Here is a 281314-nt window from a genome sequence, read left to right on the forward strand (position 1 = left end):
TAAAAGGCTATAAAATTCCTATAAAATCCCACCTTTCACTGCCAAAAGGTGAGAGGAAAAAAAAACAAACGTGTGCAGTCAACAGAAATGCATGCAATAATGAGCAGATTATGAAAGTGTGTAGGAGGGATAATGGTATATTAGGTAAGCTGGCAGTTTGGAGTGTGGTCTTCATTCATTTGGAGAAGGGTCCTCAAGGAGGTAGGTGGGTCTTGAGTTGTGATTTAGAAATGGAAAGAGAGTTGTTGTGAGGTGAGCTTGAGCAGTAGCTTAAGGTGAGAGAAAATAAGCACCAGAGAGCATTTGACGGGAAACGTTGCATGTTGACTGTGGTATTGCAAGAAGAGCAAGCGTGGAAATAAGCACCAACTTCCCTACAGGGAGGGAAAAATCCAGTTGAACTATTCTCCTCTGCCCTCAGGACATGGTCTGGGACATCAAATACAAGACTGTCCGCTGGAACTTTGTAGAATCTTTAGAGCCACCCCAGGTGGTGCAGGTTCGCTGTTCAAGTCTGCTGAAACAGGGCAACGCGTATGGCCAGGTCACCATCCGCATGCACACCCGGCAGGTAGAGGCACCAGTCTGCTTTCCTCCCAGCTTTCTTCACTCTCAGGTTGGGCACCTACCTCTGAGTCCTGGGTACAGCTGCCCGGGACTGTGAGTTCTAAGGAAAGGTACACCATGGTCTTTCTTACCTTGTCACTGCACCCTTCCCACTGCTGGATGTTAGCTCTACTAAAACAGGTGTGGGGATATTCTTCCCCACCGTTCCTGGACTCCCTCCCACCTCCTTCCACCACCCCGCCCCCCCGCCCCCCAGTCAAAAACCCTCTAAGAGTAAAGTATCAGTGGTTGATCTGTTAGTCTAGATTCAGAATTAAACAACTCTGAGGACTAACCGACTAGATGTGCTTTCATCCTTGCAGACTCTGGCCATCTATGATCGGTTTGGCCGGTTGATGTATGGACAGGAAGATGTGCCCAGGGATGTCCTGGAGTATGTTGTCTTTGAAAAGCATCTGGTGAATCCCTATGGGAGCTGGAGAATGCATGGCAAGATCATTCCCCCATGGGCACCCCCTAAGCAGCCTATCCTTAAGGTAAAGCAGCTTGCATGGTTGAAGACATGGCATCCTAAGCCACTCCTGTTGGGCTCCACCTAGTGGACAGAGAGGGTGATGCACCACCAGGAAGAGGAGTCGTCTTGTTGGCGGTGGGCACGGAGGTGGGCGTGGAGGCGGGCATGAATCTCTTAGGTAAGCCATGGACTTGGATAGTAGATAACTCAGCATCCTGCTCTTTCAGACCGTGATGATCCCTGGCCCCCAGATGAAACCTTGGGAAGAGTATGAAGAGCCACAAGGAGAGGCCCATAAGCCTCAGCTAGCGTGATGGCAAAAGTGACTCCTCGGGTGAAGCATGGGTGCTGAGGTGGCTGGAAGCTGTGAAGTCCGGGAGTCTGGGAGCTGTGAAGTCATCCATTTTCTTCATGCTGTAGAAAGAGCTAACTTTGTTCTCTCTTGCCCTGCTTGGGTCTTTTTAGCAGTCTCATCCTCAGTAACCGCTACTGATGGTTGGGCCCTGGTGGGTTGGTCCTGTGCACAACAATGGACCTACTTCTTCTTTTTTTAATCTTACATCTAGCTTCTAACTCCAGATGAAAAACAGTATGTTTCAGAGAACATCTGATACCAGCTTTTCCCGCAGCAAGAACTGTCAGGAGCAAACTGGTGGAACTTTCTTTCTAATTACAGGGCAGGATCAGAGTTTGAAATAAAACACTGTCAGGTATTGGACAAATGTGGTGGGTTCTGTGTATTTCTCCTGGTTCAGGATGGAAGTAGACCAGCCTTCAGAGGGCAGAAGTGGAAGTTATCTTAATTGTGAGTGATGTGACTTACAGGAAATCCAGACTTGGGAAAAATAATTCGTGTTTCTAAAAGTGGTGTCATTTAAGAGGGTCTTTTCGCATACGCTGACTCACTGAATCAGTATTTATATTTCATAGATGAATGTAAATCCAAAGAAATCATTTAGCCCTCAGCCTTTGGATTTTGTTCTTAATTATCAGCTGCATCCTGGTGTGATCCCAGGAAGCGTTAGAGGAGGAAGGGGCCATGGTAGTGTGGATACATTTGGGAAATCCATCAGTAAGATTTAGTTCCCTGATTTCTAGCACCTTTTGGAGATGGTGACTTTTTTTCCAGCCCAAATTTGGAGGCAAAGATACCAGAATATGGACCTGTGTAGAGTGAAACAGCCCAGCCCCTTCTTGTTCGTTAGCTCCAGCTGGAGGAGGATGTGGGACTTCTCATGCTCGTGTCCTGGGTCATCTGAGGTATGACAAGGGAAATCACTGTCCCAGCAGCAAGCTTGGTTTATAGTACTATTACTTTGATCAGCCCATGAGGGCTCCCCTTAAAAATCAGGACCTTCATTCTTGTGTTTCTGTTTTTCAAGTCTAGTATTTTCTTTTAAGGAGTTTATCACTTGGGTTAAGGATTAATCTGTTCTGACCTTGTCTTGAGATAAGAGTCCAAAGAAACTGGAATCAGGTTGAGAATAACCTGACTCCTCAGTCTCTGTAAAGCTACCATTTCAGCAAAGCAGCAAACAGACCAGGCCTCACTGGGGAAAACTGATGTTTTAATAACAGCTGCTGAGTGCCGACCATAGAAACAAGATGTGTATGCTTAGGGAAGAGGCAGCGCTAGTAGGTTAATCCACAGCAGACACCCTCATCATGCTACTTAGTTTCAACCCTTTTGGCTTAAAATGTACATCAGTTTCCAGCATTGCTGCCCAAGTGAGGTTTGATCATATCCTATTTGCCTGAGCCCTGGATTAAGGCAAAATGAGAAGGGAAGTGCTTTGCGTAGGATCCACAGCTGGGGAGTATGGAGTAAGGGGAGGCAATCCTGGGAGGGTAGGGAAACAGAAACAAAGCACACTTAATGGCCAAACGACGTCTTGATTTCTCTGAATATATTAAAAAACAGTGTTTCAAATAAGCTGTTTCACCCCACTCCCCTATCTCTGTCTCAGGGGTCTCTAGATAATCCTAAATAGCAGCTGAGCAATAGTTGCCACCAGGGAGCCAGAGGATAAGTGCAATTTTCATTTCCCCTTGGGATCAAATCCAGCTGAGCAGATGGCCCAGATGTACAGGATTGGCTTGAAGGGCCAGGCAGAGACCATCTGCAGTGCCACCCATGTAGCTGGGCACTGGCTGAGAATTAGCCAGACAGTCCCATGGTCCTGAAGGCTGCCATGTGGCTACCTTGGGCTTTAGAGCAGGCATTGTTCTTTCCTTATCTATCTACTATTAATGTTTAGAAACACTGAAAAAATAAAATCACCATAGTGAATAAGCTAGAAACAACTGCAATAGTCAAGAAAAAGCATTCTTTATTTTTTTCCCCCATGGTTTATTTCACAACTGTGGTTAGAGGGACAACTTTTCTGTTCCCAGCTAGTCCAGACCCAGTGGGATTGTTCTGAGGTGCAGAATTTGCATTGGCTCGGAAGCTGTGAGGCTAACTAGCTAGAGCCCAGAAAAACACACTTTAGTTACTGCTCTGGAAGCCTAGGGCAGGGGACCTAGGTAAGAGGGAAGGCCTAGATAAGGAACAAGGGCCTCTGGTCTCTGAAAGTGGGTTACTCCATTCCTTCTTCTTTTTGGAAATGGAGCACTTTGCTCCTTTTTCTGTGAAGCCCTGTAGCTGCCCAGAGTATTTACATGCAGACCGGTATTTTCCCCATTGGGTATTTGGTCCCCTTCTTTTGTCTTTTTCCTCCTGGTGAATGGCATCAGTATCTGTCCAGTTAGAGGGTGGGCCCCTGTGCCATGTTTAGTCTGCCAATGTCCACCCCCACCTCACCCCTGCCAATCCTGGGACGTCTGTGACCAATGTTTTTCTCCTTCCTCATTCCCCTCTGGTAGTATCACCTAGTTCCAGCACTCTGTTATCTAGGACCACTTAAGTAAGGGTAGCCTGAATTGACTTGAGAGAATTGAACCGAGCTAAGAACGAGAGAGAGCTCCCTAAGAAAGGAGGCTTTGTATTTACACGATGCCCTTTCCCTGGCCCTCAGGCCTCTAACCTGCCTCATAGCACTACTCTTTCTGAGGGCAGTTAAAGTGCTGGCTGTAAACAGGACCTCCTTTCTTTCTCGGGCTTCTCGGGAAAGAGACTGATGTGGGCCTCTTGTTACTGAGCAAGTGATTTGGAGTGGTTCTTGCATTGGAACCAGAAATTCCCCCCAGCTCCAATTGCATTTGACAACAGAGAGGGGTCCCTTTGATGACAGCGCTGAAAGGCTAGGAGAATGAGGCAGTGGGATGAACTCTGCAGATTGGCAAAAGATGGGGCAGGAAGGAGGGAAGGCCATCTGAAAAGGCTTGTAAGAGTCATACTTCTTAAACTGGGCTTAAACTTAAAGCTGGCGTGGGAAGGACCTGGAGCAATTGCTTTTCCCTTTATGCTCTCTGTCTCTGATGTTGCTTTGGATGCCAGATGTTGACGTAAGTGTGCTTGATTCTCTGTACTTCAGCAGTCAAGCAGGGCAGGTATGAGAGAATAAAGCAGAACCTGGAGATCCAAAGTCAAAATGACAGGATCTTTAAGGCATTTCAGGCGCCTCTTTTGAGCCATTTAAGTTTTCCCCCTGATTTATCTTTGAACTTGAATAAGTGGCTTCTAAGCTTCCTATGGTGACCTTTATAACCTTCTGTAATCCTCAGCCCCTATGTTGCCAATGCCTTGCGTGGTTTAGTTTCTTCTCAAAAAACGTCCTTCGTAGACTTCACAGAAGAATGGGTCTGCTTTTGAGAAAATGTGGGCTGGGCACAGCTGACTTCCTTTTATCACTAACATTGGCTTTACAAGTGAGTGTCCTGTCACAGACGGCTTGTGTTGAGTATTCTAGCTGGATGGGAGGATTCATTAGAAGTAGAAGGTCCAGCCCTTGTTCTCTGGAGCAGGAAGAAGAGTTGGAAGTAAAGAGGGGATGGGATTAACTTTTGGGGTCTGAGCTAAACCCTTTTTGTACAATTTGTCTTGGAATGAGTTGACTTCTGGCCACCTTGGAGAGAGAAAGTGGCCAAGTGTGTTTGATTCAGTTTTTTTGAAACACCTAGGACTTGGAAAGGACCTTGGCTTCTAAAAGATAGCCACCCAATGTTTCACCTCACCTGATGGAGTTGTTACTCCCAGTCCCAAGGATAGACAGTTGGAGGGGTGAGTTCTTCGTGTTGAGCTTTAGAAGCTACTTCTCCTTGGTCTTCGGTTAAGGAGGAAGACTTCTGAGCCTTAGCTTCCTGGAGAGTTGGCTCTGGGACTAAGCTGGTCCTCAGCCCAAGTTCTGAAGGTACTTGGAGTTCTCTGACACCTTCCAGAGTAAAAGTACTGGCTGGCTTGCTCATTTTGGGGCAGGGGCTTTTGCCTTCTGGAAGGAAGCCACCCAGAGGTCTGTGGACTAAAAAGCATGGTGGGTTCTCAGGGGCTGTGGGGCAGAGTTTTTCTGTCTGAGTTTCTGTTAAAGCCAGGAGGCCAGATTCCTCAGATGGGGCTCCAGTTACCTCCCAAAGACATATATCGATGTCTGCCATGGTCCCCTTTATTTTATTTCCTTCTGGATCTGTGACTTCCCATTGACATAGCTCTGCCGTCCTGCTCCCCATACTGCTTGCTCTGTGGGGACTGACTTTGGGTTGGTCCATGTCTGGAGCGTCTGGCTGGGGGGAGAGCCCTTCTGACCTTGTGCCTTCCCAAGGACAGACCGTCTCTCGCCCTCTGTTCACTTCTTCTGAAAAGTGTTCTTCAGTCCCTCCAGATCCTGCCTTTTGCAGGAACGTCTCTCCTTGCCCTTGAGATTCTCTCTCCACCTCTTGTTCCAGTCCCCCTTTCTCTGCTGCTCGACTCACCTCCCAAGGGCAGATTTCTGTTTTCTTATCAGAGGGAGCCTCTTCTGCTTCCCATGGACACACTTCTGCTACTCTGGCCCCCACGCTGCCTGCTGCCTGGGAACTTTCTTTGCTTCTGTCAGAAGCTTGTGGGGCTGGTTGTGGAGACAGACCCCCACAATCTTGACTCTCCTGGGGACACACAGCCTCCTGTTTCCCATCTGCACTCTCTGACTTTGCCTGAACAGCCACAGCTTTGTGCTCTGGTTTTTCTGGGGCTTTCTCCTTCTCCTCTTGAGGCTCCCCTTCTCCATCCTGTCTCGACACCCCTTCCTCAGGGATTCTTTCGGTCACCCCCCAGGGACAGGTCTCAGCTTTGGCGCCGCTGTCAGGTTTGGGAGCATCCATGGCAGGAGCATCCCACGGGCAGACCTCGGCGTGCCTGCCCCCAGCGCTGAGCAGTGTCTGAGCACCGGCTTTAGGTTGGTCAGGGCAGTGACTGTCTGGGTGGGAGAAAGAGCCTGCCGGGGCCATGCTCTCCGGTAGACAGATAGGTCGTAGCTGATTGCTTGCTTTTTCCCCATCTTCAGCAGTGACTTCTGCTTTCTCTGCTTGTTCTGGGAAGGAGCCCATCTTTGGGTCTTGTGTCAGGTCCCCTTTCTGTGCTGCTTCATCACTCACTTCCAAGGCGTGCCCCTCTGCCACTCTGCTACTCCCGCTGCTGGGCAAGTCTGAGACCTCGGGGGCCTGAGCAGAGGGTGTCCTCAAGTCCTTCTCCCAAGGACACAGAGCTTCCTGCTCTTGACTCAGTTTTGTCTCCCATTTTGATACGTCTTCTCCCAGGGAGGTGAGTCTCCCCTTTTCTAGAGTTTTCTCCCTCTGCCCCATGGAATCAGTCTCCATCTCTTGTTCTGATTCCTTCCCAGGGGCTCCTTCATCCACCTCCCAGGGACAGATCTTGGCTTTTTCACTGGTAGGCGCTCCCTCTGCTTCCCAGGGACACACCTCAGCTGGCCTGCACCCCGCACGGTCCAATACCTGGAGCCCAGCTTTTGGTCTGTCGGTGCCCAGGGTGTCTGAATGCCGAGAGGAGCCCCCTGGATCCAAGCTCTCCCAGGGGCAGGCTACCTCCCGCTCCCGGGCCTGCCTCTCTGGCTTCTTTGGAGCAGTAACAGCTCTCTCTCCAGGTCCAGAATCTGCAGAAGCCCTTCCTGTATCATTTGGAAATTGCCTAATGGCCTCAATTCCCAAAGCCCTTTTCTCCCCTGCTCCAGCACTCACCTCCCAGGGACAGATCTCTGCCTTCTCAGCAGGCAGGATTTCCTCCACGTCCCAGGGACAGATCTCAGCGGTTTTGCTTCCCATACTGCCTGACATCTGGAAAGTGGCTTTGGGTCTATCTGTGTCTCGAGGACCAGGTTGTGGGGAGAAGCTGCCAGGGTCCACCCTCTCCCAGGGACAGACTGCTTCCTGCTTTTGCATCTGTGCCTCAGGCTTTTCCCAAGTTGTGCTATCTTTGATTCCTGATGTTCCAGGCATCTTCTCCTTGTCCTTTTGAGATTCTCCTTTTGATGCCTGTCCCGATGTGCAGTCCTCTGTCGTTCTTTCATTCACCTCCCAGGGACAGATTTCTGCCTTGGCAGGTGTTGCTTCCTTTGCCTCTGACCTGAGATCTTCCCGTGGACATACCTGCGCTGCTCTGCTTCCTCCCTTGCTGAGGAGTTGGCCACCAGCTTTGGATGAGGAGTTTTCTAGATGTGGGCTGGAGTGCCCAGGGGTTGTGCTCTCCCAGGGACACACTGACTCCTGCTGTTGACTAAATTTCTGCACTGCTTTCCCAGTTTGTTCCCACGTCTCTCCAAAGCTCCCTTTTCTGGAGGTTTTTCCCTTTTCCTGGAGAGATTCTCCACCTGTCGTCTGACTCATCATTTCCTTCCCTACTACCTCCTCACCCCGCTCCCAGGGACAAATCTCTGCTTTCCCGATAGCAGAAGCATCTCCCGCCTCCCATGGACACACCTCAGCGACGCTACTGCCCAAACTCCCCGAGCGCCTGGGGGTTCCCGGAGCCTGAGTAGAGACTGCTGAGGGGCCCCGGAAGTCTGTCCTTTCCCACTGACAAAGAGATTCCAACCCTTCACCCAGTTTCTGTTCTTCCAAGAAGATTGCTTTCTTGGGAGTTTTCTGCTTTGCCTGGGGGAGCTTCTTTACTCCCTCCTGGGACGGCTTCTCATTCTCTCCTCCTTCACTTGCCTCCCAGGGACAGAGCTCTGCCTTGGTGATGTCAGGTGTACAAGCTCCTGGGCCAGCGGCTTCCCACGGTCGTGTCTCTACCTCTCTAGGCTCCACACTGCCCACTGTCTCAGACCTGCCCTTGGTTCTGTCAGAGTGCTGAGGGGCTGACCGAGGGGACAGACCCCCAGGATCGGCACTCTCCCAGGGACACACTGCCTCCTGTCCCCTGACCAGCCTCTCTGGCTTTTTCTGAGCAATGGCAACCACATCTTTGGGTTCTGATTTTTCTGAGGCTTTCCCCCTCTCATCTTGGGAGGCATCTAGATCTTGCCTCAGTGCCTCCTCCTCGGGGACTCCACTCACCTCCCAGGGGCAGATTTCGGCCTTGTTGCTACTGTCAGGCTGACACGTTTCTGATTCGGTGACTTCCCAGGGGCATACATCTGTCACCCTCTGGTCAGCACTGCCCAGGGGCTGGAGGCCAGCTTTGGGCAGTTCCCGCCACCCCCCAGGGGCTGCTTTTGCTTGCTTAACATTTTTGTCCCTAACTGTGCCCTGCCTGACTGGCCTCAGTGTGGTAGGCCCTGTTTTACCTGCTCTCGCAACCTTCCCCTCCCCTAGACCCTGGGATGGCCTCCTGCCTCTGTCTTCTTGTTCCCTGCTGCCCTCCTGGTGACAGACTTGGAGCATTCTGCTTGTGTGAGCGTTCTGTTGGTTCTGGAGGGACTCCTCGTCATCACAGGGGGCAAGCGCGGCCTGCTTACTCACCGCCTTGGGCCGGCCTGACCTGGGAGATCTGGGACATGCCCTCACACCCTCTCCCAAAGCTCGGCCCTTCTCCTCCTTCTCAGGACTCCCTTCCCCGCTCTCTTTCTCTCTGTATGTGCTCCGAGAACGGGTCAGAGCTTTGATAGCCAGTCCCAGACTACGCATGGAACCCTGCTGAACAGGGGTCTTGAGGCTGTGGGATTTAGAGAAGACCTTGGGCCTGTCCTCATCCTCATCAGCTTCCCCCTGGAGACACCTGTCCTCTGTGTCCATCCCGTTCTCCCCAGGCCCCCTCTTCTCTACTGCTGTAGAGAGGGCCCTCCAGAGCCTGGCCCGACCTGGGGCGGGAGAGTGGTTGCCTCGCCCTGGCCCCGAGGGGCCTTCCTGAGCCACATTTTCTTTCTTTGATGGCAGTTCTGCATTCTCCCAGGGGCAGATGTAGGTGAGTAGGCTGGGGCTTTGTGGGGGTACTGGGATGGGTGCCAGGGCAGGGGCGGGAGCTGGCAGCAGGGCCAGAGATAAGGTGGAGGTGGGAGACAGCATCCCCGGCTCCCCCAGGCCCACCCCGGACGTGGCCATGATGGGTGTGGAGATCTGGTGCTGGATGGGCTGGTGGGGCAGCCTTCTCACGGCCTCCTCGTGCAGCTTTCTGGAGGCGTGGGAGCTGTCCACGCTGCTCCTCTTGGCCGGGGAAGGTGGGGCCGACAGGGGAGTCGCTCGAGCTCGCTCCAGCCTCCAGGCCGAGGGCCTCCGCGCTGGGCTGGCCAGGGTGGCCTCTGCCTTCCTTCTCTCCTCCCGCTCCCTCGCCCGCTGGTAGGTCTCCTCCAGGTAGGCCTGGCTGGCCTCGAGCAGGGCCTTTTCCCTGGAGCCAGCCACGACGCTCAGCGACTTGTGCAGCGAGGCGGGCCGGGCGCAGGGCAGCCGCTCTCCCACCGTCAGATTGTGGGCGCTGGCCGACCTGAAGCTCAGCGCGGGCGGCGCTGCCGCCGACTCGCGGCTCTCGGATTGCGGGCCCTTCCTGGCCAGCTTCCTCCGCAGCAGCGAGTCGAGCAGAGGCGGGTGCTGCTCCCCGCGGGGATCGCGGTCCTGCTCGCAGGTGCTGCGGGACTTGCGCAGAGCCGGCGGCGCGGCGGGCTCCCGGAGGCTGGCGCTGAGCAGCCTGGCGCTGAGCAGCCGGCGGCGGGAGGAGCCCCCGGGCAGGCTGCCGCGGGCCGGGGAGCCCGAGTCCCGGGAGTGCTGGCGGGTCAGGGCCTCGGGGAACTCGGCCAGGTACCTCATGAAGGAGCGGCCCAGGCCCTGGCGCCAGCTGCCTCGCTTCTTGCGCAGGTGCGGGTTGTTAGCGGCCATTTCCTTGGTCTTGTGGACCTCGAGCTGGGCGTAGAGCTTCTTCAGCTCGTCCTGGGGACGGGGTCACCGGGGGAGCAGAGCTGGCGGTGAGAGCCAAGCTCTCCATCCCCTGGCGGCGCTGCTCTGCCCCTCACCCCTTGCTCAGACCATTTTCTCTGGGGGATCTCTCTCCCACCAAGCTGTGTCCCTTCCCAGCTTTTAAAACTCAGAATTCACCTCTCTGTCCTGCAGGGCCAACAACCTAGTTCCCGAGCCCGACCCGCTCAGCTCCGAGGCCTCAGCACACCACTGCCTTCTCTGGGCACTGTGGTCTGGTGGGACGTCTCCAGCTTGGGGGGCAGGAAACCTGGGTTTGAGGCTGCTGACCCATCATGTGCCTCCAGGCTATTTTCTTGCCCTCTCTGAGCCTCTGCTTCAATAAAGTAAGGAAAACTGGCTGCCTAGTGTTCACTTTCTTAAGAGGATTATATGAGATTGGTGGTGGGACCAGTGGGCGTGAAAACTGCCATATTCAGGTGTAAGTGACGGAATGGGGCTTTGAAAGTCTTTTGTACTTCGGATCTCTCCCCGCAGCCAGCATAGGGGAGGTACGTGGGCTCCCCATACTGGAGGGTCAAGGATGGTGTCTCTGTGGCAGCGTGCCTCCACTCTTTGGCCTGCCTGCTGGATTGGGGTCTCAGTTCAGCCTATCCCCAAGGGGGCAGGCGGCAGGGCAGGCAGAGCTCAGAGGATGAGGAGGATACGGAGGAAAGAGAGACAAAGGCAGTTGAGACAAGGAAGGAATTGGGGGATGTAAACGAGTCAGTTGTGGAGGGGGCCCCAGGGGAGGTGGAGGGATGGACAAAGTGGCTTCCTGGGACTGTTCCCACATGCAGGTTCTACAAGACAATGGGCTTCACCGCCAGGTCTCTTTATATCCTACCCTCCGAGCCTCTCATTAGGGTTTCTGTGACTATAATGATATTTTTAAGCAGAAAAGTACGGTAAGGATGCTCTCCTGATGTAAGACTCAGGAAGAACTTCCTTTCTCTAACACTGCTGGGTCCAGGGAAAGGGGATCCTGGTGTGGAAATCCCTGGTAGCCACTCACTGCCTGAGTTACGCAGCCCCAATGGCCCTAGGGTCACTAACTGCCTGGTATGTTGGGGACTGAGGGGTTTCTTAGGCTGCCCGTCATGGTGGCCCTGCTGAGTGGGAGTGGAGGACACAGGAGACAAAGGTGATTTGAGCTCCACTCATGGTTCTGCCTCTACCTTGCCAAGTGGGCCTCAGGAATCTGGGTTCTGGGGTTTTGGGGGGAGGGGGGGTTTATCCACTGCGTGGCCTCCTTCAAGTAGAGTCAGGGGAAGCAGCTTAGGGCAATGGTGGAGAAGAGAGGGAGGCGGGTCTTAGAGGAAAAGCTATGGGGAGGAGAGGGGACCTGCAGTGGCACACAGCCCGGGTGGCAGGGCAGCTGTGCCCCCTGCCCAGTCCCTAAGTAGCATCAAGAGGAGGCGGGGAGGGCAGCACCTACCCGAATGTCTCCAGGGTCCAGGCTGTGCTCGCTCCAGGCTGAGGCGATGCTGCTGTTCAGGTAGGAGCCTGAGCGCTGCAGGTCCAGCTCGTCCTCGTACACCTCATCCAAGATCTCCTCTCGGGGAGGAGCCCCCGGCTTCTGGATCTGGCCATGGTGGGCATGATCGGGAAAAAGACTCACCTTGGCTCCCTGCCCCGTGGCATATGTATTTACTCCATAAATCTTCACCCCCCCCCTCTGATTTGGAGTTCTGGGGGTCCAAGGAGTATTGTTCCCTCTCCTTCCTGATTTTCTCTAGCTCAGAGACCAGGGGTCTCAATGCCCTGCCCCCACAATTCCTAGCCATGTCCTTTAGCTCCCCCCCCAACCTATCTTTCTGTAACTGCTTCTGAGTTGATTTTCAGAGTCTGCCAACCTTCCAGTTGTATTACAAGGACTCCCTTCAGCTCTAGCCCTTTTTTTTTTTAACTCCAAGTGTTTTTATTATTTTTTTAAAAATTATTTATTGATTTATTTATTGGCTGTGTTGGGTCTTCATTGCTGCGTGTGGGCTTTCTCTAGTTGCGGAGAGCGGGTACTACTCTTCGTTGCAGTGCGTGGGCTTCTCAGAGCGCAGTCTCAGTAGTTGTGGCACACGGGCTTAGTTGCTCCGCAGCATGTGGGATCCTCCGGGACCAGGGCTCAAACCCGTGTCTCCTGCGTTGGCAGGCGGGTTCTTAACCACTGCGCCACCAGGGAAGTCCCGGCTCTAGCTCTTATTTCCCTTGCCCAGGGATTGGAGACGGAGATTCCTTCCGTGACTCCTAAGTGGGCTACTTGCTTAGGGCCCAAATCCCTCAGGGCCCAGGGTGTCATTCTCACCCTGGCCTGGAGAGGGTGCTGTGGGCACAGCAGCACCACAGTGCCCCTGGCAAAGGGGCTGCGTCTGCCTCACATCGAGGCCAGGGGAAGACCTCACCTTAGGGATGAAGATCAGAGCCAGTGTGGCGGTGACTGTGCTGTGGGTGTGAAAGAAGAAGAGGAGGAGCGTCCAGTCTGGGTGCAGGGAGGGAACCAGTACAAACCTGAGGGTGAGGTGGGAAGGGGATGGTTAGCTACAGGTGGGAGTGGCCTCTTTCACCTGTTTCAGTGGCTGTCCTCCCCAGGCCCCGCCCTGATCTCCTAGAGGTGCTCCGTGCAGTGAGGAGGGCACTCTTCCTTCTTCCTGCCCTCCCACCTCAGGGCTCACGTTAATCTCCACCTCTGAGAAGCCCTCCCAGACTACTCCAGCTTGCCTTCTCTGGCTGCTTATAGCACTTAACTCTGTTATGGACCACCCTGTGGGTTGATTCTACCTTCACCACAGGGCCAGATCCTTGTGGACACTCATAGCAGGCCTGCTGCAAGGACAGTTGGGGTGTGAGGGGGAAGAAGGCAGGGAGAATGGAGCCTGTATGTGGAGGAGAACCGGGGGGGGGGGGGCGGGTGGAATGGGAGAGGAGTTAGGAGTGGAGCATGCTTCCTCTTCTCGGGTGTTGGGTGAGACATGGGTTACAGGAAGGGTGTCTGTGGGGTAGAGAGAGAGCTACAGGTGGGGCCCTCCTCACCTTGCTGAGGCGTAGTAGGTGTTGCAAGGAGGGCTGTGGGATGGGGGTACCCTCACCTGGGAGAGGTGAGGAGTGGTGTTAGGGTGGGAGGCGTGGTGGGTAGGAGGGCCCGTCCTCACCTGGCTGCGTGGAAGGCAGCAGAAAGCAGCAGCTCGTTGTGCAGGGCGATGCCCATGTACCGCGGCTCGTGGAAGGCTGAGGGAACAGCCCGGGCGGCATAGCAGAGGAAGCTGCCCCAGCACAGGAGCAGCATCTCGGCTGTGGGGAGATGAGGAGGGCCGGGTACCACCTCAGCCGCCATGCACCCCTTTCTCTGCAGGCCGTGCTGGGGGGAGCCCAGTCCAGGGGCCCAGGTACAAGGCAGGAGGACCCCTGGAGGTACAGGGAGGGGGACCAGAGTGAGGCTGGGCTCAGTGGAAGCAGCTCACCCACAACCATGATGTAGTCCCAGCGGTCGTGGTGGCAGAGGTAGAAGTGGCGGCCTGTGTGGGTGTGGCCTCGCGCCACCAGGGACATGTGCTGAACACCTTGCTCCAGGACCCCCGCTGTCCATACAGCCAGGAAGCCCAGCACCAGCAGCAGAAGCAGCCCCAGACGCTGCAGCAGCTGCCCACTGCTCAGGTGGGGGCCCCGCTGGGCCGTTCGAGACAGAAACAGCTGGAGCACTCTACAAGGGTTAGAGTGTGGCTGGTGGATGCAGGGAGGGGAGATGCCGCTGGCCTTTGCTTCCCTTCCCTCCGCACATCCCTGTCCTCCCATCCCTTCCATGGTTCACCGCCTCCTCTTACCCCCAAAAAAGTTACACGGAGGGGAGGGCCATAGTGATGGGAGCAGGCCTTGGGGGCACAGAGGAGTAGAGCTGGTAGGGGTCTGGCTGTGAAGAACTTCATTCCGTAAATGAGCTGGGGTAGCCTGGAGTGAGCAGCGTGAGAGCAAGCTCTGCCCCAGACCCTACCTATAAAGCTTGAGTATAATAGTGCCGTAGACAATGGCAAAACCCAGCAGCCGGACCCAGCGGAGGGCGATGCAGCGGAATACACTGGGCTTGAAGTACAGGATGAAGACCTGGTGGGGAGGGGGCAAAAATAGTTGCTCTCCACTGCACTTCCACTGTGTGCCAGGCCCATGCTAAACACATTGCTGATCCTCCTAACCACCTTGTCATAGAGGGCATCATCACCTCCATTCTGCAAAGGAGCAGCTTTGTTATCAGAGAGGTTAGGTAACTTGTCCTAAGTCACACAGCAGGTCATAGAGCTCCTTTTAAGCCTGGCTGTTTGGTTCCAGAGCTCACTAGACCAGCCTGTCATTTGTGGGTATGAATTAGAGGATATTGAGGTCTCTGAATCCCCCCAACAGGGCAGAGAGGAAGGATTCTGGGGCTTGGAGGGTACCAGGTTGGGACTATGGGGGATCCTGGGAGGTGGGGTCAACCTCTGGCCACAGACTCACAGGGAAGTAGAGCAGCAGGGATCCAAAAAGGATGGTTTCCAGCAGTACCACTCCAGATGCCCGGATCCTCTGTAAACACAGGAAAGAGAGAGGTATGTAAGCAGGGCAGCAAGAGGACAGAGCCTGGAGGATGGTACAGGAGGGTCTCAGGCCTGTTTGAGGGGTCACCCCATGGCCCTGGGCTAAAGCTTCACCCTGTAACATTAGCTCTGCCCTCTCCATCCACAGCCACTCTCACCGCAGGCTCTTAGCTCCACTGGCACTAAGGCTGGCTAAGGCAAAGGTTTCATATAGCTCCTGCCACCCCAGGCCCATGCCCCTCCCAGTCCCAGCCTGGGCCTTGCTGCAGACCTGGGCTAGAATCAGAGGTTGCTGGAGCTAGAAGGGATCTCAGGCTTTCCTCCAAGCTTTGGGTCAGACTGCCTCCTTGTCTAGAAACTCGCTTCTCTGTCAGTTGACCGTCAACTTTGGCTCAAATGTCACGTTCTCCAGAAAGTCTTCCCACGCCATCTCAGGCAGGGTGACTGGGTCCCCTCTCTGAGCTGCCACAGCAACTGACACCTCTATCCTGGCCCCTGTTTTGCTGTGCTGTCATTTTATTTACATGTCTGAGGGGCCAGATCACTTCCCCTAGTGCCTACACAGTGTTTTGAATCAAGTCCAATGCCTTCATTGAGCAGGTGAGGAAACAGGTCTAAGGTGGTGAGGTCACTTGCCTCATGTCACATAGTGAGTTAGATTAAGAATCAGGGCCAGAACCCATTTCTCTCAAGTTCTAGTCTTAGGTAGTCTCTGGTCTCCGGTTGATGCTAGAGACTCAGGATGGGTAGGACACGTGTGTAGAAGAGAGATGTGGGGCCTCCCTTGCCTTGCTCTGGCGGCAGCGATAGGAGACCAGCATGGTCAGGAAGACGGCCAGCATGCAGCACGTCTGAGAGGCCAGCACCACTGCCCGCAGCGCGGGGGCTTCTTCCACCAGGCACGGCGTGGCATCCAGGCAGCTGGAGCAGCCCTCAGCACATGGTTGGCACTGCAGCAGCCTCCCAGAGCTGCCTTGAGGGGACCCGAATTGCCCGGTAGGCTGGGCAGCACCCTCCTCTGCGCCTATAAAGAACAAGATGGGTGCAGGGAGAGGGGCATGGCTGGGACATCCTGAGACCCCCAGCCTTCTCTCCCAATGGTCACCACAGCTCTCTCCCTGCCCTCTTATGGTCTGTGGCCCCTGGGGTAGCGTCAGGATGGGTAGGAATGAAGAAGTGGGTACTTTCAGGGAAAGGCAGGGTAACAGGAAGAGGTGATGCCAGGCTAGGACTCACTGCGAGGTCAGCTTGCATCAGACTGGCATGTTATAAGCTCATTCTCAGAAGGAACAGACACCCCCAAATTGGACCCTGCCTGCCTCTCCTGCTTCTCTCGACATTCTTCCCTTGCTCCATGAGTTTTCTCCCAGTGTCTCACCCCAACTTGCCTTTCTTCCCCAGATGCCCCCCTCCAATCAGCCCAGCCTGTAAAACACCTTCCTGGCCCTCCGCATAGTTACATACCCCCGGAGCTGCTTGCCCCATAGAAGCCAGGTCGGCAGCGGCAGAGGTAGTGGCCAAGGACAAAGCCCTGACTCTCCAGGGGGACACACTGTGGGGATGACAAACACAATCGGTATTTATATGAGGCTTTCCCTCCTGGGAAGAGACGGAGGGTGCATCTACCTTCCTATCCACGGCCCCTGGGTCTACACTGGGTAGCCCCACCAGAAAGCCACCCCAGCCCTTGGGAAGCCTTCCATCCCTGGAAACCCTACTCTGCCCCCACCATTGCCTCTCTTCTCAAAGAGACCTCCAAGCAAAGAGTATGGAGATGGATCACCCTTTTATTCAGACTGGCCCGGACAGGAGCCTCACAGGTGCCATTTCCCAGTGCCCAGCTGATGCTAGAGCAAGGTGCTGGGGAGGTGGAAGCAGGGAGAAATCTGAGCTCAACCACACCTGTGTGCCTACATCCTGCTTCAAGGGTCTCCATCAGCCTCCCTCTTTGGCACACAGGTGGGTTGAAAAGGCCCCCATGGAGGAGCAGCTTCCTCCATCAGGGCCATCTGGCTTTGGCGCAGGACTACTCTCCCCAGCCCTAATGCCAGGCTAATGCCAGGCTGGTGGGATGCCAAGGCCAGCTCTTTATTCCACCTCCACCCATTGATGTTTGCCCAGCAGGGGACAGAGTAGACCTCAGAGCCAGGCAGGGAAGATGAGCCCGTGGATGAGGTCAGACCTGCTGTAGGGAGTGGCTGGGAACAGACAGCAGTGGGGCAAAGGAAGGAAGATTACATATGCAGCCCCTAGAAGGTGCTTCTGAAATCGTGGCCCAGCTTCCCCTCTTACTCAGACCACTGGAAAACGTTCTATTCCTGCCATAGACAAATGCATCCCCAGAGACACGAATGTGGCTGGGTTTAAAAGTGCACTGGACAATGGGAGCCCTTATCCATCCCTGGACTGATAGCTCCAAACACATGTGCCCTGAAGAGCAACAGATGCCCAAACCCACCACACCTCCCAGCAGCCTGCAGGGCTCCCCTTGGCTTTGGTTCAGCTCAGGAACAAGCATGCAGTCAGTGTAACTGTGGAGTGGATTAGTTCACTGACCTGCCAGTTTCCCAGTACTGGGCTTGCAGGATTACCAACCATTGCTTTCCATTATCCAGATTCTCTTGCATCCACGGCTTTGATTTTGCCAGCATCTCGCCTGGGTTCCATCACCTTTACCAGTCCCAGAGCTCTTCAAGTTCCTTCTCTGGTTAGTCTCCTCCTACACCCCAACCAGCAATTCTACTTATTTCAACAAACACCAAACAGAGCATCCTTTGTGGGTCAGAAGGAGCCCAGAGCTCTGTTGACATGGAGAATGTGGTTCAGGAGAAGGAAAGGGGACAAAGGGGACGATTAATAGAGGCTCAGGAGGTGGTCCTGGGAAGGGATCCTGGAGCACCCAGTACCAGAAGGGAGAGCAGACAGGGAAGCACACTGAGAATGCAAAGGAATGAAGGTGGCTGTCTCAGGTGGGGGATGGGGCTAGGCTGTATGTGTCCTCACTCTTAAAAAGCCTGGTATCTCATCTCTATCTATCTTATCAGTAGGAACTTCCCTGAAGCCCGGAGAGGCTGGTGTGCCTTTGTCAGCTGCTCCTGATGGCAGTGATGGGAAAGGGGAGGGAGGCAGGACACCAGCACCCCCACCCTCTGTATCCTTACCTGGGTGCTGTTGAGATCACACAGGTGTGTGTTAGAGTACCAGCCTGGGCCGCTGGCACACTGATTGATGTCCACACTCTGAAGATCTACGTCCATCTGCACCTGCCCCCTAGGGCAGTGAATTGGCAGTTAGGGGTACAGTGAAGGATGCCAAGGTGGACATGTGTTCTTGGACCCCAGACTATGAGGCAATGCAAGCTCTACAAACTTTAGCACAGTGGCTGCAGCGTGCCAGGAGAGAGGGCACACACGCACGCCATTTCTCCAGTGCTATTAACCCTCGCTGTCTCTGCAACAATCCTCCTCCCCTTAGGTTTTTCCCTGCCCCCGCCCCCCATCCCTCAGGTTTTCAACATGCTAGCATTTCCTGATTTCTATCAATGGGAAAGGGAGGGGGCGAGACATATGGGAGCTGCGGCTCTGATGATCTGTCTGAAAGGGATATTCACACTTCCCCACTGCATGTATATACACACTCACACACACACATGCACGCAAAGCGCAGCTATTAACCACCCCCTCACTCTGCCCAAACCAGGTCTGAATTGATCACAGCAAAGGAGATATGGAATAGAGGGGCCCAGAGTCAGAGCTGCCTGGCCCAAGGGCTCTCAACCCCTGCTCTGGGCTGAATGGGGAGAGAGCTGGCAAGGAGCCAGGCTGCCTGTGGCCAGGAGAGGAACTCTGCCGGGGACAACGAATGGGGACACAGAGCTGGGAAAACAAGGTCGATTGTTGAATGCTTTGCGGTACACTATCCATCTGCTCCCTCCTTCCCATCATGGCTCCCAATCACCTCTTTACTCCAGCTGAGGGAGGGAGTCAGTTATTTGAGGAGTATCATAGGCTATTGGGGTCAGGACTTGATATAAGAATATAGCCATTGGGAGTGACCCTGGGGATCTGGCCAACTCCTGGACAGAAAAGGCAATGGTTCCAAGCCTCCCCCCAAGTGTTCTCCTTCCCTAGCAGAAGCCTCCTTTTACAGTTCTAGATTGCTAGGGAGCAGCGAATTTCACTCCTGAAGCGCCCATCTGACTCCTCTGAGAAGCCAGTGCATGGATTGTAACTGTCTCCCGCACCAAGCCCTCTCCTGCCTTGTACCCACTACTCAGACCTGGAGGCCAGGACCTATGCCCAGCTATGTCCACACATCTGTACACACACACGTGTATACCTACTTGTAAATGGAGTGATTTATATGTAGTACATACACACACCTGTATATGTTAACACACAGTTGCAGATTCCCAGAGTCAACTGCAGATATACACAGCTGAATGCAAATACACACACCTGTGTCCCCCACACATGTGCATACCAAATGGCCTACGCACAGCTGGCTGGACTTGGGCCCCCCACCCCACAAATCCACAATAGCATCAAATCCTGCACAAAACCCACTTACCTGATCTCCGGGCTGAGGTCTGGCTTGAGTCCATAGAAGGCGGCTGAGAGTGTGATAAGCCAGCCCGGACGGAGCCGGCCCTCCTGGCATTCCAGGAAGGGAAGAGACAGCCTCACGTGCTGCAAGTCCCCCACATATCCATCCCCCTGTGGCCACTTGGGGCTGCCAAGGCTCCCTAGGTCATTGGTCAGCACCCGCTTCTGCAGGTCAGGGGTGTCCAGGGCCCCGGTTGGGCTCTCCTTCTGCACCCTGCTCCCGGACAAGTCCTGAAGGATGGTCTCCTCCCCCATCCTGGTGGCCTGCAGGGCCAGCTGCAGGTGCCTGGCCCCCAGTGGAGGGTTAAAGGTCAGCAAAACCCGGTATGCCCTTGGGTCCCCCTCGGCCACGCTGCGGACCAGTGCCTGGTACCACTCCACATCCTCCTCCACACTGGACTCCCGGATGTCGTTGGCTTGTAGCAGCATGTTGAGGAAATTGGCAGCCTGCGTAATGGTGCCCGCTGCCCTCCATAGGATTGGGGGGAGCCCTGGTCTGGCTCCTGCCCCATGGGCTTCATAGCGCTCACTGCAATTAGCCCCTGACAGCTGTTGGGCATCTCCAGAATAGAGAAAAGCCAGGGCTGCCTCAGCCCCCTCTGGGGGCACCCACATGGGTACAGATCCTGGCTTGACTTGGGAGGACAGCGCGGGCAGAGAGCGGAGGAGCCTCGGACCCCCCAGAGCCCAGCCACAGAGGAAAGAGCAGCCCAGCAGCCCCCACACAGGAGGAGGCATGACCACTGCCCTGGTGCCCATCCTTGGGGCAGCTCTCAGGGACCCTGGGGTCCAGGCTGCCCGGGGTATTGGAGGCTCAGGAGATCCCAGGCAGAGGCTGGCCGCAGTGTGGGGCTGCCTGCTTGCACGCCTCCTATCCTTGCTTTCTCTCTTCCTCTCTTCCTCTCTCTCATGCTCACGCTGTCTTGCTTGTTTTTTTCTTCTCTTTCACGTCATCAGCTGGCTTCTGGACGTAGGCATGAGGGCTGTGTTCCCTGCTCTCTCAGTGTGGCCCCTCGTCGCAAACCCTTTTAATCCTGGCACACCACTCTTCCCTCCCCCTCTTATCCAATATCTAGGCTCCCTCCCCTCACTCCCCACCCTACATCAGATGCTCCAGGGAGAGACAGAAGGGACTAGTCGTTCTCTCTCTTCCTCCCTCCCCCCCTCTGCCCTTTGCTCCATTAGGAGAGATGGGCAAATCCGGGATGGGGCGCCATAGCAACCGCAGATGAGCCTGTGCCCCTCTCTCCACCCCTCTGCTCCACTCAGCCTCCTGGCAGCAATTTCGACGGCCATGATAAAGGGCCAAGCTGCAGCTCCTGGCAATCTGCTCTAGCTGCCTGTACCCCCGACACCGTGCTGCTGAACTGGAATTTGAGATTGGGGTTGGCGAGGGGTGGGCAAGAGAGCCCAATAAGTATAGGGTTTTTGAAAAATATATATTTATTTATTTATCTGGCTGCGCCGGGTCTTAGCTGCGCCACGCAGCCTCTTAGTTGCGGCACGTGGGGTCAAATTCCCTGACCAGGGATTGAACCCAGGACCCCTGCATGGGGAGTGTGGAGTCTTAACCACTGGACCACCAGGAAAGTCCCAAGAGAGCCCAATAGAACCATAATTGATATTTGTACAGACTGTGGCAGTTTACAAAGTGTTTTTCAAGTGCGTTATCTCAATGACTCTTCCCCAACCCACCTATGCTGAATATTCTTATCCCCATTTCACAGATGCAGACAGTGAGGCTCAGAGACTCACCCAGGATCACATAGCTGCTTCATTTGAGTTGAGATTCAAACCCAGAGCTCTGATTCCCCTACAGTGCCCCATCAAACCCCCACCATCACCCTGTTATTCATCCTTAGAGACCTCAAGAAGACCTAACTATAGCCCGGAGAGGTGAAGGGACTTCCCTAGGACCACACTGTTGCTCTTGACAGAGCAGGAGCCTCCACCAGGTCTCCACCTCCCCAGCCAGGGAAGCCCGCCTTCTCCTGCATCACAGAGTTAACCACTGCCCGGAGTAAGGGGGTCATGGTGGGGAGGGGGGAAGAGAATGAACAGTTTTGCTTCTGCTTCTTCCACCTTCATTTTGTCATTCTAAGCCCTGTCTTCTTCCTTTCTTCATGAAAACCATGGCTAACCTCTCTTGCTCTTCCAGGTCTTCTTACCCCTCACATCCTTCCCTCTGTCGGACACAATAACTGGAAGACTCAGAGTTAGCACTGTCTGAGGCAGCCTCCTCGGATCCAGAAGGGTGTGGATTCTTGGAAGTCAGCCACGGAACAAAGCCCCTGCCTTCCTCTCCCTCCCTCTTCCACCCCTTTCCCATCGCTGATCGCTCACCCAGTGATTTGGCCCCATGTGCATGTGCTATCTGTTAGTTTCTCCCCTTCTCACTTTGCCCCCATCCCCGCTTCTTAAACCTCTGATGTCCCAGATCTCTGAGTTTATGTAGGGAGGGCTGGGTGGTGATGGCTAAAAACTTCTCTTGCTTTACCGGTGGCCTCTGCAAACAACAGTTCTGCTTGGGAACCTTCACTGGGAACGTGAGGGGTGGAGGAAGAGATGGGGGCTAGAGGACAAACCTCCACAGAATCCCTAGGATGTCAGAACTAAGAGTGCCTATGTCCCAGACCTTTCTCTAATAGAGAAGGAAACGAAAGCTAAAACCGAATGTCAGCTAAGTGACCTCCTCAAGGCCACAAAGCCAGCGAGTGGTCTGGGGTCAGACCTGTATCACACATCCACACATCCATTGCCTCTCTGATTCCTGTGTGCCAACAGAAAGAGGGATGGTAGGGGGTGGGGTGGGGTGAGCAAGTGCTCCGTTCCACGTTCTTGGTATTATTACTGGTTACTGTTAGTCCGGGGCCAACAGAACACCTTGGGTGAAGACATAATAGTCAGTTGTTTTTTCCCCCAAGAAGCTTTTCATAATAATAACTAATGTTCAAATAGTGCTGTAGCATTTGCGTGTAAGTTTTCATTTAATCCCTACAACAGCTCTATCAAGGGGGGATTATTACTGACCTATTTTTACAAATGAAACACAGGTTCAAAGATGTTTAATTATTTGCTCTTGGTAATATGTCCAGGAAATGGCATGACTAGGACTCAAAACTAGATGGCAAGCTCTAGAGGGGCAGAGACCGTGCCTGTCTCATTCATCACTGAAGTCTAGCCCATTGCTGAATGACTGAGTGAACTCAAGACTGGTTTAGATTCTCTGAATTGTTCTTTGCAAACCTTTTAAACTAGGGTTCTACCACTGCAGGGACCACTTATATAGCCCTCAGGAAACAGGTATATGTAGACGTAAAACCTACCCAACAAACACACACAAATCCAGCTCATACAAAGATACACTTCCTTTGCTTGGAGCTTAATTTTCAATATTTTTTCCAGGAACTGGGCTACAGGCCTGGACATTTCAGGAAATGGAGAAAGGCAGCATTCCTTGCTCTGCCTTAGGAAGAGCCTGTGTGTGTCCCCCTGTGCCTCTGTGTGCTCAGGGCAGGTGGAGATACCCCAGGTGGCAGACATGGTCTGCCTCCCTCTGGGGCCAGGCAAGTAGCTGGACAGCAGAGGGCGCTGCGGAGCTTACAGACCTTGCATTCGTGGGGGTAACCTGTTCTGGAGCCAGAGTTTTCCAGAGACAGCCAGGGATCTTGGGTGGTCTTCTTAGGCCTCCGGTGTGCTATGGTCCTATAGCAATTTCTCTTCTTTTCTCCAGAAACCTAAGTAACACCTAAAAGGTATTGGAGAGAGGGTAGAAAATATAATCTTTGGAGTCAGAGCTGGTTTTGAATTCCACTTCACCTTTTTGAACTGTGTGACCTTAGGTAAGTAACTCTTCAGTTTTCTCACGGGCAAGGGAGGTTATTAATTCTGTTGTGCAGAATTAGAGATGAATTTGTATCAGGAGCTTCTTACAAGCATGGAACAACCATTCCATGCTTATGTATCAAGGGCCTACTCCGTGCCAGGCAGTCCTTGGCATTGGAGAGTCCATGATGGGCAAAAAGCAGACAAGGCCCCTGCCCTCACGGAGCTAACAGCTTAATAGGGAAGACAGACTTTAATCAAATAACCTCACAGATAGCCAACAAATCACACCTGTGCAATGAAGTGCAACAAAGGAGTGGTCTTGGAGCTCAGTGAGGAGGAAGTACCCAGGCAGGGAGATTTCCTTGAGGTAGAGAGAAGTAAGTTTAATTTGAAGGATGAGTAGGAGTTTATGAAGCAAAAAAGGAGGGAAAAATCCTTTCAAGAAAAGGGAATCGCTTATGCAATGGCCATGTTTTTGAGCCTGACACAGGGCTAGTGGAACAGCAGGGCAGAGAAAACAAGGTGGAGCCTGGTGGGAGATGAGACCAGAGAGGCGGGGGTCTGATGACACAGGACCCCATAGGCCTCCTTAAGGAGTTTTGTCTTTAGCCTAAGAACAGTGGGAAACCATGAAGGGTTATAATCACAGGCTATTGGTGAATATTCATTTTAAAAGGTTCTATCTGGGGACTTCCCTGGTGGTCCAGTGGCTAAGACTCCGTGCTCCCAATGCAGGGGGCCCGAGTTCGATCCCTGGTTGGGGAACTGGATCCCACATACCGCAACTAGGAGTTCACATGCCTGTGGCTAAGGATCCCACATGCTGCAACTAAGACCCGATGCAGCTAAATAAGTAAATTTTTTTTTTTAAAGTTCTCTCTGGCTGTAGAACTCATAGCAGACCCTGGATCGTCTTCCCCTAAATGCACCTTCAGGTACTAAAGTTGCTAAGTTCTGCTGGCTGACCCTTCCTCCTTATCCTTTGCATCCCTCAACATCTCTTCATGGGAAGATTGCAATGGTTTCCTAACTGGTCTCCCTGCCTCCAGTCACACCTCCTCTACACAAGCTTGAACTTACTTGATCTTCACAACATGCCTGCAAGTAAGCAAAGCAGCAATCCTTATCCCTATTTTGCAGATGAGAAAACTGAGGTCTAGTGGCTGTGGAACTGGCTCATACAGGCTTGTGAAAGCCAACTGTTAAAATTTCAGAAATTTTGGGACTTCCCTGGTGGTCCAGTGGTTAAGACTTTGCACTCCCACTGCAGGGGGCGTGGAATAAATTTTGCAAGCCAGTTGGTTTTTTTTTTTTTTTTTTTTGGGCTTGAACCCTGGCCTTCAACAGTGAGAGCATAGAGTCCTAACTACTGGACCACCAGGGAATTCCCTACAAGCCAGTTGCTAAACAAAGCCAACTATTAAAAATTAAATTATACAAACATTAAATATATTAAAAACAAAGCTAATACATTCTCAAAACTCATCACTTCCTAATAATTTTACTATTATTATTTACCTGTGCTCTTGAGGTTATTTGTGTTATTGTATCTGCTACATAATAGTATGAAACTACTGCATAATAGTATGCTCTGTGTTCAGTAAAGTCAAGATGGTAGATTGAAATCAGCCTTGGTGGGAGGATTTACACCATAGAAATCGGCAAGCGCTACAAATAGGGACTTGATTTATTGTTTTGTCGATAATCTAGATTTAAGAAAGTGATGAGAAAATGTAAATAATTCAGATTTTAAGTGAATGTGTTATGTCTGTAGCCATTACAGTCTGTATAGCACAAAACTTGAGGAAATATTCTTTCAGTATTTGAAAATTGTTTTCCTATTCAGCAAAGAAGTTGCTCCCATAATTGACAGGTAAGACGTCTTTGTTTATTCACTTTCCTCTTACATTGACACAGAGGACATCAACCAACATCCATGTCGAGATTACATTCCCCGGTCAACTGAAACCAGTTGGGTTGGCTACCCATACAGCAGTTGGGCAAAAAATCAGTGAAAGCATTCTGTGAGAATAAATTGGTTATAAGGAATCTGCAAATGTACATTATTATTTGTAAATTCTGTGCTACACATCCTTACATACCTATATATATGCATACATTCCCCTTTTCTCCCGACAGTCGGCTGTTCAACATTTATCAGCACAGCACTGGGTCTAGAACATGTTATTCATGTGTCACTCCATAAATATTCACTGGATGCCAAGGCGGTTGGCATACAGTTAGTCAATGAACAAGCGACTTGGCCACGGTCACACATCGCAAGCGGCATAGGCGGGACCAGAGCCAAAGGTACTGTCCTCCCAAGGCCAGCAGCTCTCTTCCAGGACTAGACCAAGCTTTCCAGGGCCACCCCACCTTATCCGGAAGGGTGGCTTCGGCCTGAGGGCCCGGGAAGTGAAAAACCAGGGTCCGGGTACCGGACTAAAGGCTAGGCGAGAAGCAGCTCACGGCCAATAGCGGCCCAGGCCCCGCGTAACGTCACTCTTCGGAGAGGCCGGCGCGAGCACGCCCCGGGGAAAGGGCGTGGCCACCATCACCCGGAAGTGACGCATAGGGGGCGGTGCTCGGCGGCGCCGCGCAGGGTGGGCTCGCGCTGGGCTCCGCGCGCCCCCCGCCCCCTCTATGAGGCAGAGGCCGCGGCGGCCGTTAGCACTGTCGTTCCGGGGGCCGCGGCGGGCGGGGCTCCGGAGGGGCCCGGCCTAGTCCCCACCCCAGCCCGGCTCCCAGCCGCCCGCCCTCCCTCCCTCTCCCCGATGCAGGGGGCCGAGCTCCGGGATGGTGAGGCGGCGGCGGCGGCCGCTTCGTACCGCGTCCTGAGCCGCCTGCTCGGCTATGGAGAGGCGGCCCCCGAGCCAGGCCCGCCGCCGCCGCCGCCCCCGGGCCATGGCCCCGCGCCGCCACCCTTCCTCGCGCGGCCGGGCCCGCGGGGCTCCCGGCCGCCTCAGCTGATGGTGTTCCGCAACGTGGGTCGGCCGCCGGAGGAGGAGGACGCGGAGGCGGCCCGGGAGCCGGGACCCTCGGAACTGCTGTGTCCTCGGCACCGCTGTGCCCTGGACCCCAAGGCCCTGCCGCCGGGGTTGGCGCTCGAGCGGACCTGGGGCCCGGCGGCTGGACTAGAGGCGCAGTTGGCGGCTCTGGGGCTCGGGCAGCCTGCGGGGCCCGGGGTCAAGACGGTCGGCGGGGGTTGCTGCCCGTGCCCGTGCCCCCCGCAGCCGCCCCCTCCGCAGCCCCAGCCGCCTGCTGCCGCCCCGCAGGCCGGGGAGGACCCCACGGAAACAAGCGACGCGCTGCTGGTCCTGGAAGGCTTGGAGTCGGAGGCCGAGAGCCTGGAGACTAACAGCTGCTCGGAAGAGGAGCTCAGCAGCCCGGGCCGCGGAGGAGGAGGGGGCGGCCGGCTTCTGCTGCAGCCCCCGGGCCCTGAATTACCCCCGGTGCCCTTCCCGGTGCAGGACTTGGTCCCTCCAGGGCGCTTGAGTAGAGGGGAGCAGCAGCAAGCTCCCCCACCCCCGCCTCCTCCTGGGCCCCTCCGGCCGCTCGCGGGCCCTTCTCGGAAGAGCTCCCTCAAAATCCGCCTCAGTCGCCTCTTCCGCACGAAGAGCTGCAACGGTGGCTCCGGCGGTGGGGATGGGGCCGGCAAGAGGCCTTCCGGAGAGCTGGCTGCTTCAGCTGCGAGCCTGACAGACGTGGGAGGCTTTGCGGGCCGGGAGCTGGACGCGGGGAGGTGAGACCGGCTGCGGGGCGGTGGGGCTGGCTGACAATTCCTTTTCTCGTTTCATTTCCCTTTTATTCTACTGCTAACACGATCCTGACAGTTCTTAAGATATGGTCTTCATAAGGAGGCGGAGATTTGGGGCGAAAGGTGGTGACATTGCCCGTTAGGTCAGAGCTGATTGTGGGAGCAGCCTTCACTCTAAGAATTCACTCCCGCGGTGACACTTATCAGCTGGTTAGCCTCTCTCTAGTTGGGCGATGATTCCAAACCATCCCCCCCCCACGCCCACCCTGGCCCAGCTTTTAAAGTTTTTCCAAGGTGTCTGTCTACCATTACCCCTGGCAGGGGGCTTGCTGGAAAGGTGTAGCCTTTGGGGCAAAACGTTGGTGTTGTGTTCGACCACCTTGCTTATTCTTTCTATGTACCAGCACCCCCTTCACACTCAGGCGTGCAGATGATGTGACAGACTTGTGTAGTTGTAGGCCAGCAGTCAGTTGGGCATCTCTGTTCAAAGTTTTAATGTTTTCTTGGTTGGTTTCTTAGATATACTTGGTATCTCAAGCCTGTATGCTGACCACTGTGAGAATAGAAAATAGCCTTGCTCTCAAACCCACATGAGAAGTCTAAGTATGAGATATACTCATGTACATTAGTACATGAGTTCTAGGCCAATTGATGAAAATTCCAAACTTAAACATTTTTTCCCTGCATTTCTGAAGGGTGGACAGCTCTCTGACATCCAGTGTTAGATTTGTACATCGGTTTAGAAAAGCTGTCAACTTTTGTGTCAATGAAATGAGACTTCCCTTGTGGTAACTGCCATTGTGGTTTGCACTGTTGAGTGGGTTCTTAGAAAGATTGGAATTGGTTTTGGTGCAGCTCATGTGATGGATTCATGAGATGCACTGGTAGCCACAACCCAAGGCTGAAAAACAGGTAAACAGATAAATTGAGAACGACTGCTCACCAGAATCATGTGGGGAGCTTTGGGAAAAGATCAGAGGGCCAAGAATTTGAATTTTTAAAAAGCTCCCTAGTCGGTCCTAAGGTGTGATCTGGACTGGAAACCACTCATCCTTTCAAAGGAACTTGTACTTCAAGAGGAAAGTGTGGGGTCAGTTTTTTTGTTTGTTTGTTTTTTTGTTTTTGCCATGTGGCACGGGGGAGTCTCAGTTCCCTGACCAGGGATGGAACCTGTGCCCCCTGCAGTGGAAGCGCAGAGTCCTAACCGCTGGACCTCCAGGGAATTCCCTTGGTCAGTTTGACTTTGTTGCCTTTTCTGAACAGCTGGGCCAGGGGCTTATCTTGGGGATCAGACCAAACCCAGACTTCCTGAGGAAATCAGTAGGTTGATGCGTGTTGCCCCTTCAGGTAGATGTATGTTTCCACATTTGCCTCCCAATGAACTCACGCTGGGAGCTCAGGTCTGGAAAAGTGTGGCTGCGGAAGCAGCTTTTTTGTGGTAGGCTCTGCATTTGATGCTCCACGTAACCAGTGTAGATGAAATTTTCATCAGCTGGGGGGAGGGCAGGATTGAAGCTGTGGGTAATGACATAGGATAGATTGCTAGTTTTCTTGTGGTTTGTCTTGCCTTTGTTCCATATTGACCAGGACTTGGTCTAAGATTCCAGAGACGCCACATAGGAGGTGTGGCGTGAAATTAGCTGCTACGTCTAATAGATTAGGAGGAGGAAAAGGCATATAACATTATATGGTTTTTTGCATTTGGAAGCAGAATTTAATGGTCATTGGCTGCTCTGTGACCAACCCTCACACTAAGCACAATACAGATTTCTACTGCAGAGCAAATTGGGCTGTAGCTCTGCAAAGAAGCTTAGTTCAGGGCACTGGAGAATTACATTTTTTGGTCCAAGAGCTTTTTCTGATGAATTGGAGAAGAGCTAGGTATTCATGTATGAACGTTTGGTTGACTGCTGTTAGGAGGCAGCATGTTGTACAGAGAATGTGAACATTTAGATTCCATGTAGGACTCCAGCATCAGCTGTGGGATGCGGGCCAATTTTGTCTTCTTCATACTTCCCCCTTTTTTTAATCTGTAAAGTGGGAGTGATTCCTGTCTTGTTCCTGTCCTTATAGGAATAGAGTGAAGACAAGAGAAATTGAGATGGAATATTTTGTGCTTTTGGAGGAAAAGTAGTAAGATTGAACTGGTGATTTTTTTTTTTAAGTGCTTAGGATTTGGTGCTGTTAGATTTTCTTGTTAGCTTTTCCACAGCTTACTATGTGCCAGTCTTGCTGGCAGCCTCGCAGCTGTGAGAAGCTTGATAAGTCTGGCCAGGGTAGTTGTGATTTCTATGGATCTGCACCTCCTTAGTAAGTCCGCCCTGTTGGGAGGAAGGATAAGTTTGGATTTTTAGCTTGTGCTCTTGTTTTGATTGGTAGGAGCTGGAAACCATGAGAAATGTAAGTCTTTTGCCAGAAGGTATATGCCTGCCTTCTTATTGTTGGAGTTGATTACGAGTCTCTGCAGTCTTTGCTGTATAATTTGGGGCTTTTACGGTAACCTCTGGGCATGATTCTCTTTGCTCTTCTCAGCATTTACCTTCCCCACAGCTATCACTAGAAAGTACCTCCTACAATCATTTTTAAATTTGATTTTATTTATTTATTTTTTTGGCCGTGCCGCACGGCATGTGGGATCTTAGTTCCCTCACCAGGGATAGAACCTGCGCCCCCTGTGGTGGAAGCACAGAGTCTTTTTATTTATTTATGTATGTACATATGTATGTATGTATGTATGGCTGCGCTGGCTCTTCGTTGCTGCATGGGGGCTTTCTCTAGTTGCGGTGAGCGGGGGCTACTCTTCGTTGTGGTGTGCTGGCTTCTCACTGCAGTGGCTTCTCTTGTTGTGGAGCACGGGCTATAGACACACGGGCTTCAGTAGTTGCGGCACGCGGGCTCAGTAGTTGTGGCTCACGGGCTCTAGAACGCAGGCTCAGTAGTTGTGGCACGTGGGCTTAGTTGCTCTGCGGCATGTGGGATCTTCCCGGACCAGGGCTCGAACCCGTGTCCCCTGCATTGGCAGGAGGATTCTTTTTTTTTTTTGGCTGCGTTGGGTCTTCGTTGCTGTGCATGGGCTTTCTCTAGTTGCGGCGAGCGGGGGCTACTCTTCGTTGCGGTGCACGGGCTTCTCATCGCGGTGGCTTCTCTTGTTGCGGAGCATGGGCTCTAGGCGCATGGGCTTCAGTAGTTGTGGCTCACGGGTTCAGTAGTTGTGGCTCACGTGCTCTAGATCACAGGCTCGGTAGTTGTGGCGCACAGGCTTAGTTGTTCCACGGCATGTGGGATCTTTCCAGACTAGGGCTCAAGCCCATGTCCCCTGCATTGGCAGGCGTATTCTTAACCACTGCGCCACCAGGGAAGCCCGGAGCACTGAGTCTTAACCACTGGACCTCCAGGGAAGTCCCCCTACAATCATTAATAAGGCTTAACAGTTTCCATATTTTAACATTAAGCAAACTTTAGTTCCTTTCAGATGCTTTAGAGTCTGCTAAGTTGACCTTCCTGGATATACAGAGTCTTAGGTCTAGTATGAGTTAGCTTAGAGAACTCTTTTGAAGTGAAGGAAGAAATGGGCCCACCAGCTAATCAGGTTTCTGTTCTGGAGAACTGGGCTAGGCCGTGTAACACACATATGTTGGAATTCAGAGAGCTGGGCTTGATGCCCGTGGGCTTCAGTGTTATATAGGATTGCTATTTCAGGAAAACCAGTGAAGTTCCCTTGTCTGTTTCACATATGTTTAGCTGATTGTCTTCCTTTGTGTTTGGTGAGAAATAGCATTTGATCCTACTTTTTTGAATCATCACATAATACATACTTGGTTGGAAATGGGTACCTTGTTCATTTCTCAAGGTTTGTTTTTTTCCTACTTACCAGTTGAGGATATTACTGGCAGTCTTCATAGCTGTGAGGTGGAAAAATGGAGAACAGTTCTGTAGTGGTTTCCTATCTGGGAAAAAAGATTCAATTCTGGAAAGAGAGGCAGGCTGCCTTGGCATCAATTTGGGGCCCTGCTGTCGTGGACAGACCTGGCAGACATGAGAAACCCTTTTCTCTGTTTTCTTGGGTCTTCAGGTCTAAGGGGTCTTTTTGAGAAAGAGCATGACATGCTGAGAGCAAAATGATTTTATGGTGTGGTGAGGAGGGTCTGATTTTTTTTTTAAACTCCAAGTGTTTTTATTTTTTTAATTATTTATTTATTGGCTGCATTGGGTCTTCGTTGCTGCGTGCAGGCTTTCTCTAGTTGTGGAGAGTGGGCACTCTTTGTTGCGGTGTGCGGGCTTCTCAGAGCTCAGTGCGCAGGCTCAGTAGTTGTGGCGCACGGGCTTAGTTGGCAGCATGTGGGATCTTCCCAGGACCAGGGCTCGAACCCGTGTCCCCTGAATTGGCAGGCAGATTCTTAACCACTGTGCCACCAGGGAAGTCCCAAGGAGGGTCTGACTTTATGTTTGGGTTTTGGGTCCATATTCTGTTGATCTTTTTAACTATTTTTCCATGAAGTGGTTGTGGTTGACAAGCTCTCTTTTGGAATGAGCAACCTGGCTTCAGAAATCTCTGTCCATTTGAGTCTTGTGTCTTTTACTTCTTAACATTTTGCCCACTGACATCATTCCTAAGGTTTTAGACCTTGGGCTACACCTCTGGGCTTTTCTCTGGAAGTTCCCTTCATAGGTTCTTTAGTTGGTTTATGGTGGAGTTTCAGATCTGACCTTGTTGCACAGATGTCTGTGTATTGGAACTAAAAATGAACATGTGGTTTTTGTGCCTGTAGCTCATGAACAGACACTGGCTTATGATGTGTTGGAAATGGCACAGGCTGGCTGACTTGGCACCGTGTGCTTTAGCAGGGGCAGAGGTAAATTGTGACCGCAAAACCTGATATTTGGACATCCTACTTTAGAAGTTAGAAAGGGACATGTGTAAGTCTTAGGACACCGTAGAGGGGATTTATGGACAAGAGAGGGAGAGCATTACTATTTCATTGTTTATATTTTAGGCTTCAAGGAATTTGAAAAGTGGCCAGTGGTTATATCAATGTGTTGTCAGACTGTCTAGTCTAATGAACTCCTTTTATCCCACAGATCTGTTGCCATACAGTTAGTAATTTGCAGAGTGGAAATGGACAGAGGCATTCTATCTCTTTGTTACCTGCAGCACAAGCAGTGTACAGCTGACACAAAGGACTACTTGCCTCAGAGAAGACCTTTCCCTAAGGTCTTCTGCTGCCCCTGTCTTGTTCTGCCATCTGAGGCATAGCCCACCAAGTCCTACCCCGCACCACCCGTCAGGTCTTTCTGCTGCTAAGATGCAAGTGGCCCACTGGCAGAGTTACAGTGGCTTAACTTTGTACCCTAATGCTTGTCTAGGTGGTCTGGGGAGGAATAGAATAATATGGGAATGTAGTATAGAAGGGTTAGTTAAAAATGGTATCTGGAGCCGTGTCATTCATGTTGCTCTCCAAAAAACAGCACATCCAGCTTAGAATGGTTATCATTTTAAATGTTTCGTATATACAAGAAGAGATGTATAAAGTGTATGTACAATAATAATAATGAAATGTATACCTAGGTAACCATCACTAAGCTTAAAAAATAGAATGTTATCAGTACCTTTGAAGACCCCTGTGTGTTACTTCCTGATTACATCTCCCCCTCCCCCATGTAACCAACCACCATCCTCAATTTTATGTTCATCATTCCCTTGCTTTGTTTTTTATAGTTGTCTAGATTGGTTTTTTCATGAATGACTGCCATTAGAATGCTCTCAGGATCCTTGAGACAGAAACTGTTTTGGATTTTCAGTTAGACAATATCTCCCCAAAGAGAGAAGGAAGCACTCATATTTATTATTAGCCTTTCAGCCTCTTAGACCTTCTACTTCTCTAACCTTCCTTATTTGCCAGAAAAAGCCATCCTAGGGCTCTCAAATGGCTCTGCCTGGGTTTAGAGTCGTATGTATTTCTTTTTCTAGATCCTAGAAACTATGATTTTCTTCAAAATGCCAGGGGCGGGGAGAAGATGAGCTGGAGTGAGAAGGCCTCCGCAAGATGTGTGCATTTGGGTACTGCTGTTCTTCAGTGCTTGGCACTGAGGAGGCTCGTCCCCAGTATGGACAGATGGCAGAGTAACGCAGCTTCCTTTGAAAAGAGGCAAACCGCCAAATGGCTGAGGTGTGAACCCTTCGAAAGGCCAGTGCTTTAGGTTTCTGCTTGCTGAGTTTAATGTTGTATCCACAAGTTACTGAATAAAAATCAGCTTGAAAGCTCTTCAGTCTTAAAGTTAATGTCCAGTGGAATTAACTTTCCATTTCAGCCCTTTGGAGTGTTGCGACTAAGCTGCAGACTGCCATGAGCAACTTTTATAAATAGAGGGACTGTGTGTGCTTGCGTCTTGCTCTGATGCAGCCACCTCTCCTGTGTGTGCTGTGGGCGGGGCGTTGACAGTGGGCACCATCATCAGACTTCTCAAGTCTCAGCACGGAGGTGGCTGCAGAGGGCGTGTGAGACAGGTCAGGAGAGGGAATCCGGCGTCTTGGCTATTTCTGAGTAAGGTCTTCACAGTATGGTTTTGAAATTCTGTTTGAAGTGAGTTCTGAGAAGCACAGACATCTCTGTTAAAACATAAATGAATAAAGATCTTCCAAAGTCAAATATTTTAAAATAGGATTTCATTTTGGATTTTCTTTACTTCTGCCCCCATCTATTGGTGAAGTTGAAGTTTTATTTCAACCTTTGGGTGAGAGTAATTTTGGAAAGTGAGCCAGCTACAAGGTGTGGAGTCAGTCAGGCACTTAATTTGGTGGTAGAATTTTTTTTTTAAGGCTGATTTGTTGAGATATCATTTATATACCACCTAAAATTCACCTTTTTAAAGTTGCTCAGTTCTATTAATTTTGGCAAATGTCAAAATCATAACCTCTGCCACAATCAAGGTATAGCATATTTTCATCACCTCCACAACTTCTTTCCCTTTTAGTCAATTCAATCATTCTGAGGTGAGTTTTTTGAGCTCAGCACATTTCTAGCCAGAAAGTCTTTGTCAGAGTCTTTTGCATTTCTTTCATTTCTCGCCCAAAAGCCAGTTGAAACTGGTGCAAAGTGAAGTGACCTTTGGTGTGTCTTCACTGGAGATCTGGGTTTTCTAGCTGGTTTGGGAGCAGTATCAGGAACAGTCCTGGGGGGAGTGCTGTGACTGGCAGCTCAGAAAGGGGAAGAGGCCATCTTCTTTGGGTGCCAGGCAGAGCTCCTAACTTGAAGAGGCTCCCCTTTGGCTTTGACCTATGGCTTGGAGGCATTTTGCAAAAATCAGAGTTCTTACTGGTTGAAGATTGCATGTGTATCCTATAGTGCTGTTCTCAAGTCCAACAATCTTGCCTGGTTCATTTTGGGACCTCCTGCTCCTAGGAGCAGGCCCAGAGGGAAAGCTGGTGCTCTGAGGTGGCACCTGTTCAGGTCAAGAACCTTTTTCTTGGCTCCCATTTGAAAATCAACTCTGTGTCCGACTTGCTTCCTCTAGAAATGGACTTACTAGTTACCACTCAAGATGTTTTAGTCTTTTAATGTGATGAGTATGGAAAGCTCCAAAGAGATTTCTTATTGCTTTGTAGGCTGCTGAATTCTGTAGCCAAATCTATTTAGGAATTGCCTTAATTATTTTATTCTCCCCCCTTTAAATTTTAGGCTTTATTACAAAAGTGTGGCTGACAACGACTAGGGTTTGCTTTGTTTTTTGGTGCATCTGGAATGGAGTGTTGCAGTGATTTGTTGTTGTTGTTGTTGCAGTGATTTAAATGCATGTGTGTTCATTCTGCAGCTCATTCTCTGTGTGCTTCTCACCCCTCAGGAAACCCAGGTTGACAAGAACTCAAAGTGCCTTTTCTCCAGTCTCCTTCAGCCCCCTGTTCACAGGTAAGGGTGATCTCTTTCTTTTTCTTCTGACATCTGAAAGCACGAGTGTTCTGAGACGAGTCAGGAAACACTTGCAGATGCGTCTCAGAGGGAGCTTCAAGCATGTCTGCAGTTATTTTCTTCATTTCGTGCCTGCTGGGTTTGGGGTGAGGCTATTTTTATGGTGTGAAATGTATTCTTGACTTTGGATGCTTTATAGTTTGAGGTAGAGACTGCTTGCTGGTAATTAGGTGTCCCTGGCAGTTATGCAGGCTTTAGTTCAGGGTCATCACATATAAATTAAAAGTAGGAATTACAAATTTATAGGCTCATAGCGCATAAAGGACTCCCCAAAAGTCATACAATTCCTGTCCCTGCTTCCAAGGGAGTTCATGGATTATCTAATAAACATGATCCATGATGATCTGGTCTATTTTTAACGACTTTGGGCAAAGGGGATCACATGAACTCTTGTCTTACCCATTTTAGGGGCTAGCAGTTCTTGCAGCTGTTAAAGAGTTCTTCATTGGATCTAATTTAAGTCTCTCCTCTTGCAGCAGGGAACACAGTTGCTAAAGTAGGAAAGCTGTCAAATATCCTTTTGCCTTCTCCTTTAAAGGGGAGCTTTTTCTGAGAGGGAGACCTTTTGTTATGTGAGTCAGGTGTGAAGCTCCTGCTTGAATGAGCTGTAGAAAAGGAAGTCTGGAGCACACAGCCTCAAATCTCAGAAACTGAGTGCTCTTCACTGGGCATGGCTGAGAAACCTTTAAACCGAATCCCAATTTCAAACTCTTTTGGATACTGTGTCCCTCAAAAAAGATGATTGCAAGAATTATGATCTGGGACTGGACATTTCCAGGAAAATGTTAAGCAGACTAGTGGAACCCCCATCACTGGGTAGACTGCTGTGAGCTGTCAGGACAGGTGAGTTGGTGCCTGCAATAGGCACAGGTGGAGAAGGAGGTTCTCTGTTCATATCCCCTCTGTTCTTATCCCAAGCAGAGAATTAAAGGATCTTATCCTGTAGCAGAATGTCTTTCTAGTTAGTAGTTGTTTCCCTTTTAAAGTAGTGAAACCCACATTTGTAGTTTCAGGTTCCATGTTCTTATTTCAAAGAGGCTTAGCTCTCTTGAATTACATCCTTTAAGTGCCTACAATCTAGACCTCTCTGACCCTTCAGGAAACCTGGGCTCATTGCATTGCTCTGGGAAGCTAGGCCCTCAGTAATTAAGCTGTGTGATGAGTTCCTAGAACTTCCACTGATGACTTTTGTAAGAGCTTTTCTGCTTATCTTAATTAGTGTTCAAGACCTTTGTTAAAAAAACCATATTAGATTCTGAAAACCCAGCTCCTGGCCTTTTAGAGATATTTGTTACCTCATTTTCTTAACTGGGAAACATTAAAATTCTAGCTGAGGGGTAATTCAGCTTCCTAAATAAGAAAAAGGTGTTGGAAATAACACCCTAAGGGCCAAATTACAGAAATCCCAAATTCTGACTTGTGGATCAGACCTACCAAAACAAACTTATTCTTGGCTGTCAACCTTTTGTTGATAAAATACCCTTCGTTCTCTGGTGATTCAAGTGGAGAGAGGTTAGACGGGGTTGGGTGGCAAGAAGGAGTGTATATGGCAGAGAACAGAACTGCGTGATATGCTGGGAAGTAAGGAAACCATGTGCCTGACTTTTGGCTGACTGTGGAAGTAAATTATTAGGGTTGTAAATGCACTTTTCGGCCTTTGTAGCCTCAACTATTAGGAATTAATGGATATCTGAAATGGTTGGTTCTCTTATGAGTGAATATCCTGGAAAATCTAAATGTGGAAAGCCATTTAGGAAGAAGTCGGAGCTAACATTGGGACCTTTATCTGCATTCAGCTTAACAGCTCTTACATTTTAATGGCACTTGCTTTCCATGTCCATTTGGGCTTGTAACAAGCTGCTTGCCTTGCTCTCCGAGGCAAAAATTGGTATACAAATCTGTAAAAAATAAATGGTGTGGGTTCTATTTGAATAAAGAAGACCTCTTATTCAAGGTTATATCCTCAGTGGCAGAGCCAGGATTAGTTGGCTTTTCAACTGTCAATCCCATGTTTTTGTCTTAAAGATCCTTGATCTTTAACAGGGTAAAGGAATGATGGAATTTAAAATTGACTTCTCAGGTGGTTTTTTTTGGGCGGGGGCGGGGGGGGGACTCCAGCCAAGGAGCATTAGATTTTGAGCTTTCTGAGAGCCATGGACCTCTCTAGCCTCCCTTGCTTGCCCTCTGTTTCCCTTTGCTTCCTGGCCTCGGCTTTGGGCAAGGTGCTACTGTAACACGCTTGCTCCATGAATCCCTCAGGTGAAACAGTGTCACTTGTGGACGTGGACATCTCTCAGCGGGGCCTGACCTCTCCACACCCTCCAACTCCCCCTCCTCCTCCAAGAAGAAGCCTCAGCCTCCTAGGTATAGTTTCTTCCCCTCTCTGTCTTCTTGCCCTAGTGGGAGGGTGAGCTCTATGGACCTGTTGTTCTTTGCCAGGAGCCAAACAAACTCCTGGGTTTCTAATGATGGCCCAATTATTTCTTGTCCCTTTCTCAGCACCCCTGTCCTCTCCCGAAGTGGTTAAATGGGTCTCTTACCTGCATGCTATAACATCTACTGTCCATATATTGATTCGGTCTTTATTTATTTATAAAGGGTATTTATCTTGCTCTGAATCTACTGCTAGTGGGCAGCTTTAGGGATATCCTCACTTTCCTGCTTTCAAGCCAAGGCAACCAGATTAAGATGATTGTTACCCTGTGTGCAAAAAGACAGGGTGAAGGTCAGGCCATCTTGCCCCAGAGGGCAGCCTGATGATCCTTCTCCCTCTCCTCTGCCTTCATCTTGCTCATTCTGTGCCCATATTTCTGAACCTCTTGCTTTTGTTCTCTCTTCTAGATGATATCAGTGGGACGCTGCCTACATCTGTCCTTGTGGCTCCGATGGGGTCTTCCCTGCAGTCTTTCCCCCTACCTCCGCCTCCTCCACCTCATGCCCCAGGTTAGCTTAGCTTAGACGCAGGACTTGCAAGAGTGGGGAGTACCAAGTGATATACTTCTGAAGGATGGGAGAAATTTATTTATGGAAATAACAGAATTTATGAGAGAGCTTAAATCATATCCCCTTGGCTGGACCAGAACTCCTTGGAAATGAGGCCAAGAACTGGTTTTTCTAACCCATTTTCTTTATGGAGGTGAATCTGATTTTTGGTAGAGATAAAAGACTATTGGATTTTTTTGCCTCTTTGCTGTGAAACTGTTTTGCAGTCTTTGAGTCGGTATCACTTAGGAAACTGCCTTAATTTTAGTAGAGGGAAGAGGTTTAATATGTTGCTGGTTTTCAAAGTTCTGTGGTTTTTCTAAGCTTTTAGCATTTACTGCAGCCTTGTAAATAAGTACCAAGCATTCAGTAGCCCATACCTGCTTTGCCAGCCTCCAGTACCCAAGGAATAAAATGAATGAAATGAATTCTTTTCTACTCGCCTGGCAAAATCTACTTGCCTGGCAAAATCGTTGCTCTTCCCGGGCAAGTAAGCGAGTCACTATTTCCAAGGCTGCTTTACCGGCACTTCACCTCGAGGTGGGAGAAGTTGGAATCGCTCTAGGCTGGTGAAGGCCCTGAAGTAGTCACCTTAGTCAGGTTAGTGAGCTGCTCCTTACCCCTTTCCTGGGGTTAAACGCCCCCACCCATCCTTCACAGCTTACACGAGCCCACAGAGCTTTTTGTCCCAGCCCATCCAGCTCTTCCCCACTGCTTTGGCTTCCACCCTTTCCAGCTTATCTTCTAATGCCTTGCCCCTCTTCAGTTAGCCTCTTTGTTTTGGGGGGAGGGTCTACTTGAGGTTGGGAACAATGAGGGTCGACAAGTGACCGCCACTCTCTTGCCCTGCAGATGCGTTTCCCCGGATCGCTCCCCTCCGAGCAGCCGAATCCCTGCACAGCCAACCCCCGCCACCCCTCCAGTGTCCCCTCTACCGGCCCGACTCGAGCAGCTTTGCAGCCAGCCTTCGAGAGCTGGAGAAGGTAGGTGGTGCCTCCTCTTGCATTCTCCTAATTCTGTACCAGCTCCCCTTTTATTATTTTTGGAGGAAGAGTAGATTCCTTGCCTCTGTATTTACAGTGACAAAACAACATGCTGCTATTATTAGTTCTATAAGAGATGTTGTAAAATTGAATCTGAAAAAAAAAAATCTGAACGTGATGAAGAAAGGTTAAGGAGAAATGTTTACATAGTTAACCCAGGTCGCTCTTCTCTTCTTTGTAGGGCCTTAGTAATGGAATTGTAAAATTATCTTTCTGTTACTTTGGAGGCCTAAAAGTGTGATGAACCTGGTGTTCTTTGCTAATGGTTGAGACACTCCTAGCAGCTTTTACCTATTGCAGCGTTTTGGAAACGGGGTTCTTGTGGTAAGAGAAATTGTGCTGAAAACTTTGACATTTCTCTGTTCTGTTAACTACTTGACCACTTCTTCTTTGATAGTGTGGTTGGTATTGGGGGCCGATGAATTGGGAAGATGCAGAGATGAAGCTTAAAGGCAAGCCCGATGGTTCTTTCCTGGTACGAGACAGCTCTGATCCTCGTTATATCCTGAGCCTCAGTTTCCGATCACAGGGTATCACCCATCACACCAGAATGGAGCACTACAGAGGTGAGAGGTGCTGGCATTTGAAGGAAGCCTTCTTCCCCCTTTGCCTTTCCCTACCTTTGCTATCTGACTTTTTCATTGGAAGGATTCATAGAAATGGAACTGTGAAGGGGGAGGAAAATCTCATAGACTCAATTGAATATTGATATGGGCACTGGTTTCGATCACTAGAAGAAATGTTGGTGGGGGTTGGGAGGAGCCTAAGGGTGCCGTTTAAAAGTATTCTTAGCATCTTGTCTACTAAATTGGAGAGTCTGAAGAAGACTATTGAAGAACAGAACAAAGCCAGTAAAACTCTCTTGGTAGAAGGAAGAAATAACCTAGGATCATTAGACACATTCTTCCAAACTTTGGTTTATAATTAAACTTACCATCTAGAGATATTTACTATTAAATCATATATACAAAGAGGAGAATTTGTTGATCCTGTGACTGTTCTGTTCTGAATTTCTTTGCCTGGCAGTCACATCAGCTCTTCTCACCAGGCAGCATGGTGATAATTATGTCTTCTTTTGGTCAGCTTTGTAGTCTCATAGGAAATAGTCATCAGAACTCTATGAGAGTTTGTGGGATCAACGTACTTTAGACTATCTATCTTCCTTCCTGGCAGTACTTCCCCCTCTGCGGTCCGGTTGTGCTTAATATTCCAGTGATGTCGAGAAGCTGACTTGTTCAACACTGCAGTCTGGATGGGCATTCTGTATTTGATTTGGGCCACAAACTTGTGATGGTCATTGGTGGTAGGGCTGGCTAATACATCCTTTGTCAAGAATTTGTAATATGCTACAAAAAGTGTGGAGAACTCTGGGGAGTTTCAGGGACTTGCCCCCCTATTCCTCATACTCTTCCCACATGTGATCAACTTCAAATGAGCTATATTAGATACTGCATTTCAAGTAAGGGGCTCTTTCATGCTCTTCTCAGGCACCACTGTGTCTCTCCTGCTCTCAGCCATGTTCTGCGGGATTTATTTGGTTTGCTTCTCTTGTTAGGCAGGAAGTACCTGTTTAGGTCAGCATAGTTTTGTCCATGGTTTCCTCTGCCCCCATCTCTGCTTTCTTATTTATTTATTTTTGCCTGCGTTGGGTCTTCGTTGCTGCGCGCGGGGCTTTTCTCTAGTTGCAGCAAGCAGGGGCTACTCTTCATTGTGGTGCACGGGCTTCTCATTGCAGTGGCTTCTCTTGTTGCGAAGCACAGGCTCTAGGTGCACGGGCTTCAGTAGTTGTGGCACACGGGCTCAGTAGTTGTGGCTCGTGGGCTCTAGAGCGCAGGCTCAGTAGTTGTGGTGCACAGGCTTAGTTGCTCTGTGGCATGTGGGATCTTCCCGGACCAGGGCTCAAACCCGTGTCTCCTGCATTGGCAGGCGGATTCTTAGCCACTGTGCCACCAGGGAAGCCCCTCCACCTCTGCTTTCGAGATGCATGAAGAGAAAGGAACTTCAGTTCAAAGACCTGAGAATTAGAGAACTGTGGGGTAGACTGCTGCCTGTTTTCCTGCTGTTTCTAAAAGCAAAAATCAAACAAACAAACAAAAAAAAACAAAGCATTTCAGAGTGAAGTGCTTTTATAAACCTATTAAAATGATAAGTGACTAGGCCATGGAAATGATGAATAAATGCTTGACCTCTAGGTTCCTGATAGGTGAGATGCCAGGAATGGGAGGGCGTTTTCAAATGGTTCTCCAGTTACTTTTTGTTCAAAGGGACTTTTCTTCCTTGAATAAATGGAATTTTTAATAGAAGCCTGTGGGCCTTTCAGTTGCCGGCTTGCAATGGAACATTTGTCTTCGTCTTTTTAAGTGATCCTGTGAGAGTAGCTAGGGAGACTCAAATCTACAGTTCTCTTGAGTGATTAGTATGCCTTTTGTGACTCCTTTGGATTTAGTGCTATAGTTGTTGGAGTTTTTTGTTGTTGTTTTTTTAAGTCATGGGAGTTCAGATGCCCTTTTGCCTTCGGGATTCTAAGGTTTGGGGTGGGATCTTTGTAACATGTTGGAGCATGGGGTTTTAGAAGTTACAGAAGAAGAAAAGACTTAGAATTTGATTTTTGTGCCTAACACACATATGAATGAGTGAGACCCACAAAACTGCTGTTCCTGTCTTTCCTGAACTATTCCATGCATACTTGAAGACTTAGATCTTTTTGAGGGTATGTCATTTAAATTCGCTTTTGCTATAGCAGTCTTTTCTTTATGGTCTGTGGTTTAAAGATTCGTGTTCATAGCCAACAAAATCTATTTATATCTCCTTTTCTGACTTGAATTTATTATTGTTTAACAAAAACCTTGTAAGACCTAATTTATGTCTTATTAAAGGCAACGTCTTTTCCATTAGTTGTGGAACAAGCAGGAACAGGGACCTTTGTCTGACTCAGCTTGACTACAAACTACCCTCCCAGAAGTGAGAATCATTAAAATGTTCAAGCCAGCCTCTCAAATCTTTTCGAAGTAAGTTTTGCATTTTTACCTCTCCTTAACTTTCCATGGCAGGAACCTTCAGCCTGTGGTGTCATCCCAAGTTTGAGGATCGCTGTCAATCAGTGGTGGAGTTCATTAAGAGAGCCATCATGCACTCCAAGAATGGGAAGTTTCTTTATTTCTTGAGATCCAGGGTTCCAGGTAAGGCTATAGTTACATTAATTATTTAACTGGCTTGGGTATGAACCAGTGTAGGATCTCTACCCCCACCCCTGCACACCCCCCCAAAAAAAAAACCAAAACCAAAAACACTTACTTGAAGCTTTTTTACCTGAAGCTTTTCTTCCTGGCTCTTGTAGCAACCACTCTTCCTAGAGCCCAGTGGCTAATCTCCTGCCCTTGTATTGAGAAGGAATTGATCCCTCAACATATTGAGAAGGAATCTTTGCTTCTTTGATCACATGAATGAAAAAACTGATCCCACCACTGATGTCCAGGAGTCATGTGAATATTTAACTTGCAGAGGTATCTCGTTGTCCCTGATCCAGGCATCTCACACTTACATGTGAAACAGAGAGCTCTTAGGTCATTTCCTTGGGGAACAGGGAAAGTAAAAGAGTATTCACTAGAAATGGTGAGTGTCAAGGAGGCTGAATTTAATAGCGGTCTGCTCTAGATTTTGTCCATTTGTACGAAACTTTCAAAGAGTAGATACTTTTTATTTATTTATTTATTTATTTACGGCTGCATTGGGTCTTCGTTGCTGCGTGCGGGCTTTTCTCTAGTTGCGGTGAGCGGGGGCTACTCTTCGTTGTGGTGCGCAGGCTTCTCATTGCGGTGTCTTCTCTTGTTGTGGAGCACGGGCTCTAGGCGCAAGGGCTTCCGTAGTTGTGGCATGCGGGCTCAGTAGTCGTGGCTTGCGGCCTGTAGAGCACAGGCTCAGTAGTTGTGGCTCTCGGGCTTAGTTACTCCACGGCATGTGGGATATTCCCGGACCAGGGCTCGAACCCGTGTTCCCTGCATTGGCAGGTGGATTCTTAACCATTGCGCCACCAGGGAAGTCCAAAGAGTAGATACTTTTTGTTGTGTCCTGTAGCCCTACCAGTATTGAATACAGAGACTAGTCTCCGTTTGGGAGCACTGGGCAGTTCCCATCCTTGCTGGTGTGGTTATGTAGTCTTTCTGCCCAAGTAGGGAGGTAGCTATATAATCTCTATTGAAGGTGGGGAGAAGGGATGGTTTGCAGGAATCTGCTTTTATAGTGTTGGAAAAAAGTAAAATGGCAAGCACATTAACTGAAGAATTTGTAAGATACAAACAGAACTTAAAATGAGAACTTCATGCTTTGCCATTGAATCAAATTAAGATTCTTAAACAAACTGGGTGCCAAGAAATTGCTCTAAAAAGAAGTTACAGGGAAGCCTCCAGCGGAACATCAGTAACAGGATTGAACCAGGTTACAGGAGTGTGTTTTATAATCTTGGTGATTTCAATAAGGCACGACAGGGTGCGAACTGTATTAATTCTCACTTCATTTAGTATTTGCCTCAGTGCTGTCAAGACAGTTGGGTCTCGTGCAGTTGACTTGGTTAAAAGGAAAATGTTAGAATCCTTTCTTACAGGAACTGACTCTGCTTAGCAGTCTTTAGAGTTTGTGGCTTTTGGGGGTATTTATTTAACAAACAAACATTTATTTTTTAAACTCAGTATCAAAAATAAGCCACTTTGCTACCCTCAGAGAGCTCTTAGCTTAAAAAAGGGGACAGGTAGGAAGATAAAGGCAAGAGCACATGTTAAAGTCAATACAAGACATGACAGTGATTGACAAGGACGGGTGGGTAATGAGCCCTGTTTGTGGGTGAAGCAGGGAAATCCTCTCAGAGGATTCTGAAGTCTGGAGCATGTATCTACTTGCAGAGTATTGAGAGACTTCATGGAATCTTGGACTCCTCACGTATAGCACGTTTCATTCCACAAATGTGCCCTGTCTGCAGAAATTTTAAGTAAGATTTTTAACATTGTTAAGGGTTAGAGCTTGCAGTGATTGCTACTATTTATTGAGTGCCTATCATGTGCCAGGTACTTTGTCAGGTTCTTTATTTCAGTAGCTCTAATTTCTTGCAACAGCCCTAAAGTTAGCTAATAGATTGGTCTACTTAAAAAAAAAAGATTATTTTCATTTTGTCAGTGAGGAAACTTAAGGGTGAGGCCCCAAAATGAAGAAGATGTGGCACACATATACAATGGAATATTACTCAGCCATAAAAAGAAACAAAATTGAGTTATTTGTAGTGAGGTGGATGGACCTAGAGCCTGTCATACAGAGTGAAGTAAGTCAGAAAGAGAAAAACAAATACCGTATGCTAACACATATATATGTACTCTAAAAAAAAAAAAAAAAATGGTACTGATGAACCTAGTTGCAGGGCAGGAATAAAGACATAGACATAGAGAATGGACTTGAGGACACGGTGGGAAGGGAAAGCTGGGGCATCAACATATATACGCTACCAAATGTAAAATTAGGTAGCTAGTGGGAAGCAGCAGCATAGCGCAGGGAGATCAGCTCGGTGCTTTGCGATGACCTAGAGGGGTGGGATAGGGAGGATGGGAGGGAGGCTCAAGAGGGAGGGGATATGGGGACACGTGTATGCATATGGCTGATTCACTTTGGTGTACAACAGAAACTAATGCAGTATTGTGCAGCAGTTATACCCCAATAAAGATCTATTAAGAAAAAAAAGATTAGAATTAAATCAGACTTCTTTTCAGAAACCATGCAAGAAATAAAAGAGTGGATTGAAATATTTAACGTTTTGAAACAAAAAACCACTCTCCTAGAATTTTGTATCAAGCGAAATTATCTTCTAAAAATAAAGGAGGAATAAAGACTTTCTCAGAAGAAAAAAAAGTGAAGCCACTTACTCTAAAGGTTACTCAGTGCTGAAGCCAGGATTCAAACTGAGGCTGAACTAACTCCAAATCTTGTGCTTTATTTCCCACCCTTTGTTATGGGAAAAAAATAGCAGTAAGCCAATTGCAGGTTGAGTTTGCTGGGATTTGTGGAGAGGACATAAAGAAGTCAGAATTGTGTTTATTAGTGGAGATTGTCTTTCTAGGACCTGTGAGGAATGCTACAGGTAGGATATCCATTTGCACTTAAAATTGTAATCAAGTTGACAAGGCAAAGCGAATTAGTATTTACCCCTAGACGTAAGTGACCTCTCTTTGAAGGATTGGGACAAAGAAGGCAAGGCCAGTGTTCTCCTTTACCATTGTTTGCTGCCTTCCTTTGCTTATCACAGAGGTCTAGGCATTCTGTGAGGCTGACTTTATTAGGGGGGAGGATTCCCGTGAGGAAGTGGTAGTCATTAGAATGTAGGTTGAGCTCTGTCAGCCTGCACCAGGGATTATAACACGGTGGATTCTAAAAGGAGCCCTTTTGTTTAGACTTTGGGATGATGATAGCTGAATGCCTGCAAGGGGCTAGTATTATTTCATTTAACCCCTACAAAATCCCTTGAAGGGATGTTACAGTCTCCCTTTTTTTAAAAAAAAAAAAATACAGATTAAGAAACTGATGTGCAGTGAGTTGCAGAGTCAGGATGCAAAGTCACGTTTTTCTGGCTCAAATCTAGAGCTGGATGCAGTCGCAGCACATCCAGACTGTTGTAAAAGGATGTCAGGGATTATGGGAATTTTAAAGCTGGGACTAATGGGAAAGTTCTGGATGGTGGCAAGTAAGGAGCAGAAGGAATTTAATAAGTGGAATAATTCGCATCTGGGGGAGGAATCGTTGGTAAAAATGATGGCACCTGAGCTTGGTTTGCCCCTTACCTCTTCTCATGGCAGTGCTGGAGCATGGTCATGGTAAATCTGAGGTTGCTGATTACATCTCAGTCTGGTCCATTTCACAGTTGTAAACTAAACCCTTAACACCAAGCAGCAATCTCAGAAAGAGAATGTGATTGGATTAGTACAAAACTTCTGTTGCTGTGAGAGCCAGAACTCAAAGTGAATGTGTCCTTCTTAGTTGGGAGAATCTCCATCATCTGTGAAGTGCCTAAAGAGAAAACACTTTTTGTTTTTTTAATCACACTTTGAATTGGATAACTCTAAGGATATTGGTCGCTTCCTCTTTTGTAACCATCATTAAGGCCATGATTACTTGTTTAGGGCTATGTCTTCCTTGTATCCTAGGATTTCTCAATTCAGCCCTATTGACAAGTTTGGGGCTGGATAATTCTGGCCTTCAGGAAACAGTTTGTTGTGGGAGGAAGACCTGGGTGTTTGGGTGCTCAGACCTGAAAGAAGTTTGTCACTCCTAACCTGCTCCTTTTTGGGGGAAGAGAAAATAGCCAAGTGGCTGGAAACTGGATTTGTGCCCAGGACCCTGGCATGAGGACCAGAGGAACGTTCTTGATGATCACTCTTCTACCTTGTCTTTCACTTTCGCTGCACTGGTGTCTTATGTTGGATTTATTTCCATTTCTGACCTCATCTGTTAACAAGCTCTGGATGTGAGAGCTTCAATCATTTGCTGTGTTTGGGGGCAAACAGTAAATGGTCAGTTTGACACCAGGGAATATCAGAGAATTAACAGGTTTCAAATTGCTATTTGTGAACTTAAGGCTAAAAGTAACACAATTAAATAGGCAAGTATATATGGTCATTAAAATTCAAGTAGGCAAACAATCAGATAATTGTATGCTACTTATCATCCTGACCTCTTTAAGCACAAGTCCTATAGTCCTTCTTTGGGAATAAATAATTGGGTGCATAAATTACTTTTATCTCTGAAACGTCATGTTGAGTTTAGCAATATTACAACCAACCCCCCAGGAAGCTTTCCGTTTGTCATAGTTTAATTTACTAAAGACTATTTTTAAAACATGAGAGAAAGGGTAAAATTCAAAGAGGAATTTGAACCCCAATCATTTTAAAACCATTTGAGTTTAAATATATTCAAGAGAAAAATCCATGTGTGAATTTTTTTTTTTTTAATGGTGTGTGTGGGTGGAGGAGGGCTACAGTGCTTCAAAATATAAGCCTTAGATTTGAAGGGATGGGGGTGAGAAGTCAAGGACTAAGAGAGGCTGGTCCTGAATCAAGGAACTGTGACTGGACAGCCCCCCGTCAGACAGTCAGAGGCGCAGGCACTCTGGGGAGACTCCTGGAGGACCCTCCTTTGAGGTTCCCTGGGCTAAACTCTTCCTCAGAGAGACCAGGTGTTCAAGGAAGGCCAGCTTTGTTGGTTCTGTGCTGTGAGCACATTCTCTAAGCTCAATAGGCCTCAGTTTCTTCATTGTAAAATGCGGATAATAGTGCTATCTGTCTGAATATGGCTTTGAAGACTAAATGAGTTAAATGATTTTAAGATAAGCTTACTTGTTTAGCATAACATGTATTTCAATTTTTTTTAGAAAGTCAGTTGTTAACGACCATGAAAGGGCTTTGGGAGGCAATCTGCAAGCTTTAATTTTTTCTTCTCATGCCTTCAAACAAAATTTAAAAACTGTTTGAAATTAAACTCCAAAAATACTAGGTATTTTATTTCCCAACAAGTTGTCTACAGAATTTCTTTTGATATGGCAATGGCTGAGAAAAGAATTCTTTCAAAGGTTTTGCAACTCAGATTCTTTCTGAGAGCACTTTTCTTGTTTACTTTCCATAGCCCCTTTGTTTATTGAAACCAGGGTATTCTTTGTTCCCCTGAATCTGTTTCAGTGTCCCTGACATTCTGGGTGTCTCCATTCTGTGGTGTTGACCCCTGGGGGGTTGGAATTTCCCAGCACAGAGTCTGCTGATATTGCTATGAAACGTAAGAGTGTGGGGCTCCCATCAGCCGTGGCTGGCATTAGTCAGCAGGCACTTGTGCGCAGAGTAGTACCAATTCCAGCTTGCCCAAGCTACTGTAGTTGCTTTTCTTTTAAAAGCATCATCCTCTTTTTCTGTTCCTGTACCCAACCTAAAATTTCAGAAGCAAGGAGGGTGGTTGGTGGGGGTGGAGGGTTGGTGGGGAGTAAGAGGTAGCTAAACCTGACTGTCCCGGCTTGTAGTAAATGGCAGGAGTGACAGGCTTATAAAATTTGATCCTAGCTGTTGCCTTCTGCTTACCAGCCTCTCAGGTGGAATTTGGTGGGGACCCCTCTGAACAGCCTTTCTGAGTCCTCACCTTCAGGGTACTCTAGATGCTAAACAAGTGTCTCCCATTCCCAATAGGGATACCTTTGATTCTTGCCCTTCACCGAGAGCCTTGGGCCTGGGATTGACCACTTGGCTCCGAGCAAAGTCTGTAACTCGGCATTTTTCATTGAACTGTTCTGAAGAGCAAGGCTCTTAGCTGTTAAGAGTGAAGCTGGGGAGGCCTGCAGCAGGGGAGCATAGATTCCCTTGAGTATGAAATACGGTAGTGGTGGTATGGAAATCAGCAGTCCTTTGTGGAGGGGAGCTTTTGCACAGAACACATAGATGAACTGTAAAGAAGCCCCATTTCCCTTCCCTGGATTCTCTTTATAAGGAAAATTATAGTTAGCTGTATAGTGTCATCTGAATATTTCTCTCGGTTTTCGTTCTTGAAGGACTGCCACCAACTCCAGTCCAGCTGCTCTATCCGGTGTCCCGATTCAGCAATGTCAAATCCCTCCAGCACCTCTGCCGATTCCGAATCCGACAGCTCGTCCGGATAGATCACATCCCGGATCTCCCACTGCCTAAGTACAATGGGGTCTTTAGAGGTGGGGCAGGAGTGGAGGGTTAGTTACAGTGTTAGTGAGGCCTGCAAGCTGAGTGTACAGGCAGAGCCTGGCAACTCACAGGCGTTGTCCTTTCACTTCTCCTATGTCTTAGCACCTAACCTAGAAATGTCACATTACAGCCAGGAAGGAGGAAGGTGTATGTGTGTGTTGGCTTCCCTTCTGCAGACTCTGTGAAGGGTAGAGTGGAGGTGGTAAGAGGGAGGGAGACAGAACTATAATAAGTGAGAAAGTGAGAATTTTGTCAGGGCAACAAAGAGTCTTTGGTGTTGTCTCAACCATACAGGGATTGAAAAGAAGGGAGGGTTGAATAAAGGTGGTCTTTCTTTTCTAAGCTATGTATAACATTTTGTGTGTATCCCTCTTGTGTTATTCGTAGGCCTCTGATCTCTTATATCCGAAAGTTCTACTACTATGATCCTCAGGAAGAGGTATACCTGTCTCTAAAGGAAGCGCAGCTCATTTCCAAACAGAAGCAAGAGGTGTTGGAACCCTCCACGTAGCGAGGGGCCCCATGCTGGTCACCACCAAGGGTATGCCACCACTCTGCCTCACTGTCCAACCTCGTCTCTCCTGGGCGGTTATCATGCACTGGGCTTCGTCCCCCTTCCTCTCACCCCATGCATATACCCTGATCCAGGCATCTGTCCAGAGAGTCGCCACATTTGATCATGGAGTCCCAGGGAGGCACATACCCCAACTGGGAGAAGAGCAGATAGACACAAGAGGCTTAAAGAGTATTTGCCAAGCAACAAGCGAGTTAATCACTGAATATATATAAAGAAAACACACAAGTGCAGCTAAGTGTGCAGCCTTCTCTCCTACTTTGGCTGATCGCCCTGATATTGCACAAATGACATATAAAGCAGGAAAGCAAAGGGGAAGAAAACTTCATCAAATGGAATGCAAAATGCCCTTAATTGTAATAGGCATGCACTTCAGTGAGAGTTCCACTCTGTCCCACGGCTTGGAATATGGGGATGAGGAAAAAACAGCTCGCTCTTCTATTTAGAATTCCATCTGGGCCACTGAAAAGTAAATTGTTGAAAAGAATAAATGAATTAACTAAGGAATTCATTTATCTAAGAGGCTCTTCTCCCATTGCTACACTGAGTATTCATTTATTTTCCCATAAAATATCTTGGAATACTGGTTTGCACATATGAATTCTAATTAGTCTTCTTGGGAATTCCCTGGTGGTCTGGTGGTTAGGACTCCACGCTTTCAGTGCCGAGGGTGTGGGTTCGATTTCTTGTCAGGGAACTAAGATCCCACATGCCTCAGGGCTTGGCCAAAAAAAAAAAAAAAGTCTTCTTAAATTGCACTAATGTGAACATTGAAAGGTAGAGGGGAGTAGGGAACAAAATTGCCAGAGAATGGTGATTTTGGTAGTGTGGGTTATGTGCAAGATCTCACATTCTACTGATCTACTGCTGGGATGCAGAGACCACCCCCAACCCCTTTTACTGAGGAGTGTCCTTTTTAAAAAAAAAAAAAAAAAAAAAAATTAATTAATTAATTAATTAATTTGGCTGTGTTAGGTCTTAGTTGTGGCACGCAAGATCTTTCGTTGCGGCGCTCGGGCTTCTCTCTAGTTGTGGTGCATGGGCTTCTCTCTAATTGCAGCGCGCCGGCTCTCTAGTTGTGGTGCACAGGCTTAGTTTCCCCGTGGCATGTGGGATCTTAGTTCCCCGACCAGGGATCGAACCCGCGTCCCCTGCATTGGAAGGTAGATTCTTAACCACTGGATCATCAGGGAAGTCCCGAGTGTCCTTTTTTTTAAAAAATTTATTTATTTTATTTATTTATTTTTGGCTGTGTTGGGTCTTTGTTGCTGTGCGCGGGCTTTCTCTAGTTGTGGCAAGCGGGGGCTACTCTTCGTTGCGGTGCACAGGCTTCTCATTGTTGTGGCTTCTCTTGTTGCGGAGCACGGGCTCTAGGCACGTGGGCTTCAGTAGCTGCGGCATGCAGGCTCAGTAGTTGTGGCTCATGCACTCTAGATCGCAGGCTCAGTAGTTGTGGTGCACGGGCTTAGTTGCTCCGCGTCATGTGGGATCTTCCCGGACCAGCGCTTGAACCCGTGTCCCCTGCATTGGCAGGCGGATTCTTAACCACCGCGCCACCAGCGAAACCCATGAGTGTCCTTTTTAAGCACTGAATTCTTCTGCTTCTCTTCTAACCTCCTCTGTTCCCAATCCCATCCCCCATACAAAACAAACTAAGGGGAATAACCCACAGGAGTGACAGCCTTAGAGTCAAAAGGGGGCTTTAATTCTCCCCACCTTCTCAGTTCTCTTCATAATGGGAGAAAATGACAACTGGTGTTTTTGTCCTGTGGGTTTTTTTGTGGCTCAGGTGAACCCAGCTGTGTGTCTCCTCTTGGCTCTGGTAGTCCCTGATCCTGTGCTACTGCGGGGGAGAGCATGTGAGCCAGGTTTAGCAAGGGGAGAAGGAATGAAGAAGAGAGATCAAGGAATGGTATCTCCAGGAGGCTGCGGAGTTTTAACTTAAAGGATCCTGGGCTGGATGTACAGTTTCTTTGTCATGTCTTCAGTTACAGGCATACCTTGGAGATACCTTGGGTTCATTTCCAGACCACTGCAAGAGAGCAAATATCACAATAAAGCAAGTCACATGATTTTTTTGGTTTCCCAGAGCATATAAGTTTTATCTATACTATACTGTAGTCTGTTAAGTGTGCACTAGCATTATGTCTAAAAAAATCTACATAACTTAATTTAAAAATATTTTATTGCTAAAAAATGCTAACTATCATCTGATGATGTGGGATTGCCACAAACCTTCAATTTGTAAAAACGCAGTATCTGTGAAGTGCAGTGAAGCGAAACAAGTTAAACGGGGTGCGCCTGTATCGGCGAGCTCTGTGCCCTTGGAAGTGTCTCCTAAAACATCTTAGTGCTCTAACGTCTAGGAGGGTTTCTCTGCTTGGTGGCTTTGCAGTGATTAGGGTGGGGAACTAGGGGGACCCACCTACCCAACTGCGCTGTTGAGGAGTAATTGGGACCCTTCAGTTAGAGCACAGTTTCTGTGGGTGCTGTGCCTTAGGAGGGGCCCCCACAAACACAGGCACATTCAGAGAAAGGTTCAGGATGGTGGGGGACTCCACACTTCATCATGTGGGGAATAAATGATTATCATGGACCAGAGAAGTTTTAGGGTACGAGGGGCTTGGTGGCCAAAAGAAGTATTTGATGGATTTTCCTAAGGAAGTGTGATTAAACTTATTCTGTGTGGTTCCAGGGGGCAGGAGAAGGCCCACAGTATAAGTTTTAAACAGATTTCAGTCCAACTTTAGAAGAAGCTTTTTAACAGATCCAAATATGGAATGGTTTTCCACAGGAGTTAGTGAGTTCCCCATCATTTGTTTATTCATTCAGCAGACATCTATAAAGTAGCCAGTGTGAATTGGGAAGAGGGTGCTGAGCAAGATAATCAAAGGCCCTGTGCTCACAGAGCTGCAGTTCTTGTAGGGAGAGACAGACAGCGACATGTAAGTAAGTGAATAGGTTAATTTCAGTTGACTGTACATGTTATGAGGAAAATAAAACTGGGTGAAGTTTAGTGGTTAATGGTAGCGTACTACTCAATTTGAATGATCAGGGAAGGCTCCTGTGAGGACGTGACATTTCAGCTGAGATTTGAATATCAAGGAGTTAACCGTGAGAGGATCTTGGAAGCTGGCATTCTAGGCAGGGGATCCTATAAATACAAAGGCCCTGATACGATCAGGTATAGGCTGGGGCTAGCCATTTGCCGCGAGTGTGGGGGGCAGTCATGTATCGGCAAAGGATTGCACTGAACTCCCGGGGCCTCTTTTTGCTGTGACACTGGGATTGTTGCTTGTAGCAAAGAATAAGCATCATGCTGTACTTGCTCCTAGGACCCCTTGAAAAAGGGAAGTAACACTTCCCAAGGGAAAGGCCTTTCAGGTGTGAAATTCGGCCATTGTGATTTCTTGTTGGTCAGGCTGGTTTTAATTTCAGAGTTCCGAGTGGGCCACTTGGTCTGTGTGTGCTCTTACCTGGAGAATTTTTTGCCAGGGTACTTGGAGTTAGGGCACAGTTAGGGTAACAGCTGGAACAGTGCCCTTCTTAAATCAGAAGGTAGAAGCTGCACTGGCCTTTGTGATTATATGTCAGCCCTCTTCAATAGCCAGAAGCCACAGGGCCTACAGCTATTTCTAGCTTGGCTCACCAGGGGTTACTCCAGGGACTCAGTTCTTTTTTCAGTGCCTAGAGCAGGTGGGCCTTAGGGAAGAAGTTGGGGGAAAAGTGTGTGGAAATTGAAGGGGAACGGGAAAGAGAGAAGGGAGGCAGTGTGTAGGACATCTTTATTAGTCATTTTAGGACCTTTTTTTGGCGACCAGGTTGTAGGCTGCTCAGGTCCCCGTGACAAAGGCCACTGCTGCATCCCCAGCCAGCTGCAGTGTTTGTGGAAGCACTTGGCTCTCCAGGCCCCGTTCTCCCTTTGAGCTGTACTTCTCCACCTCCAGAGGCTGTTCTTTCACTCTATTTTGGTTCCACTCTATTGAGCCACTCTAATTATTCCCCTTTTTTACCTAGGCATTTGGTTGCCAAGCTCCAGTTTCGAAGAACCAAATGAAGCTACCATGAAAAGGGGAGTGAAGAAAACAAGAGGAATAGGAAGGGTTGGGATCCTCTGTGCAAAGACTTTGGTTCCCCTCGCCGCCCTGGGGCTTGGATGAAGCACATGACCAGACTCTCTGAGTGGGGCTCCACCTTGTCACATCCAGCCCTGTGCTACTGGAACTGGATGAACTCCTTGGAAAACTGGAAGAAGTCTCAACACTGTTCCTTTTTCAGAAGTTTTGTTCTGGATATTTGCATTTCTCAGTATGGAAAACTCACCCTAAAGGCAGCTGGGGTTTGTGTGCATTGGATTGGAAGTGGTGCCAAGGGTGAGCATATCCAAAGGAGAGGTGGGGAGGAGAGGGCATTGCCAGTGAGGGTCATTCAGGTGGTGCCAAAGGCAGAATTCGAGTCTCCACCATTGACCTTGAAGAAGGGAAAAGAAGGAGTCAGAAGTGCAAATCAAGTCGGGAGTTTCTGAGGGCTGAGAATCTGCTTCTCTGTAGGCATGGGTAGCTTCAGCAGGAGCAGGGAAGAGAGGAGGGCGGGTGGTCTCGAATAGATGATGACTGGACAGAACTGGCACATAGCTCTGCTGGGGGAAGTAGTGACTCCTCGCATACTTTGCTTTTAAGGTTTAGGAACCTGATATCAGAATCACCTCTCATAGCAGCTGTGTTGGTTTTGTTTTACTGAATTCCTAAATTCTGTGACCTCAAGTTACCCCTGTTCTTCCTCTACCCTCAACCCATTCCCTCGAGATAACTGTACCGTTCACTCTGGTCATGGTAACATCATTCCTATTGCTTCCACCGTCTGTCGAGGCAATAGTTTTTCTCATCACCTGAACAGTTCAGAGCTCCAATCCCGGCCTGCTGAAGTTAATGGAGCGTGCTTCCAGATTCTTAATGGCAAACCATACCCATGACTTAGTCAGTGTTCCTTACCTCCACATGTCTGTCAGCTAGTGAGAGGGAATGTGGAGGAAGGTGAGAAATGAAGCTATTGTGCTCTTCCTAGAGAAAGCTCCCTAGTGTCTCAGCCTTAATGGCATGTCTGAGACCAATGAGGAGGGAGGAGAGCATTACAGCTCATGTTCTTAGGTTTGTCTGGAGCAGGAGGTAGCGAGGGCTTCTTTATTTTCCTGAGTTCTTTCTGGCAACCCAAACATTTTCCTGAGTTAGATCCTGTTTGCCCTCCTTTCATTGGGAAGTCTGTCAGATACTGATTTGAGAGTTGCCTGTTTTCCAGATGGAAGTGGAGGAAGAGGGAGAAAAACTCCAGTGATTTTCTGAACTTGGCCATTGTCAAATCATATAACATTATGAGTTTGCTTTTCTATAGAGTTACTCTGAGGAGAGGTTTGCTATTAAGATGTGAAAATTGAGCTGTTTGATCTTTATTACTCTTTTGCAGTAAGTATTCCAACAGACTGCCTCTTCTGGTTCCCCTATGCTTATATCTGCCTCATCGCATGAGATAAATAATATTGTCAGGTTGTGGTTTCCTGATCGTTTGGGGTGAGGCCCCAGTGTCTTGTAATTTATAGGACTGCCTCATCTGGGAGAATTGGCCTTCTGCCTTAACGTCCTGCGTGGAATGACCATTCTTCCTCCTTATAGCTGAATAGGGAGGAAACTTGCATTGTTACCTGGCTGTGAAGAGGTGGCCCACAAAATGAGCTTTGTAGCGTAAACACAGCCCACCCACCTTTGATTTGTCGTGTGGTATCTCTTCTCTCTTTGGCTGCCGTGGTAGTATTACCAACCAGTTAAGGTTGTGATCACGGGAATTGGCTTAACCTATGGGTCTTGCCTCTTGAAGGTACAACTTAACTTGCCACCTTGCAGAAAGTGCCACCCAACTGTAGAGCCTGCTGTCTGGAATCCATTGAGATCCTCGAGTGGCTGTTGTGCGGCTACGTGGGATCATTTTTCTTTTTTTTTTTTAACTACTTTTTAGTGTTCATTTGCCTGATTCTGGGCTAGCTGCTGTGGAAAACACAGGAGGCGGAAGACATATTATCTGGCCTAAGGGAGCTTTTAGGTGGCTGCCACACACGAAGCATTTGGAGAATGGCTCAGCATGGCAGAGAGAATCAAGGGCTGTCTTGAAAGAAATTCAGAGTGGGTAAGATCAGTGTAGATCAGATGGTCTAGGAAAGCTCTGGTGCTGTGAGACTTTGGTTTTAGGTTGAGGGCAGGGCAGTGAGATGAGAAACAAGAACAGGAGCACAGAAGCAGAAATCTGCAGGGTGTGTACTGAACAGTGCACAGTCCCAAGTTAGAGCAGTGGCATCAAAGAATCCTTTTTCTGTGCTGTGGTCTAGACCGAAACTTCTAGTCATCAGGCAGGTCTGAATGCTGAGGGGTTATGATGGCGAGGTGGAGCCCAAAGCCAGAAGTCAGCCAGGTTCCTGCCTGTGGCCAGGGACCTCACTGCTCTCAGCACAGCCTGGGTGAGGAAGGCAGAGCCCCTGGACCCCTTGTGGTACCAGGGGTTTCCAGTGGAGAATCCATACTCTCAGGTACAAAACCAAACCAGCTGAGGAGGCATGACCCACCCTCACCACCATTCTTTCTCCTCCCGGGAAGGGTAGTGTTTACTGTGCCCGTGATCTGTCTGTGCATTAGTCACAGCCCAGGCCGTAGCCTGGTCTGTCCTCAGTAGAGTGGGCTATAAGACAGAGTTGTGCAGGAGGAAACAGGCTTCATCAGGAGCTGAGGAGAGGAAGGGCACCAGCCTGGTTAGAGTAAACAGGGAGGGGCAGGGGCAGCTGGCCTTCTCAGCAGCTCCCTTCACCTCTCCTGCCTGCGGCCCCTGCCCCCCTGCCCCCCTGCCCCCCTGCCAATTCTGTGTAGTGCTAACTGAAATGCAGTCTACAGAGGGAACTCAGTGCTTTTTGGTCATTGTATTTTCAAGTCACAAACTGGAAAAGGTTCTCACTTCCAGGGACCCGTCATCATCGGTGTCTTAAGTTGTGGATGGGTGATGTCAATACCCTCAGGCCCTGCCTGTGTAACCCTCGCTTGTTTATGACTGATCTACTGTAACCTTCCTCAGGACAGGCGTGAACCACTGTGAGTTAGTGACAGCTACTGCTACAACTTGCTATTACTTGAAATTCGTGTGCTGTGGTTGCAGGGCGTAAGGCGGTGGGGGCTCTGCTGTGGGGACTAGATAAATGGGTGACGACTAGGAGTTTGGGGCAGTTGGCGATGACCTTGGCCTGGTTGCCTGCCTGTGCCTAGGTGCAGTGAGTGTGACACCCTGGAAGGCCAGCCCTGGGCGGCAGCACCCAGCCTCCTGAGGGGGGAGGTGTGGTGGGGAGCTTGCTGCCGTGGTTTCTCCTCCTCCTCCTCCTTTCCTCCTTGTCACCGGGGCTGATTACGCAGGCCCCTTATTAAGGTTGGGAGAGGTGTGGAGAGCGCGGCAACCCCCCAACGGTGCACATCCAGGAAGCACTGGCAAGGCGGAGGGTGGTTAGTGTTCTCAGATCCGGGGTGAGAGACTGGAGGAAAGCCAGGTGCCCCGGGTGCCAGCCATTTCAGCCCTCACCCCGGGCCCTGGAAGACTGGAAGAGCACAGCCTGCTTGAAGCCCTTGGCCCTGGCAGGAAATGGGGATAGGAGAAACTTGTCCTCTAGGTTAGATTCCCCCCCGCCCTGCTGCCTCTCCCTTGGCTTTGAGCCCTGAAGTTGGAGGCCTAGGCACTGGCATATATAGCTCTGTGGCTGCTGGAAGGAGGTCTGAAAGTCATTGTGTGTGTGTGTGTGTGTGTGTGTGTGTGTGTGTGTGTGTTTTCATTTGCAGAAGTTTTGCCACCAGTGGGGGTGTTGAGAGCATCTCCACTGGGGGGAGACCTGCCGTTCGTTGTCCACTTTTAAGAGAATGACGTGCCCCCTGTCCCTAAGGGAGGAGCTTTTGAGTTAGACATTTTCCCTATGGGAATCCACTTGGTTTGGTTCATGGGAAAGGGGGAAATGGATAAATGATTTTTATCTCTAATTGTCAACACAGCTGTTCTTACACTGAATTTGTGCTATTGCATACATGTAGCCATCTTTCTTTTCACTGCAGCAGTGTTTATCAGTAGTTCAAAATGATTTATTTGCTCCTGGGGAGTAAAACCTTTTTTATTAAAAAAGAAAAAAAAAAAAAAAAAGAAAGAAAGAAAATCGTGACCCCCCTCCCCCCATGATAGCTATAGGATTATTGGGCCACAAAGCTCAAGAAAGCAAAGTCAAGTCTGCCAGTCCCCGTGATCTATCCTCTTTTGACATTGGAGTCTTCATGCTCAGCACAAAACGACAGGAGGCCTTGAAAAGATAGCAAAGCCTTGGGATGTGTGAGATGGGGGTTGGAGCATAGAGACAGAGGCACTGGGGACTCAGATGCTGCAGTTATAAAAGTAGAGTAAGGAATTGTATTTAAATTATTGATTCTCTAATCTGCCAGGGAAAGACCTTTCTTTACATACAGATTCCATATTGTCTTTGTCCTTTTCATGCTTCTTGACCTTCCTGGTAGGTGCCCCCAGTTCTTCCTGTTTCCCATCCTGTCCTCTCTGCCCCTTCTCTCATTCCTTCCCACTCCCATCCACCTCCCAGGAAGCCAGTCCTGCATGCTGAGTCTGTGACATGCCTTCACGCCCATTTCATCTCCTTAGAGGGTACCTGGAATTGCTCCCTCCCCCTCCCACTCCCTCCTCCAAAATGCCGAGAGGGGCAGGCAAAAAGCAGCCAGTCATGGCAGCGGAAGACCTGAATGTCTGCTCGCAGCCGGACTGCGATCTAGTTGCTCTTGGAGATGGAGTGTCAGGTGAACTTAGGACACTCTTGATCAGAATCCAGGAGATCAGAAACCCGCACAGCCCCGCTCCGAGCTTCGTCCTAAGCCCCCTACCCAGCTCAGGTGGAGCAGGAAGGCTGGTCTGACTACTCCATCTCTGGTGCTCCCTTGAACAGGGACCTGCCCCTCACTGTTAGGCCCAGAACCTTTTCCAAGGGACAAGCATAATCCAGGCACCGCTCCGTGGGCAGGCTGCTTGTTGGAAGGCCCGAACTGGTGCTGCCCATGCCACAGCCACTGCTGTATAGTTTTTGGTGGTTTTTAAGAAACTCAATGAAGAAGGGTGTCGTTCTGGGCTCGGGGTGGTTGCCAGTTCTTCGCCAGAAGGGGAACCACATTGCCCCTGCAACCACTTCTGTCCTCTTCGGCCACCCCACCCTCCTCCAAGCCAAAGCGTGGCCTGGCTTTTGTCTTCCCATTTAGTTTTTCTCCTTTCCTCTACCTTTTTGTGCTTAATTTATTAAAATAGTTGCTGTATAATTTATTTTCATAAACTATAAAAAATTACTAAATGGTTAAAATAGACTTGCAGGCCAATCTTAAATGGGGTGGGAGGGTCTGAGGGTGGGCTGGGGAAAGGGAAAGATGTTTTGATATAAACAAAACAAATGCACTTTGGGTGTGTTTTGGTATTTTTCTGGGGATAGATGGGAGGGTGTTGGGATGTCCCTGTAGATTAGTTCCAGAATGGGGTGTCTGTATATACTGTATTCATAGGCATGTTTGACTCTTGTAAAGGGACATTAGTAGCTGCTGCAGGTCCTGTTTGGAAACCCCATGTATAATTCCCGGTTTTTTGTAAGTGTCAGTGCGGGAGACATTTGACTCTTGTGTTTGTATCTCCTTTTTATGATTGCTGTACTGACCCATGTCTTTTTGCGGAAGGGGTGAAAAGAGATTTGAAATAAAAATGTTTAGAAATTCTTTCATGTTATTTGGGTTGTTGTTTTTCAGTCCCTCTCTCATCTCGTATGACTCCTCACACTATCACCACCCACTTAGGGTCAGATGACCCACCTCTGGCAATTGGAGAATCCCTGTGATGTCAGCTAAGCAGAGCACATCCAGAACTGGTCTTGTCGGAATTAGAGATGTTGAAAAATTCCTGAGGCTGATGGCCATTGCTCAGAGCTGCTTTCTCCTTCCCCAGGAAATGCAGGAGACTTCCAGAGAGCTTTCTGGGGCCTTTTTGCTCTACTTTGGGAGAGTTCATATTTTACCATAGTAGTCATTCCTAGTATATACCTAGGCTGGCAGTCAAGGTTTTTCGTAAGTTTGACCTGTGTCCCTCCTGCCTTTCTAGCCCATTCCCTCCTGAGCTGTCCTCTTCGGAGAGGAAAGGACCAGAAATGTTTCTCTGATTGTGTGTACTTGGAGCTGCTCGAATCGTCCCTCTTCACTTTCCCACCCAATCCCTCTCCAAGTTCCCCACTTAGAGGGCCAATGTACCACCTTGGCACATTTTGGAGAATTTGCGGCAGCTTTTCTGCATCCTCAGAGTAGAAAGCATGCTGAGTGCGATGAAACCCTAGTTCTCAGCAGTTGCATTTTCTTAGGACTGATTAGAAGTGCCCCAGGAGGGAGTCTGGGAATCCCCACTTGCCCTATTCAGCTCATTCCCAAGTCACAGGTCCACGTTAGGATGAAACAGTGTCTTGTCAATTCTGATAACCATTCTATGAAGGCATGAACTCCTGATTAAAGTTCTCTTCCCTTTTGGAAGAAGAAATGCTCCAAACCATGCAGTGTGAAGAACATTACAAAGGAAAATGCTTAACTTGGAATCAGCAATTCAAATGCTCTAATGTCCCGTTTGGACACAGCTTGTCGATCATAAAGAATCTTTGCCAACACCAAGAGTCAAGAGTGTTAGTAGGCATTTCTTGAAAGCAGAGACATAGGTTTTCATCATTTCAAATCAGCATCATTCATATTAGTGATGACATGTTAGGTTTGTTAGGAAAGAGGTACTAGTCCCCTCTGGCTTGGATGATAAAGCGCACAGAAGAAAAGGCATTCTTTTGGAAACAGGGAGCCCAAAATAAATAAAAAGGTCCCCTCCCACACTCTTCACCCCCAAAACCTGAAACTACCTCCTTCATCTCCTATGTTTCCTGGCTACTTTCAGCTGCCACTTTTCATTCCATCTCACCTCTCAGTGGTGTCTTATCATGCATGTATCTAACTTGAATTCAATTATAAGCACATGACAAATCATAATTGTGCAGGAGATTCCCTCCTCCATTTCATTTGTGTCCCCCGATTGAGGGTGAGATGGGAAAAGTGAATTTTCTGTCTTGGTTCCCTTCCAGTCTCTTAGAGTGCAAGCATCTTGTGCATAAGGATTCTAGCACCTGTTTGTGCCGTGTGGATTGTGAAGACCAACCGTTTTCCTCTGGTGCTCAGCCAAAGGCACAAGAGTTGACTCCAGTTCTGAAGAAGCACTTACTGGGTTATCGTTGATGTCTAATGGAGCCCCTTCCCAAGAGATTCTCAAGAGGAATTTTGACTGCAATTTTATCCTGTGCACGGATCCCCATTTAAGCTGTGACTCATCATGCATCCCTCCTCCATTGCCATGTCCTAGTTTAGGCACTACCCTTTTTCACCTGGACAATTTCAGCAACTTCCCAACTGGCCTTCCTGCTTCCTCTTTCCCCTCTCCAGTCCTTCTAAAAGTCCTTCCAAAATAAAGATGTGCTCAAGTCACTTCCTTAGTTTAAAATCATTGATGACTTTTAACCTAGAGAAGAAAACCTTAACTCCTCAACTTGACGTTCAAGGCCATTTCTCCTTCGCCGGCCACACAGGATGCACTCTGGTCACAAAGCCTGACTCGAAGTCCCCAGATGATGGCATCCCTTCTCCTGCCACTCCACCTTCCCTCGTACTGTCCCGTCTGCCTGGAGGACCCTAACTTCTTACCTTCTTCACCTGCAGAACTGCTCATCCTTCAAGATTTTCCTCCAGGGTCACCTCTGGAATTTTCACCACCCACTCTCAGCCAGACAAATGCTCCTTCCTCTGTTAAAGTAGTTGTTCATGTGTCTGCGGGTTACTCGACTGTAACCTCTGGTCTGTGAGGGACAGAAACTGTGTCCTATTCAGCTCTCTCCCTGCCCCCAGGGCTGGCACAGTTGAGTTGATGTGCCAAGGTGGTGGTGGTGGGGGAAAGATGAGGTCAGCCCCCACCCAGGAGTGCTGCCTTGTTTTCCTAGTCAGCCAGACTCGAACCTGGATTTTCACCTTTTGCACAGCACAACTCGATTGGAGGTATGGGTGGGTTTTTTTAGCAACTAAATGTCAGGATTCTTCAGAATCTTCTTAAGGGATTGGACTTTTCGTGGCTGGAATAAGAGCATGAACTAAGTGACATAGCTGTAACTCAAGATATTCCCGAGGGGGCATGTGGACCGCTTCCTTCTGGTGCCCGTGGCGTCAGAGAGAATGACAGAGAAGAAGCTGCACTTTAGGTGGAAGACGCCACCGATGTAGGGTCAGCAGGCTTTGTCCAGTGACCAGAGGTTGCACTGAACCACCCACTGCCCCCCTGCTGAATTCACACCTAACAGAAACCCTGCATTTAAAGAGCTCAGCTCAGGTGCCCTTCTTCACATGGGCTTCTCATCTCATCCCTGGCTTTCCCCCTTCCCCCTTCTGAGAAACATGGCTTTGTTTCTGGGCCTTTTTTCTGCAGATCATGAGGGGTGATGGGATAGGCAGGAGAATAGGACAGGATAGCTAGGTTTATCCTGGGAGAGAAAAATAAGTGTGAGAAGGTAACAGCTGAGCTTGGGGGGAGTTTGGAAGATTTGGAATGGGACGGGAGAGTCTGGCAACAGCTATCTTAGGTGAGAGATTTGGCAGAGTTAAAGAAGATTTCAAGACGTTTCATTGTGGGACTTCCCTGGCGGTCCAGTGGTTAAGAATCCATGCTTCCAATGCAGGGGGCCTGGGTTTGATCCCTGGTCAGGGAATTAAGATTCCGCATGCCCCACAGCGCGGCCAAAAAACAAAGAAAAAAGGTTTCATTGTGCATTGGGTGTCATCTACTGGTGCCCCTTCCCCACAGCTGCCACCTTTTCCAATGCCCTGATACTGTGAAGAAAACAGCTATAGAGATAGGTATCCTTTTCTTCTGGATATGGGGCTATCTTTGAATGGGACACCATATGTAGAGTGACTGTAGGCCCAGCTTTAGACATGTGAAACTCTTGTTGCACGTGGCGAGTGGGTTCTGTGTCTTGTTTGTTTTCGGCTTGTCTTCCACCCCCTCAACCTAATGGTGTGCCAGCACACAGAGAAATACCCCCCATGAATGTTTGCTGAAAACCATGCAGGAGGTCAAAGACAGCCAGGCCAGAAGTGGAACTGGCAGTGGAGAAAGATCCTCTGGGCTGGAATCACCGTTGGGCCTGAATGGGCGGCAGTCATACTGGAATAGAAATTCACATGGGAAGCGAGGCTGGCAAGGGGAGAACCCAGAAGGCCTTGTGGAGCCTGGAGGTGAGGCAGCAGGGTAGGGTGCAGTGGTTCTCAGTCAGGGTGGGGTTTTTGTGAGCCTGAATCACTTGGGTAGCCTTTTCAAACCTCACACTCACCCCAAGGCTAAGACACCCTCCTAGACTCTCAAGGGGTGGGGGAGGGGAGAGGGGGGTGGTAAGGATGGTGGACAAAACTCAGATGCATCTGACGGGTCCTTCCCCTCCTCCCCATGCCTACATCCACTTGATAACACTCCCAAGCGAGGACCCTGGGTTTGACAGCAATCTATTTATGCTTTCGCTGTCTCTTCTTGAAAAAAGGGAGAGTTTTTTTTAACTTACCTCATGTGTGAGCAGGTGAGATAATGCATGTAAGATGCCTGGAACCTCTTCAGCACTCAATAAACAGCCATGGGCACTAATTATTATCATCATTATTAACACATTTTGAGGAGGACTGAGAGCTTTTTCCCTTCCCAAAGGCGGAAGGAAGAATGAAAAGACTTCAGGGGCCCCATCACGGGAGGCGCAGTGAGGGATGGGCTGGAGGGAGGAGGGAGGAGGGAGGAGAATGGGAGGTTGCGGGCCGGTAGGGCTCTGGGGCCGGCGGTGTGCGCAGGTGGAGCTGGCTGAGTTGTTGGGCTTTTCCTGCCACCTAGTGGCTCCTCTGGGCTAGGCCACCAGCCAGCTGTCCCCTCGGGTCTGGGTGGCGGTGGGGCGAGGCTGGGCTAAAATATTCCTGAACATGGTATCTGCAGTCTTCTTGTGCTGCCCCCATTTAATGCCCTGTCCCCTTGGGGACCCTGGCCCGTGACACATCCTCCGCATGGCCCTGGCATGTGGGACATGCCCCCTTTCTCCAGGTGGAGGAGGGGGAAGCCTTTGTTCTCTTGGCTCCCAGGCAGAGTGGGGAACTGAGGCAGATGCACTGATGGGGGGGGGGGCACCTTCCCACCCCACCCCCACCTCTGCTGGCTTGACGGCTGCTAATGGTACACTTGCCCCAGGGGCATGCCGGGGTCTCCTGGGGGCCCAGACCTGGAGCAGTGTCTGCCTTGGGTTTTTATTTAATTCTATAAATATATACTACTTTGTGCAAGCCCTTGGTGAGGTTCTCCTGAGCCTTCCCATCCCACCTTCTCTGGACGATTTTGCCTTTTGTCTCCAGGATGAGAGGAAGGGGACACAGAGGCCTGCAGCCCCAGGCCTGCTGGTGAAGGGCCCAATGGGGACTTCGGAGTCAACTTGATGTCTGGGTCTCTCATCATCTCCCGCCCCTTGTGGAATGATGTCCTAGTTGCATCATGTCTGCCTCCTGCTTCGAAGGCAGCTGTGACTCTTTGGGGAGGGGTCTGACCCAGGGTGAGGGGCTTCAGGAGGTGGCCAGGAGCCACAGGAAGAAGTCACATGTTGGGCTGGGACTCCAGGGTCCGGCATCCACAGGCCCCTTGCATCTGCCCTGCTGCCCCTGCCCTCCCCACCCCCAGTGCCCACTTCTCCCTCTCAGGGCTTTGCAGCCTCAGCTGCACCAGGCCAGGATTGCATCATTCTTGGCTTTGTTTGCAGAGCAGCAGGTGGAGGAGTGAGGCCCGCTGCCCACCGCCCCCCTTCCCTCTCAGCTCCTTCTACTCCCTCCTGGGTCCTCCTCCTCCTCCCTCTCCTCTCAGGCCCACGGCACCACCGGGGGAGTTGTCTTCCTTACCTGGTGGCTCTCAGCTCCCTTTCCACTCCTCCTGCTCCCCAGGGAGGCCCGGAGGCTACAGAGGCAAAGAGAAGGAGGCTGGGGGGCGGGGGATCAGCACCAGGCTGGAAACTGCCCTTCTTTTCTGTTCCCCGACCCAGCTAAGGGCCGGTGCCACCCTCAGAAGGAGCACCTGGCTGTAGCCAGGGTCTGGCCTCCCAGATTGGGCACAAGGTCGGAAATTTTCACCTGCTGAACTAAAGCTAATAATAACCAGTATAAGATGAATTCATTCAGCTCTTTGTAGAAGGTACTTATCTTTTTTTTTTTTTTTTAATTTTTGGCTGTGTTGCGTCTTCGTTTCTGTGCGAGGGCTTTCTCTAGTTGCGGCAAGCGGGGGCCACTCTTCATCGCGGTGCGCGTGCCTCTCACTGTCGTGGCCTCTCTTGTTGCGGAGCACAGGCTCCAGACGCGCAGGCTCAGTAGTTGTGGCTCATGGGCCTAGTTGCTCCACGGCATGTGGGATCCTCCCAGACCAGGGCTCGAACCCATGTCCCCTGCATTGACAGGCAGATTCCCAACCACTGCTCCACCAGGGAAGCCCGGTACTTAACTTTTATTTATCATTTATGGGGCCTTCATTGCACCAAGCATTTTATACTCGCATCTCATTTAATCTTTCATCAACCTTGTGAGGTGGTGCTATTATCATTCCTGGTTTACCAGTGAGGAAGCTAGAGCTCAGAGAGGTGAGAATACCTGCCCAAGACCATAAACAGCAGACCCCGGGCTTTGATCTCGGTCTGCCTCCCTCCACCGTTACTTGAAACTTCTCAATGAGATGGAAAGTACAATGCTGACCAGACTTGGACATTTTCTTTACCCCCTAAAAGGGGACTTTTGCCCAAGACGCTCATCAAGAGATAAGACTTTCCTCTTTTTAATCTTATGAAGGAGATGAAATAAGACACCTGTCCAACAACCTGAGCTGGGCCCTGCCCCCACCCCTACTGCTGCTCCTCTGAGGTACTGCTGTTGTCGAAGGTTCTGACCCATGCACAGTAGCTACAGGAATCAGAGTAGGAGCTTGTCGGAGATCCAGCCTGCCAGGGAAGAGGGAGGCCTGGGGTGGTTGCACATGTGGACCCTGCAGGCTGGGGCAGAGACGGTGGGCAGTACCATCACTTCCGTTCACTGGGATTCTCTGCTTGTGGAGCTTCCTGTAGTGCTCAGGGTGCGTTGATAAAATAGCTTCAGGGTCTAGCAATCTAGCCACCATGACTTTGGCTAGTAGGAGTTTACTCTTCAGGGCCAGATCAGCATCTTTGGGGACAGACAGTTCTCAACCTTGCAAAGCCCAAGCCCAGACCTTAGGCCTGGCCAAGCAACAGCTGTTTCAGAGGCCAGCATGGGTGGCTGCTGCTGGGCCACCTCCTCCTCCTTGTTTTCACTTTCAGTGGCTGCTTCAGCCCTGAAAGAGAGCCAGAGGGAAACCAAGTGGGAAGAATCGGGCCTGCCTTCCACAGCCCAAGGTCCAGCTCCACCACGGCCTGGGAGAGGCCAGGTCAGGGTTGGGGGCATGTGCTTCCTGGCTAGCACTCTTCTCTGTCTCCTATCTCTTTAGCCCAGGACAGACTCTGTCTGAAGGGACAAAGGGCCCCATTGACCCCATAGCCTTGTGACCCTACCCAAGTCTGTCCCTCCCTTCCCCTGGCAGCCAGCAGGGCACTCACTCTGGTAGCAGACAGGGCCACGAGGCCGCTGAGAGGGCATGGCAGGGAAGCCAAGAGAGGCTGCAGCCAGCTGGGCGGGGAAGACTGGGAGTGCGTGGGTAGTGCCCCCCAGATCCCTGCGAGGAGGGGCGGCTGGGGATGAAGGGCCTCCGGGACTCCTGGCTGCAGTCCCAGGAGCAAAGCAGCAAATACTCTGCAGGGCCAAAGCATGGGAGGGCTGGGGGAGTCCAACCTCAGCCCCAAACGGGGCTGCCCGGGGGGCTCAGGGCCTCCCCAGTCTGCATTCCTGAATTCCTCCCCCTAGCATGCCCCCTACACCCAGGCTATAAAGCCCCCTTTGTCTGGGCCCACTGAGGAGCTTAACTCTCCCCATCTCAGCTTCCAGCCCCCTGCTCCCTCACCCTCTGGTGCCTAACAAAGAGGCCAGGGCGCAGTGAGAAGTGTGAAATCCCCTTCATGCCGCCTGGGCACTGGCCCAGGGGTGTTGGGCAGCCAGCGCCTGCGCACCGATGCCCCAACCCCACTGCCCGCCTCAGGGCAGGTTAATTCCCACCCCTGTCCACTCCGGGACTCCATACTCCTGCCCTGGGCAGCATGCCCTCCTCTCACATGCCTGCTCATGTGATAGCCCCCTCGGTGTGGCCCTGTCCTGACGTGGGCAGGACAGAGGGGCAGTGGGTAGTCAGGAGCCACCCCTGATGGGGGAGAGGGGTCTCAGTGGGGGAGGCAGTCTTTCTGCCACCTGCTTGGCTTTCACCAGAGTTGGTGGCTCCACTGCCCACAAGTCAGGTCCCCAGCTGGTATCTGGAGATCCAGATGACCCTTCTCTGGCAGTGGACAAACAGTTCAGTTCCTCCTCCTGCTTGGCACATGCCTGGGGCATGGTACACGGTGGGCGACAGGAATCTCCATTCCTGCTCCCCACACCCACCCAAGGGCCTCAGAACACACTTGAAGAGAGGCTGAATCCTGGCAACAGGGAGTGGCCCTCCACACCAGCTCCTGTCCTCATGGGGTCACATGGCTCTGAACCCCGCTCACCAGGGCAGGGTCTCCCTATGGTCCAGGTGCTGTGGGTATCTCTGCCCTGCTCTCAGGCAATCACAGTGGTCTGGGCCATGGGGTCAACTCTGTCACCAAGCTGCTGTGTGACCTTGGGCAAGCCCCTCTGTGGCCCTGTAAAATGCGGGGTGGGGCGCTTCCGACTCTGATAACCTCAGAAATGAAGGGGCTGCCCTTGGAGGGGATCTTCTCTGGACTAACAGTGCCCCCAGGACAGGCAGAACAGTGGGTGTTGGCAGGGATGCGCCCCTGGATGTGTGAGCAGTGTGTATGCATTGTGTGTCTGTGTGTGTGAGCGCTGTGCCTCTACCCGCGGGTGGGGTGGGGCGGGAGGGGCGGGGCGGGGGCGGGGTCTGCGGGCGGGGCCGGAGCGGGGCGGGCCGGGTGGGGGGTCTGGGCTGCCTACACCAGGCGCTCCTTGCGCGCGGCGGTGGCCGGGTGCTGCACCGACTGGGCGCATGGAGGGGCCACCGCCCACTGCGCCCCTCCGGGCTGACGCGGCGAGGACTGCGTAGCGGGCGGCAGCATGGAGCAGGTCAGCGGGCGCGGGTGCGTGTCGGGGAGGGGAGGGCGGGGGGCGTGAGGACTGGATGAGGGTGGGTGCGCCGAGAGGGAGGGGGGCCCGCCACCTTGGGGGGGTTGGGGCTCTGGAGCTCCGGGCGGAGCTCAGGGGAAGGGATACGGCTGGTGTGACACAGAGCTGGTGAGCGCGCGCGCGCGCGCGCACACACACACACACACACACACACACACACACACACGAGTACTCCCCCACCACTGACAAATAGGGAGGCGCTCACCGAGGGCTCACACGCTGCCTCGCTCCCCATCCCCGCTCCAGAAGGAGAGCATTTAGAAGCCCCCCTCCCCACTCGGTAAGGTCCCGGCTCCATCCAGGATCGTAGCAGGCTCTGCATAATGAAGCAGTGACAGAAGGTGGTGGTAAAACTACCGCTGACCCTCCCGACCGCCCCCACCCTGTGGGACCTCAAGATACAACCGTCCCCCTCCCCCCTATACATCAAGGGGCTTCTCCCAGCCAGGGTCCCCCTCCATTCCCAGTTACAGCAGGTGCAGCAACTGCTGCCACCATTTCATGGCAGTGAAAAGATGGGGTGGGCTGGGCAGCTTCTTCACATGCCCCCCAGATAGAGACCTGCAGCCCCAGCCAGGCTCTGGGAGGGCTGTCTTTCACACAGTATCCATCAGAGGAGGTCAGGGTGATGGCCCCCTCAGGTCAGAGCACCTCACTCCCTCCACAGAGCTTAGAAAATCCTGGACAAGAGGGGCTGTTCCCCTTAAGTGAGCGGGGGGGCCCTCTATCCTGACTTGCAGCCCCCTGTTCTAAGATGGACAGAATCCTGATGTGGGCTGAAGGGAGGGCTGCCTTGCTCCCTTCCTAATCCTGACTCGGTGAGAGGTCTTGGGGTGGGATCTGGAGTGGAAGGGTTTTCTGTTCCTGGGTGTGCCTTTAAGTGTCCACACTCCCAGGCTCTGCTTAAAGTGGTGGCCTGGGGCCCTGGGCTCTGAGACACCCTCCCCTCTGTGGCAGAGGGGTTCTTGTGTTCCCTGTGATGGTGGTGAGGAGGGGTGTGGGGAGGGGTAGAGGGTGTGGAGTCAGGGGATGGGATGATCTTAAGTTGTGGGGGTTGAAGAGGGGCTCTGAGGAGTCATGAAGCACTCTGGGCATCTTCCCTGGGCTGGGCGTGATGTTTGGGGAGGGCTGTGGGCTGGTCTAGTCTCCAGGCCTGCTGGGCATCTTGGCTGTTAATTTAAATGGCCAGTGGCAGCTCCCTGGAGCACCAGGCCTGGCAGCCTGGAAAGGGGACTCCATTCGTCATTCTCTGCTATTGTCATTACTGACTCAACTCCACTCTGAGCACAGAAAGGCAGGGGTTGGGGGCACAGGACTAAAAGCCACTGAATTGTTCACGTTAAAATAGTCAAATTTATGTTATGTGAATTTCACCTCCATTTTTTAAAAAAAGGAGGGGCAGGGCTAGGGGACACCATTACTTTCTGCCTAGAGGACCCTGAACGCATCTCACTGGGCCTGCAGCACGGCCTGAGTTGCTCCTCCATCAGCCTTTCATACTTCTTCTGGGGGTCAGGTGCTGCCCCTTTCCCAGAGGCAGAGCCTGGCTCCCCTGTGCCCTGGCATCGTGGAAGGGAGGACAGACCATGGAGGAGAGTAAGGACATTGGGCTCTTGCCGTGGCCTCATCAAAGGGACACTGGGAGCCCTTGGACATCTGTCCTCTCTGGGCTGCTGTGAAATCCCTGCCAGCTGTGCTGAGCCGTGGCTTTCCAGTCCTTTCTGGGTGTCCTAAGACACCTCTGCTGCGAAGCACAGCAGCCAGCTTGTCCCCTGGACTGTGAGACACCCCACAACCCACAAGGGGACTTTGATGATCAGCACAACCTTGGAGGTGCCCGCGCTGATGTCAGCGCCTTAAGGCAGCTGCAGCTCTGCCAGCCCCGCGGGTGTCGCCAGCTTTCTGGATATGCCGGAAGCATGGTGTGTATGGGGTGCTTCTGAAATCAGAGCTTCTTTCACCACACCAGGGGAAGCTCCTATTTTAAGTTTCCCTTGTGCCCAACCCTCTTGTAAAGCAAAGAATCCTTTTATAGTGCAAGGACCGCCCTGCTGTGTCTGTTTGGTATGTGTGGATTTTGGCATGTAGGGTTTCCTTAAAGGGGAGCACGCCTGGAATCTCTCACAGGGGCTGGAATTGCTGGGCGGGGTGGGTGCCAAGACTAAAGGGCTTGCCCCCCTGTGGTCAGTGCCCTGCCCCTCTTTTCTCTCCATTTAACTCCCCTCACTCCCTCCCATGGTTGGCTCAGGGCCAGACAGAGGAGCGGGGTGGGGGGGGGGAGAGGGGGGGAGCAGCTGCTGGGGATTTCCAGAGCTTCCAGGGGGCGGTGGGAGCCACCCCTGCCCTCCTCCTTTCGCCCCTCCCCTCTGTTCCTCCCCTCCCTCCTTCTCTGCTCTGCTTCTAGGTTCCCCTCCTCTCTCCTCCTCTCCCCACCCCCACCCTCCCAGAAGGGCAGGGAGACAGGGAGGAGAGTGGAGCTGCCCCGCCTCCGTGCAGGGGTTTGCAGGGGCAGGTAGAGCGAGGCAGGGTCTGAGGGCCTGTGGCAGAAGCAGGGCTGCAGGCCAGTTGCTGGCAGAATTTAAAAGCCCTCCCAAAGAATCATGAATTTAGCATCCTGGAGCTGGAAGGGAGTACATGGCCTAGCTCCTCCCAGAGGGGTCGTGCTTCATAGAAAGAGTAAGGGCTTAGTGTCAGACTTCAGCAAAATTACTTAACCTCTCTGAGCCCGTTTCCTCATTTATGTAATGAGGCTAATAATACCTACCTTACAGTGATGTCATGGGGAGCAATGTTTGTATAGAGCTCGGCACATAGTAGGTGCTCAACACATTTTAATTCCTTTCCCTTCCATCCTGGTGTTTTCAAGCTCCTGCTAGGTGATGTCACGGTCGTCATAAGTCGTCTCTTAGTCTTGCACACACGCTCATATACACACAGTCCTCACCACCAGCTCTTCAACTGCCCGGTGTCACATAGTGGAGAGCCCTCGGGGCTGAGACCCCAGCCCCAAACCTCTTCCTCTTCCCCAACCGTGACGTACGTTCCCTAACATGATTCCCCTGAGGGGCTGCCAGCTGAAAGCGGCAGGGGTGGGGCATCTTTCATCCACCCCCTGTCCTGCTACCAGGGTTTCGCGGGGTGTGGCTTGCTTGCCCTGCTGCCAGCCCAAGGAAGCTGCAGCCTCTCTCTCCACCCCAAGTCAGCTGTCCAAAGGTTGCTGGGCTGGGGCCCCAGCTGTTTGGCAGGTTGCCAAGGCCTCTCAGCCCTTGGGCCAGTGGGCTGTACGTCCCTCCTCGAGGTGTGTTCAGGTGGGATCCCTCTTATCCAGGATTCCTCAGGGACCTGGCAGCAGGGATGAGGGTAGAGACTGGCATGATCTCGAGTGGACCGTTGCCCCACCCTACACCATTCAAGGAGCTTGATGAGGTCTGAGGTCCCCTCTCTGTGATGCCTGGGGCTCTGCCAGACCTGGGCCCCACCCCTTCCCTAGCTCTCAGCCTTCAGGCCTCCTTTCTCTGCCACCTGCCTGTTAAGGGCCTTCAAGGTCTAGGTCAAACACTACCTCCCAAGGCCCCTGCCTTCTCCTCTCATTATGGAAGGCTCCCTTCTGCTTTGCTCGATGCTCTGCTTGTAGCACCATCATGGCACCATCCCAGCCATCCTTTGCTGTGCTTGTTGCCCTCCCTGGAATATGAGCTTTTTGAGGACAAGCACATCACCTGGTTCATTCCCCCCTACCCCACACAGCAGTTTGCATGTAGACAGCACTCAATAAATGTCTTTGGACTTGACTGAACTGGGCTACCACCTGCTTTGGAAATGAAAGTTTAGGTGGGCATGGGTTGCTTCGAGGGGACAAGCAGAGGATCTGGAGGCTGAAAGCCAAAGGAACAAGAACAAGTCAGGTCTCTCCTCAGCCCTTCCCTCTAGTCTTGCCCTCCTGCCCTTCTCCACCAGGGGGTGCTCTTTCCCCTTCAATGGAAGGGCAGGCAGCTATTACCAGGTTTATGGTCACCAGCCCTGTAACCCGCCTTCCACCCATTCCTTTGAATCCATTATCAAACGTGAGCCCTCAGTTGGAGACTGGCAGAGGAGGCCTATTGTTTTCATCTACAGAGAGTGAAACTGAGGTTCAGAGAATATACTTTTCCTCAAAGACATTCAGCTACTAGGTGGGCAGCATGGGAACCTGAACCCTGGTCTTTGGACTCTTGGTTCAGGGCTCCTTGATGACACTGTACAACCCCTTGCTGGCTCCTGGCCCAGGCCTGATCCTGACCCTGGACTGCTCTGGTCTGGGGACTCCCTGACCTCCTCCCATGCTCCTCTCCTAACCCTACCTGGCTCTGGGGAAGGCGGGTTCTTCCTCTGGCACGACTCTGCGTTCTTTTTCCTCTACTCCACTCATCACCCCCTCAGGCTCTCTCCCTTGGCTTCTCCTCCACAACCAAAAAGCCTGCTCAAGTGTCCGCCACCCAAATGGAGTCATGCCTCACCTCGACTCACCTGTGCTGTCCGGCTGTCCCTTCCCGATAACTGTCTCAGCGGCCCAATTCCATTTCACCACCCTCCCTTTTTCACCACCCCCCCCTTTTTTTTTTTAATTTCTTCACCCTTGATGCTTTTCCTCACCGCACAGTCTGGCCTCCACCCCACCCGTCCCCTGCCTGACACAGTGCCGCTTCCTCTGGCTCTCTCTCCTCAGTCCTCCTTGCTGCCTCTTCCTTCCTCACCTGCCCCGAAAGGTGAGTGCCCTTGGGTCCCAATCTACATCTGGTCTCCGCTCTGCGCTGTCCCTGGAGAATCTGAACCACACTCCTGACCCACCGATGACTTCCAAAGCCATGTATGTTTCTAGCTCAGGCCTCTCTTCAGGGAGATGGACCCAGGGTTCGAGCTGCCAATCACTACTCCACCAGCAACACAGCCTGCAGGTTAAGTGTGTGGACTCTGGAACCCAAAGGTGTGGGTTCAAATCCTGCATGGCCTTGGCTAAGATACTCAAGCCCTCTGGGCCTCAGTGTCCTTATCCGTAAATGAGGATTATAATATCTGTTTCACAGCTCCTTTGTAAGGCTAATTTGGAATAATGTATACAAAGGATTACTTAGCCCAGTGCCTGGCATGTCCCTTCTCCCTGAGAACACTCCAGACAACTCATCTACCTAATATTCTGAGCGAGAAACCTTGGAGTTGTTCTAGACTCTTCCATTTCCTTCCCGCAACTCCCATTTGGTCAACAAGATCCGGGGGCCTCTGATGATTGGTGCCCCCTGCCCAGGTGCAGGGCCCCCCAACCTGGCCGCCCACCCCTGGCTCCTTGCTGCCCTCCGTTCTCTTCCACGTCTCGCCACAGTGGCCATGGCACATCTCCGCTTAAATCCCTGCCCTAAGCCAGGCTAGAATCTAAGTGCCTCAGGCACAGTCACTCCACAGTAACATCCCCACCCGCATTTCCTTCCTCATCCCTCCATGCTTCCTGCCCACGAACCTTCCGCCTGGCTCCAGCCACACTGCTAGAGTCTGCTCTCTCCTGCCTCCCTGCCTTTGTCCGTGATAGTCTTTCTCCCCCCATTGCCCACCGCACCCCGTCCCATCCATGACGCCCTCAAAAGATCACGGCCACCTGCTTCTGGAAGACTTCCTCTGCTTCTCCAGCCTCCCATGGCTCCTTTTCTGGGATCTCACAGTAGAGTCAGGATTGGTAAGACCAGGACCCCTCAAGGGAAGGAGCTAAGCCTTATCTCCTATCCCCAGGGGCAACCTCCACTCTCCCACCCATGGTATATCAGGACTCCCAATAAACATTTGTGAATGAAGGGAGGTGATTGGGCTGGGAGAGGAATTTAGAAAGAGGGGGAGTATAAAGAGGGTCCTCAGTGAGGGACACCCTCCATCCCATGTTGGGCTTCACTGCCCTAATCCCCAGAGAAAGAGTGTGCCAGGAATAGAGTGGATTTGGGGGGCGTGGATGGTGGGATGCAGGGAATGAGACACAGTCGTCAAAGGGGATGGGGAGCCAGGACGGAAAGGAAGAATGAAAGAGGTGCTGGAGAAGGTGGATGGGGGAGGGCTGGGACAGGATGGGGGTGCAGGTCAAGGTGCAGGAAGAGGTGGGAAGGGCAGCAGGGTGGGGGAAGAGCGCACTTTCTGGGAAGTGGGAGAGGGTGGGGGAGGTGAGTGCAGTGCATTGTGGAGGGAGGAATTGCCTGCCGGCCAGTGTGAGCTCATTTCCTCTCACCGCCTCCTGCAGTGTCTGAGGGCATCAGGCTCTGGAAAAAGTGAGCCAGGGGCACCCCAGAGGCCACCACCCTCCTCCCCTTCCCCACAGCCTCAGTCCAGTCTGGATCTCAGATGCCACCACTCCCCCCTTACACATTTGTTTTGAGAGGAAAGGACCCCTGAACCAGGGTGGCAGCAAGCCTTGGACTGTTGGAGTCACAGGGCAGAAAGAGGCAGACAGAGGGACCTGGTTTAAGATTAAGCAAGAAAATACAGGCAGTATGATGGATTACCGTTAGATAGCAGGAAGAACTTCTCAGAAGTGGGGCATAATTCTGGCTGCACATGACCTTGATGAAGAGAGGTGGGGAACGAAGGAGTCCTTAACTGCTCTTCCATTATTACAAAAGCATCCCTTTCCATTGACTTCCAGGGAATTTAAAATAAATTAAATAAAACATAAGATTTAAAAACAAGTCAACGTCTCCTTCCTCAGGTTTACAGGAGTAAGGATGTTCTAGTAGGTGTCTGGGCCATACTGCCCCCTGCAGGGCCTGACTCCCTGATCCTGAGGGGTCCAGGACTTGGGGCTGATCCACTCTCAGGAGTCGGGATGGTGGTGGTGGTGGAGCAAAGAGGTTTTATGAGGCTCACTGCCCCAGAGTGGGTGGGCCATTTCAGCAGGCAGAGTCGGCCTTCCCACTTTCATTGCCTGCCTTGCCCAAATCATATTCCTATTTATCTATGGTCTCTGCCTTCCTTTCTTCACAATCTGGGTGAAGGAATGCAGGAGCCCTTTAGAACTACAAAAAGGCAAGGGAAAGAGGTAAGCATAGGCTGTAAAAAATAGGAGGTAGGAAGGATGTTAGTTAGATAGCAGAAAGAACTTTCCAGCAGAAACTAAGGACTGAGAGACTGTCCCTTCCTGGATCATCAGGAGATGGGCTGCAGGGGTCCTGCTTGGGGGCAGGGAAATGAGAAATTGACTCAGGACCCCGACGGTTCTTTGGGCCCAGCTCAGAGTGAAGCTGGGAAGGGAGGCTGTGGGAGCTTGTGATTGGGAGGCCTGGAGGGTCTCTGCTCTTACTGTCACCCACTGTAGAGTGGGTCTGTGGGCTGTCTAGAGGCCTGAGCCACAGGCTAGCTGGGTGGGGGTCTGAAGGGCTGGGGCACCTGCCTCTCTCTTACAGCCTGCATGGGATCCTGGGCTGAGACTCTGCCTGGGAGGGGTGTCCTAGATTGAGGGGCATGAAGCCCCTGAAAGTTCCCCTGTTACCCTCGTCGCCCTCCCCCTCCCCCTTGGGTATAACCATCTCTGCCCTTGTCTCAGCTTCCGTGAGTCTCTGGATGGAAGGCTCCCTAAGCCTTTTTTCTGTCTCTCCCTCTCTTCCAACCTGTGTCTCTTCATCTTTGTCTTTGATTTTCTCTGCCTCTCTCTACTCTGTCTCTGTCGTGTCCCTGCCTCTCTCATGCTTTCTGGCTCTCTCCGTCTCTGTTTCTGACTATCTCTGTCTGGCTGTGTTTCTCTCTGCTTTCCTTTCCCTTCCTTCCTTCCTCCCTCCCTCCCTCTCTCGGTGCTAGTTCTGTGTTCTGTGCCGTTGTCCTCTTTCCTCGGCCGGCCCGGATCACCGTCTATCTGGGCTGGTCCCCTGGAGGCCGGCCCAAACCCTCTCTAGGACCATCTCTCTTCCGCTGGCTGTGTTCTGCCCCCTAGCTCCGCTGCCTGCGCCAACCCCTGCCTCAGCCCTCTGTACCAGTCTGCTACCCTAACAAGAGGCTGAGGGTGCGCCCCTTTAGGAGCGCAGGAGGAGGAGCGAAGAGACGCTCCACCCCTCCGCGTTCGGCCCCGCCCCTCCGGCCCCGCCCCTCCCTGGTCCCTGCCCGCGCCCCCAGCAGTGCCCTGGCAGCAGAGCCGCAGCTGCCGCCCGATGAATGGAGTCGCCTTCTGCCTGGTCGGGATCCCGCCCCGCCCGGAGCCCCGGCCCCCCAAGGTGAGGGTGCTGAGCCAGGGGAGGGGGCGGATCCAGGCGCTAACGGGAAGCTGGCAGCTGGGGCCGGGGTCGCTGCGCCCCCGCTCGGCGGGCACAGCCTGGGGCGCACGGCGCGGGCACCACGGGCATGGCTGCAGGGAACATCGGCTGGTGGCCGGGGAGGGGGCCGGAGCGCGAGCTGCCCTGGGCAGGGGGCGGGAAGGAAGAAGGCAGGCAGGGGGCCGGGGCTAGCACGGGGCTGCCAGGGCCGGGGGCACCGACCCGGGCGGCGATGCCAGGCCCCCAGCGGCCGGGCAGCGGGGGCGGGAGGCCCGCGCCTTTTGTCCGGGTTTTCCAGGCGGGGCGCCTGCCGCCGTTTCCTCTGCCCGAGTTTTCGTTTTCCGTTGGCGAGGCCCCGGCACAGCTGGAGGGAGAGGGAGTGGGGGAGGGGTTCCTGGAGCGGGATGTCCTTGGCCACTGTGGCCGGACACCCCCTCCCTGCGCCACACTCCCCGCGCTGCCGGGCCGGACCGCCCGACGAGCTGCCCGGCGCGGGTCCACCGCCCCCCAGGGGAAGAGAAACAGGCCGGGGACCCTTGGTCTTGCAGGCGCGGCTGCCCTCCCCTCTGCCCTCTCGGGCTGGCTGTGGGTGGGTCTCGGCACGGGGTGCCAGGGGCATTACTCAGCGCTGGGCTGCTTTGCTTAGGTTCTTTCATTTGCCGGCTGCTGAGGCTGGGGAGGGCCAGCAGGGGCCTCGGGGCCCCACTGGGGCCAGCACCCTACCTCTGAGCCTGACTGCCCCGTTCCGCTGGAGCACCCCAACATGCACTCCACCCCTTTCCAAGTCGAAGGGTTGAACGCTGTCAGGCCAGTCATTTTCTGAGCTTGAAAAAGAAGTTTCCTGGGGGTCCAGGTTGGGATCAAGACCTGGGCTGAGGAGGTCTCTTCCTCTTTTGACGGGGCTGGAGGATTTAGGGCCATTCCTCCCCAACCATCCCCTCAGTGTTGGAGCTGGAGTCTGGTGCTTTGCAAACTCTGAGACTGGTGTGTATCTCAGTAGCTGGATGTAGGCACAGTTCTCCCTTGGTCTGCATCTCTATCCCCTGACTCCCCCTCCACCTTTCAGCCAAAGTGTTTCCTAACTAGAAACTTGAATTTCAGGGTGGACTGGGGATGGAAGTGAAGGTCAGTATCGTCAAGTTCCTTGGATTCCCACCCCCCACCCTCCAACACACACACACCAACACCTACTTCATCTCCACCCCCCCTACTATCTCCACCCCCAGCCCCAGCCTGTGGCCTAGCTGTGGGAGTGCAGGGAAGGTGTTTGATCCCCTGGGGTTCTTCCCCTCTGCCAGGGCAACAGCCCCATTCCCCAGAACGGCTGCTCTCACTGAGATGTGCTCACTGGCCTGCGATTTGAATCTCAATTACATAACCAGTCGTTTCGCCTCCAAACACAGCCCAGAGGCTCCCAGCCCCAGCCTCTTCTTCCACTTGCTCACAAGGTGGTTGGGTCCACCGTAGGTTTCTGGGAGCTCCAAGTTCCTGCATCTGAAGCCCCTCCTTCCCCTTGGGAATGATGAGAGCAGTAAATCCTTCAATGCTGGATTTGAGGACCTCAAAAGCCCTGGGAGCAGGCAGGGTGTGTATTAGGGTCTGAGACTACACAGCGACAGTGCCAGGTCTAGAACCCGGGTCTTCTGATGGGAGTCACAGCACAAGATGAAGCTCTAGGGAGGGGAGCATTATTAGGAAGGTGCCTTTGGGACACCATGGGGAATGGGGCAGGCTTTTGAGGATCTCAGCTCAAACAGAGAGGGACTGGATGCTGGGAATAGGCCTTGTGTTTGGGCAGCCTGGATGGGGACCTCTGTGCCCCCACATCAGGCCAACCCTGAGCTCAGGGGCAAGGGGAGCAGGAGGCCAGTCTGGCCCCCAGGGGTGCAGCAGTTTTGGCATGGAGTGGGGGATGAGGAAGGGTGCTGGTTACAGAACAGGGCAGTGCAGTAGTGGGCAGAGGCATTTATTGCTTCATCCTTTATCTCAGGGATACTTAAGAAGGACTTCATGATGTATCAGATTAAAAGAGAGTCTACAAAGGAGAATGGAATAAGTTACCGAATGAGGGATTGCAATTAACCATTTGGAAGAACTTCTAGGGAGAGGTGTACGAGCTGCAGCCTCCCAGGTGAACCTGGAGCATCACGCAGGGAAGTTTCCTCCAGTATAGCGGGTTAGGTAGATTCCTGCAATGTTGGATTCCAGTGTAAAAATCTGGAGAGATTCACGGGAGATGCAAATATACTCAAATGAGCATATGTATTAGTGCCTGAAAAAAATGTGTTTTAAGGATGGAGAATTGCTCTAATAGTATAGCTGATAGCTAAGACATAGATAGCAATTACTCTAGGCCAGGATTTATATAAGTTACCTCATATAATCCTCACAAAACCACCATGACGTGGGTGCTGTTATTATCCTCATTTTTCAGTTGAGGACACTGAGGCACAGAGAGCCAATAGCTTGGCCAAAATCCCATCGCTAACAAGTGGCAGAGCCAGGGTAGGAAGCCAGCAGTCTGGCTCAAGTTCATGGTCTCACTCCACTACCCTGTTTTTCATGACCTGCCTTGTCTGCTGTCACTCCCTGAATCTGGGTCTGTCTTGGATACAAGCCAAGATCAAGGTCAACCTCTTGCTGGATTGGAGCTTGGTTGCTTTCAGCTGGGACACAGATGGGGACAAGAGGTCTCAGGGTGGCAAAGCCTCAGGTATCCATCCATGACTGTTGGGTGGGGAATCAGCTCATTTACTCCACCAACCCCCCATCCCGTCCTATGCTAGCCCACCGCACTTGGGCTGTGGCTTGGTTCATTGGTGTTTTCCTTCCAAAGGGGCATCAGCCCTGCTCTATTGGCTGCAGGGGTTCAAAGGTGAGATATTGGCTTGGTCAGGGATTTGGACAAAGCCTGGTTTTAATTATCCTGCTCTCTCTCCCTCCCCAGAGAGAGCCATGAATAGGGCCTGTGGGAGCTGGCTCTGCCTTTCCCCTAGTACCCTCCACCCCCTTCAAACAACCCGCCTTTAGATCCAGGCCTCCCTCTTTCATGTGAAATTGTGCCAGCTCGTCAGCAGGGCAGTGCCAGTCAGTACCAGGCAGGCGTCTCCTCTTCACTGCCTCAGTGGGACGACAGGCTGGGATGGCCTTGGGACTGGACTCTGGGGCGAGTTTAAAGCTCTATGGGGGTGGAGTGTATTCATCATCTATCAGAGTGGGTCAGGACCAGAGGGGTCATCTTGTCCAACAGTGGGGAACCTGAGGCCAGAGAGTGGCCAAGGTCAGATAGGCCGGGAGTGGTGGACATGAACCCAGGGGTTCTGACTCCTGGGCTCCCAGGCCATGCCTTTCCCCACACAGTTCTGTCCCGGGTGCCGCCCTCCAGTGCAGGGTTCTGAGACTAGGCCCCAGGAAGGGAAAAGGAGGGCAGGGAGGAGCAGGGACAAGTGGACAATGTGTCCCGTTCATCTCTGTGTCCCCAGTGGCCAGCACAGTGCCTGGCACAGAGCAGCCCTCCATAAATGTTTGTGAAGTGCAGGCCGGGAGCAGCCCCTCCCCTGGCCTCGTGGGTGCCCCGTGCCCAGCTCTGCCCCAGCATTGTGATGTTTGGTCTACACATCAGTCTCCCCTGCCGGACTGGGAAAATAATCATAGCAACTACTTCCACAGTGCTGACCACTGGGTACATTATTCCTATCCATTTGACAGATGAAGAAACTGGCACAAAGAATGATGTGGCTTCCTGAGGTCACGCAGCTAGTAAGTGGCAGAGCTAGGGCGTTGACTGTGATTATTTCGAGCAGCCCCAGAGGTGTCGTGTTTATCTTGGTACCACAGAGCCTGGTATGCAGCCAGTACTCCGAGAATGTTTGTTGACTGACTGACTCACTGACTCACTGACAGTGTATGGAAAAATCACAGAATCCTGTAATCCTTTGGAAGTAGCTGGGTTGGAGTCTTGGGAAAGTAGCCTCGAGGAGCATCGTTTTGTTGTTATCTATGCCAGGAGTGCCTGAGCCAAACCTAGAGAGGAAAGGAAAGCTCACCCTGGGGAATTCCCTGGCAGTCCAGTGGTTAGGACTCCGTGCCCTCACAGCAGGGGGCACGGGTTCCATCCCTGATGGGGGAATTAAGATCCTGCAAGCCCCGCCTGGTGTGGCCAAAAAAACCCCATGCCCTGTCAGTACTGCCCTCCAAGGCTTAACAACAGCCACTGGGGCCCCTCAGCTTTCTGACTTCTCTCTTGCTCCCACTCCCTCCCTTCCTCCTGCAGAGTTCCAAGGGGATGGCGCTGAGCAATGGGCAGGTGGGAAAAGACTACAGGCTGGATTAAAGATGTCTGTTCCTTTTTCATCTCTGTGGCCCTGAGATGTTCAGCCCAATGCATCACCTTTGTGGAAGATTCTGTGCCTTTCAAGTTGGAGGGTGGACGGAGTGTCAGGTTTGGGACAGGGCCTGTCATAGTTATCAATTCTCCATCTCTCACCTCCAGTCCTAAACCTGAGTCCCAAGGTCACCTCCTCCAACCTCCTCCAACCTGCGTACCCCTAGGCTGGTGACCTCTTCCCCTCTGACTCTCCCTGCTTCCCACTGGCTGGGTCTGTCACTATCCCCAGGCCACACTTCATCTGCTGACAAAGGCTGGTGGGAGCTAACTAGGAAAAAAGAAGTGTGGTGGGTGTGGTCTGCCTTCTTGTATTGACAAGCAACCTCGGGGGAGATGAGAGGCCCAGGCCTGGCACGGCCCCTGGTACACTGGGAGGCACATTGGGTGTCTAGGCCCTGCCTTCAGCCTGAGGGGGTTCACATTTCAGCTTTACCCCTTATTCACTATGTGACCTTGACCAAGTTACTTAGTTAGTTGTTTTTAGCCTCCATTTTCTCATCCCTGAAATAATCCCTCAAAATTGTTGAGAGGATTAAATGAGGTAATACAGGTAAACTGGCTGACATTTGGTAATCTCAACTATTAGCAGCAACTGGATGGAAATGAGAACAACACAATTTGGGCTCAATAAATAAAGAGAACCCTTTATGGTCGGAGTAATCTGAAGAGCTGTCCCTGGGGGTAATGAGGCCCCTGTCAGTGGAGGTGAGCAAGCACAGACTAGACTAGAGAGAATTCAGGCGTTGGGTGAGGGGTTGACAGAGAAAACCTTAAGGACCCTGCTTTGGGATCAGCACCGTGTGGTAGGAAATTAGAGGAGCAGGCGAGACCTGGTTCCCGCTGTTGGGAACTGGGGAGCGGAGTGAGAGGTTGGCTGCTGTGGTTTGGGCTAGGAGGCTCCTCTGAGGAGAGGGAGTCCTGAGAGGCTGCCTGGAGGAGGCCTGGAAGGATGGGCACGGTTCTGATGGGTGGGAGAAGCGGGGAGGTCACTGCAGGCCAGGAAGGGCTTGGTGGCTGAGGGGCGGTGCGGTGCCTGGACCACTGGCTCTGAAGTCAGCCCAAGGCTGCCTCCACATCCTGGCTGCCCAAAGGGGTTGGGTGTATGGTGGGGGTGGGGAACTGGTAGCTCCCTGACCCCCCACCCCCCAGACTCTCCTGGACGAGGGGCCAGGGCTACTCCCTGTGGCAAAGAGCCGGGGCCTGTAAGGAACGGAACTGTGGAAAGAAAGACTTCTTATGCCCAGTGCATTTGGGGGCGTCTGGGGGTCGGGGGAACAGTGGGGCCTTTGTCCCCAGCCACCGGGAATCTGGCCGAGCAGCCAGCCCTGGGTCTGGCTGGGCCCTCGGCAGGCAGGTCCTCTTTGAAGTGACCCTTTCAAAGCTCAGCCTGAATCCCTGCGAGGAGAGAACTTGGGGCGGAGCGTGGGGATGACTGAGACCCACAAGCCAAGGATGGAAACAGACCCAGGACTGGCCCCTTTGGCGGGAGGGCTGGGGGGAGGTGTGTGGGCCGGAGGAATGTGGTCAGGCTAGGGGGACATGTGGGAGCCATGTGGGAGGACAACCACTGCAGGGTCTTGGCCCCCAAGTGAGGGTTAATTAGGGAAGGACACAGAGTTCATTTTGGCCTGGTTTCCAACAGTCCCTAGCTTGACTTCTCTCTGACTCTGGGCTCCTAAATCTGCAGCTTTTTCCTTTGTAATTTCCTCAGAGAGTGTGAGAGCTCCTTGGAGAGAATTGGGTGTAGACGCAGGACTTAGAGGCCTCGGTAGGAGGGAGGGGTGGAGATCTGGGCTAGCCTGAGAGCCCGGAAAGGCTGGAAGGGGACGCTGCAGTGCAGACCCCTACCCTCCACCACAGAGTTTCCACCATTCTCCAAAAGAGAGCGAGGGAGTGGGGAGAGATGCCTCCACCATTCTCCGAAAGAGAGCGAGGGAGTGGGGAGAGACGCCCCCGAGAAAGGGAACATCTTTGTAAGCTTTAGCTGGACAGATATTAGAGACCCCCCCCCCCGCCTCCCCACTTGGCTCAAAGGGAAACTGAGGCCTAGAGAAAGGCCAAGGCCAAGAGATTAGAAGCAGAGGGGAAGGGACAAGCAAAAGTGGGAGGAAGAGGGAGGTTGGACACCAGGCGAGAAGTGGGTTCAGGCTGCTGAGTTCTAATCCGAGGGTAGTGGAGAAGTGCCCATGGTCTCTCCAGCCCTGACCTGCTGTGATTCCATGAACCGGGGGAAAGGAAGGGGCGAGTTTTTGTTGGCAGTTTTTTTTGGACTGAGCAGTGGACCGTGAAGCCTTCGGCAGCCCAGGTGAGACCCCTACCCCACCCTGAGGCTGTTTTCTGGTTCATGCCCCGCATCCCCATCTTCCCCTGGCACCACGGCACTCTCTGTACTTGGGAAGATTCTTCCAAATCTCCCTTTCCTCTTCCGAGGGTGTGGCCCCCTGGTTCCTCCCCAAGAGAGGGAGGAGGGAGCTGAGTACCCCAGGCCGTGATTGGGGGCTGTGGGCAGTTCTGGTACTTTCCTGTATCTTGCACTGGCGTCTGAAGAGCTGAGCCCTCATTAGCTCTAATGAAGCCTTGGCACCGTGCCCCACCTCTGCCCTGCAGCACCTGGTGGGGGTGAGGGGATAAGGGGGCAGCTGAGGTTGGACCCAAAGCCCAGGAGGGGGTGGGATGTCTGCAAGAGGGGAAAGTGGGAGTCAGGAAATGGGGGTCACACAACAAGGCCAGGACTGCTGGTGGGATGAGAAACAGGGCCCTCTTCCTTTCGAACTGGGACCTTTTCCTCCTCCAGTGGCTCCCAGGTGCTATGGTCCCCACAGTGCTAGGGAAAGCATTATCCGAGACTGGGTGTGGCCCAGGGCTCTGAGGACATTCCCAGGCCTGGCTTGCATGAGAGTGTCCCTCTCCCTAATTATAGCCTGGGGCAGGAGAAGGCCCTGACTCCAGAAACTGGAGGCTCAGTGCCTGGGAAAATCAGGCAGCGGCTAGATTTTCATGCAAACCACACTTTGTTCATTTGGTGACCATTTCCTCTGTGCCCTCTGGGTTCCAGGCTCTCTCAGTGGGTCTTGGGACCTGGATGGATATGACACAGTCCTGCCCTCAAGGGGTTCCTTGACTGCTTTTCTCACCACACAAAAGCTCCACTAAGATTTTTTCAGGGGTTCTGAGATGTGCATCTACAGTGTCTGCCAGTCCAGAACACCCCTTGCCACCCCCCAAAATATTATCATAAAAATTGGCCTGATCTAACTGGGGAGGACAGACCCAGTTAGACAGACCCTGTCTTCACTGTGACATCATTTGAGTGTGAATGAAGTCACAAAAGTGGTAACAGGAGTTTACAGATGGAAACAGTGTCACTGGGGAGAATTGCTATAGGGATTGGTTAAAAACCAGTTGGTGATATGATTAATCTCCTTTCTCTCATCTCCTGTTTCCAAACAATAGTTAAGCTGAGGATTCTTTATCGAAACTTCTTTTGATCAACTTTCAAGGACCATCATGAAGTGGTTGTATATTTACTGATATAAGAACCAAGACCCTGAGAGGCTAAATTACTCCACCAAAGGTCACCCGGCATCCGAATTTAAATCTGGGTCTTTCTGAATCCTAACTAAGGCTATCCTGTGTCACGGCTACATTCCCTGACAAGGAAGAGCCTGGGAGCACAGCTGCCACCCTGGGAGAGTGGACCCTTCCCCCTGCCCCCAGCTGAGCCTTGAAATCCAAGTAGGGGTTGGCCTAATGAGGGAAAGGTGGTGGACGCAGGCAGCACAGTTATGTTCTGCTTCTTCGTGACTCTGCTTGCACAGGGATTTTCCCTATGCCTCCCTGGAGTCTGGGTGGGTTTGCTCACGAGTGGTGTGGAGGACCCCATGGCTCTGTCACTAAACACGGGCTGAGTCCCTGCCTCCTCTAGAGATGCTCCAGCTCTGAGGGGAAGAAGACTTTACCAAGGAGGTGAGGCTTGCCAAGGCTTGAAAGATGCCTGCTGGGATCAGTGGGGTGGTGGAGAAGGGAGAGCAGGGCATTCCAGGCAGAAGGACCCAGCATGAGCAAAGGCAAGGAGGTGTGAAACAGCCTGGCCTCTTGTGGGGTCAATGAGAGCAAGACTGAGAGTAGAGAGATGAGATTGTCAAGGCCAATGAGGGCCAGATCCTGTCCCTCTCCTCCGTCATCATGGCGGATCCTTCATGCCATACTAAGGAACTTGACTTGCTCTCGTAGATACTGTGGAGCCATGGAAAGGTGTCAGGAAGTGGAGGCAGCAGACCAGCTGAGAGATGATGAGGGCTGAACGTGGAATTGGAGATGGAGAGGAGAGGATAGGAGTGGGATGCATCACCCTCTTCCCCTCCCCAGAAGCTTCCGTGCCATCTCTTCCCCTTGTCTGATATAGCCTTCCCTGCCTTCTCCATTTCACAAACTTCTATTTATCCTTCAATGCTCAGTTCAAATATCCTTCTCTGTAAATCTGCCACCCCTCCCCCCACCAGCCACCAATTCCTCGAATATATGGGGATTTCCTCCTCTGGGGACTAGACTTTAAGCCCCATCAGGGTAGGGGCTTTTGTCTTGTTCACTGCTCTATCTCCAGCTTCTAGACCAGGCCAAGTTGAATGAATATTGTTGACTGATGAACTGAAAGTTTCCATAGCACTTCGCACAGCCTTGTGAAAACCCCGTGATAATAACAGGAGTATTGGTTGCAACTAACATTTATTGAACATTTCAGTGCCAGGCACTGCTGTGCTGAGCACTTTATACACACTAGCTCTTTAATCTGCACAACAACCTCATGGAGAATAGATTATCTCTATTTTATAAATGCAGAAACAGAAGCTCAGAGAGGTTAGTAACTAGTCCAAAAGGATACACAGCTAGGAAGTGGGATTCAAGTTGGGATTCAAAACCAGATTCCTCTGAATCCTGTTTAGGAATGTTTAAACATTACGCTCTGCAGCCTTTTAATTTTGTCTCATGTTTGTTTCTTCATAAAATCTCATGTTCTTTTTATTAATGAAAAAAAATCCTTTGTGGACTACTGAACTAAGATTTGTTGAACAACTTCTGTGTGCTAGGCACTCCACACTAAGCCCTCTCAAGGACCCCATTTACAACTGAGGAGACTTGAGAGGAAAGAGACTTGACTGGGATCACACAGCTGGGACCTGATCTTACAACTCTTTGACGCCTCGCCCTCCGGGACACCTAGTCAATAGTGCCAGAACGAAAGAAATAGGAGCCGGGCTCTGAGATTGACTGACTTGTTTGGGGGCACACAAGGGGCTGGACTGGGCCAGGGAAGTGCTCCCCACTTCCGTCACTGATGAAGAAAGGGGGTCCAGAGGCAGGGATGGAACTGTTGTAATTTCCCAAGCGCCCAGCTGTCTGTCAGACATGTGAGCTCCAAGGAGGAGAGGCTGACCTGGCGCTGGGGTGGGCGGGGATGGTATCACAGCAGCAGAGCCTTACCAGGACCTTGACAGAACAGGGTGAGAGGCCTCCAGAGGCTGCACACGTCAGTGCGACTTCAGCCAAGGGGTGACCCGAAGAACCACTCGGGAACCGCGGCTGCCCGGGTGGAAGCCGGTGTGAGCAGGGGCCCTGCGCGGGTCTAGTGCCCCTTAGGACCACCTTCCCGGAAGGACAGAGACCCACCAATCAGATAAGCCAGCTGCTCTCTATTTGCATGTCATCTGCATGACCACACCTCTTCGCTCCTGCCACTCAGCCTCCGCCTCCAAGAGTGCCTCCTTGGCCTCCGCCCCATTTCAGGACACTGTTTAGGGCTGGCGTGGGAGGGCTGGGCTGGGGGGCTGCGGGGCGTGAAGGGCAGACCTGGGCGGCCAGCGTGGCCGCCCTATTCATAGCTCAGGGGCTGGCGTAGTTCGCATGTTTGGCGTTACTCTCGTCTGGCTGGCCTGCGGCTGCCGCCCCTCCGCGCTCCTCCCTCCCTCCTCTTTCCTCCCCTCTTCGCTCCTCCCTCTGTCTCCTCTCCCACCTTCGATCTCTGCCAATTTTTCTGAAATCTAGGGTTGGCCGAACCCACAGGAGGAAACTGAGGCCTAGGGAGGGGGCGTGTCTTTCGGCCGGGCCTCAAGGGAGAAACTGGTAGTAATGAGGCGTATAATGAGGTGGCTGAGAGCCTGGGCTCTGCCGGCAGACAGACCTGAGCTTGAATCTGAGCTGCCGCTAGCTGTGGCACCCTGGCAAGTTCCTTAGCTTGCAGTCCGGGAAGCTTTTCAGAAACAGTCAAGCTGAGACCTCGAGGATAAGGGATCAGTTAAGGGAAGGTGGGGGAAGGAGAGAGACAAATGTTATATTCCAGGGAGAGGGAACTGTGGATGTGGTGGACCAGCCCTGAGTGGACAAAGGCTTGGCCAGCTGAGGTGATGGGACAGCGGACCCTGCAAAAGAGATGAAGCAGCTTTCCTTTTCTCCACACCCCTTACTCCCTTATTCCAGCACCCCCACTTTCTGGATCTGGTTCCTACTGAGGAAGGAGCGGGGGGGTACAAAAAGAAGGACAAAGATCCGAAGCAACCTCTGCCCCAGGTAGACCTTTCCTGGGGGCAGGGGTTTTGCCAACCATCTGCTTTCTCTGAGGAGAAGCTCATTCATTCCTGTACATTCAGAAGCAGTGTGCCGAGCACCCACTCCGTGCCAGGTGCCATGCCAGGAGCTGTGGATTTGACTGCCAGCAAAGCAGACATGGTTCCAGCCTTCCGGAACTCACAGCCCCAGGGGGGAGATGTTGGTCAAAATAACCTCATAAATATGCAGACACCATCTCGAGAGTGCTGTGAGAGGGTGCAAAGGGACCTGACCTGGTCTGGGGGCCAGAGGAGGTGTCTCTGGGGAGTGACTTTTCTGCGGAGAACTGCAGGGTGGGTAGGAGTTAATTAGGGTGTGGGTTGGTGAGGCAGGGAGGGAGCCAGGGAAGAGAGAACAGCATTCCAGAAACAGCATGTGCAAAGGACCTGAGGCTGGAAGGCTGCCTGGTCCTCAAAGGAAATGGAAGGAGGCCAGGGTAACTGGAGCACAGAGAAAGGAGGTGTGGTGGGCGTGGAACCCAGAGGCACGTCCCCCAGGGCCTGGTGGTCATAATATTAAAACAATTAGTCTGGACTGTAAGGGGCCAGAGGAGTGATGGAGACTTGGGGTAGACTGGACATGGTGAAGTGGGTGGACTCAGGAGACATTTGGGAAGCAGAGTCCACTCTGATGGGTGGGATGTAGGGCTGGGGCCATAACCCCTCCCATTTATTGGTTCCCAGAATGCTTTCCCAGCAACTTTGTCAGGCTGCTATCCCTAGCTTCATTTTGTAGTTGAAGAAATAAGAAAACCTGTGTGACCTTGAGGTCACACAGCCAGAAAAGGACTAGGGCCAATACCATTGGCAAGTGTGACCCTTTCTCTAGATCAGCTTTTCTCGATGCTGGGCCAGTGGTCTCTCTCTCACCAGCCTTCTATCCACCACCCCTAGGCACCCTGTGGGTTAGCTCAGCATTCCCTTCCTAGCACCAGACTGGGTGGGGGGCCCAAGAGGCCAAGGTGGTGTGTGGGTGTGTGTCACACTTATCCCAAGAGGCTGCTCTGCTGTTAAATGAGGTAATGCATGCGAAGTGTGCCTGGCATATAGTGAGGGCTCAACAAATATTAATTACTGCTGTGGATGTTACAATGTCCCCAGATGCAGAGCCAGGCATATGGTAAGGGGGAGGATCGGGGGCTGAAGGCATTGCTGTCTGTCCTCTTCTGACCACAGAGCCCAGCCCAGAGGTCATCTCAGCTCCCTCACAAGCAGGAGCCAGGGGAGGTTGTTTGTCCCTGCAGAGCCACCATCCATCCCCTCCACCCTTCCAGCTGCCTCTGCAGCATCATGGGCTGGATTAGGGAGAGGTTCAGCTCTTAGGCAAGGTGAAGGGATAACCTGGGCAGGTTGAGCAGGGCCTGGGGTGGGGGTGGGGGTGGGGGTGGGTGGTTTCAGGGGTGGAGCTGAGAACCTCTCCCTGCAGGGAGCCCCATGTGCCCTTGGGGAGACTTTTGGCATCTGCTGAGACCTGCCCTGGGAGGGGATGACATCTCAGCTTGGCTTGGACTGAGCGATCCCCTGGAAGAAACCAGTGGGTGCACCTGTTGTCTCTGCCCAGGTGGTCAGATAACAGGAAGAACTTCCAGAGAGAGGAGTGGGGGACAATAGGAAGAGCCGTGCCCAGAGTTCTCCCCCAGTCTCCTCTGAAATGAGCTGTTCAGTGTGGAGTCAAAGAATGGATACGATGATTTTGGAGAAGAGTCACTGCAGGCATTTTCTGGCCTGCGGGAATGACTGTCCCTAACATGATCTAGTCTGAAAAAGGGCTCTGGCCTCTCTCCAGGATTCCTTGACCAACCAAAGTGAGACCCTTCCTAAGGTCCCACAGTTGCTCTGTCCTTCTGCAGAAGACCCTGCTCCTCTGTAGGAGATGGGGAGGGTGACCCTGGGGCCTGGTTGGGGGCCCCCACTGAATGCAGTGGGGGAGGTGGGGTGGAAGGAATGAGGGCACCCTGCCCGCTCTGGGCTGTGAGGGAGCTAAGTGTGCCAGACCTGGGCCACCAGGGGGCTCTCCCGCACACGGGACCTGCCTGCGTCTCTGACAAGACCGTGCATCCTTCAGCGTTCAGGCATGGTTTTCTTGGAGCGTGTGCACAAGAGAGCACGTGAGAACGGAGTCTTGCCTCTGTGTGCACACCCCGGTATGTGTGTATATGTTACGGGTGGTGTGTAAGCATGTGTAGGCTTGGGAAAGATGTGTGTGCTGAGGCGGGGTCAGGCCTCAGGGGGTCAGGAACCCCATACTTAGCCTGGCTTTTGCTAGAAAAACTCTTCCAAGGTTCTGACACCTTGGAATGTGGCCTCTTGAGGGACCGTGCATCCATCAGTCCAGCCTCCGATAGATGGTAGGTCCTCATCAATGCCCAGGACCTACTCTGTGGGAGGTTCAGACTCCCCTGGAAGCCTGAGAGCTCCCCCTGTGCTCGGACTACTAGGGCCTCAAAGATGACAGCAGGGGTTCTGAGAAGGCACAATGGACAGGGTGGGAGGGAAAGGTCCTCCCAGCAGGAGGTACCCAGCTGTCCTGGGCAATCTCTGCAGGCAGGGCCTGCTCCTGGGCCCCATTGGAAGACCCATTCATTTGTTCCATCTTCTTTCAACAGTATATATTTTTTTCATTTGAATTCTGACTTTGTCATTTGTTTTGGTGTGTGGCAAAATATACGTAACTCAAAATTTATCATTTTTAAGTGTAGAGTTCAGTGGCATTAAGTACATTCACATCGTTGTGCAACCATCACCACCACATGCCTCCAAAGCTTTTTTTTTTTTTTTTTTAATTTATTTATTTTTGGCTGCATTGGGTCCTTGTTGCTGCGCGCGGGATCCCTCCAGCCGTGGCGAGCGGGAGCCACTCTTCACCGCTGTGCGCGGGCCTCTCACTGTGGTGGCCTCTGTTGCTGCAGAGCACGGGCTCCAGGCGCGCAGGCTTCAGTAGTCATGGTTCATGGGCTCCAGAGCGCAGGCCCAGCAGTCGTGGCGCATGGGCCCAGTTGCTCCGCGGCATGTGGGATCCTCCCGGACCAGGGCTCCAACCTGTGTCCCCTGCATTGGCAAGCGGATTCTTAACCACTGCGCCACCAGGGAAGCCCCTCCAGAACTTTTTTCATCTTCCCAAACTGAAACTCTGTACCCACTAAACCATAACTTACATTCCCCTTTCCTGCAGCCTTTGGCAACCATCATTCTATTTCCTGTCTCTATGAATCTAGGTATCACATATAAGTAGAATCATAAAATACTTGCCTTTTTGTGTCTGGCTTATTTCACTTAGCATAATGTCTTCAAGGTTCATCCATGTTGTAGCATGTGTCAGAGTTTTAAGACAATAAAATTCCATTGTATGTTTATGCCACATTTTGTTTATCTAATTCATCTGTCATTGGACATTTGGGTTGTTTCCACCTTTTCCCTTTTATGAATAATGCTGCTATGAACATCATTGTACAAATATCTGAGTCCCTGCTTTCTCTTCTTTGGGGTACATGGTCAGATGTGGAATTGCTGGATCATATTGTAATTCTATGTTTAATTTTTTGAGTAACCACCATACTGTTTTCCACCATTTTGCATTTCTACCAGCAAGACATGAGTTCCAATTCCTCCACATTCTCGCCGTCAGCAAATAATTTTTGAGAGCCTATATGGACAAAGCACTCTAGCAGTACAAATACATTTCTTTACTTTTTTAAAAAAACTTATTTATTTATTTTTGGCTGCGTTGGGGCTTTCTCTAGTTGCGATGACAGGGGCTACTCATCGCGGCGGCTTCTCGTTGCGGAGCACGGGATCTAGGCGTGCGGGCTTCAGTAGTTGTGGCCTATGGGCTCAGCTGTTCCATGACATGTGGGATCCTCCCGGGCCAGGGTTCGAAACCGTGTCCCCTACATTGGCAGGAGGATTTTTAACCACTGCACCACCAGGGAAGCCCACAAATACATTTCTTAAAATTTAGTAGCTCTCGTCCTTAGGAAGCTCTCAGTCTAATGTGGGAGACTCAGGCCAGGCCCTTGAGCAGTCTCCAATCTGAGGGGGAAAGACACAGGCCATGACCTCTGGGAGACTTTGGACTAATATGGGGCAAAAACAACAAAAACAACAATCCCGCTCTCAGGGAGCCCAATCTGATGGAGGAAGCATAACTTCTTCCTTTTGGGGAGTCCCCAGACAGGCCCAGAGACCAGACTGGATACGTGGAGGGCATGCCTTGAGACAGTCAAGGGGCTGGTGAGTGTAGTAAATCAGGGGCTGGAGAGGGCTTGTGGTGGGCTCTAGCCCACGCTGGCCCACAGTTGCCTGGGCAATGGCCCCACTGTTTACTTTGTGGCTGGCTCCAGACTCACCCTTTCTGCAAGTGCTCATTTCCCACCATGAGGAAAGATACTCATCTTCAGTTTCTCCTCCCTCTGGTGTCCCTGAGGAGGGAACTGGCTCTCTTGCTGGGAGGGGGCCCTGCCAGCCTGGCACCTTTGCCATCCTCCTTGTCTGCTGGGAGCAGGTTCCATCTTGGGGTCTCATGTCGCCCGCCCCTTCCTCACTCCCAAATGGCCTACTGACAGGGCTCTGGGCCTGCCGAAGTTCTGCTATGGAAGGGGGGCTCCTGATGATTCCTCCCTGCTTATTAGGGGGAGGTGGGGCACATAGGGGCCTGTAGGGGGTAGGCAGTGGGAGGTGGTGGTGATGCCCACGTGAATAGGTTCGCCTGGGTTTGTACAGACCTGCTTGAGTGTCTGCATGTGTCACTGTCTTTGTGTACATGTGGCTGAGTTGTCTGCATGTCTGAATGTGAGTGTGGTTGGGTGTGTGAGAGTGTGAATATCCAAAAGACAATGAAAACATCTTGCGTTGACCTTGAGGGCATTATGCTAAGTGAAATAAGTCAGAGAAAGACAAATACCTTATGTATGATCTCACTTATATGTGAATCTAAAAAGAACCCCCCCAAACAAAACCCCCCAAACCCCAAGCTCACAGATACAGAGAACAGACTGGTGGTTGCCAGAGTGGCGGGGGCGTGGGGTGAAATGGGTGAAGGGAGTCAAAAAGTACAAACTTCCGGTTATAAACTAAATAAGTCCTGGGGCTGTAATGTACAGCATGGCAACTATAGTTAATAATAGAGTATTGTATGTTTGGAAGTTGCTAAGAGGGTAGATCTTAAAAGATCTCATCACAAGAAAAAAATTCTGTAACTAAGTATGGTGACAGATGTTTAACTAGACTTATTGTGGAGATCATTTCAATATATACATAAATATCCAATCATGCTGTACACCTGAAACTAATATAACATTACATGTCAATTATACCTCAATAAAAATTTTTTTTAAAAAAAGAAAACAAACAAAAGTTTGCATTTATTGAACCCCTACTATATGCTCAAGACTTTCTTTAATTGACTTAATTCTCCTAAGAACCTATGAGGTGGAACTTAGTGTCATTCCCATTTCATTGGTGAGGAACTGAGGCTCAAAGAGGTTAAATAACTCACCCAAGGTCTCACAGCCAGAAAGGGGTAGAGATAGGACTCAGCCCCAGAAGTCCTGGATTCCAGAGGACCCTGGCGCCCACGTGCTAACCCCTGAGCCGTACTGCCACCGGAAGAACTAGGGGATTCTGTGCTGCTTGGGATTGTGTTGGTCCCTCCTTGATTTCTGGCATCACGAGTGCTTCCTCCTCCCTTTTCTCTCACCCTCCCCTCCCCCAGCCTTCCTTGGCTCGGGCCCAGTTTCAGGGTGGGAGAGGAGTGTCGCAACACCCTCACTCAGGGCAAGACTGGCCCTGGATGGGGAAAGCACGGGGTCTGGAGAGACCCTCTGAACCACCCGCTGCCCGCAGGCTAGACCGAGTGTGGGGTTCCGAGGTTGCCGGTGACGCGGGGTTATCTGCACATTGAGGGTGTTGGGGAGACTCGGGCCTGCCTGGCCGGCTCCTCTGCTTGGCCTGTTGGGGCACGTCGGGACTGCACACAAGTGGTGCTGGGAAGCAGGCATCTGAGTGGGGCAGAAGGGTGGAGGAGGATGGAGGGGGCGGCTGCCCTTGAGCGAGGAGACTGGGGCAGGGGTCAGAGGCCCAGGCGTGGGCGGGGCGGGCATGCCTTGGGTATCGCATTGCCTGCATGCCTGGGATGGACGGGCTGGCAGGGGATTTGCTCCGTCTGGGTGTGAGGTTGCGGGGTGGGTCCCAGTTTGATGGTGTGCGATGGGTGTATGGAACCAGTCGGAGCTTTAGAAATGCCGGATGATTCTCTTGGGTTGGGGGCATTGTTTGTCCTGTGGTTGGAAGCCTGCGTTCTGGGAGGAGGCACAAAGCAAGCAGAGGAAGGAAAAGCAGGCAAATTGACCCTGAGACCCCTCTCTCTCACTTCCTGAGCCACACGCCCTTCGGCGGTATCAGTTTCCCTCCTTCTCCTATCACCTGACCCTTGGGCCCCAGGATGCCCCCCTCTTCCCCAGTTTCTGGTTGTCAGGCTGGCCCCTGCAGGCTTCTGCTCCTCCAGCTCAGCCCACTCCCTGGTTCAAAGGCTGACCTGGGAGGCCCCTAACCCCACTCTCAAACAAACTGTCCGCTCCCAGAGAGAAGAGGCCCTGAACCCCTGACACAGGGGCTCCTTTGCTATGTGTATGGGCGTCTCCCTTGGTGGGGCTGAAGGCAGCTGGCTTGGGCCTGGATCTGGAACTGGGGACCCCTGAAGACTTCAGGAGCTAGGACAACACTAGTAGAACTGTAAGCGCCCTGAGGGTAAGGTCTACACTCGTCTTGTTTTTCTAAGGTGTCCCAGCCCCCAGCACAGCCCCTGGCCCACAGCAGGCACTCAAGTCGTGGTTCTTGAATAGATAAATGAGAGGATAATGGAAAGAGATCTGAGTTAGGGGTTAGAACCCTGGGATGGTCCCACCTTAGTAAAAGCAAGCCTTGAACCAGTCACTTGTCCTCTTTGAGTCTCAGTTTCTGCATCTGAGAAATGGGTATAAAAACAATCTCAAATATCCAACTCTTAGGGTAAGGGTCAAATGAGATAAAGTGAAAGTGCTTTCAAACAGTAAAGGATGATGATCTCATGTGGAGAGAGGAAGACCGGATGCCCTCCCTTTGGGGGTGTAGTCCCCAAGCCCTCCGCGGGGACCTTCAGGAAGATAAGGTTGAATGGATTTTGCAAGCTGGTCAAACTAGAGGATTGATGGGAGGGACTGCTCAGCGGGGTAATTCCTGATTTGGGGGGAGGAAGCTGGGGAGGGTGTAGAGGAGGAGGACTCACACCAGGCAGGAAGGCCTGGAATAGAATCTCAGCTACGCCTGGTATTTCCCAGCCCTTGGCCCCCTCCCCCACTGCACTCTGGGGCCCACCCCACATTCCTTTCCCAAAGGAAATGGGGGAGGGGGCCGAGAGGCTCCCCAGGCCTGGAAGATCATTTATTCAAACTATGTATAAGTTTCTAGGCCCTGCGGTGTGTACCTTGCTCCCGACATGCCTGTGGAGGAAGCTGGGGTGGAGTGGGTGGGGTGGGGCGGGTGTGGGTTTGTGTTGGAAGAGGCTGTTACCTCCTTCTGGGGGTCTTGTCGCCCCTGCCAGATTAGAGGGCAGGAGATGGGCGTCATAGATGGCTTATCATTTCCCAGGTCTCTGCTGCCCTGAACACAGAAACCCCGTGCTGCTTCTCCACCTCGCCTCTCCCTGCAGCCCTCAGAACCAGCCCTCAGAACCCTCAGCACTTTCGAGAGCTGGGGGGAGTTGATTCTTTTTTTTTTTTTATGAATTTATTTATTTTATTTTTGCTGCACGCGGGCTTTCTCTCGTTGCGGTGAGCAGGGGCTACTCTTTGTTGAGGTGCGCGGGCTTCACATTGCGGTGGCTTCTCTTGTTGCGGAGTACGGGCTCTAGGTGCACAGGTTTCAGTAGTTGTGGCTCACGGGCTTAATTGCTCAGTGGCATGTGGGATCTCCCCTGACCAGGGCTCGAACCTGTGTCCCCTGTGTTGGCAGGCAGATTCTTAACCACTGCGCCATCAGGGAAGCCCCAGGGAGGTTGATTCTTGATCCAGATACACAGCAGCACCTGTTGGCCATGAGAAGCTCCATGGGGCGTGAGAGGGGAGAGTGAGTCTTATTTCCTCCCAACCAGGGACTGGACTTGCAGCAAGAGGAAAGGAAGTTAGGCAGCTGGGGGGACTAACTGGCTGCCTGCTGGGAAAGCAGGTCAGACTCTGAGTCAGGACATCCCTGTGGTCATTGCCCTCCATTTGGGGCGGCAGAGTCTGACATGGCTGAGGACATCTCGGTGGTGCTTCCAGCTGGTCTGAGGCCCTGGCCTTTGGAGGGCATGACAAGGGCAGAAATGATCCTGACCCAGAAGCCTTGGTTTTCTAGTGATGGGGGCGGGGGAGGTGCTGAGGGAGATGCCAGGAGTCCTGCTCCCCTGACCGCGGTCCTTTCCCCCTCGGTCCCAAGCCCTCCTGACTCAGCGCTGGTGGCAGCCTCGCTCTTCCCTTCCGGCTTCCGCCAGGGTGGGGGTGGGGGTCCAGCTCCTGCACAGGGGGCCCAGCAAGCGGCAAACAGGAAACAGGAGAACAAAACCGCTCCCTGGCCCCCACACGCCTCACCCTCACCCTTCCTCCTCCCCCCCCCACCCGGCTCCTGCCCACCCCCATGGTCCTCTATTTCTCTTCCTTCTCCCCTTGGTTTCCCCTCCTCTCTGTGCCCCTCTGTCTCTCTCCTCTACCTCCCCCCACAGGATCCTCCATCCTGGCCTGTCCTTGCTGGGGACAGCAGGTGATGGGACGAGGGAGGGAAGGGGGAGCTGACTCTTCTGCCTGAGTCTCCCTTCTGGTGGCTTCCCCCACAAGGGCCCAACCCTATGACTCTTCCTCCCCCGACTCCTAGATTTGGGAGCAGGGTTGGGCTGGATCTGCTCCCCTCTGCCCCCGGCCTCCCTTACCTGGATGCTGGCTAGAATTTAGGTATAAGATCCAAAGTTGGAATGAGGGGCTCCGGACTTGGAGTCCCAGGGCCGCCCTAACGAGTTGAGTGCTCTTGGGCTTCTGTTGTTTTCTGAAAACTGGGTCAGGGCAGTGGCCCCAGGCCCCAGGGAGTGGCTGTGCGGGGGGGGGAGCACACGGTGAACAGTCAAGTGGGATAGAAATGAGGGTGGCCATGACACGCCTACTAGCCAAGGCCTCTGTCAGCCCCACCCGGGAAGGGGCCTGGGAAGAGAGCGAGCCAGGAAGGGGCGGAGGGCAGGGTCTGCCATCGACTGGGGCTTCCTGTCTGACTCACATGCTAGCGGTGAGGTGGGGGCCAGCTTAGAGCCCATTGTCGGCTTGTGGTGGCCCCTCTGGGTAGAGCATAATGGGCAGGGGGTCCTGGGGAAAAGGGTCCGTCACACGCTCCCACAGGTGGTGGTGAGAAGGGTATAACGTGACTCTGAGGTGGGGTGATTATGAGAGAGCGCTGCTCTCTGAGCAGGGCAGTGTGTGTGTGTGTGAGACCTGAGGGGGCACGGCAGCAATGCATGGAGTGGGTGTGCTGGGTAGTGTGTGCATGCCCTCTAGGTGTGTGCCTTCGTGGGGTTTGTGGGTCTCTCTGTGGGGTGTGTGTGGAATGCATGGGTGGGCAGGTGGGGGCCTGGTGTGCTTTCAGGGGCACAGTGGGTATGCTTGCAAATGTGTCTCTGTAGGGTATGTGGGCCATTGTACCCATGGGAGGGTGTCCAAAGTGTGTGTGCATACAGAAGGATGTCCACGTGCAATGTGTATATGAGGGGAATAGTGTGTTTGTGTGTGTGTTTGTGTGGGGTATGTGGGCAGAGGGAGAGTAAGTGACTGTGTGTGTGTGGGGGGAGGGTGTGGGGTGTCTAGATGTGTGTGTGGTGCGGGTCTGTAGAGGTGGGTTGGGTGTGTGTTTACATATGTACGCGCGGGAATGTGTATTTCTCTGGGGCGCAGGCAGCTGGTTGAGCTTTGGCCTGGAAGGAGTATAAGCGTGCGCGGGCAGGTACAGTAAGTTTTTGTGTGAGTGGGGTGTGTGTGTGTGTGTGTGTGTGTGTGTGTGAGTGTATGTGTGTGACTGCGGGGGCGCTGTGCAGGGCCTCTGGTGTGTGGGGGTGTGAGTGTGTGGGATGGGGCGGCCGCGCACAGGGGCCGCCCCGGAGGGGGAGGCGTCTGCCCTGCGAGACTCGCCGGCGTGTCCGGGCTCAGGCGCCCTCGGCCGGGAGGCGCGGAAGGCGCGGAACTGCTGCAGCCGTCCTGCCGCCGTCCGCGCGGGCCGTCCGTCCCCTCGGGGCCCCAGGGCTCCGGGCCCGTGGCTCCGGGGGGCGGGCGGGGACTCCCGGGGCCCGCCCGCCGCCGCCGCCGCCGCCGCCGCCCGGGGGGCCGAGGACGCCGCCCGCCGGGCGCCGAGGAGCGGCCGCCGGCCCCCGCGCAGCGCGCCGGTCTCCGGAAGCCGGGCACACGGCGCGCTGGGGCCGGGGCGGCGGCCGGGCCCGGGGGCCCCCGCCGGCCGCGGCGCTCGTGGGCAGCGCGGTGTGGCGCGTGGAGCGCGCGGGGGCCGGGGGCTGGCGCTGGGAGCGCGCCGTCGGCGTGGACTGCAGCGCCCCGGAGCCGCGCTGCCTCTGGCTGCCGTGCCTCAGCCACAGCGACCGCCGCGCGCCCGGGCAGCGTCCGGCCAGGGTGAGCGCCTCGGGGGCCAACGGGGTCGGAGGCAGGGCTAGGGGTCCGGGCAGGCCTCGCCCCGGTGGGTGGGACCGGGCCACCAACTCCCTGCGTTCCTTGAGCTGTGTGCGCCCTGAGCTTCGGGACCGATCCCCCCCGGAGTGGGGGGTGAGTGAGAAGCTGGAGAGATGCAGGTGAGGGCGGCAGGCTCCTGGCTGAGAGCTTTTCCAGGGGTGCCGGATTACAACCCTCAGTCTGCTGGTGGCCTCCAGTGGGCTCAAGCCTCTTGGTTTACAGGCGGTGGAAGGATGGAAGGGAGCAGGGTTGTCTGAAGAGATGCCAGGACATGGAATCCTGCAGAGTTCGGGCTGGCAGTGACCCTGAGTCAGAACCACGCAGGGGTACCCTAATGAAGCAGGAGGGGCATCACTCTGCCGTCTCCCTGGTAGGGGACCTGGGCGCAGAGACACACAAGGGTTTTCAAGCGAGCCAAGGAGGCTGAGGTGGCAGAATGGGCCCCAGCGGGTAATGAGTGATCTCAGGGTGAGGACTGACAGGGCTGGAGAGGGGGGTGGGGACAGCGTTTCTGATGTCCGGGATCGACCAGGCTGGGAGGGCGTGAGTCACAGTGGGCGCCATGCCCGGCATGAAAGCTGTGCTCCCTGCAATGACCTCTTTATGCTCCTGGGGGAGGGGAGGAGCAGGACTCCTGGGTTCTAGTTCCTGGTGTTGCCAACCCACCACGTGTCCAGTTCTGTCTAATTTGTGGCCCTGGGGTCACCTGCCCTTCTCCCACCATCAGCTGTATTTCTGGATGTCTCTTTCTTTCCTGACATGAGAGTGGGAGTGTTTGGAAATAGATCTGGGCCTGGGAGCATTAATCAGTGATGTCCCTATGTTTTCTGAGCCTCTCGCTCTCCTTCCCCTTGTCTCTGTGCCTACCTCAGACAGCAGAGGTGGGGATGTGTGTGAACTGTACCTCTTCCCAGTCTAATCACCTTCCATTGCTGCTCCCTTCTCTGTTTCTGCATCTGTCACCTCCCTCCCCCTCAAGATGAGAGCAAGACCCAGTATTGTGCCAGATTGGAGGGGAGGAGAGGAGGGGCAACATGCATGTATAATAGAATGAAGGACTGAGGTTAAACCTAAGGAAGAACTTCCCACGGGAGAGCGGCGAAATCTGGCCACTGATGGGGGCCTCAGTGTCTCCTCTTCAGGCAGGGGTGTGGTAGCTGTGGCGGGGGATTGCCACGCTGACATTCTCAGGAACCTCATTGGCAGGGATGGGGGAAGGAGCACTGGAAAGAAGGAAAAGAGGAAAGGGAGAGGGAGAGCTAAGGGAGGGGGCATGCCTGGGTGAGGAGAGGACCTGAGAGAGAAAGGCATGCCCACTGCCCTGGATTACAGGCCCCTCCTCCAACCCCCCCAACCGCCCCCGGGAGTGGCACCCCCAGGCAGCTGGCAGCTCCAGTCAGGATGTGTGCTGGGGGAAAGGTGGGGGACGTGCGGGGACCTGTCCCAGCCACTTCTCGTCACTGGGGCAGCTGGTGGCTTAAACCTTAATCCAGGACACCAGCAAAACAATAGGCCCTGTGAACAGCCTCAGCCCAGAGCCCGGGTGGAGGGCATGCAGGGGAGGCACCCCACACTGGGGAAGAGCAGGGGTTTTGGTAGGAGGGGGCAGTGGAGGGTCCCCTGAGGCCCTCTTCCTTCCCTGATCAGTTCCTTGCCAGGTCCGTAGAGATAGGAAATCCAGGGGATTTCAGACCTCAGCAGAATTCCCAGAGAATTTTCTCCTCCGGGCTCCTCAGACCCCCATGGGGGTGTGGGGCTCAGCGGGAGAGTCCAGACTATAGCCACAAGTGGAAGGAGCTGAGGGGCCATCACTGGACCTCCTGCCCGATGCCAGAATCCCAGCTAAGTCCTCCTAAGGCCTCCTGGTTGGGGGTTGTCCAGTTTTTGCTTGGACTCTTGTGAGGACAGAGAACTCACAGCCTCATCCCGGTAGCTTTGCAGATGTATGTGATTATAGAATGGTCTCCCTGGCCCAGAGCTTGACTCGGCCTCCTCGTATCTTCCACCTGGCTGTGTCCTCTGGGACTGTACCAAGTAAGCCTATTGCCTCTGTTACGTTTTTCTTTAATCTTCTGAGATTTGAGGATATCCCCTCCCCAAACCTCCCGCCCCTTGCAGCCCAGCCTCCCACCCCCCGCAGAAATCCCTAGCTTAGGGCTGGGCACAGGACCTGCTCCTCCTGCCGGATGTGTGAACAGGAGGGTGGACGGATGCATGCAGGGACTCCTCAGTATCAGTACATTTGAGTGGCGGATTCGAGCTGGGGAAGCCAGGGGAACTTCGTAGTGAAGTGGGAGCCCCTCACCCCGAAACCCATGGGCTTCTTCCCTCTGCACCCGGCCGCACCTGTCTTCCCGCAGCTGAAGGCTCCTGCCTGGTGCCAAGGAGGAATGAGGGGGTGAGGACTGTTGAGGGTGGGGGAGGGGCTTCTTGCCCTTTGAGGGCTTTGGGTTAGGGGCACCAGGTAGGTTAGGCTGCCCGAGATCAACGGTTAAAGAGCCCCCGAGGGAGCCCTCCTGGCTTTTCACTAGGCAGCCTGCCCGTGGCTCCCATGTCCTCCAGTCTGCCGTCTGCCTCCCTGTGTACCCATCTCTCTGACACCCTCCTGTCACCCACTTTCCCTCTCTGTGTCCGAGCAGGGCACCTGAAGGGAGCCCCCTCTCAGGCACTATCCTCCTCTTCTCCCTCTTGCCTCAGAAACAGACCCATGTGCCCCCAAACCCTTGTCTTCAGACACCCTCTGCCCTGTCATCTTGGGGAGTCCCAAGTATTCCGGTGGGGCGGCCAGAGGGCAGCGGAGTGTCTCCCCCCGCCCCACCTGGTTCTCCGCTCAGTTCCGGTGAGCCAGCCGGGCCTCTGGGCTGGGCTCCGAGCCTCAGCGCCTTTAGTGGACTCTCTGATGTCCAGTCCACTCCCTTGTGGCTCGTAGTGCCCCACCTGTTCCTGCTGCTGTTCCGGAAGGATGCACGTGTGCGTTGGTCTCTCTGCGCCTGTGTGTGCTGTGTGCGTGTGTCTGTGTGTCTACCTGAGTGAGCGTGTACGTGCTCATCGGTGTGTCTGTGCACCTTTGCACATGAGTGTGCTTGTCTGGGTGTTTGTGATGTGTCCTGTGTGCATGAGTGCGTATGGATGGGTCTGTGTCTGCCTATGTGTGCGTGTGTGCCTGTGTGAGATTGGGCAGCAGGCGGGAATGAGCTCAGACAGCGGCAGGCACTTCCCAGGCAGGAAGGCTGTGTGTCCAGAGTCAGTGAACGTTGGCCGAACTGAATTGAATGGACACCTGGCTCGCTGCACTGTTATTTCCCTGGACACAAAGGTGTTGTGAGGGGATTGAGGAAAGAAAGAAGGAAGAAGCTGTTGGGCTGATGAGGGGGGAAGGGAAGGAGGAAGGAGAGAGCAGGGCGTCGGTCAGGGCACAAGAGGGTCCGTGCACCTGGCAGCCCCCCAGGTCCTCTGGGCTGCAGGAGGCAGTGTGCAGACTGGCGTCTCACCCTGGCTCCCTGTGCTCCCACAGCTGCCACTGGGCCCAAGAGATGGGTGCTTTCCCGGGCGCCCCCTCCCCTGGCAGGGCCCGAGGACACTGCTGCTGCACAAAAGCCTCCAGGACGGCTTTGGCTTCACCCTGCGCCACTTCATCGTGTACCCGCCTGAGTCCGCTGTGCACTGTAGCCTGAAGGTACACGTCCTGTGCCCCTGCCGGCCTGGCCTGAGGGAGCTTTCGGGGGGATTCCTTTGCGCTGCCCCCTCCCCGGTGCTTCTGTGGCCTGGAGAAGAGGGTCACCGAGAGGCAGGGGCAGCACTGGCTGGGTCGTTTGTGTGGGGTGATCATAGACAAGCCCCCGCCCGCTCTGGGCTCAGTCTTCTCAGGAGAAGGGGCCGAGGCTGGCTCGGGGCAAGGAGCTAGAGGTGGGGGAGCCGGGGTGCCCCCCCCCGACTCTCAGCCTCTGGAAGGTGAGCAGCTTCTCAGAGAGATGGGCTTCCGGGGACCCGTGTCCACTGGCCGCTTCTGAGCTGGGTTAGTTGCCGCTCCCTAGCCTGAGCTCTCCAGGAGTCTGTCCTCACACACCTCCGGGACCCCTCCCAGAGCGCCCCAGGCCCATGCTGGCCCAGATTTGGGCCTGGAAAGAGCCCTGGGCTGGGCTGGAGACCCGGGTTCCAGTCCTGGTACGACTCCTAACCCACTGTGGATCTTGGGTGGTCTCACCCTCTCTGGGCCCCATTTCTCCTGCCATCTCCTGAGGGCATTGATCTATTTGACCCCTGAGGGCCCTTCCAACCCTACTATGAACGTCAAGTTCTCCGAGTCCAGGAACCAGGGCTACTCAGCCTAAGCCACGGTGTGGGCTGGGGGAGGGGGTCCCTGACAGGAAGACATGAGGGGGGCCTAGGCAGGAACCAGGGCTCCCAAGGAGGGGCCAGCTCCCTTCCCCCACCTCTCTCCCAGCAGGAGGGGAGAAAGATTTATTCTGGAGTCCGTGAACCTGTTTCTCCCCTCCCCCAGGGCTGGGAGGGGCCGGCACAGCTGTTGGGGGACTCTCCCTTGGGGAGCTTAGTCCCACCTGCCAGAGAACCAAGGCATTGGATTTCTCTGCCTGTGTCTGTGCGCCTGCACGTGTCTCTTTGTATGCACACGTGCATGCATGGTATGCTAGTCATGTACGTGCATGCGTGTGTATCTAGACACGTGTCTGTGTATACGCTTCATGTGTACGTGTCGCTGTGCAGCTCTCACACCTGTGTCTGAGTCTGGGGCCCCTGCACAAACTCTTCGCACTGGCTATAAGTGGGGGCTGATGGTGTGTGGGAGGGGCGCTGCCTCTCCCCTTATGCCCAAGGACACCAGCCTCCCAGTTCCCTGGAACCTCCCTCCGGTCCTTCCTTCCCTCCTTCTCCAGAATGTCCCTCCTTCCTGGCCCTTCCACCTTCTCTCAGGGAACCCTGCTGAGGGTGACCCTGCAGACACAGCCTGAGTGGGCTAGGCTGGGTGGTGGACCTGTCTCAGAGAGACCTCGCTCACATGGGGGGCTGGAAGACCCTGGGGCAGGGCAAGCCAGGGACAGGCTCCATCCCTTTCCAGAACATGCCCAGGGCTGGGAGCCCACAGGGAGCTCACCCGTCTCAATGCATCCATCTGCCTCTGCGACCCACTCACTGTGCTGTCAGCTCACATCAGCGGACACGCTCCCCGCACGGGAGGGCAGGGCCAGAGGGACTGCTCTCCAGCAGAGCCCAGCAGCCTTCCTGTCCTGGCTGGGATGCCCAAGAGTCCTGGGTTCCAGCACTGGCTCCTCTATTGTCTCTGAGTGGCCCTGGACAAGTCACACCCTGTCATCTGTAAAATGGATGATCTGTAGAGAGGATTAGACAAGATGACCCCAAAGGTCCTGTCCAACTCGAAGATGCCACATCCTGCTGGCCTGTCCTGTCTCTCTGACTTCTTCTTGCCCTTGTTCCTGATTCCTCCCCAGATGCAGTGCCCTGCCCTGCTCCCTCATTCACCAGGATGACCCCAGAGGCCTCCCTAGTGGGTCTCCTCGACTCCATTTCTTAGCCCTGCACCTAGATGCCAGAAGTATTTTCACATCTACTCTCTCCCACTCAAGAACCTTCACTGGCTCCCTCTTTCTCTGCTTTCAAACCTGAAAGCTTTAGTCTGACTCCTGTCACTTGCTGGTGTTGACACTCCTTCTGCTTCAGCTCAGTTGATCCAGTCCTGTTTCTGCCACCAAGTGCCAGCACACTCCACTCACCTCACCCAGAATACCTTCTCCCAGCCGGCCTCAAACTTGCCTTAAAACCCCCTCCCAGAGGGGCTCTAATCAGGCCTTCCCTCCCCATTCTCTAAGAGCTGATAGCCACTGTTTGCACTTGTCATGCCTGCTTATCTGTGTCTGCCTGGGTCCTGTCTGTGTGTGAGTGTGTCTGGGCCCTCCCCCATTGGGCTTCGAGCTCCCCAAGGGAAGGGGTCGTGGGTCCCCCATTGGATTGGGGCCTTTCGGACGGCTGAGATGCTGATGCGGGTAGGAACGTCAGGCATGAGAGCGGGCTCCTGTTACCCGGGGACACTGCCTGGGACTTGACCTCCCCGTGGGCACCCCTCCCACCCACTCTGGCTGCTGGGCTAGTTGAAAGATGATAAGAGGGGAGGCTGCCGGGTGGGGGAGCTTGCAGGGGCCCTCCCAGGTGGAGCTGGGCCTCCCCCTGTGCTGCCGAGGGCCCACACCCACCTCTGTTCCCTGCAGGAGGAAGAGAATGGAGGCCGAGGAGGAGGTGAGGAGTGACAGGGGGCTGGGCTCCAGGGGCTGGGGCTGAGCTGGGACTGGTCCTCCCGCTTCTGTGTCTCTCCCTCTCCCCCCAAGTCAGCCTGGATTCTGCTGCGCCCCCCACCCTTGACTGACGCCCCTGTCTTGGCTCTTCCCTGTGTGTCGGCTCTAAGCCTCTGCTCACTCTCTCTGACCTCCCTTTCTTTTCTCGCAGTTGTCTTCCTCTGCGTCTGTCCATTGCGCGCTGGGGGTGGCGTTCTGGGGAGCAGATAGGTTTCTAAGCCCTGACCCCTGCCCTGGAGTTACTCCCAGCCTAGATGGAGGTACAGGCAGGGCCTGCAGGGCCCTCGCGGCGGGAGGTAGTGCGCCGCTGATCAAGGGCTGTCCTTGGGGATAGAGGCACTGGGGTTCTCGGGGCATAACGGGGGCCCTGAGGTCTTTCTCTGTTCAGATGTGAGCCTAACTCCCCAGGCTGTCACCCTTGCTCTCCCAAACGGCTCCTTACTGGAACCCAGGCTTCCCGGGGTATTCACGGCAGAACCCCTTGAACAGGCAGACTTCCTTCTCTGCCACTGGGGCTTTTGCTGGGCAACCATGGGGCCACTGTCTTCCCGAATCCCCATTGCAGAGGCCTGTGATGGGGGAGGAGCCAGCTGCCCTAGAGCAGGCCCATTTCTCTGGTGGAGACAGTTAACAGTTAGCAGTTAGCACTTAGCAGCGGAGGAGTATTGCTGGGGTGTAACGTGATGTCATGAAGGGCCGAGTGCCAGTCCCGGGATCCTTAGGCCTCTGCTTGGAGTCCCCTGGCACTGGGGAAGGGAGTGGGGTGGGAGGTGCAGGTGCTGGGTCTCTGTGAGCCTCAGGGTCTTGCTTGGATCTCCTTGGGTCTGGGTGTGGACACTCTCTGTGCGTGTGGGTTTTCCTCCCTGCTGTGTATCTTCAGGACTTTCATGGCACCCTTCCTCTGTCTTGTGACGTGTGTGTGTGTGTGTGTGTGTGTGTGTGTGTGTGCGCGCGTGCGCGCACACACGTCTGTCTGTCTGCCCCTCTAGACTGTGAGCTCGGGAAGGGCAAGGGCCATGTCTGTCCATCCTTTGTAGTCTACTTTCTAGCACAGTGCTGGGACGCAGGAGCCATTTAAGGAGTGACTCCGTGTGTTTTCATTTTCCCAGCAGTGTGTTGTCTTGTCTGATCCTGTGCATCCGTGTCCCTGTGGATGTGTGGGTCTGTGTTTGTGTCCGTGTGAGTGTGATCACTCTCTGAGTGTGTGTCCCCTGTGTGTGTAGCTGTGCATGGGTGTGACCTTCAGCAGCCACCCCCAGCTAACCTGGCTGATGCTCACCAGGACCCTCCCCCCGGCACCGCCTGGAGCCCATGGACACCATCTTTGTCAAGAATGTGAAGGATGATGGCCCCGCCCATAGGGCGGGGCTTCGAACAGGTGAGCTGTCCCAGTTACCTGGCTCATCGCACCGCTCTGGGTCTCTTCTCCTACCCTCTGGTTAGGATGGAATTTTGGGATCCAGGTGTTGGGGAGGCTCCTGTCCCCCACTGTCATCCATACATGGTACAGGGGTTCTCAGGTAGGGCCATTGACACCCTTTGGCCTGCTCACCTGTGGCCCTGTCCCTGGTCCCCAGGAGACCGGCTGGTGAAGGTGAATGGGGAGAGCGTCATCGGGAAGACCTACTCCCAGGTCATAGCTCTGATCCAGAATAGGTGAGCGCCCCTGCCTCCCTTCTCCCACGAGAGCCCCCAGCCCACTCACAAGTCCCTACTCACCCCACCCCCTTGGCCCTGGTGGTGCCCTGGCGACCAGGATCCCTGTTCTCCCAGACCCTGTTGCCTCAGCCTGGCCTGACCCCCTGCCCTGTCTCTGTAGCGATGATACTCTGGAACTCTCCATCATGCCCAAGGACGAGGACATCCTCCAGCTGGTGAGTCCTGCCCTGCTATCTGAGGTGGAGGACCCTGGGTGCTGGGGGCAGGATGCAGCCCTTCTCCTTGGGCCTCGCTCCTGCATCGGGCCCTCTGGGAGGCGGAGGAGAGAGTGTGGGGGCAGCACCAGCCCGGCATTGCCCAACTGGGGATGCCAGGCCCGTCCCCGGGCTGGGGCTGCTGGTTGCTTCAATCGGGGCTGTGCTGGGGGAGGGGGAGGCGCTGGCCTTGGCCGGCAGGATTCCTGCCAGGGTGTCCGGACGGAGCGTGGCCCAGCGGGCCCTGCCAGACTGGCACGTTCCTGTGGCTCCCGTGAGACACCTGTTCCTCACACCCCTCCCTGCCTGGCCTCGAGTGAGCGTGTCTCCTATAGATGTGTCCACACACACACACACACACACACACACACACACACAGTACCCCACTGTCATGTGCTCCCATTCACACAGCATACCATGGACCACCCGATACATAAGCAGAGAACACTAGATACACAGCCGCACACAGCCCACCCTTCAACTAGCACACCGTACACTGCAGTATGTGATAACGCACACCACCTGCCAGACACACCCTACCAGGCACTTACCACGATACACACCACCCCTCAGTGCTACACACAGGCACCCACTACCCCACACCCACGACCCCAAACATCACAGCGCACCACACACTCCTCCGCATCTCAGATCCCCACAACACAGCACCGCAGCGTGTCCCACCACATACACCTGGACTTCTCACCACCGCAACATGAACACTTATGGCATCACAGATGTTTGCTGTAGTCACAACACGTACGCCCACAGACATCGCAGCCTGCTCCATCCCAGCACAGGCGCGTGCACTCACCAGTGTCACAGCAACCCAGACTTCCACAATCACGATGCGAGTGCAAATGCCCCTTCCTTCACAGCTAGCACTCGGCATTCACCCACCGCTCACAGAGCAGGTACCACAGACGCTGCACGCGGCAGACGCTGCACTCACACATGTACCCGTTTATGCCACGCACTCTATGCGCGTCACACACGCACACTCACACACACAGGCTGCCTCTCTCTGTTTCGCCCCCAGCTCTGACCCCGAGTCCAGAGCAGTCCTCTCTGCCCAGTGCCCAGTTTCCTGGTCTCATGGGTGCCAGCCAGATGCCAGCTTGCTTGCCCCCGAGGTCACTGCCCCTCTGGGAGACGGCCGAGGGCCAAGCCTGGGAGGTCCTGGGAGCCGTCGTGCTGGCTTCTGCCCTGGATGTGCTCTCACAATCACTGTAATCACAATGCCATGCTTGGCCCCATGCCCCTCTGGGAACCTCCAGCCCGTGACCTCGATTGTCCCCTTGCCCTTCCTGGGGAGGGGGAGGCAGGGGTGGGGGCGCAGAGGGGTGGGCGGCTCTCCGCAAGTCTCCAGGGCCCTGCCAGTACGCCCTTCCCCAGGCTGAGGGCGGCGTGCTGGGGGGGGTGGGGTGTGACAGGGCGGGACCTGGGGCGTTGCTCTCTCCAGCCGGAGGGGGCAGCAGCCTTGAGCTCTGCTGCCCAGGCTCGGGGTGGGCAGGCAGCCCCAGATGTCAGCATCTGGGGGCCTCAGCTGGCCCCCCTCTCCCTGGCTGGCCAGAGGGTGGGGCCCAGGCATTCCTGTGGTTGGGAGCCAAGGCTGGAGGCCAATGGGGCCGCGGCAGCCGCTGACGCCACCGCCGACGCGGCGAGGCCCCTCCACACCCATCCTCCCCTCCCTCCTCCTCCCGCCAGCAAGAGAGCCGGTGGGGGCCGAGGGCAGCCGCGGGGAGGGCAGACCGGGGGGACGGAGGCCAGGGCCGGTACAGTGGTCAGTGGGGTTTAGCGGGGGGCGGGGGGAGGGTGGAGGCGGGCCGGGATGCTGCCGCCACTGCCGTGATGTGGGGAGTCCGGGGAGCCGGCAGGATGGCAGGAGGGAGAGGTACGTGCGTGTCCCCGGCCGGCCGGCCGGCGTGTGGGTCCGAAGGGGGCTGAGTACAGGGGTGTGGTTTAGCTCGTCCTCATCACATGATGTGTGTGCCTGGGACTGGAGGTGTAGTTATTTGTCTGTGTGTATGTCTCATTGTGTTTCTCTATGTGTGTGTGAGTGTGTCTCTGGGTGTGTATTTTCTTGTGTCTCCTTGTGATGTGTGTGTGTGTGTATGTGTGTTTGGTTTCACCCTCCCTCTTTGATACTTCACCCTGAGATAGGGCCCCGGGCAGCCCATCATGGGCCAGGCTAGGCCAGAGCCACAAGGCTGCTGTCCCTGGGGGCCGCCTCCTTTTTTGGCTGGGCCTGGGCGCCGGCCCTGTCACTCCTCAGCAATGCAGCGTCAGCCTCAGCTCCCAGCGCCAAATTCCAGGCCTGGGGTGCCAGAAGGTGGCCCAAGGCCCCTTAGCCAGTCTGGCCCCTCCCCCAAGCCTGGCCCAGAGAAGCAATTTCCTCCTCACCCCAGTGGCCCAGGAGCCAGGCCCTCAGCTTCCCATCCGGGCGATGAAGGGACAGCTGGGCTCTCCCAGCCCCCGCCCACCCCCAGCCCACCCCACCCTGGACACACCCCTTAGGCCGCTTCCTCCCCTGTCATCTGCCACCTTGACTGGTCTCTGGTAGGGTTTCCCAGCTCCGCCCGAGGGTCTGTGGGCACCATTGGACATAAGAAAGCAGGGAGGCAGCTGAGGCCAGCATCGGGGGAGGACCCCAGAAAACAGATGTTGGAATGTTTGTGGCTAAAGGCAGTCCTTGTCATAAGTCTTAGAAAAATCCTGGCTCTTTCTCAAGTGAGTGTGTGAGTGTGTGTGTGTGTGTGTGTGTGTGTGTGTGTGTGTGTGTGTATGTGTATGTGTGTAAGACTCTCAAAGGCGTCTTATTTCTTTGTCCTCCCCCCGACTCTCTTTGGAGCATGCCCTCTCACCCCCACCCGCTCAGGACTCCCCCTGCTTGGTCCCCTCCCTTCAGTCCCCTTCTCTGGAGACCTTGGCCTCCAGGGGCTGCTGTAGCCTTCCCCTGTGAGGCCTGTTCAGACCTGCTTACCTGCCTCTGTGTCCCTGGCCAGGCCTACTCCCAGGACGCCTACCTGAAGGGGAACGAGCCGTATTCTGGAGAGGCCCGGAGCATCCCAGAGCCACCCCCGATCTGCTACCCCCGAAAGACCTACGCCCCGCCGGCCCGGGTCTCTACCTGGGCCACTATGGTGCCTGAGCCGCTCTCAGCACTGCCCAGTGACCCCCGGAGTCCTGCTGCCTGGAGTGACCCGGGGCCGCGCATCCCGTCTACTGCCCGCTCCCATCCGGACAACGCTTCCTTGGGGATGAGCCAGCCCCGCCCCAGCCCTGGTGCCTTCCCCCGCCTCCCCTCGGAGCCCCGGACGCTTCGTGCCTTCCCGGAGCCTGGCAGCCGGGCGCCCCCCAGCAGACTGGAGTGCCAGCAGGCCTTGTCACACTGGCTGTCGAACCAAGTACCCCGCAGGGCGGGGGAGAGACGGTGCCCCGCCATGCCCCCCCGGGCCCGCAGTGCCTCCCAGGACCGGCTGGAGGATGTGACTGCCCACCGCCCGTGGCCCTGCTCCACCTCCCAGGGTGCCTTGAGCCAGCTGGGCCAGGAGGGCTGGCACCGCGCTCGCTCAGACGACTACCTGAGCCGGGCCACCCGCTCAGCCGAGGCGCTTGGGCCAGGGGCACTGGTGTCACCCCGCTTCGAGCGCTGTGGCTGGGCTTCCCAGCGTCCGTCTGCCCGCACCCCTGCCTGCCCACCCAGGGACCTGCCCGGGCCCCAGGCCCCACCCCCGCCTGGCCTGCAGGGCCTGGATGACACTGGGTATATCGGATACCGGAGCTATAGCCCATCGTTCCAGCGCCGGACTGGCCTTCTGCATGCCCTCTCCTTCCGGGACTCGCCCTTTGGGGGGCTGCCCACCTTCAACTTGGCCCAGTCCCCTGCACCATTCCCACCGGAGGCCTCTGAACCACCAAGAGTTGTCCGACCAGAACCCAGCACCAGGGCCTTGGAGCCTCCCGCCGAGGATCGCCGTGACGAAGTGGTCCTGAGGCAGAAGCCTCCAACGGGCCGCAAGGTCCAGCTGCCCCCTTCCAGACAGATGAACCTTGGGTTTGGTGACGAGTCCCCAGAGCCAGAGGCCAGTGGGCGAGGGGAACGCCTGGGCAGAAAGGTGGCCCCTTTGGCCACTACTGACGACTCTCTGGCTTCCATTCCCTTCATCGGTGAGTGATGGTTCAGGTGGCTGTCTTGGGAGACTTGGTTTTCCGTGCCCTGTTGTACTTCACCCACCTGCCACCGTGGGCAAAACTCTCGGTTGGGTGCTCATGGGATCAGCCCGTTTCTGTGTCCGTGCATCTGTCTGTCCATCCAACTATCCATTCTTGCATTCCTCCATCCATCCTTCTGTCTCCCTTCCATCATCCCATCATCCTTCCTCCCATTCATTGACCCTTCCAGCCTTCTTTCCATCCACCTTTACTTCCCCCTCCCTCCTCCCTCCCTTCCTTCTCTCCTTCCCTCCCTCCTTCCTTCCATTCTTCCATTCTTCCTTCCTTTCACCTGTCCTTCCATCCTTTCATTCTTTCTTTTTTTTTCTTTCTTTTTCTATCCTTCCTTTGTTCCTTTCACTCTTTGTTCTTTCCATCCACCCTCCATCCCTCCATCCGTCCAACGCATATTTGTGTCAGGCACTGTGCTAGGCTCCGTGCTCTCCTGAAGTGTGTGATCCAACCATGGGGACAGATGATCAGACAAGAATGATCCAGTTGAATGGGTTTGTGATAGGAGGACAGGGAGCTCTAGGAGGCAGAGAAAGGCTAGACCGGGACATGGTGGCCAAGGAGAGAATCTTGGAGAAAGGAAATTTCGGCTAAGACTTGAGGGAGTTAGTCAGGGTAAGAATGTTCAGGGAGACAGACTAGAATATGCAAAGACCCTGAAGTGAGAGGTAGGATGCCCTTCCAGGTCATCGGAACAGGTCTGGAGGGGCCTTGTCAGTCACTGGGGAGTTGGGATGTCATTCTGAGAGCAGAGGGAATACTGAAAATTTGCCACCTTTAGAATAGATGTTGGGTAAGGGAGAGGCAAGAGAGTGGAGGGGTCAGGGATTCCCAGGTTTCTGGCCCTGCTGGAGGGTGGAGCTTCACCTCCATATTGGGAAAGAGAGGGAGCGAGGCAGGAAAAGGTTTCGGCTGAGTAAGAGGCGCTCATGGAGGGAGCAGGATGAGCCGGGCTGGATCTAGGGGCTTGGGAGGAAGACTGGGATGCAGGAGCATGGGACTGCTAAGCAGGAGCCCAGAGATGGTAACTGGGGCTGAGAGTGGTGAGCTCACCCTAGGGCAGCCATGGGAGTGACGGAGAAGCAGCCCCGGCCAGGAGAGGAGGCACAGCCCTGGCCCCCCCCCACCCCCAGCCAGCCTTCAGTCTAACAGGGCAGACGCAGCCTCTTGTCTCAGTAAGCTCCCAGTCTGAGGGCGGGAGGTGAAGTCTTTAGTTTCAGGGTACTTCCAGTCTGGGGGGGGAACGTGGCAGCCACCTTCAAGGAGCCCCCAGCTGATGGGGGAGATGGTGCTTATCCTCAAGAAGCTCCCAGTCTGATGGGGGAGACACCAGCCATGGCCTCAGAGAGGCCTGCCTCCCGGCCGGGACTAAGAGGGGTGGCGCGACCCCACCCCTGGGTGCCCTCAGCGTGACGGAGGAGGCAGAGGCTGAGCCTCCGTGACCACAGTGGGAGGTGACCCGTGGTGGGTCAGCTCCACCGGCAGTGGGCATGTTGCCAGCAGGGCCCTGGAGGGCTTCTGGAGCCTTGGGGATGTGGTCCCGGCCCGGATGGGAGGCAGGGGCCAGGGGGCAGAGAGGTTCAGCCTCCTGGTACCTTCACCCACCGCTCCCTCCGCTCTCGCAGATGAGCCCACCAGCCCCAGCATTGACCTCCAAGCCAAGCACGTCCCTGCTTCTGCTGTGGTCTCCAGCGCCATGAACTCAGCCCCTGTCCTGGGCACCAGCCCCTCCTCCCCAACCTTCACCTTTGCCCTCGGCCGCCATTACTCCCAGGACTGCAGTGAGTGCTGCCCGCGACCCCAGCCCCACCCGCTCCCTTGCTGCCTGGTCCCAGGGGTGCCCGCTGCCTGATGTCTGGCCTCTTCCGACTGGCTTCTGCTCCTCCCGGGGACCCACGGGGAGAGTCCCCTCTTGGCCCTGCCCAGACAGGAGGGCTCCGGGCAAGCCCCCGCCTGCTGCCCCGCTGACCCTGGGCCCCTGTGGGCGGCTTCACAGGCAGCATCAAGGCCGGCCGGCGCTCCTCCTACCTGCTGGCCATCACCACCGAACGCTCCAAGTCCTGCGACGACGGGCTCAACACCTTCCGGGACGAGGGCCGGGCTCTGCGGTGAGGATGGGGGCTATGGAGGGGCTCTCGGCCCTGGGGTCGTCTACACACCGGGGCAGCCTGCTTCCCCCGGGAGGGCCTTTGAGCCTTGGGGCTTGTGGGAGGTCCTGGCTGTGCCTCCCGCAGCCCTCATCCTCTGTCCTCACCCCCCAGGCGCCTGCCGAACCGCGTGCCCAGCCTGCGGATGCTCCGAAGCTTCTTCACTGACGGGGTGAGTGGCACGTGTGTGCAGGTGAGGCTGTCGGAGATCTGGGGAGGGGCCCAGGGGCCCACCTCTCAGCTGTGGAGTCCAGCCTTGGCAGAGGGACCCGGCCTGTGACTCCTGCAACCCGAAATGGGCCCCTCCGGCTCCCGTCTCCTTCTGGCCTTGGCTGTCCCCACACTCACCTCCTGTCGGCCATGTGACCCACCCTCTCTGTGGGCTCAGTCATCACCTAAAGACACCGTGAGCCTTCCTTCCCAAGGCCTTTGCACTGTCCTTCCAACCGCCCCTCCCCCATCTCCCATCTAGAAGGCCCTTTCCACGGCCCACATGCCACATGACTCACTTTTTCACTCTCTTTAGATTTTTTAGGCCTTCTGTGAAATTTCAGCCTTTACGCCTGATATTTCATGCCTCCCCTCACCACTCTGCTTTTCTCCTAGCACTTCTCATGTTACACAATTTGTGCGTCCATCTCCTTTCTTGCTTGTCTCCCCAGCTAGAATGTAAGCTCCATGAGGGCAGGGATTTCATTCGTCTTATTCACTGACCCCTCTGCATACCTAGAACAGTGCCTGCACTGTGGAGGTACTGGGTCAGTATTTGCATGGTGTCTTCAGGGGACAGGGGACACCCTGGAAAGGGGGGGGGGACACACAGGGCTGAGAGTGATGGAGAGGCCGAAATTTCCAGCCTCAGGACCTGGCTGTGCCGGGTCTTAGTTGTGGCCCGCGGGATCTTCGTTGCCTTGTGTGGGATCTTCGTTGCCTTGTGCAGGATCTTTAGTTGCAGCATGCGGGATCTAGTGCCCTGACCAGGTATCAAACTCAGGCCCCCTGCGTTGGGAGAGCAGAATCTTAACCACTGGACAACCAGGGAAGTCCCGACACAGAATCAGTTCTGAAATGACCTTAAATCTTTTTGATTATGGATGGGTTGGAAGAGCCATATTGATTTCAAATCCTCGATATCTTCGGTTTGTTTAATACCTTGATGATACTGTCACCTGGCTTATTCCTTATCACATCCTCTGCTTACTTAACTCTCCCTTGACCTGTCACCTCTATTGCTGGAGTCCTGCTGACACTATCACTTCCTCTGTTTAACTCCTTGTGGACTTGACTACCTGCTCCACTAACTCAGTCTTTGTTGATGTTCCCACTTCCTCTGTTTATGTAGCTCCATGTGGACACAATCACTTCCCCTGTTTCCTTAGTTCCTTCAAGTCTATAAAGTTAAGCGTGGTGAGGCATGTGGCCTGCAGGTCAGAGCCTTTCCTCCTTTCTGGCTTCCCCATCACATATGTCTCATGACCTCAACACAGATGGGTCAGAGAGGGTAAGCAAGGCCCATGAGGCCACACAGCACAGCAGAGCATAGCACAGGCATATGCCAGGCCCTTGTGGCTGCAAATGGTCCATGGGGTTTCTGAGACGCTGGCACTGTGGGAGCCACCCTAAATTGCCCTCTGTCGTCTCTCTGCAGTCCTTGGATAGCTGGGGCACTTCCGAAGATGCTGACGCTCCTTCCAAGCGACACTCAACCTCTGACCTCTCAGACGCAACCTTCAGCGACATCAGGAGAGAAGGCTGGTTGTATTATAAGCAGGTCCTCACCAAGAAGGGGAAGGTAAGATGGCTGGAGGAATGAGCTGGAGGTGGATGGAAGCTGGCCCAGCAGAACTCCCAGCTTTTCCTACGCCCACCCTCTGGAGCCGAGGAGAGCCAGCTGAGGCTGCAGCATGAGGGGTAGAGGTTAGATGCTAGGAAGAACTTCCTGGGGGTCCTAAAGAACTCATGAAAAAGAGTTAACCAGAGAGGTGGTCTTTGCTGTGGGGTGGATCTGATCAAGTTGTGCTTGGAATTCTGACAGAACCATCCCATGGTTGATCCTTGGTTGGCAGATCACCCCCAAAATGGCCACTGGGGCTCATGGAAAATGAGAGAGCAAGGCCAGGGTGATTCTTTTAGGGGAGCTGAAGCCCCAAAAGAAAGCAGAGGTGAGCCTTTTCAAGGCCAGCAAAGGTTTTAGTCTTCATCCTAAGGGCAACTAAAAGCCCCTGGGGCCTCTTCCACTGGGCTTCCTGGGGGGTGAATTAAGAGAGGGCCAGAGGGAGGCAAGAAGACCAGTTCAGGGCCGCCACAGAGATCCAGGTGAGAGATGAAGGGGGCTTGGGCCTGGGGCCGGGAGATAAGCAGGATCCCAAGGGGAGAAGGCGGGGCCCCTGGGTCCATGGAGTACAATCCCAGGTTCCAGGCAGCAGAAGAGGGAGGAGGAGGCCGCCCGACTGCTGTCACCCGAGCAGCCCAGGCAAAGCGGAGCAGAGCGGTTAGCATGAACCTGGGTTTGGCTCCTGACCGTGCCACGAGTTCCTGGGGAAGCTTGTTTGGCTCACCTACCAGTTTCCTCGTATGTAAATGGAGCAAATAATAATCAGTAGCTCATGCGCCTTTGCTGAGGATTAAATGAGATGATCTAAGCAAAAAGAGCTTACCCAGTGCCTGTTCCCCGGGAGCAGCTATTCTGCTTATTGCTATTATTTGCTATTGTTTTTCCACCCTGCCTTCTAGGGCTCTTGTACCTGAAAAGAACATAAGCTTTGAAGTCAGACAGACTTGGAATTCCTGCCCAGCCACTTATCAAGCATAAGGCTTCGGGCAACCCCCTTAACGTCTGAGCCTCACTTTTCTGATCTGTAAGATGGGGACAGTCTTATTCTACTCCAAGGGCCAGTGTGAGGGTGAAGTGAGAAGTGTAGTCCAGGCAGGACCGGCACTCATCTGCGCCCTCGTCCAGCCCGCCCTGCTCCAATTCTGCGTTGAGGTTCCGGGGATTCAGTGGTGAGGGAGCCAGGCCAGTCCTGCCCTGCTGGGGTTCCTGCTGGGCAGAGAAAGCATTTGTTGCTTACCAGTTACCAGTGCTTGACTGCTGTGATGGGGGAGTTCAGGGCAGCGGCATATAGTAGCATATGACCCTGACCTCAGCAGGGTGGGAGGGGGTGTCTGGAAGGCTGTGAAGGGTGTGTGGGAGTCCACAAAGCAGGGAGGTGGGGGTGTGGTCTGACAGGGGAGATGCCCTCCTGCACAGCTAGGAGAAGGGTGGCAGGGGGTGCTGGGCAGCTGGGAGCCAGGGCAGGAGATGGAAGCCGGGTGGGGAGTCGGGCGCCTGGGCGTGGGCGCATCGCTCAGGGTGAGCCTTTGCAGGCATTTGAAGGGTGGGGGGTGGGAGGTGTGAGCCCAGGAGGCAAGTGTTGCATCTGTGACAGGAGGAGACAAGGCCATTGCTGCTGTCCAGGTGAGCGAGGGGAGTGGGACCAAGGGGAGGGGACAACTTAGAGAGATTCAGGGGTAAGGAAAGCCTGGGCGGGCTGAGGGCTGGGAGGTGAGGGAGGATGGAGGAGGTTCCTGGGGTCCCAGCTTGGGCTGTGGGGTCAGTGAGTGGTGGGACCCTTCCCGGAGCCACAGGGCACCGGAGAGGCAGGTTTGGAGAGAGGAAGCCAAGAGGTTCCTTTGGGGCCTATGGAGTCCGAGGGCCCTGGCGCATACTTCTGTGGAGGTGTCCTGGCAACAGAGGCTCTGAGGGTGTCGCATTGGGAGGGAGGTCCACCTGGGGAGGGCATTTGTCCATCAGAGAGGACACAAGCACCTGCAGCCATGGGCGCGGGAACACTGAGGGAGAAAGCAAGAGACGGCCGGGCCTCGGGGGGAAGTGGGGGATGGAGACCAAGGAGGAGGAGCCAGGTGTGGACAAAGACTTCCAGCCCAAGGCTTGAGCCCTTCGGAGGGCCTGGTGACAACTGCTGACTTCTGCCTGCCACATAGCCTGCCCTCGCCTCTGGGTGGCCTCTGGCAGCCCAGCCGCAGTGTTTCCTGGGCAGGGAGAGGACCTGGCCCCTTCCTGCTCACTGGCCGGTTCTGAAGGAGAGGGCTTTCCACTCCCATCTGGTCTCTCGGTCTGTCCAGGGTCCTGATCGCCAGCCAGATGTTGTCTGCGTCAGCAAGTCCAGCCTCTCCTCGCCCCCAGCTCCCAGTCTCTTTTGGAGACCACTGACTGTCAGGCAGAGGAGGGGGTGGGTGGGTATGACCCGTCTCTGCAGCCACAGACCCAGCATTTGAGCTGGATGCGACTTGGAGACCAGCTGGCTCACCTCTCGTTTTTTCCAGTAGGGCATACTGATGCTAGGGGAGGGGGCCTGACTTATCCAAGGTCACCTAGCTGGTTCAGTCTCAAAGGGGCACCCTTGTCACCACCTCACTCTGACACTAAACTTCTCCTGGAGGGCCCTACTGTCTCCTGCTCTGAACGTCCCTGCCTGGGTCCAGCAGGTATGTGACGATGGGCAGCGTTCATGGCCGGATGTGGCTGTGTTCACCTGCCAGCCATGAAGTCTCCTCATCTGGTTTGCTCTGAAGATAGAAGCTTGGGCTGGGTGTGGAGTCGTAGGTGGGCTGTGAGCCAGAGGAAAGGAGCCCTTGCTCTGATGGGGGAGATGGAACCCCCGCCTGCAGGGTGTTCCGAGGCCGATTAATTCAGTTATTCAGTAAATATTGATGAGCACTTACCCTGTGCCAGCATGGCTCTAGGCCCTGGAGTATGGAGGTGAGAGGGCAGACGAGCTCCCTGCGCCAGGAGCTTTCCCTATACTGGAGAAAGCCACCCACAGCCAGTAACCTGAGACTGCAGTGGGCACTCAGGGAATATGAACAGGGTGATGTGATTGCCTTTAAGTTGGAGGAAGCGGGGAGCTGCCGTTAGGGGAAAAATGCTTAGAGGCGGCCTCGCTGAGGAGGTGATGTTGATGACCTTGAGCTCAGACCTTAAGGGCGAGAAGGAAGCAGCCACGTGAAGAAGCAAGAGAAGGGGCTCTGCGCAGAAGGAATAGCACGTGCAAAGGCCCCGGGAAAGGAAAGGCTTGGCTTGTTCACTGGAAAACCACCCTGTGTCTCGACATCGTGAGACAGAAAGAGGGATGGGTTAGGAGAGGCAGGGACCAGATCACAATAGAGCTTAGATATGATTCCAAGGGCGATGGGAAGCCATGAGAGGGCACTAAGCAGGGGAGAGACAGGACTTCGTTTACATTTTCAAATGGTCACTGCAGCTGCTGCGTGGAGAATAGGTTGCAGGAAGGAGAGTGGAGCCTGGGAAGGTTCGTGCAGTGGTCCTGGCAAGAGGTGTTGATGGTGTGGGCAAGGTGGTGGCAGGAAAGATGGAGACAGGTGATATTTTGGAAGCAGAACAGTTGTGATTTCCTGACGGGTTGGATGTCAAGGGTGAAGAACGAGGAGGAGTCAAGGGCAACTCCCAAGTTTCTGGGCAACTGGGTAGACTTACTGAGCTGGAAAAGATGGAGGTGGGGGTGGAGAACAGGTCTGATGGGGAAAATCAAGGGCCCCATAGTGAGCAAGCAGCACCTGCAGTGCCCGTGGGACATGCAAATGGAGACACTGAGCAGACAGTTGGAGGTACCGGAGTGTGGCTCCGGGGAGATGCTGGGCCAGGGGTACATCTGGGCATCACCATCAGCAGACAGACAAGATTGAAAGCCATGGGTGTGGATGGCGTCATGGGGGAGGCATGCAGGAGGAGGAGGGCCGAGGACAAAGTTCTGGAGCTCCCCTTCCTTTAGGGAAGGCACTGTCAGCCTCAGCACTGTTGACATTTTGGACCAGATGATTCTTTGCTGTGGGGCTGTCCTGGGCATCCGACATGTTTAGCAGCATCCTTGGCCTCTACCCACTAGATGCCATAGCATTTCCCCAGGTGCGACAACTGAAAATGTCTTCAGACAAAGTCCCCTGGCGGCTCTTCGCCCTGGTTGAGAACCGCTGGTGTAGAGGATGTTGGGTAGAGGGGACCAGAGAAGGAGCCAGCGGAGTTAGGAGGAAAACCATGAACCGTAGGGTCCTGGGTGCCAAGAGAGAGTTTGGAGAGGGAAGAAGTGACCGCTAGCTGGGTCATATGCCACCAAGAGGCTAAGCAAAGGACTGAGAAGTGCCCAGACGCTGCCACTGGCTTTGGCAACATGGCGGCTGGGTGACCTGGTGAGCAGCTTCCCAGGAAAGGGATACTGAGTGGAGTCTTGAGTGCGAGGCAAAGAAGCGGGGAGAGTAAGTGTGGTTGACAACTTTTGACTAGCTTTGCCCGGAGCGAAGCAGTATGTGGACCAGGAATGGCTTAGGAGGATTTTATGTAAGGTGGGTCATGTTTGGTGGGGGGCCCGATTGCCCTCTGGAGCCCCCTGCTGGTTCTCTGGGGCATTGCCAACGGCAGAGGAGCGTTAAAGAGAAGGTTGGGGACCCTCTGCGGGGACTGAGAACGATGGGTACGGGTGTCCAAGCCGGTGAGGGGCTGAGAGACTTGGGGGACTGTGGGCAGGAGGCTGCCCCAGGTGCCGGCGGGAGTGGAGCAGGGGGCTCCCGGCGGCCAGTGGGGTGGGGTCCCCACTGCTGTCCACTGTCTGCAGCGCCTAGGGCCCCCCTTGGGCTCTGGGGGCGGGGAGGAGGGCAGGCCTGGCCTCTCACCCCCTCCCCCTCCCCTCTCTCCCCCTCCCCCCGTGTCTCCCTGCAGAAAGCGGGCGGCGGCCTGCGCCAGTGGAAGCGGGTGTACGCCGCGCTGCGGGCGCGCTCGCTCTCGCTGAGCAAGGAGCGGCGGGAGCCCGGGCCGGCGGCGGCGGGGGCGGCGGCGGCCGTCGCAGGTGAGGACGAGGCGGCGCCCGTCTGCATCGGCTCCTGCCTGGTGGACATCTCCTACAGCGAGACCAAGAGGAGGCACGTGTTCCGGCTGACCACCGCTGACTTCTGTGAATATCTCTTTCAGGCTGAGGACCGGGATGACATGCTGGGCTGGATCAGAGCGATCCGAGAGAACAGCAGGGCCGAGGGCGAGGTGAGGGCCCCGCCCGGCCCCAGCCGGGCCAGGGAGGGCAGGGCAGGCCCCGGGCGCCTCTCACCTGCCTGCGGGATCCTTCCTTCACCGCTCTGAGCCTCAGTCCCCTCCTGCATAAAATGGGCTGACGGGAGTACACACCTTGCAACTGTGCCCTCCAGGGGTTTGGTGTGAAGAGACGATGCTTGGGGCAGTGGCTCACAGAGGACCTGGCGTCTTTGGTGTTCCATGACTGGCAGGAACAATAATAGCTGTAGGAATGACAGTAATTATTATCATCATCGTTATGACTGCCTTGGGCAGGCTCTGGCACACAGAGGTCAGCTCCCGGCCAACCTCAGCCTCTTGCTGGAGGTTTGGGAGGTGGGGGTCTCCTATGGAATTATTACAGAAAGGGGTGCCCCCGGGCCAAAACTGTGGCTGGCCCCTCTGACAGGGCTGGCCTGTCTGCAGGGGCACAAACACATTGACCTTGGGAGGAGGCCAAGAGGATTGGCCTTTGGCAGCAGGCAGCAGGGGCTGAGCCAAGGGCTTTGGCAGGGACTCCAGGAGCATTTTTAAATGGCGCCCCCTCCTGGGCAGCTGCAGCTGCACAGTAGGAGCCTGGGCTGGGCTTTCTGCCTCCGCCCACCCCCTCCACCAGGTGCCTCTGCACACCTGCACAGAGTTATGTGGGGGTCCTGGGCTTGGCGGCTTGTCTCTGCCAAGAGGATGGTGTGGCTTGGGCCCTGGTCCAGACGTGCAACTGCTCTGGCCACAGGTAGAGGGGTGCTAGGGCACGCTGAGGACACCATCTCACTGAACCAGGCTCTGCCTCCCCAGGACATTGTCGTTCCTCACTGCAAGGAGGAAAGCACGAGAAATTTGGGGCCTTTTTCTGGGGGGACTGGCTGGGCTGTCCCCGACAGGCACTATCTGAGGGTCCCAAGTCACCTTCATTATTGCAATAGCTGCCCCTCATGGGGCACCTCATCTGTGCCTTGCCAGGACTCTGATGAGTGCTACGTGCATAATTCCGCACCCTGACCCTGAGGTTGCCATGTTGTCTCCCCATGTTACTGCTGAGGAGACTGAGGCTCAGAGAGGCTAAGGGATTACCCAAGGTCACATAGCTGGTGAGGGTGTGCTCGGGAGTCCAGCCCTGGTCTTTCTCGCTCCAGGGTCTGTACCCATCAGCTGGCAGGTGGAGGAGAGGGGAGGCGAGGCCGAGGCAGGGGCCAGGGAGAAGCCTTGGGTGGGCTGACCATGGGCACTGATGGGGTCTGCTTTCTCTTCCCCCTCCTCCAGGACCCCGGCTGTGCCAACCAAGCTCTGATCAGCAAGAAGCTTAATGATTATCGCAAAGTGAGGTGAGGCCCAGCCCTCATGGAGCAGTCCTGGCCACGGGGTGGGAGACACCTTGGGCAGAGGTCGTCCTCCTGGCCCACCTTCAGACCTGAGGGTGGCCCCAGAATTGCCCTCTGCTGGGGGCAGGGAGGGTGGCAGGGGCATTGAGGCCTCCAGTCCCCAGAAGGGCATGGAGGGGATGCAGGGGAGGTCCGAAGAGGTGGGAGGCCAGGGCAGGTGGCATGCTGGGTCACCCCAGTGAAGACCTCTCCCCTCTTCCCTCACAGCCATAGCTCTGGGCCCAAAGCTGATTCCTCCCCCAAAGGCTCTCGTGGCCTGGGGGGCCTCAAGTCTGAGTTCCTCAAACAGAGTACGGCACGTGGCCTCAGGACTCAGGACCAGCCTGCAGGGAGCAAGGGTAGGAAGGTGGCTGCTAAGGGGGTGGTGTGCACCCACGCGTGGGGAGGGGGGGTCAGCCTGTGGGTCTGCATGGGAGTGGAGGGCCTGTGTGTGTGTGTCAGGCGATGTGTGTGCCTGTAGGTGTGTGCCACAGTTATCCTCGTGTGTCTGCCCACGTGTGCATGCCTGTGAGGGTCCCGGGGCCCTCAGGGTCTCAGGGCTGGAAGGGCCCGGAGCCTGATTTCCCTCCATGACATCCCAGCTGTGTGGTCCTCCAGTCTCTCCTTGTGTCCCTTCAGGATCAGGAGCCTCATCCTGTCTGCAGGTGGCCTTTTCCATCTTCACACACTTTTGGCCATTAGAAAGTTCTTCCTTCGGTTGTACCAGAATCTATGGCTCCCACCTTGTTGTTTCAGCCATACAGAAGTCCTTATATCACTCTGAGGCCTCTCTCCTCCAGGCTAGACACCCTCATCTCTTCGGCCTTCTCTGCTGGGATATTATAATTTGCCATCAGCCCTCAGCACCCCGGTTGCTTCTCTGACGGAGTCCCCATACGTCCAGTGTGTGAATGTGGTGTGTGAGCGTGTGTGACCTAGTGTGGTGGCTGGCCCTCCCCGGGCCCCCAGCTCACCCTGCCTCTCTCTGCCCTCCCCAACCCCAGATGATGGTGTCTCCACCCCCAGAACCCCCTGGGGCATCAACATCATCAAGAAGAACAAGAAGGCAGCCCCCAGGGCATTTGGGGTCCGACTGGAGGAGTGCCAGCCAGCCACAGAGAACCAGGTGGGTTCCCTCCGTGCTCCAGAGCCAGCAGGGAAGTGGGGAGACTGAGGCACAGAGGGTCAGAGCTGCAAGGGACTTTGGAACCGGCTCTCCACCGCGTGTTACAGACACAGCTGGGGAAGCAGCCCTGCGAGGGAGCAGCAGAGTTGAGACAGAGCCCACAATCCCTGACTCCCAGCTGGTGCTCCTTCTTAGATCATGGCGAGGCTTTGGTGCGATTTCTGCTTCCAGACCGGAGACAGTGAGAGCCTTAGTAACCACCAGAACCCCTGGGGTTCTGGCCTTGCACTGCCCCCAGCTTGTTCTCCCTACCTCTGGCCCACTGGTGGAGAATGCTGTTCTTTTTTTCTTTTATTGATCTGTAGTTGCTGTATAATATTATATAGGTTACAGGTGTACAATGTAGTGATTCACAGTTTTTAAAGGTTATACTCCATTTATAGTTATTATAAAATATTGGCTATATTCCCTGTGTTGTACAGTATATCCTTGTAGCTTATTTTCTGCCTAATAGTTTGTACCTCTTAATTCCCTAGCCCTATGCTTCCCCTCCCCTCTTTCCTCTCCCCACTGATAACCACTAGTTTGTTCTCTATATCTGTGAGTCTGCTTCTTTTTTGTTATATTCACTAGTTTGTTTTATTTTTTAGATTCCACATATAAATGATATCATACAGTATTTGTCTTTTTCTCTCTGACTTATTTCAAGTAGCATAATGCCCTCCAAGTCCATCCATGTTGCTGCAAATGGCAAAATTTCATTCTTTTTTATGACTGAGTAGTATTCCATTGTGTATATATATAGATATATATAGATATCTATATACATCACATCTCCTTTATCCATTCATCTTTGATGGACATTTAGTTTGCTTCCATATCTTGGCAATTGTAAATAATATTGCTGTGAACACTGGGGTGCATGTATCTTTTCGAATTAGTGTTTTTGTTTTTTTTGGATATATACCGAGGAGTGGAATTGCTGGGTCATATGGTAGCTCTATTTTTAGTTTTTTTGAGAAACCTCCATACTGTTTTCCACAGTGGCTGCACCAATTTACATTCCCACCAACAGTGTACGAGGGTTCCCTTTTCTCCACATCCTCGCCAACATTTGTTATTTGTGGTCTTTTTGATGACAGCCATTCTGACAGGTGTGAACTGGTATCTCATTGTGGTTTTGATTTGCATTTCCCTCATGACTGGCGATGTTGAGCATCTTTTCATGTGCCTCTTGGCCATCTGCATTTCCTCTTTGGAAAAATGTCTATTCAGTTCTTCTGCCCATTTTTTTAATCGGGTCTTTGTATTTTTTTTTTTTTTTGGCCATGTCTCGCGGCTTGTGGGATCTTAGTTCCCTGACCAGGGATCGAACCTGGCCCCCAGCAGTGAAGTGCAGAGTCCTAACCACTGGACCGCCAGGGAATTCCCAGGTCATTTGTATTTTTGATGTTGAGTTGTATGAGCTGTTTATGTATGTTGGCTATTAACCCCTTATTAGTCGGTCATATCATTTGCAAGTATTTTCTCCCAGAGAATGCTGTTCTTACTCTTCCTAACACCCCTGCCCTGCTGTGTCCCCAGCGTGTCCCCCTGATCGTGGCTGCATGCTGTCGCATTGTGGAGGCACGGGGGCTGGAGTCCACGGGCATTTACCGGGTGCCAGGCAACAACGCAGTGGTGTCCAGCCTGCAGGAGCAGCTCAACCGTGGCCCCGGGGACATCAACCTGCAGGATGAGGTGAGTGCGACTGGGGGGTGTCGGTCTATGGAAGGGGGGCCAATGTGGTGGTGTCTGTTGTGTTCATTGTACCCTGTGGTGTGCCTGGCACTGGGTCAGGGCCCCAAGGTGGGCAAGACGCAACTTGCCTTTGCAGGCCAGCCATGGGGAAGGGCATCACCCCAGCTGCAGCCATGGCCTGAGAGCCCGGAGACAGAGGCTGGCAGGTGACAGTTTTTTGGGCCTTGAGGATGAATAGAGTCCATGAAAAGCCAGCGAAAGCCAGGAAAGGGCACTCCAGGCAGAGGGAACAGCCTGGGGAAAGGCGTGGGCCCCTAAGGTTTGCCGGCAGTCACCATGCCTTCTCTGTCAAGGGCCAGGTAGCAAGTATTCCAGACTTTGGTTACCACATGGTCTGTTGCAAACACTCCTCTTCCTTATCCTCTTCCTTCTCTTCCTTCTTTTTCTTCACAATCTTTTAAAGATGCAAAACCCATTCTTAGCTCAAGGGCCACACAAAAACAGGTCGTTGGCTGGATTTGACCTACAGGCCGAGGTTTGCAGACACCTGGTTAGAAGGGGAGTATATGGTGTTTGCTGGAGTGGCCAGCAACGTGGGCGGCTGATCAGATGAGACAAGAGCAGCTCGTGAAGGGATCTGACAACTACACAAGAGTTTGCAGCAGGTTATAGTAACTATAAATGGAATATAACCTTTAAAAATTGTGAATCACTATGCTGTACCCCTGAAACTTATACTGTACATCAACTAGACCTCAATTTAAAAAAAAGATGTGTTTAGAGGAGGAAAAAAAATTACATACCGGGGCTCTGGTTCCAGTTAAGATAGAGCAAGCACACTCTGTCCAATCTTTCCTACTGATTACTTCTAAAAATTCTGGACAGAATATAGAAAGTAACTATCAAATAACTCTGAAAAGTGGATAACAGCAGACCAAGGAGGTAGAGTGCAGCATTCCAAAGAAGATCTAGGCCGTCTAATGCAGACTCCTGAAATGTCTGTCCTGTCTAAAAATGTTTCCGTACTTTCACTACAACTCGTCATTTCTGCTATAGAGAGAAATGTTAATATCTCTAAACAGTGTTCACAATCCTCTTTTGGAGAATTCTGGATTCCTCCAGAATTCTGCTGTAACCATCATCTCCTCTTTCTCTTGTGCTGTGAACTGAATCGTGTCCTCCCAAAATTTATACGTTGAAGCCCTAACTCCCAAGATGAGTGTATTTGGAGATAGGGCCGATTAGGAGGTAATTAAGGTTAAATGAAGTCATAAAGTCAGGGCCCTGGTACGATAGGATTAGTGTCCTTGTGAAAGGAGACACCAGAGAGCTCCCTGCCTCACCTGCTCCATCTTGTAAGGACACAGCAAGAAGGTGACTGCCTGCAAACCAGGAAGGGAGCCCTCATCAAAAACTGAATGGGCCGGCACCTTGTTCTTAGATTTCCCAGCCTCCAGAGTTGTGAGAAAAGAAATTTCTGTTGTTTAAGCAAAAAAAAAAAAAAAAAGAGTTTGCAGCAGGTTATATGTCAGTTATATCTCAGTAAAACTGGGGAAAATATCCAAATAAATATTTCAATTAAAAAAAAGAGTTTGCAGCAGGGCCAATGTTTCCCAGAACTCTAAGGTTCCCCAGAGGTGCTGTGGGAGGCCAGGACCCCCCATCCTTACTTGAACTAGAGTAACCTGCTTTGCTCTGTCTGCTTTTTTATGTTGGTTTTTTTCATATTGGGTTTTCACGTATCATTTCACTTGACAAAAAGCGCTCTGCTGGAAAAGATGTTTTGCAAAACCATGGATCTGGACAGTGAAGTCCCATGAGTCAACAGTACTCTGAAGCTGTATGTGAAAATGTAAGATAGTCTTCCTGTCCTTGGGAAGGAGCTAGGGAGACAAGATGAGTACGTGTGAAATAGTGGACAAGAGAAAAAGCTGGTTCTCATCAAGGACCAGATTGTTTGATGAGGAAGGAGAGGATGCTGGGGACTGGAGCAGGTGTTTGAATCTTTGAAGGATGAATAGGAAGGGGCAGGTGAATAGGAAGGCAGTCCAGGCAGCGGGTGATGGCATTTTCCAAAATCCCAGAGAAGGGTCTGAGTGTCAGGACAGAATGGACCCACCTCCTGGGCTTGGCAGTGGAGAGGGTGAGGCCCAGGGCAGGGGACAGAGGGCTTTTGATGGCTTCACTAAAGCCTTTGACCTTGAGCCAATGGACAATAGGGAGCCTTTGATGGTTCTTCAGCTGGGGAGGCATAAATGAGAGTAGGGTTTGAGAAAGTAGTGCTTTAGCTTATGCCTAATGGACACGAACGAGGGAGGCCCAGAGCAGGGCATCTAGGGAAGAAATTACCGATATTGTGGGAGGGGTCAGGAGGTCTTGGTGGTCCCAGGAGGAGGGGGTAAGGAGGATGGGAGCAGCTCTAGGAGTTGGCTGCATGAGAGGGAGGAAGGAGGGGTAGGAAAAAGCCAAAAGTTTGAGCTGCAGACTGGTGGTATCTGTCCCTGGCAGACCTGGGGAGTAGGGCAGGAGAGGGAGGATGTGTCAGGTAGGGACCACATTGGACTTGGAGTGGTGGTAGGTCACCCACATGGGAGTGATGCATAATCATGCACTAGACCGAGGGTGAATCGCGGAGTGGGCGTGGGGTCACGCTGGGGCACAGAGGTGAGACGACGGAGGGAGCTGCCGTCTGGGGAGAGGGTGGGCATGGGGACTGCAAGGGCCAGGCTCTGAGTGGGACAGAAGGAGAGGGCAGCTCAGGTGAGGCTGGGGATGGGGGGGCAGATGCTTAGGCATAGGAGGGGTCAAGAGGGACAGGGCAATTCTGGGATCTAATGTACAGCATGGTGACTATAATTAAATATTGTATACCTGAAATTTGCTAAGCTATTAGACCTTAAGTATTCCCACCACAAAATAAAAGGTAACTATGTGAGGTGATAAATGTTTTAATCTGCTTGATTGTGTGAATCATTACACAGTGTATAGATTTATCAAATCAATCACATTGTATATCTTAAATATATACAATTTTTATCTGTTAATTATACCTCAATAAAGGTGGAGTAAGTAACAACAACAAAACAACAACAAAAACAGCATTATCACCAGCCATAATTTGTTTGTGAAATTCATCTTTTATTGAAAAATCTAGAGTTCATATATTTTTTATTGCTCTTTTTATTTCATGGTATAGATATTCCACAAATAATTTATGTATTCTTTAGTAGTTAAGCATTTCAGTTGTTTCCAGTCTTTAGCCTTGACACATTTTTCTCCAATGGGGGGAAAGAAAAATAGAAGGACAGGGCAAGGCCTTGGGTTTGGCAGCTGGGAGATGAGAAGAGCCCACACATCAGGGCCAGGAGGCAGTGGAGGGAGGTGGGCAGGAGCCCACACTGGGTGTGCACATTAGCTGGGCCTCATCCAGGGAGAAGAGGGACCAGGGTGGGGCCGTGCCATGTGTGTTGGGTGTGTGATTTTGTCTCAGACATCAGTTTGTGTCATTTGTCATGGGGAGTGCTAGAAGTTAAGCGTTCCCATTGAGCCTATGTGATGGTTTGGCATTAAGCTGTGGACCCATGGTAATGAGTGTGTATATTGTTGAGTTGTGTGTCTTTGTTGGGGGTATTCTGTTGCTTTCTGGACATGAGTTATTCTGAGCAGTTCCTTTCGAGTTATCCTTGACTTTGTGCAGGCTGACGGTGCCCCCTGGTGGACAGGAGAGACACTGACCCGGCCATTCTTTATTCATTCTTGTATTCAACAACCATTTATTTAGATCAGAGTTTCTCAACCTTGACCCTTTGGGCGGAATAATTCTTTTTTGTGGGAGGTTATCCTGTGCACTGGAGGAAGTTTAGAAGTATCCCTGGCCTCTGTCCACTAGATGCCGGTGGCACCCCCCGCTTGTGAAAACCAAACGGTTCCACACGCTGCTAAACGTCCCTGGGGGGCTGGGTCGCCCTGGTTGAGAATTCATGATTTAGACCATTTAAGTGCCAGGTTAATAGGGCTGGCTAGGGGACTTCCCTGGTGGCGCAGTGGTTAAGAATCCACCTGCCAGTGCAGGGGACACGGGCTCGAGCCCTGGTCCGGGAAGATCCCACATGTCGCGGAGCAACTAAGCCCGTGCGCCACAACTACGGAGCCTGCGCTCTAGAGCCCGCGAGCCACAACTACTGAGCCCGAGTGCCACAACTACTGAAGCCCACGCGCCTAAAGCCCGTGCTCTGCAATAAGAGAAGCCACCCAATGAGAAGCCCGCGAACCACAACGAAGAGTAGCCCCTGCTCGCCGCAACTAGAGAAAGCCCGGTCACAACAACAAAGACTTAAGGCAGCCAAAAATAAAAATAAATAAATAAATAAATAAAAATAGGGCTGGCTAGGTGATAGGAACGCAGTGAGAATAAAACAGACAGGATCCCTGCCCCTCATGTGGCTTACAGATCCACCAGGGAAACAGGCAGGAACAAGGAAACTAATGCATACAGTAACGATCAACTGCGGTAAGTGCCACAGGAGAAAAAAACGTCAGGGCTGTGCTACAGATGGTGATGGCGGCTGTGCTGCGATGGTCAAGTCAGGGGAGGCCTCTCCCAAGATGTTTAGATTCGGGAGGAGCCAGTCATGTGAAGGGCAGGGGGAGACAAGTTCTAGTGGAGGGAACCAGCCAGTGCAAAGGGCCCGAGACAGGAAGCCACCAGGCATGAACGTGAGCTGTGTCATGGATGAGGAGAGGGGTCCGAGGATGTCTCCCCTAAGTGGGGGGGCGCTGGGAAGCAGGAGTTGGCACCAGCAGGCCTAATGGAGGTCCAGTGGGCAGGCTCGTGTGGGGATGGGTTTTGCTCACCTCTGTCCCCCACAGTGCCTGCACCAGGGAAGGGACCTGCTCCTTTCTCTGCGTGGATGAATGTCCGAGCCCACTGGGCTGGCTGGAGCAGGGGGGTGCTGGGGCCAGGTGGTGGAGGGGCTAGGACCTAGCTGGGGACTCTGTCCTACTGTGATAAGTCTTCTTAGCCCAGACAGCCCTGGTCTGGGGAGAGCTGGCTATGAGTGGATCCCAGGGAGGGCCCAAGCCGGGCCGGACTGGGCTCTAGGGCTGGACCGGCATGGAGGTGTGGGCACCTGGGCGGGGCCTGGCTGGCTCTGAACCTGGGGGCGTGCGGGTTTGGGCACCTGGGCAGGGCCCTAGCCGTGGCCTGACGTCATTGCCCGCTCCGCAGCGCTGGCAAGACCTCAACGTGATCAGCAGCCTGCTCAAGTCCTTCTTCCGAAAGCTACCTGAGCCTCTTTTCACCGATGGTGAGTAGGGGGTGGAGGTGGAGCATGGGAGGAGGATGGGAGGATGGGAGGGTACCTGTCTATGCTGCATCCTGACCACTTTTTAAACTGGGTGTGTTGGTTTTACTTTTGGGGTTTTTGTTTTAATACAAAAGAAACACACGCTTGTAAAAAACTTAGTACAGATACGAAATCAAGTAAACGCAAGGGCCCCTGTCATCCTCCCATTCCCTGTCCGCAGAGGTTATCCTAACACTTTCTGAGCATTTACTATGTGCCAGGCACTACTCCCTACAACTCCATGAGGTAGTACTATTATTTCCACTCTGTAGATGAGGAAACTACGGCACAGAGAGGTTAAGTGACTTGCCCAAGGTCACAGAGGTTGTAAGTGTCAGAGCCAGGGTTCAGCCCCAGGCATCTGGCTCCAGAGCCCAGCGCTTGACCATTTGCTGAGCTGCTTATTAACAGTGCATTGCATTTCCTTCCAGACTCTCTTACACGTGTGACAAAGATATACACGCATATGTAGGGCTTGAAGTTGGGCGGGTTCAGTGGCGCACTGGTAAATGTTTCACATCTGGCTCTCAAGGGAAAAAAGCCATGATGTGTAGCATTTTCCAGTTTCCATGGTATAAATACTCCCACCACGGCTTATTTCAAGCTCCCGATTTGCTATCACCAACATGAAAGACAAACACAACTGGTTGTCAGGAGCCCATGCGAGCGAGCGGCTCCAGCACACCACTGCTTGAGTTCTTAACAGAAGGAGGCTTATAATTTTGAGATTCATTCGTGTCAGTACAAAGAGCTCTACCTCATTCTTCTTTAAACCAACCACATAGTTTTTCATAGCCTGAATAGACTATAATTTGTCTAATCACTCCCCTACTGCTGGGTATTTAGGTTGTCTTCGCAGTTTTGCTCTTTCGAAACGTGTTACAGTGACTTTCCTTGACTACGTTCCTGCACACCTGGGCCAGTGTCCTGGAGGTGGATTCGTAGACATTGAATTGCTGGGTTAAAGTCCTGGAAAACATTTTGAAAGCCAAAGTCAAGTTGTATTATGGGGAGGCGGCCCTAGTTCACACTCTCAGTAGCAGCGTAAGAGATTTTGCTTCCCTACATCCCCATCGGCACTGGATGTTATTAATATTTTAAACTTTTGCTGATTGGAGAGAGAACACAGCATCTCACTATTGTTACCATTTTCATTTCTGTCGTTACTAAGAGATTAACTATCTTTTCATTAGTTTATTGGCCTGTACCGTTTCCTCTGTAGCTGCTCATTCAGACTATGTGCCCATTTTGCTACTGGGTTCTTGGTCTTTTTTCCTATTGATTTGTAGGAGATGAGCTCTTTGTACATTATGGATATTAACCCTTTATTAGTTTTTGTAAATATTTGCTCTTGGTCTGCCATTGCCTTTTAACTTTTCAGTATAGAATTTGAAAACAGTTATTTTATGTGTAGTCAAGCTGTTAACCGTTAATGGAGTCTATCTCATGTTTAAGAATGCCTTATGATTATAAAAGTATTTTCTTATTTTTCCCCAATTTTTAATAACTTTTGTTTTCGGCTCTGTCATGCAATTGAATTTGTTCGTGTATTATGTGAGCTAGAAATGGATTTATTTTCCCAACAAGATAACTGACTTGAAGTGCTGCCTTTATCTGTCCTGATCCTTCATCACCTGCCTTAGCTGTGCTATCTTTTTAGTATATTTCAGTACCTAACAGGGCAAATCCTCCCTCATCATTCTTCCATTCTTTAAAAAACATCCCATTTTCTAAAGTTCCCCATGGACTTTTTCTGAAGGGAGTTGGGGGAACGCTGACACAGGGGGAGCGGTATTTGGAGGCTGAAAGACCCCTCCCTCTTTCTAGGTAACCTTCTCTTTTCTCTTCCAACCTTGTGGTGTCCTTGTCCTGGAGTCTGGGGCAGGGACCCCTTTTCCAGGATCAGTAGGCAGCTGAGGTCTTATTTCTTCCCAAACGAACACACCTGGCCTATCCCAGGTCAGGTGCGCACCTGAGGGCAGCTGTGGTGGGTTTGGTCACGTGAACACAAGGCCACAGGGTCCCTCCCAAAACTGGAACAGCCTCGGCACAAAACGCTGACCTCCCGGCAGGGCCTCGTCAGCCTGGAGGCCCACCTCTCTAAAGAGTTCTCACTGTGTTCTAGACAAATACAATGACTTCATCGAGGCCAATCGCATTGAAGACTCGAGGGAGCGGATGCAGACTCTGCGGAAGCTGGTAAGGAGGGGGGTGCTGTTAGGCAAAGGGCAGACTGGACGGTGCGAGCACCACTGCCCCAGGCACCCGAGCCCTGTGCCACCACTTCCCTCTGTGACCTCAGCAAGCCCTTCTCCCCTCACGGCCTCAGTTTCTCCATCTATACGAGGGGGGCAGTTACAGGGTGGATTCCAGACCCCCTGAGATATGGCATCGGAGCCCCTTTGGGGTATGGTGGGGAGGCGGAGGTCATCACAGCCTGGTCCCATGCCCCTTCTTTCTCCCACCCAGATCCGGGATCTCCCAGGACATTACTATGAAACACTCAAATTCCTCGTGAGCCATCTGAAGACCATAGCTGACCACTCGGAGAAAAACAAGGTGGGTGGAGGCCCTGCTGTGAAGTGTGGGGGAGGGAAGCCTACCGGGGTCTCCTCCGCATATTCTTTTTTTTTTTTTTTTTTTTTATAAATTTATTTATTTTTGGTTGTGTTGGGTCTTTGTTGCTGCGCGCGGGCTTTCTCTAGTTGCATCGAGCGGGGGCTACTCTTTGTTGTGGTGTGCGGGCTTCTCCTTGAAGTGGCTTCTCTTGTAGCGGAGCACGGGCTCTAGGTGTGCAGACTTCAGTAGTTGTGGCACGTGGGCTCAGTAGTTGTGGCACACGGGCTTAGTTGCTCTGCGGCGTGTGGGATCTTCCCAGACCAGGGCTTGAACCCGTGTCCCCTGCACTGGCAGGCAGATTCTTAACCCCTGCGCTGCCAGGGAAGTCCCTCCTCAGCACATTCTAAGCTCCTCCAGGTTAGATAATCTCAAGCCCCTCTGGCCACGCCCTCCTCCTTAAGGGTTGTTCTGTCCCCACCCCTTCCCTGCATACTGGCCAGTGCTTCTCCCCGGAGAGCCATCTGCTGAATTTCTGAGGGTCTTCCAGAGGCAGAGAGCCTCAGACCCCTGGGTCTGATGGAGGTCTATCCTCTGATCTAGCTCAGATCCCTTGTGTTGCCTTTTCCTAAGCAAACCCCTTATATCTTCTGATTCTGCGGTGGAGGGGTGGGGGAAATGAGGGGAGGTATAGGATTTTTCCCGGTCCTAAAACACCCTTGGAACTGCCATTGGGTCCTCACTCTGGCTTCTCCCACTGCTAGCAAGCATAGTGTGGGTGTGCAGGTGGGGAACTGCCCGTGAGTGCCGGGCCTGGGGTGAGTGGGGCTGAAAGCTGGCCTGTTCTCTACTTACCAGGCACCTTCATGCCCGGCAAGGAGGCATCCGGCCCCTAAGCCAGGGTCAGCTCAGGATGGGGTCGGGCTGGGGGCCTGAGGGCCCAGAGTGAGGGAGGCCTGGGGGGCTGGGAGTCAGAGCTCACGGGGGTGTTGACGCTGACCCGCTTCCCTCCCCTGCCCAGATGGAGCCCCGGAACCTGGCCCTAGTCTTCGGGCCAACGCTGGTGAGGACGTCCGAGGACAACATGGCGGACATGGTGACCCACATGCCTGACCGCTACAAGATTGTAGAGACGCTGATCCAGCACGTAAGCAGCTGCCCTGGCCCAAGTCCCCCTGGGCCCCTGGCTCCCGCTTGCCTGGGTGGATGTGCTCAGGGAAGGATGAGGCAGCTGAGTAAAATGCTGCTGAGATGGTGGATGCCCTTCAGAAGCAGTAGGCTGCGTTTTAAGGCCGGACGGGAACGGGTCCTGAATCCCTGTCCTTCCGGGATACTGCATCCCCAGCAGGGGAATCAGGAGGCCCTGAGCTTCCAAGATGCATGTGAGGGTCGGAGGGAGGAGGAAGGTCAGGGAAAGGTGCTGCCGGGTTGGAGGGCAGAAGGGGTGAAAGAAGGGATGCCTTCAGACGGTGGCCCCCAGGAGAGGTGTCCTGGCAGAAACGTGGCAGACAGGTGCAGAGATAGGGACAGAGCTCTCCCTGCAGGCCCACTGAGACTTCAGGGAGAAAATAGTGATGCCCGGGATAGGGGGAGGCGGATGTCACAGGGCGGATGATGGGCTGGGGCAGGATCCTGGCTGCAAGTTCAGTGTGTCTTGGGCTGGTCACCTTTCTCTCACGGCTGCCTGGAGGCCCCAAGAGCCTGGTGTTTCTAAGGATTCATATTGTTATCTACCACGGGATGAGAACCCAGAGTGGCCAGCAGAGGGCGCAGGAGACCTTGGTTTTCCAGAGCCAGACCCAGGGCAGCACCACCCACTCTGGGGCCCTCAGGGATGTTTTTATGAATCATAAATTTTTCCATTTCCAGATCTTGGTGTGGCCTGTGGTCTAGTCCACAAAGAATGGAACCAGAACCCTCCTGCCAGGAGAAATAAGATTGGCAGCTGGTCAAGGGAAGGGAAACCTCAGCCTCCCCCACCTCATAGACACTTTAGGGAAGGGAAACCAGGTCATGTTACTCCCATTTTACAGATGAGGAAACTGGGGGACTCAGAGAGGCAAAGTGATTTGCTCAAGGTCACACAGCTAATAAGTAGCAGCCCCAGGATTTTAAGCCGGGACTGTCTGACCAAAGCCTGTGCTTTACTCCCCGGCCAACTGGGAGGTCTGACTCCTGGGAGCTTTGGAGTGAGGGAGATTGGTCAGAGTTAGCCAAGTGAGGCCATGGGTAGACTTTGGTCATGCTGGCTGGCCTTGTCTGCTTGTTTCCTTCCTTCACCACGTGTCAGGGCTCTGAGCCATAGGAGGGTATGTCGAGGCCTGTTCTCACTCTAACATTGGGACCCCCAGCCCGGAGGCCCACTCCAGAGCTGTCAGGGAGGCCAGGGCTGGTGAGCAATGTCAGGGATGCTGATGTGGCCTTGGTCTGGGGAAGCTTATCTCTCTTGGAAAAGTTCAGCTCCCCAAACCAACAGGGAGCCATCGGGGTCCCCATGAGTGAATGCTTTGGGGGGGGCAGTGGGGAAGAGAGGCTCCTAGTGAAGTCCCAGGAAGCCCAAGGCCTGGGGTCAGCTGGGATGTCAGGAACAGCAGTCTCCAGGGAGAAGGAAGGCCCAAAGTATGTCCACTTACCCTCCCCTAGGGTCCCGGGGGAAGTCCCCAGCCAATGGCAGCTCCTCCTCTGGGCAGGGTCGGGGGATATGGAGCACATCAGTCTCCTTCATAGGTGTAATCCCAGCACCAAGCCTAGAGCCTGGCACATGGCGAACACTCAGTGTTTGTTGAATGAATGAATTGCTGTTGAGGTTATGCCAGTCTGGGCTTTCCCACTGAGGGATTCCTTCCTGGGAACTAACTGAGCGTGCAACCCTCCATTCTCTGCCCGCTTGGCATTAGAACATAATCAGCCCCGGACTATTGTCGAGGGAGTGAGCTACCCCCTCAATTCACATTGAGCCCACTGAGCCCGCCCACCTAAGAGGCTCTGTAGCCAGGGATCAGTGTAGTCACGAGCTCAGGCAGGCTGGGACTTGTGACAGAGACTGCTCTGGCTCTGGCTCTGAGCCCCTGGTCAGTCAGTGGACGGTTGGAGTTCATGGGTGACATGACCTCCTGCTGGGAGTTTCAGCTGCAACCATCACCTGGCCTCCCTGCCTAGGACTCCTGGTTTCTGTGGAACTCTTGGACAGCAGAGCTGGAAGGGGCCTTAAGGCAGCAGACCTGACCTTGCATTGTACAGAGGGTGGAAACTGAGGCATAAAGAGGAGCAGTGACTTGCCCGGGGTCACACAGCAAGATAATGGCAGAGTGGAGATGAGCAAACCCGGGTATTCAGCTGCCCATCAGCAAGTCAGCAGCCAGCTCATACTCATGTTTACTTAGTCAGTTGGAAGCCAAACAAAGACCATGCCAAGGCATTTGTTCATTTATTCACTCGGCACACGTGGTGATTCCTACTATGTGTGCCCTGGGATTTCTCAGCCTGGCACTAGTGACCTTTGGGGCCAGATCATTCTTCTTTGTTGGGGGCTGTCCTGTGGCTTATAGCATGTTTAGCGGCATCTCTTGGCCAGATACCAGGAGCCTCCCTCCACTTGTGACAACTGAAAATGTCTCTGGACATTGCCAAATGCCCCCTCGGGGGGCAGAGTCGCCCCAGTTGAGAAGCACTGGTGTAGAGGTCCAGGGCACTGCCTCTTGAGCCAGCCTGCCCAAGGTTGAACCCTGGCTGTGCTCCTTATATGCTGTGGGACCCTGGACAATACTTATTCTTTTTGTGCCTCCATTTCCTCCCCTGTAAAGTGGAGATAACAATAGTACTTACCTCACGATGTTATTGTGAGGGTTGCACGAGTTGTTATCTGTAAGGCACTTAAAATGGTGCCTGGCAGGTAGTGTTATATAAGAGTTAGCTATTGGAATTCCTTGGCGGTCCAGTGGTTAGGACTCCACACTCTCACTGCCAGGGGCCCAGGTTCGATCCCTGGTCAGGGAACTAAGATTCCACAAGCTTTACGGCATGCCAAACCACCCCCCCCCAAAAAAAAAAGTTAACTATCATCATCACCACCACCACCATCATCGTCATTCCATGCCAGATACAAATGCAGGTGCTGGGAACACAGAGATGAATGGAACTCAGGCCCTGCTCTGAAGACATCACTTCTTCATCCTCTGGGCTATGTCCAGGGAAGCCCCATGGAAAGACCCAACCCAGCCCTGGGTGTAGAGCTGGGACTATAGTCAGGGAGTTTTTGAAAGACATAAAGAATTTAGCCAGGCAGAGAAGGGAGAATGAACATTCCAGGCAGAGGGAACAGCATGGGCAAAAGCAGGGTGGCATAAGCTAGCATGAATTCTTCCAGAGAACCATGGGCCACCCGGAAGCTTCCTGTAGACTTCCAGGTTCCCAGAGCACTTTTAGGTTCCCTCAAACCCGAGTTAGAGGCTGGCTTCTTGGGGCTCCCTCTGGTCAGCCTGTCTCCGGGGACTGCACCTTTTATTAATAATAGCTAACATTTATTATACATTGATGTGTTGTACTAAGTGTTTTACATATGGTATTCTTTTTTGTTTTTTTAAATTGAGTTGTAATTGACAAACAACATTATATTAGTTTCAGGTGTATAACATAATGATTCAATATTTGTGTAGATTGTGAAATGATCAGCACAATGTCTAGTTAACATCCATCACCACACACAGTGACAAGTGTTTTTTTCTTGTGATGAGAACTTTCAAGATCTACTCTCTTTGCAACTTTCAGATGTACAGTACAGTGTTATTAGCTATAGTCACCATGATGTACATTACATCCCCAGGACTTGCTCATTTTATAACTGGGAGTTTGTACCTTTTGACCTGCCTTTGCTCATCTCAGCCACCCTCCACCCTCTCACCTCTGGCAACCACCAGTCTGTTGTCTGCATCTATGAACTTGGATAATTTGGGGGTTTCTTATGCCACATGCAAGTGAGATCATAACAGTATTTGTCTCTCTCTGTCTTGTTTCACTTTAGCATAATGCCCTCAAGTTTCATCCATGTTGTTGCAAATGGCAAGATTTCCTTTTTTTAATTGTTGAATAATATTCTACTGCATATATGTATGTGTGTGTGTGTGTGTGTGTGTGTGTGTGTATATACACACACATACAGTATATGCACATTTTCTTTATCCATTCATCCATCGATGGACATTTAGGTTGCGTCCATGTCTTGGCTGTGGTGAATAATGCTGCAACGAACATGGGGACGCATGTATGTTTTCAAGTTAGTGTTTTTGTTTCCTTCAGATAAATACCCAGAAGTGGATTTGCTGGGTCATATGGTAGCTCTATTTTTAATTTTTTGAGGACCCTCCATACTGTTTTCCATAGTGGCTGCACCAATTTACATTCCCACCAACAGTGTAGGAGGGTTCCCTTTTCTCCACATCCTTGCCGACACTTGTTATTTATTTCCTGTCTTTTAATTAATTTATTTTTTAAATTAATTTATTATTTATCTATTATTTTATTTTTGGCTGTGTTGGGTCTTCGTTTCTGTGCGAGGGCTTTCTCTAGTTGCGGCAAGCGGGGGCCACTCTTCATCGCGGTGCGCGGGCCTCTCACTATCGCGGCCTCTCTTGTTGCAGAGCACAGGCTCCAGACGTGCAGGCTCAGTAGTTGTGGCTCATGGGCCTAGTTGCTCCGTGGCATGTGGGATCTTCCCAGACCAGGGCTCGAACCCGTGTCCCCTGTGTTGGCAGGCAGATTCTCAACCACTGCGCCACCAGGGAAGCCCTTCCTGTCTTTTAGATAACAGCCATACAGTATTTTATTTTAATCCTCACCACAGTTTTAGAAGTAGATACTCATACATTATGCCCATTTTAAAGATAAGTAAATAGAGAGGTAATTTACCTGATGTGGACTTGAGCCCGAAGCTGACTCCAGATCCTGCATTTCTCCCTCATCCTCTATCTCTCTTTTCTCTTCTCTTGTTTCTCTTTTGTCTTATTTGAGTTAATCATATGCCTGATTATGATGAATAATAATTGAGGTTCATGGCCCAAGGTCATAATCAACCTTGCAAGTCTCCTTGTTTCCCCACCTCATTCCAAAGCCCACTCTGCCCATCCCCCAATAATTACCACTCTGATAGGTTAATGTGTGTATTTTCAATCCACCTTCTAGATGCTAATTTTAAGTATAAGGATATCCTTAAATATATATAACATTCTGTGTGTTTTAACTTTCAGTTAGTGAGCTTAGCTCATTTACTTTTTTGTAATTTCTGTACTGCCAGGACTTATTTATTTATTTAATTTTTGGCTGCATTGCATTTGTTGCCGCACACAGGCTTTCTCTAGTTGCGTCGAGTGGGGGCTACTCTTCGTTGTACTGCATGGACTTCTCATTGCGGTGGCTTCTCTTGTTGCGGAGCATGGACTCTAGGCACACGGGCTTCAGTGCATGGGCTCAGTAGTTGTGGCTCACGGGCTCTAGAGCGCAGGCTCAGAGGTTGTGGCGCACGGGCTTAGTTGCTCTGAGGCATGTGGGTTCTTTCCACACCAGGGCTCGAACCCGTGTTCCCTGTATTGGCAGGCAGATTCTTAACCACTGCGCCCCCAGGGAAGTCCCTGTCCGGGCTTATTTCTGCCATCTTAAATGTCATTTTCTGTTTACTACATTTTCATTTTATTTCCTTTTTTTGGTCTTTTCTACCTTGCTTTGGATGGGTTCATTTTATTTTCCTGATATAAAACTTACATAATTTATAAAACGCATACTTACGTTGAATGATGCAATTGCAAAAGCCCGTAGTTATGTTTAATTTTTACTATCAATTTCTAAAGCTTATCAGCATCCACATCTTCCTTCCACCACATCTAAAAGCCAAGTACCTTAGTGTACTTTCACCTGTCACTGGTTTCTTCCTCTGAATTTAAATTCCAGATTGTCATGGGTATACTTTGTCTGTGTTTGTACATGTGTGTGTGTATCATTGCTTAGTTTGATAACAGTTGACTTTTCTATGCTATTATCCATCCTTACTTCTTAGAACTTCTTGTTCCATCCTGGATTCATTTCTTTACTTGCTCATGTACTCAGTTAAGAGAGTCTTCGTGTAGCAAACTTTCTGATGTCTTAGAATAGCTTTATTTCACACTCAAATTTAAATGAGAGTTTAGCAAGGTATAAAGTTCTAGGTTCAAAATCCCTGCACTTGTAGTTCAGAAACACATCAAAAATATTACTTCCTTGTCTTCTTGTGTCTCTTGCTGCTGAAAGTTCTAGTTAAAGCTGATACTCGTTCACGTGTAAGCAATCTGTTTTTGTTCCTCAGAAAACTTTTAGAGTTTTATCTTCAAGATTCTCAAATTTCACAAAATATATTTGAGTGGGATTATTACTTTATTTTCTATTCTGTTTGGCATTTATGAGAAAACCTTGCCTGCCTGCCCCTCAGGCAACCTCCTAACACCTCCCTCTAGGCACTTGCCTTTTCCGGGGGTCGGGGGTGTTCCACCCCTGTTGTCAGTGCGGAGCCTAGGCTGGTGTGGGGTACATGCAGCTAGAGCCTCCGGGGCTGGCCTTGTTCCCGCAGTGGACCTGGCTGGCACTAGATGGCGCTGCTGCCCCCTCGCTTCAGGTGATGTGCAGGGGACTGTGTTTAGTGAAAAACTGGCAAAGAGAAGCTCTCCCTGAGCCAGTCATCCATCTGTGCTCAGGCCTTCTCCCACTCCAGGCTGCATTTCCCTTCCACACTGGGGTCCAAACTTTTCCATCAGGCGCCTGAGTGGGTCCTCTGAACTGAGCAGGTTGGGAGCCCGTGTCTCCCTGTCTTCCCTCAGCTCCTTCCCACGCTGATTCCATCACTTCCTTTTGTCTCCTCTGCAGTCAGACTGGTTCTTCAGCGACAGCGAGGACAAGGGAGAGAGAGTGAGTGATGCAGAGGGCCCGTGGGGTGGGGTCTGGTCGATGGTGGGCCCTCGTCCCAGGTGGGCGGGGTGGGAAGCAAGACTCAAGCAGGGGAAGGTCCTTGCCCTTGGGACATCCCAGTCTGATGGAAGGAACATAAGCCCTCTCCTCCGGAGCCTCCAATCTGATGGGGGACAACAGTCCTCACCTTCATGAGCCCCAGTCTGAGGGGGAGATAGAGGCCTTGCCCTAAGGAAACTTAGTCCAGTAGCAAAGGCAGACCCCGTCCTCTAATCTTGCGAGGAGGATCGAGGGCTTAGGAAGGTCCAGTCTGACGGGGGAGTCACAGCTCCGGCCTTTAGGGTTCAACCAAGGTGTGGGGGAAGGCACAAAACAGTCTAATGGGGGACATGTAGGACCTGCACTCGAGTGCCTGGCTGATGAAGGAGACATTCCCTGCGCGGGTGAGCCCCGGTCTGATGGAGGAGACCTGCGCCCTGTCCTCAGGGCTCCCCGTTCCGTCGGGTCTGCAGTCAGACAACTGAGGCTGTGCTGGCTGGCCCTCCTTCTGTTCGCAGACCCCTGTGGACGACAAGGAGCCTCAGTCAGTGCCAAACATCGAGTACCTCCTGCCTAACATTGGCAGGACAGTGCCCCCTGGTGAGCCAGGTTCAGGTGAGAGCAGGGGCCTGGGAAGGGGTGGAGAGGGGGTGGGATCTGCATTCCTGAGGGTCCCAGATGCCTGGTCAGGGGCCCAGCTTCCCTGCTCCTGCCCCCGCCGCTGGACTGGGCTGTGGTGGGGCCTTCTGCCTCTCTGGGGAGGCCCAGCCTGCCTGTGTGCCGCCTCCTCCGCCACTCAGCCGCTCCCACCCCGGGCTGGGTAGGAGCTTTGTTTTCACCGATTGCTTTCCTGAGCTTTTTATTTCTCACGGGCTGTGTCCTGGGCACGTTCCTCTGTTTAATTTTTCTTCCTTTTCTCCTTGCACCCCTCCACCCCTCCTCCCTCTTCTCCCCGTGCTCTCCCCCCATCCCCTGGATCCTGCCCCTTCTCTTCTCCTCCCCTTCCCTCCTCCAGCGGACCTGTTGGAGATTTAACGGGTACAGTGTGGCATCGCGGCCTCGGTCACTAACAGTGGCGGGTGATTATAAGAAGGCTGGGCAGGCATGAGGGGCGGGCAGGACGGTCCGGGGCCATGAGGACCTCACCCTGACATGCCAGTTACCCACAGCTGTTAACAACTTACCCCCACCCACGTCCCGTCCAGAAGCCCCTTCTCAGGAGGAAGGAGGCACTTGTTGGAGCCACGTCTGGTCCCTCTTGCCAGGAAGCCTGGGCACTGCATGGCTGCCCTCCTGCAGTCCCCCACGCTCTGTGGTTTCTCTCTGTGCCGAGTTCGGCCACTTCTGGCTATCTGGGTGGGGGAGGCTTGCTGGTGGTGGGACCCAGCGTCTCCGGACACCAGGGATGCTACCCCGGAAGCCTCTGTATATCTATAGCTCCTGCCTCAGCCGGCTCCAAGGGCTGGCTCTTCCTGCTTCCGAAATCGGAGCCCCTGGCTACTCAGCCCCTAAGTCCCGCTTCCAGGCCTCTGGCCTTATCATAGCGTTGGAGTCCAGGGCCAAAGGAACGGCCAGTGCCTTCTTGGCTCGAGCCACTAATTCCTACCACCTGTGGGTGACCCGCCCTTAGTATTTTGACCGCTTCTGTCTCTGACAGAGGCATACCACAGCACCCCTAGATGCAAGAGGCAGGCTGGGGAGGGGGCCAGAGGACATGGGGGGTGGGGATGGTAGAGAGGAGCCCCCCGTCTCTTCTAATCACCTGCTGCCACTCTCCTGCCCCGTGTGTGTCGCCGTGTGGTCAGCCCGTCTGCTCTTCTCACTGTGTGCAGGGGAGGGCTGGGGAGGAGGCATCTAACTTGCTTGCCGGAGAGTGTGGATTAACCGCACCTGCCCACTGCCCCCTGGGACCCCGGGAGATCCTGGGGTCGGCCTGCTCCCTCCCCCGTCCTGGAGACAGCACTGCCAGGACTTGTTTCTGGTTCCTTCTCCACCCCAGTGATATCAGGGGAGTGGGACCCGCATCCCTTCATAACTCTGATCATTAACAGCAGCCGTGCCCCACGAGGGCAGACTGACCTCAGGTCTGGAGGTGGAACATTTCCAGGCTGTAATCACCAGCCCTCTCTACCTCCTGCCCCACCCACTTCCTGTCTGCTCTGTACTCCGTCATTCACATGGTCCCTCTGCCCTATCATGCCTGGAAGTGGGGTGGGGGGGAGGGTGGATATAGGGCACCCACCTCTCTGTGCACCGTGTGGTCTCCATTTCTCCAGAGCATCTGTGATTTGATGTGTTTCATTGTTGTGGTTTCCGTGAACTGCATCTGATATTTGGCATTTTCTCTCCAGTGCTTCAGAGTAACAGGGATAGGAGGGGAGGAGAAGAGGAACTAGGCCAAAGAAAAGTCCCCCTTGCTCTTAACCCTGAGCAAATGAGGGTCCAGTGGCTGGCAGCCTGATGTCACTTTCTGCCTCAAAAGGAAGTGGTTATTGACATCCTTCTCTGCTCCATCCTTATCCCATAGGAAGTGACATCAGAGGCCCATCACACTCCCAGGATCTGGGGAGAGCTCAGGTTTCCAAACTCCCTGGTTTCTGAAGCCTTTGAGGAGAGGGAATTGTGTTTACAAGACTCAGTCTTCTCTTGCTCAATCCAACTTTCATTTTTCTTTCGTTTCTTAACAATAGATTCCACCACCTGTAGTTCAGCCAAGTCCAAGGTAAGTGCCACGGCAATTCTGAAAGTTATATCCCTGTACAAGCCAGCCCACTTTGCTTTTTGGTCAAGGGAGTTGGGGGAATTGTGATTGGAGCTTTGAAGGAGATTGATAGTCACTGGGAAGGAAGGTGGGAAATACCAAGTGTCCAAGGTAAGCTGAGAAGTCGCTCACCTTGGCAGTGCTTGGGGAGGTAACTGCTGCAGTAGAGGATCTGACTTGGGAGTTAGGTGGCCTGGAGGCAGTGTTGCTCAGCAGTCAGAAGCACAGACAGTCCTGGGCCTGAGCCCTGGCTCCACTACTTAGTAGCTTTGGGACATTGGGCAAGTTACTTAACCTCTTTCTGATCCTCAGCTTGCTCATACTATTTATGGGGATAAGATTTATCCCCAAAAATGGGGTTAACAACAAATATGTCTGACATAATAATTATTTTTTAAGGTCTTTGCAGAGCCCAAAGCCAACAGAAGGAAGGAAATAATAAAGATAAGAACAGAAATCAATGAAATTGAAAACAACAAAACCCAAGCCGGTTCTTTGAACCAGGTCTCACAGGCAGTGAGTTGCCTGCTCCAGAGCCTGCCCTGTGAGACAGAACCAGTAGGGCCAGGATGCCTGCCCCAGGCAGCCCGAAGGCCAGGAGTGTGTCTTAATCAGCTCAGGCTGCCATAACAAAATACTATAGACTGGGTGGCTTAAAACAACAGAAATTTATTTTCTCACAGTTCTGGAGGCTAGAAGTCCAAGATCAGGATGTTAGCATGGTCAGTTTCTGGTGGAAGCTCTCTTCCTGGCTTGTAGATGGCCGCCTTCTCGCTGTGTCCTCATATGGCAAGCAGAAACTTGGATGCTAGTGCAATCTAGTGGGTAGAGACCAGGGGCACCACTACACATCCTACCATGCGTGGGACAGTCCCCACAATAGAGAATTACCCAGCAAAAATGTTACTGTACCAGTATGGAGAAACCCTGTTTTAAGGATGCTGTAACATTTTAGTGTTTCTTAGAGACAGAAAACAATAGAACTAGAAATAATATTAATGAGAGCAGTAGCTAACATTTGTTTAGCACTTATGTGCATCTCATTTGATGCACATGCATGTGAGAGAAACTGCAAGCTCTCTGGTGTCTCTTCTTGTAAGGGCACTAATTCCACCATAAAGGCCCCACCCTCATGACCTCATCTAAACCTAATTACCTCCCAAAGACCCCGAATACTATCACATGGGGGTTAGGGCTTCATCATATGAATTTAGTGGGGGAACAGTTCTGTCCGTAGTAGTGGAGTCAACTAAATGTTGGCTGGTCAAACTGGGCTCATTTCTCTCTGGATCTCTTAAGCACTGGCCGAGTCCCAGTGAGATCAGTGTGCCTGACACCAAGCAGGTGCTCATTAGCCCATTATGTGTCAGATGAAAGCACTGGACAGAAAGATGGCTGCTCTAGTCTGGTGCAGAGGACCCTTGTAACCTCTCCATAGAGCCTCTGCCTGCACACCTCTGGTGATGGGGAGCTCACTCCATCACAAGACTGCTGTGGCGGGGAGCAAGTTCATTAGAGTGACCTGAATCTAGCTCCTGATCACCTCCACCCCTTGCTCGTGCTAGACCCCTGGTTTCCTGTAGCCTCTCCTGGACTGACCCCTCAACCTTTATGTGAACCTGCTGACCTCTGCATTCCCTGAAAGTGACCATTCTGACCTCATTGCTTCTGTAACTAGCCAGGATGAGAGGGTAATTTGATCAGATGATCCCAGCAGCCTCTCAAGTCTCTCAGAGAGCAGAGGCAGAAAGCGGCGCTGGCCACCATGTGCCTCACGCTGGCCGTAGCAGTGCTGCAGGTGGTGGCCTTCTGGAGTCGTGCTGTGTGGGCAGCCACAGCCCAGGAGCTGCACGCCTGTGAATCCTGAATCGCTGACAGGCTCCGGCTTTCTCAAAACTAACTGACGTGAGAGAGTGCCGTGGCCACGGGAGGCAGCTCTATGTCTCCATCCGCTACAAACACACCGCGTTTTCTTGCGCTTTCCTTTATTGTGCTTCACAGATACCGCCATTTTTTTTTTAAACAAATTGAAGGTTTGTGGCCACCCTATGTTGAGCAAGTCTCTTGGCACCATTTTTCCAACAGTATTTGCTCACTTCATGTCTCTGTGTCACATTTTTGATAATTCTTGTGGTAATTCAACCTTTTCATGATAATTATATTCGTTACGGTGATCTGTGATCAGTGAACTTTGATGTTACTATTGCAAAAAATTACGACTCCCTGAAGGCTCAGATAATGGTATTTTTTAGCAATAAAGTATTTTTTTTTAATAAATTTATTTATTTTATTTTATTTATTTTATTTTATTTATTTTATTTTTGGCTGCATTGGATCTTCCTTGCTGCATGCTGGCTTTTCTCTAGTTGCAGAGAGCGGGGCCTACTCTTCATTGCTGTGCGTGGGCTTCTCATTGCGGTGGCTTCTCTTGTTGTGGAGCACGGGCTCTAGGCACGTGGGCTTCAGTAGTTGTGGCTCACGGGCTCTAGAGCGCAGGCTCAGTAGTTGTGGCACACAGGCTTAGTCGCTCCGTGGCATGTGGGATCCTCCTGGACCAGGGCTTGAACCCGTGTCCCCTGCCTTGGCAGGCGGACTCCCAACCACTGCGCCACCAGGGAAGCCCAGCAATAAGGTATTTTTAAATTAAAGGATGTACTTTTTTTAGACATAATGCTAGAACACGCTTAATAGACTACAGTGTACACATAACTTTTATATACTCCGGGAAACCAAAAAATTCATGTGACTCTCTTTACTGTGGTATTTGCCTTATTGCTGTAGTCTGGAACTGAGCCTGCAGTATCTCTGAGGTGTGCCTATTACGCTGCAGCTGAATCAGGAGGTGACCTGTGAGAAGGGATGCAAGCGCAGGTCATTTCAGCCCAGCTGGGGACCAGTCCCAGCATCCGTTTCTACAGGGCTTTTTATGTTCAGGGGACCCCATTCACCCCATTCACTTAACATTTCTCGAGTGCCTGTTATGTGACAGGCACTGTACTAGGTGTCATGGATGCAAACACAAATATGCCACTGACCTTGCCCTCTGCGAACTCAGGGTTTGATATAGATGTTATGGAAACAAAGCTATTCTGACATGAGAAGAGCTGGTGTATGTGTAGTTTCAAAGGCCTATGAGAAGAGAAGAAGAGATTTCCCAGATCAGCCAAAGGGAGAGCTGGGTGGGAGGTTGCTGTATAGAGAATGCCGTGTTTGAGCTGGGCCTAGTAGAGGGAGTAAGAGCTCATCCCATAAATAGGGTGCGGGGGTGGGGTGGGACTAAGGGCTGCCAATGCTAGTCCTATCGAGGGAGGGGTCGGAGGGCAGCATCGCCAGAGTGAAGGCTGTGTTGGGGCAGGGGGGGCACTAGGCAGGTTGTGAAGGGCCCTGTGTCTGTGCTTTATCCTGGTGGGGGTGGGGTCCTGCAGAGTCTGGAGGCGATTAGATTCCTGCCTTGCCTTAGAAGGACTAATGGCTCCTGAGGAGGAAGGGCTGGAGTGAGGCTAGGGTGGAGGCAGGGAGTTCTATTAGGAGAGGGCAGAAGGGCCCAGAAAAGGCAGAGTGAGGGTCTGAACAGAGGATGATGAGGAGGGGAGAGGGAGGAGGCAGAGAAATCACCCTGAGCTGGGGACATGAATGGAGGTAGTTTGGGGCAGGGGTAGGGAGCATAATGTGGTTCCAGATAGGTGAGTTTCAGGTGCTGGCAGACACCTTGGTAGAGACAGATTCACAGTTGGAAGAAGAGTTCTGGAGCTCAAGAGACAGAGAGTTTGGTGTTGGCCAAGGGAGACCTCAGGAGCAGGATGTCCCCAGGGAGAGAGGAGAGAGGCTGAGAACAGAGCCCTGGGAACATGGCTTCTTAAGGAGTAAGAGGAGGAAGAAGAGCCTCCCAAGAGAGGAGAGGCCAGAAAGGGAGGATTAAAAACCAGGTTGGAGGAGGCAGTGATGGGCAGCTTGGGCTCTGCTGGGGGATCATGGAAGGCCAGGACCAAAAAACACCCACGGGGCTCAGCAGTGAGAGCAGTGGCTGAAAGTTGCCCACCATGGGGCTGTAAATCACAGTTTGGGAGCGGCTTCAATCCAAATCATCGGATTGTGCAGGATTTTAAAGCCACTTTTGGCAACAGAGCTGGTGGTTGGATTGATCTGGGGTTGGGGATTGTCAGGGTGGGGTGCTGATGGGACGGTGGAAATGGCATGGGGTGCGGTGGGAAGGGAAATGAGCTTGGGCGTGTTGCCCTGGAGAGGCCTGTACCTACTGAGTAGGTGGAAAGGCAGGTTTCCCAGGTGAGTGAGTGGAGAGGGAGGGAGGGAGGAGCTGTGGCCCGAGAAAGGTCCCTGCAGGCTCTGGTATTATAACCCAGGACAGTATATGTGAAATGGGTTCAAACTGTCAAGTGTCATTCGCTGTTGCAGAGTCTATTATTAGAAGAGCTGTGTCTAAAAGGATTTATGCAGCACTGGATGTAGAGAACGGAGTGAAAGTTGGGGCGAGGTGAGAAACCAGCCCCCAGCTCGCAGGAAAGAGCTGAGAGTCTGGATTAAGACCGGAGGAGGTGCCGAGGAGGCTTCAGGATTGAGGGGGGCGCAGAGGGGTAGTCTCTAGAGTGGATAGTGACACTCCAGTTGGGACAGCCGTCCAGGAGGAACAGCGGAAGTGAGGGTGCTGGGCTTGGACCTGTCGAGATTGGGTGCTGTGGTGTTGGGGTGTAGGGGTGGGGGCTTGGAGGGCGCTGAGGCTCTCCGGGCGCCCCCAGCACACTGACCTGTCTCCCGCACAGGGCTCGTGGGCCCCCAAGAAGGAGCCGTACACCCGGGAGATGCTGGCGATCTCCTTCATCTCGGCGGTCAACCGCAAGAGGAAGAAGCGGCGGGAGGCGCGGGGGCTGGGCAGCAGCACGGACGACGACTCGGAGCAGGAGGCACACAAGCCCGAGGCGGGGGCGCCGGCGCCGGGGGCCCAGGACCGGCCGGAGGGGCAGCGGCCGGGCGCCGCCGTCCCCGAGGCCCCCGGGCGCCTCAGCCCCCCGGCGGCGCTGGAGGAGCGGCCGGCCGCGGACACGCGCTCCATCGTCTCGGGCTACTCCACCCTGTCTACCATGGACCGCAGCGTGTGCTCGGGCGCCGGGGGCCGGCGAGCGGGCGCGGGGGACGAGGCGGACGACGAGCGCAGCGAGCTGAGCCACGTGGAGACGGACACGGAGGGCGGCGCGGGGCCCGGGGGGCTCCCGGAGCGCCAGCCCTCGTTCAGCTCGCACCACCTGATGCCCGGCGACACCCTGGCGCGGCGCCGCCTGGCCCGGAGCCGAGCGGACGGCGAGGGCGCGGGCGCGGCCGTCGGGCTGCCGGGCTCCGCCTCGTCCAGCAGCCAGGAGTCGCTGCGTCCCCCGGCGGCCCTGGCGGCGGCGGCGGCGGCGCTGGGCTCGCGGCCCTCGCGCCTCGAGGCGCTGCGGCTGCGCCTCCGCGGCACCGCGGACGACATGCTGCCGGTGCGGCTGAGGCGGCCGCTGTCTCCCGAGACGCGGCGGCGCCGGAGCAGCTGGCGCCGCCACACGGTGGTGGTGCAGAGCCCGCTGACCGACCTCAACTTCCACGAGTGGAAGGAGCTGGGCGGAGGGGGCCCCCCGGAGCCCGTGGGCCCGCGGGCGCACAGTGACAACAAGGACTCGGGCCTCAGCAGCCTGGAGTCCACCAAGGCGCGGGCCCCGTCGACCGCCGCCTCGTTGCCGCCCGCGCCCGGGGACCCGGGGGCCCTGCAGAGCCAGCCCCCGCGCCGCTCGGCCGCCTCCCGCCTCCATCATTGTCTGTGACCGCCCCTCCCTCCCCCCCCCCCCCGCGCCGAGCGCCCCTTCGACCCACCCGGAGCCCCTTGGTTTCCCGAGAGTCGCCTCTGCTTGCACCTCCGCCCCGCCTTGTTGCCCCTGGGAGCATCCGGGTGCAAGTGGGCGGCGCTGAGGCCGTGTCTCTGGTTTGTGCGCTGGAATTGGTAGGGGGCGGGCAGAGGAGAAGACGGGACTGGACGCGGAGTGGGAGTGGGGGGGGGGGGCTCCGGTGCTGAGGAGACGGAGAGCGGGTAGGCTGCTGGGGCTCTGTGCAGGGCTCCTGTGTGTGTGTGTGTGGGGGGGGGTCTCTGTCCCTTGGATAAGTGACAGAGTGTGCCCTTCTGGGCCTTTGTGTCTGCACTTAGGGACCCTTGTCGGGGTGTGGATAGGGAACCCCCAAGCCTCAGACTAAAGAAAAGACACTGGGTGATGCTGGCTCTTCACTCCTTTCCTCTGCCCACCTCCCCCCAGTTAGCTCCTAGCTGCCAGCTAAGGGAGGGCGGTTGTGTATGTATGTTTGGGGAGAGGAGGTGTAGGGTGGTGGTGTCCCTGGGGGGAGGGGCGTGGTGTGTGCGAGTGTGTGTAGCCACTGTCCCAAAGTGTTCCCCGTAGCAACTTCTGCCACCCCTGCCCGCTTCAAACCCAGCTCCCACCGGGGCTCCCTGCCTTCGGTGCACACAGGGATCCTGCCCCCCTGCTGCTTGTCACAGCCAGAGAAGGGGGTTGGGACTTCTCAACCTCCTCAAGAGGCAGGACTGAGACTTTCACCAGGGTTATTCCCCCACCACCACCTTTTTCCAATCTCTAAATCACACTCCCCAAGCGCTTTGACCACGGGGAGCTGCCTGTTCCCCAGACGGTTTGGGGAGGGTCCACGGTCACCCCTGCTAGACCTCTTGCCCCTCTATTTGTTCTTCCAGCTGTGCCTGCTCCTTCCATGGCTCAGGCACACAGGCCCTCGCCTTCTTCCCTTTAGGAGGGGGCGTAGAAAACATCCCTGGTGTCTTTCTGTCTCTCTCTCTCTCTCCCCCCACTCATAACGCACGCGCACGCGCATGCGGACACACTAATTGATGAGCTCTCAGCAGGGCTGCTCCTTCCGGAAGGGTGGGTGGGACCCAGCCCCCTCTTCTCCCCACAAATTGTAAATAGACCTCAGATAACAGGCCTCCCCACACACGCCCTCACTCATTCCAGGGAAGCCCAGGTGGGGTTGTGAACCCACTGCCACGTCTATCAGTCCTCTTGTTTTATGCAAAGATTTGCTGTAAAGTAGATTTCTCGCTCCTCCCTCCCTCATCCTTTATTGTAAATATTGTCTCTAAATGTGTAACATATTATAAAGAATTTATAAGGATTTTTAAAGATGTTTTGCTCATTTAAAAAAGTGTTGTAACAGTGTTGGATAAGCCTCTGCTCCACGTCCGCATGTCTCCTTTCACTGTGTCCTCGACACACCTCTCTAGGCGACAACTAAGATTTCCTGCTTCTGAAAAGTCCTGTCTGAAAAGTATAGTCTATATCTTGGAAATAAATGGCCTTCCTCGAGGCATGAGTCAGCTGTCTCACTTGTTTGGGAGGGAGGAGAGGGCAAGAACGGGGCTAGGATGGGGGAAGAGTGAGGTACCTGGCCCACGGAAGGAGGGCAGTGGGGCTGGACCAGGTGGTGGCAGAATGGAGACAAACCTTTGCTTCCTGGTGGCTTATAGGTGTCCTGGGAGACTGGCCTGAGCAATGACTTGGGCACAGAAACAAGATGGAAGGGCACTGACCCTCATTGCTGCAGGAGATTTTCATGCACCTGTTCTCTCTTTTCCTGTAGAGACCAGGAAGGTGCACAGGAACCTTCCTTCTCAGGTCTGTCTGGAACTTCAGAATGGTCCAGAGGTGCTGCTGAGCAGAGGGGAGGCTTGGGCAAGACCCAGGCCACTGATGGGGTCCATCCTGGCCAGCTGTCATCAGAGACACTCCAGATCCAGGTGATATCCCAAGAGGACAGTATGGGTTTTGCCCTTTGTCTTATTCACATGTGTAGGCCTTACAACCTGGGATGGGCTTCCTTCCATGTCATGTCTCTGTAGTTGCCCCTGCCAGCTTCCAGGCTGCCTGTGATGAGCCTAGTAGCCACCTGTAGGAAAAACAGATGACAGTTGTCAAAGAGAACCTAGGGAAGAGGCCTGGAGCTGGGAAGAGCTTAGTGGCTCACTGAATCCCCTTCCTTCCTCCACCTCTGCCCCATAGCTTGTTTTTGTTTGGCAAATGAGCTAGAGCCAGTGTTATTGTGGGCCCACACCAGCCCCAAGGGCTTTATATGTCCTAAGGTAATCCTCCAACACTCTTTGGGGCTCTGGCCACAACACTGTTATCTCCATTTTATACATGAGGAAACTAAGGCACACGGAGAGGTGACATACTTGTCCAGGGTCACACAGCTAGTAAGTGGTGAAGCCAGGATAAATCTAAGCCCTGAGAAAAGACATAAAGACAGGGTTACTGCCAATTGGGCCACCTTCAAGCTGTAGTAGGTTTTAGATGAGAATGGATCAAAACCTTGTGTTCTTCTTCAAAAACAAAGAGAAATGAAGACATCTCCAGTAAAGAAAAACAGAGAACTTGTCGTTAGCAGACATGCCCTATAAGAAATACTGAAGGGAGTCCGGCAAGCTGAAGTGAAATACACTAGACCAGGGGTCCCCAGTCCCCAGTACAGGTCCGCGGCCTGTTAGGAACCAGGCCGCACAGCGGGAGGTGAGCGGCAGGCGAGCAAGTGAAGTTTCATCTGCTGCTCAGCATCGCTCACATTACCACCTGAACCATTGCTCGCGTTAACCACCTGAACCCTGAACCATTCCCCCCCCCACCCCCCAACCCCGCCCCAGTCCGTGGAAAAATTGTCTTCCATGAAACCGGTCCCTGGTGCCAAAAATGTTGGGGACCACTGCACTAGATGGTAACTTGAATCCACACAAAGAAATAAAGAACACCAGTAAGGGAAACACATAGGCATTATAAAAGACAGTATAAACATTTTTATTTGTAAATCTTTTTTTGTCTTTAACTCTTTGTCTTTAAAAGGCAATTGCATAAAGTGATAATTACAAGACTGTGTTGACAGGCTTATAATGTATAAAGATCAAATTTTTATGACGATAATAGCATGAAGGAGTCAGGAGGGAATGGAGCTATAATGAAGCAAAGTTTTTGTACACTATGAAAATTAAGTTAATATTAATCTGAACTATATATATATATATATATTTTTTTTTTTTTTTTGGCTGCATCGGGTCTTTAGTTGCAGCATGCGGGATCTTCGTTGGGGCATGCCAGATCTTCCGTTGCAGCATGCAGGCTCAGTAGTTGTGGCGCACGGGCTTAGTTGCCCCGCAGCATGTGGAATCTTAGTTCCTCAACCAGGGATCAAACCCTCATCCCCTGCATTGGAAGGTGGATTCTTAACCACTGGACCACCAGGGAAGTCCCTGAACTATATTGTTTTAAATTAGGATGCTAATTGTGATCCCCAGGGCAACGACTAAGAAAATAACTCTCCCAGTACTTACCCGCTTGCCGAAACTAGAGAAAGCCCGCGCCCAGCAACAAAAACCCAATGCAGCCAAAAAATAAATAAATAAATAACTTTATATAAAAAAAAGAAAATAACTCTCCCAAAATATTGTAAATGAAACAAACACGAATTAAAAAGATACACTAGAAAATATCTATTTTACACAAAAAAGGCAAGAATCACAGACTAGAAGAACAACAACAAAAAATGACATATTTTTAAAAAAAAGCAAAATGGCAGACATAAATCCTACCTTATCAGTAATTATATTGAATGTAAATGGAGTAAACACCCTAATCAAAAGTCAGAGATTGGCAGAATAGATTAAAAAACATGCTCCGACTACATGTTGTTCACAAAAAATACACCTTAGATTCAAAGACAAAAAATTGTTGAAAGTGAAAGAATGGAAAAAGACATGATGAAAAGAGTTACCAAAGAGAGCTAGAGTGGTTATACATGTAAGAGATAAAATAGGCTTTAAAGACAAAAATCATTACTAGAGACAAGAAGGACATTTTATAAGAATAAAAGGGCCAATCTATCGAGAAGACAAAATGATTATAAATATATACACTTACAACAACAAAAACCTGAAGCAAAAACTAACAGAATTGAAGGGAAAGTAGACAATTCAAAATACTAGTTGGAGGAAATTCCCTGGCAGTCCAGTGGTTAGGATTCCACACTTTCACTGCTGAGAGTGCGGGTTCAATCCCTGGTTGGGGTACTAAGATCCCGCAAGCCATGCGGCTTGGCCAAAAAAAAAAAACCCAAACAAAAACCCCCAAAATAATAGTTGAAGATTGCCACTTTCAATAATGGCCAGAGGGCTTCCCTCATGGCGCAGTGGTTTAGAATCTGCCTGCCGATGCAGGGGACACAGGTTTGAGCCCTGGTCAAGGAAGATCCCACATGCTGCGGAGCAACTAAGCCCATGTGCCACAACTACTGAGCCTGCGCTCTGGAGCCCATGAGCCACAACTACTGAGCCTGTGTGCCACATCTACTGAAGCCTGTGCACCTAGAGCCCGTGCTCTACATTGTTAACTAGATGTTAACAAGAGAAGCCACCGCAGTAAGAAGCCTGTGCACTGTAACGAAGAGTAGCCCCCGCTCGCTGCAACTAGAGAAAGCCTGTGCACAGCAACAAAGACCCAAAGCAGCCCCAAAAAATTAATTAATTAATTAAAAGAAAAATAATGGCTAGAACAACTGGGCAGAAGATCAACAAGGAAGTAGAAAATGTGAACAATACTACACACCAACTAGACCTAACAGATATCTAAAGAATATTCTACCCAACAACAGCAGAATAAACATTTTTCTCAAGTATACATGGAACATTCTTCAGGATAGACCAAATGCTAGGCCATAAAACATGCCTCAATAAATTTAAAAGGTTTGACATCATACAAAGTTTGTCCTCCAAACACAATGGAATTAAATTAGAAGTTAGCAACAGGAGATTTTGTGAAGTTCACAAATATGTGAAAATATAAAAGCACACTACTAAATAACCAATGAATCAAAGAAGAAATCACAGGGGAAACTAGAAATACCTTAAGATGAATGAAAGCAAAAACACAACATATCAAAGCTTATGGGATGAAGCTAAAGCAGTGCTTAGAGGGAACTTTATAGCTGCAAACATCATATTGGAAAAGAAGAAAGATTTCAAGTCAATATCCTAACCTTTCACCTTAAGAAACTAGAAAAAGAAGAGCAAACTAAACCCAAAGCAAGCCAAAGGAAGGAAATAATAAAGAGTGGAAATAAATGAAATAGGAAATAGAAAAAATAGAGAAAATTAATGAAACTAAAAGTTGGTTCTTGGAAAAGATCAATAAAATTGACAAATATTTAGCGTTTTTTCTTGGTCATTCTAGCTAAATGTTTATCAATTTTGTCAATCTCTTCCAAAAACTAACTTTTAGTCTTATTAATTTTTTATTAACGTTCTCTATTTTTCTATTTTCATTTGTCATTAAAGAAATGCAAATCACAACAACAGTGAGATACCATTTCACACCCAGCAAGATAGATTAAATCAAGAAAATAGAAAACAACAAGTGTTGGTGAGGATATGGAGAAATAAGAACCCTGGTACATTGCTGGTGGGAGTATAAAATAATACAGCCACTATGAGAAACAGTTTGGTCGTTCCTCAAAAAGTTAAACATAAAATTACCAATGACCCAGCAATTCTACTCCCAGGTTTATACCCAGTAGAAATGAAAACATATTATGTCCCAACAGTAACTTGTACGTGAAAGTTATAGCAGCATTATTCATAATAGCCAAAAGGTGGAAATAGCCCAAAGGTCCATAATGGATAAACAAATCATTGTATATACATATAATGAAATATTATTTGGCCATAAAAAAGAAGGAAATCTTGGCAATTTGACAACATGAATAGACCTTGAGGGCATTATGCTACGTGAAACAAGTCAGATAGAGAAGACAAATACAGTATGCTCTCACACTTTTATGTGGAATCTAAAAAAAAAAGAAGACATCTCACAGATACAGAGAACAGATTGGTGGTTGCCAGAAGTGGGGGGTGGTGGGAATGGGGTGAAATGGAAGAAGGGAGTCAAAAGGTACAAACTTTCAGTTATAAAATAAATAAGTCATGGGGATGTAATGCACAGCATGGCAACTATAGTTAATAACACCGTATTGCATATTTGAAAGTTGCTAAGAGAGTAAATTTTTTCTTTTGGCCGCACTCTGAGGCATGTGGGATCTTAGTTCCCCAAGCAGGGATCAAACCCACGCCTCCTGCATTGGAAGGGCAGAGTCTTAACCACTGGACCACCAGGGAAGTCCTGAGAGTAAATCTTAAAAGTTCGCCTCACGGGACTTCCCTGGTGGCACAGTGGATAAGAATCAGCCTGCCAATGCAGGACACACGGGTTCAATCTGTGGTCTGGGAAGATCCCACAAGCCGCAGAGCAACTAAGCCCGTGTGCCACAACTACTGAGCCTGCAAGCCACAACTACTGAAGCCCGCGCTCCTAGAGCCTGTGCTCCGCAACAAGAGAAGCCACCGCAATGAAGAAGGCTGCGCACTGCAACGGAGTAGCCTCCGCTCACCACAACTAGAGAAAGACCATGCGCAGCAACGAAGAACCAACACAGCCAAATATAAATAAATAAATTAATTAAAATTAAATTAAAAAAAAAAAGTTCGCATCACAAGAAAAAAATTTTCTGTTAACTAGGGATGGTGACAGATGTTAACTAGACTTATTGTGGTGATCATTTCACAATACATACAAATATTCAATCATTATGTTGTATACCTGAAACTAATATAATGTTGTATGTCAATTGTACCTCAAGAAAAAAACTTTATTGCTCCTACCATTTTATTTCTGTAAGCAATGAACAATTTAAAAATGGAATTAAGAAAACAATTCTATTTAAATAATAAAATACCTAGGAATAAATTTAACAAAAGAAGTGCAAAATTTGTACCAAGAAAACTAAAACATTGTTGAAAGAAATTTTAAAAGATCTAAATAAATGGAAAGATATTCCATGTTTCAGAAGACCTTATGTTGTTAAGATGGTAGATTCAACACAATCCCCATTAAAATCCCATCTTTTTGTCTTTTTGGCAGAAATTGACAAGCCGATCCTAAAATTCCTATGGAAATGCAAGGGACCCAGAACAGCCAAAGCAGTCTTGAAAAAGAAAACAAAGTTGAAAGTTCCCAATTTCAAAACTTACTACCAATCAAGACATGTGGTACTGGCATAAGGATAGACATATATTTCACAGGAAACATTTCTTTGGAAAACTCCAAATCTTTTTGGGTTGAATTAAGAGGAATAAGGATTTTTCCCTGACGTGGGCATGATGGAGGCCTGAGCTGAAGCGTAGAGTCTGTGGATTTTGACTGAAATTTCTGGCACTGTGGCCAGGGGTATGGGATGGAGCTTCCTGCCAGGTGTCATTATGAGTGCTGTCAATCATTCGGCATCAGGGAGTGTCAAGGGAGCCTGTGTCAGCTAATGGGCATGGTGGCCTCGTGCCCAGGGCCCCAGCACTGTGGATGGTGCTCAGCTACCCTGTGAGCTCCAGGATCGCTTAAGCCACTCAGAGGTCAACACACCCAGAGGACTCAGAGATGTGCAGTGAGGGAGAGAAGATGTGGGTTTCCCAGGTTTCTATTTGTAAAGCAGTCCCTTTTCTCCTATGAATTAGGATCTGGCTCTGAGGCTAACCTGAGGTCAGTCAAATCCTTTGCTCATTCACTCTCCCCATCAGTAGACTGGAGGTAATAATACCAATAGCCCATGTGATGAAGATTAAACGAACACTTAATAAGTATAGTGATGAGTATTATAAAGCACTAAGAAAGCATGGCTATTGGGAGAGAGAAGTCGTGGGTTTAAGTCTTAGCTCCATCACTTTGTAGCTACAAAGTCTCTGAGATTCAGTTTCCCTCCCTCAGCCCTCAGATTGTTTGGTTTGAGTGAGTCCAGGCAGCCGTCATCTGTACCTGCCCCTAAATAACAGCTCTGCTCTCACTCCCGCCCTGCCCTCGCCCCATCTCATCACGCCACAGCCACAGGTAACTTCTGCATCAAATCACGTCACTTTCTGACTTAAAACCCTCCTATTGGTTCAACGGCTCTGAGAAGAAATCCACCTTCCTCACCACATTCACCCAAGACCCCCTGTGATGGGGCTTTGCTCACACTCCCATGTCATGTCGTGGCCCCTTTCCCCTTCTCAGTTTCCTTGGGTTTCATGCATTTTCTAGAGCCCACAGATGACTTCCCACCTCAGGGCCTTCTGTGTGGGACACTCAGCCACCAGCTCCCATACAGCCACCCTGTACATTCGGAAGATCTCCCTGCAAATGTGACCTCAGGGCCTGGTCGCACTCTCTGAAGTGGTCCCTATTACTCAAGGCCACAGCCGTTGCACGCCTGCTTCCCTGGGGCACGACTCACCATCAGGTATTTGTGTTTTGGCTGAGTCCCCTCCTAGGCGCTCAGCCACAGTCCCAGTGAGTCAACGGGCAGCGCCGGCAAGGAGTAGACAGTCGGGAGGCATTTGAAGGACGAATGAAGTGCCTGGCATAATTCCTGTCATGCATTGATGGTCCCATTTATTAATTGATCTTTTTTTTGTTTTTAATAAATTTATTTATTTATTTATTTTTGGCTCTGTTGGGTCTTTGTTTCTGTGCGAGGGCTTTCTCTAATTGTGGCAAGCGGGGGCCACTCTTCATCACGGTGTGTGGACCTCTCACTATCGCGGCCTCTCTTGTTGCGGAGCACAGGCTCCAGACGCGCAGGCTCAGTAGTTGTGGCTCACGGGCCCAGTTGCTCCGCGGCATGTGGGATCTTCCCAGACCAGGGCTCGAACCCGTGTCCCCTGCATTGGCAGGCAGATTCTCAACCACTGTGCCACCAGGGAAGCCCCCTATTACTTGATCTTGAACTGTCAGTGACTGAGGTGATTCTAGAAGATGAGGGGGTTTTGCCTACTGGCCCAGCTTTCTGGGAATAGAGTGGGAGAGAGAAGGCAAGATCTGCTGACATTTAAAAAGGGACAAAAGGGATGAGGTCTGGCTGAGCGTCCGAAGGGCTGCTTGGTAAGTGGGTGACCCATGGAGTGGGGCATTCCCTGCAGACAGGGAGCACATCCTCACCCTCAGCCTCCAGTGAGGCCTGGAAGAGGGTGGCGTAGGCCACTGACATTACCTCATGGGATGGAAGGGATGGTTTGCGGGAGGCGGGGGTAGAGGAGACCCAATAATACCCCAGGTCTCAGCCAAGCTGGAGAATGCCTGGAAGGGCAGCCTCAAGGACCCTTAGAACATGCTGGGACAGTGGCACAGCCTTCAGAATTCCAGGTAAACCTGAAAAACCCAAGCAGGACATCTGGCCCACTCAATGGCGGGGCAGGCTAGACTCTTGATGTGGTAGCCTTGGAAGGGGTCAGTCAGTTCACTGCCTACAGGGCCAGGGTCCAGGGCTCCCACCCAACCAGAATCGAGGGTAAATGTCCTCTCAGGGGTCTTCTAATTTCATAGGCGACCATGGAGTAAGTGGAGCCAGTAGGCCTTTGAGGAGGACAAAGCAGAGCTGCAGCATGATTGGGGCTAAATCTTCAGGTGAGTATTTTTCAAACTGTAGGTTCTGACCCATTCAAGCGTCATGAAATCATGATTCATGATTGAACCCAATTCAGTGGGTTGTCACCGAATGTTTAGACTATAACAGAAAATAGCAGAGTACATTGTATATAGTAGGTGCTGTTTCACTAAATACGTGGGTGTTTGTGTGTGGACATGTCTAAATCATTGAGATGTAAAATGGATTTCTTTTTTTTTTTTTTTGGCTGTGCCACATGGTATGCAGGATCTTAGTTCCCCGACCAAGGATCGAACCCGCGCCCCCTGCAGTAGAAGTGCGGAGTCTTAACTACTGGACCACCAGCGAAGTCCCTAAAATGGATTTCTTACTGTGAGTTACAGTTTTAAAAAAGTTTGAAAGCTGATGTTCTCGATAGGTGGGTGGATACCATTAAAGGGTCATCCCACCCAAAGGGCAGGAGGCCAAGACCCGATCCAGGGGACTGCTGGAGGTAAGCAGATCCGACTTGGCTTTGTGGGAAAGCATTGGGTTTGGAGTCGGGCAGAGCTGGACTCCAGTCCTGACTCTGCATCCAACTAGTTGTGTGACTCTGGGCAAGACGCCTAATGCCTCTGGCTTTGTCACTTGCAGGTGTAAGTGACGTCAGTAGCTTCCTCGCTGACGGTGGACAGCTGGCGCCCCGTGAGTTAGCGGTGCTCTTCTCCGGCATCTGGATGAGGTCAGTTCTCACGGGCTCGTGCAGGCAGCAGCAGCCCCAGGGCCCCTGTTTCGGCCCCTCCCTCTTCGCGCTCTGCCAGCTCAGCTGAGGGGCAGTGGCTGCCAGGGATTCCCCATCCTCCATCCCACCCACCCCAGCACCTTCTAGGATGAAGATGAGAAATAATGAGACAGCAGTCTCTAGGAAGGAGATTCAGGAGAGGAAAAAGAAACAAGTTTTATTTAAGCCCCAAACACTCGGCTAGAAAAACCAGAAAGGAAAGAGAGCAGGAAAGTGGGAGAAGAAAAGGGACATTAAAAAAGAGAGACAGAGAAAACACAGCAACCCTTTTCCATTTAGAAATTGTCAAGTTACACTGACAGAGATCACAGAATATCCACAGAAGCCATCACTGCTACACCAACACGGGCCCTACAGGGTGGAGAGGGCGGGGTGCGGAGCCGGGCTCGCCCTGGGGGGTCCCACCTGGGACCCCTCTCAGAGCCTCGGGCCTGAGGCTCCTGGGGAAACAGCATATTGTGGAAGGGGTGGGAGAGAAACCCCCCATGCGAGTAACACAGCACAGTGGGCAGGGGCTGGGGGGACCAGCTACAGGGGTCCCCCCAGACGTCTTGGTTTTCTCTTGGTCAAGCACACACTGATGGACAGAGCAGCGAGGCGCATGCAGCTGGGGGGGCCTTGACGTGCTGGGGGCTTTGAGAGGGCCCAGGGGCTGGGGGCTTGGGAGGGGAGCCGGAGCGAGTGGTGCAGGGATGAGGGACCATACACACAGGCGCTCCCACACACGGGGTCTACACGCATGTGCACGTGCATGCGCAGCTCACACACCCCTCCACGTACACCCTTCTGTCCACACATACAGGTCACACATTACACGCGTTCTCACATGCCAAGCTCCTCCACATCAGTGTGCAGGTGGGCACATGCCAATGCCCAGGCCAGTTACATGCACCGCTGTGTGCACGCCTCCCTGCACACGTGTGGGAGGTCACGCCTGTGCACGCTCATGCTTCCTTCCTTCCACACACTGGTGAATAGACTTGTGCCAGTGGATACACACACACACACACACACAGAGGCTGCGCACAACTCCTCCTGTAAATGTGCAGGCACCAAAATGAAAGATGCAAATTCCACTGGGCTCCATGTGAGTGGGTGGGGTGGGGCCCAGGACTCCCTCCGTTTGCTCCCTTGTGGATGGACACGCCCTTCCCCCCGCCCCCCACAAGAGACATTCAACTCAGGACAATGACGGTGGGGCAAACGTTCAGGGCACAGGGTTGAGAGTGGGAGGTGGGGCAAGGGAAAAGTAGCAAGCAGAGAGTAATGGAGTGGAGGGAGGAGGGGGCACCACTCCCCCCTTCCCTCCCAAGTCAGGGTGTCTCTGTACAGCCGAATCAAACCGAACCGTTTCACTGGACCACAGAAGCCGGGCCAATGTGCCCACCCTCTAGCCCCCTCCCCTGCCAAAACAGCGGCCAGGGAGAGAGTGCCGTGGTTTTCTTTTTTTTTTCTTTTTTAAATATTTATATATATTTATATTACGTATATTATATATATATATAATATGTAAATATATTTTTAAAACAATATAAAATGTTAAGACACTTCACTTAAATGTAAAGAGTTGCCTGCAATTAAAAGTAATTGCATCATTTATGAGGTCCTTTTTTTGTTTTTTGTTTTTTTCTATTTTCCAGGGGTTTTTTTTTTTTCAGGACGGATTTTTTTTTTACCTCTTCTTTTGTTATTTTTCAAAAAGGCTTGCTTGCCTTTGTACAAAAATGATCCAAAGCTAGAAAACAAGGATGAGCCAACAAAAACAACAACAGAAAAAGAAAGAAATGAAGGAACACAACCCAACTCCCCTCCCGCCCCAACCCTCCACAGCTCCCCCTGGCTCTCCCCAAACGCCAGGCTCCAGGGTCTAGGAGCTTCTGCCCCTTCGATGGCTCCTTCTTTCTGTGCTTACTCGGGGAGACTAATCCCAACGCCCCCTCCCCTGTGCTTACCCCACTTTGTGCTCCAAATAGGAATCCTGCTCCCTGGGGACCCCACTCCATCTTCCTCCTCCTCCCCCAACCACATAACTCTCCCTTCTGGCCCCTCACTGTGCCCTGGGGGGAGCGGGGCTAAGAGCCAAAACTGGTCTCTCCCGCTCCTTCTCAGGACCCCGCTAAAAGCAAGCCTCACTGCCCACAGCCTCTGCAAAGCAGGCGCCCACAGGCTGGGGGTGGTGATGGCTGGCTGGTCAGGCTTCAGGGACCCTCGAGGATCTCACCAGGGGTCCCCAGTCCTTCCCTGAAAACCCTCAGATCTCAAAGAGGATGGTTGAAGGTCAAGTCACCCCACCTGTGGGGTCAGAGCTGTCCTCGCTGCCCCCCATGAAGCCCCCCTCTATTCCCCCCACTTCCCTCACACCAGACCCTCCCCACCCTCGAGGCCTCAAAATCTAATTTGCTATAGGCCCTTCATTCTTGCCCACCCCACCCCCGTTAAATAAGTTAATGCCATTTAAAGTGCTAAATTAGGAAACTAAAAGTACCAAATACCCCTCCTCGGGGCTGCCCTCTCCAAGGGCAGTGTCCCCAGTGTCAGGCTGTCTGCTCAACCCACCACCCACAGCCAGCAGTCCAGAGGTGCCCCTTCCTCCGATCGGTGCCAGCCAGGCCGCTCCGCACCACAGGAAGGTGGTCCCGGGAAGCCAGCTCCTCTCCGAGGACACACAGATTCCACGGCCTCACACCACCCTGAGGCCCCTCCACCTCTGGCCTCCCTCTCCAGCCCGTCTGTCTCGACTCCAGGCCCACCCAGGCGTGAGTGGACGGGAGCAGAGAAGCAGCAGTGTTGAGTCACATCCTGAGGCTGGACAGGTGGGGCGCCTCCAGGGCCAAAGTCTCCCTACGTCCCATTTTCCAGCCTGATTTTGGGGTTGGTCCAATGTCCAGGTTTTCCTCCAGGCAGGCTTCCGAGGAAGGGGAGAGGGGGTGTCTGTCTGCTCCAAGCCTCCACGGCGCAGAGTTTGCTTGGAGTGCTTTTGGGAGGAGTGTGTGGGAGACGGGGAGTGGGGGGGCAGGGGTGCAGGTACTTCAGGATGGGCTTGGGAGGGAAAGTGGGGAAAGAGAAAAGGAGGCATGATGACAGGAAGTGTGCCATTCTGGAAGAGGAAATCAAGGGAAGGTGTCATGTTTTGGTTTTTAGTTTTACTGGTTTGCTTTTTCTTTTTTTTCTTTTTTTTTAAAAAAAAGATAATTAAAAGTGAATCATTAAAAAAACCAAAAACACCAACAGGGGATGGGCAGAGAGAGCTGAGGACGGGCCACCTTCGGGGGGTCTGGAGAATGGTGTCGGGGTGGGGTGGAGATGAAGGGAAGCCGAGGAGAGAAATGGCAGGGATGAGGGAGGGGGCAGGCGGGGGTGGGGGGTAAGGGAGTTTCTAGAAGGAGATGGAAGAATTCCTCGCCCCAAAGGAAGTCAATACGGGAATGGAGGTTCTGGAAGCCGAGGGCTTTTCTGAGACTGGGCTTGAGGTCTCATTCGACCCGCTCATCTCTTTAGACGGTTTAGTGGCCTGGAACAAAAACAGAGGTCAGCGGTCAGAGAGAGGAAGGGGAGCCTTCGCGCTGGCCCCCAGTTACAGTTTCAAAAAGTGAAAAATCTCCACAAATCCAAGAGAAAATTAACTGCAAACAGTAGAAATCAGAGGAGGATGTGGAGAGAGTGAGTGGTCCCCTGAGACAGGGGAGGAGGGGGGCCACAGCAGGGGCAGAAAGGGGGCACGGGGTTGGAACAGAGGGCCTGGGGTGGGAGGGTAGGTCCACGGTTACTGATAGGAAAGAGAGAAGGCGGGAGAGAGAGACCAGAGAAGCACAAGGGAGGGCAGCCCAGGGCCAGGATGGGGACCAGGACACGGACCAGGAGCAGACCGGGTGGGGAGCAGGGAGAGGGCAGGAGAAGGGAGGAAGAGGTGAAACGTTAGCTGTCAAAGGGGAGGCGGGAGGGGGGCAGCCCCGGCTGGGGGTAGGTGGGCCCAAGCCGCCAGCAGCCCAGTCAGGGCCCCTTCCAACCCCAGCAGGTCTTACAGGGGCACCTGAGGAATGAGCTTGTCCTCCTGGGGGGGCGCTTCTTTAAAGACCCTCCCCCCGCCGCCTCCTGCCCCGCAAGTGTTCGTCCAGCTCTGAGCTGTGCCTTGTGGGTAACGGGAGGTCACCCCCTCATGACGTGTCCGGCACTCAGGGGTCACCTCTGACAAACAGCCGTGCCCCCTCCTCACCTCCAGCAGACCCCTTGCATTTACACTGGTCCTGGAGGTGATGGCCTGTCACAAATGCAGACTCCAGGGCCCCGCCCCAGGGTCCATCTCTAGCGTGAGCTCAGGAATCTGCATTTTAGGCAGGCGCCCCACGTGATCCCGCTGCACAGTTAACTCTGAGATCACTCGATTAGGGCACCATAGACCAGGTTTCCTCCCTGTAGTTGTAGCCACTGTCCCTCCTGGCCTTGCGTAGCCACCGGCCCATCCTGATGCAGAAAGACAGACGGGGTGAGGGCTAGAAGCAGAGTGCTGTGGCTCACCGTCAGAGACCTCCTGCAGCCCAGGTCTGCGCACGGCCACGCCCTTTCTCCCCGACCTACGTTATCACCCAGCTGCTGGGCAGCCCCTATCAGATGCTTCGCAGGGGGAAACCCAGACGGTGCCTCCCGCAGCCTGGAAGGGAACCAAGGAGACCGTATGTACCTGACTGGCTGACAGTGAACCCGCCCTTGAGGTTGCTGGTCACATTTCTTCCTCCACACGTGCACAGCAATCCAGCTGTGGGTTATGCTCACCACACTGCAGTCTGAGGTCTACATTTTCCCCTTTATGAACATCTAGGCAAGAGTTCCCCGTTTGGGTCTTCTAACCCCTCTCGTCGTGACTGGCTGCTCATTCCCTACTCAGAGGGGTTCCAGGCCCACAGCCCCACATCCTAACAACCACTCAGCCCTTTGCCAAGTGCCACGTGCCAGGCATGGCCTGTGTTCGCAGGGTCCGTGTACCCGGGCCTGGAGACAGACTCATTTAAACACAACCTAGAGGGGACTTCCCCGTTGGTGCAGTGGTTAAGAATCCGCCTGCCAATGGAGGGGGCATAGGTTCAAGCCCTGGTCCAGGAAGATCCCACATGCCGCGGAGAAACTAAGCCCGTGCGCCACAACTACTGAGGCTGTGTGCCACAACTACTGAAGCCCGCACGCCTAGAGCCCGTGCTCCGCAACAAGAGAAGCCCCCGCTCGCCGCAACTAGAGAAAGCCCGTGCGCAGCAGCGGAGACCCAATGCAGCCAAAAACAGAAATAAATAAATTAATTTAAAAAATAATTTTAAAAAATAAAGACAACCAAGAGCTCTCTTCCTCCTTTATCACTTACTTTGGGCTCCAGTCCCACCCCTCCCCGCCCATCACTTCCCGTTTAGAGTTCTTTCTCCCAAAGCCAGGTGGAAGGGGAGCACACCTGCTTTCTCCTGTGTCCCTTCACATCCCACTGTGTCCCAAGCCAGCTGTTGGTTCCCTCCTGGCTGTCCTCTTTTGTCTCAGCTCGCCTCTCTAGTTAAAAGCTTTTTCCATTCCTTCCCTTTAGCATTTGTCAAGAGCCTCGGTCTACTCTGAGCTTTGGTCTTTGGAACACCTGCCTTCCGGCTTGTGCCGCCACCTGACTCCTGCATTCACTCAGGTGATGTGTCCTCGCCTAGGCGATGTCCCCCTTCTCCTACAGCCGGTGCAAGGCCTTTAAACTTCAGCAAGCAGCAGCGTTCACCAGCTTACGTGGATACCCCCTTCTGCATGGAGACCTCTTATACTTGCTCTGTGAGCATTTGTTTTGTAACAACGTCTCAGGCCATCTTCCCTCCCGGGAGACTGGCCGCAGCAGCGTCCAAAACCCACTTTTCTGAAGCTGAGGGAGCATGTCCAACTGTGTCCAGTGAGCATGTCCTGTGCTGCTCAGAGCTCTCAGCTGGCACAGCTGCTGTCTCTGAAGGTTCTCGTTGCTTCCGTGTCACCAGCCAGTCCTCCCCCTGTTGCTCTTAATTATGTCCAGAGAAACAGAGCTTTGTCACCTTTGTGACAGGCAGAAACCTCATAGATGGTCAGCTTTAGCTGGGGGAGACTGAAACGATTAGCCAGACCCAAAGGGCTGAACCCCACACCCCTCCTCTTCCTGTGGGCCAGAGTCTAGCCCCCTCTCTGCTCCCCGAGCCTGCTGGCCTGTCCCTCCGGGCTACGAGGCATAGATTTCCACACAAGCGTAGGTCATCTTTATGCTGCCGACCCTGTTGGCGCCTCCTCCAGGGCCATTCCCAGGGCCACCTCCTCCTGCCCACATGCCCTTCTTCCTAGCTATTTGCCTGAATCAGGCACTGGGCTGGCAGAAGAGGTGCGGCTTCCCCCAGCCCAAGGGGAATGGGTCCTGATAAAACCTATGGCAATTCAAGCCGTTCCCTTCTCCTAGCCGGTGACTGACCTAGAGACAAGCAATGAGTAGAGAGGGGAGGTCAGTTGGGGGCCTCTGGGGAAGGTTCTCCTGCTCCTAAAATGATCTGTGTGCCTAGGAGCCCTGGAATGAAGGCAGATGTGTTCGGGTGGGGCGGGATGATGGGCCAACAGAACAGAAATATGGAAGGAACCCAGGTCTTGATGTCCTTGAGCTGCTGAATTCCCCAACCCTGGAACCTCCCTGCTTCTTGTTTCGTTAGCTAATACCTTTCCTTGTTGTTTAAGCCATTTTGGAGTTTCTGTTATGTGCAGCTAAAACTGCTCAGACTGCTACATGTGAGGCCCACCATTGTTCCTCTAATGTTGTTGTCAACAGCGCTCCCGTCACGAGTGCCGTCTCCCCAAGGGTTGGCGGCACCCACGGAGTTATGCTTCCCAGCAAAGCAGTAGAATCCAGCATTAGGACAAGCAGAATTTGTTTCTGGCAGACCTGGGTTTAAGTCCCAGCTCTGCCACTTCCTAACCGTGTGACCTTAGGCAGGTATCCCTCTGGGTCTTCATGTCGTTACTCGCAAAGCAGGGATAACAGTCCCTACAGCACCAGAATCACGTGAGACGATGCACACAGAGCACGAGGCCCAGTGCCTGCACTCAGGATGCAGGCAATAAATGGTAGCTATTATTATTATATCATTAGTATATTAACATTTCAAGTCTGCATTGTCTAGTTCCACCTGGATTGGGCCTGATCAGTGGCAAATTCATTCATTCATTCACCTAACCAACAAATATTTATTGAGTGCCTATGTATGCCAAGTACGGTTCTAGGTGCTGTAGGGATGTAGCAGTGACAAAAGGGTTAATGCACATATTTTTAAAGATATAAAGGTGTTACGAGGATTAAATAAGATACTTAAAATTGGTACAGAAGAGGGGTGCTATTTTCTATTTGCCTCTCCATCCCCAGATCTGATTTCTGCCCTGCTCTGCACCCTGGTTGGCTGACCCCGCCATGCCTTGGCTGGCTGGCTTGGCTGGGTTTGGCCATTGGGGATTATGACAGGGCGGAAAGAGAGAGGGGGTAAAGTTTCTTCCTTACTCCCTCCCCAGTTGGTGCCATGTCGCTGGCATGCTGTGCCCTCCATAACTATAGCACCTACTGTCCAGCTCTCACAGGACTCCCTAAACCCTATGTCCCCAGACCCCTCTCCCCAGGGAGGTCCAGCTTCCTGCTCTCACTGGTCCCTGGGTGCCTCAGCATCTCTTGCTGGTCCCTTCATTACAGTCTCTTCACTGGAACCAATGGAGGAGATACACTAGGTGTCCAACAGTTGCTTAGCCCTAGTAGAAGAGGGGGTGCCCACAGTTTCATGCCTGCACCAAGCCCCTGATCCTTGTCCCCTGAGAATCTGGCTCTCATCCCACCCCTGAATCTTGAGCACAACATCCAAGAGCTTTTCCTCAATCATTTCCTCTGATTTCCCTGTGGTATCAGGCACTGTTGCACCCCCTCTCAGAACTTTCTCCACTCCTCCATCCCGATTTCTCTGTCTGGTCCTGGCACTTCTATTCCCCTCCCCCTCATCATTGTCAAGGCAGCTTCGAGCTCCTAGTGTCAGAACCACGAGATGAAGGAGAGGCCTCTGTCCAGCCCTTGGCCCTGACAAAGGTACAGTGCAGCCAAGCATGGTGGTGACTCCTTCCCTTTGGAGAGCGCTCTGTGGCTTTCGAAGCTCTTTCCCACACACGGTATTATGTTACATGAACTCAGAAGCCGGCCTCTGGGTTTTTGTCCCCATTGTACAGATGAGGAAAGAGGCTGCAGAAGGGAGAGGACTTTGACCAGGGTCACAGACTGAGTTGGGATGGAACGGTGCCCTGGCCTGAGGAGGGAGGGCCAGGTGATATGGGTGACTGGAGCAAATGGAGGGGGCTGGGGTCGGGGGGGGGGCGGGCAGGGAGAACTGGGCTGAGGGAGCCGAGGTTGGTCATGAAGCGCCAGGGCGGCCAGTGAGGGAGTTTTGATTTTCTTACCCGGCCGGGGCTGGAGGGCACAGGCGGGTCGTATGCTGGGGGAGTGATAAAATCAAATCCGCATTTTACAAACAACCCTCCCCACCCCGCAGGTCTGGGAAGATAGGTTAGGGGTCACAGAAGTTGCAGGGAAACCTTAGAAGGGCACGCACTGGGGTACCGAGACACAGGATAATTTTTTCCCCTGCTGCTTTATAACATTTCTTTACTTTAAAACATTTCTGCAAAGAACATGTAATACTTCATTAGAGAGAAGATGCTTTTTTAAAGAAAGGTTTCTAGAAAAGTGAAAGTGACAGAGATACAGCCAGACCAGTCATGTGGGAAGAGAGGAGCACCATGTAGCTGGGGAAGGTGAGGGAGGGGTGGAGCTCAGCGGACCCCTCAGCGTAGGTGGATGCCCGGGGCCGGTGACTTTCCCAAGTGGTGAGCAGCGAGCAGCAGGGGCAGGCTTGAGCTCAGAACAGAGACCTGGGCAGGGACAGATGGCGCCTGGTGCCCAAGGAGAGGAGCACGTGGTGTGAGGAGCAGAGAGGCTGTGGAAGAAGATGGACGCGGAGGAGTGAAGAGGGGGGCAGAGGAGAGTTGCCCAGGAGGGTCAGTGAGGGCCGACAAGGGAGGAGAGGATGCCAAGGAGTGAGGGTCCCACGGCCCCCCAGTGCACGTAGGGGGGGCAGGGTATGTGCCCAACATGCTGCAGAGAGGTGGGTAGAGCACGGTGCAAAGAGGCCATTTGGAGGCCACTGGAGACCTAGCCAAGCCCAGGGGTGAAGTTGGAAGGAAGTAGGAGGAGGGGGTGGGTTGAGGAATGAATGGACGAGAGGGCGTGGAGGCGATGGAGGTGACTGGAGGGGTAGGAGAGAGGGCAACAGGTAGAGGAGCTGGGTGCTGGGGGAGTTGGGAGTCAGGGTGAGAGGTGGGGAGCATAATTCCAGAGGAGGGAGGCGCCCGCTGAAGAGGCTGAAGCAACTCTGTGCGGGGGTGGGGGGCAGGGTGTCAGTCTGGATTTGAACACTGCTCCAGCACTTGCCAGCCCTGTGACCTTGGGTAAAGCCTCAGTTTCCCCATCTGTCAAATGGGGATAATACGGCCCATCCTCAGAGTAGTGAGTGTGCAATGAATTAATGTGTGTGTCTGGCACAAGTGAACACCCCGGGAATGTCAGCAGCTGTTCTAGACACCGAAGAGAGACCAGCCTGGACAGGATGAGGGGAACTCATCCTTGGTGGTGACAGGAAAAAGAGCTGGGGGTGGGGTTGGCAGGATGTGTCTGGGGACCCATGAGGAAGACGGGTGGCCAGCAGGGAGCTAGTGAGGGGCCTGGCTGGCCCGTCTCCACTGGACTCTCCAGAGGACCAGCAGGCAGGCCTGTGTGCCCAGGGCTGGGCAGAGCCATGTGGTGGGAAGGGCTTTGGGATCCCTGGGTCCCAGTCCTGGCTTTGATGCCACCTTGCTGTGAGCCCATGGGAAGTCCCTTTCCTTCTCTGAGCTGTCCCCTCATCTGTAAAGGAGGTGGCTAGACTTGCCCATCTCTCACCTCCTGCCTCTGAGCCTAGAACTTTCTTCAAGTCACAGCATCTGGACATTGCATGACCCCTACTCCCACCCAGCACTCAGAATGGACCTGGCATACAGGAACTGCTCGGAAATATTTACTGAACCAAATGAGTGCACTAAAGGTCTCTCTAAACATCTAGGCCTGAGGACCATCTGCATCTTCCGACCGGGCCACAGGTGAGCCACAGGGCAGAAACATCCACGGGTGAGGCTGTCAACTCTATATACCGTCCCAGGCCCACTAATTAAATCTGAAAGAGGGTGCAGCGCCTCCACCACTACTACGGCACCCACCGGGGGGCCGAAGTACTTCTCCCCTTTCTCCCCCTCCCCATTAACCACACTGCAACCCAAACACGAGACTGAAAAGCAGATGCAAAACTGGTTTCTCCCTTAGTTGGGAGGTGGTCTAAGAGCTAAGAGGGAGGCTGAGATGAGAGTGGGGACCCCAGAGAGCAGGTGGGACCTGAGAGCAGAGGGAAGGAAGCAGAGGCGGGGAGTGGAGTGGCAGGAAGACAGGCATAAAGGCCCCTTCCACACCCCGGGGCCACCAGCCTCGGCAGGGTCTTGTCCAGGAGCGGCTGAGGAGACAGCCCTCTCTGGTCCTGAGTGAGGGGCCTTCTGAGAAAGGAGCCATCTGGCTGAGAACCAGATCCGGAGCGCTGGGACTGGAGAGAGGAAGGAGAAGATGGCTTAAGGGACCGGTGGGGCAGTCCTGGCAGGGAGGACCTCTCTGGGCCGCCGGCAGGAAGGTGGTCACAGGAATACTGGCAGGAGATGACCAGCACACAGCACTGCCAGTGGGGAGGGGGAGGGGGTCTGGATGGGGCCCAGGCCCCGCCCCCGTGGTGCCCAGGCTTACCTGCTGCTGGGCCTGGATCCTCATGTACTCGGCCCTCTGTTTGCCATGCTTGCCTTTGTCGGGGCTGCCTGCCTGGCCCTGGGCCGCCTTCAGCCGAGAGGTCCCCGGAGTCACCACCTTCATGGGCGGCACACTGCCACCGCCACTCTGCAGGAAGAGGAACAGGGTCAGGACTGGAGGTGGGATCACACAGGCACCCCAGGCGCAGTGGGCCCTCTGAGACCTGGAGAGCCCTCCCTGGCTCCACACCCCACCCAGGAATCAGGCCCACTCTCTGAGGCCAGGTTTAAGGCCTCCCTGCAGGAGAGGGGACGGGGCCCCCGGCCAGGTTCCCAACAGCTCCTGGGTGAGAACCCTGGTGGCTTCCTTGAGTAGCCCGGGGGCAGCTGGTGCCCTTCTGGGGGAGACATTTTTAAGGTGAAGGTCCCTGGCACCACCACCACCACCACTCCTGGCCCGAGAGAACGTGCCTGAGATTTGGGGGAGGGCTCTTTATAATGGCAGACAAAGTAGGATTGGCAGCCCCAGGCCCACATCTTCCTCTGAATGGGAGGATGGGGGCGAAGTCTCCCTAGAGATGGACAAGTCCAGCCCCCTTGAACCACCCCAGGGACCAGGCCTGCCCGGAAGGGTTCTGGGGATCCAGAGGCGCAGGCAGAGAAACAGCAGAGACAGAGAGAGTCAGACAGGAGAGGAGGAGGGGAGTGTGGGGATGGAAAAGGGGGAAAGAACTTTATTTGTCGGTTTACAGATACAGAGCAGAGGGGAGAGGCCCTGGTCCCCGCCACGGCTGGTTAGGCTGATCCCTGGGCAGGCCAGCTTCCCAGCCTGCCAGGGGCTCTGCCTGCAAACCCAGCCTGGCACCGGGCTCCCAGGAGGGTGGCGGGGCTGAGAGAAGGCCAGTGGGAGGAGGGGGCTGCCGTGGTGCTCCTGCAGCCTCCCACTCCCTCCAGCTCTGAAGACTGGAGCCGGAAGATAAGAGGAGAGGACGGGGCAGGAGGCAGCCACCTGGGGACCAGGGGCCGGGGGTGGGGCGCTGCCAGGGGACCCCGCGGCAGGGGCCGTGCCCATCTGGCTCAGGGTGGCTTCCAGCTCCCGGAGCGTCTCCTCCAGGCTGTCCATCCGCTGGGTGGTGGCACCGCGCCCCGTGCAGCCCAGGCCAGCAGCATGCTGACCCCTGTTCTCCCCGCTGCAGGGTTGGGCGTCGTGTCCAGAGTCTTTGAGGGTCTCCTCTGGGTAGGTCTCGGCAGCGGAGGGCTCCTGGGTCCTGTCTGGGGCAGGTGCCCGAGAACAGGAGACCCCAGCTCCTTCCTTTTCTGGGCTGCAGCTCCCTGTCTCCAGTCTCTTCAGAGCCGCCCCTTCCTTCTCCAGCATCGAGCCATTCCTGGGCTGGGAAACCTCAGCCATTAGCCCTGGAGGGGCCCGTGGATTACCCCAGCCCCTCCCACTGCCAGCCAGGGTCCGGGGTCGTGGGGTAGGGGTTGTCCTAAGACCGGGTTCCTCAAGCCTGGCCTCTGGTGGAGAGGGAGGTTTGGGGGCACACTCTGTCAAGATGATCCGGGGGACGCAGAAGGGCCTGGGGCCTGCGGCAGCCTGTGGGGACAGGAAAGATGAGGGAGAGTGTGATCCCTGCAACCAAAGCACCCTGAGCTGGGATGGGGGGTCACATGTGGGTGAGCCCAGCCCTTTCCTTTCACAGATGGGGAAACCGAGGCAGGGGAGGGTCCTGACTGAGTTTACCAAGCAAGTTAGAGGCAAAGCTGGGACTAGGATTCAGGCCTTTTTCCACCACACCCTACGGTCTCCCACTTTCTGGCAAAGATGCCAGTTTACCTAGAAGCCCAGACACATGTTTATTTCTCATCACCCATGTTAAACTCTGAGAGCAGCTCTCATGGTTACTGCCAGGAGTTTGCCCATCTGTGCGATGGAGTAACAATAACGTGAGGCTGGTGGAGGACGAAGTGAGCTCAAGTGGGCACCTGCTTGGAACAACGCCGGGCACAGCGTAAGTGCTCAATAGATATTAGCTATTTGTGGACTTGAACTGAATGTCCGAGACCCGCAGCCCCGTGTGGGTGGAGACCAGGTGTTGGCCTCTGGCCTCGGAGGGTGGGTCTGCCATCCTCATCTCAGGCCAGAGTCTCCTGGTCCCTACCCCTTACTTCTGGAGCTTTCTCTGACGGCTTCACAGTCACAATGGGAGGGGCTCAGCTAAGTCCCTCTGCTGCACAGGCTTGGGCAAAGCTAGAGCATCGGCCTCTGTGTAAGCGTCCCGGGCTCTGGCTTTGGTGGGGGCACAGAGAGAGGCCCCCAGTCACCCCTACCCCACTTGAGTGAATTCTGGTCTAATTCTGAGCAGAGTCTTATACCAGGAACTGCCATATATGCCTTCATCTTTAATCCTTTCTGTTGCCCATGAAATGGCTACTACTCTCATCACTTTACAGATGAGAAAACTGAGGTGGGGGGGTGTCATGTAATTTACCCAAGGTCACTTACCCACAGCTAGCTAGTGGCAGAGCCAGGATTTGAACCCAGGCAGTCTGACTCCAAGTCCAGTGCTCTTTCCACTAAAAGGAGCCATGGGGAGATGTGTGGGGGGCAGCAGGGACCCCCAGCCCCCCCGCCCAAGGCAACCCACCCAGCCCTGCCACCTGCTTACCTGGATGTGGGAGGTGCAGACTGGGAAGGCAGAGAGGGTGACCCATGCCCGCCCGGCTCCACTGCCCGATGGCGCCTCAGGATGCAGAAGGGCAGCCAGCCCAAAGGGCCAGTGGAGAGGCTCTGCCCACTGGACCCCACCAGGATTGGCTTCCAGGGCCAGAAAGGCGCAGTGGCTGGGTGCAGCGGGCCAAGGTGCCAAGGGCAGCCAGCCTGGGGCAGCCCTGCCGTACTGTTCACCCCCAGACGGCTCCTTGGACTGCTCTGTGCCCATCCTCTGCCCAGCAGACAGCACTGTCTACCCGTTTGGTGCCTGTCTGCTCCCCCCGCCAGGGAGCCAAAGCACCACCAGGCCTCAAGCCAGGCTAGAAATCAGGTGGCGGCCAGCACAGAACCCACTGTGGGCCAAGAGAACCAGATGAGGAAGGTGAACACGTGCGTGCATGGGAGGCTCCCCTCTGCAGAGCAGACGCCCTCCTGCTACAACCTAACTGGGCAGAGGGAGAGATTTCCAGACCACCACCCCGCAATTCCCCCTCCCCAACCAAGCACAGCCCCCTGGGGTGCAGACAGCAGGTCACCCTCAAATTCCCAAGAAAAAATAAAAAGGAAGTAAGTGCAGCAGGACAGCAGCAAGGACTGAAGTTAGAGAGAAGGAAGAAATTCCCAATGCCGAAAGACAGAACCGGCAGCCAAGGAAGGGCATGGGTTTCTTCCATCCCAAGCTCTCTGCCCAGATGGGGCCATGGGGTGGAGAGAGGCTGTAAATGAGTCTTCCTCCTGGGCATCCTGGTGCCCAGTGCAAGGCATAGATTCTAGTGGGAGAAAGAGCCCCCACTTGGCACAGGCAGCAGAGTAGGGGAGATGGGGGCAGGGACTAGGCAAGGGCTCAGGACAGTGTCAGACTTTGAGTTGGGCCTAAAGTCACGTAACAAGTAAGATCCAAACTCCAATCCTGGACCAAGACAAAACGTGGGCTTCGGGCCAGACCTAAACTCTGGCTGCAGATAGGAACAAAATACCCAAGCCACCACAGGCCAGACCCGGAATCAAGCCTGTAAGGAAATGCAGACCCAAGGGGGCCACCAGGTACCAGGCTGCTGGAGTCTGGAGAGGGAAGGAAGGGTGATGCACCCGTCCTTGGGGCAGGGGAGGGGGTGAGGCCGTGGCAGTGGCGGGACTCAGGGATGTGACTGGCAGGTTCTAGCGGGTGTTCTAGCGGGTTAGCGTGAGAAGTGAGGAGAGGAAGCGTGGAGGCACAGGCAGAGAGAGCGCCGTGAGAGGTGGGGGCAGCCCGTTACCTTCCATGTGGGGCCCGGGGCTGAGCCCCCAGGAGGCCCCGGGTCCTGGGGGAACAGCAAGGTGGGGATCGGCTGGCGGCAGGGCGTGGGGGGGAGGGGAGACACTGAGCTTCTCTCAAACACCTGGGGAGCAGAAGGTGGGGGCAGGTTTGGAGGAGGGGGTACAGGGAGGATGGGGGTGCTGGGCTCTGACCCAGGCACTCATGGGGAGGGGGTGGCCTGGGCTGGCACTCCTTGGCCCCTCACCATGGCCATTGGCCACCAGAGGCCCTGGTGGTCCAGGTCTTCAGCCTCTTGGAGAGGGGTGCTGAGAACACTCGAGTCTGGGTGACTTACAGCAGTGGGAGGGGGTCAAGGTATATAGGTGAGTTTGTTAGAGCTTCTGTTCTCGGAACACTAGGGGATGGGGGTCTCAGAGCACAGGAGGTGTCAGGGCAGTTGCGGGGCGTCTCAGACACTACAGTAAAAAACTCAAACATGCAGGGAGGGGCTTTAGACCCCCTCCCCCACTTTACCGTGGAGAAGAAACTGAGGCAAGAAGGACAGGATCCTGAACCAGCCTCAGTGGGGAGCCAAGAATCCAGTCTCCTGTCCTAGTCCGGGCACCTCACCCTGGGGTCAGCTTGACAGGGAAAGGGAGGGGGCCTGGCTGATGCCTCAGGGGCCAGGTGCGCCCCTGACCCACCTCCAGCTCTGCGATGATGCGGTCCTCATCGTCCTCATCCTTGATGGCAGAGGCCATGATGGGGGGTGTGGAGGCCGGGCGGGCCACCTCGGACACGGCTCGGCGCAGCTTCACTTGGGGCTTCTGCACCTCCAGCTCCTCAGACTCGGCCTTCTGCAAGGGCCCGGTCCCCATCAAGACCAGGCCCTGGCCCCCTCCAGCTCACCTCCTAGGCCCTATCACTTCCAGACCATCTCCCACCTGCCCCAGCTCCTCATCTGCCGGGATGGCCCCTTCCCATGGAGGAAGCCCAAGCCAGAAGTAGAGTCACCACTGGCCAGCCTCCTTCCTTTCCTTCCACTTCCTCGGAGAGAGGGGACCACCCCAGAGAGTCTCCAGAGGTCATCTCAGGCATGCCCCCAACTCAGCCCCCTGACCCCTACCCAAGCGGTGGCGGTACCTTGATGAAGGCCGAGTCCTTCTTGCTGGTGACCACGACCTCTCCAGTGCGCGTGGTGGTCAGGCCATGGGAGGAGGGGAAGCTCCGGCGGGGAGGGGGCGGCGGGGGCGACTTGGAGGGCTTCTCCGTGCGGTATCGGGGCACTGTCAGCTCATCTGCGGGCAGCCAAGGGACTGGGGGTCAGGGGACTTGTAACCCTGGAGTCTGTGCGCCACATCTGACCCCAGGGTTAGGATAAACCTGGCTTCCTCCTCCAGGGAGGAAGGGAGAGGAACGCTCAGGGGAAAGGACACAGGCCCCCTCCTCCTTCTCTCCTACCTCCCCGTGCAATCCAACCCCAAGCCCTGTTGCTCCTCCCCTTACAGCACTCTCACACCTTGCTACTCAAAGTGTGGCCCGTGGAACAACAGCATTGGCAGCACCTGGGAGCTTGTTAGAAATGCAGAAGCTCAGGCCCCACCCAGAGCTGCTGAATCAGAATCCACGTTCTAGCAGATCCCCGGGTGATTTCACGTGCACATTCAAGTCTGAGAATTGCTGCTCTAATCCATCCCTTTCTTGCCCGGCCCTCAGCCCTGCCCTGCACAGATCTTCATCCTTTCTCCATCAAGAGAGAGTGGTTATACTATTCTGAGAGTCTGACCCCACCCACCAAGCTCTCCTTTCCCCCAGTTCTTCCTGGGGTGGGGGCTGCTTCCTGGGCAACCTGCAGAAAAGTCACTCAAGCCTGACATTCCTCTGCCTTTGATCCCCCAGTGATTCCCCATGACCCCAAACCATGTTCAAGTTTCTTGGCCCAGCACCCTCTGTGCCTGCCAACCTTTCAGCTTCAGCTCCACTTACTACTCCCTGGTCTGGACCCAGCTGGGCAACACCAAACACACACCTCCAGGCATTTGTATGTGCTGTTTCTCCCTGGAATGCCCTCTCTCACTGGCCAGGGAAATGCAAGACTCCAATGGAAAGTCCCCTTCCATGGGAAGCCCTTCCTGCCCTTCCAGGGCCTCCTCTAGGACAGCATTTAGCACCTGAATCCTGTTTCTGGTTTACACACGAGGTATGGCCTGGGACAGATTACTTAACCACACTGAGCCTTAGTGTCCTCATCTGTAAAATGGAAATAATTACTATATCTGCCTCCTGGGATTGTTGTAAAATTATAAGGATTGATACGTAGAAAGCATTTGGAGCAGTTCTTGCCGCATAGTAAGTGCTTGATAAACACAGATGTTAGTATTATTCTCCCACGAAATTTTAAGCTCTTTCAAAGCAGCCTTATCTCCTTATCCCCAGCACCTAGCACATAGTGGGTGCTTAACAAATATATGTGGCAGGAATGAATAAATGCGTGAATGACAATTGCCATTTCTGGTTCGTGCTTCTCACAGGCTCAGGGAGCCCAGGAACCCGTCCGTATAGCTCAGCACTGCACCCGCACCCCGTCTCAGCACAGCCTCGCTTCTGGCACACATGCTGGGTCAGAACGTGCAGGGGGATGACCCTCTGCCTGGACTTGCTCGTCCTCCCTGCATGGTCCTCTCAGCAGCAGTCAGAGCAGTGGGAAGAATCCCTGCATGGAGTCCAGTGCTATCCCGTCCTTCTGGGTCTCCCTTCGTGGCTGAGGGGCAGGCCAGCACCTCCCTCCTCTGGCAGCCCGACCACAAAGATTCTCACTCCCAAGCGCCTCCCCCATCAACCTGAGAGCTCCCGAGGCTGGGGCTCCCCTCCTCTGGGCTCTTCGCCAGCCCCCTACCTGCCCCCATACCTGAGCCTCTCCTTCCACTGGGCTCCGTTCGGGGGGTTGCCTTCTGGCCGTGGGGCATCTTGGGGGGCTTGTGGTCAGGGGTGGGGGCTGGGCCAGGGTGGGCCTTGCTCCCACAGTCCAGGTCAGGGATGGCCTTCAGCAGCTCTGCCTGTGTCTCCTCCAGAAGCCGGTTGATGTCCTTGGCGCTGTATTGGGTCAGGGCTGCCCGCTTCTCCTCCCAGTCCCGCTCGGCAGCCTTGAGAGGAGGGGTCGACAGTCAGGACTAAAGCGGCTGCCCTGCTCCTGGACCTTTGGAGCCTCAGCCACCATGCAAGGAATGGAAAGGAAGCCTCCCGTTTGGGCCGAGCCTCGGGCTTCTCCTTGAGTATTACATGCTTTCCCTGTGAGCCTGGAATACCACCTTCATTACAAACTACTCTTGGGATAAACTTAGACCTGCTTTTAGACATTCTATTCTGTTTCACTGAGCACATAATCTACTCTTATGCTAACACCACACTGCCTTGATTATCATAGGTTTATAATATGCTTTTCTGTCTAGCAGGACTAATGTCACCCTCAATATGCTTCTCGGACTTCCTCGTCTCCCAGGAACAAGTCCCCACGTGTTGGCACTTGCCAATCTAGGACGGTGGTGAGAACGTGTGAGCCTAGTTCTGGCCCCCCCCATGCCGGGCCCAGCACCTCAACAGACACAGCCTTGTCCACGCTTCTCTTGCCAGGAGTGTCCAGGCCTTTGGTGGGGTTGCCCGCCTTCGGGGTCGGAGGGGCCCCCTCGGTTGGCCCGCTCATCTCGTGGAGCTTCAGTGGAGGGCTGGGGGGTGGCATTTCAAAGTCTAAGCTCTTGTTGAAGTCAGTCTCGGCTGTCACCTTCTTGGGGGACTGATTCAGGAGGTTGCTGGGGGGTGGCCACGTACCTTCGTCCACTTGCCTGGGGTTGGGAGAGTTGGGAGCAGCTATGAGGCCTGCAGGGTGGTGGCCCCATGGGAGGGAAGCCTGGCCTGGGGGAGGTGGGGTTTGAGGAGGGTTCTGGGATCTTGCAGGACAAGTGGAAGGGCCTGGGGAGGAGTGACTGCATCTGGCAAATGGGAGGGCCAAGCCTACAACATGCACGGGGCCACAGGTCAGAGCTGAGGTGCAGATCCAGTCGGCACACCAGTGAGCTTTGTGGGAATTGGGATAAGGGGTCAGGTTGACCTATAGATCTAGCTCAGTGTGTGACCCCACTGGGAAACTGGAGGTCAGAGATAAGAACTCAGGGATAGAATGACCTTCGGATCTGGGCCAGCGTGTCTGTGACCCCACGGCAGCGCTTGAGTAGCCCATCCAGGCGCTGTGGCTCCTCCTTCAGGAACTTCACTGCCTCCACCTCCACACGCAGCACTACCCGCATCTTGCTCTGCAGGCCTGGGAAGTGAGCTGAGGGGAAGGGAAGGAGTGAGCTGGGGAGGGAGCAGCTCCGAGGACTGGGAGGATGGGCAGTGGGGTGGGGGTAGGGGTGCCCCCAGGCTCACCCTTGAGTTCAGTCAGCGTCTCCCCGAGCTGCTTCAGCACCAGCGCCTTCTCTTCCAGCTCGGGCCCAGGCACCAGTCGGTGGTTGTGGGACACGTCCCTCTGGATCTTCTCCACCGACTTCTCCAGGTCACTGCAGCCACAGAAAGACCCTTTCAGCCCCTCTGGCCCCAGCCCAGCCCCCTGAAATTGGGCAGCTGGAAAGAAATCAGGCCACCAATCAGATCAAAATTAAAAGCCATCCTCCAGGCCACAAGCCCAAGTGAAATCAGAAAGCCAAACTTCAGAGATGAGACTTCAGAGGCACTCCCTAACAGGTGCCCTGGGTCCCCTCTTTGAAGTTCTGATCTTTAGCAACATCAATCCAAATCTCCCTCCCGATAACTTGCATCCTCTGATACTCATTATGCCAAGGACACAGCAGAGAAATTGGCAGCTTTTCAGAGAACTGGAGGCAGTTGCATGTGCTCCTAAAGAGTCTCTTCTTTTTCAGGGTGGCACTGCCACGTCCATCTACCTTTGCTCAAGTGATTCAGACGCTCAGCCTCTTTCCTCAATGACAAAGCTGCTTTCAATTTTCAGATGGTTTATGCTGAGTTTGTGGGGTTTTTTTCTTTTTTTAAAATTTATTTATTTATTTATTTTTGGCTGCATTGGGTCTTCGTTGGTGCGCTCAGGCTTTCTCTAGTTGTGGCGAGCGGGGGCTCCTCTTAGTGGCGGTGCACGGGCTTCTCACTGAGGTGGCTTCTCTTGTTGCAGAGCACAGGCTCTAGGTGCGCAGGCTTCAGTAGTTGTGGTGCGTGGGCTCAGTAGTTGTGGCGCACGGGCTTAGTTGCTCCGTGGCATGTGGGATCTTCCCGGACCAGGGCTGGAACCTGTGTCCCCTGCATTGGTAGGCAGATTCTTAACCACTGCACCACCAGGGAAGCCCTTGTGTCATTTTAAAACCCTCCATATTTCTAAAATGTAAATCAGACCACCAAGTCACCACCACCTGTTTTGAACCCGAAATGGATCCCAACATTTTGAGGCTAAAATCCAAATTCTTCAATGTAGCCAAGAAGGGTATGAGGGTAGTAGTTGAAAATTTGGCTCTGGAGTCAGACAGATCCAAATTCCAATCCCAGCTCTGCCCGACCCAGCAGAGATCTTAGACAAGTTACTGACTGCCTCCAGGTCTCAATTTCCTCACCCAAAAAAATGGGGATGGTAAGAGTTCCTCCCTCCTGGGGCCACTGTGAGGATTAAATGAGCTAATGCAAAGGGTCAGTCCCTGGGAGCTGCTCTTGTTTTCCCTCCAGCTACATCCACTGTCCTCCTCGTCTGGCCTGCTTTTGTTTAGAACCATCCAGAATTGCTGAGGTCCTCGTATGTGCTGCTCTCCCTGGGCCTCTATAATGCCATTTCCTCTGCCTAGAACACTCCATTTCGCACCCCCGCCCACCTACACTTCCCTACAACCTCTCCCCCCTTCCCTACACTTGGGGTTGGGGGTCTGCTTCCTCCCTGGAGCTCCTGTTTGCTGGGCTAAGCAACTCTAGGCAGGCAGACACCATGTCTTTCTGATTCATCTCTGATTTCCAGCACTTGGCATGGTGCCTGGAGCAGAATAAATGCCTGGTAAATAATTATGGAAGGAATGAATAAGTGAAAGAAGGAACTCTGCCCAGGTAGGTCATCTCAGTTGTGTACTTGAGTCACTGATGTCCCTGACCCACATGCGGGACTCTACATACATTCCTGTCAAACACCATCTGTTGGATTTCAGCTCAACAATCCATGTAGGAACAACTTTTGAATCTCAGTTCTACCATCCAACAGATTTGCTCCCCCTCAAAGCTCTGTGTCATCAGCAAATCTTATCAGCATGCTTTATACATCTTCATCCAAGTAGCGGGTGAAAAGACAGATCACACTGGAGCCAAGGACAAAATGCTGTGAGTCAGCACTACCAGTTAAAGAGCTATCTTGTACTAAGTGCTTACGGCCTGCCAGGTGCACATTCATCTCCTCACTTTCTTTACCTTATTTAATCCTCACAACAAATCCTGCGAGTGGGAACCATTATTACCTCCAGTTTACACACAGACAAACAGTAGCTTAGATACTAGACTACATTTCCCAGCCTCCCTTGCAGGTAGAAGTGGCCATTCGACTGAGGTCTAGCGAATGGAATATGAGTGGAAGGGGTACATGCTGCTTCCAGACCTGGCCCCTAAAAACCTCCCATGTAAGCTCCTCCATGCTCACTTCCCCTTCCAGTTGGTTGAAAGACAATGACCCTGTGGATAATCTTGGAAGACACATATTGAAGATGGCAAAACCTCCATTAGCCTGGGTCCCTGAATGACTGCATGGAGGAAAGCCATTCCGCTAACCCACCAATACTGTTCCATGAGAAAGAAAGGTATATTGATTACTTTTGAACCATTATACAATTTGTTACAGCAGCTAACCTAACTAATTAATTAGCTACCCTAACAATGGGCTTTGGCATTAAAAAAAAACAAAAAGAGGCTCAGAGAGATTAAGTAACTTGTCCAAGGTCACACAACTATTTTGTGGCAAAGCAGGATCTACTCCTGTCTGACTTCAGCCATTGGGTTCTGCTGCATCTCCCTCCCACACTGGACTAACATCACCCCACACCCACCCACTGTCCCACCTAGCCTTCACTCCGCCACACGCGAAAGAACAACTCTCTTTTGATGTGTGTGATACCTGACTGGCTCAGGGCGGGCCAGTTTTGTAAAACGGTCACTCCCAAACATCACTCTGCAGAGGAAGGGACCTTCATTTAAAAGAGCACTCAGGTAAGCCTTCAGGAGGAAATAACACTGCAACTCTCAGGCAGAAGGGACAAGGCCCCCCTTAGGCTCAATTAGCACCTCGATTTTCTGATCATACCATCTGCCAAAGTTTGGGGGCCCATAACCTGGGCAGGCTCTGCAAGTGAGTCCAGACCATCCCAAGTCTAGACACTGGGATCAGAAAGTAGTGGGGCTTTCCAGACCCAGATTTAGTTCTAGAGGAGTTGAGAGGTGAGGGTCAGGACAGAACCAGCTATATAATTTGGGGGTCCCAAAGCAAAATGAAGATTTTGCCCCTAGTTTAGAAATTAAGAATTTCAAGATAGTGACAGCAGAGCATTAAACCAAGCATGGGCCTTCACAAGTGTGGGGCCCTGTGCGATTACACAGGTCACATGCTTACAAAGCTGGTCCTGGGTTGGGTCACATTATGCTCCAGAGGCCAAAAGGTCTCAGTCAGCAGAGGCTTTCCCTAAGGGCAACGTCTAGACAGAGCTCAAGTGCTTGGCTAGAAGGACAGGTGAGTGAGCCAAGCTGAGTGAAGCACTGAATCAGCCTTTACTTCCAGCAGGATGCCAGGACAAAAGGAAGGGGCAGAGTGAAGCCGAGCAAGAGCAAGGGTACAGGGGCTGCAGCCAGAGCAGGGGTAAGAATGGGCCTGCTGGCTGACTTAATGCCAGGAGGCTATGGGAGCTGGGCAGGGACGTCCCCCTGGCCAAGCCGAAGCCACTGCAGCGCTGGTGTGCAGCCCAGGCCCCACTCAAAAAAAGGCAGGAACTCCTTTCGAAGTAGATGGAGAATCCTGCCGGAAGCATATATCAGCCCCCAAGCTCTCTCAAGTGAGCAGTCTGAGCAATGGGTTTGATAACAGGGCAGCGGGTAGGGAGTCTGTGTACTCCTGGAGAACTGAGGCCCCCAGGAAGCTGCGGACCAGACACTCATATGACAGGAGCATAAATACATCCTTTCATCCCTTCTGCCTCTGTACTTTTATATTTCCTTTTATTTTCCTTTAATGTCTCAGTAAAGTTCCTTTTGAAAATTCCAACCCCGCTCCTCTGTGCTGGATAAAAAGGGGCAAAAAGGGGACAGGAAAGTTGGGTAAATGGAATTCCCTGGGTAAGGGGGGATGGCAGCTATCAGTCTACTTGGAGATCTGACAAGAGTTGTCACTCAGCTGTCACACTAGGGGTGATGCAGTGGCTGCCACCAGCTTATTTCCAAGTGGGATGGCCCCTTATTTCATCTCAGCCACAAGGGGTCATGAGAATCTTTGCCCTGTGCATCACTGAAAAGCACATGTACTTATAGGCTGTGAGCCCAAGACTGAGGAGCAGGGACCCTTTTCAAGTAGCGCCTTGCAAGTGATACAGCCAATTATGACCTTGGTGAGAAAGCTGGGCCCCTCTGAGCAGCCTCCCCGGCTCCGAGTCGCTGACCAGTAGAATCCAAGTCCTCTCTGGAAAGAATTGCGAAAATCTTAATACTGGGCACAGGTGAGGAAGCTGAAGTGCAGAGAAGGGTAAAAACTGTCGTGATCGAACAGCCTCTCAGTGTTGGAGCTGGACCTCAGGCCCCTTGTGCCCTGTACCACCAAGAGGGAGACCAGATGGAGGAGCAGGGCCTCTGTCTCAGACCCCAGGGACTGACCAGGGAAGGCGGCAGTGGGCTGGGTCTGCTCACTCAGTGGATGGACAGCGGCAGGCAGCCTCTCCCTTCAATGGTGCCAGACAATCGAATCTTGGCCAGACAGCCATTTGCTAAATTTGGATCAGAGGACTGTCTTCTGTTAACCCTTCCATGTCTAAGCATTTGGGGGTGGGGTGTTCTCTATTCCTGGAGCCCTGTTTCAGCTGCACTAGGACGGGAGGAGGGTTCTCCTTGGCTATACCTAGTCTCAGAGATCAGAGACTTGGAGTGGTGGCAACTGTGACTGGTCAGCACCAAGCTGACCAAGCTGGCCACACCTGAAAGCTCCACCTGAATACTCGAGGGTCAGCTTGCACGGGTCACAGGCCAGAATGAAAGCAGGCAGAGGGCAGAGTGACATCGGGCAGCTGGACGCATGAGAGTAAGGCTGCAGGCCACGGGAAACCAGACTGTGGACCATTAGGAAGCAAGACCATAGCAAAAGCAGGCATCAAGCCAGAAAAAAAGAAAACAGGAATTGTGCCAGATGGTCAAAGGTTTGTGGGTCACAGAGAAATCAGGCCACAGAGGAGAAGGAAATCAGGCTTCAGAACGTCACCTGTGATTCAGAAGGAAGGGAGCTTCACCTCCCCGTGAAACCAGGTTGCCGGCCACCCAGGCCGCACCCCCAGCCCTCCCTCCAAAGCTGCGCCCAGCCTCACTTGAGCTGCTGGGTAATGAGCTCCTCGTCGTTGAGGTAGCGCAGCCGCTCCTCCTCCACTAGGGTGCGCTGCCGCTGCAGCGGGTCCTCCTGCCGCCGCGCCGCCTCCGACACGCGCATGCTCAGCTCCGCCTCCGTGCCCTTCAGCAGCGCGCGCAAAGACTCCAGGTTCTGTAGCTGCGGGACGCAGACGGACCGATGGACGGGGATGGGAGGGAACGGAGGCGCGCAGCCGGGAGAGGGCTAGGAGGAGGCAGGCAGAGGAGAGCCCGACGCGGGGCAAGCTCCACGGAAGATACCAATGCTCGGCTGTGGCCGTGAGCAGCAGTGAAAGGGTGGGATGGTGGGGGGGCACAGGCCGAGGGCTTAGTTCTGGGGAAGAATAGAGGCAGGAGGAGAACGGCCTGAGATAGTGGAGGGAGGAGTGCCAAGTTGGGCCCTGCAGAAGGTGCAGCTGCAGGGCCGTGGCGGTTAGCTGCAGCGAAGGGGTAAGATGGTGGGGGGCGGAGGACAATGTTTCGTCTGGGGAAATAAAGAGGCAGGAGAACGGGGTAGCGGATATTTGGGGGGCAAGGGGTGGCCCTACGTAGGGCCCTGCCCACCTTGCGGCTGCATGGCTATGGCTTCGATGAAGGACTCAAGCACTGGGGTTTGATAGAGCTTCGGTGGCTGGGCCGGGAAAACCGAGTTCTAAGGCCGAGTTGGGGCAAAGGTGGGGGTGGGCGAGATCTTACCCATTGCCCAGATGGCAACTCTCTGCCCCCTCTCCAGCCTGTCTCTACTCATTATTCTCACCTGACGGGCCCTGGGATACTCTCGAGGAGCGGGCACAGCGATGCCAGGCTCCTGACTGGTGGGACCATCTGCCAGGCGGGGCAGGCCCGGGAAGACTGTGCGGGCTCAGGAAGGGAGAGCTGAGGGGATCTGGGGGAAGGGCTTCCGCCCAAGGGAGGGGAGGGGGTAGAGAATGCGGGGCAGGAAGGGACAGGGACTGCCCTGAGGGATACTGACAGGAGAAGGGGGCTCAGTGAGGTGGATTGGGGCTTCCAGAGAGCGGTGAGGATTCAGGAAAGGGGCAAGAGGGCTCAGTGAGGGGGACCCGGGCGAGGGATGGGGGCGTGGTGAGGGAGTAGAGACTCAGCGAGGTGGCGAGAGTTCGAGGAGGGCTTCTGAGAGCAGCCCAGTGAGCGGCGGAGGGCCTCGGGATGGGGCAGACTCGCGGGAAGGAGTTTCGTGGGCGGGTTCTGGCGGGGCGGGGTTTTAGGGGGCGGGGTTTGAGGAAGCGGGATTACAGGGCGACGCCCCGGAGAGGGTGGTACCTGGAGCTTCCGCAATTGCTGAAGCTGGCTGCGCAGGTCATTGGTGCTGTTCTGCAGGCCACGCAGGTGTAGCTGCATCTGCAAACGGTTGATGGCAGTGGGCTGCCCCGCAGGCGTGCTGCTGGCCGAGGGCGGGGGAGGGCCGGACACTGGGGTGGCCCCGCTGCTCCGGCTGCCTGACCCGCAGGCTGCAGACAGGGACCACGAGGATGGGAGAAAGGGAAGAAATCGTGAGCCTGGGGTAAAGTCCTCCCCACTCCTGACCCCACACAGCAGCCACAGAGAGACGTGGCTCTGGCTCCCTGCCCCAACTAGTGGTCAGCCCTCTGCGAGGAGCAAAGCGCCGGAGCGAAGGCATCTTGGTCTAAGGTGACTACTCATTTATCCATTGAAGCCTGGTGATGTAGCCACTTTACAGATTAGGCATCTGAGGCTCAGAGAGGGCAAGAACCTGTGGGGGAGGGGAGAAGGGTCACTCACGTGCTGAGGGGGTGGCTGCTCCATTGGAGCCTTCGATCTTCTCACTGTGGCACAGGGGAAAGATGGCCATCAGGGGGTCCAGGCCCCAGACTGTCAAAGCTGGGTGAGACCTTAACATAAACTCCTCCAGTCCCCTGATCTCAGGACGGAGTCCCAGAGAAGGGAGGCGACTCACCCAGGGCAAAATGATGAGACACTGGCTGAGCTGAGCCCAGGGCTCCTGCTGCTCGCTTTCCCTCCCTCTCGCCCAACCACATGCCTTGGCAGTGGTGTTGGGAGAAGAACCTCACCTGGGGGTCTCTGGCTCCGAACCTCGCAGTAGGGCACTCTGCACCAGGCCGGTGAGGCTGGCAATTTGCTTCTCCATGGCCTCCATGCGCTCCCTGGGGAAGACGGTGGCTTTGAGCAACCCCATCTCTGGGCGTGGGGTCCCTCCTGCCCAGCGCCCCATTCCTAAGATTGATAATTAGAGGAAATACCATTCCCTCCCCAGCCACCAGCACACAGACAATTCAAAGGGTCCCACTGCCTAAGGATCCACAGCCTACCCCCAACATTGGAAAGGCCCTTCCCCATCTGACAGTCACCCCCTCCCTCTCCAGACTCATCTCTCATCACTGGCTCCCTAATGGGCCCCACCAGGCCACTCTGGGTCTCTGCACATGTATTCCCCCTGCCAGCATGCCCTCCTCCCTACCCTCTTCTCTGAAGCCATCCCAGAGCCCCCAGCAGCCTTGAGGAGTACACCCTCCCAAGGGAAGAACAAGTATTTTTTGCTGTGTCTCCGTCACTAGGCAGGGCAGGAACCGTGTTTGCTCAGCTTGGCATAAACAGTGGCCAGTGCAGTGCCTGGCACACAGGCCACAAGAAAGCTGTGTGAATGGATCGTTTCTTCTCATCTCTTAGCAGTGCTGCTTGAGGGCAGAGGGGGGCAGCTCAGTGCCCTGGTTACTTCCTCCAGCCTTGCACCCTTAGCAGGGAGCTGAATGATGGGCAAGAGTTCCCCAGCTCGGAGGCTACTTAAAGAAATGTGCCTCTCTCCCCATCCCCACTTCTTACCAGCACCCCCTCCCCAGTGGACTTCAGCCGGCCCTGTGCTGGACAGCTCTCATGGCGGCACATTCTGTGTCTGAGCAGGAAAGGCACTAAATAAAGAGTTCTACTTCAGCCTCAATTTTAGTTGGGGAAACTGAGGCTCAGGGACCGGATGCAAACCCAGGTCTCCAGGGTCCTTGTCTGGGGCCCTCTCGTCCAGCTCTCAGGCCTTGCAGATGAAACGTCTTTCCAGTGCCTTCCCTGCCACGGCCAAGATACTCTGGCGACCCCTCAAGGCTACTCCGGGTCTACAGGGATTCCCGGGTCTCAGAGTCCAGGACACAATCTGCCACGGACTCTGCCGTGCCCCCTCTCCCCACCCCACCCGCGCAGCCCCGGGCCTCGCCAGCGTCCCTCACCTGGTCTCCGTGTCCTTGGCTGGCACAGGCGGCCCGAACCCAACGAGCGGGCGTTCCCCAGGCCCGGGGAAGAGCTCGGGAGGGGGGGCTCCAGCCGTCGAGGAGCCCCCGGTGCTGCGGGTCTTGCCTCCGGGGCTCTCGGCGAAGACCGACGAGGAGCCTGAGTCCTTGCGGAAGGACTGGCGCACCGGCGAGCCGCGGCTGGGCGGCCCCGAGTAGGGGCTGTGCGGCGGCGGGGGGCCCCCGGGGGGCGCAGCCACGTCGGCCAGCTTCTGCGGCGACGAGGGCGGCAGGCGGAAGCCGTAGCCGTCGCCGTAGAGCGGGCCGCCTCCGGCCGCCGCCTTGTACAGCGAGTCCTCCAGGTCGGACTGCAGCGCGGCGGCCGAGTAGGTGCTGAGTGAGCGCACCGAGCCGCGCTTGTACAGGCCACCGGCGCCCGGGTAGGCGAATGGGTCGCCGGCGGCCGCGGCCAGGCTCAGGCGGCCCTCGTGGAGCAGCCCGTAGGGGTCGGCGTAGAGGCCCTCGCCCTTCACCAGCACCATGCCGCCCGCCTTGCCCGCCAGGTCCTCATCCGGCTTCACGTCGCGCCGCTCCAGGATGGCGCTGGGGCTCGGGCTAACGCCCGGGGCGGCGGGGGCGCTTCCCAGCCGCTCGGCCGCGTGGTGCACGGGGCTGCCGGCGTAGGAGGGCGGGCGCCCCCCGGCGTACGAGAGGCGCGAGCGCGACGGCGAGCCCGACGGCAACCCCGACGGTAGCCCCGGCGGCGGCGAACCGGAGGCCAGGTGCGGCGCCGGCGACAGGTTGTTGAGGCGCCGCGTGGGCGACGACTCCCGCGACGCATACACCATCTCTCTCTGTGCAGAAGACAGCCCCCGAACCCCACAGGGCTGGTCACAAAGGGGAATCCCTTGCTTCTTACTTGAGGAGCCAGCAGCTCCCCCCTGACGCTTAGGAAGTCCCTTCTGTTCTCTGCCTTCCCACCCGCCTGCTGCATCTTGGGCCCCTTTCCCTTCAGGGCTCCCAGCACGGAGGAAGAAGTGGTGGAGGGAGAGGCACCAGAGGAGCGACCCCCAGCCCACCCTATGGTGGGGGATGGGAAGCGAAAAGGTGAGGGGTGGTTCCTGAGAGAGGTCTCCTAGAATATTTAGAGGCGGGTTCGAGAAATCTGATCGGACAGGAGGGGAAAGTGGCAGGTGAGGGGAAGGACTCCTCCCTGACTCCACAATTAAGGGAGGCCACCCTCTGCTTCAGCCTCCACATTCCCTTCTCCACAGCTGTCCCTGGTGACAAGTGACTAGACTCTGTGCTCCTGGACCCCATCTGCCCAGCCTCCCCAATGCCCTGGGCCTCCCCAGCCATACCCGGAGGTCCCCGTTGGTGAGGTGTGAGCCAGGGAAAGCGGCGTAGAGTGGCTCCTTCCTATAGATCTTGATAATACTGCGGTCCTGGATGTCCCTGGGGGAGGGAGGGGTGCAGAGGGTCACCATCCCCCAGCCCTGTGATGAGGAGGGGAAGCTACTCCAGGCACACGGAAGAGGGGTGGCCAAGAAGGGCCACGAGCCCCAACCCCTTCCTAACTCCTTGCTCAGTGGATCTCGTGCCTCGGGCTGCCTGCCACCAACACACACACACTCAGCAGCTTCCACCCCGTACACCTCCTCGGCCTCACGAGCCATTTTCAGGTTAGCTCAAGCCAAGGCCAATCAGCAGGGGTGGATGATTTAAAGGGAGGGGGTGGGGCCGGGATGACCGAAGAAGGGGGCGGGCCGGTAGGGCTCCGGGAGGAGAGGGGAAGGGCTGAGGTTAGGTCAGGAGGCGGCTGGGGAATGACCTGCGGCGTCGAACCCCCCTCAGAGGAGGAGTCTGGGGAGGCCCACCCCATCCCCCCCGGGGCCACGCCCACCGGACGTCCTCCAACTCGTAGAAGACGTTGCGAGCCTCGTCCTTGATGAGGATGGCTGTGTTGGGCGACTTCAGCATGCCCATGGTGAGCTTCTGCGGGAACATGTGCGCGATGAGTGCGTGCAGCGTGTCCAGGCTGCTGACCTCGTGCGTGATGTGCACGCGCCGAGTCTCCTCCCCGAACTGCAGGAACAGCACCCCTGCGAAGGAGACGCCGCCCTCGCTGTCAGGGCGGCTATCACCACCACGCCGGCGGCCCGGGGAGCCTTGGGGAGCCGCGCTGGTCCCGCAGAGGCAGGGTCTGAGGCCGGATGCCGCCCCGGAGTGCAGGTGCACCCAGGCACTCCTCATGCTGCCGGCGCCTTAAGGCATCTCCTCGACCCCAGGCAGGTTGGAGTCTGGACGAGGAAATGGAATTGGGGGCAGGAGCAGGTGGGGCAGAAACCGAGAGTGAGTGGTTGCTGAGGGGGAGAGAGGTGAGAAGGGAGGGGATGAAGGAAAGGGGGGCTGCTGAAGGGGGTGAGAGAGAAGCCTAAGGGAGAGAGGAGGCTTGGAGAGAGAGGGACAGGGCAGGGGCTGCTGAGGGAGAGAGAAGTGAGGGAAGAGAGAAGTGGAGGAAAGTTGGGAAGGGAGCCGCAGAGGAGGGAGAGGCCTTGTGGGGAGGAGATTGCTGGGGGTAGGGGGTAGGGGGGGGAAGATGGGTATGGGGGAAGGGAGCCAGAGGCTTACTAGAAAGATGGTTGAGGAGAGAGGGAGTGATGAAGGGGATGGAGAGGGCTCCAGGGTGAGCAGAGCAGAGGGAGGAGCCAGTAGCCTGGAGGGAAGATGGGCAGCAGTACCTGGTGAGCGCAGCTTGGTCTGGCTGGTTGAGCGGGAGAGGGGCAGGCTCTGTCGGAAGCGGTTCATCCTACTGAAGCCCAGGGGCAGCTCCGCCTCCGACATGGTCTCCAGTGACTCAGCCGAGGCGTATGACAGCTTGGCCGCCTGGTCTGCCAGCCCAGGCTGGGCTCCCTGAGTGTGGCGCGAGCTGCGGGTCTGCAGGGGCAGGGCGGGGCAAGAGGAACCGGGAATGACCCCTTCTCTCTGCCCACTGCCCCCATCCAGGCTCAGGGAGCCCCAGCCAGCCAGCCAGCCAGCGAGACACACACACACACACACACACACACACACACACACACACACACACACACACACACACACACACACACACACACACACACACACACGGGAGGGTCTCCTGGATTCCAGACTCGCTGTGTGGCTGCAGGAGAGTTCCCCAACCTCTTGGGGCCTTGGCCTCCCCAGGACACCCAGCAGGTAAGCAGTGGGCAAAGGACTCAAGCACCCTGGGAAGCCAGACAAGAAACCATCTGAGCGGGAGCCATGGGCACGCCTGCTATTTTAAGCTTCCAAAGAACAACAACACAAATTTGTCACCGAGGTGAGCAGCAGAATCGTTGAGCAAATTGGGGCATTAGTTCCAGACATTAATTAAGCGGCGGATGCGCGAGCGATGAACTTATCCTTCGTGGAGTTCAGAGGGTTGGGGTGGGGGCGGGAAGCAGGGAGAAAGCAGAGAGCTAGGGACCCCAGGATCCCAGCTCTGGGAGGTATGGGCCCTCACAGAGCTGGGAACAATGTCCTGGACTTAGAGTGACTGGGAGAACCACCCCAAACCTCCCAAAGCCAGGTGGACCCCAGTTTCACACAGACTACCTGCCTAGTACATGCAGTGCACATGCTCAGCCCACACGAGCACATGGCATAAGTGCCAGGCCTCAGCCCCTCCCTGCATGGCACATGCTGCCACACAGCCAACCTGCCTGGCTAGCCTCCCAGAAAAGCCTCCTCCAGTACCAACATAGCAGCCCCTTGCCCTGAAGCCACAGCTGAGGGTGATATCTGGCTGGAGCTAGGGAAGGGTGTCACCCAGTGACCATTCCCTGCCCCAGGGACAGCTCGATTACTCTCTCCTTGGGAGAGGGGACACCCTGATTTCAATTGCATATCAAGAGCCTACTTTTGGCTGAAAGCTGGAGCTGTCACTCAGGGCCACAGCTCCTGTCAGTCTGCCCCAGCCCCTCCCCTCAAACCTGGTTGCTGTCAGAAACCCATCTATTTAAGGGAGAAAGATACTGAATCAGATCTACATCATTCCCTGTTATGTAACATTATATATATATTAGATGTATCACACATATACATGTTATCAAGAAAAAAATCATGTTGCCCAATTGTATTTTTCTATAAAATAAATTGCCTATCTTCAACAGCAACAAATCATTCAAAACCATTAACATTGGTTATCTTGGGGTTGAGACAGAGCATTCCCTTTCTACTTTATACATTTCTCTGCCGGGTGAACTTTGCACAATCAGAATGTATCATTTTTATCATTTTTTAAAAAACAGTAAAAATATCTCTAAAAAGGAATTATTTATTCTCCTCCTCAGCTCCCTCCATCCCCAAGTCCTGATTAACCCCTAATTAATCTCCATCTTCATATTAACTCAATTTAATGTTTTAGTCGGATTAGCACTCTCGAAAAGAGAGAGCATCTTCCTCTGATGGACAGTGTGCCCAGCTGTCCCCAAAGTGTCCTCAAGGGCTTGGAGATAGAGCAGGTCAGATTTGGGGACATTAGCGGGCATCCAGCCTCAAGCACAGTGCCTTGACCAGCGGGTGGGCATGGTTCTGGGGAGGAGGGAGGCAGCGTAGCAACTGGAACCACTGGGGGGATGCCTGTGCCCAGACTTTGGACCCTGCAGCTCAGTTCTAGGCTGATCACCAGTGCCGGCCTACGCCCTTCTCTCTTCCCAGTGTGGGGAACCAGGCCTGGTCTGGTGGTCATGAGGTTGCCAGGCAACTGGAAGGTCAGTGGTTGCCAGGCTAGTATGGATGAGGGGCTACAGAATTCAGGCAAAATGAGGCAGCTAGCAGGGATGAAGAGTAGGGGGTGGCCACAGTGCCTGGGGGGCACAAGTCAGTTGCCAATAAGAAGATGGAACAGGGGCCAGAATGAAGGAGGGGCAGGGATCCTAGGGACTGAGAAGGCAGCCCAGGGAACCCTGCGAGAAGAGATGCCCACATTCCCTGCCCCACCAGTTCCTGTTTCTATCCTGGCCTCCTGGGCACCTTTCCATTCTCACAGCCTTTGTAGAAAACCCTCTTGAGAAGAGAGAAAGCCCATTAGCATGTCTCTCCAGCCCTGGGCTGGGACAACAGAGCAGAAAAAAAGTGAGACATCCAGAAGGACTTCCTGACTAGAGGGAGATGGCAAGAGAACAAAACAGTAATTTAAGCGGAGCTCTCCAAAGATAGGAAAGGGCTTCCCAAAGATCGGAAGCAGTGAGCACCAGTCCCTGGAGATGCTCCAGTGAGGAACCGATGACTCCTGGTCAGAGATCAGGCAGACGGAACCCTGAGTGGGGCAGTCAGACTAGGATCTGAGATTTCCAAAAGCTGTCCACAGGCTAGGACAGAATCACTTGGGAGCTTTTAAAAACACTCTTTCCAGTGCCCCACATTCACTAAATCTGAATCTCTGGGGCTTGAAGCCTGGGGTTCAAGGTTTTTGACAAGTTCCCAAGGTGATTCTGAGCTGGGAATCAAGTCGGTATCCAGGATGCTAGTAGCTTATGAGGTAAGGCTCACCATGAGCCAGGCACTGTGCTTAGGACATGCAGTCTCGTGTTTCTTCTACCTTTACAACAACTCTATGATGTAGATACTGTTCCATTTTATGGAGGAGAAACCAAGGCTCAGAGAATTATGTAACTTGCCCCAGGTCACCCAGCTAGTTAGTAGCAGACTGGAATTCACCACCAGACAGCCTGGCCCTTGGCCCTGTGCATTGAACCACTACGCTCTACTGCTTCCTCCAAAAAGGCTATATGCCTGATGCCACGACTCTACAATTCCGTGATTCTCTGATTCAAGGACTTTTCTCTGGGAGGATGCATGCAAACAAGACGCTTGGAGCAAGATGACACTGGGGGAGTCTGGAATGTATACTTCCCACCCCCTGTCATGATGCCCAGGATGTGAGGGACCGGAGACTCCAGGACGCAAGCAGAAGTCTAACTCAGTTCAGTTCTGAGTCTGGTGCCAGAGAAGAGGAGGTCCAGGAGCGTGCTCCCTCGGGGGTCAGCAGGATGCCCTTGGAGGGGACAGACATCTCTCCAGCTGTGGATGGTCCAAACTCTCCAGAGGAGGCAGGAAGGCACCATCCCTGAGCCCAGCCCTCCACTTGGGCAAAGGGTTTGGAGGTGTAAGTCTGTGGGTCTCTTGCCTGGCACTGACCAGCTCCCCATAGTGGAAAGTAAGAAAGGGATGAGGGGCCCATTATAGTCACAGGGCCTCCCTGGAAGATGAAGTCTGAGTTCAGAGAACAAGGCCCTCAATAAGATCATGAGGTCCACTTCCCTCCCCTGGAGCCAGCAGTGCCTCCAGGCTGGGGAAAATGCCTCTCTCATTCCCAAACGCTCTTTACGTCCTGGGGAAGCCTGAGCATCCCCAGCCCAGATCCCCAGCAGGGGTGGCACAAACTCCCACACTGGATCCACAAGCCCCTGGCAGGCGAACCCAGGCTCTCTCAAAGCAGCAGACCCAGCCTGCAGTCCCAAGGCCCACCACCCACACCAGACGGTCCCTTGCAGATGCACAACCTTGTGCAAAGCATGTGCAGGGAGGGGCACGGGCGGGAGAGCACATGCGGTTGTCACGGACGCAGAAGCACCACACACTGACCTTGAAACTCCAGTAGTTTGGCTGCTGATGGAAATAAGAGAAGAGATGGTTATGCGGGGGCGCTGGGAGGAGAGAGTAGGGCCAGGGGCAGGTTAGAGACCCTTGGCGCTCAGCACTCAGCCCTGGCACGTGGGCCCTCCACCCTCCCAGGAACAGGAAGGAAGCCATGCCTGGTACATCCCATTCTCTACGGAAGCCCGGCATGGCCCTGAGCGGGCTCCAGGCCTGCTGCTGGGGGAGGGGAGAACCATCATTCCAGACGTTTATAAGCCACGTAACTGTCCTCAGAGAGTTACAGGCAGGAAAAGACGCAGATGACCATGATACAGGGGACACGTGAGACACTGGCAGAGCTGAATCGGAGCTGCAGGGTCAGAGAAATGGCATCTGGTTGTGGCCGGCCAGGGAAAACTTCCCGGAAGAGGTGGCATTTTTGGTGAGTCTTTAAAAAATGAACATTTTTGGTGGGTCTTTAAAAAATGAGCAGCTGGAGGTTGGGAGGAAGGGCCTGCTGAGCAGAGGGCCTGGGGAGGCATGTGCAGGGTGTGTTGAGGGAACAGTTCAGTTTGGCTGGGGCGCAGGGCCTGGGAAAGTAGCAGGTTAGGCTGCGAAGAAGGCCCTGGGGCCAGAGGAGCGCCCTTAAATGCCAAGCGAAAGAATTGAGACTTAACTGGGTGGACAAGCAGAAAGCATTTGCGTGAAACTGAGTGGGATGGGACTGGACCCCAGGAGGGCTGATGGGGCAGGGAGTGGAAGAGGGAGGCAGGGGGCCGAGCCCAGGGCAGGGAGGCCTGTGTAACATGATGCACCTGGGTTACAGGGGAAGTGGACAGATGCCCATCACCCCACAGCCCTGGGCAATGGATGGGGAGCCATGGACAGCAAGGGAGTGTCGGCAACGTTCTGTGGTTGAACAGATGAGAGGGGAGGGCTCCTTGCTCCCCTAGAATGGGGGCCTCAGGTTCCTCCTCATTAACAATAACCTACAGTCACCCTGCCTTCCCTGGAGACCAGAAGGCCCCTCCAGATGGCTAAGGACAAGGGAGGAGTGACCCGGAGGCCGGATTGGTTCTTGGCAAAGCTGAGGGCACCCTGCTGACCGGTGCCAGCCTCAGCAGGAAGACAGAGGCAGCAGATGGCCTGGCCCTGGGGTGCCTGGCACCAGCAGACAAGATTCCCTAGGCCTCAGAGCCACTGGCAGAGGAGAGTGACACCAAGGGTCCCTGATGGGGGGAGGACACCATGGCAGGGTGTCCTGTGCCGCCTGAATACTTTAGTGGCAGAAAGGAGTTGGAGAGGGGCCCTACTGGGATGGAGGCTTCGGATCTTTAGGGTGGGGTGATGCCAGGCTAGGGCTAGGATGAAGAGGTTTACTCACCAGGACCATCCCCTCTGGGCCACAGTCCTCACCTCTCCCCCCAGCATTTGCTCCAAGAGATGCAAAAAATAGTCACATGCCAGGCAGAGGAAGGGGACAGCAAAGTCTGTGACCTAGCCAGTGCCTGGAACTACCCATGGACACATGCCACCCCGTGGGTGTCAGGGGATGTCCACAGATGCTGAGGGGAGGGGAGGTGGGGGACTGGAGTATCAGGCTGTAGCCACAGCTGCCTGTGGCCTTGGGGAGGGGAAGGAGAGCAGAGGGAGTGGACATGTGATGGCAGGGGGTGGGGGGCAGGGCAGGCAGAGCCAGGCAGAGGGCAGGGGAAGGTTTATGATGAGAGTCATGTCTGCAGCCCCAGTGGTGATGGACGGCTCTGCAGAGAAGGCCGCCGTCCCTCATCCACCATCACCATCACACCATGTACACACAGGCCACCCACAGCGCCCTGCAACGACAGGCCCCACACGGAGAGCTGCGTACAGACGCGCAGACATCCTCCAATAATGACATGGCCACAAACACACCCAGAGCAACAAAGACATGCCCACAAAGGGACACAAACACTTGGAGAAAAGCCCTCCATGGTCAGAAACAACCCCAGAAACAGAAACTCAGAGATAGAGCTATTCATACGTGGACCAACCCCATTCATACAAAACATGCACCCCGGGCCCGCCCAGGACACTGACCTGCTCACACACACTCCCACAAGCAGAATCAGAGAGGCCCCCCCGGCCCCTAGGGAGTCACAGAAACAGAGACATGATGGATACCCATTCACACATATGTACACACATACACGCACACCAACTGCAGAGACACACAAAGCAGCACACACACGTACAAAGAGAAAGTCTCATCCCTCCTTCCCCCCACTAGCCAGGTCATGGTGCCTCTGGCCACCTCGGTCACTGTACCATGCCTGTGATGTCCCAGACATCACGTGGCAGGTAGGTGAACACCTGATTCAAAAGAAGCAGAAGATGCCCCACCCCCGCCCCCGCCCCAAATGTCAACACATCGGACTCAGTATGTGCAGACAGCTGGGGCCCACCTCATGTCTCTGGGAGGGGGACAGGGATGGGGCCTGGTTACAGCCACACTAGCTATGCCCTCAACCTGGGCCTGCCTCAGGCAACGCTGGGCACATCCATGGGGCAGCCAGACCTGGAAAGGAGGGATCAGTAGCTGGGGCCAGGGGAGAGGGCTGGGTGGCATCAGTGCCACAGAACAGGCCAGCCAAGCCCCACTAGAGGGTAAAGATGGAAAAGATGCTGTTTTTGTGCTTGGTGAACTTGGAGTGAGGCTGAGATCAGAGTCCTGGGACTTTGGGCGCTGGCTGGTCGAGTACACAGAATCCTGCCCCTCCGTCACCTCGGAAAGTGGGAAGGATGATCCTCCTTCATGTTGGCCCCACCAGGAGTGAGACACAGAGTCTCCTGGCAACTCAGTGTCCTTGGAGGGGAAAAACCATAGTAGGGAGAGGTCCTTGGGGATGCCGTCTATCCCCCGTCTCTGTCTCTTTCCAGGGTGTTAAACCCATGGGACAGCCTTGGGTGACTGAGAGCAGAGGGTTCCTCTGTTTGCTAAGGTGGGACTCTCCTCCTCCCATCTCCAGCACCCTTTACTCCTCACCCTCTTCCTGGTTGTCTGTTCCTCCCGCCCTGCTCCACACAGTGCCTGGTATAGAGTAGGCTCTCAACAAATATTTGGCCATGAATGAGTGTCAAGAAAACAGGACCAGCCACAAGTGGAAGGGGGTATCTCTGCATACTCTATTCTGGCACCACTTTCCATCTCCTGGCACCCAGTAGAGCTCAGCCTTCCATGTCTTTTCCCTGGGAATCTCCCAGCACCAGAAACCCCTGGAAGGAGGGCAGAGGGCAGGAAGGGCCCAAGAGAGGTCTGGCTCCCCAACCCAAGTGAAAACCTCCAGTATTAGGGCAAAGCTGTCTCCCTCCCCCATATTCAGAGAGGGGTGTCTCACCTTCCCGGAGGACAGTGAGACAGTGAAAAAAAGAAAGGGCTGAGTAGGAGAGACCCTTTGGGGTAATCACTTGTAGGGAAGAGTCTTACAGGAGCTGGGGCAAAATGAGAGGTGTTCTAGGAGGATAAGATGGAAGCCAACCCATCCACTCTGTAGGGACCAGGCTTTCAGAAATGCGAGAAGGGGAGCTTCCTGGAGACCCAAGGAAGCAGCGCCAGGGGGTCCTCAAACTCCCTGTTGAGAAGAGGAAACAGCTTCTTCCCTCTGGGGGCTAAGGAGTTAACTCCCTCCCTCCTCCACCCTAGGCGCCCTTGGTGGGGTTCTTCCCTCCCCCCTGCAGCTGGTCCTTTCTCCCACACACAGTGCGCTGGGAGGGCGGGGCCGTGTCCCCTGGGAGCCTTAGCCCAGCCAGCTGAGGTCTCTCCCCTCCCCTGGGCAGACGTCCTCTGTAGGCTAGGTGAGTGCGTGACCCCTCCCTGACCTCGAGCCCCGACGACGAGGACGCATCCTTCGGAGACGGAGGGCAACCTATGGGTCGCACCCTCGCTCTAGTCCCCTGGCTGTGCGTGCACCGGCGCACACACCCACCTTTCAACTCCTGTGAACACGCGTCCACGTAAACATTCGCCTCCCCCCTCCCTCGCCCCCGCCAGGCTGGGGCTCCTTAACGCCCCCCGAGGGCGCCAGCCTCCCACCGCGACGCACGTGCACTACTCCCGGCCCTCTCCCCTGTGTGCCCATCGACACGGTCACCTCCTACCCCTTCCCAATGCAGAGTGTGTGTGTTGGGGAGGGGGGGTGCTGCGGGACCCGCGCTGAGCGGGGGCCAAGGGCGCACCCCGGAAAGGTCATGACTTTCTGAGGCTGGGGGAGGGGGCGCCAGCCGCATTTCGGGGTGGGGGCCGGTCCCCTGCGGAAGGCTGAGAACGAGATGGGGGAGGGGAGGGGGCGTTTCTCAGGGATCCGGAACCGCAACGGCCTGCGAGCCCCCCACCCCCAGACCGCCCCTCGGAGTCGTGGGAAGGGCCCCCCATCTCCGTGCCGCCGCCCCGCGGAACCCGAGGCGGCTACCCCGGCCCCCGCAGCCGCTCCCCCTTACCTGCGGCCACAGGTGTATACGCGGGGTTCTCAGCCCCAGGTCGCGCGTCGGGCGGGGGAGGGAGGGCAGCCCCCTACTCCCACCCGCCCGGGCTCTCCCCTCCCCCGGCTGCCTCCGCAGCCCCCGCAGCCGCCGCCGCCGGTGCCCTTTGCTGCAATGAGAGAGGCGCCGCCGCCGCCGCCGAGCCGGCCCGGGCCCCGGTCGCCCCGGTAACCGCGACTCCACCTGGCGCGGCACGGCGCGCCGCCGTGCACATCCTCTCTCTGGCCCCCTCCCCGGCGCGGCCCCGCCGGCGCAGTCCCGCCAAGGAACGGCGGAGGCTGGTGGCTGCGTCGCCGCGGTCACCCGATACGCCGGCCCGCCGCCCGGGACTCGGGTTGCAGCAGGAGGGAGGGAGGTTAGACAGCCTAGTGGAAGTGGGGGAAGGGCTGTGGCTTGGAGTCTGGCCTCCGGTCCCCTCTCAGGGTCTTCTTTAGGCCCCAACCCCCAACGGTCTGGCCTAGGTTGTGTGTGTGTCGGGGGGAAGGAGAGTGGCCTGCCTCCCGACCCGCCACTCTCTGAGCTTACAGTCTCTCCCTACCGGGGTCTCTCTCGGCTGCACAGTTTCAATTCTAGCTCTCCCATGACTCAATTCCCAGCCAAGTCTGGGAGGCCTAGGATGCCTAAATTTCCTCCGTGGCCTCTGATCCTGCTCTGCTGTGTGACTCTGGCATTTGCTGAACGTCTCTGGTCCTGCACTTTACAAAAAGGAGCCTCGTACCCAGCCGTGGGGAATGGGAAGTGTGATAAGCACTAAGTATAAAGTGATGACAAGATCCTGGGCACAGCCACTTTTCTCTGTACTTCAAAGCCCTGGGGTGAAGGTCCCTTCAAGCTCTCCTCTTTCCTCCATCAGAGTAGATTCCAGATGTGGACAGGCCTGGGACCCCATAACCTGGGGCATCAGAGCTCACCAAGTCCAGCCTCACTTCCCTCCATCACCCCAACTCAAGACGCTCCATCCGCTCTATCCAGGGAGCGCACCGTCCTCTGCCTCTCACCATCCCTGTCCTAGCCCCACTTTGACCTCCACCGCACATGTGGCCACTCGAGATGAGTCCATCCCACATGCCATCTAGCCTTGGGCGCAGACACATCTCTGTTCCCTAAGTTCAGTCAGTACAGGGCCAAGAGCTGGGAAAGGAAGTGGGGCTGGGTGCCCTGTGAGTGATGCCAAGCATGCCAATCTCTTGCTAGACTTGAGTTACAGACGGCTAAAAGTACCGTGCTCTGGAGCCTTGTTTTTTCCTAGGCTGTCACGTTTTTCCTTCTCCTAATTCTTCTTGAAAAAGTCAAGGCTTGCTGCCCCTCTCCAGGGGGAGCAGGGTATGCAAGGAAGAGAAGATGGCACCCATGCGACTCATTGGATTCTCTGCCACTACACCTCCTCTGCCACCCTCAAGTCAAGGCCCCCTCAGGGCTGCCCCTGACCTGCTGTAACTCTGACTCCCTGGCCCCTCCTCCCCTCTGGGGCTTCAGATGACTGTTTTTCTCCCACAGCAATGTCCAGGCCTGAGCTGGGAGCCTGAGCCCTTAGGATCCTGTCCCAGGGTGCCCCTGTCCCATCTTCCCATCAGGGAAACTGAGGCAATATGAAGAATCAGGAAATCAGTTCAGAACAAATGGCTAGAGGCCAAGGTCCTCTTCACATTTTGAAACTAAGCAGTGGACATAGCAAGAAGTGTGGGAGAGAGATATCATGAAGAACTTCCTGCTGGTGAGACATCAGGGGAAGGTTGGGTCTGCTCAGAGATGGAGGATAGGGTGGGGATAGAGGAACGAGATGATCCACAGTGGGGGTGGGAATTGGGTACAGGGCACAAGAGATTCCTGAAAACCAGTGGGGTGAGGGGAGAGGTACCCCTGTTTAAGGAGAGACTAACCTGACTATTCCCCCTCAAAAAAATTCCCTCCCCAAAGCCAAACTTTGGCACAGGTTTGGGGAGGTAGCGGTAGGAATTAGCCTATCACGGGGAGAGTACGGGGCATAGGAGTCTCCTGAAAATGCGGGCTCCTACATAAGAGAAAGGGATGCAAAATTAAAATCCTGGATATCCCCCCTCCAAAAAATATCCTCCCCAAAGCCCAAGTCTGCCATGGGTTTGGGGGGTGGGGGGGAGGCGGGTGACTCACCTGGGCCGGCTGGCCAGCCCCGGAGGGGGCGGAGTCGCCATGGAGGTGGGAGCAGAGGGAGCTGAGGAGGCACACGGGGTCCACGGTCCAGCCGCCAACCTGTGTGTGCGAAGCGGGGGACACCCCATTAGGGGGAGCGGGCAGGAGCCGCTGGGGGACTGTGACGGGGGGGGGGGAGGGCATTCCTGGGGCAAGTCTGGCACAGAGCTCACCCCGCAGGGGGACCCTGCAACACTGGCTAGTCTCTATGCAGGGCCCTGGGCCTGTTGCCAGGTCTTTCTCTCCAGTCAGGCTGGGGGCTCTTTGAGCCCAGGGCAAGGCCTTCCCCAACGGATACTCCTGAAGTCCTTGTCTTCAATTCTTGACTGCCTCTCTGGACACTCTGCAAGGGGGCTGCCCCTCGCCTGTCCCTTCTTCCAGCTCTTCACTCCCCCCTCGCTAAAGCTGTCACCTCCTACCCCACAGACTCGGGAACCATTCCGCAGGGGGCCTCACCCCAGTGTGCCTCTGTCCTGACAGCACCGCTTTCCTCCCCGCCATCTCACGGAGGTGACTTTCTTCTCCCACACCACACCTAGGGCTCGAAACCCATCCCCTCCTGACTCCTCCAGGCCCTCAGCAACCTCAAAGTCATCCGTCTCTCATTAGGTCACCCCACTAACGTACTGAGCCAGCGCTAGGCTTAGGCACTGAGCGTTCAATGTAAGTGAAACAGCCGTAGATCCTACCCACTTACTCCCCAAGGCAGGGAATGAATGAGTGAATGAATAAAGGAATGAATTTGTGAGTGAGTGGCCGTGCTTTGATTCATTTACTGAGCACCTACTCTGTGCCAGTGAATGTGCCAGACACATAGGAGGCCCTCAAACATGCCCACCTGCTCTCTTACAGGCCTGCTGCCCCTTGAGGCCGCCATCCCGGCTGTCTTCATGTTTTTCTGGCCAAATCTCCCCAGACAGATCTGCAGCCCAGGGGTCCTGTTCCCTCACCACCTCCAACCTCCTCAACCCCTGACACTGGCCGTTACCTCACCACAGCACGAGAAAGGAGCTCTTGATACCCTCCAGACCCACAGATCCTGGCAGGTCCCAATGGCTGTTTCTCTCTCCCATCCCTCCAGACTTTAGAAGTGCAGGGGGCCCTCCTGCTGGGCCTTTGTCCTCTTCCTCAGGGATGCAGGACATTTCTGGTTCCCCCCCCCCCAGCTGTCAAGGGCCCTCTCCCTTCTCAGACTCCATTCTGCCTTGGTGACCAGGCTTACCCTGGGTCCCACTACCATTCTGCCCATATCGTGCCTAACCTCCCTTCTGAAGCTGTGGTCCCTTCAGAGTCTTGAGTTGTATATTCAGTGCCTAACAGACTTCTGCGGGAAACCCCTACCCCAGCCTCAAACTCATCTCCCCTATTCCTGTCCCCCACTCCCCCAAACGTTTCCCTCCCATCCCTCTTATTTCCCCCCAAGGCACCAACATGTCCCTGTCACCCAGGTTTTTCTGTCTTTGCCTCCTAGATCCAGGCAGCAAACAAGCCTTGTTCATCTTCCCTCCAACCCCACCCCCACCCCATCACTTTCCCTTCATCATCCCTGACACACTCTCTTCCTCCTCTCCTTTCCCTGCCGCCAGCCACTCCCTCTTGTCCCCTCCTATTCACCATCCAGAAACAGCCACGGCCCCCCTAGTCGCCACCATCTGGCCCCCACACCTCTCACTGCCTCCCACCCCGAGCCCTCTGCATCAGCCAGTTGGACCTCTATGCCAGTCCTCAAACCAACACAGACCTATGCTCACCTCCCATCTCCCTACCTCCTAAAACAGCGTTCTCCCCCTCTATGACTATTCAGACCCTTTCCATCCTTCTAAGCCTAGTTTAGGTACCTCCTCCTCCAGGAAGCCTTCCCTGACCAGGCCAATCCACCTGATCTCCCCTACTCCAAACCCTCTTCCAACTGACTGTGCCCCTTATACTTAAGTTTAACCATCCTTTCACCCCATCTAGATCACAAAGGTCCCTGTCCCCTCCCCCTAAGCCAGAGCACAGAGAAGGAATCCACTGAGAGGGACCCCTGAAGGGGAGGGCCAGATCTCCTTCTGCAACTCTCCCTTATTTTAGTTGGAACTCTGCTCCCGGGAGGACTCCGGAGCTGAGAAAAGATAAAGGCTGGACAGAACTGGAGGTGACATCAGGGGCAGATAAGGTACCAGAAATGCACCAATGTGTCCTTGTTCCCTACAGTGAGGATGGGGATGGGCACACTCTCCCCCCTCCCCAGCCACACCCAGCAGTACTTGGAAAGGGGGACAGAGCCAGACAGGTGCAAGAGCAGGGACGGATACCCCAAGGCTTGATTGAAAGGATGCTGATGGGATGAACCACCCTCCCCTCAGCCCTTTCTCCCAGAGTGGACAATGCCTGGGTCTCAACAGCCAACGTGCTGCAGCTGTCAAGGCCCCTACCAAGGTGGGACTGTAAGTAGAAGGCCAATCCCAAGAAAGAACTTTCCTACGAACAAGAAGGGCATACTTGGATGCAGAGATGCATCCAGGAACCCAAGGATCTGGGAGAGCTTTACAAAGGAAGCTTCGCACCCCATAAAGAAGGAGACAGGTCCTGGACCAGAGGCAGGAGCCCTGACTCCCGTCTAAGCCCTACTGATGACAGGAGAGAAACCAAGGCACAGAGAGAGGAGTCCTCTAGCTCAAAGTCACACAGCGAGTCTTGGGGGGAAGGAACGGGGTGGGGGAGGAGGGAGGAGGTAAAAGGCCCCCAGGAATTCTGGGCTCTGTTCTTGCAGGGCTGGGGCACAGGAGACCCAGCCTTCTGAAGTTCCCAAGGCCTGACCTTCCCTTAGGAGCCATATCACAGAGGTGCCGACCCCAAGGTCTCAACTCCACCGCTGGATGGACCCTCAGACTCAGAACACTCAGTCCACGACGAGGCTGTCCCCCTCCCTCCCCACCACGCTCTTGTCTCTCCAAGACAGCCTTCCTCTGCTCAGTCCAACAGCCTGATTAGAGGCTGGGCTCTCTCTGTCCAGTCCCATGCTCCAAATTCCAGGGCTGCAGGCAGAGGTCTGGGTGCTGAGCCCCCACCGCCTTCCTCCCCAGGCTCCAGAAAAGGCCATAAACAGCAACAGGGCATCCGCTTTCCCTCCCCAGACGCCTCTCAGAATCAGGATGAGCCTGGGGACAGGGGAGCACACGTCACACCCCCTCCCCAGCCCGGCCCCGCTCACCTGCTCCCGCATCCTGTCCTGCTGACTCCGCAGGGCTAGGGCGTGCTGGGGGTACTTGCTCTTCAGGTGGTCCATGAAGGCATCGCGCTTGCGGTCAGCATCGGCCTTCTGGAGCCCGCTGAGCGCCTCCAGGCTCTGCGCCGCGATCACCGTGTGCCGCCGCTCCGACGTGTGCACCAGCCCCACGTTGGAGAAGCGCCGGCCCCCGCTGCCCCCGCCCCCGCCCCCGCCCCCCAGGGTCCGGTACTCCCGAGGGTACTCGGCATCGTCTGCAGAGAGCATGGGGGGGCTGCTCCGCTCCGGATCTGCAAGGGGGGGAGAGGGGGGACGGCAGGGTCACCGTGTGCCCGGCCTGGGACTGCCCATCTCCCACTGGGATCACTGCGAGGAGAGGTTGGCCTAAGGGGGGGGCGGCACGAGGCACCTGGGGTGAGGCAGGGGCTGCCTGCCCCCCACTAGGAACAGAAGAGGCAGAAGGGGTGGCTCCCAGGAGCGTGGGGAGCGAGGGCAGTGTCCAGCTTCCTGCCCTCTGCCGGTGGGTTTGGAGGGTAAGGACGGTGGTTGAGGTGCTGTCCTTTGAGGCCAAGGAGGGCTTGGAAGCAGGGGTCCTGGACACCCCTCTAGCCGCACAGCCCCTTCCTCCTTCCTTATGCTGGGCTGAACAGGGGAGGGAAGGGGAGTCTCCTTTTAGACGCTTCCTGAAAGCTGTGGAAAGGAGCCTGCACTGTCTTTCTTTCAAGAGCATCTTCTAAGGAGTGGGGCAGGGGCTAGCTTCCTCCCTCAGACTAGCATGTCAGGACACACTTGTCTTTAGGCTGCGGGCTGGCTTGGAAAAGGGCCAGGACTAGGAAATGGGGGAAATGAGGGCAAAGATCACACTCGGGATTCCCAAGAAGATGGAGGTCCAGGGCCTGGGACATGGGAGCCCCTTTCCCTTCCCTCCCCAGAGACAGACAGACAGACAGACAGGAGAGGCCGGGCACAGAGAGGACAGTGAGAGATGGACTGGGGACAAACTCAAAGAAAGTAGACAGAACAGCTCAAGCTTTCCCCCCTGGGACCCTCCCCTCCTCCCCTCCTCCCTCTCTTTCTTCAGGCTCCCTTCCCAAAACACACACAAACAAGTTCAAGACCTATAAGGGACGCACAGGGGACAAAGTACAGTACGGAAGCAAAAAAAAGAGAAGGCCGGGGGTTGAGGTCTCCATGCAGAACTCTGAAGCCCATCCCCACATGCCCATCAGCCTTGAGCCCTTGGCCTCCCCAGGCCCAGCTCTGCTGTCTCCTACCCTCCCGCCTCAATGCTGACCTTCCCAAAGCCTAGCAGGGACAGCGGTTCCAGAGTGTCACCCACACCAGGGGTGGGAGGAATTGCTGGGGCTTACCTGAGTCATATTCCTGGTCGTAAAACAGATTTGCCCTCCCTCATCTCCAGAAGTCACCCCCCTTGAGAGACAAACTTGGTCTCCCCAGCATAGCCCCAGCCTCACAATCCGCTAGCCTCAAAGCAGCACCCCTAAGTGTAGCCTAGCTCTGGGGGGCATCAAGCACTGCAGCGGACACAGGCACCCTGATGCAGGGGCTAACTCACAGGGCCGACTGGGGCAAAAGAGGAGGGGCTGAGGATTCTGTGACCCAGCCACGTTCCATCCAGCCCAGCCCCCGTCAGCCCCCTCCCTCCACACATCCACTGTTCATCAGGCCCACTGCCAGGCCTCAGTCGCCTCCCGTCCACCACAGGAGGAAAGAGGAGTTTCAGCCACGTTCTAGGAAAAGCCACCCCTCGCCCAACACACTCACACACCCCTCCCTGGGCTATGGCAGAGGCATGTCGATCTCGGGGACTGACCCCTCGATGACCCAGCACCGCCCACCAAAGCCAAGGGAAGAATGGCTTCCGTGGACACAGAGCTCCAAAGCTTCCAAGGGCCTGACTGATTGCCGTTACCACAGCCTTCAAACCTCCTGTGTGTGTGGGGGGGGGGTGGGGTGGGGGAGGGGGCGTATTACTGTGGCCCCATTTCAGAGATGGGGCCACCCAGGTCAGAGAAGGCCAGTGACACACCCAAAGCCACAGTCAGTGGTAGAGGCCAGATTGGACCCCAACATTTATTAGGTTTGCCTCACCCTCTCCCACCACACCTTCCTGGTCAGAGGACAATTGTTTATTGATGGAAAAATGGTACCACCTCCTTGTTTGCCTGCTGTCTCCTCACGCTGGCGCTGAGTCTGGGGTCCCTCCCTCCTCCCTCCCGCAGGCAACTGTCCCTCTCACCACAGTCACAACCCTCTGTTGTGCTCCCCAAAGTGAGGTCCAGATACCCAAGAGATGACTGGGGGAGGAATATTGTTTCATAGCTTAATAGTTATACCTTTATTTTCAAGGATTAAAAAAAAAAACAAGAAGGCCCAACTACTGATTTCATGGGTACTGTTCCTTGGGATGGTAGTGAGATAAGGTTTCCTTTAAAGTAAATTTATTAAGTTCAAAGTGAGTTAACATATTGAGTTAAGACGGTGAGAAGGTTCCCTGGTAGGGAGGAAATTCCTGAAGCTGGCCCCTGACTGAGGCTGGGAACCCTGGGGCCATCTCAGTGGGGACCCAGTCCTTGCCCTTGAGGAGCTGGTGGTAACCCATGGTGGCCAGTGAATATGGCCGAAAGGGACTGACCTCATCATCGTCCAGAAGAAGAAGAGCTGGAATAGGGGTTGCTCTGGGCACAGGAGAAATAGCCCCAACCGGAGTCTGGGGGATGCCTCCCATGACCCTTAAACTCTCTCTTCCACTCACCCTCACCACCTGCTGGAGGTCTGCAACCTCATGGGGCACAACTGAGCAGGAGGAGACCCTCCCTGGCCGAGTGCCCTGGACACTCCGTAGTCCTCCCTTTGCCTAGGCTGGGGCGGACTCTGCCCAAGGCCTGGCTGCTGGAAGCCCAGCTCTAGAGCCCAGCATGAGCCCTGCCTGAGCCAGAGGGCCCTCCCCAGTGCCAGCCAGGCTCGCCGTGCCTCCTAGGGCTCTGGACACATATAGGTGCACTGGGAAAGGTCTCCAATTCACATCTGCCCTCCTGCCCTTCCACCCTCCTGGACCCAGAAGAGATGCTCATGCCCACTGGCACCCTCCATGCCAGCACTTCCTTCCCTGGCTCCTGGGGCGGGGTGCGGCGGAGCCTCAGTGCATCCGGAGTGGGGCAAGCAGTATGCCAGCCTGAGAGAAGCAGGCCCTGTGGGGAGGTCTGGGGTCACCCAGGCTCTCCCAGGTCGATTAAAGGGGCGAGGCAGGTCTGGCAGGGAGGGGTCCCGGCTGCTAGAGCGGGCAGCGGGGAGGCGGAGGCTCCAGACACTGGATGACTACAGCCCCATAAATCTCACAAAGGTGGGCAGCAGCGGTGGGGAGAGAGCTGCTGAGCAGGCCCGAGCAGAGAGTGGAGCGAGGTCCAACTCCTCCCTGCCTCCTCCAAGTCAGGGGCTCACCCCTCAGGTGCCTGGGCACGGGCAGAGGGCGGGGTCATGGGTGAGGCAGGAGCTGGATTCTAGGGGCGGGTGGCAGAGAGACAGGAGTGGGTAGGAGAGACAATCGGCTATCTCTGAGGGGAGGTGGGGCTTTGATTTGAAAAGCTTTAGAATCTGTTTAAGAACCTTCAAGATCTTTGGCTTTGTTTAACAGAGAAACTAGGCTCAGGGAAAGAGGTGAGTTTCCTGCGTTGCCTGCGTAACCCATGAGTCCTAGCTCCCTGTTCTGTGCAGATTTCTCTCCTCTCTGGGGCCCCAGTGGACTGGGACAGCTGGCCTGGGATTCTGGGTTGGGGGGCCCATCCTGTTGCCCTTGGGAGCAAGAGGCCCTTGGGGGCTCTGAGGGCTCAGGCATGAATTTATCTGAGTCAGCCCTGGGCACTTGAAGTCAGAACATTGGGAGAAAAATAACACAGGCCAGAGACACCCTGGGTTTAGAGTCAGCTCCTTCCCTGAGGGGCCCTGGGTTTGCCATTCCTTTAGTTACCCATTCGATCAGCAAGCCTCTTCCCTCTTGGAGCCTGAGGGTACTAATCTGTAAAATGGGGACGTCCACCTCTAAACCCTGCTTCTGGGCACTGGGTGAGAAGCTGGCAAGATAATGAGGAGAAAGCACACTGCTTTGAATGAAAGACACGCCTGGCACACGGGCTGTCGTGACAGCAGGACAGCCTTCCCATTACTCCTGCTCCTGCTCCAGCCACCACTAAGGTCTTGAGTGACCCTGACCCTCCCCAGACCGAGCAGCCCAGTGAGAAGCCCAGGAGATCGATTCCAATCTAGCAAGCAGTAGGCTCTGGGTAGCAGTGGTCCTGAGCAGATCGATGTTTGCTGTTTACCAGTAAGGGGCTGGTGAGGGGTGGGGGTCTTGTGGGGGGTGGGGGATGGGGGGCGGATGGGACAGGGAGGCCTTGAGGGGGTAAGCAGGACTGGGTTCTACGGGGGCAGGGACATGGGAATTGGAAGACTCTGTGGTGGAGGGGCAGGGGCAGGGGGCTCTGAGGGCAGGGGAAAAGTGGGGAGACCCTGGAGGGGAAAGCAGAGGGGTACACTGCTGGAAGGGGCGCTGGGACTGAAGGTCCCTGAGGGATGGGGGCTTGGGGGATTCAGAGAGATAAGTTGGGCCTGGAGGGTTTGCCAACTCCCCAAGTATCCTCAGTGTGCAAGGCCAACTATAATTTTCGAGTGAGAGGTTCAAGCTGCAGGGAAGATGCCCAGGACTGATGAAATCCAGCTCAGAATGAGGGAAAAGGAAGGTGGGAAAGGGGGCCTCTGGTCACCCTCAGCTCAACCTTTTTGGCCTGGGCAACCAGTAAGTGAACCCGCCAGAGGCTGGGATGACCAGGGAGCAGTGGGCGCCCCCCAGTGGCCGGCTGCGGATAAAAGCGCAGGTGCTTGGGAAGAGAGCGACATTGTTATTTGTTCCACCAACTCCAAATTCCACGTTTATTTATGAGCCCAATTTATTTTTATCCTCACTGCATTCTTTTACATGAGATCACTGTAACTCAAGATGAGAATTAAGATCCCAAGGATTCAGTGACACTCTCTCATAAGCCATCCAGCCCCTCCCCACCTGGCGTCTTTACCCCAGATGTCACCAGCGACTCTGTCCTCTGGCTGTCACTGGGCAACATCCACCCATGACATCATCTTCAGAGGAAGAGAGAGTGGAGAAGAGGAGAGGGGGAGGGAGAGGGAAGAAGAGAGAGGAAGGGGAGGAAGTAGAGGGGAGAACGAAGCTACGAGCCACAGAGAAGAGAGGGCTCTCACGGGGGTGCCTGCTGTGAGGACCCCGAGTTCAGGACCCTGGCTCCCTCTCCCCAGAGACGGGGAGGCTGGACAAGGCTCCTCCCCTGGGGACCTGAGAGACCTCCCAGGTGCGCCCCCATCCATTGCCTGGGCAGGGGTGGTGGTTGAGCACCAACTCAGGGAGTACAGAGGACCCTGGGGCTAGATCCCAGAGCGGTCCGCAGGCAGGGCAAGGGGAGGGATGCATGGAGATTGCTGGAAAAGTGGAGGGCCTGGTTCACACCCAAAGTGCCTTGCCCACAGATACACACACACACACTTGAACACATGCCGTGCAAGGCTCTCCCAGTCCCACCATCTGCAGCCAAAGCAAGAGGAGCCCAAGTCACCCAGGAGGAGCCCCAAGGCGACTGCCACCATCGACTGTGCCTGACAAGTCCATCCTGCTGGGCGGCTGCTGCAGTCAGGAAGTGCACTGTGCTGGGAGGTCAGAGGCCAGAGGACAAAGGTCAAGTTTGGCAGAGGCTCCAGGAACTTGAATGAGGTGAAGGGATCATCCCTTCGCCCCCACCTCCCCCCGTGAAGTAGCTGGCCCTGCAGTCTTTGGGCGCCCCTGGCTCTGGGCGCCCTGTGTGCCCATGGCCCTCAGTCCACTGTCTGTCCGTGGGTCCTTGGAGCAGAAGCCCGTCTGTGTCGGTTTTGCAAAACCATCTTTTCCGCCCCATACCACAGCAACCAAAATCATTTTCCGGGCAATTGCCTTTCTGTAAACATTCCTGTGTAATATCCCCCCAAACTGCTAATGCCCAGCACCCTGTTGAGTCTCCCTGTCACTCCAAGCAGAGCCTCAGAGGTGGAGGTGGGCAGTGGGAGGAAGGGCGATTGGAGCGGAGGTGGCGGCTGCACTGAGGATTACGGACAGGGCTTCAAGTCCAGCTCCTGGCATGAGCCTCCATACCTGCCCCCGTGTTTCCCCATCCCCCCCAGCCCAGCCCCACTGCCCTGAAGGTCAGGCCTCCTCAGGAGAGCCTGTCTGGTCCGGGAGGGGATGACAGAGAAGAAGGGGGAGGGGATCCCACGGAAGGGAGGCCTGGGAGGAAAGGGAAATGACTTGAAAGCATGGGGGTGACGGTTAGTCAAGAAAGGTGACTCCCTGGAACCTGGGAGCACAGGGCAAGGCCAGGCAAGCTGTCATCACTGGGTCCCCAGGGAAGGCAGCTCCCTCTGTCCCTGAGGTGTGAGAGGGAGGACACAGCAGTGGGAAGAGGCCAGGTGGAGCCCATCCCCACGATGGACCACTACCCGGGCAGCGCAGTGGTAGGGGAAGGTGGGCAAGGCGAGAGGGCATCAGAGGCAGGATAGTCCTTGGCTGGTGACACTGATGCCCCCTCCCCACCCCCCAGCACTGATCTACAGAGCCACCGTGGAGGACGGCCTGGGGTGGGTCGATTCTCCTGGCAGTACAGCAGGGAAACTGGGGATCAGGGAGGCTGAGGGAGTTAACACGTCACCGTGTGGACTGCCCTCCCCGGGCTGGGGGAGCAGAGGGGGAGGAGGACTGTGGCCTGTGACCCCCTGGACTCTTCTACCCCCACGTCCAGGGAGCCCTGCTACCCCCCAGCCCCCAGGGAAGCTGGGCATCTAGACCCAGCTGGGGAGTGGGGTGGAGACGACAGAGTCCCAGAGGGAGCCAGGAGGCAGGGGAGGGAGCAGGGCACTGCCAGTCACAGCTTCGTGCAGGCAGAGAAACACGAACCAATTTGCGCAGATTTAAAACCCACCAAAGGCCACTTGGTAAACGAGTCGGAATCAATTAAAGGACCTCATCAGGGCTAGGGGAGGGAGAGCTCACCTGCCTGGGTCTTGGCTGCTCCCAGCAGAGCTTCTGGGGCTTTCCCCAGGGAGAGAGAATTTGAGAGAGAGAGGGTGTTGGGCTCCCGGGGGATAGGGCGGGCACTGCCCCAGCCAGATGCTTCCTCTGCCCGCTCTCGCTTCTCACCCGTCCACAGGCTGACTCTGTCCTGCTGCTTCTGTCCACTTGCTCAGACTGGGAGCCCCTGCAGGACAGGGCCTCTTCCCTCAATCAGGGCACATCGCAGGGCAGGGCCCAGGCCTCCTCCCTCCGATTGGGAGCCTTTGTCTCCCCCCGTTAGACTAGGGACACCCCAGAGCAGGGCCCCTGTTTCCCCCATCAGACTAGGGGTTCTCCTAGGACAGAGCCTTGTCTCCCCCTCAGACTGGGCAGGACCTGTGCCTCCTCTTTGGGGGGCACTAGGGGAGGGCCCCTGTCTACCTCTTTGGATCAGAAGCTCCCTCAGGGCAAGGCGCTTGTCTCCCCCCTCAGACCGGGGCCTCCCTGATGGCAGACATACCACCCCGCCCACACTGGGTGGTCTTGCAGGACGGAATTAGGTGGGGTGAAGAGATTCACAAGCCACCTCAGGAGTGGGATGGGGGACCGGGGACAGTCAAAGATGCTAGGCTTGGTCTCAGTGCCATCTCTGCCAGCTGCCCTGGCTCTGCGTGGCCCTGGAGTCCTTGCTTCCTTCTACCTGCTGCCCTCTCCCCCCCGACTCCCCAGGTCCACAGGGCACAGAGCACAGCAGCCCTCTACCCTGGCGAGGTGAGGCCTCCCTCCCTTCGGCTCTTCGCTCTTAGGCAAAGAGGAGTGATGTCTCAAGACCGTTTGGCTAAGCCTTGCCTGCGTCTGCTTTCCCTCCAGCCAAATGCCTTTCACGGGGAAGGAAACGGAGGCCCAGAGAGTGAACCGATTCATACGGGAGCTGGAAGCAGAGCCAGAAATGAAACCCTGGCCCCCTGGCCCCCAGGGACAAGGACTTGTCCACACCTGTCTGCCACTTCCCAGAAAGCAATTGCCAGGGGAGCCCCTCTCCAGGCCCCAGTCGGGCAGAGACTAACAACCTCCTTAGGAGGAATCAGCAGAGGGGTGGAAGATGCCGCAGCACCCTCGGCCCCAAAGAGAGAAGAGCTGTGGGTCACAGGCCAGCTGCACCCCCAGGCGCCCGCCCCAGCCCAGTGGCTGCTTGCCACACAGAAACCAGGGTCCCCACGTGGGGTCCGGACCACACTCCTCAGACAAGACCCACCTCTCCTGCGAAAGGGCCAACAAGCCAGCCTCTTGCCCAGAATTTCAGATATACAACCCCCCCTCTTCTCCCTGCAACCCTCCCCCCACTGCCGGCAAAGCTATGGCATTACCAAAAATCACTCAACTTGGAGGTGAGAAAGCTCTGTTCAAACCCAGCTCTGCCACTGTCTAGCTGTGTAACCTTGAGCAGGTCAGCAGCCTCTCTGAGCTTCAGTCCTTTCATTTGTTTTTATTTGTTTGTTTTTTTTTAAACTAATAACAGGCGTGAGGGTCGTACACTGCGGGAAGGCACCGGCCTAGGGAACGGGTGGGGGACAGCTCCTTCCTGATCTGCCCAATCGCCTGATTTCCTTTCACTCCACAGTCAGAGTTTTCTCAAACCCAGGATGGTAGGGTTTGGATTTTTAGCCACTAATGAAGATCTGGCTAATTGGCTTCCCCAGGAAGGGCGGGGGCGGGGATGCAGAGGGGAGCACATCACCCCCAGTCTGAAGCCGTCGCTGGAAAAGCTGGGAACAGCCCTGGCGTGTGCCCACACAGCCCTCGCTAACAAGCTAACTCCCGCCTGGCGTCTCCACCCCACCGTCACGTTCCCAGGGAAGGTGTCCTGTCAGCCCCACATCTCCTTGGAGAGGCAGCGGAGAGGAACACAGGCTGGGAGGAAGGGAAGGAGAGGATGGGAAGGGAGGGAGGCTGACGCCTGTCCTCCCAGCTCTGCCACTGCTCAGGGGCGGCTGCCAGTGAGCCGCCTCTCTTCAGGGGCACTCGAGCCCCAGGGTGCCAAGGCCAGGGCAGCAGGTGTGGGCAAAGGGACCTTCCCCACGCCCCTATAGCTGCCTCAGGCTGAAAGCAAGCCCAGAGGGAGGCATCCTGTTGCCAGGGGGAGGGACCCCAATCTCTTGGAGGTGAGGGGTGGAAGCCCCACCCATCACCCCACCTCCCCACAGGGAAGTGTCAACACCCAGGATTCATCGAGGGCCTCACAAATGTTGGACGGGAGCCTCAGCCCTGCTGTACCCCTCCACACCCTCCTCTGAGACATTGCCCTTCATGGGGTCAGGCTCTCTCGAGGAGGCTCTTCCCAGGCCCACAGCCCAGCACCCAGACAGCTCCCTCAGACACCAGGATGATCGGGGTCCTGGTGCCTCCAGACTCCAAGCACAGGCCACCGCGCTTCTGCTCATCACACTTCTATCGTCATGCCTGTGCCCCCATGGTACACGCCCAAGTGCCCAGCACAGGCTCACGAACGTGTGCCCAGTCACGAAGGCCTCCCCTGCACCCACCACAGGCATCAACATGGGCCCAGCTGGGACTGGGTCACTGCAGAGATGCCACCTTGGATGCTACGTGGCCAGACAGGGTGCTGTGCCCATGCACACACATCATATACGTTTACAACCCCTCAACAGATTGCAGTGCATCTGGGGGTTCCCTCAAGTGCCAGCTCGATGCATCTCCAGCTTGGAGTGAAAGACACTGGGGACCCCACTTGCCCATGCTGAGTCCAGCTACCCCTTCTCAGAGAGGCAACTTCTTGGCCCCTCTCCTGCTTTGTCAAGTTCAGGGCCTCCTTGCTAAAGCATTTACATTTTTGTCTACAAATACAGGCCACTCCACTCTCACCAATGCTTACCCAACCAGGCAATGCCAAGGACTGAGATGCCCCTCCTGGACCTCGCACCCCCAGCCCTTGTCTCCCTCTACAGGTGCTCAGCCTCCTGCACCAGGACAAGGGGCCGGCGGGCCTTGGACCCCCCCTTCCACCTGCTGCCGGAGGTTGAAGGACAGGGCTTCTGGGCTGCAAGTTTCAGTCCTCACCTCACAGGTCAATTACTCTACTGCCCTGCAAGCCAACCGGGAACAAACAGCCAAATCTGCATCCCATTATGTTCCCTCCCTAGGGGTGCTAAGGTTAGCACCAGGAGAGACTCTGGAGGATGGAAGATGGGGGAGCCCAGAGAAGGCAGGAGGAGACTCAGAGTTTCCTGCCTGACTGCGGGGTCCAGACTGACCTGGGAAGCCTGATCAGATTCCAGGGGCATCTTTCAGTTCTCCCTGTTGCCTAACCTGAACTGTCCCACCAGAGCAGGACCCGGGAAGGTGGAGCACGAGCTGGAAGGCAGGGGAGAAATAAACAGTCTCCCCTTCCCTCTGCAAAAGACTTGAAGACTCCAACCTTCTCGTCTCAGTTAAATCCATCCATCCATCTGGAGTGATGGGATCTAAACTCAGCACCAGGCTTGCTGGATGCTGTGGGGAAAACGGACCAGCCATGAATGACAGCACTCCTGATACCCAACCCTCAACCAAGCACACTCTCGTGACAGCCCACACGGGGCTCTGACAGCCTCTATTCATTCAGTTCTCAGAGTCACCTCGTGAGGTTGCTCTCCCCCATTTTACAGGTGAGAAAGCAGAGGCTCAAGAAGGGGTGACTTGTCCATGGTCAGAGTTGGCAAGTGGAGAAGCCTGGTCTCGACTGTGGGGTTCTCAGCCCGGATCCCCTTTCTCTCCTCTACACCCTGCTACCCCTGAGGAAGACACTGATTCTGCCACCAAGGCATCCCTGAGTCTTCGTCTGAGCCACTGGGCCAGAGCCCCTTACGTCCCCTCAGTCTGTCCAGCTCCCTAAGAAGGGAACACTCGAACAGGTCCCTCCCCAGAGAAGCGCAGAGACCCTCAACCCCATCCTTTCTGGGGAGACCTCACACCGGAAGAGTGGGGACCCTTCCCCAGGGCGTGGCTGAGAGAGAAGGAGGGGCAGGGAGCAGAGCTGCCCCAGGGCCACAGAAGCCCAGGCTGGGAAAGGGGTCCTGCCTTTCCACAGCCCTCCCCTCATACCTTAGTTTGGTACTGAGTCCTCCCAGCCCCTGCCACAGGCTGTGCCGACACAGAACTGCAAGTCCTATTTCAGGAACGCCATCCAGCCAGGACTTGGATTCCTCCAGAAACAGACAGCTCATTACATCTAAGGCACCAATTACCTTGTGGAACTCCTCCTTCCTTAAAAAGAGCCAAAGTCTGTGCCCATGGCCCTCAGAGGGGTCCAGGGGCAGGGCATGATTACTTCTCCCTTCAGGGCAGAATGAAGGCTCCTGAACCCGAATCTTCTCTCCTGAGCCCAACACCTCAAGTCCTTCCTTCTGTGGCCTGGCTTCAGCCCCGGGCCATGTGCACTGCCCTCTGTTGGGTCAGCCCCATGTTGTCACCACCGCTTTTAGCTGGTGGCCTTCAAAACTGCTCCAATGGTCCAGATAAGGTCTGAGCAGCCCAGATGACCCCTCTCTGCCTCTGCTCTCACCAGCCATCCTCCTGCCCCCAGCATGTGTGCCAGGGGAAACAAATGCCAGGGCATTCTCAGCCCTGCTCTGGGACCAGAACATACCTTCCTTACCTCCTGCTCCTAACTCTCAGGCCTCCCCTGACCTCGGGCCTCAGGGCCAACTTGTCTCCTCCTGCCTGGGATGGACGACTCTCCTGGCAAGGTTAGCTCAACCTGCCGGCTCCTTCTAGGCACTTCCCTCTGCCCTCTGCTGCCTGGCCATGCTAATGTGATTCCAGGAGTCTGCTCTGGGTCTTAGCCCCTTCCTAGCAACTATGCCCTTGACAGCCCCAGCCAGGCATATCCCAGCTACAAGCACCAAAGCGTTTGCCCAGGAGGCTGAGTGGGCAGCCTGCTCTGCCCATAATTCTCTGCTTAGTGGCCTGAGGCCCTTGATACCCTGTCTGGAAGCCAGCCATCTCAGGGGTGTGTCCAGCCACCCTGAGGACTGGAAAACCACAGCCCACACGATAACATCTGATGCATATTAAGCACACAGTGCTTCCTCCGTGTTAACCTACTTCCTCCTCACCAAACTCTGCCCTACTGCCAGAGGGCCCCAGCACTGGAAGGAGAGGCTCCCTTACCCCCAGCTGCTTCCCAGCACTCTGCCCCATATCTGCATCCCATGCTCGCATGGTGGCTAATTCTGGCATCTCATCAGACAGTAATTGTGGGGGAATCAGCAGTGCTGTCATCTCGGCAGCTCGGCACCTGTCACCACGCCGCCATTCCCCAGGCGGCTGGGATGGGACCGGAAGCTGGTGGAGGAGGGGTGTGCTGGGATGAGGGGCGTCTGCTCCCTCCCCGCCTCTGCAGCCCTCACTTCCTTCAACCCTACCTCCCCACAGGTGCACAGCGCATGTCAACAAGGTGGCCACTAGCCACACCAGTGCTCGCTGTTAGCCAGGCCACGTACTGAATGCATGTGCCCTGTGTCACACGTAGGCATGCCCATGACCAAACAGAGCAAGAAGGACACAGCACGCCAAGGCTCAAATCAAAAAATGCCCCTTCCCATAAGTGTGACTTTGAACAAGTCATTTTACTTTTCTGGATGTCAGTTTCTCTAACGGCAAAATGGGGGAAATAGTGCTTACCTTGGGAAGAGGGGAAGAAATAAATATGTAAAGTATCTAGCACAGTGCCTGACATATGGACGATCACGTATTCACTCAACAAACAACGAGTACACACCTACTATGCACTGGGCAATATGAGGATGCCGAGATAAATGAATTGCAGTTTAGCAAAGACCACGCTGGGGCCATACTGGGGCACAGGCATTTTGTTTAGCTGGTGGTGCTTTGTTTTGTTTCTTTGCATTTTAATGCCTTTAAGGAACACAGGCACTCTACTCCTCACCGCAGTCCTCACCATTCCCTATTGTCCTCATCCACTGCTTCACTCCTTTCCAGCCCCTGAAAGCACTGAGTTTGCTGCCCCAAAAGCAAACGTGAACTAGCAGGCTCAGTGATGTCCAGAACCGATGCCACGAGAGATTTGACAGAGCCATGGGAGCTCAGAGGGGCGAGCCTGGAGGTGGTCAGGGAGGGGCACTTCAGGGAGGAGCAGAAGTGGGAGGTGACAAAGGGAGTGTGTTCCTGAAGAGGAGGCACAGAAACAGAGGGTCACAGAGGGAAAGGGGAGGCCCACTGGGAGCTGATGGAGACAGAGGCATCTCAAGGGGTCCTTCCTAGTGCTGGATCTCCGGGCCCCAGGCTGCAGCGCCTCCCTCTCCTCCAGAACATTTCCTAGGTGGGTCTTGTTGGTGGAGCTACGAGGTAAGACCATGTTCCCTTGCCTCACAAGCAGCATCTGCTGTCCCAACTAAGTCACTGAGTCACTTCCCTGGCCCCATGGAGAGGAACACAGCCCCACTCTGGCTCTTTACAGATGTAAAAAGTAAGTCTGGGAGAGGACTGAGCTCCCTGCCTCTGGGAGTATTCCAGAAGAGGGTAAGTGAAAGAGGAGGGCATTCAGGCCCCCTCCCTGGTTCCCTGCCCCTGAGCCTCGGCCCCTCTGCCATTTGTGTGGGGAAGGGGGGGTGGCCTGTGTGACCAGGGCCTGGGTCGAGGGGAAAGCCTGCAGTTTCAAGTCACTCCTGCCTTCTCCTGGCAGTAGCCACCGACGGGGGGAGGGGGGGGCGGAGGGAGGAGAGCGGCATCGTTGCTCTTTTAGGAAAATGGTAATTTTAATTAAGAGGCAGACAAACGAGCACTCTGCAGATTGTCTCCGAGCAAAGTTATTAAAAAGCCATCAAGGCGTCGGCAGCCACAGTGGCAAGGAGGGCTGCCTCCCCCATCTGCCCGCCCGGATTGGGGCCGAAGCATCCTCCAGAGAGCTGGAGAAGGGCTGGAGGATGTGCAGCCTGCAAACAGCCAAGGCAGGGACTCTGCGGCCCCTCTCCCGAGGGCGGTCAGGGGCAGCACACAGACAGTACCCAGGGCACAGCCTGCCCCAGCCCCAGGGAGGGGCCGGGGGAGGTGCAGAAAAGGAACCAGCAATTGGGCATCCCCTGCTGTGGGCTGGGCTCTGGTCCAGCTGCTGCTGCTTTTCCTGTATTCTTCTCAACAAGGCTGCCATTTTACAGGCAAGGACACTGAGGCTCAGAGAGGGAGAGTGGCTTGTCCAAGGCCACACAGCTAGGACATGGCTTATGTGAGCCTTTGAACCCAGATCAGACTGACTCTCAAGTCCAGTGCTCCAGGCTGCTGGTCCGGGGCACGGAAGTGAGAGGCGGGTTCCCAGAGGCCCTCTTGAAGTGGCCCCAGCTCTGGCCCAACAATGCTGTCCACAGTCCCCAGGGTCACGGGGACTTGGGACCTCAGTCACTGCCTGCTTGGCAGGGACACACTATAGGAGAGGAGTGCCATTGGGTCAGGGGACACTCTACAGGGACATGAAGTGCAGAGCAGCTGCCAGCAGGGGGAGCAGGGACGGATGGGGCATCAGTGGACAGAGGGTCACAGCCCTTTCCAGACAGCCAGCCAGGCCACAGCCCCAGGCCCCACAGCCAGCGAATTCAGCCAACCCCTTAACCTCTATCTGCTCACCACATAAGTAATGAAAGAAACTTCGCTGTCTTGGTCACTGTTGGCCTCTGAGCCTAGCCCAGTGCCTGGCACAGAGAAGGTGTTCAATAAATCTGTATTGAATGAAAGAAGGAAGGAATGGATGGATGAATGAATAAACGATTGAATAAATGAAATGCGACCACAGGGTTACAAGTGCCTATAAACTAAACAAAGCTGTACTGAGGTCGATGTGGTCCCATCTTCTCCCATCGCCCCCCTCTGGCCGACGCTAGAACACGGGCTGCCCCTGATAAGAAGGGCCCCTTGCTCCTGACCCCCTCTCCCCAGGCTGTCTGTCCCCTCGACAGAGGGCTCCCACCTCCTCCTCCCTCCCCAGCCCCACTACACGGAGCTTTGCAGCCAGCACACACATATACATGCACACGTGTTTGTTCGCGCACACTAACTCACATGCACACACGTGCACACACGGACACATTCTCGGCCAGGCAAGGTGCCCTCCCCAGAATCAGGTCTCTGCTGCCCCCTCCCCTGGCAAAGGCCTGGGCCCCCCAGGGATAGCCCCCTCCCCCGTTTCTGGCCCCCGAGGCTGGGGAGAGGCACCAGCTAGGGAGCAGTGGGTGGCAGGATGGTGGGGAGAGGCCCCCCTCCTGGCTTACCAACCTGGAGACTTTAAACAGAGGGAACAGAGTCCTGGAGGCTTCCCTCCTGCTGCACGCTGGAGCCCTGGGTGAGGGACAGGAAAGGAGGAAAGTCGTGAATGAATGCCCAGAGCCGGAGGAGAGGAGCTGAAGAGAGGAAGGGGCTGGGGCAGGGCTCCCAAAGTGGGAGGGGCCCGGCAGGGGAGGAGGGGACGGGGACAGAGCAAGGCAGAGCATTAGGAGTTGTCCCTTTGGGGGTCACTGAGGGCTGGGGGGCAGCAGGACAGACACTGAGTGTCGGAGGAAGAGCAGGGGCTGAAGGGGCAGAGACACGGGTGGGAGACAGACAGGAGGACAGACAGCAGGACAACACAGAAAACAGAGAGGTCTCCAGAGTGGGGTCCCCAGGATAGACAGCCAGTAAGCCAGGCCTGGTTCTCCTCCCAGAAACGGGGCAGGCTCTTTACTGGGGTCCACACAAGACCCCCATCTGCCTCCCCCAGCCAAGGTCGCCTCATTCTGGAAGGCTGGTGGGTTCAGAGTCAGAGGGGCCTGCCTTCATTGCACTGGTGACCACCCCCTCCCGGCCCAAGAGACCCCCATCTGCTCCACTCACCCCCTAACCCTGAGGAAGGCCCCCCTTCTCTGCCCACAACAGAGGAAACAGGGGTACTTCACACCCGACACGCGCGCACACACTCTTGCTGTGATAGGGTCTTACCCGAAGCCCTGTGCCCAGCTCCTGCCCCCCACGCTCACCCAATCCTCAAACTGCCAGGGCACGGCCCCCCTCAGGTGTCCGTCAGGCTGCCTCGCTCTCACTCTGCAGGAAGTCCTTCTAACTGTACTCTACCTCCCTCGTGCCCCAACGCCTGTCTGCTGCCTTTCATCCTGGGGCGCGTGATTAGGACCCTTCCTGCACGGAGACACTGTGGGCCGGGCACCCTCTCGGGCCCAGCCCTCACTGGCTGTCTCGGACCCATCCACACCCACATCACGTCTGGCTGCAAGCATCCTCAGAGCCCCCTGCCAATCTGATGTTTCCCATTTTCCCACCGATTACCCAAGACACAGGCATCCTGGGGAGAAGCAGCTGTTGTACCCAGATGTTGGGACATTGACTGGGGGAAGAGATCAAGAATGTTCACTAACATATGCAGCCCCAGAGGGCTTCCTGGACAAAACAGTGGGGTGGGGGTGGGGCACAGAAGGGGCAGGTGGACAGAAGGGCACCAGGTGGGGGCATGAAGACTCAAGAGGCCTAGCTCCCCTCTCACCACCAGTCTTAAGTGGCAGCTCCAGGGGCCCAGCCCCAGGCCGGCTGGGGTGAGAATCTGGGTTTTAGATAAGAGGCTCTCTCAGGTATGTCTCTTTTTCCTGGGAGAACAGCCACCCATTCGTTCATTCAACTGGACAGTGAGGAGGAGGACGAAGACAAAGACGTTACTACTTAGTGAAAGTTCACAATGTGCCAGGAGCTCCGCCTCATTTAATCCTGGTACCCACCTTGTGAGGGAACCACCGTTATCAGCCCCAATTTACAGATGAGGAAACTGAGCTTCAGAGACGTGAAGTGACTTGCCCAAAACCACACAGCTAGTGAGTGAGTCACAGGGCTGGGATGCCAGCCCGGATCTGTCCGACTCCAGAGCCTGAGCTCTTGACCCCTGAGCTGAACTGCTTCCCATCCATCCTCCCCAGCCTTTGGCTGGCTCCCATTCAGTGCCCGCTGGGAAGTTCTGCCTAAAGTCTAACCTCTTTCCATCCCACGCATAAACTATTTTTTATGGACAATAAGTGGAGCAGAAGGGTTCACTTCAGTTTCTTTCTGCCTCATCCTAGGAGTGGGAAGCAGATAATTCTAACCTTAGGCTGCAAATGGACCAGGGATCAGGGGTGGGGGATGAGCTGCTGGGTTCAGGAGAAGTGGCTTCTCCCAAGCTTCATCTTTAAGTGACTTCTGCCTCTCCGGGAGCCCCTTTCCTACTCTCCTGCCTCCGTCACAGAAGAGGCTCCAGGAAGCCCCTCAAAGGTCTCTTCTCCTTTTAACATCCAGAAATCCCCCCCAAGCACCCACGCTAGGGAGAGCCTAAAAAGTCAGGGGCAGCAAAGCGAGAGTCGTTGTCAGTCCTAACAGCCCTGGCTTTCCCTCAGAGTCCCAACTTTCAACTTAGAAGAAGGCTGGGACAAGAATGGGGACTCACCAGGCCAGCCTGGCCACTGGGAGGGGACGGACTAGGCAGGGGACAGCCCCGGAGAGGAGGCATAGAGGCCCGGGTGTATCTGCAAGGGCTTCAATGAGCCGGGGAATGCCTTCCCAATGAACTGGGATCGTTAATTCTTCCTCAATGAGGCAGCTGCTGGTGCCTGGGGTGACGCCACAGATGCCTGCTGCGTCTGCAATTATCAGCCCCCCTGGGGTGGAAGGAGCCAGCAGGACACACACCCCCTCTGCCTCCTAGGCTCTGCACAAACATCTCCAGCTTAGGGCCACTCTGGGGGGGTCTCTGGATCTGGGGGGGCCCCCTGTGGGTCCCTGGGTCTGGGGTCTCCAGCATGCTCTGTGACTGGGGTGGAAAAGAGACCAGGGTGCTGGGATGAGGAGGTTGGCAGAAGTGAGGAAGGCAGGCGTGTGAAAACCCAGCTCCTTCCCAGTCTCAATGCTACTCCATTCCGGGATATGCAGGCAACTGGGCCAGGTGGCTGAGGCTACCAGGAACCAGGAAAAGGTTGTGGGGGAGATGAGCCACCAGCTGACAGTGCCTCCGCAGAAGAAAAGATGGACTGGATTATAGTCCCTGGTTGGAACGGAGTGCTGCAAAGCCTTTTTTTTCTGGGGTGGGAGGAAAACAGACGGTAGCTGAATCCTATAGCCTCTCACTTATCCATCTTCTCGGCTGAGAGGACAGATTTAGGCAAGATGTGCCTTCAGAGCAGGAGGGACTGTTTGTAAGGCGTATGCAGGCACACAAAAGCACCAGTGTTCTCTTGGGCCAAATCTCCATTTTTCCTGGTTTAGCTGGAGCTGGGAAGTATTTATTCCCACCGTCTGTGTGGTGAGGCATATATTATCTCAGGAGAGAGGAGGTGGGTAGAACCTGTGACAGCTGGAAGGGACTTTAGAGATTCTCTAGTTCCACCCTCTTCTCACACCGAGGACACTGAAAGCCAGAGGGGGCAACTAACTTGCCTAATGTCACACAGCAGTAGGGGAGGCAGGCAACCTGACACCAGTCCAACGCTTGCTCTTTACCCTGCACTTGACTTCTCTGCCCTGGGGGATCAAAGACTGACTTCGCTGTAACCTCCTCTTCCCCAGCAGCTCTGAACTCCTCTTCATCACGGCCCCCTGCACTCTGCCAACCATCACAGCCACAAGAGATTAAACTGGATCTACCAAGTTCCTTCCGATAGCCCAAAGGTCATCTCAAAGGTCATGCCAACCAGTCCCCTGCCCCTAGGTACAACACTAGCTGACTTGCGCTCACAGACACCTATCATTGAGGTAAGAGATGCGAAAACACCACCTCGGAGCAGCTACCCTTCGTGCACCTGGAGGTTTCCTTCCCACCTAACCTCGATTCCTCCTGCTGCAGCGTGGGCCTGTTTCCTCTCAAGCTGTCCTGTGCAAAGACAGGGGGAGGAGGAGAAGAACAGGATTCCCCGCCTCCAAACCCTTCTGTCTGCCCACCTGCAGCAGAGAGGATGAGGGCAGGGTATCCCAGGGTGGCTGGGCCCTGAGCCCAGTGCGTGTGTGGGGCACGAGGGCTTCGGTGGGGAAGCAGCCGCCTGAGTGTGGGAGAAACAGCTCTTCTGGGAATTGTCCTTCTGACTCCTGATCCCCTGCAATATCCTGCATCTCAGGGTTAGGGGAGGGTCTCCTCTGGGTTCAGAGACATCCATTCCCTCCCCATACCATTTATTGACTGTTTATCATGTGTCAGGCACTGTGCTGGACATTTTCATCTATTATTTCATTTAAGTTTCACAACAATTCCGTGGTCAGAAACTAAACTGCCCCCCGGGTCAGTTCCTCCCTGAGACTAAAGCTAACCTTGATCCCTCTTGCTGTGTTTCCTCTGGCCCCGTCCACCATGGCGGTGGAGGGGATTTTTGCTCCTGTCTTCAGAAATCCTCACCTTACTCAGTGGCCCACCTTATCTTCTCCTGGCTGCCAACCTTTACCCCAGTCTTGCCCCATGTGATGAGTATTATGGGGGTGAAAGGAAATGAGGCAGGTTGGGGGCTGGGATGCAGCGCACTGCCCTGTGCCAGACACAGAGCACATACCAGGCGGCAGGGGAGAAGGCCCATGAGATCAGTCGGGGTAGACGGAGGTGGGTGCAGAACTGAGGGCAGCAGTTTCTCCCTCCCCGTGACCCTTGCAGGGAGCACCGCGCCTCACCTGTGGTGTGCTGGCCAGGCAGGGCCCAGACATGCAATGACCCTGTTCTCAGTGACCATCTCTCAGGTCCAAGTTCCAACCCACACACACCCAGAGCCCAGGGGCCTGAGCAGAAGTGGGCAGGGCACAAGACGGCAGGGCTTGTCCTGGACTGTGAAGCCGCCTGTCTGGCAGCTGAAGCCACAGGAGGGACTCTTACACCTAGCTAAGCTCCTGGCATCTAGAGGTGCTCAGACCCTGACCCCTCTGCCAGGCTCAGTGGGGTTTCACACACCCCGTGGTAGCCACAGGCAACTGTAGTGAATTCACACCCACTTGGTTTCCCTGTTTGGACTTTCTGGAGCAGGAGTGATGAGGGTAGGGGTCCCCTCCACTAGGGCTATCCCCCCATCCTGCCTCTAGCACGGCTGGAGCACAGGAGCCACCTCCCCAGGGAATTCTCAGGCCTCACCCGGCTTCCATCCCTCTGGGAGATTCCAGCAGTGACAGCCTGGGCCAATGGGCAAGGGGAATTGGAGTGGTGGGTGGGACTCTGGTCCCCGTGGGCGGCACCCTCCCCCTTCAGGCAGGCACCATTGATATATGCAAAGCATATGCAAATCACCCAGAAGAGAGACACAACAACGGTGGAATGTCAGAAGAGACCTTGGAGAGGAGCCAGCCTGTGCCCCCTCATTTCACAGGTGAGGAAAGAGGCCCTCGCCAGGAAGGGACTTGCTCAAGGTCATTCGGACATTTGGGCGCTGAGGCTGGATCCTAACGAGGTCTCTTTACTCAGTCCAGTGCTCTTTCCATGACAGTCTTGTCTTCCACGTGGGGGGGCTTACAAGATGGTGAAGGGGTCACAGGGCCTGTAGGGGTTCCCTTGGACCCTTCCCTTCCCTCTGTGAGCCCGGGTAGTGGGTGTGGGGGAACCATGGGCAAGGGCGGCGATGATGCCTGGGACAGTGGACCACAAGAGGTGTGGAGGGGCCAGAGGCCGGAGGCATTGGTTGCCGGCAGCCAAGCAGTAGAAGGTGGCAGGAGAACTTGAGTGTCTGAAGCCCAATGTCAGGGCAAGGTGCCCGCTGTGGGCGGGGAGGGGGATGGCGCCCTCACGACACACACATCTCTAGGTGCTCAGCGGCCCCCTTTCCGCCTGGACCCTGACGACTATGACACCTGACAGACCATAATAGTCAACTCAGGCCAGTCCCTTCCCTGGCTGCAGCTCCTCCCCTCCCTCCAACCAACTTGGCTTCTTAACCTTCCAGACAGTCCTAGAAAGCAGGACAGATGCGAAGGAAAGAAGAGAGACAGGTATGAGGGGGCAGACAGACAGAAAAGGGGAGACTAAGGAGCAGAAGGGGGAGACAAAGAGGAGAGACAGCGGGAAGGGCAGAGGGAGAGAAATGGAGGGGCAGGGATGGGGGGGGCTCCAGGGGGAAGACAGTGGGGGAGTCTGAGGAGCAGAGGGGGGAATGTGGGAGCAGTGGAGCCGAAGGGGGGCTCCCAGTCTCTGGAACTGAAGGACAAGGCTGGAGCCTGGGCGAGGGGCATAGGAGCCCCATCGAGGCCCGAGGCTGTCTGGCAAGAGTAGGGGACCAGGTCCCTGCCCCTCTGCCCACCTCCCCAGCAAATCCCCCGGCTGCCAGGAAATCAGTCCTCCCTCCCGCTCTCCTTCCCTCCCTCCCTCGGGGCAGGCAAGCGCTGCTTCCCAGCCAAATCCAAAGCCTTCATCTCTGCTTTTCAGAGCTGGGAATGAAAGAAGGGGAAGCAAGTGCAGCCCTCAAACCCGCTGACGGCCAGATTTTTATTATCTTTGCTCGAATGGGCCCTAGGAAGCCAACAAGGGATTCTTCAAAGAGCATCTGAGTGGCTCATTGAAGCCTGCACCTGCACCAGCCCACCCACAACGGGCAGCTGGGGCTTGGGGCGGGGGCACAATCTGTCCCCCACCTCCCACCAAACTCAGAGACCAGATTGGAGGCTGCCTGGAGCCTCACCCTTCGTTCCCTGTGCCTGGGCAGGGGCCACTCGGTCAGGTAGCCAGGCTCAAAGGCTAGACCCAGGCCCACTGGGCCTCTGAGACAGTCTCTGTCCCTCTCTGGGCCTCGAAGACACAAACTAAGGAAGAAATCGGATCTCCTTGCCAGGGCTTGGAGGAGATAAGTGCTTGGGATTCCTCGAAAGCAAAACTTTAATGGCAAGCTCCAGATCCTTCCCCTGAACTCTCTGCCTGCGCCCCCAAAGGCCTCCTGTCTCCCTTCCAACCAAGCTGCACCTCCATTCCCGAGCCCCAGGCCCACTACTCAGGATGATCCTCAAACCCCAAACACAGCTCCCTCAGGTTAAATCCTCAACCTCGTCTCCCTTCTTTCCCCAAGACCTAACCTGGGGTGGAGATGGGGCTAAAACAGGTCTGGTACTTCAGAGAGCCTAGCCCCCTCCCTCCTACGCTTGGGTTTTGTCAGAGAAAGCCAAGGTTCGAACTGGGCAGACGGCAACCGTGCCACCATCACCCCCAGCTCTGACCACACCGGTGAGATCGATGCTCACAGCCAAAGAAGGAATCAATGATTCTAATTAAACCTTTTTTCCAGGGTGGGTCCCTGGCCAGAGAGAGAGAAAGAGAGATCATCTGAGGCTCTGCATCACAGCACCCAACTCTGCCCTGTACATGTTTAAGAAACATGGAACCCAGGATTCCCAGCAGGAATCAGGCAATGAAGACTCCAGACCCCATCCCCTCCGCGTTAGGCAAGGAGGCAAGCAGAAAGCATGCAGTGGGAGCAAACCTCCCAGTGGTTCCTTCCCAGGGACCCTTCCCCTAGAAGAGCTCCCCGGCTCCACTCAGCACTGCCTGAGACCACAGTTGCTTCTTCCAGATCTCCAGAGCACATGGGGGACCTGCATCTCCATCCCGGCCCTGAGGGTCATCACAGAGAACTGGCCAACATGGTAAGGGCGGAAGGAGCAGGGGTGGGGGAAGAACTGGACAAAGACCCTCTTGTCCCCAAGGCACAGTGGCAGGAAGCCAGGGCAAAGCCTTTGCACTTGCTGCCAATGGTGCCTGGGTGCCCGGCAGTCTGGGTGGAGGGGGGAATCTTATTCTTGGAACCCCCTCCTTTTATGCTCCATCCCTTGCTTCTACACTAGGCCACCAGCTAAGTCTCTGCCCCAACAACTCCCAGCTTGCCTGGAGCCTTCCTTCCTGTATGAATACTGGACCTTGACACTTGCCCACAGTGGGCCCAACATCAACTAAAACCAGCAAAAGACCTCACACGGAAACCATAACTGCCCCCCACATATGTAGACACGTGCAACCACGCCAGAAACCACCACCATCACAGCTGCCACCAATGATTACAAAGCCTCACATTTTCACAGTGACAGTCTCCATCACGTGCATCACCAATTCTTTAAGACCAGCAAGAAGGATAGGGAAGGGAATGAGAGAAACTGAGGCACAGAGTTAGACAGCAAAGCAGTTGGCTCAAGGTCACCCAGACCAAGATATCCAGAGTTGGAAAGAAGGCATCCTATCCCCACCCCAAAGTGCTCAAACCCAACACCAAGGAATATTCAGACCCACAAGCCTGGAAGTCTGGTCATTTACCCTCGACTCCCAGCCCTTATCTGTTTCCCCCTCCCCAAAACAACAGTAGCTCCAACATCTTCTGAAAAGCTCCAGCCAGGAACCCACTTCTCCTAAAGTTGGGGGCTGCAAGACCTCCTGGTTCCCTCGTATTTGGCAGTCCAGGATCTCCTCCTCGCACACTCCCTGTTCTTGCTCACCTGGCTCCCCTCGGCCCCCGGGGTCCCTCGGTCCAGCCTCCTCCCTGGAAGATCGGGCGCTGCCCTCCGCTGTCCTCTCCCACCAGGCCAGGGCAAAGCGCCGGAGGCACTGCCAGGGCTGCATGGGGAGGGGTGGGGCTGGGGGGCTTGCACCAGCAGCTGCACACACCCCGCCGGGCCCTGCCAGCCGAGCTGCGGAGGCACCCGGCCGGCCCCCTCTGCTTCCACCAGCATCCTGCTGCCCCCACCGACAGGACTCGGAGCTGGCCAGGGAGCTTCTGACGTAGCAAAGGGGTGCGTGGGAGGGGAGGGGGGGTTAGCGCGGCCCCTCCCCAGCCCCGCCCTCTGCCGCTCAGCCTCCAGCAGTCCCTACTTCCTCATTCACCCTAGATCCTCTCCCCAGCTGGGGGCGCCCTCCCCTGCCCTCTGGCCTCTGCAAGGGGAGGGCTTAAGATCAAATGGCCCCTCCCCCTCCCGCCAGCCTAGCGGGGAGCGGGTCCCCCGTCTCTGCAACTGCTGCCTAGGCTCCCAGGTCTCCAGGGCTAGGGCCTCGAGGTGACTGGGGAGGGGGGTGCGGGGAATACAGGCTTGTATCCTGGCAACACAACCAACCCCAGAATACACTAATCCCCTTCCTTCCCTGGGGGGCGGGCGCAAAGCGCCTACTACCACCATCCAAGGGCGTGCACCCCATTCTGGGACCTGGGGGAAAGAGACCTTTAATGCTCCCACCACTTCTCCATCCCCTTCGCCTCCCCCTGCATCCTCCTCTTCCTCCACCTCGGATGGACCACTCCCCTCCCCCACTCTCCTCACCATCCATCCCCCTTCCTCTTTTCTCCCTCCCTCCCCCCTCCACATAAACCCCTTTAAATTTTAACCCTTCGGGCCCCCTTCCCCGGGCCTCACGAGGCCCTCCCCACCCGGTCTCCAGCCTCGCCAATGCAGGACCCCCTCTATGGTCCCAGCACTCCTCTCGCCCCGGTCCTTCTCCCAAGCCAGGAGCGCCGAGGTCCCCTGCCCCCCACACACCTGCGCCCCGAGCATCCCTCGCCCCGTCGGCCGCCGCCTCCCCGGCCCGGCCGCCGCCCCCGCCCCCGGCCGAGGGGAAAACACACAAAGAAAACAGAAATACCTTCCACTTAAGCATGGAGGCACATTAGGAAGGAGAGAGACAGGGACATGCCTTGGGACGGAGCGTTCCCCATCGGGCGGGGGCGCGGGGGGCGGGGGCCCCGGGCCGGCCTGCCTGGCGCTCGCCCTCTCGCCGCCTCGCGGACTCTTCGCTGGGCCCCAGCCCCGGGGCGCGGTGCCAGGCGGGCGGGCCGGGGGCGCGGGCCCCGCCGGGGTGGACCAGCTGGGAGGGCGCCGGCGGCCGAGCGTGTGGGTGCGCGCGCGCGCGGGCGTGTCACCGAGTGTGCGAGAGCGAGTGTGTGTGTGTGTGCGCGCGCGCGCGCGCCGGCGCGGGTGTGTCACTGCGGGCGGGAGCGCGCGCGGCGCGAGCACGCGCGTGTGGCCTGAACGTACAAAGGGCCGCCGGGGTGGCGGGGAGCAGGGAGGGGAGGGGGCCGGCGCCTCGCGCCCTCCAGCTGCACTGCGGGATCCCGCAGCGCGCAGCCGGGCCTGGGGTGCGGGGCGCGCTCACGCTCCCCTCCCCGCTGCACCTGCTTCTTCCCCCCAGAGCAATCCTCAAGCCATGACAGAGACAAATGCCTGAAGTGGGGGCCGGCATCGGAGGAGGGGGTGCACCTCGAGGGTGCGGAAACTTCTCGGTCTCCTAGCCCGTGCGCGCCTTAGGATGGAGAAGCATTCGGGGACGGACGGGGCAGGGAGGGACTGGGGGACTACTCTTCAGCCAAGGTGACCTCCGAAAGCCACAGCCGCACGATGTAGGGAGCGTCCGGACCCTCCTCTGCCTCTGCCGGGACGCCCCCCTAGCTGTCTCCTTAGACCTGGCTTAGCCAAGGGGACCCAGTCCCACAGCGCCCCCTGCTGGGCTGTCTCCTTGCCCCCAGCTCGGGTTGCGGCCCCTCCTGGAGGCTTCTGCTGGAACTGCAGCGGCCCGTGCTGTGAGTGAGGGGAGTCTGCCAATCGGCTAAGTAGGACCCCAAAGGAGGGCGCTCCAGCTCCTGCCCCTTCTCACACCTCACTTGGCGACGCCATTGCCACCTCCACCGAAGCCTGCAGAGCGCCAGCGCTGCCCCACCCCTGCCTCACTCCCACCCCCTCCCTGTCCCACCTTGGCCTACCTGTTGGCTCCACAGACTTCTCTGGGTGACGCTGTCCCTTCCTCCTCCTGTCCTGGTTGCTTGCGCTCTCTCTCTCTCCAGTTCTCTGTCCTGTCCCTTCTCTCCCAAGCTTCTCTTGGAGAGGGGAAGGTCCCCTGCCCCTTTTATTTACTCCCGGCATTCCCAAAGCCAGCTTAGATGAGCAAGAAAGGGGCACAGCTCATCTCTTCGCTATAGGCCACCAGGTAGAATGGCAGGCAAGCAGAGAGGCAGGAGAGGAGACCCCACCCCAAGTGGCCCAAATGACAAACCGGTTTCCCCACTTCCTGGTCTACCCAGCTGCAGCCTTAATCCAAGCTCTCCCACTTTCCTTCCCGCCCCCCACCCCCGCCACCCCCTGGCCTGCCCTGAGCCAGCCACATGCCTGGCTCAGGGCGAGTCTGATGCCCCTTAGAGATTAATCTCCAGTTGCAGTAACTTAGGTGACTGGGCCAGGGTAAGGAGAGGAGGGCCCCTTCCTAGCTCCAGCCGACAGCTAAGGAGGGCAGCCAAGAGCCGTGTCCCGGACACACCGTCTGGGCACACGACCCCAGCAGTCGGCACCCTGACTTCTTCCCTCCTGGGCCAGCTGCCTCTCCCTCTGCCAACTGGATGGTGCCCATCTTTTGGCCTCTGAGTGTGCTGTGGGCACTCATCCAGCTCCCTGCTTGGCTGCCTGCCCAGGATGGGCATGGGAGGCAGCAGGCCCTGTGTCGGGGAGGGGTCGGCAAGGGGCGGGGTGGCTTCCCCTCAGCTGCATGGACACCAGTTCCCAAGCCTCTCAGAGCCCAGAGGCTGGGGACTCACGCTGCTGGTCCTCCATCCAGGCCCCCAACTCAACCTCGCAGGATGCCGCCCCTCCCCTCCCCCTCAGGTCCCCCGCCATGAGACAAGTTCTCCTCCCTTCCCCACACTGTGCCCACCCAAGTGGCAGGGCATCAGCACATGCTTTACCCATATCCTCTAATTTAATCCTCTCAACAACCCTGTGGAAGTGGCTGTTTTCAGCCCCGTTTCAGAGAGAAAGGAGTTGAAGCTCAGAGAGGCATAGCCACTTGCCCAATCTAAGAATAGCAAAGGTGAAATTCAAACCCAGACTTGCCTGACTCCAAGGCTCCCAGCCTCTTTTTCTATCACCACCACCATCTCCTAACCCTGTGGGCTGCCAGAAGCAGGGGCCTAACTCTGATACACGTCTCATGACCAGAAAGTAAAGAAAGAGCTGGGCTCAGGAACGTGGCTGAGGGTAAAGACATAGTTATTTATGTCAGGGTTAGGGAACTGGGCATTATCCCCTGGAAGATGGCTGGAAAGATGCTTGTCCTGTCACATGGAGGTTTTTCTGGCCTTTACACTAGATGCCAAGAAGCCACGGGCTCGGGGGCTTGGGGAGGGAGGCTCTGTGAATTAGCCCCCAGAGACTCCAAATATGACATCATTCCAAATATGACATCAGTGACCTCCTGCATCATGAATGCCCCCCCATAGTGAGGAGATTAAAGCAGATTCAGGTAACATTTTTTATTTGTGTAGTTCACTTGTTAGAGACATATCGTAAACATTTCTGATCATCTTCATAGCTGTGAGCTCATTTGACTGCCTCCTCTCCTCAAAGAAGGACAGCGGCCTCCATGGGTCCGTGGAGGGGTGAGAAGGGATACAGCTCCTGAACGGGAACAAAGACCCCTGAGGCCCAAGTTGAGCCAGAGGGCAGATGGCCTGACACCAGCCACCCTCACTGACCCCACTCGATCCTCTGCCCCATGCCCCAGGGAAGATAGGTGCCTCCTCCCCCCATCTACCTGATCTCAAAAGCCAAGCTCCTGGTGTAGGGAGAAGGCTGAGGAAGTCATCTCCTCTGATCAGGGCGAGGGAAACACAGGTATTATTTCTTCAGCCGAGAGACCAGAATTGCTTCTGGAAGCTGGCATGGTGCCCGGGCACAAGCAATGTGCCAGCTGCCTCCACCTGAGATGCCTCAGGTGCCACCCTGCCCCCACTCTCATTCCTCAACAAGTAACTTCCCTCTGGCCTTTCTCCCCTGTATCTCTGGCACTGCGCTTGATCGGGAGGGGGCTGCTGGCTTGTTTGAGGGATTGGAACAGCAGATTGTAACCACCCACCTTGCCCTTCTCACTCCACCCATCCTGCTCGCCTTTTCCTGGGAGCCCGCAGGAGCGAGGTTATAAGGGAGCGCCCTAGAGGTGAGAATTCTCAGCCTCACTGCTCCTTCCTCTGTTTGGAACAGAGGTTGCACGTGGACAAACATCTGGGCAGGAAGAGGGAGATGGGGCTGATCTCGGTTCCCCGGCCAGAGACTGAAGTCAGGCCACGGCAGTGAGAGTGCTGAATCCCAGCCACTAGACCACCAGGGACCAGTGGCCAATGACAAGGCCCCTGGCCCTTCGACTTTGTAGAAATGAATCCCCACAAAGACCAAAATTAGTGAAACAAGTAAAGTGTTTATTAGGAGGATAAAAGAGTATGTGTAGGGGGCTCCCCTGGTGGCGCAATGGTTGAGAATCTGCCTGCCAATGCAGGGGACACGGGTTCGAGCCCTGGTCTGGGAAGATCCCACATGCCGCGGAGCAACTAGGCCCGTGAGCCACAGTTACTGAGCCTGCGTGTCTGGAGCCTGTGCTCCGCAACAAGAGAGGCCGCGATAGTGAGAGGCCCGCGCACCGCGATGAAGAGTGGCCCCCATTTTGCCACAGCTAGAGAAAGCCCTCGTGCAGAAACGGAGACCCAACACAGCCATAAATAAATTAAAAAAAAAAAAAAAGACTTTCTCTCTATTTCACTGTCTTTATACAAAAATTAAAAAAAAAATTGTATGTGTAGACAGACACACGGGCTGACCCAGAGAGAGTCACACCAGCATGGTAGTTTGAATCATTTGTATGGGGCATTTCTTCTGGGTTTCCTCTGGCCAATCATCTTGCTTTGCCTGGTTCTGAGTCCGTACTGGGTTTATCTTAGGGTCCTCCCATGTGTGTGTGCACCTCTTAGCCAAGATGGATTCTAGTGAAGAGGCCTATGGGTGGGTTGACATTACTCCCTTTTTGACCTCTAAGGAGCCTTTCCTCGCATGTGTAGTCAACAAGTTCTCCTTGACCTTGAGAATGAGAAATACATGGTCTCTTTATCTCTTATCTGGGTAGGGCTCAGCTTTCTCCTCTGTCCACAGGGGACAAACTCCAGCTGCTCAGCCTGGGGCCCATCTATCTCCCACCTCAGGGCCTGGGGTGGGCAGAGGGGCACATGGGCCTCTAGGGAAAGCCACAGGGGAAAAGGTGATGTGAAAATGATACTGGGACACCCCAAACTGCTCACTCTGCCACCTTGGAGTCCCCCACCCCAAATCCTCAAGAGGGCACCCTGCCAGGAGTGTTACTGTCTAGCTAGGGCATTTCATGAGCCCGCTTTGGACCACCCAAACTCCACCAAGGGTGGCCCAAAGGCACTGAGGGGGCTGTGGAGAGCCCTCTTCTGGGGAGAGAGTGACCAGGGGCAGCGACCTGGCCTCTGGGGCTGGTTTGGGTTGGGGAGCCGAGGAGGTGGAGGTTGCTTCCCTCTGCCCCAGACCTGCAGACTTCTGACCACAGCTCAGCCTCTGAGAACCTTGAAGCCTCTCCTGCATTCCTCACTCTCCCATTCCCCCTCCCACCCTATAGGAGAGGAGTAAAAGGCAGTAAGTTTCAAAAGACCCCCTTCCGTTCCCCTTGACCCCCCCTCCCTTGCTTGTTATTGTAATGAATGCTAATGAAGCTCAATAATTGATGTCCTCATTAGCACATCAAACCCACTTTCTGAAGAATGGAGAGTAAAAATGGAAGGGGGGGGTTTCTCTGGGGTCCTAACTGTAGCCAGCCCCCTCCAGAGAAACTCATCCTGGTGCTTCCAGCAGGGAAGGACCCCACTAGAGGGACTTGCGTTGAGATACCTAGATGTCCCCCTCTGACTGAGAATTTTTTCAGCACACGGCTCTGTCTTCCCTATCAGATGGCAAGCAAGGGTCTTGTCTCTCCCATCAGACCGGGAACACTGAGTACCCCTCATTAACTCTGGCTCCTCCTCAGGGCAGGGCAGTGGTTCTCAAACCAAAGCAAGAATTAGAATCCCCTTGGGCTTCCCTGGTGGCGCAGTGGTTAAGAATCCGCCTGCCAATGGAGGGGACACGGTTTGAGCCCTGAACCCTGGTCCGGGAACATCCCACATGCTGCGGAGCAACTAAGCCCATAGCAACTAAGCCACAACTACTGAGCCTGCAACTCTAGAGCCCGCGGGCCACAACTACTGAGCCCGCGGGCCACAACTACTGAAGCCCACGCACCTAGAGCCCGTGCTCCGGGACAAGAGAAGCCACCGCAATGAGAAGCCCGCGCACCGCGACAAAGAGTGGCCCCCGCTCGCCGCAAGCAGAGAAAGTCTGTGCGTAGCAACGAAGACCCAACGCAGCCTAAATAAATAAATAAATAAATTTATTTTTAAAAAAAAAGAAAAAAGAATTAGAATCCCCTGGAGGCTTTGTGAAAACAGGGGTTGCTGGGTTCCACCCCCAAAGTTTCTGATTCAGTTAAGTTTGAGGAGGGGCCTGAAAAGTTGCGTTTCGACCAAGTTCCCACGTGTTGCTGCTGCTACTGCTGCTGGGCAGGAACCACACTTTGAGAGCCAGTGGGGGAGGGACTGACTTCTTGCGTTCCCAGCTTCGGGCTTTGCCTGCTAGTGGGGCAAGTGGCAAGTCACTGCAGGGCCTGGCACACAGGGAGTGTCCAGGAGAACTCTGTGACACAGATGAATGTACCTCTCCTCTCCTTTCCTTAAACCACCACCAAAGCCAATTCCTGCCACCATAAGTGCCCCTGGTGACTCCTTCCTCCCCTGACCTTGACCTTTGAGGGGTGGAGATGGCCAGAACTGGATCTCCTGCCCCCCAGCTGCCTGCCACCATGCTGGGTGCTGCAGACACCAGTGGGTCTCCTCTCCTGGGAGAAGGAGGGAATAAAGGCGAGGGAGAGGGTTCCCAGTATCCCACCTCACTTTGGGATGACCTCCCGGGGCCTCAGTGGGGAGAGGGGCTTGTGGATGTAGTCCACGAACATGCATGCAGCTCCCCACCTCCTTCCTTCCTACTCAGTCGCCTAGGCATAGAATGAAAAGAAAGAGAAAAGAAAGATGAGGAGAAGGGACTAAAGCAGGGAGAAGCAAGGCAGTTTGTATCTATCCTTGAGAGGACACACTGTGAGACACTGGGGCCCAGGTGGGCCACAAGCCCAATTCCTGCAGGACCACACCAAGCTTGGCTTTGAGGCTCTAGATTTCACCCTCTGATCCACTTGTTTGGGCAAAGAAAGGGAACACACACCCCTACTTCAGCCAGCAGCCTTGCCAGGACTGCCAACCAGCCTTATAAGCCTATGGTGGGCGGCAGGGAAATGGAACAGGTATCATCCTCACCTATTTTACCCATGTTAGCACCTGGTAACCATCTCCTTGCCTTCCAGGGTCACAGCAATCACCTGTTTAATAATGAAAGTGGGTGGAACCCTCATCTATTCCTGGTGGGAATGTAAAATGGTTCAGTAGCTGTGGGAAACAGTTTGGCAATTCCTCAAAAAGTTAAACATAGAATTACCCTATGACCCAACAGCCCAAATGTCCTTCAGTGGATGAATAAACAATTTGTGATATATCCATACAATGGAATACTATTCAACCATAATAAAGGAATGAAGTACTAATACTAACTTCAACATGGATGAACCTCAACATTCTGCTAAGTGAAAGAAGCCAGACACAAAATGTCATGTGTTGTATGATTCCATTTATAGGAAATATTCAGAATAGGTAAATCCATAGAGATTTGCCTGGAGGAGGAAGAAATGGGGAGCAATTGCTTAACGGGTATGGGATTTCCTTTTGGGATGATGAAAATGTTTTGGAACCAGATAGAGGTGGTGGTTGCACAACATGGTGAATGCACTAAATGCCACTGAGTTGTTCACTTTATAATGGTTAATTTCATGTTAGATGAATTCCACCTCAAAAAAAAAAAGTAATAATGAAGTAGGTGTTTTCCAGGGAGTTCATTAAGTAGACCCATCTGCAGATTTCAGAGTCTGCCTTCTTTGGAAACAGGAGCTTGTGCCCACATGAGTTACAGCCACTCCCCATGGTCTGGGGCACCAGGCCTCCTCTCTGAACACTTGGAAGATGCTCACAGGACCCCAGGATGCAGTTTTCTGAACCCAGACTGCATCCTAGCAGCCTCCTGCTCTGCCTGGCTCCCATCCCAAGGGAGCCTCCCTTTCAGGTTCCTGCTTCTCAAGCAGGCAGCAGATGCCTGACCAAGCGCTGAGGAGCTCAGCTTCCCATCTTCAGCTAACATCGTGCCATCTGCCCCAGCGGCAGGCCCACCCCTCCCTGATCATCTTGGTCCAAACACAGCTTTAAAAAGCCCTCTGGTTTTCTTTCCCACAGGTTATTTTAATCACCCCCTAAGTGAGCCCCTTGTTCTCTGGAATCTCGCGCTCCCCCCAGTCCTTTCCCCCTGAGCTTGGCCCTGGGCTGTCTCCTCTGGGTGCAGGCGGGGAAAGGAGGGGTCTTACGATGAATCAGGCACATTTGTTGCTCCCCTTGGCTCTAAAGCCCCACTAGATCCTTCCTAGTGACCTTTAATGACCACTTCCTATAGCAGAGGATTGTGTCCTTTGGAGACCTTGAACCTTCTGAGGTCCTGACAAAAGCTTTGCACCCTTCCCTAAACAAATGAACATACATGGCCAGCTGCAAGAAATCTGTTGACCTCCCTGACCTCTGCAACCCATCCAAGGACCCCTAGAGCAGGGCTACTCAAAGTTTGGTCCACAAGATAAGTACAGAAATGAAGAGCCATCTTTGAGAAAGCTTTATAGCGATTTGACATTGCCACACGTCCCAGTGCATGATCATTTTTGCTGTGTTTTATAAAAACAACATGGGTTCACAATCAGGGACTTCCCTGGTGGCACAGTGGTTAAGGATCTGCCTGCCAATGCAGGGGACACGGGTTTGAGCCCTGGTCCGGGAAGATCCCTACATGACGCGGACCAACTAAGCCCGTGAGCCACAGCTACTGAGCCCGCGTGACACAACTACTGAAGACCACACGCCTAGAGCCCGTGCACGGCAATGAAGAGTAGCCCCCGCTCGCCGCAACCAGAGAAAGCCGCGTGCAGCAACGAAGACCCAATGCAGCCAAAAATAAATTAATTTTTTAAAAATTTATAAAAAAATAAAACAACAACATGGGTTCACAATCAACTGGATATTTAAAAAAAAAAAAAAAAAAGGTCCTTTACCACAGAGAGTTTGAGAAGCACTGCCTTGAGGATCTGGTCACCTCAGGGTAGACTGCCTGACCCACTCAGCAGATTTCTTAGGTTAGCATTTGACGCCCTCCATTGCTCTATCCCCAGTCTTTCCAGCCTTATCTCCAGCAACAAGACGCACGCACGTGCACGCACACAATCATGCACGCACGCACGCACACGCCCTCTGTGTCTTCCCTTTACCCTCCGTGCCCTTGTGCATACTGTTTCCCACTTTGGGGTTGCCCTTTCCTTCCCCTGCACCTGTGGACATGTGCCACCCACTTCCAGGCCCAGCTCAAATCTCACGTCCTCAATAAAGCCTTCCCCAACCCCAGCCCTGCCCTCCTCACACATGCACACAAACACATTGTAGCTGACGTTCCCTCTCCCCTGGGTTTTCTTAACACCCACTTAGCTTTATTTGTGACCATCTGTATGCTCCTCGCAAGGCAGAGCTTTCGTCCTCTTGGTCCCCTCTGTCTTCTCCACCCTCCAGAGCACCCGTGCCTATGGATTGTGGGCATTCTGCTGCCCTGCTTCTCCTGGGCCCTCCTGCGGCTGCTCCTCCATGCCCCCCTCTTCCGTGCTGGGGGAACTTCGAGCAACTTCCCAACATAGGACTCAGGCCTCTATATCACTCCATGCCCCACTCATCCCTGGCTTCACCCTCCTTACCCGGGGTCGGAGCTTCTCAGTAATAACCACTGGTATATGACTGGGGCCAAAAATTAGTACAAATAAGATTTTAAGGACTGGAAAAAATTAAGTTGACTTATTTTTTAATAGGAAATTCTATTTGCATGTGATGCAAAATTCAAAAGGTGCAAAAAGGAAAAGTCAGTTTCCCCATCACTGTCTCCGTTCCTGGTCACCCAGGTCCAGCACCAGAAGCAAACACCATTCTCAGTTTCTTGATCTTTTCAGGGCTTGCCTGTGTGTTCACAAGCATTTCCTTTGTGTTCTTTTACCCAAATGACAGCATACGATCAACATAAACTAGAAGATTGTTTTGCACCAGCATATATAAAGGTGCCCCGTTGACAGATGTTTAGGCTGTGGTGCAAGATATCCTGCTAGTTACTTTATATTACACAATGTGAGTTTATCTGTATAAATTCCTAGAAGCAGAATAGCTGGATAAGGGGTACATGCATAATAAGTGTTTTAAATATGAACCATTACTTCTGGTTTTGCCCTGATCAATGGCACCAGAGCAACCAATTTTTCCCAATTTGGCCACTTATTTCTCTTGTGGTGAGCCAGCTGGGAAAACTGAGGCAGAGACACAGACAAGCCCCATCCCCCCACCCCACACCCTTCCCCGGCGCCTGGAAGAATCCAAAGTTGGGCAAGGGACCTGTAAGAAAGAAGAAGTCCAGCTTCTCAGAGTTAGAAAAATGCCCCAAGGATCCTGCCCATCTTGAGAAACAGGGAAGGAGAGGATGTCTAGCCTAAAAAGGGAAAAACTAAAATAATGATCACCTCATGTGTGAAGGAGGAGACAAGCCAGAGAATACCCAAGGGGTTCCATGTCAGCAAGAGAGACTGAAGTTAGCTCCCAGTGTGAACTTCCTGCCCAACACACAGTCCTGGCACCAGGCAAGGACAGTGGGTGACTCCCTGCTCAGGGATCATTAAGCCAAGATTAAGGGTGGAGGCCTTGCCAGGCCTGCTGGGAGGCAGAAGGCTGGAGCAGGTGACCACTTAAGCCACCCTGTGAGGGCACAGCCTCGCCAAGGTGAAAAGGCTGAGAAGTGGATTAATTAAGGCAAGGCCCTTTACAGTCTTCAAAGCAATCCCATAATCAAGCCTTTGAGGAGGGCAAGCAGGGATTGTGTGTAGCCCATTCTGCTGATGAAAAAACCAAAGCCCAGAGAGGTTAAGGAACTTGCTCGAGGCTTCACAGGTGAACCCGGACTTGAACCCAAGCATTCAGCCCCCATGTCCAGTGAGATGGTCTCCACCGCCCTGCCTCTTGGGCTGGAAGCTTCCCAAGATAGGACCCAGGCCTTGGTTCCTCCACCAACCTCCCCAGACCCCCTGTACCCTCACTCCTCCATGCCGCCCTCCCCACCGACACCCCAAACACACAGGCCCAGAACAGGGTGGAGACGGCTGGGAGAGGCTGCAAATCCCTCTCCTGTCTAACAACTGAGCTGGGGAGGAAGAAGGAGGTGGGAACAGGTCCCAAGCTCCCATCTCACTCATCCTCGCGTCTCTGTCTCGGCCTCTCTCGTGATAGGAAAGTAGGCCAGTTTGGAATATGTCACGGATATTTTCAACATCCCCATCTGTACTATACAGCTTTGCACACAGCCAAGTGGGGTGGAGTCAGAGCCTTCCTGCCAGATGAGGGGTACACCTGCTACCTCTGGGGCTCAGAGCCCACATGCAGGCTGGGGACAAGCACAGGAGACTGTGGAGGGCACTGGGCAAGTGTTCAGCTGCCTGGACAGGGTAGGACAGGAGGCCAGCTGTGTCTGCCCTCTTCTCAGAGGAGAAGGAGCAGAACAGCTGTCACCTGCGGACACCATCCCACTGGCCCCATGAGCAGCGTGCCCGGGTGGCCTGGGGGTTGAGCAATTTCCTGCAGGGGAATGGATCTGAAAAGCTCTATGGGAGAGGTGATTGATATTTGAGGTGGACCTTGAAAGGAGAGCTGGACTTTGCTGGGTGGAGAAGATGGGGGAGGGTGTTCCCCGCCAAGGGGTGTGCTTGGGGTGGGGGGCCGGGGGCATAGAGGGCTGAGCTGGAATGGCAGCAAGAGAGACTGGGTGGGAGTGGGCTAACACTGGAGAAGGGGCTGTTAATGGTGAATGCCCAGCTAAGAAGCTTGGGGTGTGCCCTGCAAGTGCCCATGAGGCTTTTAAGTACCATGATTCAGAAAGAACCTGTAGCAGTGGGCAGGGAGGAGTCACCTGGGGAGAAGCAGGGGTGCAGGGGGTGAGTGGGCGTTCTCTTCGAGCCACCAGCCACCCTGACCACATCCTTCTCCCGTTTGCTGCGAGGGGCACCTCTCCTGATTGGGAGAGAGGAGACCAAAGCAAGAAATGAATTCTTCGCAGAGCTGTCGGAGACTTGCCAGCTTAAAGGGGCCAAGGTCGGGGTGGGAGTTGCATTTCGAGAGATTCTCCTGGAAAGGTTGGTAGAGGGGACACCTGGACACTGTGTTTATTAAGCACCTACTATGGGCACTCTGCAAGATGGCCTCATTTAATCCTTACAAGAAGCCCAAGAGGTTTTGTTCCCCCTTTTTACCGATGTGGAAACGGAATTTAAGTTTCAGTAGTAAAGAAGTAAAGGGAAGTGTAAATCCCTTCCCTAAGGTCCCACAGCGTATAAGTGGGATAAGAATTCAGGTCTGTCCATCCCCAAAGCCCATCCCCTTCACCTCTCACCACCTCCCAGGAAAGAGGCAAGGCTCCCTCCCAAAGGAATGACTCAGGCCCTAATCTTCAGCCCTCTCTCACTGTCTCCACGCTGGACCAGGCCTCCAGGGCCCCACACCAACCCCATGCCATGAGCCACTCTCAGATGAGAAAACTGAGGCTCAGAGAAGTTAAGTGACTTGCCCAAGGACACAAAGCTAATTAGTGCCAGAGGCAGGATTCAGACCCAGATCCCTTCTCATATCCAATCACTCACTTAGCTTCTTTGTTCCCCAGTTTCCTCATCTGTAAAATGGGCCTGGGAGGATTAGAGAGAGCATGCGCAGGTATAAGCCACTTGGCACAGTGCCCGACAGTCCTTCAATGGTCAAGAAATATTTACTGAGCACCTGCAAGGAGCAGGACCCTCTTCTAGATGTTGGGAGGTAAGAGGAAACAGAAGCCAGCCCCTGCTCTCCCGAGGTGGATACGAAGGCAAGGATGGAGAGGGGAGTGAGCCATAGGCACAGAGACCATGCCCCATAATTGCTCCCACTAAGTGCTTGGGCAAGTCACTCCGGGGTTCTCTGCTTCTGGATCTAGAAAACAGGAAGAGCGCAGAGGGGAGATGCTTCACACAGAGTAGCCATCCACGTGTTCTGTCACTGCCAGCCCCCTAGGTGAGCAGCCCTGCTCCCACCCCTGTGAGACCAGCAAAGCCCACCCCACCCCCTCCCCCGCCCAGACACCTGGCCCAGGCCGAATCAGTGGCCTGGAGCGCACGCTTTGCTTCCTGCTCCCTCTCTTCCCAGGACCTGCAGCCTCTGCTCCTTGTCCTGCGGCAGACTGAAAGCTGCTCAGCCTCCATCCAGGTCCAGCCCTAAATCTGATGCAAGTATCTTAGAGGTTGTAAGAACCTGTGGTTCAGGGACCACCTTCAAGGCTCTGAGGCAGCCCTGAGGAATGGGGCCCCAGATCTTCACTCTCTAGGGGTGGGGCAGATTCAGCTTGAGTCAGGGGTGAGTGGGCTTCTGGTCAAAATCAGGGAGCTCCTTGTAGGGAAACAGGGAAATCAGAGTCTAACCTGAGGAATATAAGGTCATCATAATTGGGGCCATTCTTAAGCACTTAGGACATTATTTCATTTAATCCTCTGTGTGTATAAAATCCCATTTTATTTAATTTTTTTTTTTTTTTTTTGGCTGTGCCGTGTGGCTTGCAGGATCTTAGTTCCCTGACCAGGGATAGAACCTGGGCCCCCTGCAATGGAAGCGCCAAGTCCTAACCACTGGACCACCAGGGAATTCCCTAAAATCCCATTTTAGAGTTGATAAAACTGAAGCTCAGGGAAGTGAAGTGAGTCACCCAAGGAATTAGAAGTCCCTGCTCTTCTCTACCTCCACGCTGCTGGCTGGCTGAGCTCAGCCCTGTTGCTCCTGGGTTCTGGGTCAAGGCTGGACTTCAATCCCCAGGTGTAACCAGAGGTAAGGGTGCTGCAACCCAAGAAGTGGGGAGAAAGTTTTGCACCTCCCCTGGGTCATTGCTGGTCCTGTCACCCCTTCTCTGGGCAGCCACCCACTCAACCTCATCCCCAACCTCAGGGTCAGGAAGTAGGGCCAGGGTTGGGAGGTGGGGTCAGGTCCTTCCTAGCTCCCCATTGCTGCTTCCATTACTCTGTCACTTTCTTGCAAAAGTCCTACTGCATCTACCTGTGCCACCCTCTACCCCCCTCATTGGTGTTGTCCACTGACCTTGCCTTCCATCTGTTGAAGCCTTTTGGCATCCCACCCCCTAGTGCACCCTGGGTAACTCTAAAGTCCCAGCCTCTCCGTTCTACAACCTTCACATGTCTAATCACTTTCTCCTCTGCCTGCACCCTTGTTCCCATCCTGTACATTGTCATCACCTGTAAGTGCTCACATTTTCCTCTCTGACCTCATCTTCTGCTCCTTTTGTTCAATTATTCCTCAGACAATTGTTCTTCAATCTCTGTCGATTGACCCGGTGATGTTTTCCCCATCCATCAGCTCCCTTCTGTCTTCATTCTCTTCCTTTTTCAGCCCAGAGTCTCTGCTTTATCAGATCATCTTAACTCACTACCCTCAGTCTTTTGTGGTTACATTTGCCTGGCAAAAGCCTAACACTGGACTTCTGATTCAGGAAGGCTACATATGTTTACCACACCATCCCTCTGAAATGACAGAGAAAAAATATACTGCAGTTTTAAAGCAGATTACATTGTACTAATAGGAAAACCCAATAGAGAAGAGGAGTCCAAGACCCCATAGAGGGAGCCACTCAAAGTGTGAAGTTTCCTAAAAGGACCCTAGATTTCCTGCTAACATCAAGAACAAAGCAAGGATGTCACTCCCATTATCACAATTCAATATTGTGCTGTAGGCTCTAGCCAGTGTGCTAAAGCAAGGGGAAAAAGGCATCTAGAACTGAAAGGAAGATGTAAAACTGTCTTTATGTGAAGACGGTGTGAACGTCCATGTAGAAAATCTGACGGAACCTAAAAAATAGCTACTAGAACTAATAGATGAGTTTAGCAAGACTGTAAGATATAAGATCAATATATGAAATCAATTATATTTCTATAGACTAGCAATGAACAACTGGAAATTGAAATTTTAAAAAATGTCATGTACAGTAGCATCAAAAAATACGAACTACTTAGAAATAAGTCTGACAAAGGATATATAAGACCTGTACACTTGAAACTACAAAACACTGCTTAGAGAAATTAAACAAGAATCAATAATGCAGAGACAAACCATGCTCATGGATCAGAAGACTCCATACTGTTAAAATATCAATTCTCCCCCAGTCGATCTATAAATTCAACACAATCCCAGTCAAATTCCCCACAGGTCTTTGTAAAAATCGAAAAGTTGATTCTAAAACTCTTAAGGAAATACAAAGGACTTAGAATAGCCAAAACAACTTTGAAACGGAAGGAGGGGAAAACACTGGAGAGCCCTTCCCCCTGGCTGGCAGCAAGGAAGCCACAGGGTGCCTGAAGTTACTGTAGAAGATGTTGCCTAGAGTTACTGTAAAAGACATGAACCAGCAGGAGTTCATCAGGGCTCTGACAGCTTTCCTCAAAAAGTCTGGGAAGCTGAAAGTCCGTAAATGGGTGGACACCATCAAGCTGGCCAAGCATAAAGAGCTTGCTCACTACAGTGAGAGCTGGTTCTACATAGAGTGGCTTCCACAGTGCTGCACCTCTATCTCCAGGGCTGAGCTAGGTTGGCTCCAAGACCAACATCTATGGGGACATCAGAGAAACCACATCATGTCTAGCCACTTCAGCAGGACTCCAAGAGCATGGCCTGTCAGGTCCTCCAAGCCCTGGAAGGGCTGAAAATGGTAGACAAGGACCAATATGGGGGCGGCAAGCTGACACCTCAGGGACAGAGAGATCTAGGCAGAATTGCCAGATGGAGGCATCTGCCAAAGAGAAGCATTAGAACAAATGCTGGGTTAATAAATTGCCTCATTCTTTAAAGACAACAACTAGTTGGAGAACTTACACTATGTTAACTCAAGGTTATTAGAAAGCTATAGCAATCAAGGCAGTGCATGTTGGGATCAAGATAGACAAATAGACCAAAGGAAGAGAATACAAAGTCTATAAACAGACCCACACATATATCGTCAATTGATTTTTAACAAAGCTGCAAAGACAGTCTAGGGGAAGAAGGATAGTCTTTTCAACAAATGGTCCTGGGAGAAATGGATATCCGTATACAAAATAAAATAAAATACCTCACACCATATATAAAACTTAACTCAAAGTGGATCCTAGACCTAAACATAAGCCTAAAAGTATAAAATTTCTAGAAAAAAACATAGAAGAAAATCCTTGCGACCTTGGGTTAGGCAAAGATTTCTTATATAAAACACTTTAAAAGAAAAAATTGAAAAATTGGACTTTATTAAAATTAAGGCTTTCTGCTATTTGAAAGACACTGTTAAAGGAATAAAAAGACAAGCCCCAGACTGGGAGAGAGTATTTGCAAAGCATGTATGTGATAAAGGACTTTTTTCCAGAATATATAAAGAACTCTCAAAACTTAATAATAAGAAAACAAACAAGCTAATTTTGTTGTTTTGTTTTATTTATTTATTTTGGCTGCACGCGGGTTTTCTCTAGTTGCGGCGAGCGGGGGCTACTCTTCACTGCGGTGCGCGGCTCCTCATTGTGGTGGCCTCTCTCGCTGCGGAACATGGGCTCTAGGCGCACAGGCTTCAGCAGTTGTGGCACATGGGCTCAGCAGCTGTGGCTCACGGACTCCAGAGCACAGGCTCAGTAGCTGTGGCGCAGGGGCTCAGTTGCTCCGCGGCATGTGGGATCCTCCCAGAACAGGGATCGAACCTGTGTCCCCTGCATTGACAGGCGGATTCCCAACCACTGCACCACCAGGGAATTCCCACAAGCTAATTTTTTTAAAGGGCAAAAGATTTGAACAGACACTTCAACAAAGAAGATATACAGATGACAAATAAACATATGGAAGGATGCTCATTATCAGTCATTAGGGAAATGCAAATTAAAACCACAATGAGATATCAATACTGGAATAGCTAAAAAAAAAATTTTTTTTTTTAAATTTTTTTATGACAATACCAAGTGTTGGTGAGAATGTGGAGCAAACGGAACTCTCATGTACTGCTGGTGGAAATGTAAAATGGTACAACCACTTTGGAAATCAGTTTGCCAGTGTCTTAATATGTTAAACAGACACCTACCCTACGACCAGCAATTCCACTCACAAGTTATCTACCCAAGAGAAATGAAAGCACATAACCACACAAAAACTTGTATGGAAACGTTCATAACAGCTTTATTTGTAATAGCCAAGAACCGGAAACCCAAATGTCCATCAACAAGTGAATAAACAAATATAATACCCATACAATGGAATAGTACTCAGCAATAAAAAGTAATGGACTACTGATACACACAACAACATAGATGAATCTCAAAATGATTATGCTATGTGAAAGAAGGCAGAAAACAAAGTATATACTGGGATTTCCCTGGTGGTCCAGTGGTTAAGAATCTGCCTTCCAATGCAGGGGACGCGGGTTTGATCCCTGGTTGGGGAACTAAATCCCACATGCCACGGGGCAACTAAGCCCACGCGCTCCAGAACCCGCATCCCACAACAAAAGAGAAGCCCGCATGCCGCAACGAAGATCCAGCGTGCTGCAACTAAGACCTGATGCAGCCAAAAAAAAAAAAAGAGTATACACTGTATGATTCCATATATATATAATATCTAGAAAATGCAAACTAATCTATAGGGACAGATAACATGCCAGTCGTTGCCTAGAGATGAGGGAAGGAGGTAGAGAAGAGTGGGAGCAAGAAATTAAAAAGGGGGACTTCCCTGGCCGTCCAGCAGTTAAGATTCCATGCTTCCCACAGGGGACGTGGGTTCAATCCCTGGTTGGGGAACTAGGATCCCACATGCCGTGTGGTGCCGCCAAAATATTAAAAAATTAAAAATTAAAAAAAAGTAAAAATAAAAAGGGACACATGGAATCTTCTAGGGGCAATGGATATGTTCATTATTTTGACTTAGTTTCACAGGTGTACTCATATGTGAAAACTTATCAAATTGTACATTTTAAATATGTGTAGTTTCTTGTATTACCAATTATTCATCAATAAATCTATACAAAGGTCAATAAAAAGAAGCAATAATCAAATAAAACAAAAGAGTTAATCTGAAAAAACCTCCCTGGTGGCTCAGTGGTTAAGAATCCGCCTGCCAATGCAGGGGACACAGGTTCGATCCCTGGTCCAGGAAGATCCCACATGCTGAGGAGCACCTAAGCCCGTGTGCCACAACTACCGAGCCTGTGCTCTAGAGGCCGCAAGCCACAACTACTGAGCCTGTGCTCTACTGAAGCCCAAGCACCTTGAGCCTTTGCTCTGCAACAAGAGAAGCCACCTCAATGAGAAACCTGTGCACCACAATGAAGAGTAGCTCCCGCTCGACGCAACTAGAGAAAGCCCGCGCACAGCAATGAAGACCCAACGCAGCAAAAATAAATATATATAAATAAATAAATTTTTTTAAAAAGAAATGAGATATAGATATTGGAAAAAGAGCAAAATCATCACTACAAGCAGATTTTATTATTATCTACTTAGAAAAGTCAATGATTCAACTGAAGCCTTGTAGATCTTATCAGCAAGTTTAGTAAAATGACCAGTTAAAAGAAAAATATAGAAAAATCAATAGCTTTCTTTTTTACCAACAAAAACCAATTTTAAAATGTTAGAAAAAATGATTTTATTCATAACAGCAATTAAAGCTATGAAATACAGAAGAATAAATTTTACCGAGGACACACAAGACGTGAATAAATGGAGAGATGTATGACACTTTCTCACAGTGGAAGAAGACTTTTGTAAAGCTTTGGTCAATTCTCTCCAAATTGCTCTATAAATCCAATGCAACTCCAGTTTAAAATTCCAATTCCTTTGACCAAAACTAGAAAAGGTGACTCTAAAATTCATCTGAAGAGTAAATGAGTACCAAGAAAAAAAAAATGCTTTAAAAAAATGAGGATAACGGGCTGGGTGCAAATTGCTTGCATCACGACTAATCCAAATGTACCATAAAACAGTTGCTTTTACAGTAAGAATAGGATTTGTCTTCACCCATAGTAGGTCCTTCACAAACATTTGTAGAATTGATACTGACCAGGGTTCTTGGCCTTCCCTAATCAATAGAAATTGATTAGAGGCCAGTCAAGAAATTCAGGCAAGCCCTTACTGGGGCCCCTGCTGCAGCACGGGGGAGTGAAAACAAGTAACAGGTTCTCTTGCTCGCTCCCGGTGGGGAGTGGGTGGGTTGGGGACTGGTTCCTTGTATGGGGTGAGGGTAGGGGTGTGTCCAGGGGTCAGGCTGGAGGGGGGGCTCAGGGGGTTTACCCACCCCTTTGGTGGTGTTGAGTGCAGGGGGCATGCGCAGTACCCTGCTTTTCTCCCAGCTCTTCAGAAGTGGCAGCTGGGGTTTTTTTGGTCTTTCTATATCTTGCCATCCAGAATTTGCCCCAACTCTGCATGCAAGCAGTTTTGTTTTTTTTTTTAAATTAATAGCTACTCTATTTATTCATTTATTTATTTTTAGCTGTGTTGGGTCTTCGTTTCGTGCGAGGGCTTTCTCTAGTTGCGGCAAGCGGGGGCCACTCTTCATCGTGGTGCGGGGGCCACTCTTCATCGCGGTGCGCGGGCCTCTCACTATCACGGCCCCTCCCGTTGCAGGGCACAGGCTCCAGACGCACAGGCTCAGTAGTTGTGGCTCACGGGCCCAGTTGCTCCACGGCATGTGGGATCTTCCCAGACCAGGGCTCGAACCCGTGTCCCCTGCATTAGCAGGCAGATTCTCAACCACTGCGCCACCAGGGAAGCCCCAAGCAGTTATTTTTAGTCTTTGATAATTTCCTTGTATTCTGTGGCTCAAGAAGACATTTGTCCAGGTGCAAGCACTGCAGCACTGCAGCAAAGGATCCCAGGTCCCAGGTCCCAGCCTTTCTCAGAATGACCAAGTAAATGAATAGGCAAATAGATCAATAGCATAGTCCAGAAACAGTCTGCATATAGTGAATATTGTAATATAAAGGTTTATCATGTATTTCTATTAAATATGTCCTTCATGTCCATGAGCACCTTAAGGTAACATGCCCCCAAATTGACCTAAGCACCTTACTCCCCTTCCCTATTCATGCTCCTCTTCCTACTTCACAGTTCCACACAATCACCCAGACAGGAAAAGTGGTCACCCTGGATCCCTCTCTCCCCCTCACTCTCATTCTGTTTACCTTCTGAGATGTCTCTCAGTCTCCCCCTCCCACCGCGTGGGAATTTAGCACAGGATAAAAACAGCATTTCAAACCAGCAAGGAAAGGAGACAGTGCTAGAACAAGTGGCTATCTATCTATGGAAAAAAAAAGTGAAATCCATACATAAAAATGAATTCCAGATGGATTAAATATCTAAGTGTGAAGAGTTAAACTATAAAAGCACCAGAAAGAAATATAGAAGGATTTTTTTTTATAATTTGGGGATGGGAAGGACTTCTATGAGACACGAAATTCATAAACCATAAAGAAAAATATCAACAGATTTGATTACAGTGAGAGGCACCACAAAGTTAAAAATTGAATGCTAAGCTGGGAGTATTGGCAACATTTACGACATAGATAAGTTTAATTATTACCCTTAATATACGACAAGCTTCTATAAATCAGTAAGAAAAAGTTAGAAAACCCAATTTTAAAAAAGGGCAAAAGTAATAAGACAATTTGTAGAATAAACGCAAAAGGCTAAGAAACATATGAAAAGTTGCTCACGTTCACTGGGGTCAGGGAAATGCAAATTAAGACAATAATGAGCTACCATTTTTGTCCGCTGAATTGTTAAAAAAATTAATACAACAAATAATGTTCCGTGTTCACAGGAGCGAGGATAAAAAAGAACACGTATACATTGTTGTCGGTGAGAATACAACTGGTGCAACAGTTTTGGGGGCAATTTGTTAGTACTCATCAAATGTTAAGTGAATCCTTTGAGAAAACTACTCCACTTGCAACAGAAATCCGTTGTTTCAGCATCCGTCACCCTTTCTCCCAGCTCCAGCCCTCCCCCACCTCGCACTCTCTGGAGAACCCCTCCTCTCTCCCTCACTCGCACGCGATTTGGCGGGGCTGGCTCCGCCTCCCAGCCCCCGAGCGAGGCATGTGACTTCAGCCTGATCAGTGAGTCATCCTTCCTCAAGCAAACGGAATGGTTTAGGGCAGAGCGTGTGATCTGAATGAGGGTCAAATTAGAGAACACCTTGTGACTTTTCCAGTCTCCCAGAAAGAAGAGCTGGTGGAGTGCCTCTGGAACTTCTATGGCCACCTTGACTTCACATGGAAGAGTTGATCTGAGAAGCCAAACAGAGGAAATCAAAGCCGTGTATTGGTGAAAGGTTCATGAAGACAAACTTTGGGCACCTGGACCCAATCGTGCCTAAAGTCAGCTGTCCCTAGGAATTTAGTATGTGAATCAATAAAACCCTCCCACCAATTTGAATTACATTTCTGTCCCTTGCAAACCAAAACAATTCTAATATTGAATCTATCCTTTAAAATATTTACTCAACTGCTGTTGGGGTGAAGGGGGGAGTTTCAGAAAACTATATAAATGTTCTGTTTTTAATTTTAAAGTATATGCCTGTGCATATAAAAAGGTCTGAAAGGACACACGCACATGATCGTAATCCCTAAGAAAGTGGCAATGAGAGCCGAGGGAATCCACTCTTAACCCTTAAGCACCTATTCTGACCAATCATTGTTCTAGGCTGGGGGCATAGCATTAAACAAAACAAACAGAATCTCTGCTTTCATAGTACGTGGAGGCATCATTTTTAAAAAAATGAATGAATCCAACTTTCTGCTTTCACTATGCCTATATCCAAGCCGCTGAGTATTACTAGAGAAAAACACACAGCTGAAAAGACAGGAACCCCAAAAAAAGGGTGGTTCTTGATGTTATATGGAACCTGAACATGGCTTGACAACGCTCCTATTAACTACCTCTCCTGAGCTCTAAAAAACTTTCGAAGTCTCCCACTTATCTTCCTTAAACTTTTAGAAAAGTGACTGCAGTTGTCATTAGGACAGTTCATCACTAGTCTGTGTCTCTTCCTTCCTGGCACATGGTAAGATTCCACTGCCCTGCCCTCTGAAGTTAGGGATGGCCACGTCACCTGCTTTGGCCAATGAAAAGTGGATGGAATTTACATGTGTTGCTTCCAGGTGGATGCTTTTAAGAATTGGTGCACAATTTGCCATGTTCCATTTCCTTTGCCAGAGAGACCATCAGTAACTAGCTGGTGGAAGCTCCATCCAGCCTGGGTTGATGTGAGGATGTTGTGAAACAGAGCCTCATGTCAACCCATGATGGCCATGTAGCCCAAGCAAGAAACAAGCCACGATGCTGTGGCAGTTTAGTTTCTCTAATAAGCAGAGTTCTAGATAGGGTTAGATGGGCAAGACATTTATTGGGGCAAACGCCTGTTAGGGAGAAAGGGTTAGGAGCCAGAGTCGGCATGGAGAGCCATCAGACCACAATGCAAGTCTGACACCTTGAGAGGAAAGAAGGAATCAGGAGGATTGGGCAGGAAAACAAGCTTTCAGAAAGGCTGATAGAGGGACTTCCCCAGCAGTCCAGTGGTTAAGACTCCGCACTTCCACTGCAGGGGGCACGGGTTCGATCCCTGGTGGGGGAACTAAGATCCCATATGCCGCGCGGCCAAACAAACAAACAAACAAAAAAGAAAGGCTGATGGAGATAGTCCCCAAGCCAAAATTACCCATTAGTAGAGTCCCAAGTCCCACAGGAATGGGCCAGCACTAGTACCCCAATGGCTGAGCAGCAGAGGGGAAACATGGCCTCAATACAAATGCAATGAAGGATTCGTAGGGGTGGCAGCTGGGGCTGTCAGTCAGCTATGCTCCACGTGGCAGGTTTCCTTGAAGGAAATCTGAGCAGCACACTTCAATGACCCTCAGAGTTATTTAACCCAGGGGTCAGCAAACTACAGCCCACAGGCCAAGTCCACCCTGCTGCCTGTTTTCGTAAATATAGGTTTGTTGGCACATAGCCCTACCCTTTTGTTTACTGTTACCTATGGCTACTTTCCCATGACAATGGCCAAGTTGAGTCGTTGTGACAGAGACTATAGTCTTAGTAATTGCAGCTGGCAAATCCTAAGATATTTACTAGCTGACCCTTGGCAGGAAAAGTTGCCAATTCCTGCTTTAACCTACTGCAGTTTGAGGGACGTTTATTGCCATAGCAAAACCTAGCCTATTCTGACTGGTATAGTGATCTAAATGTATCTTCTTTCCTCACCTCCCACTCCACAACCTACTCCAACCTGGTGCTACACTTCCCCTCCCCCTCAACTCCAAACTACTCTTTCTAATGCTGTGTCATACCTGTTTTAGATTTTTTTTTTTTTTTTTTTTTTGGGCCGTTCCCAACGGCATACAGGATCTTAGTTCCCTGACCAAGGATTGAACCTGTGCCCCCTGCAGTGGAAGTGCAGAGTCCTAACCACTGGGCCACCAGGGAACGCCCCCCTGTTTTAGCTCATATCTAATTTGACTTCTTAGCAGCGTACAGTAGTTACCTATTTCCCCCTTCTTTAAACATACTCTCCTCCCAGCCCCTAGGACACTACACTTTCTTGGTTTTCCTTTTATTATCTCTTTGACAACTTTTTCTTAGTCTCCTTGGCTCAACCTATTAGATGTTCCTCAGGTTTTTGTTCTAGGCCTGCTTCTATCCTCACTCCCTAACATTCTATGGCTTTAATTACCATCCATATTCTAGCAGTTCCCAATTTAATATCTCCAGCTCAGATATAAGCTCCAGTCCTATACATTCAATTGCATACAAGACCTCTCTCCACTAGGCTGTTGATTGTTCCCAAACTGGTCTCATCATCTTTTCCCTTAATCCTCTTTCTCCTCCTGAATTTTTAAAATAAATGGTAGTATCATCCACCAAGCTGCTTATACCAGAAATCTGAGAGTCTTCTTTGATTCTTTATTCTCTTTCATCCCACACTCTAAATCCAGTCACTAAGTTCTGTTTTTCCTACCTCTGGAAAGATAATTTGTCCACATCTCTCTATCCCCATTGCTATGAATCTAATCCAAGCTGCCCTTTTTATTCACCCAAACAACTGCTACAATTTCTTAACTGGTATCCTTGTTTCTGTTCAAGTGTTTCTCCAATCAAATCCTCACACTGCAATCAGAGACCTTTGCCAGTGAGAGTATAGGAACAAATAGGAAACAAATAGAACAGGGTAGATTTAAACACAACTATATTAGTACTTATGTGAAATGTAAGTGGGCTAAATACTCCAATTAAAAGAGAGAGAGATGTCAAACTATAATGAATAATCCAATTATACGCTATTTACAAGAGACATATCTTAAATGTAAGAACATGGAAAGGTTAAAATTAAAGGACGAAAAAAGATACAATGCAAGCACTAACCAAAATAAAGTTGGTGTAGCTAAATTAATATCAGACAAAGTAAACTTTATGGCAAGAAGTACTACTAAAAACACACACATTTTATGATGATAAAAGGGCCAATCCAACAGGAATACATAACAGTCCTAAATTTATATGCACCTAACAATGTAACCTTAAAATATATAAAGTGAAAACTGACAGAATTAAAGGAGAAATAGACAAACCTTCAATTATAGTTTATATTTTTAACATATATCTCTCAGCAGCTGATAGAACAAGTAGATTTTAGAAATCAGTAGAGAAATGGATGATTTGACAACATAATTAACGAATTTCCCTAACTGACATTTATAGAATACTATATATATATTTAAAAAAAAAAGGAGGAAACTAACAACTACAGAAGGCACATTCTTCTCAAATATCAATTTTCACACATAACAAAATTGTCCATATGCTGGGCCATAAAGCAAGTCTTAACAAATTTCAAGTTATTAAAATAATGCAGAGTGTATTCTTTGAACTCAGTGAAATTGAAATCAGTAACTAAAACATAACTAGAAACCCCCCTCCCCCAAAGTTTAGAAATTAATTAATAAGCCTCTAAATAACCAATGCGACCAAAGAAGAAACCACAATGGAAATTACAAAATATTTTGAACTGAATGATAATGGGATACAGCTAAAACCACACTTAAAGTGAAATGTATAGACTTAAATTTATATGTTAGAAAAATATAAAAGATAAAAATCAATGATTTAAGCATCCATGTAAAGAATTTTTAAAAAGAACAACAATTAACAACCCCTCCAAAAAAAAGTAGAAGAAAGGATACAATAAAGATAAGAGTAGAAATCAACAAAATAGAAAAAAAAAAAACAGTAAAGTCAACAAAGCCAAAATTTGGGTTTTGGAAAGACCACTAAAATTGATAAAAACCTAGCAAGAAAAATAATGGGGGGGGGGTGGAAACAGCAAAAATAAGTCATATTAGGAATAAAAATGGAAACATTACTACAGACCCCACAGGTGTTAAAAAATAATAAGCGGGGGCTTCCCTGGTGGCGCAGTGGTTGAGAATCTGCCTGCCAATGCAGGGGACACGGGTTCGAGCCCTGGTCTGGGAAGATCCCACATGCCGCGGAGCAACTGGGCCCGTGAGCCACAATTACTGAGCCTGCGTGTCTGGAGCCTGTGCTCCGCAACAAGAGAGGCCGCGACAGTGAGAGGCCCGCGCACCGCGATGAAGAGTGACCCCCACTTGCCACAACTAGAGAAAGCCCTCACACAGAAACGAAGACCCAACACAGCCATAAATAAATAGATAAAAAGACTTAAAAAAAAAATAATAAGCGGATATTACAAACAACTTCATGTCAATATTTGAAAATTTAGGTAACATGGGAAAATTTCGCTAAAAAAACACAAATTACCAAAAATGTCACAGGAATATCCAAAAATATCACAAGAATACTCTAAATTTTGAGGTCACAATAGGCCTACATCTGGTAAAGAAACTGAGTCTTTCATTTAAAATCTTCCCACAGAGATAACTCCAGGCCCAGATGGCTTCTCTGGGAAATTCTTCCAAGCATTGAAGGAAGAAATATTACCACCTTACACAAACTCAGAAAATAGAGAAAAAAAGAACATTTCTCATCTCGTTTTATGAGACTCGAATAACTTTGATACCAAAACCTGACAAGCTTATTACAAGACAGGCGAGTTATGGCCAATATCTCTCGTAAACAGAGGCACAAAAATCCTACACAAAAATACCAAATCAGGACTTCCCTGGTGGTCCAGTGGGTAAGACTCCGCACTCCCAGTGCAGGAGGTCTGGGTTCGATCCCTTGTCGGGGAGCTAGATCCCACATGCATGCTGCAAGTAAGAGTTCGCATACTGCAACTAAGAATCCACATGCCACAACTAAACATCCCACAACAAAGATCCCACGTGCCACAACTAAGACCCGGTGCAGACTAAATAAATAAATAAATAAATTTCTTTAAAATACCAAATCAAATTCATATTTTTTTGGTAAAGGTAATTAATAATAATGACCAAATGCTGTTTTGTCCAGCAGTGAAGGTTGGCTTGCTATTCCAAAATCAACCTATGTAACTAATCATATTAACAAAATAAAGTAGAAAAACTACCTGACGATTTTTCATAGGTGCAGAAAAAGCATTTGACAAGATTTAATACCCATTCATGACCTTTAAAACTCTCAGATAACTAAAATAAAAGGGAATTTCCTCAATTTGATAACTGTTGTCTCAGAAAAAACCCTATACAGTTGGTATCATATTTAATGGTGCAATATTGAGTGCTTTTTCCCTAATATTAGGAACAAATAAGGATATCTACTCTCATTTCTTCTATCTCAACATTATCCTAGCTAGCTCAATAAAGAAAGAAAACAACTTGAAGGAAGAATGATTGGAAAGGAAGAAGTAAATCTGTACTTGTATACATGGTTGTATACATATAAAATCCTAAGGAATCTACAAAAACTATTAGAGCTAATGAATGAACTTAGCAACAACCTTGTCAACATACAAAAATCAATTGTCTTTCTATATACTGGCAACAAACGACTGGAAAATTAAAATTTAAAAATACCATTGACAATATAAAAAAACCCAAAAATACTAATAAATAAATTTCATGAAAAATATGCAAGACCTCTACACCAAAAATACAAAACATTGCTTAAAGAAATAAAAGACAGGGACTTCCCTGGTGGCACAGTGGAGAAGACTCTGTGCTCCCAATGCAGGGGGCCCGGGTTCGATCCCTGGTCAGGGAACTAGATCCCACATGCATTCCGCAACTAAGAGTTCGCATGCCACAACTAAGGAGCCCTGGAGCCACAACTAAGGAGACCACCTGCCGCAACGAAGGAACCCATGTGCTGCAACTAAGGAGCTGGCGGGCTGCAACAAAGGAGCCCTCCTGCCACAAGACCCGGCGCAAGCAAATAAATAAATAAATAAATATTAAGAAAGAAAGAAAAGAGAAATAGAGAGGTGCTTCATATTCATAGATTGGAAGACGCAGCATTGTTAAGATGTCATGATTCCTATGTTGATTGATAGATTCAGTGCCATCACAATCAAAATCTTGGCAGGTTTTTAAAAATAGAAATTGACAAGCTGATTCTATCATTTGTATGGAAATGCAAAGGACCTAAAATAGTCAAAACAATCTTGAAAATGAAGAACAAACTTAGAAAACTTACAGTATCAGGGACTTCCCTGGTGGTGCAGTGGTTGAGAATTCACCTGCCAATGCAGGGGACACGGGTTCCATCCCTGGTCCAGGAAGATCCCACATGCCGCAGAGCAACTAAGCCCGTGTGCCACAACTACTGAGCCTGAGCATCACAACTACTGAAGCCTGCACACTCTAAGTCTCACGTGCCGCAACTACTGAGCCCGCGTGCTGCAACCACTGAAGTCCCCGCACCTAGAACAGTGCTCCACAACGAGAGAAGCCACCGCAATGAGAAGCCCGTGCACCACAATGAAGAGTAGCCCCTGCTCGCCGCAACTAGAGAAAGCCCGTGCGCAGCAAAGAAGACCCAACACAGCCAAAAGAAATTAATTAAATAAATAAATAAATAAAAGAAAACTTACACTATCAGATTTTAAGACACTACAAAGATACAGCAATCGAGATAGTATAGTAATGGTGTAGGATAGACAAATAGATCAATGGAACGGCATGTTCATAAACATATAATGACAATCAATTTTTGATAAGGCATCAAAGCACTTCAGTGGGAAAATGAAAGTTTTGGTCCTGGAGCAATGAGATAAACCCCAACCCTCACCTCACACCGTGCACAAAAATTAATTTGAGATAGGTCATAGACCTAAATGTAAAAAGTGAAAACTATAATGCTTCTACAAGAAAACATAGGAGAATATCTTTGCAGCCTTGGGGTGGGAAAAATTTTCTTAGGACAAAAAATTTCTAACTATAAAAGAAAAAAACGATAAAATGGATTTCATTAAAATTTAAAATTTCTGCTCATCAAATGATAACCTCATAAAATAAAAATGTAAGCCACTGAGTGATGATATGATTATCAAAATAATCATAATATATGTATATGATATAGATTTATATAGAGAATAAGCAAATAAGTTCCATAACTCAGTAACAGAAAGACAAACAATTCAATTTTTTAAATAGGCAAACGAGGGCCTTCCCTGGTGGCACAGCGGATAAGACTTCGTGCTCCCAACGTACAGGGGCCGGGTTCGATTCCTGCTCAGGGAACTAGATCCGACATGCATGCTGCAACTAAGGAGCCCACAAGCCACAACTAAGGAGCCCATGAGCCACAACTAAGAAGCCTACTTGCCTCAACTAAGACCTGGCGCAACCAAATAAATTAAATAAATAAATAAATATTTTTAAAAAATAGGCAAAAGACTTGAACAGACACTTCACAAAAGATACTGGAATGGCTAATAAGCAAATGAAAAGATGTTCAATGTCCTCAGTCACCAGTGAAATTCAAACTAAAAGCACAACAGGATGCACAACAAAATAACTAAAGTTAAAGTCTGAAAATACTACATATTGAGATGTGGACAATTAGAACTCTTCTACATGTAAAATAGTACAACCACTTTGGAAAACAGTTTGGCAAATAGACATACATCTATCCTATGACCCAGCACTCCTAGGTCTTAACCAAGAGGAATGAAAACATATGTCCACACAAAGGCTTGTACAAGAATGTTCATAGCACCTGTATTCGAATAGCCCCAAACTGGAAACGACCCAAAGGTTCATCAACAGATAAATGAATAAATAAATATGATATATTCATATGATGGAAAACTACTCACCGATAAAAAGGAACTAATTATTGATTCATGCAAGAATATGATAAATCTCAAAATATTGTGATTAGTAAAAGAGCCAGACATAAAAGAGTACATATTGAATGATTCCATTTACATGAAGTTCTAGAATAGGCAAATTTTAATCTATGGGGAGAGAAATAAGAACAGTGGTTGCCTCTGGAGATTAACTGGAAAGGGGCATGAGGGAACTAACTGGGGTGATGAAAATGTTCTACATTTTAATTGGGGAGAGTGGTATATATACAGGATACACTTTTGTCAAAACTATATACTTGAAAATCTGTGCATTTTATTGTAAATTAGGCCTCAATAAAAATTTATTCATATGTAAGTAGCATGTCAATTATATATAAGCTGTTTTAGGGTGTTTTAAGGAACTTAAAACCATTGGTTAAAAAAATTACAGTTAGCATCACACTTAATGATAAAATATTGAATGTTCTTCTCTTAATTTGAGAACAAGGCAAGAAAGTCCACATGACATTGGTTTTTAGCCAGTGCAATTAGGCAAGAAAAGGATATGAAGATTGGAATGGAAAAAGCAAAACTGTAATTAATAGAAGGTGACATAACTTTGTATGTAGAAAATCCAATAGACTCTGCAGATAAACTATTAGAATTAATAAGTAAAATTATCAAGGTCTCTAGATACAAGATCAATATCCAATCAATTATTTTTTATATACTAGCAATAAACAATTAGAAAATAGAGTTTAACAAAAAGCACAATATACAATAACATAAAAAAAATCAAATACCCAGGAATAAACATAACAAAAGATGTGCAAAATACTAATGAAAACTAGAAACCAGTCTGAGAAATGAAAGACCTAAATAGCAATACCATGTTAACCATCAGGAGACTCAATATTGTTAATATGTTAATTATTCTCTTAATCTTTAATAAATTGAATGAAATATCAATCAAAATCCTCGAAGGCTTTTTTTGTAGAAATTGACAAACTGATTCTAAAATGTATATGGAAATGCAAAGGAACTAGATTAGCCAAGGCAATCTTGAAGTGCACAGTTTAAAGACTTACAGTATCAGATAGCAGAACTTATTATAAAGAGATAGACAGACAGATGATAGATAGATAGACAGATAGACAGGTAGAGAGATAAATCTACAGTAAGAGATTATTAGCACAAGGATAGGCAAATAGACATTGGTACAGAATATAGTCCAGAGATAGACCTCCACATATATCATCACCTAATATACAACAAAGGCACACCTGCAATTCAGTGGGGAAATGATGGTGCTTTTAATAAATGGTGCTAGCACAACAGACTATCCATGTAGGAAAAATGGAATCTTGGCTCCTAACTCTAACATATCCCAAAACTTATTTGAGATGGATCATAGATATAAGCGTGGAAGAGAAACACAATGAAGCTTCTGAAAAAAATCATAGAAGGATATTTATATGGCTTTGGGGAAGGCAAATATTTCTTAATCAAGGCACAATAAACACTAAAGATAAAAATTGATATGTTTGACTTCATTAAAATTAAAAACCTCTGTTCATCAAAAGACACCATAAAGCTGAAAAAGCAAACCACAGAATATGTAAACAATTCCTACTAATTAATTTTAAAAATCAAGCAATCCAATTTTTAAAAAATAGACAAAACACTTGAGTACACTTTACAAAAGAGGATATTCAAATATCCAACAAATGCATATGAAAAAGTGCTCAGGGCTTCCCTGGTGGCGCAGTGGTTGAGAATCTGCCTGCCAATGCAGGGGACACGGGTTCGAGTCCTGGTCTGGGAGGATCCCACATGCCGCGGAGCAACTCGGCCCGTGAGCCACAATTACTGAGCCTGCGCGTCTGGAGCCTGTGCTCCACAACAAGAGAGGCCGCGATAGTGAGAGGCCCGCGCACCGCGATGAAGAGTGGCCCCCGCTTGCCGCAGCTAGAGAAAGCCCTCCCACAGAAACGAAGACCCAACACAGCCATAAATAAATAAATAAATGAAAATTAAAAAAAAAAAAAAGTGCTCAAATCACTAGGCATCAGGAAAATGCAAATTACAACCACCATGAAATACCAATGCACATCTACAAGTATGGCCAAAATTTCTAAAACTCGAAACTTATAATGGGACTATGAGTTGTTACAGTCACTCTGGAAAACTACTTGACAGCTTCCATGAAAGTTAAGCATAGCTTACCCTATGATCTAGCAACTCCACTCCTAGTTACATGACAAATACGAATGTGTATTTCCAGTAAAACAAAAAAATGTATAGCCAAGAACTGGAAAAAAAAAAAAAAAACAACAAATGTCCATCAATAGTAGCATGGATAAATTGTATAATACTCATGCAATGGAATTTTATACAACAGTGAAAATGAATGAAATTCTGCTGCATAAAATAATATGGGTGAATCTCACAAACATAATGTTAAGTGAAAGAAACCAGGTTCAAAAGAATATGGATCAAGCCTCGTACACTGTTGGTGGGAATGTAAATTGGTGCAACCACTGTGGAAAACAGCATGGAGGTTTCTCAAAAACTAAAAATAGAACTACTATATGACCCAGCAATTTCACTCCTGGGCATATATCCAAAAAATACAAAAACACTAATTCGAAAAGATACTTGCACCCCAATGTTCATAGCAGCATTATTTACAGTTGTCAAGATATGGAAGCAACCTAAGTGTCCATCAACAGATGAATAGATAAAGCAGCTGTGGAATATATGTACAGTGGATTACTACTCAGCCATAAAAAAGAATGAAATTTTGCCATTTGCAGCAACATGGATGGACTTGGAGGGTATTATGCTAAGTGAAATAAGTCAGACAGAGAAAGACAAATACTGTATGATAACATTTATATGTGGAATCTAAAAAATAAAACAAACTAGTGAATATAACAAAAAAGAAAGGAATTCCTTGGCTGTCTAGTAGTTAACACTCGGTGTTTTCACTGCGGTGGGCCTGGGTTCAATCCCTGATCAGGGAACTAAGATCCCACATGTGGTGCGGCCAAAGACAAAAAAAAAAAGGAAGCAGACTCACAGATATAGAGAACAAACTAGTGGTTATCAGTGGGGAGAGGGAAGGGGGAAGGGACAACATAGGGGTAGTGGATTAGAGGTACAAACTATTATGTATAAAATAAGCTACAAGGGGGCTTCCCTGGTTGCACAGTGGTTAAGAATCCGTCTGCCAATGCAGGGGACAAGGGTTCAAGCCCTGGTCCAGGAAGATCCCACATGCCATGAAGCAACTAAGCCCGTGCACCACAACTACAGAGCCTGTGCTCTAGAGCCCACAAGCCACAACTACTGAAGCCCACACACCACAACTACTGAAGCCCATGCGCCTAGAGCCCGTACTCTGCAACAAGAGAAGCCACCGCAGTGAGAAGCCCACACACCGCAAAAAAGAGTAGCCCCTGCTTGTGGCAACTAGAGAAAGCCCGTGCACAGCAACAAAGACCCAACACAGCCAAAAATAAATAAATAAATAAATTTATTTATTAAAAAAAAAAGCTACAAGGATATATTGTACAACATAGGGAATATAGCCAATATTTTATAATAACTATAAATGGAATATAACCTTTAAAATTGTGAATCACTGTATTGTATATCTGTAACTTATATAATATTGTACAGCAACTATACTTCAATTTAAATTTTTTTAAAAAAGAATATGGACCATACAATTCCATTAATATGAAGTTTAATAATGGGGGGGATAAAAGAACAGATAAAAAAATCCATGACGATAGAACTCAGAAACATGGTTACCTGTGGAAAGGGGTGGAGGGACATTGACTGGGTGGGCTTCTGAGGATTGGAAAGGTTCTATATCTTGATCTGGGAGTGGTTATACCATATACCTATGGAAAAATTCATCAAGCTGTAAGACATGTGCACTTTGCAGTATGCATGTTATACCTCCATTAAAAAGTGTTAAAAAGATAAGGAGGATGTTATTAATTACTATATGATTAAATTTGCAAATTTGGAAGAAGTGAGAAAATTCTTTAAAAAGTACAACTTACCTAAACTGAAACAAGAACAAATTTAAAAATCTGTCTGGCTCCATAGCTTTTAAGGACATTGAACCAATAATCGAAAGTCTAGTCACAAAGAAAACCCCAGGCCCAGATGGCTTCACCAGTAACTTCTTCCAAATATTTAAAGGAGAGATATAAAACTTTTACAAGAAACTCTTCCAAATTAAGAAAGACAAGAAGCACTTCTCAATTCATTTTATGAGGCCATTATTTCCTTGATATTGAAACATGTTAAGAACATTACAGGCAGAAGGGGAGAGGCAGCACGTCAAGGAGGGCCTCTAGAGTGTGGGGCTCCAGAGTTTGGAGCCCTGTGGCTGACAGGGTCTTGGTGCTCTGGCCGGGTGTCAGGCCTGTGCCTCTGAGGTGGGAGAGCCGAGTTCAGGACATTGGTCCACCAGAGACCTCCCAGCTCCACATACTACCAAACGGCGAAAGCTCTCCCAGAGATCTCCATCTCAAAGCTAAGACCCAGCTCCACTCAATGACCAGCAAGCTACAGTGCTGGACACCCTATGCCAAACAACTAGCAAGACAGGAACACAACCCCACCCATTAGCAGAGAGGCTGCCTAAAATCATAATAAGGTCACAGACACCCCAAAACATGCCACCGGAAGTGGTCCTGCCCACCAGAAAGACAAGATCCGGCCTCATCCACCAGAACACAGGCACCAGTCCCCTCCACCAGAAAGCCTACAAAACCCAGTGAACCAACCTTAGCCACTGGGGGCAGACACCAAAAACAATGGGAAATACAGACCTGCAACCTGTGAAAAGAAGACCCCAAACACAGTAAATTAAGCAAAATGAGAAGACAGAGAAACACACAGCAGATGAAGGAGCAAGGTAAAAACCCACCAGATCAAACAAATGAAGAGGAAATAGGCAGTCTACCTGAAAAGGAATTCAGAGTAATGATAGTAAAGATGATCCAAAATCTTGGAAATAGAATGGAGAAAATACAAGAAACGTTTAACAAGGACCTAGAAGAACTAAAGAGCAAACAAACAATGATGAACAACACAATAAATGAAATTAAAAATTCTCTAGAAGGAATCAATAGCAGAATAACTGAGGCAGGAAAACGGATAAGTGATCTGGAAGATAAAATTGTGGAAATAACTACCACAGAGCAGAATAAAGAAAAAAGAATGAAAAGAATTGAGGTCAGTCTCAGAGACCTCTGGGACAACACTAAACGCACCAACATTCGAATTATAGGGGTCCCAGAAGAAAAGAAAAAGAAAAGAACTGAGAAAATATTTGAAGAGATTATAGTTGAAAACTTCCCTAACATGGCAAAGGAAATAGCCACCCAAGTCCAGGAAGTGCAGAGAGTCCCATACAGGATAAATCCAAGGAGAAACACACCAAGACACATATTAATCAAACTATCAAAAATTAAATACAAAGAAAAAATATTAAAAGCAGCAAGGGAAAAGCAACAAATAACATACAAGGGAATCCCCATAAGGTTAACAGCTGATCTTTCAGCAGAAACTCTGCAAGCCAGAAGGGAGTGGCAGGACATATTTAAAGTGATGAAAGGGAAAAACCAACAACCAAGATTACTCTGCCCAGCAAGAATCTCATTCAGATTCGACAGAGCAATTAAAACCTTTACAGACAAGCAAAAGCTAAGAGAATTCAGCACCACCAAACCAGCTTTACAACAAACGCTAAAGGAACTTCTCTAGGCAGGATACACAAGAGAAGGAAAAGACCTACAATAGCAAACCCAAACAATTAAGAAAATGGTAATAAGAACATACATATCGATAACTACCTTAAATGTAAATGGATTAAATGCTCCAACCAAAAGACATAGACTGGCTGAATGGATATAAAAACAAGACCCATATATATGCTGGCTACAAGAGACCGACTTCAGACCTAGGGACACATTCAGACTGAAAGTGAGGGGATGGAAAAAGATATTGCATGCAAATGGAAATCAAAAGAAAGCTGGAGTAGCAATTCTCATATCAGACAAAATAGACTTTAAAATAAAGACTATTACAAGAGACAAAGAAGGACACTACATAATGAACAAGGGATCAATCCAAGAAGAAGATATAACAATTGTAAACATTTATGCACCCAACATAGGAGCACCTCAATACATAAGGCAAATGCTAACAGCCATAAAAGGGGAAATTGACAGTAACACAATCATATTAGGGGACTTTAACACCCCACTTTCACCAATGGACAGATCATCCAAAATGAAAATAAATAAGGAAGCACAAGCTTTAAATGATACATTAAACAAGATGGACTTAATTGATATTTATAGGACATTCCATCCAGAAACAACAGAATACAGTTTCTTCTCAAGTGCTCATGGAACATTTTCCAGGATAGATCATACCCTGGGTCACAAATCAAGCCTTGGTAAATTTAAGAAAATTGAAATCGTATCAAATATCTTTTCTGACCACAACACTATGAGACTAGATATCAATTACAGGAAAAAATCTGTAAAAAATACAAACACATGGAGGCTAAACAATACACTACTAAATAACCAAGGGATCACTGAAGAAATCAAAGAGGAAATCAAAAAATACCTAGAAACAAATGACAATGAAAACACGACGACCCAAAACCTATGGGATGCAGCAAAAGCAGTTCTAAGAGGGAAGTTTATAGCAATACAATCCTACCTCAAGAAACAAAAAACATCTCAAATAAACAACCTAACCTTACACCTAAAGCAATTAGAGAAAGAAGAACAACAAAACCCAAAGTTAGCAGAAGGAAAGAAATCATAAAGATCAGATCAGAAATAAATGAAAAAGAAATGAAGGAAACAATAGCAAAGATCAATAAAACTAAAAGCTGGTTCTTTGAGAAGATAAACAAAGTTGATAAATCTTTAGCCAGACTCATCAAGAAAAAAAGGGAGAAGACTCAAATCAATAGAATTAGAAATGAAAAAGGAGAAGTAACAACTGACACTGCAGAAATACAAAGGATCATGAGAGATTACTAAAAGCAACTATATGCCATTAAAATGGACAACCTGGAAGAAATGGACAACTTCTTAGAAAAGCACAACCTTCCAACACTGAACCACGAAGAAATAGAAAATATAAACAGACCAATCACAAGCACTGAAATTGAGACTGTGATTAAAAATCTTCCAACAAACAAAAGCCCAGGACCAGATGGCTTCACAGGTGAATTCTATCAAACATTTAGAGAAGAACTTCCACCTATCCTTCTCAAACTCTTCCAAAATAAAGCAGAGGGAGGAACACTCCAAAACTCATTCTACAAGGCCAGCATCACCCTGATACCAAAACCAAAGGTGTCACAAAGAAAGAAGACTACAGGCCAATATCACTAATGAACAAAGATGCAAAAATCCTCAACAAAATACTAGCAAACAGAATCCAACAGCACATTAAAAAGATCATACACCATGATCAAGTGGGGTTTATCTCAGGAATGCAAGGATTCTTCAATATATGCAAATCGATCAATGTGATAAACCATATTAACAAACTGAAGGAGAAAAATCATATGATCATCTCAATAGATGTAGAGAAAGCTTTTGACAAAATTCAACACCCATTTATGATAAAAACCCTCCAGAAAGTAGGCACAGAGGGAACTTACCTCAACATAATAAAGGCCATATATGACAAACCCATAGCCAACATCGTTCTCAATGGTGAAAAACTGAAACCATTTCCTCTAAGATCAGGAACAAGACAAGGTTGTCTACTCTCACCAATATTATTCAACATAGTTTTGGAAGTGTTAGCCACAGCAATCAGAGGAGAAAAAGAAATAAAAGGAATCCAAATTGGGAAAGAAGAAGTAAAGCTGTCACTGTTTGCAGATGACATGATACTATACATAGGGAATCCTAAAGATGCTACCAGAAAACTACTAGAGCTAATTGATTAATTTGGTAAAGTAGCAGGATATAAAATTAATGCACAGAAATCTCTTGCATTCCTATACACTAATGATGAAAAATCTGAAAGAGAAATTAAGGAAACACTCTCATTTACCATTGTAACAAAAAGAATAAAATACCTAGGGATAAACCTACCTAAGGAAACAAAAGACCTGTATGCAGAAAACTATAAGACACTGATGAAAGAAATTAAAGATGATACAAACAGATGGAGAGATATACCATGTTCTTGGATTGGAAGAATCAACATTGTGAAATTGACTATACTTCCCAAAGCAATTTACAGATTCAATGCAATCCCTATCAAACTACCAATGGCATTTTTCACAGAACTAGAACAAAAAATTTCACAGTTTGTATGGAAACACAAAAGATCCCGAATAGCCAAAGCAATCTTGAGAAAGAAAAACGGCACTGGAGGAATCAGGCTCCCGGACTTCAGACTATACTACAAAGCTACAGTAATCAAGACAGTATGGTACTGGCACAAAAACAGAAATATAGATCAATGGAACAGTATAGAAAGCCCAGAGATAAACCCATGCACATATAGTCACCTTATTTTTGATAAAGGAGGCAAGAATATACAATGGAGAAAAGACAGCTTTTTAAATAAATGCTGCTGGGAAAACTGGACAGCTACATGTAAAAGAATGAAATTAGAACACTTCCTAACACCATACACAAAAATAAACTCAAAATGGATTAGAGACCTAAATATAAGGCCAGACACTATCAAATTCTTAGAGGAAAACATAGGCAGAACACTCTATGACATAAATCACAGCAAGATCCTTTTTGACCCACTTCCTAGAGAAATGAAAATAAAAACAAAATAAACAAATGGGACTTAATGAAACTTAAAATCTTCTGCACAGCAAAGGAAACCATAAACAAGACGAAAAGACAACCCTCAGAATGGGAGACTGTATTTGCAAATGAAGCAACTGACAAAGGATTAATCTCCACAATATACAAGCAGCTCATGCAGCTCAATATCAAAAAAACAAATAACTGAATCCAAAAATGGGCAGAAGACCTAAATAGACATTTCTCCAAAGAAGATATACAGATTGCCAACAAACACATGAAAGGATTCTCAACATCACTGATCATTAGAGAAATGCAAATCAAAGCTACAATGAGGTATCACCTCACACCAGTCAGAATGGCCATCATCAAAAAGTCTACAAACAATAACTGCTGGAGAAGGTGTGGAGAAAAGGGAACCCTCTTGCTCTGCTGGTGGGAATGTAAATTGATACAGCCACTATGGAGAAGAGTATGGAGGTTCCTTAAAATCTAAAAATAGAACTACCATACAACTCAGCAATCCCACTACTGGGCATATACCCTGAGAAAACCATAATTCAAAAAGAGTCATGTACCACAATGTTCATTGCAGCTCTATTTACAATAGCTAGGACGTGGAAGCAACCTAAGTGTCCATCAACAGATGAGTGGATAAAGAAGGTGTGGCACATATATACAATGGAATATTACGCAACCATAAAAGAAACGAAATTGAATCATTTGTAGTGAGGTGGATGGACCTAGAGTCTGTCATACAGAGTGAAGTAAGTCAGAAAGAGAAAAACAAATACTGTATGCTAACAAATATATATGGAATCTAAAAAAAAAAAAAATTGGTTCTGAAGAACCTAGGGGAAAGACAGGAATAAAGACGCAGATATAGAGAATGCACTTGAGGACATGGGGAGGGGGAAGGATAAGCTGGGACGACGTGAGAGAGTGGCATGGACATGTATACACTACCAAATGTAAAACAGATAGCTAGTGGGAAGCAGCCACACAGCACAGGGAGATCAGCTTGGTGCTTTGTGACCACCTAGAGGGGTGGGATAGGGAGGGTGGGAGGGAGACGCAAGAGGGAGGAGATATGGGGATATATATATATATGTATAGCTGATTCACTTTGTTATAAAGCAAAAACTAACACACCATTGTAAAGAAATCATACTCCAATAAAGATGGTAAAAAAAAATAAGGATATTACAAAGAAAAGAAAATTACAAGTCAGTCTCTCTCTTGAATAGAAATGGAAAAAAATTTAAATGAAATATTAGCATATCCTATACAATAATATATAAAAGTAATAATACAGGGACTTCCCTGGTGGTCCAGTGGTTAAGAATCCACCTTCCAGTGCAGGGGATGCGGGTTCGATACCTGGTCAGGGAGCTAAGATCCCACATGCTGCAGGGCAACTAAGTCCATGCGCTCTAGAGCCTGCGTGCCACAACTAGAGAACCCATGCGCTGCAACTAGAGAGAAGTCTGCGTGCCGCAACGAAGAGCCCCATGGAGGCCATCATGGAAGTTCCTTAAAAAAACTAAAAATAGAGTTACCGTATGACCTGGCAATCTCACTCCCGGGCATATATCCAGAGAAGATGAAAACTCTAATTTGAACAGATACACTGGGACTTCCCTGGTGGTCCAGTGGGTAAGACTCCACTCTCCCAGTGCAGGGGGCCCAGGTTCCATCCCTGGTTGGGAAACTAGATCCCGCATGCATGCCGCAACTAAGAGTCCACATGCCGCAACTAAAAGATCCTACATGCCACAACTAAAGATCCTGCATGCTGCAGCTAAGACCCAGTGCAACCTAAATAAACAAATTAAAAAAAAAAAGATACACCAATGTTCATGGCAGCACTATTTACAACAGCCAAGACATGGAAGCAACCTAAATGTCCATCGACAGATGAATGGAAAAAAAAGATGTGGTATGGGACTTCCCTGGTGGTCCAGTGGTTAAGACTCCACACTCCCAACGGAGGGGGCACGGGTTCGATCCCTGGATGGGGAACTAAGATCCCACATGCCACACAGCGTGCCCAAAAAAACCCCCAAAAAACAACAAAACAAAACAAAACAAAACAAAACAAAAAAAGATGTGGTATATGTACATATACAGTGGAATATTACCCAGCCATAAAAAAGAATGAAATATTGCCATTTGTAGCAAAATGGATGGACCTAGAGATTATCATACTAAGTGAAGTAAGTCAGACAGAGAAACAAATATTGTATGATATTTATATGTGGAATCTGAAAAAAATAATACAAATCATCTTATTTAAAAAACAGAAACAGACTCACAGACGTAGAAAACAAACTTATGCTTACCAAAGTGGAAAGGGGAGGGGGAGGGATAAATTAGAAGTATAGGATTAATAGATACACACCACTATATATAAAATAAACAATAAGGATTTACTGTACAGCACATGGAACTATATTCAATATCTTATAATAACCTATAACAGAAAAGAATCTGAAGCTGAACACCTGAAACTAACACAATATTGTAAATCAACTATAGTTAAATAAAAAAATGAAAATGTTTTTAAGAAAAAAAAATCTATGTCCTCTTGTGGAAATGACCCTATTATCATTATAAAATGGCCCTGTTTATCCTTTGTGATAATCTTTGCTCTGAAATCTATTTTGTCTGATATTAATATAGCCCTTTTGATTAGTGTTAACATGATATATCCTATATTAATATAGCCACTCCAGCATTCTTTTGATTAGTGTTAGCATGGTATAGCTTTTTACTTTTTACCTACTTGTTTTTATTTTTAGGTGGGCTTCCTAAAGACAGCATGTAGTTGGGTCTTTCTTTTTTATCTGCCTTTTAATTAGATTGTCTAGACCATGTATATTGACTGCAATTATTGATATGGTTGAGTTTAAATGTACCATCTTGGGTGCACAACTGTATAAATTTACTAAAACTCAGGTAGATCACCAGGTTCTGCCTGAGTTACCCCTACTTGTGCTGTGGCCTAGAAACTCACTCCAGGTAGCAGGCTGGGACAACTGTAGAGCTTATAGCTTTGCTTCTCTTCTCTCAGGGATCAATGTCCTTTGCTACCTGATTTCTAATGTCTGAACCTCATGTTTCATATATTTTGTCTGACTTTTTAGTTGTTTCAGATGGGAGAGTAAATCCATTCCCTGTTACTCCATCTTGGACTAAAGCAGAAGTTCAGAACTCTCTCTCTCTTTCTCTCTTACTTTCTTCTTTTTCTCTCTTTCTTTCTTTCTCTCTCTCTTTCTCTTTCTCTCTCTCTCTCTCTCTCTCTGTTTCTCTCTCTCTCTCTCTCTCTCTCTCTCTTTTTCTTTCTCTCTCTCTCTTTTTCTCTCTCTCTCTCTTTCTTTCTCCCTTTCTTTCTTTCTCTCTCTCTCTCTTTCTCTCTCTCTCTCTTTCTTTCTTTCTTTCATTCGTTGTGCCAGGTCTTAGTTGCAGAAGGCAGGCTCCTTAGTTGTAGCATGCAAACTCTTAGTTGCAGCATGCATGTGGGATCTAGCTCCCTGACCAGGGATCGAATCCAGGGCCCTTGCATTGGGAGTGCAGAGTCTTAACCACTGAACTACCAGGGAAGTCCCAATTTACTTATTTCTTTGTTTGTTTGGGGTTTTTTTGGCTGCATTGGGTCTTCGTTGCTGCGTGCGGGCTTTTCTCCAGTTGCGGCCAGCGGGGGCTACTCTTCGTTGCAGTAGCGGGCTTCTCATTGGGGTGGCTTCTCTTGTTGCAGAGCACAGGCTCTGGGCACAAGGGCTCAATAGTTGGGGCCCACAGGCTTAGTTGCCCCATGGCATGTGGGATCTTCCCAGACCAGGGATCAAATCCACATTGGCAGGCGGATTCTTAACCACTGCGCCACCAGGGAAGTCCCTAGGTAGTGGTTTTAAAATATGCCCACAAACTCTTTGATATGCCTCCCTTCAAGAGATGGAACTTAATTTTCCTCCCCTTGAAAGTGTGGGCTGGACCTAGTGACTCCTATCTAATGAATAGAACATGGCAGAAGTAACAGTGCGAGACTTTCAAGACAAAATCAGAAAAGGGACTACGGCTTTCTCTTGCTATCTCTTAGATCACTCATTCTGGGAAAGTCAGCTGCCATGTTATGAGGACACTCAAGCAGCTCTCTGATGTCCACGTGGCAAGGAATGCAGGCTTCCTGCCAACCATCAGCACTAACTTAACAGGCATGTGAGTGAGTCCCCTTGGAAGTAGATCCTCCAGCCCAAGCAAGCCTTTTAAATGACTGCATCCTCACTGACATCTTGACTGCAACCTCACGAGAGACCCTGAGCCCAGCTAAGTCACTTCCAGATTCCTGACCCAAAGAAGTATGTATTATGTGAGATAGTAAATGTTTATCACTTTAAGCCACTAAATTTTGGGAATAATGTGTTCCATAGCAAGAGATAACTAAAACAGGGGGTGAAGGAGAGAGGAATCGAAGACATTCTGAGTTTTGGGGCTTGAGCAACTGGATAGATGACAGTACCATTTTACTAAGTAGGGACGCCTGGGAGAGGAAAGGGATTAGAAATCACAACGTTGATTTTTTTTTTAATTAATTAATTAATTAATTAATTAATTAATTATTTTTGGCTGTGTTGGGTCTTCGTTTCTGTGCGAGGGCTCTGTCTAGTTGCGGCAAGCGGGAGCCACTCTTCATCGCGGCGCGCGGGCCTCTCACCATCGTGGCCTCTTTTGTTGCAGAGCACAGGCTCCAGACGCGCAGGCTCAGCAGTTGTGGCTCACGGGCCTAGTCGCTCCGCGGCACGTGGGATCCTCCCAGACCAGGGCTCGAACCCGCGTCCCCTGCATTAGCAGGCAGATTCTCAACCACTGCGCCACCAGGGAAGCCCACAACGTTGATTTTAAGATGTCTTTTAGACATCAAGTGGAGATATCGGGTAGGTGTGGATTATAAGTCTCCAGGCTGGAGAAATAACTGAGAGTCCCTGGAGTGGAGCCAGTGGTTAAAGCCATGGACACCCAGGAAGAAAAGGTGAGGGGTCCTGGGACCAAGCCCTGGGAGTCTCCAAACTTTAGAGGCAGACAGAGGAGAAGGGATCAGATTAAGAAGGACTGGCCCGCAAGATGGGAGGAAATCCAGAAGACAGTGGCCACTCAAAGCCAAAAGCAGAGAGAATTTCAAGGAGGAAAAAAGAGATGAGCTAAGGGATGAGCAGCAAAGCAAGAAGTTCAGAAAAGCGGCTCCTCCTGCGACAGCTGCTTCAAAGAAACGAGGCTTAATAGTAAGCACAGCAGTTACCATTGCTTGAGTGCCTACCAGATGCCTGGCACTTTAACAGATTTTCTTATTGAATCATCACAGTAGCTCCATCATTACTTCCATTTCACAGATGAGGGAACTGAGGGGCAGAGAGATTAAATAACTCGCTCAAGATCATACAGTTTGTGGAGTAGCAGAGGCCGAGTTGAAACTCAAGCATGTGGGACACCAAAGGCCAGAATCTTGACCACAAGAAATGTGCAAAATGCAAGGGGTCTGCTATTTTGTTTTTGTTTTTTTTTTTTGCATCTCACCATGAATGGGGTCTCTTAGGTTTTTTGTGCCAGGCCCTGGGGAAGCAAATGTGGGCCCAACAGGTGGATGTTCCCCAGAAAGTGAGCAAAGAAACAGTGAACGGACAGAGGTGGGAAAGGCAGGACCAGGCGGGAGATCTGTGCCTTTTGACTTTAAAGGAGCAGCATGCAAATTATATTCAAAGCAATATGCAAGTGATATGTAAATTGCATTGCAAATGAGCATCTGTTCTTTTTGAGTCAACAGCTCAGGCACTTTTGAGTGAGCCCTCCCCAGCTTTCTCCCAGGGTTGCCCAGGGTCAAGATCCCTTGCAGGATCTATTAACTAAACTGAAGAAGTAGCACGTGCCTCCCCCAAGGCAAACTGGGCTCTGGACTGAAAGAAGAGGGCTGCCTACCATGTCCAGGTAAGTCATTTATTCACGCATTCACCTAACAAATACTTGTAAAGCACCTACTCTGCATAAAGTCCAGAGGCAGATGCAGTAGACAAGTAGAAGACTCATTATTTCCAGCTTCTGGGAACACATTCTGGTGGGGGGAATAAATAGATACAGTAAAGACTCTGGTATCATCTAGAGTCTAGACCAAGGTTTCTCACCCTCAGCACAATTGATGTATTGTACTGGGCAATTTTTTTTTAAGTGATTTTTATTTTTTATTTATATTTTAAAAATTAAAAAAAAAAGTTTGGCCGTGCCGCGTGGCATGGGGGAATCTCAGTTCCCTGACCGGGGATCGAACCCATCCCCCCTGCACTGGAAGCGCCGAGTCCTAACCACTGGACCACCAGGGAAGTCCCTGGGCAATTCTTTATCGAGGGGGACTGTCCTGTGCATTATAGGATGTTTAGCAGCATCCCTGGTCTCTCTCTATCCTTTAGATGCCAGTAGCACCCTCTCCCCAGTTGTGACAACCAAAAATGTCCCCAGACATTGCCAAATGTTCCCTGGGATTGGGGGGATCAAAATCACCCCAGCTGAGAACCACTGCTATGAGGTCTTTGAATGAGTCAACATATTCAGTAAGCTCAGGGTTCATCTTCAAGGACCCACATTGTTCCATATTTTTGTATTTTAACCATGGTGAGGGCAGAAATCTCTCATCTAATTCCTTTCCACCAAGCATAACCTTCCCTTGATGCCCCAGGTCCCCACTCTGAGCATGAGTCCAGCCCCTGGAGATTCTTGAGGAGTAATCAAGGTCACCCCCAAACTAAATGGCCCCAGCCTTGAACCCTTCGGGCTTGCATGGCTGCTTTTAGCATCATTCTACCTCTCCTTCCCTTGTCATCAAGTTGTCACCTGTGGGACTGTCACTTACACTCCTATCTCTGCCGGCCCCCATTCCCTTTGACTGGCAGCTTCCAGGAGTTAAGAAACTAGATTTTGCAGATCAGTGTTTTTCTAACTGTGCTCTGCCAGGTGCTGGGAGCCCTGCAGGGCCTCTCAGAAGCCCCTAGGGGATGGCGGGAGGGATTGGAAAGGTTTCCAAGGAGCAGAGCAGGCAGGTCTCCCTGGCCCTCCACCCCTGGCTTCCACCACAGCAGCTGGACTTTTCTCAGTTTTATTTCTTTCTGCTTCTGCATGATATCCTTTGGACCAAAAGTCCCAGGGGTAAAAAGCGTTTGCAAACTGCTGACCTAGATGGGGGGTACTGTGAGAGCGGAGCGCTGCCTAACATGTAAAATGTCTGTGCTTTGGTGTGCAGCTCGGTGGTGTCCATCGTGGTTGTTTGGAGGTCCTTTAAGCTTCTTTTCCAGCTTCTTATTAGCGGGTGGATGGCGGGGATACCGACAAGAGGGTATCACTTTATGTAGCGGCCAAGCCCTCTATGTATGTGGGCAGGAGAATGGACCAGAGAGGCAGACCAGGCCTCCAGGCTTCCATATCAGGTCAGGATGCCTCTTCCTGGGTCGAGGAGGCAGCACAAACCCCAGGAAATGAGGGCTCTAATCCCTTACCCGCCCCCAGGGAGCAAAACAGAGAGTAATTGCACAGAAGTGGAGGCAAGAAGAACTGAGGCAAGACACCAGGAAGAACTTTCCAGTGCAGGCCCGAGAGAGGAGCAGTTGGGAGCAGCTGTACAGCAGCCAGCTCTGGGGCAGTGGGGTGTCCCACTTGCAGGCTGAGGGATAATCGCACACACACACACACACACACACACACACACACACACTCCTTCCTGGCCCCTGCCCCCAACCAGGGCTGAGTCCTGCACAGATAAACCTCCAGGTCCTGAAACTTGGCAAGGGGTGTGGGAGCAGGGTCTGGGGCCATGCCCCAGCCTCCCTTCTCTAAGAAGCCCTTTCCATCAGAGCCTTGCCAGACTGCGGCAGAATGTGTGGGGATCTTGTTTCCGAGGGGCTTAGCGGATGGAGCAGCCTCTCCCTCCCCTCCCCCCTACCTCCTGACCTCCAGGCCCCACTGAACCCTCAGGACACAGGCACAATCAGGCATTTCATGCCTCGCAAGGGTCAGAATGAAAGGCCTGTGTCTGTCTGCTCTCCCCTCCCCCTCTTCCATCTTCAGATTTTTCCATCTGCCCTAGAGCCAGAGCCTCATCTTTCTGCCTCCTCTCCCCCTCCTGCCCACTAAGTTCTTTACAAATATCTGGGAACAGAAGGGATTGCTGTCAATATTCTGCACTGCTTGCCGCTAACTCAGATCTCCAACGTGCCAGAGAGGGAAGGAAGATGCTGATGATTCTTCCCTGTCACTCACAGAAACCAGCCAGCTCAATGACACCCCAAGGTCACACAGCGCCGGCCAGACCTGCTGTTCTCCCGCCCAGCTCCTCCCTCCCACTCTGTCCTCCTCCATGGTTTGCCCTGGGTATGGGGGAAACCAGATAAGAGGATGAGCTCCTCGCCACTTCCGCATGGAGCCAAAGGGCTTCTCCCCACTGGAAAATCCCCAGACACTGATATTGACTGAGACCTGGAGGAGTCGCTGAACCTAAAAAGCAAGTTCACATCAGAGGTCAATGGCTGTGCCCCAAGAAAGGGGGGCTCTCTGTGCAGGCTGGGGCTGCGGAACTCTGATGTGTTCTCCCCACCCCCACCCTGATACTGACGTCTAGACCAGCAGCCAGGAACTGGCGTCACCATTCTCCTGTCCCCCAGACACTCGTCCCACCGCTACCACCCGTGAGCAACCATTCCGGGGCCTGACATTCTGTCAGCTTCACACCAGCTCCCAGGGCCCCAGCCAGGAGCGCTTCCTGGATAAAATATTAAACATGCAAATCTGAGACAGTGCCTTAACGAGCGACAGACTGCACGACCACAGCCTGGCAAAGGAGACGCACGCCGTCCGGGGGTGGGGGGGTGAGAAGTATATATAGATATAGACTTTGGATCTATCTGTGCAACGTGTGTATAAGGCAGAGAACAGCAGGGATGGAAAACTACAGCGGCAGCCTCCAGCTCGGGTGGCCTGAGGTCGGTAGGAGGCTGGTGGGGAGGGAGGGTCAGGAGGGAGGATCCCCAAAGCCCAGCTCAGAGTGGAGGATGACAAAAGCCCTTTGTGCTTGGATTCTGCGCAGAGGGGGCCAGAGACTCAGGGCAGGGGAACGAGGAACGAGCATTTGGTTTTGGAGAAGGAAGTTGGTTAGAGGCAAGGTCTCAGGGAGGAAGTAAGGAAAGGTGAGAGACAGAGGAGGCAGAGGCCTGGGGGGTCATGGGGAGAACACCTCAACTCCCATGTGGCATTGGGCCTTCTTTAATATGGCACCCACACTGGCCCGGGGGGTCGTGGAGCTCATATAGCATTGGGTCAATGTGGTTCCACCTTGATCCAGATTGACATGAACTTGACAGTGGTGCTGCCCAGACTTTAATGTGCACATGCATCAAAGGTCTTGTTAAGGGCTTCCCTGGTGGCGCAGTGGTTGAGTCTGCCTGCCAATGCAGGGGACACGGGTTCGAGCCCTGGTCTGGGAAGATCCCACATGCCGCGGAGCAACTGGGCCTGTGAGCCACAACTACTGAGCCTGCGCGTCTGGAGCCTGTGCTCCGTAACAAGAGAGGCGACGATAGTGAGAGGCCCGCGCACCGCGATGAAGAGTGGCCCCCGCTTGCCGCAACTAGAGAAAGCCCTCGCACAGAAACGAAGACCCAACACAGCCAAAAATAAATAAATAAATAATAAAAGTAAAGGAATTCCTTAAAAAAAAAAAAAATGAATATGGTAAAAATGATAGTTGGTATCATTTAAAAAAAAAAAAAAGGTCTTGTTAACAATGCAGTTTCTGATTCAGAAGGTCTGGGTGGGGCCTGAGATTTTGCATTTCCAACAAATCTCGGTGATGCCAGTACTATTTGTCCACTGACCCCAAATGAGCAGCCATGATCTACAAGGAGTTAGAACATGGAGTTCACTTTGTCTCAGATGGACAAAGAACCCACAGGAGTCCTGAGGGGCCCAGGGTGCTGATGAAGAGGGTGTCTATCCATGGTGTCCAGCGGATCAAGGAATTAGAACCATATGACACCTGCCTGGGCCCAAGCTGACATGGAACTCCCAGCCCAGAATGTCAGGGAGCCCACAGCAGCCCACACTAAGGCGCCCACAGGGCCTGGAGTTGACATGGAGCCCAGGAGGTCTTAAACTAATTAATATAGGGCCCGCATTGCTCCGGAGTATCCTGGAGCCCACGAGGAATTCGATTGAAGTGGAGCCTGCTTTGGCCCAGAGTGAGAGGGAATCCACAGTAGCCACAGGGGTCTGCACTGACTTGGAACCATAAAGGACTAAGGTGATGCCACATTGGTACCCAGGGTGACACGGAGCTCGCAAGGGCTTGGGCTGATGTGGCCCTGGAAACAAAGCCCCTGAGCTAAAGAGGGCTGCAGGGGGGGGCCCCAGACAGAGCAGGGGGCTCTCCACAGCCTCTCCAGGATGCAGAAGGCGGGAAGGGAGGGGCCGAAGGAGGCAACAGAGGGGAGGGGCAGGAGTCAAGGAGTGTGCCAGCTCTGGGGCTGCCATGAGCCTGCTTGCCGTGGGCTGGGTGGTACTTGGCTGGGCCCCGGGTTGGAAGGCGTTGGAGAGAAGGTGCTGCTACCGCAGCAACGGCTCAGCTGGAAGAGGAAGTGGGAAGCTGGAGGAAGGGCAGGCACGGGGCCCTGACACGGGGGCACGTCCTCGCTAGAAAGGCCTGGCATAGGGAAGGGCCCACTGCCCTCTCCAGGACCCTGGCATTCAGACTCCCTGCTCCCATTATACACGAGGACGTGGGGGTTATGGGCTTAGGGCTTAGGGATCCCAGATCAAGGAGTGGCTAGCAGGAGCAGACAAAAGAACATCTCCCTGGTTGGGGGGAACTCAGGTTCCAGAGGAGTAAGGATTCTCCCTCCCTGGGGTAAGAGACCCTTCCCATGCAGCCAGGCCCCCGGGGAGGGTGCCCTGACACCTTTGTGTCCTTCCCCAGGGGAAAAAATGCAGGTCCCCAGAGAAGCCCCAACAGTATCTGGAGACAGATGCCCTCCATCTTTTTCTTAACCAAATCTAACCCTCACTCTCCGATCTGATCACACATCCCTCAGCACTCTTCCCCACCCAGGTGAGGGGCTGCTCGGGGTCGGGGTATACCTGCAGCTTCTCTTTATGCCCAGGTGGAGATAGAGGAGGACGGGATGGACGGAGGGGTGTTGCTATGGGATCTTGCTACAGCAGATCTGGTGGTATCAGGCAGGAGGAACGCCAGCCTTTTTAACAAGGTTTTAGAGACATTTTTCTTAACCAAAGCCCCAGACAGCTGGCTACTCCAAGCAACATCTGGCCCCCCCATCCCACCAGCCCCAGGCCAAGAGACCGAGAACATCTCCGCCCCTCTGCCTGCCTCCCCACTCCCATTTCTGGTCCCTGGGTGATAAGGTTCTCCACATCTCCCACTCCCTTCTTTGGCCCCCTCCCTCAAGGGCAGGTGTTCTGAAGAGGCTAGGGGACTCCCAGGTCCAAGGGTATCTTTCCCTGCCCTCTCCCCCTCCTCCACCCCTGCCCCCTTTCCCCGCTCAGCCTGTCACTGCTGTAGAATCAATCCCTAGCTCCACCCCCGCCTGCACGCTGACCTCGTTTCTGCCTCGATGCAGAGGGGACACGTCCTTACACGCTCCTAGACGCAGAGCGGTGCATGGCCCAGAGACGCATGCTCCACGCACTCAGGATAGCCTGACGCAGGAACTTCGGCGCTCATTCCCAAACACGCTCAGACTCACGCGCACGCACGTGCAGGTCCGTAGATACCTCCCCAACTCAGGAACCTGTCAGGGACCCACTCACAAACACACACACAGGACCAACGGACACATGTGGACAGACATGCGGGCCCTCGTAAGCCATAGACAATGCCCCACAGGGGCACCCCACTGTCTCCAGCTCCTGCTGCCAGGTCCTCTAGGCCAAAACAGCACCAAAGGAGGCTCATGGCTGCCTCAGCCACGGGATCGGGCTCACCCCCAACCCAGGAATGTATCCTCAGTCTCCCCTCCTCTCTCCAGGGTGCCCACCTTTCAGAACTGTAGGTGAGTTATTTCCCTGTGACAGGACCCTATACCTCCATGGGAGGGACCAAAGGTGGGGGACACTCCACGTCTGTTTTCATGGCAACAAACAAGGTCCTGTGACCTCCGTCTGTGGCGATGACAGGAAGTGGGTAAGGCAACCCCACTGTGGGGCCGCTAGAATCTTAATCCCTCTCAGCTGTTCCTCTGTTAAAACAAATGCTGAATTGCACAGGTAGGGAAATGAAAGGCTTTGTAAATTGTCAAGCTCCATGCCATAAATGTAAGAGATCACTGTTTATTCGGCCTGCTGATGTCTGTGCGGTGGGCAGAGGGAAGGTTCGGGCCACTGTCCGCCCTGCTTTTTCTGGGAGATCGCCCTGCCCACATCCCTCATATTTCAAAGACTCTGGCTCTTGACTCCTAGAAAGCCTCTCCGACCCAAGTCTTGCTGTCACCTTGAGCAGCCTCGGGGTCCCGGCAAAACCCAAAAGGTAGGCCACCTCCACTGGCCAACGTCCCCTCCTCCCAGGCCTCTGCCTCCCTGCTTCCACTGCAGCTGCTCTGTGCCCTCCTGACACCTTCACCGTCTCACACTTCTCAGTTTTCTACTGAGATCTTGCCCCGACCCCGCCTTCAACTTTGGTCCCCATCCAACCCCTGGATCCATCACGTCATACCCTCACTCTCGTGGTCCTGGACTTCCTCGGCCTGCAGTGGGAAGAACTCCCGCCCTGGGCCCACCCATGTGCCTGCTGCACTCCTGGACCCCAGCCCCAGAGGCTAAGCTCAGCTGGAAAAAGCCCCACACCCCAGAAGTTTGGTGCCTCCTCCAATTCCCAGTTTGCAAGTGTCTCTGTATTGTTGGCAGATTCCTTCTGTCAGCTTGACTCTCTCTGATCTCCTCAATCTTCCACCCACCCCTTCCCTGTCCCGCCCTGTACCCCTCAACCTAGTCCTGTTTCTCAGAGAAAATGGAAGCTCTCTAGAAAGTCCTCCCTCCTCTCCCACAGTTGCCAACGCGCCTTGAGTGTGTGTTTATGTTTGGGAACGCACATTTCCCTCCCCGTCCACCTAGCTCTGGGTCCCAGCCCCTCCCCCCCCACAGAGGCCTAACTCCCTCACTCATCATTTTTCCAGCATCTTCAACCCCTCCCTCTCCCCCAGCTCCACTGCAATCAGGCTTGATCCTGAGTCTCCTTCTAGATCGTTCCCCAACTCTTTCCTTTCCTTCGCATCCAACTTCCTCAAAAGAGATGCCTGCACTTGCTGAATCTACTTCTTTACCGCCCCAGTTCACGCATCCATCCCCCCACCCACCCCCCCACCGCTGCCCTTGAAGGGCTATTAGAGTCGCCAGTCACCTCCTAATTGCCAAGGCTGGTGGATGTTCTTCATCCCCTATTTTATCTGATCCTTGTGCAACATTCAACACGGTTCCCAACTTTCTCCTTCTTGATACACTCTCCCCCCTTGGTTCTCGTGTTAGTTAGGATAAGTGATACTGTATTCATTAGGCCAACTTTTTATTTCATTGTATTTTAATTTGATGTTGTACTAGTTAGGTTAATAACTTTTATTAGGCTAATTAGTTACATTAGTTGGGTTAGGCTAAATTGTATTAGCTTAGTTAAGTTGTATTAGTTAGGCTAAACTCCCGTAACAGAGAGATCCAAAGAAGACAGCTGCTCAAAGAATGTAACGTTTCTTACATTCCAGGTCCATGAGGAACTCCCCTGCAGTCATTCGGAGACCCAGGTTCCCTCCGTGGTGTTGCTGCACTGCCCCCTAGGGCTTATCGGTGACTCAAGACCAAAGATAGGGGACTGCCCTGTGGGGCTCCAGCCTCGGGAAGGGGAAAGGGAGTGTACAGAGGATTTACCTAGGGTCTTAAAGCCCAGGCGGAGAAGGGCTCACACCACTTCCCCTTGGCCTCCCACTGGTGGGGATGAAATCACACGCCCACACCTGGCAGCGGGGAGCTAGCTGGGAAGCGAGTCCACCTGGGCAGCCACTGGAGCGCAGACATGGATGGACGACCAGCAGGGGTCGCCAGAGTTTCAATGGCGTCTCTCCTACCTCCTGGCCCTTCTTCTCATCTTACTTAATGTCCCTCAGGGTTCTATTCTTGGATCTCTTCCCACTGGACACACATTCCCTGATCATTCTTGTCCAGTCATATGCTGATGACTCCAAACATTTCTATCCCCAGCCCAAATCTCCCTCTTGAACAGCAGACCCACCTGGATACCAGGGCCAAAAGCTGGATTCAAGCTAGACTCCTCCCTGCCCTCACCCCACACTCCATCCCTCACCAAGGCCTGGCAATTCTGCTTTATAAAGGCCTCTTCTCTCCTTCTCCCTGCAGATTCTCTCATTTTTTCTCACAGCCTCCAAACTCATCTCCCTGCCTCCACCCACCCCACAATACTTCACACCATCCTCCAGTGACACATGGGGCTTCAAGGTCCAATCCTGAGCCCTCCTCTCTTCCCACTTTTTGGCCTTTCCCTGAGCCCCACATCCAGCCTCCCAACCTCCATTCCCAAGGACGCCCAGGTGACTCACACGAGTACATCTCTGGCCCTCCCCACTTCTCTGAGCACCAGACATATCCACTTGGACGCCTCAAGGGCACCTTGGACTCTACATGCCCAAATCGGAGCTCAGGATGTTCCCCCTGCTCCCACCCAGCACAGTGTTTCCTGTCTCATTGCCAATCCAGGTCTAAAGCCAGAGTCCCAAGACTTGCTCCCTTATCCCCCCGATCTAACCCTCACTACATCCGGTCAATTGTACCTGCGTCCACTTCACTCCACATCCGCATCCCCCCACCCCACCGCATCCATCCTCCCAGCCAGGCCACCATCACCCCTTGCCTGGACTCTGACAGTAGCCTCCCCACCAATCTCCCTACGTCTGCCTTTGTCCCCATTGTCCATATGAATGCCACAGAGATCCTTTCCAAATGCCACAAATCTGATTGTCGCAGCCTTACTTAAAACCCATCTCTGTCTTCCAGTGTTGTCAGGACGGGCCCTGATCCTTACCTTGGCCTACGAGACCATACAGGACCTGGCCCCACCCTGCCTCTGTGCAGTCTCTCCTCTGACTGGGCTCCGGCCACACTCGGTTCTTTGATGTGCCTCCCTCTCTCCAGCCCCAGGACCATTATCCACACTGTCCCATCTGCCGGGAACACTCTTCCTCCCCTCTCCTTGTTGTTAACTCGTAGCCATCATTCCAAGCTCATCTCAAGGATCATTTCCCCAGAGAAGCCTCTTCTGCTCTCCCTGACCAGGGTGAACCCTTCTGGCCCAGCCCCCGGCCCCTTACACTCGTCTCCTTCACAACACTTGTCTCAGCTGCGTGAGATTATTATTATTGACGATGATCGGTCCCACACACGCTGGAAGAGGGCCAGGACCCTGCCTGATCTGCTCACCATTGTCCTCATCTCTTGTTACGCGCGCCCTGTGCTCCAGGCAATATGATCCGTTCAAGAGGTCCACTCACTCAAGCCACAGATTCCTCCCTACCCTTCAAGCCTCCACTCACGTGTCTCCTCCTCTGGGAAGTCCTCCCTGACTTGCTCCACTGTCCCCTCAGTCGCAAGGATCTCCATCTCCACGCCGGTCATGCTGTCCTGTGACTGCTTGCTCACTTGTCTCTTTCCCGTACTAAGCTGTGAGCTTTGGGGAGAGAAATATGTGGGTTTTGTCATTTCTTATCTCTAGCCCTTAGCCCATTGTCCAGAACAGTTAATGCCTGAGTAAATGTTAGCTCTCTTCACCGCCCCTCCCAATTCTTTAAAACGGTGCCTCACAGCTTGACACTTAAAGCTAAAAACTGGAAATGACCCAAACATCCATCAACAGAATACAGCAACTGCAGAATATTCATACAGTGAACCACTACTACACGGCAATGAAAAGAATACCACACAACAGCATGATGACGCCAACACGCATAAGGCTGAACAAAAGAAGCCAGAACCAAAAAGTACCTTCCATGTCTATGGAGGTCAAAACAGGCAAAATAAGTCTGTGGTGACAGAGGCAGCGTGGTGGTTATTATCTCACGGGGTGGCGGGGGATTGACTGGGAGCGGGCCTGGCGAAGCTTCCCAGAGGGCTGCAAACATTGCTCACCTAGACCTG

At 52.6% G+C, this 281314-nt stretch overlaps 5 protein-coding genes across 18 annotated transcripts in view; 3 read left to right on the forward strand and 2 right to left on the reverse strand.

Annotated features, from left to right (window-relative positions):
• Positions 1-1804, forward strand: part of MRPL45 (mitochondrial ribosomal protein L45) — a 22629-nt gene extending 20825 nt beyond the window's left edge. Inside the window, exons 6-8 of the mRNA XM_036838215.1 lie at positions 422-571; positions 930-1103; positions 1309-1804. Of these exons, the coding sequence (XP_036694110.1) occupies positions 422-571; positions 930-1103; positions 1309-1395 (411 nt within the window). The 3' untranslated portion in view covers positions 1396-1804. The remainder of the gene's footprint in view (positions 1-421; positions 572-929; positions 1104-1308) is intronic.
• Positions 1805-3422: 1618 nt separating this feature from the next.
• GPR179 (G protein-coupled receptor 179) lies at positions 3423-20317 on the reverse strand. Its single transcript, XM_036835341.1, has 11 exons — positions 19462-20317; positions 18054-18162; positions 16357-16444; positions 15681-15916; positions 14813-14881; positions 14316-14425; positions 13789-14027; positions 13480-13618; positions 12733-12838; positions 11772-11918; positions 3423-10309 (listed from the first exon to the last, which is right to left on the reverse strand). The coding sequence occupies exons 1-11, from the start codon at positions 20253-20255 to the stop codon at positions 5210-5212; spliced, it is 7137 nt and encodes a 2378-aa protein (XP_036691236.1). The 5' UTR covers positions 20256-20317; the 3' UTR covers positions 3423-5209.
• Positions 20318-25917: 5600 nt separating this feature from the next.
• On the forward strand, positions 25918-59187 carry SOCS7 (suppressor of cytokine signaling 7). 3 transcript variants are annotated; one of them, XM_036837244.1, is made up of 10 exons: positions 25918-27066; positions 34921-34985; positions 37305-37409; positions 37887-37988; positions 38880-39010; positions 39468-39636; positions 42121-42249; positions 48630-48765; positions 49183-49336; positions 53387-59187. In XM_036837244.1, the coding sequence occupies exons 1-9, from the start codon at positions 26099-26101 to the stop codon at positions 49304-49306; spliced, it is 1929 nt and encodes a 642-aa protein (XP_036693139.1). In that variant the 5' UTR covers positions 25918-26098; the 3' UTR covers positions 49307-49336; positions 53387-59187. The 3 variants fall into 3 exon arrangements, with proteins under 3 accessions (XP_036693139.1, XP_036693140.1, XP_036693141.1); XM_036837245.1 differs by lacking the exon at positions 37887-37988; XM_036837246.1 differs by lacking the exons at positions 37305-37409; positions 37887-37988.
• Positions 59188-67648: 8461 nt separating this feature from the next.
• ARHGAP23 (Rho GTPase activating protein 23) lies at positions 67649-149915 on the forward strand. 5 transcript variants are annotated; one of them, XM_036836687.1, is made up of 24 exons: positions 67649-67758; positions 101298-101459; positions 104026-104053; positions 105392-105487; positions 105687-105765; positions 105929-105983; positions 109028-110192; positions 111875-112030; positions 112246-112357; positions 112511-112568; positions 114045-114188; positions 119130-119447; positions 120735-120796; positions 121061-121191; positions 121837-121958; positions 123543-123698; positions 128926-129004; positions 131169-131242; positions 131513-131602; positions 132621-132746; positions 139484-139525; positions 140083-140179; positions 142255-142286; positions 147104-149915. In XM_036836687.1, the coding sequence occupies exons 1-24, from the start codon at positions 67750-67752 to the stop codon at positions 148130-148132; spliced, it is 4422 nt and encodes a 1473-aa protein (XP_036692582.1). In that variant the 5' UTR covers positions 67649-67749; the 3' UTR covers positions 148133-149915. The 5 variants fall into 5 exon arrangements, with proteins under 5 accessions (XP_036692582.1, XP_036692581.1, XP_036692584.1 ...); XM_036836686.1 differs by lacking the exon at positions 67649-67758 and adding an exon at positions 75967-76031; XM_036836689.1 differs by lacking the exon at positions 67649-67758 and adding an exon at positions 97534-97726 and having other exon boundaries at positions 147104-149914.
• A 154-nt stretch (positions 149916-150069) lies between these two features.
• Positions 150070-226518, reverse strand: SRCIN1 (SRC kinase signaling inhibitor 1). Of its 8 annotated transcripts, none has more exons than XM_036837673.1 (21): positions 226354-226512; positions 202788-203092; positions 199553-199651; positions 192911-192934; positions 189001-189196; positions 188163-188361; positions 187621-187714; positions 186260-187113; positions 185096-185188; positions 184806-184849; positions 184326-184513; positions 183008-183183; positions 177849-177979; positions 177606-177753; positions 177019-177265; positions 176335-176569; positions 174570-174724; positions 174131-174283; positions 173446-173568; positions 169481-169627; positions 150070-150272 (listed from the first exon to the last, which is right to left on the reverse strand). In XM_036837673.1, exons 1-21 carry the CDS (start codon positions 226475-226477, stop codon positions 150183-150185), a joined length of 3825 nt encoding a protein of 1274 aa, XP_036693568.1. In that variant the 5' UTR covers positions 226478-226512; the 3' UTR covers positions 150070-150182. The 8 variants fall into 8 exon arrangements, with proteins under 8 accessions (XP_036693568.1, XP_036693567.1, XP_036693569.1 ...); XM_036837672.1 differs by lacking the exon at positions 150070-150272 and adding an exon at positions 160444-162124 and having other exon boundaries at positions 226354-226509; XM_036837674.1 differs by lacking the exons at positions 150070-150272; positions 173446-173568 and adding an exon at positions 160444-162124 and having other exon boundaries at positions 226354-226507.
• Between the last annotated feature and the right edge of the window lie 54796 nt (positions 226519-281314).

Source organism: Balaenoptera musculus, chromosome 20 (genome assembly GCF_009873245.2).
Source record: "Balaenoptera musculus isolate JJ_BM4_2016_0621 chromosome 20, mBalMus1.pri.v3, whole genome shotgun sequence".
NCBI lineage: Eukaryota > Metazoa > Chordata > Mammalia > Artiodactyla > Balaenopteridae > Balaenoptera > Balaenoptera musculus.

Excerpts from the sequence above, each read along its gene's own strand:
- SRCIN1 (XM_036837668.1), bottom strand. The coding sequence starts at position 226,477 with ATGCAGCCCTGGCAGTGCCTCCGGCGCTTTGCCCTGGCCTGGTGGGAG. Across the intron at positions 189,197-192,910 it reads CAAACTACTGGAGTTTCAAG|ACCCGCAGCTCGCGCCACAC; the intron begins GTCAGTGTGTGG and ends CTGCCCCTGCAG. Across the intron at positions 171,074-173,445 it reads CCCCGGGCCCCACATGGAAG|GCTGCCGCAGGCCCCAGGCC; the intron begins GTAACGGGCTGC and ends CTGTCCCCACAG.
- ARHGAP23 (XM_036836686.1), top strand. The coding sequence starts at position 75,969 with ATGAATGGAGTCGCCTTCTGCCTGGTCGGGATCCCGCCCCGCCCGGAG. Across the intron at positions 101,460-104,025 it reads CTGTGCACTGTAGCCTGAAG|GAGGAAGAGAATGGAGGCCG; the intron begins GTACACGTCCTG and ends TGTTCCCTGCAG. Across the intron at positions 110,193-111,874 it reads GGCTTCCATTCCCTTCATCG|ATGAGCCCACCAGCCCCAGC; the intron begins GTGAGTGATGGT and ends CCGCTCTCGCAG.
- SOCS7 (XM_036837244.1), top strand. The coding sequence starts at position 26,099 with ATGCAGGGGGCCGAGCTCCGGGATGGTGAGGCGGCGGCGGCGGCCGCT. Across the intron at positions 27,067-34,920 it reads CGGGAGCTGGACGCGGGGAG|GAAACCCAGGTTGACAAGAA; the intron begins GTGAGACCGGCT and ends CTCACCCCTCAG. Across the intron at positions 37,989-38,879 it reads TCCTCCACCTCATGCCCCAG|ATGCGTTTCCCCGGATCGCT; the intron begins GTTAGCTTAGCT and ends CTTGCCCTGCAG.
- GPR179 (XM_036835341.1), bottom strand. The coding sequence starts at position 20,255 with ATGGGCACCAGGGCAGTGGTCATGCCTCCTCCTGTGTGGGGGCTGCTG. Across the intron at positions 16,445-18,053 it reads GTGATCTCAACAGCACCCAG|TGTGTCCCCCTGGAGAGTCA; the intron begins GTAAGGATACAG and ends TCATCCCCACAG. Across the intron at positions 10,310-11,771 it reads TGGACCCTGGAGACATTCGG|GACGAGCTGAAGAAGCTCTA; the intron begins GTAGGTGCTGCC and ends CCCCGTCCCCAG.